Genomic DNA, 288,358 nt, shown 5'->3' with positions numbered 1-288,358 from the left:
TGCTCAAGGGACCAAGAGTGGCAGCTTGACAATACTGGGGCGTGAAACCCCAACCTTTCACTCAGTAACCACTGTATGCAACTGCCACAATACAAGTTTATTTTTCTAAGTAAAAAAATATATATTTATAAAAAAAAATAAAAAAAAAAATTCCTAAGGCCCTAAATGTCATATGAGCCATTAAACTCACTGTGGTGAGTGACATCCCATATAAATGCAATTAATTAATTTATATACAGAAATGGGCATTGTATATTAATGATAAGCTTATAAGAATGTGCCCTTGTTACTAAATGTAAATAGTTAAAAAAAAATTATATATTAAAAAAAAAATAATATATATATATATATATATATATATATATATATATATATATATATATATATATATATATATATATATATATATAATATTCTGTATTATGATGTTAAATAATGGGAGCAGCTACTTCAGTGCATTGACACAGCAAAAAACTGTCCACCAGTCAAATTAGCCATAATCCCAAAATAGAAATAAAAAAGAAATTTAAATATGATAATAATAGTAAGAATGTAGAAAAAGAGATAGATGGTATTTTAGTGTTTAATCAGCACAATGTACCAGCCAAAATCACGAGTACTGACTGCCCAACTGCAAACTATATAATTGCTCTTCACTTGATTGTTCACTAGCATCCCTGGATCTTCGGTTCCAAGTGATTAGCGTAGGGTCAGACAATTAACTTCACACACACACAAACACATAAAGTCTAATTACTGTCCATCCATCATATAGTGCTTCATGAATTCAGATATTGTAGGAGAGACCAAGATAGTAGCATCTGCATAGCATCACACCACACACACATCTTTCATGGTAAATGACACCAGAAATCTATGTGCAAAATGAATAAAAATGCTGATTCAGATAGCTGGATATACAAACTCATATTTATATTTATCCAGAGAATTCTATCAACTATGCATGCAATGCGATTTCTATGTCTGTAAAGCAAAAGATTTCAATTCTCATAGAGTTCAAATACAGACATGCTGGTCATGAGTTCACAATGTTTCACAGAGAATCTTCCGAAATCCTAAACTTGTAATATGCCAGATTGCACCAACAAACTTGGATTATGCATTGTACAGGTACACAACCATGGTATAAAGGTTACTTCATTAGCAATGCTCACCTAAATCCTTTTGAACTGCTCTGGGATGAACTGGATCGCAAGGTCAGAAAGAAATCTCCAATTAGTGAAGAGCACCTCTGGGAGGTTTTACAATAGCATGCCGAGTATTACAGCGGAATATTTAGAGAAATGAACTGTCTGGAGTGTGTAAACCTCTTGTTCATGCTGAGGGAGAATTTTCAAATATATTCTTGCATTAATGCATTTATTGCAGCCCAGCTCTTTTTTAATTTACGCAGCTTTTTGCATACAAATACAAAAAAAAAAACTTCAAGACTAAAGACTGAAGATCAATAATGGCTTGTGGTGACCATAAAAGTAAAATGTGTGGGAAAACTTATTCAGAAATATAGCATCATCTTAAATGCATTAAGGGCCTATTATTTACTTACTTGAGTTCCTGTGAAAAGACAAGTGCTACTCCATAGGACATTATAAGATTTTAGATTAGATGCTCAAATGAACAATTCAAAGTGATACAGCAAAAAAAATAAATGCATATTATATCAAAAGAAAAAGCTCCATCTTATATATTAAACACTTGATATATCAATTCTTTGGAAATGTGTGAGGATTTTTATAAGTAAACTCATATAAAAACTTGCCATCAGTTCTAGTTAGGGCTTAGGGCATTCTTATGACTTCCTCCATATGAAATCCTACATTATTATCCTGAGCCGTAAGAGTTCCTATAAATTATGTATGAGATCTGACCTTATTCAGCGCTGTCTGTGCAGCTGAACCTCAGACTCTACGGCAATACCGAGGCAATACAGTTCATATAGGCTAAGAGTGAATGAAACATTGCTTTTGGATTTGTTTTCTTCACTGTCTCAAAGATTAGAGTTCCTCCTCTAAGCAGATATTTTATTGACGCTTATTTTATTGGTATGTGAGAAAGAAAAAAAAATCCTATAAATGTCTTACAACAATACATTAGCCATTTGATTTAAACCTTCAAAAGCAAGCCATTATGTGACCCATGGGAAGATCATAATTCTTCCAATATTTTAACAGCTGTACAAAGAACCCGTTTTATTACATTCACACTGTCCACTAATGTCCGTTTTAACAATGCAGTGATGAGAAAAATGCTACATCTTCAGACACTTCCCTGAGCTGAGCATTTCCCTTCATCTTCATTCTTGTCAGAAGTGAGGAAGCACGGGCTTAACGCCAAACCCCGGCTCGGAAGAGGCTCGACATGACTGAGCAGGGTGTTTTTCTCCTTCTAGAAGATGAAAGTGGAAAGAGGTCATGAAGAAAAAGAAGGCTCTGTGAGCTACGTAGAGAAGCAAAAGCAGAGATAGGAAGGAAACATGCCACTCGAGAGCTGTACGCCAATATGGCGATCAGTAGAAGGCGTGAAAATAGTTTCATTTTCAAGTATGCTACAGTTTCTTAGTTGTAGTAATATACAAAATACACCACAAAATGGTATCAGAAATTTTCAAAACTAGCTCTGTTTACAAGAAAAATTTATTTATCTACATTTACACAAATATCACGGACACACCTTCTTATTCAAAGAGTTTTCTTTATTTTCATGACTATGAAAATTGTAGATTCACTTTGAAGGCATCAAAACTATGAATTAACACATATGGAATTTTATACATAACAAATAAGTGTGAAACAACTGAAAAATGTCATATTCTAGGTTCTTCAAAGTAGCCACCTTTTGCTTTGATTACTGCTTTGCACACTCTTGGCATTCTCTTGATGAGCTTCAAGAGGTAGTCACCTGAAATGGTCTTCCAACAGTCTTGAAGGAGTTCCCCGAGAGATGCTTGGCACTTGTTGGCCCTTTTGCCTTTACTCTGCGGTCCAGCTCACCCCTAATCCATCTCGATTGGTTTCAGGTCCGGTGACTGTGGAGGCCAGGTCATCTGGCGCAGCACCCCATCACTCTCCTTCTTGGTCAAATAGCCCTTGATGCCTTCAGTGTGACTCTACAATTTTCATAGTCATGAAAATAAGAAAAACTCTTTGAATGAGAAGGTGTGTCCAAACTTTTGGTCTGTACTGTAGGTGTTGAGCTCGTTGAAGGTCTTTCTGATCTCTCGTCATCTCCCAACGATGTTCTTCCACTCTTGAAGCGCACTTTCCAATCAAAACACCTCGAATGACTCGTTGCAGCATTTCATATGTCAGAATTTCATATGAAATTAAAATGATAAAATCGCAGACGTGGTAACGCAGATGGTAATCCAGTTAGCATCATTATTATCTAAACCTTTTGACACCATCTCGAATATGGACAAATGTTTGTGGACACCTGATTATAAGATTTCTACGTCCTTTCTGAACATCCTATTCCACATTTAGTCACCAGATTTGCTTTTATAATAACCTCCACTCTTCTAGGAAGATGTTTCACTAGATTTTGGAGTGTGTTTATGGAGGTTTGTGCTCATTCAGCCACAAGGGTGTATGTAAAGTCAGGTACTGATGTTGCCTGGGGTGCAGTCAGTGTTCCAATTCATCCAGAAAGTGTCCAATAGGGTTGAGGTGAGGGAGCTGTAGCAGGAGATCTTCCACTTCAACCCATATATATACATGGAGCTGGTTTTGCACACAGGGGTATTGTTATGCTTTATGTTGCTGTTTTGGAGAAGGAAGGTGTCCCTGTACTTTTGTCCATATAGTGTACGTTTTAATGTAGTCCTTGTAAAAGTGAGATCTCTTCATTAAGGTTAAAAGTCTCTGCCTGTCCCTGATTTCTTAAGTTAGTTTTAGCTTCCCATTCAGTCTGAGTATCTGAAACATGAAGTCATTATTAAGGCTGCACTGTGTGTTTGGAACAAGCCCACAAATCAGGATCTGTAGAGAGGCGAAGATTGCACAAGCCTAAGGCTTTACAGCGGTCCTTAAAATGTCCAGAACTGAGACAGAGTTATCAATCTCGGTGATGGAGTCGCTGATTTTGGGAGATGTTGGGAGGGGGGTTTATTCATGATGGAGGAGGGTTTAATGACTTTTAATACTGCAGCTCACACATAAACGGGACGTGAACAAACAGAATCACTCTATTCCACTGCAATGCCCTTCTGCATTGGTTCTTAAGTTCTGGGGTCATTTGATATAAGGAAAGTTTATTTATAGTTCTTGAGGATTTGTGCTCAATCAGCTACAAGGGCGTTAGTAAAGTCAGGTACTGATGTAGGTGAGGTGCGGAGGCTTGAAGTGCATTCAGTGTTCCAATTCATCCCAAAGGTGGTCAGCAGGCCACTTAAGATCTTCCACTCCAACCGATGTACACCATATTTTAATGGAGCTTGCTTTGTGTTAATTGGGCAATGTCATGCTGGAACGGTTTTGGATCTTGTAGTTTAAATTAAGGGATATATTCATGCTATTGCATCCAGAGACATCCTACACAGTTGTGTGTTTCCAACTTTGTGGTACGAATTTAATGAAGAACCACATATGGCTGGAAAAGTCAGGTGTCAATACCATTCTATTCTATATAGTTTAGTTCAATACTTGTGAATTTATAGAATGTTTAGTAGTAATTAATACTCTCAGACGATCAGTTCTGGTGAGCCTATGCCCACTGGAGGCTCAGGTTCCTGATCTTGGCCGACAGAAGGGAAATTGGTGTGGATGATGTGGTGATGTGGTTGTAAGACCTCAAGTTTCAACATGCTGTGTGTTTTGTGATGCTTTTCTGCTGACCTTGCTTAGTGACGATCCCTCTGGATTTAGTTTGTTTACACCATTCTGTGTATCAAATCTCAGGATATCAAAAGTTTCTGCAATTGCTCAAACCAACCTGTGCAGAACAAGCAACCGTGTCAGTCAAATTCACTCAGTTCACACCTTTTCCTCATACTGATGTGTACAGGTTGTGAAACGGACTCAGAAACTCAAGCCACTGAAAAAAGAAAAAAAACAGTAGGGGAAGTGGTTGTGAGGATTTTGGCCTTAAAATAGTGTCACATACAGAAGCTCTAAGAGTCCATGCATTATAATATTTGTTTTTTTCTTTCTAGCGATCATGATGTGATCTCAACATTACAAAAGTCGTTTTCTCGTTTCCTTCTGATCTCAATGCAATAACCCTTTTTCTCACGACATAATTGTATTGCGTGAATGTTCTGGTGTATATCATGAAGTACGCCTTGGCATCTGAAACCTGGCAGTAGAGACCTGCACAGGGCTCAATTCTTTTTGTTCCCCTTCCCGCTCGTTCCCACAAGGGTCTGTCCCGTTTCCCCATGGCCCGCTCCCGCCCACGATATTTAAGTTTTGTCCGGAAAAGCCTGCAGGAATTTTTTTATATTTTCAATGCTCTGATTTTTTTTTGCTTCCCTTTTGAATATGAATAAAAAAACAAATGGAAAAGCAACAAACGTTTCGTTTTATTTGAGTTTGACTTTTTGTGTCAACGATGAACATGGAACTTTTCAGAACATCAACTGAAATGATATAAAAAACAGGCAATGGTTTTGTTGTGTTGCATGTTCTTTTCTTTAACAATTTTTTTGTAAAAATCATTTTGCGAGAGTCCCGTGAATGATTTTATTCTCCCGCAACCCACACACATGAGTATTTTACTTCCCGCTCCGCATTCACTCATCAAATCACTCATTCACTCGTTTGTGCCGGGTCCCACGGTACTCGTGTGGTACCGCAGGTCTCTACCTGGCAACCTTCTTCTCATTTGTCAAACACTTGTGTAAGTTGTCAATCAGTGACAGACACAGAGCTGTTTCAGTTTGAGTGAGTCCCTGAACAAAGTCAAAGCAAATGCGATCATCCATGATGCTGCAATGATGATGACTCTAGAACAGGGGTCACCAATATGGTGCCCGCAAGGACCACATGAGTAGCCCACGGGCCTTTTCTAAAAAAAATTGCTGTTTCCTACTTTGTTAAATCAATGTTGATAATTATTGTGAGAAATCATTAACATGATCAGTGTCTTCACATAGATGAATATCATTAATTATTAATAATAACATAATAAAAGGTAAATTGAGCAAATTTGTTATTTCAGATCAAACTGAAAACTGTGTGTATCAAACTGGTAGCCCTTCACATTATTCGGTACCCAAGAAGTAGCTCTCAGTTTCAAAAAGGTTAGTGACCCCTGCTCTAGAACATGCTCTTAGAAACAGAAACAAATTAGTTTAAACAAATTAATTGAACGTCATCACGAGAAAACAAGAAAGAAAAAAATATATATTGCAAGAACCTTCGAAGTCACTGGTCAAACAATAGGTTGATAATCCACATTATTATTTAAAGGACATCTCCATCTCCATCTCCATCTCTCTCTCTCTCTCTCTCTCTCTCTCTCTCTCTCTCTCTCTCTCTCTCTCTTTCTAACCCCGCACTATATTCTTACTGCCGCATTAATCTACTGCACCTCAGATGCTCGTCGAAGAAAAGCAACTAATTACACACACAATGAAAGTCAAACTTAATTTCCTCAGTTTCATATATGCAAAGATAATACTGGCAGGCATTTTTCATTTTAATGACTGTTATGACAGATTGCTACGTCTCTTTTTCTCTACAAGGAAGTAGATTGAAGCCGTTAAGCAGCACATGGTAGCATCTTTTCATTAAAGACAAGCCCTGCGGAACACATTTTAGTGTGCAACGTCGTTTTATGAGCAGTATTCTAAGAGGACACATTCGAAGTGCGTGTCCGTGTGCGTGCACTAAGGTGAATGATGGAATGTATCCAGAGGAAGTATAGACAAACAGAAAAAAAGAGGGAAATAAGCTGGGAAGAAAAAAACAGGAATGGGAAAAAGACATAAAGATTAAGGAAAAGTCAACATTGTTTATCATGCAGTGATGGCTGATATGAGATATCTATTATATTATCCTACATCTCCTCTAAAGTTAGTTTTTAAAGTTTGCAGTGACAAAAGCTACAAAGCGCTACTTTTCATTCATTTCTCTCCAAGTCATCTCTTCCTTTCTTATCCCTTGTTTATGCTTTCTCACAGTAGGAGACAAGGAGATGGATGACTAAGGAGGACAGAGTTTCGGTATATCTTTAATGACATGAGACCAACAGAAATAATTGAACGAAAGGGAAAAAAGATAAAGGAAAATCAAGCAAAAAAGTAAACAAGCTAAAGAGAAAGATGATGGAGACAGGGTAAAATGTTTTCCCCCCATCACTATGGATAGACAAACGAGAGAGAAAGAGACTGGAATGTTTTTCTGGTAATGCTGTGGATAGTTTACTAGTAAAATCAACAGAACCTGAGCATGCTCTGGTTATTGTTATCCATGCAGCTTTATTATTACTATTTTATAGTAATAATAATTATAAATTATAATCATTTATCTACACTTCTCCTTTAGCAAAATAATAATCGTGTACAGCAGACCCTCAGTGGCTAAGCTTCTATGCTAGCAGTAATTCGTTCAAATGCAAGAACTGGAAAAAGCCACTGTCAGACCTTTGAGCCAGGGCTCTCTGGCTCAAACAGCATGAACTTTGGATTCTTCTCCACAGCCTGTTTGGATAAAAACATCTGCCAAATAAATGCATATTAAAGATGCATATTAATGGAGCGTGAAGCATGAAATGAGTTTCTAAAGATGCCGGGTCACGAAGTAAAAATGGAGATATAACTGGACTGATATAGATTGAGAACTGTCAGTTTGTTGAAAGTGTGTCTAATATTATTTCCTAGTCAGTCTACTTCTTTCTCAAAATGTCTTATTCTATTCTGGCAGCTGAAAATTATATATTTGGAAATCTAATATCCAAATAATTAGTCTCAGCTTTCCAATCCATCTTGTTGCAATTTTTAAAAAATGTGCTGCTTCGTGCACTAGATAGATAGATAGATAGATAGATAGATAGATAGATAGATAGATAGATAGATAGATAGATAGATAGATAGATAGATAGATAGATAGATAGATAGATAGATAGATAGATAGATAGATAGATAGATAGATAGATAGATAGATAGATAGATAGATAGATAGATAGATAGATAGATAGATAGATAGATAGATAGACCTGTCTGTACTACTGGTAGCACATTCCAGTATTTCGATAAGTAATATAGAATAGTAAATATATATTATTCAGAACAGACAGACAGACAGACAGACAGACAGACAGACAGACAGACAGACAGACAGACAGACAGACAGACAGACAGACAGACAGACAGACAGACATTTATTTCTGAATGGCTGAAATTGAACTTGTATTACAATTGCACTATATCACGCACCATCAGATCTCATTTAGTGTCTGTGTTACCTATAAATCATCAGGGTTACAAATACAAATAATAAACACTTTAGTTAAAACCCAGCCATGGATAATAAACATTTAACATTACATACAATTTCCTCGTTTCCACTTCATTAAGGTCATTATAGCATGGGCAATTTACATAGACTCAACAAAGAATTAACATTATATATAGCTTACATAAGCGCTATATCACATGTGAGTGGATTAAACGGTTCATAAACCTTTGATTCTGTGTTTGAGAACAGTGACATGGACACTCAGTGGCACTCAATAAAATACAATAGAGGACGTCTTGTGATTTTCCTCCCCGTTGACATCAGATGGCTGTTTCTAAATAGATAAGTCTGTGTCGCTGATATCAGTAGCTATAGCAACGAAAGGAGGATGATGAGGGGATAAAGTGGATAGCGGCTGAGGCTAGGAAAAAAGGTCAGCTCCAGTTTATATAAAGAGTTCTTATTCGCACACACAGAGACAAATACACAGGCATTCCTATACGCTCCAAGGCAATTACTGACCCTGTTACCACTGGCACTGACAGGTGTAGTCAAGCACCTGCTAAGAAGTTAATTAGAAGCACCGACTACAGTCGCTATGACTTTAAACAACCACATGCCCACACACAACATTTATGTATTATAGCCTTGAGCTACAAAATGCTCTAAAAAGTATGCAGAGTGCATATTTGTACCGGTACATACAAGAAGCTTCACATGCCATTTCATATGTCTTTTTTAGTCTTTTCATGCTCTGTTCAATTTTGGGCCAATCTCAGCCCACGTAATGCCACTCTTCTGCCTGGACTCAAGTGCAAAGGTGAGTGTGTGTGAGAAAGAGAGAGATAGAACTCAAGAGCAACTAAGCCAAGATCTCTTACATGCGAGAGTATCACTGCAACACGACTACATTACATGTACAGTATACTGTAGACAGATAGATACATAGACAGACAGACAGACAGACAGACAGACAGACAGACAGACAGACAGACAGACAGACAGACAGACAGACAGACAGACAGACAGACAGACAGACAAACGATAAGATGAGAAGTAGTGAGGATGGACAGGATTAGAAATGAGATTATTAGAGGGACAGCGCATGTAGGACGTTTTGGAGACAAGGTGAGGGAGGCTCGATTGAGATGGTTTGGACATGTGCAGGGGAGGGGCATGAGGTATATTGGTAGAAGAATGCTGAGTATAGAGTCACCAGGAGGAAGGAAAAGAGGAAGACCAAGGAGGAGGTTTATAGATGTGGTGAGGGAAGACATGCAGGTAGTTGGTTTGAAAAGAGGCAGATGTAGAGGACAAAGTAGTATTGAAACGGATGATCCGCTGTGGTGAAAGCCAAAAGAAGATAGATAGGTAGACGGACAAACAGACAGACAAGACAGACAAGACAGACAGACAGACAGACAGACAGACAGACAGACAGACAGACAGACAGACAGACAGACAGACAGACAGACAGACTCACTAAAACAAGAGATTATCACCCAATACTTTTATCTATACTATTTCACCCAAAATTACTACAACACAACTGCACTGGACATATATTGTAAAAGGCATAAAATCATGTTATTATTTTATGCTTTTTCCTTCAGAAATGGCATTCGGTTTTGTATTGTATTGATGTTTTGTAAAATAGCGATATTCTACACATCAACCCTACAGAACAAGCCAGTACATCAGTGGTATTAAAGTCCAATGGGCAGTTATATATGCCACCATAAAAACCATAGCTATATCATTACTCTTTTTGCTTCTGCCTCTCTTTTCTGTAATTGCGAGTTTGCCAGTTGCGAGCCTAGCTGATATAGAGCACGTGCCAAAGTGCCGGGAAAGGAGCCACGGTTTAGAAAGTTTATGTGTGAACTCTGTCTCTTGTTCCTTTTATAATACCAAACATTACACACAATTTGTGTGTGTGGGAATTGAGTGGAATTTGTTGCTTACTATTCCACCAGTTCTACAGTAACAACAGAGACTTAATGAGCCTCTATGTGTCACTGATATTAGACTATAAACTAGCTCAAAAAGAATAGAATAAAAATATATACATTTCTACAACAATGACTCTCATAGGTGCAAGGACTAAGAATGCCAGATTGGACAGAGGACTTCAATTTGTCTTTCCCTGCTGAAATCCTGGAAAGTAACACCTTACTGTACTTCTACTTTAAAAGTAGTTATTAAATTCTGTAATTTTACTTAAGTATGTTTTTTCGTTACTGAGAAACTGGAAACTACTGCACTGATTGATTAATGGGCAGAGAACAAACACGCTAAACTCACAAGACAAACACCAGTCATGCAGACCCAGCTGAAAGTGAAATGCCATCAAAGTCTTATAAAAACAAACCCCTGGCCATTCAGTGACCACTTTGACTTAAATGCAAGAAAGGCAACAGTTTATTATGCAGTGTAAGCTGTGTTCGCTTGAGGCGACTTAACTGGCAGCTCATAAAAGCTCGACATCTAACTTGGAGATTAGTTTATAATACATATATGTTTAGTTTATTTAATTTGTGTACTGTTGCATCAGTGTGTGACATTACTAATGTTGGTTAGCACTAGGGTTGGAAATGAATAGGGACGTGGTGCAAAATTGTCAATGCATGATGAAGCTAGCTCTATTACCAGCAACAATCTCTCAAGACAAATAACTTCTAAAGGGAGGGTCTAATACTATTTCATGCATTCTGAGTTATTTAGACTGTTAAGCAGTTGGATGGCCAAAGTTTGAAGAAATAAAAATGGATGTATGACGGAGTATTTCTGTGCCAAATTCACTCCTTCCGGCTCTGTATAAGTTTCAAAAAGTTTTTTTTTCCAAATTATGGCCCGTCGTGAAGTCATGAAGGGTGAGATTCTATGTATGTTCACTTCACCTTGTTCAGTACTTACCAGATCCAGGGGCAGATCTAGCAGGGTGGCACAAGGTGGGAACTGCCACTCTACAAAAAAGAACTGATTTACAGCAGCGGCACATGACAACAACGGTCATGTTGCACCAAATACTGTAAAAAAAACATTTTAAATGACTTAAAAGTGCATTCTGTGTATTTGTTATGTGGGTTTGACTCAAATAAACCAGTACTTGATACATTGAGGATTTGTATCTATATATAATTTTTATTGTTCTTCCCACTTACTAAGGGTTAGGGTACACTAACCTAATTGCTTAGTAAATTAAACTTGACATAGGCTTAAACTTCCTACAGGTTTGAGAAGAACTCAAGCAATAGAACTTAAATAAACCTTACCATCTCTTTAAATTTGTCTTTCCAATCACGATATCAGGTTCACGTACAGTCAATCACACATCAGTCTTTATTCCATTTTTATAGACCAATATAAACATGAGTCCCACTGTATAAACCGAATAAACCGACACTGCATGTCTCCAGGAACTCAGCTGCTTTCAGAGAGAAGCATAAAGCTGTATATTATTTTATAAATCTGATTAAACTAAAGGCTCTTGGGAGATATGAAGGATGTAATACTATGCTATAAGAACTCAAGTACTTTAACAACTTTAGCTTTTTTGCATAGGGTTAGTTGTGTTTTCCACAGCTCATCTTAAAACTTGCTCATTTCAATTGCATTTTTACATCAGTCACGCTTATTCTATTTGTATTAGAACTGTGAAAATTCATGAGCAAAAACATGACTTTACTGTATCCTAAATACTGCAAAACATCGTTCTACATTTATCAAACTTGTAATTACATCATGGTGTTCAGTGCTCTGTGAGACAAAAGACATTTGACTAAGTGGCCATGACAACTGGCCACTGGATTGGCTTTTTAATAGCCTTCGCTGATGTTGGCAGAGCAGTACAGCAGTGGAAGTGACAGCCAAAATCTCTTGGCACAATAATATTTTCAAACACAGCACTGATCCAAAATTGCAATTGTGTCAATGTCTGAGACATAAATAATAGAAAAAAAAAAGTAACGAGACGCATTTAAACTCGGATTGGCCGTCCTCTGTCGCTTCCATAGCCATGGTCAACATAATATGTAATTCACATGATCGTTATGTTCATTTCAGATTAAGATTTCAAAATCAACGTGAAAATTACACTATTGTACCAGGGGAGACATGTAATATACATTGTTATCCTCACTCACCTTCCAGCACATTTTAAAACTGACAGATTCTGTGTGGGATCTAATGATCGATCGATCATGAAAAAGATCCACTTTGACGACGGCAGTGAGTTACACTGAAAACGTCTATATATGCATACAATCCTTATCCACACATCAGAAAGGCATTAGCCAGCTGTGCCGCATGTTAACATCTGCCTGTTCTTTCCTCTCTCCTTTTCTGATCTTTCAACACCCATTTCATTTTCACTAATTCCTAATTTTCCTCCCATCATTTTGAAATGCTCTCTAAACTGCACCCTGTTCTTTGCCCAGCCCCCTTTTTTTTCAATTTCTCCTTGTGTTTAGGAGCGTTTAGTTCTGTCGATGGTGAGCACCCACCCCGTTCTTCTACATTCACTTTTTCCTCCAATTTCCACAATGTGTCTCAGACAACTCAAAATCCTTCCCCTTTTTTTTCACTGTTGTTATCCTAATTCAGTGTATTAATCAAGTAATCTCTCTGCTAACTGAACAGTATAAATTAAACGAACAGCTAATAACATGCACTGGAGAGAAACAAGAAAAAAAGACATGTGGAGCATGTTTAACACTTAACTACTTCGCCTCAGTGACTTCAGTCACATTCCATTTTCTTTACCATCGCTTTACATTTTACAGCAATTGTACCGAACATTTCTTTTGCCTTTTGAAGATTTTTTAATGCACATTTTCCGAAATGGGAATATAAGTAAAAAATATAACTAATAATTACAGTATACATAATAATTTCTCTCAAAACAAGTCACAATTAATGCCTAAAAAAAATTCATCTGTTTATAATAGGATGTAGGGATTGTTAGATTCGCATCGCTCTAAAAGCTAACGAAGTGATGCATCGATTTAAAAAAGTGTGAATTGGATAAAAGTTGGTATGTGTATCGTAATGCATCGTTTTTAACATATTTGCTTTGATGCAAACTGATTAATTTAGATATAATTATTTGTGTAATAATTTGTGACGAATATTTTAAAATGTAGATTGAGGTTCCCTGTTGGTCTAGTGGTTAGATTGGGTTCCCTGGTGGTCTAGTGGTTAGGATGCGGCGCTCTCACTACTGCGAGCCGGGTTCGATCCTACATCAGGGAACCGACCCCAGCCATTAGGGTTGCACAAGCCTTAGTGCCGGTCCCAAGCCCGGATAAATGGGGAGGGTTGCATTAGTAAGGGCATCCAGCGTAAAAACGTGCCAAATAAAACATGCGGATGGTCCGCTGTGGCGACCCCTACTGGGAGAAGCCGAAAGAAAGTTTTTATTTAAAATGTAGATTGATTTCTTCTCGCTAAACTGTTTCTCAAGCTCGTTCTCTCAGCACCACTGCTTCTACGTGAATATGACATATCACAACACTACAGAGACAGAGGCGTGTCCTGAGAGTCACATAGTATACAGATTAACATGGCAGAGGTAGAGCTGCATCTTAATGGAGACAGTACAAAAAAAAGGACGTCTGGTTTCATTGAATTGTTACAATTACACTACAAAATCTTTCTAGAAGGGTGGAGGTTATTATAACAGCAAACAGAGACTAAATGTGGAATAGGATGTTCAAAACACCATATGGACATTTGTCCATATAGTGTATTTACCCTTTTAATTTTTTTTTGCCATTTTGCATTTCATCAAATCAACACCAAAATGAATGTAATTACTGAAACAAGCTTGATCTGTATATTGTTATCATACAGTTAGCACAGACTAGGCTAAGAACTGAAAATGCATGCATAAAGGAAAATGTCTGATTGCTGGCATACTCAGAGTAATCAAGGAATGTTAAACAGGAAAAGCTGGAAATGGCATACTTTCAAGCAGCTACTGCTGTTCTTTCTCAGTTTCTCAAATTCATTTTATTTCTTTTATACTCTCTATTACACTCTAGTCATGTTCTGAAATGTATCTTCAAAGCATGTGTATCTTTAAGAACATAGACAGCCCATTTTTTTTTCTCCAGGTCTATTTGCTGGGGGAAATTAGCTTTTTTTTTAGCTGGATGTGAGCAGGATGTACCGTGTCAGGCTGAACTGAACAGAAGACACATTACACTACACATCTCATGCTAGTGTCTTCAGCCATTTCCCTCTGATTCACAAGGAGGGCTCTAAACACACCAGGCATTTTTTTTACCATCAATCTCACATTCACAGGCAATTAAAGCAAATAAAATTGCCACACAATGGGTCATAAATTGTATGTAAATGTTTTTGGAGGGCTAGTTAAGCCAACAATGGGCTGTTAATATAAAGACTATAAACCTGACAGTAAATAAAAATCCTTTCATTTTCGAGGGCTCTCATGCTTCTGAAACCGATAGGGATGATTTGATAACAGTTGTGGATTACTGCTGATGTCAAATATTAGCCGTTATGTAATATAGTTTTTTGACACAATGTACACCATTTGGGTAAAAGTTTGTGGACACCTGGCAATAAAATTTGTAGGTGTTTTTTGAGCATTCCATTCCACAATGAGTCTCCATTTGCTGTTATAATAACCTCAACTTTTCTGGGAAGATGCTCCACTAAATTTTGAACTGTGCTTGTGGAGATTTGCACTCATTCACCCAGAAGGGTATTAGTAAAGTCAGGTACTGATGTAGGGTGGGGAGGTCTGGGGGTGCAGCCAGCATTTCAATTCATCACAAATGTGTTCAATAAGGTTGGAGAACAATCGCAGGCCATTCAAGATCGTTTAGTCCAAACTATGTGAACAATATCTTCATGGCTTTGTGTACATTGTGATGCTGGACAGCTTTTGGTCTCCTATTTCAAGTGAAGAGAAAATTTAGTGCTAGTGCAAACTTTGTGGTAACAGATTGGGGAAGAAGCATATATTGCTGAAAAAGTCCCAATACATCTGTCCATATAGTGTATTTTCACAGTGTAGTAAATAATTAACAATGTAAATATATGTAAATAATTTAAAATGAATTACACACACAAAAGAAAATAGTTCAGTAAGTGCCCTTTGAACGATATATAGTATCCCTGACATTCAGATGGGACTCTGAATTATATTTGAACATTTGATCTGTGGAAAAAGATCTCTTTGCCAACTTCATGCCATGAGCACTTGAACTGTCCAACAGTAATTACAGTCCCCACCAGTCAGAGGCTTTATAGAATTGATGAGGGGGGGGGGGAACTGGCATGTTGTAGAGAAATGGGGGGACCGCTCTGAAAGACCACACAGATATGCCACCCTGCAGCAATCATTAACCACTCTGTAATTAGTTCAGGATTGATGTGTTATTCATGAGCAAGCAATAGATAAATGCGACGATGAGGGGGCGGGACAGAATTTTCGCATTAAGTATCTTAGGCAAAGAACAGGACTGGCTGAAAAGAAAGGGAAAAAGCATTGAATCTAATCAATGTCCTGCTGATATTTACAACTTTATTAATCAGCAGTAAGCTCACACGCGGCCCATCAAATATTCATTCCTAACACCTTAAAGCATGAAACAGTGCTGACCTGGACTTTTTAACATGACTAGTGAATTCAGGTTGCCGTTTTTGTTCATTATGTTTGATGTTTTATGCATTATATACATTTAGCTATAACAAATTATAGTTAAAGTAGCTGAGCATGCACTATTTGGCCAAGTATTAGAAAACTGTTACCACAATAGAATGTATAGGATTGATGAGGTAACATTGAATTTTCCTTTCACTTGAACTAGGAGACCCAAACCAGCACCAGCACAACAATGCTCCTGTGCACAAAGTCAGCTACATTAAAGGTTTGGTTTGCATGGGTTGGAGTGGAAGATCTTTAGTTTCCTGCTATAGAGCTTGTGTAAATCTTAACAGAACCCTATTAAACACCTTTAGGATAAATTGAAACACTGACTGAACCCTCCTAGCTAAAACCCTGTTAAAACAGTGTACAGTGTGTTAATACAACTAACACAACTGCAACAGGTTGTTTGAAGATAACTAGTGATCGAGATGTTCAGAAAGTTAGGCCTTGTTCATGTCCACCATTAGGATTTCAGGACAGAATGTGTCTGTCTTGAAGTCCTGATGAATGGCAGGTGGATCTGTGCAAGAGGTTTGATAAGACTAAAGTGCTGCACTGGGTCTGATAAGTGCCTAGAGGTAGAACTTAAATCTGATGTACTAGCTACAGGAAGCCAGTCAAGAGAACAGAGCAAACTGGTGATTTGAAGAGAGATTCTGAATGAATTGCTATGGTCAGATGGTATATTGGTGAAAACCTGCCAGGAGCAAGTTGCAGTACTCAAGTCTTTAGATGACAAGGCACTAAAAAGAAATATCCTTATGTTGTAAAATGAAAAAAAAGTGGAAGAACTGAGAATAATAACATTTTGTCGAGAAAGGTGTGATCAGAGAGATGTTTCCAAAAATCACAAGATATTGACATTTCTGTATATATATATATATATATATATATATATATATATATATATATATATATATATATATAAAAGCTTTGTCTTGCTATGATTTAGTTTCAGGTGATCAGCTGACTAAACATGACATGCAGAAACATGTTTAAGAAGGAGAAAATGAAGCTGTTGTCTTTAGCATAGTGTTATGAAAGCCCTGAGAGATTGGGTTCAGAAGGACAATAGAAGAGGATCAAGCATTAAGTCTTGTGGGACACCAGAAAAAAAGTAGATGTCATCTGACAGACTAAACATGTCGAAAGCAGCTAGGACAAGGAGAATGAGGATAGAATATAGTAAGTTTTAGCAGCATGAACAGCCAAAACAAATTTCTGTAGAATGTCTCACATTTGAAGTCAGACTGGTTTGGATCTTGAAGGTTGTTGCAGGTAAGAATGAGAGACATTGTCATGAACATAGCATCAAGAATTTTAGACAGAGAAGAAAGTGAGTAAAATACAAGTGGTTGTTTTATGGTCTGTTATCAGGGTGGATATAACCAGCGATGCAAAAATGGGGTATACGCAGTGCATTGGGGTGACACAAAAAAAAAATGGGGGGGGGGGGATATAGGGATGGCTTTTGCACCATTGCATGTAATGTTTTTATTGCTGTTTTTCTCCATTCAGCAAAAGTGAAGTTGCACCCTTTGATATATAGACAACACCATTGAAATATATTAATTTTTTTAAATATAAACCTTAAATATATTTACACAATAGTGTGAATGAAAGCAAAAATAATGCCATCCTATCAAGCAATACCATTCTAGATTGTTCCACTATAAATAAGGTTGCTTACTTTGTTCCTCACAATGGTTGCAACACACTGGAATATTTTAAGTCTGCAGTTAGACCTGCACCTAGACTTGTACTTGAACCTCACAAACAGACAAAGACAGATATAAATAAATAAATAAACTGTTGCAGTGATTTCATTTAAGCATTATAATAATGCTGTCTACCATTAACATACACACCCCCGTGTATCAGACAACAACTCCCGGAGAGCTCGTTACTGCCCACAGCTGAGAAGCAAGCAGTACAGGTGTGGAAAGTGTGATGTGAGTGTGTTTGTGTCTGGCAGACATCAAGGCTGAAGACCCTGAACATCCACTCAAAAAGCGTGATGCAATGCCGATTTGAACTTCTTTACAGGACTACTTCAGGACTTCTTTACAGGACTACTTGAAGACTTCTTAACAGGATTACTTGCTCATGAAGTTTGATGTTTTATGGCTTTCTCAATCACTGAGACATATAGCATAGATTCATAATTCTCTATGCATTATATACATTTACACTACAACAAATGATTGTTAAAGAAGTTTAACTTACACTACAGTACAAGGGCCCTGTGCACATATATAACTATGACCTCAACCCTATTAAACACCTAACCTTCGTCCATCCCCCTCCATCAGAAGTTCCATTGTGTTTTGTTTTTTTTCTTTCTGAACTCCCTCTGATTTTGTTTTTCTTCATTTTGATATTCCAATGTTTCCTGTTTTCAATTTTCCTGCCACTTTTCCTGATATTATAATTTTTGTTCCCACATGGCTATTCCTATTTTTTTTGCCAATTTTTTCCCACAGTGTGCCCGAGATAATTGTGAACAATGTAATCTGGCCACAAGGTACTAAACCAAGGTCACAATATCATAATATGTTTGTGGGATCATACTATGCTTTACATTTATACTATGCTTTACATAAAATAATCACAATGTTGATGTTTTAGGATTTTCTCCAGTAAAGACTAATACCTATAGACCAGGGGTCACCAGCCTTTTTGAAACTGAGAGCTACTTCTTGGGTACTATTAATGTGAAGGGCTGCAAGTTTAATACACACAGTTTTCAGTTTGATCTGAAATAACAAATTTGCTCAATTGACCTTTTATTATATGTTAATATTAATAATTAATGGTGTTCATCAATGTGAAGACACTGATGAGACATAATAAGTATCAACAATGATTTAACAAAATAGGAAACAGCTATTTTTAGAAAAGGTCCGCAGGCACCACGTAGGTGACCCCTGAGATAAGTTTACTGACCGTATTATTCATCTTTATAAATAGTATAATGTGATTACACCAATCATTCAGACAGTGGGCCTGGATTTAATATTGCTCCCTGTTTGTTGCGATATTGCTCAAGAGAAACTGACTTTATTTTAGAAATGAGTCTAAATGAGACACACGTCTGTTTTCAGCAAACAAGAGCCATGCATGCTGCACCGACTCAGCCATGTCCACAGTGATGCTTGAAGTCTGAAGATCTATGTAAATATGGCCCATTTCTGTAACATAAAATTCAAATGTACCAGTGTTTCATGCCAGTAACCAAAGTACTTTGAATTAGTTTGAGAGAGAGAGAGAGAGAGAGAGAGAGAGAGAGAGAGAGAGAGAGAGAGAGAGAGAGAGAGAGAGAGAAAGAAACAGAGAGAGAGAGAGAGAGAGAGAGAGAGAGAGAGAGAGAAAGAGAAAGAGAGATAAAAGGCAATTGACAAAAGGCAGTGAAATCTGAATTTAGATCAGCTCAGACAAAGCCCTAAAGTGAGAGATGAAGGGGGAGAAAAAGAGTGCTCCAGTCTCTGAGAGAAAATGAGAAAATAACCGTGTGTGTGTGTGTGTGTGTGTGTGTGTGTGTGTGTGTGTGTGTGTGTGTAAAAGAGAGAGAGAGAGAGAGAGAGAGAGAGAGAGAGAGAGAGAGAGAGAGAGAGAGAGAGAGAGAGAGCAATAACTTTTCTTTGGCCTGCTTTACTTCTCTGCAACTCACTCCATCAAACACAATCTTTTCCTTGATAGATCCCTGTTCTCCTGTGTTTTACTGAAGAGTATAGGAACAATAGTACACTCACACCCAGCATGCAGAGACACACCTGGAGATTTTTTTTTCTTTTTTCGAACTGCACTAACAAAGAAAACCAAAAATTGCACAAATCCAGAAATAATATGACTGAAAATCAAGCAAAATCTGATTTTACTGACTGACTGACTGACAGGAGTTTTTTTCTTTCAAGAGCCCATCATAATCACATTCTTAGCCACAATCTTAGCTAGCCTGCAACATAAACACAATTCTCTCCAGCAAGTTCTCACTAGCTAGTTTTACTAGCTAGCCAAGCTAGCCAACATATTTTATTGTGGAAAAAAAAGATTCTATAGCTAGCGATAATTTCTATAGCTAGCGAATGTTTTGTAGATGTAGTGCTTTTACTGATAATAATAAGCACAATTAATTATATCCTTATAAAGATAAAGAATACCAAGAAATTAAATACATAGATATAGAGTACAGTATATAAAGAAGCGTCCAAGTTCTATATCACATCACACTATGGCTGGTGACTCTATATTACGAGGTGCAGCACAAAGTGAAACTTGGTATAAAAATCAATTACATTGTATACAGCTCTAGCTCATCATGCACACTGCGTCCAGCACAAAATATGGTTTACACACTATGAAAGAGGTTGGGGACTAGAACGCAATATCAGCAATAAGTATAATTTGTTAATAATGCAGTTTTACCCTGTACCAGAATAGATAAATAGCTTGTATGGCCTCAATAATGTCATGACCAATTTGTCTTAGTACTCTAAAAAGTGTGCAGTTTTTGTTTTCTTGTTGTTGACTGAGAGTTCCATTGCACTTCTATTGAACTGGCAGTCTTGCAAATGTCTTGATTTTGTTTAATTAGAAGCCAGATTTGGTGAGATTGGGCCACTACTTGCAACCCCCCCAGTTTACATTTACATTTATGACATTAGGCAGATGCCTTTGAGGTTAGGGGTCTTGCTCAGCGGCCCAGGAACAGCAGCTTGGTGTGGCTTGGATTAGAACTTACAACCTTTGGATTCAAAGTCCAATGCTTTAACCACAAAGGGACCACCTCCTCTAGAGTCCACAGTATATGAACCCCTTATATAAGGCATACAGTATACGTACAGGTAAATAATTAATCGCACACCACTCACCTGACCTTCACATCCAAGTACACGTCATAACCAGTGCACCATGGAAACAAATGCTTTCATGTCAGGGAGGTGGGAGAAAGAGAAAGGTAGAGAGAGAGAGAGAGAGAGAGAGAGAGAGAGAGAGAGAGAGAGAGAGAGAGAGAGAGAGAGAGAGAGAGAGAGAGAGAAAATAAAAAAGAAAGAGATCTACTAGGGATGTGTATGTACTGTATGTACTGTATCCCTGCTTAGGAATTCAACAAACTCCATCTCCTCTTGCTGTCTTTATGCCTTTCACTTCACGTTGGCAGGATTTTTACAACATCACAACAGACGAATGTTTATTACAATTCGTATTCATGAAATTCATCCTGTGTGGAAGTATTAACAGTGGGTGTGCGTTCCTTCACTCTGCCTCCAGCTGCTTAACTCCACTGTGACCCTGAGACAACAAGAACTGCTTGCACACTTGCCTCTTAAAAATTACGCCCAAACTGTTTGGATGCGTGTGTTTTGTGTTTTGAAATAATGCAATGCAATAAATTGCAACTGGATACAAAGTTCAACACACCACACCACTTCGCAGTCAGGTGGTTAAAAAAAAGTTTCACAGTGTGCCATGAAATGGTTTCGCTACAGTATGCATACTAAATACACCGACCAGGCATAATTTTATTGTCACCGATTAGGCATAGCATTATGACCACCTGCCTCAGATTGTGTTGGTCGACCTTTAGATGCCAAAACAGTCGTGACCATACGATCATTAACAGCATTAACTTCTTCAGCAATTTGAGCTCATTTGTTGAATCGGTCTGCATGGCCCGGCCTTCGCTTTGGGGGCCCATGACCCTTTCACCGGTTCACCAATGTTCCTTCCTTGGACCACTTTTGATAGATACTGACCACTGCAGACTGGGAACATCCTACAAGAACTTCAGTTTTGGAGACGACCAAGTCGTTTAGCCAATTTGGACCTTGTCAAACTCAATTAAATCCTTACTCTTGCCCATTTTTTCCTGCTTCTAACACAGCAACTTTGATGGCAAAATGTTCACTTCCTGCCTAATATATCCCACCCACTAACAGGTGCCATGATCAAGAGATAATCAGTGTTATTCACTTCGCCACTCATAATGCCTGATTGGTGTACTTATCTAGGAAACTAATGGTACTTACTTTCCCTTATTTACAGTACATGTTTTTGGTGATGTTTTTAATTAATAAGATTTTATAAGACCATACTCTTTTCAGACCCTTTCTTAACGACAGTAGGCTGTATGCTCTTTTGCCCTGATATTCACAGTAGGAATATTTTTATATAATATTATATTATCAAAAGGCTGATCAAACTTGGCTGTGTTTGTGCCTTTACTCTGACCTACCCAAGACAAAAGACCAAGTGTAAATCCTCACTGTTCATCACCAACAATGACAAAAGCTGATTTGTCCCAAGTGATCAATGCACCCAGGGGCAGACCAAAACAAATTTGCATGCCAGTCTAATATTATGCCAGCAATGGCCCACACTGATTACAACTAGATAGATAGTATAATTCAAATAAACAACCACTCTATCACACAAACAATTCAACAGGGACATAATAGTGATTTTATCTTCTTAGCAGGTTGGCTGTGTTGTGGAGTTACACCACATAAAGTTTAAATTCTCTCTCATGCTCTCTCTGTTTTAGGCCTATCTACACAGGGCTATAAATTCCCATCTAACCTTCACCGCCCTGATCCAAGGTTGGACTGTGCGATTAAGAAACCAACAAAGGATCCAGCTTAAAATCCCTTAATTATAGCGCTGTCATTATGGGAGCTCAGGTTTATAAGCCAACTTTTCTTCTGGGTCCTGTACGTCTGCTGACAGTTGAATGTAAATGTAAATGATGATACCTCTGAGGAACAAGTATTAGACACAAGCTACTGTTTAATTATATGGTATAAAACTGTATTTTTTAAAAGTCTAAACATGTGTGCCATGCTGTTGCCTGAGACCACTCATAACTCCTCAGAGCAAAATAACTGGCAGCACAAGTGTACAAAAATATTAAAGAGCAAAGGAGGAAGAGTTCGAGATGATTTTTTTTTTTGCCAGCACCACCAAACTGAACGACACATTTTCCTCATTGTATACTTAAGGTAAATGCAATTTTATCATTGTCATTTTTACCCTGTGCTATTATTGAAAAAAATATATATTTGTATCATTTACGGTCTGCAGACTGTAGTATAAAATGATTAGTTGCAACATATGTAATAAAACCTGCAGCAATACTTTTACATACATGTCAGGCACATGCAAAATAGTTTTTTTGCCTAATGTAACTTTTAAGTGTTGTTTAGTTAAAATTTAACAATGCAATGTCAGCTGTATTTGTTTTACTTTTACTGGAGTAATATTTTACCGAGTGCTTTGTATACATATGAAACGTTTACAGACGCGATACGATAAGATTCACCTCTATTACGATGCAGTGCAATCCGATTTCAATTTGATTCAACATGATGCGATTCAATGCAATCCAATACAATGGAAAAAATATGATGCTCTGCAATTCAATGGTACAGATAGTAAGCTTTTATTTCTTTGGTTCAGACAGAGAGCAAATAATCAATTTACTTAAGTGCCTTCTGCCTTCTAACACATGAGTCTTTCACACACAGGCCTTTATAGTGCCAAAAAAAAAAAAAAAAAGGAAAAAGAAGATTAAATAAAACCAGAAATTCTTTTCCTGTTCTGTTTCCAAAAAAGATGCAGCTCTACCTCTGCCATGTTAATCTATATTTAATGTGACTCTCAGGGCACGCCTCGGTCTCAGTGATGTTTGAAAATTAGTTTACAAATTATTGGTCACTTTGTAAATGAAAGAAGTATATCTCATTTGCTAATAATTATATTGATCTAATACGAGTGGTGTTATGCGCTAGCTTTACTGTTCTTACACGTCACGCATTCGTGGGTTCTTGGCTTTGTCCTTCTGATCAATTTATCACCACTGCAATTGGGACACTAAGAAGGAGCTTGGGAGATCACAGTGGATTAAACAGTGCATCTCATTTCTCTTTTTACACTTTCACAACTCCTGTTTAGACTGTTCTTTCCTGCGATTCCATATCACTGCACTGTTCTCTTGGTATTATGTTTAGATCTTATTTGAAGTTGTAGTACATCATTTATAACCTAAAATTTCTCACTGCAAATATGTAAAAAATTATGCATCATGATACAAATTTCAAAACCGATTCATCACATCCTTAATTTTAATGCCGATGCACCGATTATCCCTAGTTCCTAGGCAGAAGTCTATTCGTCAAAAATTGGCATCGTATGCTGTAGCATTAGGATTTGCCTTCATTTGAACTAAGGTGCCAAAACGTGTTCCAGGAACGACAATACATCCATGAACAATGTGAGATGCCCGAAGATCTCAGGCTTGCCGAGCATTATAAGAACTCCGGTGGCCTGCATGGAGCATTGACCTAATCCCCACTGAACATCTTTGGAGTAAACTGGAATGATGGATGCACACCAGGATTTCTCAACCAGCATCAGTGCCCAGCTTGTTACACTCTTGTGGTTAAATGGGCAAATTCCTACAGCCATGATCCAAAATACACAATCCTACAAAATCCTAGTACAAAGCATTCCCAGACAAATGGAGGTTGTTAAAGCAGCAATATCAATGTTAACAAGCATAGAAATGCAATTGTATGTTTAATTCTCAGGTGTTTATATATGTATAGCCATACAGTATGTATGTCAAAAATATGTGCACCACCTTTAGAAAAAAACTAATTTAATTGTACAGAATTTAGAAATGAAGGTTTACCTGGCCAGTGTAGAAGATATTTTTAACTAAATCTGTTTGTTATAAACTATTCTGCACTAGATTGTATGGCATTATGATAGATGCTGACACAACTACCATATTAATAGCCTGTCAAGGAATGACTTATTTACTAGAGCGCTATAAAATGTTTTTTTATGTTTATAAAATTGTTGAACAGGATAAAAGGGAATCAGTTATGTAGCCACCATTCACAAAACACTGAACTGGAACACTCTTCCACTGATCCACTGCCTAAAGCATTCAATACAATCAATGCCATTGTGGAAGACGAGTAGATAGGAAAATTTGAGAGAAGTCTGCAAACTGGTTCAGGCAATAATAGGGAGTAGTATACTTGTCACTATTTATTTGCTTTAATGCCACAATAAATGTTAAATAAGATGTCCATGCTATGAGAGACCTGAAAGGCCACAAGACTATATATTTTTTTCAGTGGGAATATTAACCAGTGAAATAAAAGACTGCAGTGGAAAGAAACCCAGATTGAGTTTCTTGCAGCATATTTGAAAGTGGATATTGATTTAGGTAGCGAAAAAAAAAGAACAGAACCCACGCTGATGAAAACAGTATACTGGCAACCTCACAAAGCTTATTTGGCAGAAATCTTCACTGGAGAGCTAAAAAGAACTATCATACCTGACATATACTTTACAATTACAATAATTATCTGCTGCCCAGGTTCGATCCCCGGTCAGGGAACCAACGCCAGCCATTAGGGTTGCACAAGCCTTAGTGCCGGTCCCAAGCGCGGATAAATGGGTAGGGTTGCGTCAGGAAGGGCATCCAGCATAAAAACATGTGCTAAATCAAACATGCGGATGGTCCGCTGTGGCGACCCCTATTGGGAGAAGCCGAAAGAAAGTTTTTTATCTAGAGGACATCACTGTGATAACAACTAAATCATGCGTGTTAACCAAAAGCTGTGGATGACTAATGAGGCCCATGTCTTACTCATGTCCTGCCTTCAAGTTGAGAGTAGAAGGACCTCTCAGGTCAGCAAGGGCTCAGCTTTCCTAAGCCGTCAAAAAAGCAAAACACCAGTATGCACAACCTTAGAACGCAAGACCCTAGAGAGCATAGTGAGGAGCGCTGAGAGGATCACAGGGGTATCCCTCCCCTCTATCCAATACATCTTCATTTCAAGCTGTGTACGCAGAGCATCTACCATTGTGAAGGATCCTTTTTACTCAACCGCACTGAAAATGCACACTGGGCATTATAGTACATCTGCAGGCATCTACATACGATCACCTCTGACTGTGCACTCACACTTTACCTACATTTTAACCTCATTTATCACATTAACTCCACTATGTGTAATGTTTACTCTTTATTGATGTCTAATGTTTACTCTTACTGTTTGCTGTCTATGCATTTTGGTCCATAATAACGACATTTTGTATAAAGTACGTGGAAGAATTACCAAAAGTTTGAGTTGAGTTAAATGGCAAAGACTCAAATTAAAATTAGGTCCCTACTTGGGATGCATGACCTGTTAACAACCTTCCTAAGTTCTCCCACACCACTTCATTGCTACACTTCCTCTATTTGCTTCCGGTAGCTGCCTTCATCCAATATTAAAACACTGATATTCACCTCCAAAGCTAAAATCATTACAGCAGCCCTGTACCTTACAGCACTTATCACACCCTGCAAAGCATCATGCACTCTGTGAACCTCAACCACTGCTTGACTGATTCCACCATCACTTAGGGTACAAGCAAGACAATCAACACTTTTCTGTTCTGGCATCTAAGTGTTGAAACGATCTTTCACTTGATGTCCAAACAGCTGAATCTCTGATGCGGTCTTCAAATGACATGTAAAGACCTTCCAGTAGCACCTAAATGTGCTGTTCTCTTTAAAAGAAATTGCTTTTTAACCATTTTCTCTCCTAGCAGAGTTTTGGACTGATGGCATTCTCTGTCTTTGTCCTAATGAACCATCATCAGAATGTATTTATTGATAGAGAGGGATTCAAAGTCTCTTTGGAAAAGAGTGTCTACTAAATGGCATGAATGTAAATGCTTTTATTTGGAATCACAATATTTTTGAATGAACTACTGTACATTAGGTACGTCAAAGAAGTCAAGGTAAAAGCTCATGAGCCATATCAAGTTTCCTCAGAAGGAGTGAGCTCTGCTTGGGGGGAACGGCGTATCAATGTTTTTATTAATGCAGCAAACCTTGCAGTCAACAAAGGCTTGTAAAAAAATCTTACTTGGTGATCACATAAAATCCTCTGGGCTTTTACTGCATCACAGTTATATATAACTGACAAGGGCCAATAAATGGAAAATAGTGCTTTTCATTGTGCTGTTCATAAACAGGTGCCGGCAATGGACGATGGGTAAATGAGAAAGGTATTAAAAAAGGAATGTGAAGATTAAATAAAGAAGTGTGTGGATGAGAAATCTACAGAGCGATTGTGAACAGGTGTGTGTGTAATTCTGGAATGTCTTAGATCTAATCTGCGAAAGCAAAGGAAAGTGTGTTCACCATTAGTTAGAATAAATAAGCAGAATTCACAACAAATACTGTATATACGCTTTATGAACAAAATATTGTAGACACATGACCATTAGATTTTTTTTAACATTCTAGTTCAGATTGAGTCCCCATTTGCTGTTACAATAACCTCCAGTCTTCTGGAAAGATGTTCCCTGAGATGTTGGATTGGTTTATGGGGATTTTGTGCTCATTCAGCCACAAGGGATTAAGTAAAGTCAGGTACTGATATAGATGATGTGAGGAAGTCTGAAGTGCAGTCAGCATTCCATATCAACCCAAATGTGTTCAATAGTGTTGAAGTCAGAGCTCTATAACAGGCCAGTTAGGATCTTGAACTCCAACCTATGTAAACCATATGTCCATGGAGCTGAATTTGTGCAAAACATTGTTTTCTCATGGTGAACAGGTTTAGATCTTCTAGTTCACATAACAGAAATATTCAATGCCGCATCATCCAAGATATTTGTACAATTGTGTGCCCCCAAATTTGTGGTAACAGTGAAGAACAACTTATGGCTGGATAAAGTCCAAAAAGACACATTACATAGTCTCAGTCTATTCCAACGAATTTCTCTTGAGCCTGCTATTTAGCAGAAAATGAAATAAGACCTCTTCTCTGCTGCCTGATCACCACGTTAGCACATAATTAGAGAAAAAGCCAATTTCTAGGCCTGAAGCAAAATGAAGAAAACATGCCAAAGACAATAAAGATGAAGCTGGAACATGTGAGAATAAAATAAAGAGATGGAAAGAGAAAGATGTTGGAAAGTAAGAAATGATAAAGTAGTAAACCTGCATTAGATGCATAAAAGAGAAGAAATAGTTGGTGAAAAATAAAAGGCAATATTATCATCCAGCAAAATTTAAGATCATTTCTTTTGTTATATTTTTAGGAAAATGTGGAAAAATGCAAGCTCACTCAATCATCAAAGAAACTGTATTCAGTTTTGTTTTTTCACTCTTTAACCATTTGGATCCCACTGCATGTGTGGAGTTTGACATTGGACCTCCTAGAGTGTTTAAAGGCTTTGGCATGGAAAAGCTGGTGCTGGATCTATGATGATTACAAATGTTGAGCTCAGTAGCTCCTACTTTTATACCAAAGACTGTTGAAAGAACATTTACTTATAATCTTATACTCCAGTACTCATGTTAGTTCTCTCTCTCCAGTGTTCTGTATTGTTGAAAGATTTATGATCACACTCTTGATGTCACCCAAATGAGGATGGGTTCCCCTTTTGAGTCTGGTTCCTCTCAAGGTTTCTTCCTCATAACATCTAAGGGAGTTTTTCCTTGCCACAGTCGCCACGGCTGCTCATCAGGGATAAATACACACCATTCACCTTAACTGTTCAATTCTGTAAAGCTGCTTTGAGACAATGTCTGTTGTGAAAAGCGCTATAGAAATAAACTTGACTTGACTTGACTTTAACCTGCCAATGAAATTAATAGTATCGTTCTGGGGATTCCACAGAAGAGGCCAGATAAGGTATAACGAGTTAAAGAAAAACGAGCAAAGTTGGGAATAGCAGAACCTGGAATCTTTCACTCTTAATACAAGGACACACTAACAATCCAACACCCTTTCCAATACTGTCCCATAACAGATTCTTTCTTCCACACATACATACATCGAAAATGAGTACAGCAGACACCACAACTGTTCCTTTGAGCATAAAACAAATCAATCTGGATCCTGATACCTAAACGCTGATACCAGTCCTACTGACTATCAAGGCTGTCTATCTTTTAGTGATTTGAGAATAGAACATTTCACTCATGCTGTGAGGCATTTACTGCTTTAAGTTTTGATGATTACTAGCCAACTGTGAGATGAGAATCACTGTGGCTGTACGCTGTAGCACATTCTCATAGTTAAACAGTTTAGTTATATCATGTACTGAGACCAAGAGAAAATGCTAACAAAAAAAAAACAGGCTAATTAGCATGTTTTACTTTCAGTCAAGCAAATGAAATATGCAAAGTAACTCAGAATAAAAGTATAACATCTATGTTTACATGCTGTTTATGAATTATAATAACTGTGTTTTAAATGAAGTACCTGATTTTTTTGTTATAAACATTATTGCTTGATTATACACTATATGGACAAACATTTGTGGACACCTAACCATTGTGCTTTTTGAACATCCCATTCCAATTTGCTATTACAATATCCCCCACTCTTCAGGGAAGATGTTCCACTAGACTTTGCAAGCCCAGTCTCATGGCAATTTCACTCTTTTTCTGTGTCATTGAGGACGACTTTCTATGTAATGTATTTCAAAAGGAAGTATTTTTTTGTGCCAACGTTTTTTTTTCTGCCACTGGATACCACAGACGCTGTATTGTTTTATACTTGTTTGTTATTGATTTATTTTTTATATATATATATATATATATATATATATATATATATATATATATATATATATATACAGTGGGTACGGAAAGTATTCAGACCCCCTTAAATTTTTCACTCTTTGTTATATTGCAGCCATTTGCTAAAATCATTTAAGTTCATTTCTTTTCCTCATTAATGCACACATAGCACCCCATATTGACAGAAAAACACAGAATTGTTGACATTGTTGCAGATTTATTAAAAAAGAAAAACTGAAATATCACATGGTCCTAAGTATTCAGACCCTTTGCTCAGTATTTAGTAGAAGCACCCTTTTGCTCTAATACAGCCATGAGTCTTTTTGGGAAAGATGCAACAAGTCTTTCACAACTGGATTTGGGGATCCTCGGCCATTCCTCCTTGTAAATCCTCTCCAGTTCTGTCAGGTTGGATAGTAAACGTTGGTGGACAGCCATTTTTAGGTCTCTCCAGAGATGCTCAATTAGGTTTAAGTCAGGGCTCTGGCTGGGCCATTCAAGAACAGTCACGGAGTTGTTGTGAAGCCACTCCTTCATTATTTTAGCTGTGTGCTTAGGGTCATTGTCTTGTTGGAAGGTGAACCTTCGGCCCAGTCTGAGGTCCAGAGCACTCTGGAGAAGGTTTTCGTGCAGGATATCCCTGTACTTGGCCGCATTTATCTTTCCCTCGATTGCAACCAGTCGTTGTGTGCCTGCAGCTGAAATACACCCCCACAGCATGATGCTGCCACCACCATGCTTCACTGTTGGGACTGTATTGGACAGGTGATGAGCAGTGCCTGGTTTTCTCCACACATACCGCTTAGAATTAAGGCCAAAAAGTTCTATTTTGGTCTCATCAGACCAGAAAATCTTATTTCTCTGTTTTTTAGCAAACTCCATGCGGACTTTCATGTGTCTTGCACTGAGGAGAGGCTTCCGTCAGGCCACTCTGCCATAAAGCCCCGACTGGTGGAGGGCTGCAGTGATGGTTGACTTTCTACAACTTTCTCCCATCTCCCGACTGCATCTCTGGAGCTCAGCCACAGTGATCTTTGGGTTCTTCTTTACCTCTCTCACCAAGGCTCTTCTCCCCCGATAGCTCAGTTTGGCCGGACGGCCAGCTCTAGGAAGGGTTCTGGTCGTCCCAAACGTCTTCCATTTAAGGATTATGGAGGCCACTGTGCTCTTAGGAACCTTAGGTGCAGCAGAAACTTTTTTGTAACCTTGGCCAGATCTGTGCCTTGCCACAATTCTGTCTCTAAACTCTTCAGGCAGTTCCTTTGACCTCATGATTCTAATTTGCTCTGACATGCATTGTGATCTGTAGGGTCTTATATAGACCGGTGTGGCTTTCCTAATCAAGTTCAATCAGTTTAATCAAACACAACTGGACTCAAATGAAGGTGTAGAACCATCTTAAGGATGATAAGAAGAAATGTATAGCAGCTGTGTTAAATACACGAGTGTCACAGTAAAGGGTCTGAATACTTAGGACCATGTGATATTTCAGTTTTTCTTTTTTAATAAATCTGCAACAATGTCAACAATTCTGTGTTTTTCTGTCAATATGGGGTGCTATGTGTACATTATTGAGGAAAAGAAATGAACTTAAATTATTTTAGCAAATGGCTGCAATATAACAAAGAGTGAAAAATTTAAGGGGGTCTGAATACTTTCCGTACCCACTGTATATATATATATATATATATATATATATATATATATATATATATATATTTTAGCACTATTACTTATTTGTATAGCCGATGGCTAAAAAAATGAAGGTGTTCCAATACTTTTGTTCATATAGTCTATCTCTCCAAATTCATGATCCTGACTCTTTGCTTTTGATATTTGTGTCAATATTCGCTTTGCTGATATATTGATACTGCTAATGCATGCTCTGCCTGTGGTACCAAAACATTAGGGCCTTATTATTATTCAACTTCATTTTAATACTAAATCTTAATAATAATTAAAAATTAAAATGTAATTAAAACTTTGACAGTCCTAATCTTCACTGGGAGTTAACTCAGACTTGGATTAGCATAAATGCAGACACACACACACACACACAGACGCATGCATGATAAAAATTGGCACACAAAGACGGAACAAATGGCATTCATTATTTCAGAAATGGGGTTTTCCAGTATGTCTGCATGTGTTTGCTAATGTACCAGTATCTATAATTGTTGGAATCGGCATGTGTTTTATTAATGTTTGAGTGACAGACAAGTATATTCATTGTCATTGTGTTAAGGAATAACCAGAAAGACAAAGGGGAGTAAGTCGATCATTATGAGGGAAGATGATTTTAGTGGTGAATATATATATATATATATATATATATATATGTATATATATATATATATATATATATATATATATATATATATATATATATATATATATATATATATATATATATATATATTTTATTTTATTTTATTTTATTTTTATTTTTTTTTCACCACTAAAATATATTTTAGGGGGCGAACCAGACATAGTCTCAGATAAATGTTTGTAGGAATCAAATTTTTCATGATATCTTCATTTTATTTAAAATATAAACTCATAAGACATGTGGCTTTTAACCCATTACTTTTCTGGATTGCTCGATTACTGATTTCATGTATTTATATATGAAGAAGAAGAAAAAATGTCACAGTACTTCATCATCTATAACTTTCTAGAACTTATTATCTTTTTGAGCAATATCAACTTTGAATGGATAGTAAAGCTCAAAGTGTCTTCTTTTTAAAGATATACAAATTTTGTATGTAGCCCACTTTTATCAGGAAACAACATTTAAATTTAGGTAGGGCATTTTTCAGCTGTAAGTTCCAAAATCTGTGGCGAAGGCTAACAGGTTAAAGTTTAAGGACCCAGGAGTGACGTATTGGTGGTGCTGAGATTTGATCTCATGCCCCTTCTGATCAGAGATTCAACATCTTAACCACTGAGCTATGAATTACATATATGTTTTCTCTCTAAACTGTTACCACAAAGTTGGAGGCACACAATTATATAGGGTGTCTTTATGTGGTATCATAACATTTTCCTTTCACTCAAAAACAATTCCCTTGTGCATTTAGCCGGATCCATAAAGATATGGTTTAGATGGTTTGGAGTGGAACATCTTGAGTGTTTTTTTCGAACTGTTTCCTGACTCAAGTGATCTTCTTGATAATCACATCCTGGAGAAAATTATTTCCATCAACAGTAATCTAAAAAAAAAAAAAATCCTTCTGAATACTCTTTGTCTTGTATTATCGTGTGGTTGCCAAATGCATTTAGAATCATGACAGGACATTGCCTTGAGGTAAACCATGATGCACTTCAAATTCTTTCATTCCTCTGTAAGGGATTAATAAAAGTGTACTTATTACCAGTTGTCATGTAGTCACATTGTATTTAAGAAATAAACCAGATCTACCCTGCTGTGTGAACATTTAATAACCAGTACGACATCACTGCCAGTGATCCTCTATCAGCAGACATCAAGACAACTGAGATAATGGAAAAGGGGGACGACGACAAGGGAGTGTTATCAAATAGAGGTTAGGAAAGAAAAGTTCGATCTTGACAGCTCTGCTGCTCCTTGGGTACAGAAAGGGTGGATTAAGAAAGGAACGATGAATTGAAAAATAAAAGGATTGACTCTACAGGAGTCCACTCACTGACAGACTTCCTAAAAAACAAATGAAAGAGAAACAGAGAGGAAAGGACAGAAAGACAGAGAGTGTTATCGCCCTTCAAACTGTCTACCTCTAGCACTGCGCCATTCCTGTCTCCGAGTCTTCATTCTACTGTAATCTCCTGCTAATTCTCATTCCTCTGTGGGAACACAGCTAGCGCAAACACACGTTTAGCAGAGTGAGATGGAGAGAAAAAAAGATAAATAGAAAGAGATGTATTAATCGTAATCACTATTACATCTTGCATATCAACCGTTATTGTGTACATGGGTTTAGATGGGAGCTTTATTTCTTCTTCTATTGCTGACAGTAAAAGTGGGAGAGATTTTAAGTTCTGCTTTCTTTTTTCAAACACAATGCCCTTCATGCCATGAGAGCCTGATCAGACCCAGCTGGAATGTCAGGAAAAGGAGAAAAAAGTATTTGCACCTCAAAATGAGCAAAGTTTTTGTTTATTTGATGCCCTTATCTGAAAGGAGGTTTACAATTGCAGGCACTGAGCAGGTGCTGCGCTTTGTTGAAACGGATGCTAATTTGTGACCAATTAGCCGTGCCATACTCCTGTCTGTTTATAAAAAAATACCCCCCACTGGAGAAATTGTCTCATAAGCACAGATTTCCTAGGCAGGCTGAGCTTCATTTTGTGAAGTGATGGGACGAAAAAATTTGATGACTCTCATTCATTCCGTTTCTCACCTTTTGCTTTCAGTGGGGGTTAAAGACAATCATCCCATCCCTCTAGGGAACTTATTAGATGTGAATTACTTTACTGGCCAGTAAAGGGGGGAAGGAAGAGTGAGAGACTAACCTTTACGTTTAACAATGAATCTCTCATCTAGCTCTTTAAGTTCCAAAGAGAAAACTGGGATAATGGGGAAAAATGAAGGCTGGACAGATAAGTAGAGATGAGAAAGTTAAAATTTACTCTATCGACAAAAGTTTGTGGACACCTAACTATAAGGTTTTTGAACATCCCATTCCACATTTAGTCCCCATTTGCTCTTATAAGCTTCACTCTTCTGGGAAGATGTTCCACTAGATTTTGGAATATGCTTCTGGAGATTTGTGGTCATTCAGCCACAAGGGATTTAGTAAACTCAGGTGCTCATGTCGGTCAGGTGAGGAGGTCTGGGGCACATTTAGCATTTCTAAAGGTCTTAATAAACTTAATTTTAATGATATCACAGGCAAAGGCATCAAGACTTTGTGGTGACAGTTTTGAAAAGAACCACATATGGATGGAAAAGTCTGGTGTCCCAATACTTTTGTCCATATAGTAGTGTATGGGATTTGTAAATGTGTATATGCGTGTATGTGAGAATAAATCTGGTGTACAGTATAGTGGTGTACGTGTGTGTGTGTGTGTGTGTGTGTGTGTGTGTGTGTGTGTGTGTGTGTGTGTGTGTGTGTGTGTGTGTGTGTGTGTGTTTTTACAAGAATGCAAATAATTTAAGGGAGAGTCTTAGTGATATCAAGGCAGCCACTGTTACAGAATCTATATCCATTAACATTTGGCTTCCAGTACCCTCATGCACACACACACACACACACACACACACACACACACACACACACACACACACACACACACACACAAACATTCAACTACTTTGCGTGATCTTTACCTGTAACGTATGTGCATCAATATTACTATGATAAAGGTCATTTACAAATATATCCCTTATTGAACTCCAGAAAACCTGCTGCCTTATACTGCATGATTAGTGCTCAGTAAACATTGTTTTCCTTACTCCCCATTTGATCTGGTTGATAAATCAGGATAAACATGAAGTTCGTAAAGTGTTCAGTACAGTGTGAATATGGCAGCAGAAAAAGACTTGCTTTCTAGCAGCAGAAGCAGCTTTCTGATTTTACAGTGGTGTATGTGTGTGTGTTGTGGGTGAGTAAACAAGACCAGGAAAAAGAGAGAGGGGGGGGGGGGGGATTATTTATAATGCTAATGATCCACATCAAACTAAACTGAAGCTGAAGAAGAAACGGAACCAGACCACATCCAGCAGAGAGATTAACCTCATTAAATATGATTTAGCTAATGAGCACTAAATGATTGGCTGCTTTCTATAAGTCTCTCTGCTGTTTCCTTTCACTTGATTTCTCTCTCTCTCTTTCTTTCTCTCTTTCTCTCTATCTCTAGCTCTAGCTCTAGCTCTCTCTGAAATATGACTCCACACTTCAGTCTCAGACACCAGCAATAAATCTCGACCTCTCCCATCTCATCAAAAATCAATGGCTAATTTGGGCACATTCCTTTATGGCCTAAATGTGTGTAAGTATACTCCCACACACTCACACACACATACACATGCACACAGAATAAGACAGTTGAGCCATAGAATGTATAGTTGGCCCTAATAAAAATAAATAAATAAATACACAGTATATATAACACATATTTCTAATGCTCAATCACCAGAAAATCATACATCCACCTTTTAAATGCAACCCTGAGAAAAAAGCAGGGTATAATTTATGAGGCAGGCCAGTGGTAAAGAAGCAGTCTCAGAATAGACACAGTCCTGCTTTTCAGCTTGTAGGTTGTATGGCAATGAGGACACTGTTTCCAACACTGCTCACTGACCTGTATCAAGTATCCCTCATTATGCATTAATTAATATCCAGTTTTGTTTAATATATACTAATGTTCTAAAAGAGAAATTTTTATGTCATGTACATGCAGTGATAAAAAAGGATAATCCATGTTATAAGAGAAGTGGTGGAAATTTCCATTTTGCGTTACTTCACTACATTTCAAAGTCAAATATCGTACTTTTTACTCAACTACATTCTGCGAAATCAGTCGTTCCTTTTTATTTATGAGTGGATTAAAACTCAAGCACATAGCAAGCTTTTGTCATAGCACTTTTACTTAAGTGAAAGTTAAAAGGGAGCACTTTTACTAGAGTATTATTTCACCATATATTTTGACAAAATATAGAGAAAGCATCTTCATTTGGCCTGTATATCTTTTATGAATATTGGTAGAAAGATTTTCCCCCAATTCTCCCTAAAAAGGATGGGACTAAAATAATCTATCCAGTCTGATACATCAGATGGGCTCTCCAGAAAAGCTTCGTAGACCTTCTCTGGGCATCCCTCAATGCTTGCAGTACTGAATGCTGCTATTGGTCTGCTCTAGCTGCCAACCATAAAGGCTGGCAACAAACCGTCCAACTGGGATGGATTTAGCATCAAGAATAAGGCTGCCACACCTATTCAACATAGGGTCTGTCAGCTAACACCAAGAGCTTGCAGACTACTTTACATTCTCTTGATCTTCGTTCACAAAGCCAAGCCAAGAAGGTTGATCAGTCATCAATGCTATTTTCTCCGGTCAAAATATATTTCCATGTTAATTGAACCATCATCATCATTTCAATTGCTACATTTCAGAAAAACACCCACCCTATAGAGGATCCAATGAGCCATTTAGAAGAAAATGCATGTCCAATATACAAGTCCTAATGGAGAAAGCGCTTCAGCAAAAATGAACCCACTATTAGCCTATTGACTTATTGTGATATTTTTTAGTGTGGCCTGTGTTGAACCGTAACTAACAGCAGCTTCAAAGCATCAGTCATAAGTTCCATCTTGCTGTTCAGGCTTTCAAGTAAGCATGGCTGGATTCCATTGCAATGCTGAGCTACATAGCAGAACTGATGAATATTCAATACTTTATAAACACTCGCTGTGGTCTCCTATTTCATAAATATGCATGAGGACCTTTGGGCATCATCGTATTGTTCCACTTTTTCTACAGCTGGTTAGTCCAGCTGATTTTATAAATTCTCCCTCATACACCAGTGTTCTTATAACCTCATTGTACTAAACTTCATAAGATTGGTGCTACAGTTCAGGGTGTGTGCATGATAACAAATGACAAAAATTGAAGTGTGACAAGATTTCACAAGTGAATGCCATGTCTCATGTACATATTAGACAACCAGACCTAGAAGATCAAATGTATTCCTTTGACATCAGGCCACTTTTAACCCACACTGGTGCTTTCACTTTGCATGGTTAAAAGAATAATTATCTATAAGCATAAAATAAATATATATATATTTTTAAATGAAAAATGAAAGCACCAGAAAGAAGATTTTTAATAGTCCTTTGCGATTGTTGCTTGTCAGACTGTACGAACATGATCCCCATTTCACACTGTAGGATCTCAGTGGTCATAATGTCAGTCTGTATGACAGTCAAAAACTGATGTACCCAAGGATAAGGTTTGTTCGAAGTTTTATGTCATCGATTCGTGACACGTTCAGACCTAGTTTGCTAGAGGCAAACAAAAACAATCTGTATCGTTAATTTTGTTCGTGACATGCCTTAATCACAAAAATGTCCTCCAAACACTTTTTTTCGCTCCATAACTCAATAAGTTTGTCTTTTTGCTGTATTGTCCACCTGACTCATTTCGACATTTTCCCTGAGGTGGTTTGAAGTTGTCACACTAATTGCGTCATCACCTTCGGCGCTCCTATTGATTCTTTGTTTGACGGTCGTAGGAGAAGTCACACTGCAGGAAAATCTTCTGTCTGCCACTGCCAGAATTTTATCTGAGGAGAAAGATTATCGCGACGGCCATGAATCGGCTGTCGGTAAACATGTCAAACAAGTGATCAAAGACTACAGATTTTAGCCTAAGGTTATATAAGTATAATTTATGATTTTCAAAATTTGTCTCGAGTAACCAAATCGTGGCCAAAATCGCACACCTGGTTAAAGGCAACTCGGTCAATCATATACTAGCCAATCAAGCTCATATTTCTTTCTTTCAGCTTCTCCCATTAGGGGTCGCCACAGCGGATCCTCCGCATGTTTGATTTGGCACATGTTTTTACGCTGAATGCCCTTCCTAACGCAACCCTCCCCATTTATCCGGGCTTGGGACCGGCACTAAGAGTGCTTGGGGTTGGTTCCCTGACCGGGGATCGAACCCGGGCTGCAGCGGTGAGAGCGCCGCATCCTAACCACTAGACCACCAGGGACCCCATTCCAATCGAGCTCATATAAATATGTAAAAACAGGGCAGATAGCTCTTTTCTCACTTACTTTTGCAATGCAAACACCTATATTACATGAATTGGTGCTCTTTAAACAATAATACCATTAAGCCAATAAGCTAATTCTCAGCTAACAATATATGAGTGGTTGTAAGTCATTTTCGCTAGAAATGATATAGGGTCTGGTATAACTACCATCATACCAGTCTCGGAATGAGCTAAGAAATCAACAGGAAGTTAAAAGACAAAACTTCTGCTGCTGTCTCTCTTAAAGTGCAACCTGATGATTTCATTCATTCCATAAAAAGCATTAGAATGTGGAGAATATTGAAATCATATATTTAGCACTCAATGAACCCCTCTCCATCTTTCCCTTATTGATCTGTAGCTTTCAGATAGTAACCATGCCCCTGAGAGGAGTAAGATGGGGGGAATATAATATAAAAAAAAATTTTACTTCCTCCTCAACAGGAATGAGAATAATACTGCTCACCATCCTGCACAACATTTTTTTTTTTTGAAAAGATGAAAAGGAAAAACTCTCATACCACGCTCACCTCAGTTACTATAAATTATACTGTAAGTCTGTTTGTTAGTGTGTGTGTGTGTGTGTGTGTGTGTGTGTTGGTGTGTGTGTGTGTGTGTGTGTGTGTGTGTGTGTGTGTGTGTGTGTGTGTGTGTGTGTGTGTGTGTCGGGGAGCAGTGTTTAATTCTCAGTGAGTCCTAAGGGCAGACGGAACAAGGGTGCTGCACTCCTAAGACTACTTCATTAATCAAACAACCTACTTAGCAAATTAATCTAATTAGCTGCTAATTACAGATCTGGGCATCATGCCAACAAACACTCAACTCAACATCTTCATCCCTGGGTCCAAGTTTGCAAGATGAATCTCTCGTAGACACATGCATAATCTCTATCATTCTCTCTCACTCTCTCTCTTTCTCTCTCGGTTTCCTACCAGTGTGAGGTTTTGACCCAGCTCTCCAGCAGGAAGGTCAGCGGGAAGGGCATCTTCCTGTGACACCAACTCAGAATGATTCATGAGGATCTTCGGCTCCTCCTGCCAGCCTTGTTTGCGCTCCCACCAGGTACGCCATGCCCTCTGAATTCTGGGAAATTGAAACATCTCAAGTCATTTGCATGATTCCATAAAATCAGCTGCCCAGAAACAGATACTGTTTATAGATGAATGTGCTATAAGATACATCTTCTCATTTTTAATCAGTAATTACAGTATAAATGGGCTTTATGAACACCTGAGAAAAACAACAAATTAAACCAGATGCCTTTTACCCTCACACTACTGACCTAATGAAATCTCAGATAACTAATTCTTATCGACTGCAGCAAATTGTCAGCACTAGACCCAATTCAATTATGGTGCTGGAACCTGAATGGGGTCGTTTAAGGGAAAATAAGCCGTTCTGTGTAAGAATATTACTGGGAAAATGTACTTTGATTCTTCATAACTCTATTATCGGAAAGAAAATGGAACCAAAACACAGTATTCGAGTGTTTAAAAAAAGTAATGTTCAAGCAAAAGTTTTAATGATGCAATTCATTTCAATTCAAATTGGATTGTTTAAAATATATTCACAATATTTTTCTTTCTACTTGTGCCTGCAAGTATGAATATGAAACAAAACAATGCTAGTCAATGTAATGTACTATATATTAGCTAGTTTATAAAAATGATTAGTTTCATGTTTAATGCATCAGCTAGCAATGAACCCAAATATGACTACTGAATCACAGTCACATCTCAATTACAGTAATTGCAACCAATAGGATTAAAAACAGGATGAACATTATTTAAAAAGACTGCATTTACAAACGTTCAGCATGAATGGGAACAATTTCTTTTTTTTTAAATGAAGACGAAAAATGTGACGAAAAACAATGTTCTATTGAGGGTAATGCTGTATTTTAACGGTTGCTACATAATTATGAAGCACTGTTGGACTATTTATAAATGGCTTCAATTCAGGGGTGACATGTTTTATGTTGTATAACTTTAATGAAGTCTTCCCCTTTGCAGCTGCTGTTTAATGATTATTATTTCAAGTACATCAGTTGCTCAGGTGACATGCAGTATACAGATAAATAGAGGCTTTTAAAGTAGGAACTGCTGTACTTGAGGTTAGTTCCAAGAATACAGATGGACCACCAATGCTAGATTTAATAACAAATACAAGAAGTATTGGGACACCTGAATCTTCAAGCCATATGTGGTTCTTTCCCAAACTGTTACCACAAATCTGGAGGCACACAACTGTACAAAATGGATGCCTTTTGGTAGCATTCGATTTTCCTTTCATTTGAACAAAGATATGATTTACATGGGTTGGAATACAAGTTCTTCACTGGTCTTCTATCAAACTCTGATATCAACCCTAGTGAACATTTTCAGGAAGGCTGACTCCACCCCAGGCCTCCTCACCTTGCATCATTATTTGAATTTCCTAATGCCTTTGTAGATAAACCACAAATCTCCACAAGCACACTCTCCAATATCTAGTGGAACATCTTTCCAGAAGAATGGAGGTTTTTATAATAGCAAATGGGGACCAAATGTGGAATGAGATGTTTCAAAATCACATAAGACTCATATGGTCAGGTGTCCACAAACCTTTGTCCATAATGTATGTCACACTGGCTCAGAGCCAACCTGCCCATACTGTAAGAAAAATGTAAAAACACTCACATTATGGCCTTGTTCTCTTTTAGCAGCTGCTGCTCCTGTTGTAGCACAGCATTTTCTTCTATCTCATTCTGCTGTTGGCGATTTCTGGAGGCAAGACAAGGAAAGGGAAATTCACAGAAATGTGGAAAAGGAGTAATGTTTGGGTTGAACATGCGCATACAGACAGCTCTCTAACCTCTCCATCTTCAGTCCTCCCAGTCCTCCACCACTATGGTTGCAAAAGCGATGACACTTGCGTCCTTCTTCCTAAAAATCAAATCACCAAAAATACATCTTTACCCAAAGGATGATAAACGTCTCACATAAAGTATTTTCAAGTTTCCCTTTTGCTCCACCCCCACATCATTTTAACCCAGGTAAGAGTCAATCTATTCCAGTTAGTGCCAGGTATGGTACCAAAAGGAAATAAAGTACACTAGACTATAAATCTTTTGCCTGATGCTGTTGATGGACCAGTTCTCGGTCTCAGACTCAGCAGAGAGTTTATCCATCATGTATTTACTTGTGTCTCAAGTCCATCCTGAACTGGAAATAAACAAGGCTAAGGAAAGTGGACCTACAGCCCTGAATCAAAGACATGGCCAAGTGTGCACTTGACCTACTCAGCATGAGTTTCACGAGAAACCTGTTTAGATAGATGTGTTTAATAGCTATTTTTATCTGCATATCATCATATGGGCCTAACAAGAAATTATTATTATTATTTCAACATATTCAGGATGCATCAACTCTAGTTAAGTAGGCTTTTATTGTCATTCCAACCTCATACAGTACAGTACACCGCGAAACGAAACAACGTTCTCCCAGGGCCATCATCATCAGCTCTCAATCCTGAGTGTATTTATAGATATGTTCATAGCCTCGACCTTTCCCATCACCATAAGAAAAGATGAAACTATATGCACTCAAGCTCTGCTCCGAACCTTCAGTCTTTATGAAGCATTCTCAATGCCTGGACACGCTGACACTGATTGAACGCCAACACCCACAGTCCCCAAGCAGAGTGTATAGCATATAAAACATGTTGGAACAGAGAGAGCGATAGGCTTTGAGTGTGCATGGTTTTGCTGTTGTAAAGCTAATTATAATAGTGTGCTATGTTCTGGTGAGCAACTTTTTAGTGTTTAAAAAAGGGATAGAATCTTGTGCTTTAGTTTCAGCTTCTATGTACAGTATATTTTAGCCAGTCACATTGACCAGATTAATTAGATAGCTATTATTTAGCTAGGCAGCATAAGTGGCAATTATCTACCATTATGTACCGTCTACGCATATAATGTAGGTCTTTGTAGGTTGTGCATTTGAGAGCATTGCTGTATCTTGAAGTATCAACCACCTTTTTATGATCAGCTATTAAATGCTGGTATATAAATATCTTTAAGTAAGATTTTTAAACTGTACTAATGCTCATGTGGGGTTTTTTGGGGGGTGTTTTTTTTTTCCCCATATAATAATAACTGTGCTCTGGTGAATATCACCCAGCATTATCACTAGCACAGTGTTGCTCTGATGTTATCGATTGCTTGGTCTGGGGAAATGTTGAATCAGGAGAAAGAGTTGTATCTGTAAGGGCAGGCATTAATTGAAATATTGGAAATCAATGTACATAGGAGGCAGTGGCAGTGTGACAGTATTCAGCACAATAGTTGCAGGTCCTAGAGCAGTCTAAAGAGTGGAGGCTAAAACACAACATGATGGCTGAATTGTAATTACACTAAGTAAAGCAGTAGGGAAAAAAATGACGTAAATGACACAATTATTTAACGAATGTGAATTGAGTCAATAGAACATTATTACAAATGTGAAACATGCAAAAGCATGTCATTCTTTTTTTTCTTTATATTGACCAGACTTCATCTGCACAAAATCTTTCATATTTGTATAACTTAATATTCAATTAGACAATTTTATGATCCGACGTGGCAGCAGTTCCCATCTTAAATGAAAGCAAAGCATGATTCCAAACCGATTCAGGAAAGAGTCATTCTTAGCAATAGTAATACAGAAGATATAGGAAAACTGACATGTTTTCAGCATATCTACAATCTGTAGGTCAGAAAAATACCCATACCTAAGACAAAGTGGAACCAGGATTCTGTCCCTGGAACCCATTACCCACTGCACCTCCATTTTCCAAGTTACATGCTACACATTTTACTTTCTACCCAACCCTATTTCCTGTTTTTGCAAATTATATTCTGGATTCTGTTTTTCTGATGTTTTTATTTTTTCAATTTTCAAAATGTCAATCAGTGTTTTATTTCTTCGTTTTGTATATTTGCAGCAAAAACTGTTAATCAGCACTCGCATCTGCTTTTATCTTGTTTTGTGACAGACACCAGTGTCAAGTGATGAAAAAAAAGGACACGAAACCGTCATTGTAAACTTTTAATTGTAATTCTGGCTCTTAGGTTTCAAATTATTTTTATTTAAAGCCATGAAACAGTCGGATGATACATGCAGGTTGAAGATCTCGTGTGATGAAGATTCATTGAAACCATCTGTTTATGAAGCTTCTATAGGTTACCAGTCATAACTCAGATCCCCAAGAATTAATGCTGTTAAGAATGTTTTAATACATAAAAGAGGAAATAGTAGTTTGGAATTTGAATGTGTATGTAATATAAAGTTAATGCATTAATGGAGCTGTGAAGTATTTATATGAGTTTTGTAATTAATAAAACATTTTTAGACTGATAGTACTCTTAGTCCCCTGCATAGTAATCTTGCATCGGGAATTATTTATTATAGAGATTTCAATGCATTTCTGGAGGTTGTACTGAGCAAGTGTTCAGCCAAATGCAATAAGTCAAGTTTAAATGTAAATCTTATGTAAAAAAATAAATAAATAAATAAATAAATCAGACTTGGACTACACACATCAGTCAACAGGATCTGCAGTATGTACAAGACGTAGGATAATTTTTAACACGAAGCACTGGGATCAGCCAAAGTGGAACATTTATTAGCTGGCGAATACAAACAAATGTAGGGTTCAGGGTCACAAAAGATGGATACAGAACTCAACGTCACCTTACCATGTGCTAAGAGGCAGTTCACAGGTATGGGGATTTAACTCAACACAACTTCACTTTATGGACTAAATTTTGTAGACACCTTACTATAGGATGCGCTTTTTTCAAACAACCTATTCCACACTTAGTCCCAATTTGATGATATATCAACTTCTACTCTTTTGGGAAGTTGTTTCACTAGATTTAGGAGTATGGTTGTGGAGATTCGTGCTCATTCATCAAACAAGGGCTTTAGTAAAGCCAGGTATTGATGTAGGATGTAGAGACCTGGAGTGCATTCAGCTTTCCAATTCATCCTAAATGTGTTCAGTAGGTTTGAAGTCAGAGCTTCATAGATTTTTCAGTCTAAGGATCTTCCAGTATAAACTATATCAGGTGTCTTAGTACTTTTGTCCATATAGTTTAAGTACTGTATTTTACGTATATCTAGTGAATACAAAATCTTTTTTTTTTTTTTTTTTTGAAGGGGGGGGGGGTGCATATAAGGACATTAGTGTTCAAAAACTAAACCACAATCATATCCTTACTTGACTCATGCAGGATTATAATTAGTATTCATTAAAAAGGCAAAAGCTATACACCTATTTTATATATTTTAGGTTATGTTTTAAACTGTTATTACATTGTTATTTTGAGTTGCAGAGGGTCATATGTATTTCAGCATTCGAAGGGTCGGTGATGTCATCATCCGTAGCTCAACACCCATTAATCTAACCATAGAATACCAAATGAGCCACACATGATTTAAGTAAAAAATAAAAAAAGAATTTGCTACACACTGTTACACAGTGGACTGCTTGCCATTTACCACCTGCCTTTAAAATAATTATCATTGCAGGAGCTGCAGACACCTGGGTATTTAAGTGATGAATTTGCGTCCAACGTATGAGTGGGGAAACGAACGAAAAGCAGGCTGCCATGCTCGACAGAATAAACTATTTTGCTGTCAAAGTGCAGAAGCAAGCAAGTGCAATGGATCTGATCTTGTTACACCGTTGGCTTATTAAGACACAGTCAGTTGTTTCAGCGCAGGGCCCGGCTGCACTCTATACACTCATATGCCTCCCCTGGGGAAGCAACTGAGGAAGCGGAACACATTTCTGACATCTAATATCTGTCTGTCTTTCTTCCTCTGTCTATAGTTGCTCATCTGCTTGTCTCCCTGTCTTCCTCACAAATGAGGTTTTTGGCTTTTCCACGGTACAAAACCGCTACTCTTTCCTTTATGATGCATTTCAGAGGCTATTAACTGATGCTGATATGACAATCTGCTTATACTTGTAGTTATTATGCTTTATAAACACAGTTTGGCCCATAGCACGACTCTGGCATTCAAACGCAAGACAGAATACACAACGAGGCATTCAGACAAAACAAATTTTCCATAAAAGTGCTTTCAAATTGTATTCCTTTTAATTTGAAAGGCATGTTCTTCCAAATTTTGGAAAGTGCTTGTCTAATCCGCTCCTTCATCACTGCAGGTAACCATGCATGCTTGTATGAGTAATGTCTAATGCACAATATGATGAATTGTGTTTGTTTGTTTATTGAGCTTTAACGCCATGTTAGCATCAGGGCTACATACATGGCAGACACAGGGAAATCAACAAATCCATTCCCTTTAAATTACTATATAAAACATTTCAGCTTTACATAAGACAAAACACTTAATACACATTCAAGTGATGCATTATAAAAGATCCTTTGTAAACATGTTTTTAAATAAAATAGTTTCCTAGCAATATCGTAAAAGTCCAACAAGATGTGTTTAATAGTCAAGGAATCCTGAAATGAGAGATATATGGGGGAATTCAACCATCAGTAGAAACCTATGGGTAAGCTTTGAGTGGCCAAGTCGGCACATAGTGTAGACCACTTGGTCATGCCTTGATTTAAACTTATAAAAAAAAAAAAAAACACTTATTTTAGTACTTGGGCTTATTTCAATATCGTGAGGCAAAAGAGCAACATTTTTAAATGACGAGAATGCAAAAAAAAAATTTACGAACGATTTACTGTGTTATAAAGGTGATGATTGTTTACCCAGGGAATATTAGCTAGCTGGAAGGAGGCTTGACATGAAATAAAGCAGTTCGCACATCAATACAGGCAGACAACTTAATTAAATCACTATTGGCTAAGGTGTTGCTGTTCCAGTCCAGCAGAAAGATTCTTGACTATTTGCAGAACCACTGGTGCACATTACACATACATGTAAATGTTGTGAAGTGGATTAAAGACTGCTAGCCTTTTTTTTTTTCTACCAATTCAAATAAAAAAGAAACATAATTTCCAGCAGGATGAGTAAATATAAATATAGAAGACCAACTGCCAGTTGCAATATAACCAAATTAAGCTATCAATTTTAAAACATAATATATTCCCACCTATGCAACATTATTTTTTATTATTTTATAAATAACTGCATACACTCCAATTCCAGAAAAAAAAGAGTTTTCACTTGGCAGGAATGCCACATTAATGGAAGCTTTATTCACTCATCATTTTTTAATCAGTGTTGTGTTTACTAGCCAATGCAAGCTTACAAATACTGTGTATATTCCTTTACTCATATGCATATAATTATGTCTTATGTGTAGCAAATAAAGCCTGTCTTTCCTCATTTATAGACCACATAAGCACAAAGTATGGATTGGATATTTCTAGATTATTACTCAAAAGCCCCTAAATCATTGGGGGTAAAAGAAAGCCAATTTTAGCAATAAGATCCCTTCAATTCTACAAATCGGTTGTTACATGGTGTTGGGTAATATTACACCATGCTTTCTTGTTTTATGAGTTGCATACGTTCAGCTTCAGTGGTTACTCAGCTGTATTCTGTGCATTGCATTTAGAAAATCTAATCCCAAGAGAATAATAAACCAGCGAAAGCTTTGCACCAGGATATATCCAGATGATAGCAACATTATTATAGCCAATCACAGTGATCGATCTAAGAGATGAGGCTGAGCTCAATACCTCAATTTGAAAAGCACTGAATACGGCACAGTGCTATAAATTATTAAGGAGATGAGCTGGGAGAGATGTTCGGATACATACAAAACTCTCTCTTTTGCTCACACACAAACCCATACTACATTCAGATACTTAGTACTACTAAAGGTAGTAGCTGTTTATTAAATTTGGCAATGCAGAAAAACTGTTTAATAAACAGTGCATGAATGTATAGGCTTACTCAAATTCTTTGCACAGTAAAATTAAATCCATACTAAAAAGTTTGACTAAAAAGATAAATGATATAATCCGAAATGCTGTCCTAGATTTACTTTAAGAGCAATCATTTTTTAAACATTATCCATAATGTCTTGCTAAAGTTTACATTAATGGCTACAATCCATTTAGTCTCGCAGCTATAGCAGCCTCTCCCTTTGTCTCCTCTCTACTCTCCATCTCTGTCTTTCAAGTTAAACATGCTCCTGAGCTATTAGTGCTCCTTTCCCTTTTTCTCTTTTTGGTTCTGCGTGATTCACCCTGATGCCCTACATCTGAATGGAGTTCTCTTCAATTGAAAATGAGGATAACGAACGTGACTATGAACTACAGTATGAGGATGGATTTGGACTGTAATTAATATCTGCTACAATGGTTTAGGACCACAGTTTGCATGAACAGTTTTGCATTTAAGACCACAACACTAAACAGCACACCTCATCAATAATGAAACTACAATAAATGGACATTCGGTGACAGTCAGATAAAGATGGGTTCTTTTCAAGGTTAAAAAAAATTCAATAGCAGATGTCAAGTTTACGCGCTCATCGCGGGTGCGCGCGTCGTCCCTGTCCGGGGTGCTGAAACGACTTGAGGGTGCCAAATTCCCATGCGCACCAGGTAATCGTTTGAGACAGCAATCAGCTGTCATGATGCATCATTTCATCTGATTACCCGTAATGATATTTGCAGAATGATCCACAAGATGACCCTTCTATGGGGTGTCAAGGCATATACACAGACTGTCCCTATATGTATGAATGCACAGACACAAACGCACACGACGACGGACGCCAGTGACGCATCTGCACCATTCCCATGAGTTACCTGGACACCTAACTGGTGATGTAATTCCAGTCCAAAGACACCTTCGAGATGCACGTCCTGAGTTCTTAACCCCTGAAACGCGTTGGAAATGTCTGAGGAATGGGAGCGTTTTGAGCCAAAGCTGTGCGACTTTACCTGTGTGATTCGCAGAGATAAACGCTTCCTCTCGGTCTCGCCGCGTAGTCTGGCGCCGTCGCCGCGAGAAGCTTCCCTGGAAAGACCACCAAAGTTACGGGTGTTAAAACAAATAAATTAATAAAGCTCAGGGCAGACGGAGGGAATTCGGTCATCCTAAGGATCTTTGCGATGACATAAGCGATTAGGGACACTAAACACGGCGTAATAAAAATATATAAAATAAAACACACACAGTACACACACACACACACACACACACACACACACACACACACACACACACACACACAGTAATCCGTTCCTTTTCCCTACTACAGCACGATACGAAAAGATAATGACAAAGACATCCGTACATCAGAGACACATCAGGTTTAAAACCACTAACCGAGAATTGCCGGTGCCGAGCATGCCTGTCTGTCGTGGTCTTAGTAGTAAGGAGGAAAACAGTGAAGCGGCTGGAGATGCGACTCTGAGATCTTCCACTCAGCCAATGAGACGCCTCAGCTTGTGTGTGGCTTATAAGCGCGCTGGAATAAAGGACTGGAATTAACGGTAAAGGCTACAACTGAACACAACCAACACAATAGCCGATATATAAAGTCTCATACGACATTTACAGGACAGCATCCAAAATAACCCCTATGGATCATGCTGCATGGTTATGCCTAACCAAATTATTATTTCTTGTAGTCCTGATAGAGGGGATGGAATTAATATTATGGAACGGTATTACCATTATTGATATATAGTAAAAGCCGACATTCTATATATATGATCAGTGAAATTACATAAGAACGTATTAATTACTACAGATGGCTATTTGAGGCACTTTGTATTAATTCAATTCTCACCAACTACAGTGTCTGTCAAAAGCTTGAAAACTGTTATTGTTTTTGAGATGCAGGCTCCTTTTGAACAATATGAAGGTTTACTTTAATCAAACAAAAAAATAAATTGTGAATTTTTAAAACTCCTTTTGTAGCATGAATAGCTTGACCCACTTGGCATCTGGACAGTTTGTTTCTCCAAACATTTAGATAAAATACTTTGCCATGCCTCTTGTTCATCATAAGTTGAAGATTTTTTTCTGAACTTGCAATCCAGTTGATCCAAGATTCAGGTGCAGTGACTGGGCAGGCCATTCCAATACACTTAAGATGAGTTTGCTCTCTAAATAAGTCTAACAGATCTTGAACGTATGTTTCGGGTCATTCTTTTATTGAACGGTGAAGTTGGTTAGAATTAGCAGCAGTCCAGATGGAATTGCATGGTGTTGAAGTATGGAATGGTAGCCATGGCTCAGTATTTCTTTCACCCCGAATAAGTCTTCAACCTTCCCTGCTCCAAAACAACCCCAAACCATTAAGCTTCAATTTTACATTTGCGGAATTTAGCAGACGCCCTTCTCCAGAGCGACGTACTAAAGTGCTTTGAGTATCTAGCAATGAATAAATCTACACTGGTACGCTAGATTACAAACCTAATATAAAATCAGACTATAACTCTTGATTTTTACAAAACAAACTTGGAAAGTGGTAATTTAAGTGTACTTCCGCCTCCACGGCTGACTGTAGGTGTAATGCAGTCTGCTAACATCATCTCTCCTGTTCTCCTGTGTTCTTCTGTTAGAGCCAGAAATGTCAAATTCAGATTCATTTGTCTACAGAACTTTCGGTCAGCCATCCATGTCCAATTCTTGTGTTTTTGCCTTTTACTTAGTTTGTTGCACAAAAACAAAAGAAACATATCTGCATCAAAAATGATAAAAATGTGTTTCCAGGCACTGTATTAGTAGTACCAGGATCAATGATATTATTAGAAGCTTGAGTAGCAATTGAAAGTGCCACTGTTTGTTTTGTAAAAACAAATATGACAATAAAAAAATTATTTAACCCATAAATTAAGATTCTGGCAAAAAGAATAAAGAAACATTTTATATTGCGTATTATATTACAGTTCTATAGCTTATCATTTTGTAGACATAGTTTGGTTTCAAAAATTATTTTATTTTACTTAATCAGTAGCCGCCCACACAGCTGATGAAAATTATTATTCATACTGCCATTGAAAGTTTCGTCTTTCTTGGGTGGGATTTATCTGGGAATTATGTCAGTCATGGTTCCTCCTCATAAGAGCATGTCATTTTCTTTTCAGTGTTGAACTAAATGTTAATCTATCTTATTCTTTTGATCAAGACAGTTCAATTGTGTACTGTAAAATTGGGATAGTTGGCAAACTGGGATAGACTGGAATGGGATTCTGCAGTTATACACAGATAATCTAACATTCCATCGCTGGAGGCAATGTCTTGACAATTTCTCAAATTAACTTGTTAAACATTTTCTCCCTCTTATTTCAAAGACTTATGGAAAAAGTTTGACTTTTCCAGCTATACATAGTCCATCCCAAACAAAGTTCTAGTCACACAGTCATATAACTTGTCTTTTAATGCAATAAAATTACATTTACCCATTACTTGAACTAGGAGACCCAAACCTGTTCCAGCATGACAATGCCACTGTGCACAAAGCCAGCTTCATGAATATATCAACTGGAGTAAAAGATCTTGAACGGCCTGCTATAGAGCTCTGACCTCAACTATATTGAACACCTTTGGTGTGAATTGGAATGCTGCCTGTACCCCAGGCCTCCTCAACTCACCTACATCACTTCCTGACTTTGCTAAACTCTTTAGTCTTTTGGCTGATTAAGCACAAATTTCCACAAGCACACTCCCAAAAAAAAAAAAAAAAAACTAGTTGAACATCTTCCCAGAAGAGTGAGGGTTATTCTAAAAGCAACTGGGGACTAAATGTAGAATGGGACATTTAAAAAAGTACATACAAATCTGATGGTCAGGTGTCTTTTGTCCAGAGTGTGTAGTTATCGTCAGTAAAAAATTGGTACACCCTTGTCACATATGTTGTCTACTATGTGGTCATGTTTTCTTTAAAAAAACAAAAATTCTCACATTTGTAACCACTGTTCAAGCATGTTATATTAAGTGAAATTTAGACCCCATAAATCCCAAGAGGATACTCTTTTTTTTTTTTTTTTTTTTTTTTTTTTTTTAAAAGACAGCGTCTAGAGCAGATAAAATTCTGTTTATGGGATGGAAATTGGCAGTGTTGCATGAAATGGCATTTAATCTATACAAGGAGTCTAGCTCACTGTATAGATGGCTGGGGTCCAGCACAAACTGACAGCCTCCCAGCACAAATCACACCTAACATGGCAAACAAGGGAAAATGGCTGTATATAATTAGAAATCAGGATTGTCGACTGCGACCTCCAGATACTCGCTCTTATAACGACCTCCGAAATGACTGTTTGGTTTGTCATTATATGGGGCTTATGCACGCTGGAACCATGTTTAATTGGAAACGCATCATCTCCACTCAAGGGGAGAGAGGAGTTAAGAGGTTTGTGTAATTTAGTGTCAAAGTGAACTCAAGTACCCGACAGAGGAAGGACACAAAACCATAGATTCAATCTCAGTTTTTAGGATGTCTCCGACTTGCAATTGTAACAAGAATGCTGGATGGTGTATAGGATATTGGATAGACACTGACCGAGGCATAACATTATGACTGGTGAAGTGGATAACATCATGGCACCTGTTAGCTTGTGAGATTGTGAGATCCAATCCAACAGACGAGATACTGCAGCTCTAATTGTTTAAGATGTAAATGCTGTTAATGTTCGACAGGTCAGGACTGTTTGGCAGCAAAAATGGGACCACCACAATATTAGGGAGGTGGTCATAATGGTATGCCCGGTCAGGGTATAGGATATGTGCAACAAAAAAGCATTCAATTTTAGTACTGTAAAAATATCTTTATTAAATAGTGTTGCCTGATATACGGTCATAAAAAAATACGTTTGATGCAATTTCCTTCCGCTAGATTAACAGGCGGTAGTGAAAAACATAACAGTTCATAAATAGTGTTGAGTGCAAAATCCAAGCAATAGAACAGAGTGACATTAACTGACATGAATTACCCCTGAACAGGGAGGGTGCCCATAAAGGCTTAAAACTGATTAAACCAAACAGGGTTCTAATGTGCACCATTTATATCCTCACAAAAATACCCAAAGCAGCATGCATCATTTAACCCACAAACTATGGGCAAGTAACATAGCAAGACGATGGACAAGTAACTTTAAAAACAGATCACCGGAGCAAACTTCTGTAGGCGAGGGAGGACAGATGGATGTTGTAGTGGTCTGGGAGCTGGTCATTAAGAAAACAAATACAAGAAAGAATAAATAGTCAAAAATATAACAATAAACCTGTTTTTTTTCTGTCAACCGGCAAATCAATAGCTGTCAGAACAAGAACTTAAAAATGAAAAAGGGGAAAAAAAAACTATTCAAGGCCTTAAAAAAGGCTGACACATAGGCATTATGACATCAGTTCTACCAAGATATGATATCAAATAGCAACTGAATACACTTTCTAAAAAAGATTATTTCTTTTTTGCACACCTGGGTGCCAGGTTTAAAGCAGTAGGACAGGATAGAGTAATTTCAGGCACAGAAGAAGAAAGCGAGGTTGTGTGTGTGGGATACCTGCGCCCCCAGTCTGGAGAGATAACGATTACGGAGGACAAATGAGGACAAGGGTTTGAAATTACTGTGCTCCCCCTCCTGCTGCTGCTTCTTTAAGATTTGTAGCCTCCCTGGCACCCTGAGAGAGAGAGAGAGAGAGAGAGAGAGAGAGAGAGAGAGAGAGAGAGAGAGAGAGAGAGAGAGAGAGAGAGAGAGAGAGAGAGAGAGAGAGAGAGAGAGAGAGAGACAGAGACAGAGAGAGACAGAGAGAGAGACAGAGAGAGAGACAGACAGAGAGAGCACGAGGGAAGAAGCAAATAGACACACACAAATAGAGAATTCAAAGTAAGCTTTAAATACTGTAGGATTGTCATAAAGCCTACCAAGCAATCAAAAGACCCAAATGCAATGTGAAATCACTTCATCTTTTATTTCTTCTTCCAAACCTCAGAGTTTACACAGTGTAAAAGAAAGTGTAATTCATATTTTTCCCCCTCAGACTCTGGGGTATTTTTTGAATACAAAAAAACCTGCTAGTTCTAATCCAGACCCTCTTCCCGAGGCAATGGGTTTCAGTGTGATTCATGAACATGATTTAACATCAAACATCATATCAGAGGGTTTAAAAACTCTCACTAAGGTCTTTTAATCAAACTCATTAGACAGTCTACTGCAGCAACTCATTTCCATATTAAACGATTAACAGCAGGATGAAATCGCAATCCCAATGGGACTACTGACAAATTTTAAAACAACCCATTATTATTATTTTTCTCCCAGAGAATGCAAAGGTATATTCTGTCAGGGTTTTGGCAATTATTATGCTACAAGGCAAACAGTACTTCACAAGCAACGATTAATGTGAAGCCAAAAAGCATTTTGATTCAAGATTACCGTCTCAGTAACGAAGTGATCCTATTGATTAGGATAGAAGACAAGCTATTTGGTTATTTGGAAGGTTCACAAAGTTTCTTTGTCAGATTTCAACATGAACATGACCAACATCCTGAATACATGGGATTGTTTTATTAAAAAAAAAAAAAAAGAAAAGAAAAAAATACCATTACTGTTCTTGACATACTCGCTAACTTTCCTTGCAATTTATTTACAAATATAAGGTACATTTGTGACATCTGGCAGATGTTCTTATACAGAATGGCTTACAATTATCTTATTTCTACAACTGAGCAGTTGAGAGTTAAGGCTCTTGCTCAAGGGCTTTAGCAGTAGCAGCTTGGACTTAAAAATCTTAACCACTGTGCTACAAATTTCTTTTAGTCAGACTTTGAACCTCCCTGCCTCATTGTAATGTAATGCTCAGGTTTTTTTTACTTCCCAAGCCATGATATTTCAATTGTGATCCTAAATGTTTCCCATTTACGATTTGTTGAGTTTATGCTGTTTGCAGGCCATTTGCCAGTTCTTCATTTTCAACTTTACCCCTTTACGATTGGGCTTTGGATAACTAAATTTACTGGTAAGCTAGTAAGTAAGAGTCCCAAATTACTGACCAATCTACAACGTACAAGTTAGATGAATTAAGTTTTTTAAGATTAATTTTACTTTAACTAACATCAGGGCTGATTTATCTTCATTACTTTCTTCAGTTAGTGAGTTAGTATAGGAATCAGTGTGAAGAAAATGGGCTATACAAGAAAACTAGTACAATGTGTTTGACAAAGCAAAAATGAATAACTGAAGGAAAAAAAATAATTCCTCTTTCACCCTAATCCCTCCTTTGCCTTGAATTTAGAGCATGAGCATTTTAGAAACAGGAAATGCAACACATTCTGGGCTCTTAAGAAAGTCCTATAAGGGTGAGAAAATGAAATGAAATGCATTTTCAAATGTGCAGAGGTTTGCAGATAGAGAAAGCTTTTTTGCATCATATTTGCTGTCTGCATTGGCCTACAAGTGATTTAACAGCAGACCAATAAAGTGTGTGTAATTCTGGATTATTCTAACCAATGATGATTTGTTAAAAATCAATAAAATCCTTATTTTTGCCACTTTGGACTTTGTATACATTTTTATGCAATAAGAACAATGCATATATAGAACGCTACAATGATACTTTTCCATTTTAATATCAATAATGCACAATTGTAACAAAAATGAACTTTCCCAAAAGTCTGAAATGTATAAAATTATACTTGTATGCGTAAAAGCATATGGGGTCCACTAAAATAAACTATCAGTATATGCAGTTATGATACCATGTTCAAATAACTTCATTAATACCATAAAAAGGATGATGCAGAGAAAATACACCGATCAGCCATCCCATTACGACCGCCTACATAATATTGTAGGTCCCATAGAGACCCACAGCTCTGATCTATCAAATATACCTTAAATAGGTATGTGGTGGTATTTGGCAACAAGACATTAGCAGCAAGTCCAGTTCCTTACTTCCTGTAAGTATCATATAAAGTATTACATTTTTACAACAAGCTTTTCTGCAGGATTGTACCCATGGGCATCAATGACCTTGTAACCAATGACATTCCTTGGACCACTTTACATTTCTTGCAGATTTTTGGTAACACTAACCACGGCATACCTGAAACAGTTTTGGAGATGCACCATTGTCACTAGTACATCAACTTCGAAAACTGTTCATTTGCTGCTAAATATTTTCCACTCCCTGACAGGTGCCATTATAACAAGGTAGCCATGTTATTGATTTTACCTGTGAGTGGTTTTCATGTAAAGGCTGACTGGTGTAAATACTGTGCAATAGATACTACACACGTTTAACTACATGCAATTGGAATAGTCACTATTCGCATAAAAAAATTATTTGTAATAATAAAAACTGTGACAGAAATTCATCAAAAATTTGAATAACAAACAAAATTTAAAATCTTTTATAAAAATAAAACCAGAAATGAAAGACCTGCGGTCCTTAAAACTAAGAAAGAGCAAAGTATGGCTTCTCCCAGAGGGTGAAATACCAAAATGTAGCATGTGAACCTGTGCCCCTGTGAACAGATGAAGCAAAAGCTACATTTCAGTAAGTTTTCCAGTAGGAGAAGATTCACCAGTGCAAAGGTCTGTGAACAGAACAGGCACTAAATGATACCAAGAGTAAAAAAGGAAGTGGTATTTTCAGTGTCCTGCTGCTCTTAGGTGCAGGTATAGAGGCTTGGCAGGACATCCTCTCTGGCATGACCTAACCAGCCATATCGATTCTCTCAGCCTCCTCTCAGCTTGTACAATATTACAAACCAGGTTGAACACAACAGTGATTATTAAAAAGTTCTATCTGTGGGGAGAAGACTATTTAAGAGGACCCTCTACCCCAGTGGTGGTATTAGAGTGGTCAGTGTGATGAGGAGTAGGTGTGCAGAAATGCCCTTTGGTGGGTGAATGACAGGCTGAGATGTCCAGTGAGACAGATCACAGCAGGAAGGGTGGAGCCAGTGAAATTAACACCTATCACCTGGAACACAGCACACAGGATTTGTTACAGTACCACACACATGCATTATACAGTAACACACATGCATTATTATCCACTAATCTTTTCAGAAATTTCATTTACAGGTCTTGTAGAACTTATTCCGTTCCAGGTCAAGTACATGAAACAGATTTAGTTTTTCCCCTTAAGTGTATTTATAAAAATAAATAAATCAATAAAAGAGAAGAAAAACACTCTTGAATAAACAAAGACAGACTCCATTAATGTAGAAAGTCAGCATTGCAGTCCATGGCCCTGACTGGAAATTAACATAACTTTGCATTATCTGAGTGTGTCCCTAACGGTGAAATCATGGCAGCTGTAATGAGGAAAGTAGTAAAGTTTAAGAGGTCAAACCATTACAAACTTACTCTGACTCAGCAGACAAGCTCTTCTGGAGTTTGGCACGTTCCGAGGCCGAAAGATTCAGTTCTCCACCTAGATATAAACATAAAATGGAAATGTTAAAAAGAGACGAATCATTTTGATGAAGTGCTAGAAATCGACTGATGTAGCTCCCTGTCAAACCTACCTCGGACAAAATCCACAAGGTAAAGCATCACCACCGCTATCAGAGCCACTGTTGAAAAAGAAATACATCACCACCACACCTATATAAACTGTGCTTAATAAAAGGACACCATTGATGAAAATGATTTGAAAAGGTATACAATATATATATATATATATAAAAAGGATGTGTTTATGTAATGAATTTTCATTTACAAAGCACTGGTTTCAGAATGAACAATTTCTTTAAAATTTAATATTAATCGCATTATTAGAACAGTATTTTGTGACATGTCCTGGGGAGATTCTTAGACCATTTCCTCATTCAAACAATTCAAACAGCATTATATTCTTCTCGGGTTAGAAAGGTTCCCTAAGAAATTCAGTAGGAATAAGACAGAGTACATGTGTGTGAATGAGAGGGAGGCCAGTGGAGTGGTGCGGTTACAGGGAGAAGAGATGGAGAAGGTGGACGAGTTCAGGTACCTGGGGGTCAACAGTGCAAAGTAATGCAGAGAGTGTTAGAGAACTGAAGAAAAAAAGTGCAGGCAGGGTGGAGAAAAGTGATCGCAGGAGTGATTTGTGATAGAAGAGTATCTGCAAGAGTGAAAGGAAGGTTTATAGGACTGTGGTGAGACCTGTGATGTTGTATGGTTTAGAGACAGTGACATTGAGTAAAAGACAGGAGGTGGAGCTGGAGGTAGCAGAGCTGAAGATGTTGAGGTTTTCGTTGGGAGTGACGACGATGGACAGGATTAGGAATGAGTTTATTAGAGGGACAGCGCATGTATGAGATTTTGGGACAAAGTGAGAAAGGCCCGATTGAGAAGGTTTGGACATGTCCAGAGGAGGGACATGGGGTATATTAGTAGGAAATGCTGAAGATGGAGCCACCAGAAAAGCGGAAAAGAGGAATCCAAGGATGGGGTTTATGGATGTGGTGAAGGAAGACATGCAGGTAGTTGGTTTGAAAGAGGTAGATGTAGAGGACAGGGGGGTATGGTGACGGATGATCCGCTGTGGTGACCCCTAATGGGAGAAGCTGAAAGAAGAAGTTCAGAAAGGTTCCCTTTTGCATTTTGCATGACAAAACTTCTCATCTAAACACACAATCCCAACTGAAATTCAAATGACACTTGCTGAAGTGCTGCATATTGTATGATATACTGCTTTAAACTTGGCTGATGTTCCTAATTGTGCTCAAGTGTCCAATTATTTCAAACATGAAGATTGTATTCAATAGCCTGTTTTGTTCGTAAATATTATATTAAACTATGTACATATTTTATACTCATCACCTGATTTGTGCAGATCAAACATCTCTTTAATGCAAAGATCTTTTAGGATGGGATTCAAGGAAACAACAGAGATCCAGGGGACTGAGATAAAACGAATGATTATACTTGGTGATGAGAGGCTTGCATGCAGCTGCTCACCCATTTAAAACCATTCCACGAAGTTTTACACAGTTTTCGTACTGATATTAATGCCAGTGAAAGTTTGGAACTGTTCAACTATGGAATCAGCGGAACATCCGTGACTTTTACACACTCATTCGGCGAGCCTTATGGGTGGTCCTACGCTTCATAGCTGAGCTGCTGTTGTTCCTAAACGTTTCCGCATTCCAAAAATAGCCCTTATAGGTGACCGTGGAATATCTAGTAAGAATGAAATTTTGCAGACTACATGGCTAAGTGCTTGAATTTACACAGCTATGGCAATGGGTCCTATTAAAACACCTAATTTCAGTACTTAGGATGTGTGTCCCATTTTCTAGAAGGGTGCCAATAAATCTGGGGAGCACTGCATGTTCTTATTTTCCAGATATACCGAGTTGCCAGGTGCATGAAAATTCTGACTTTGTGAGACGCCAGTGGTACAGTGGTAAAATGACAGCAGAGTTGCAAAATCAGCCACATATATTACAAGGACAAAGGTTAAATAAAGTTCAACTTTGAAAACCAGTGTCTTCACCACCGTGCGGGAGCTTTAGCAGGGGTCGGAATATTGTCTATGATCAAATCCCTGGAAATGCCTTGCAGCAAAAAAATGAGATATAGCTGTACAACTATATATTTGAAGGTTTAAATGTTTAGAACTGTTTGTAATCAGACCAATTTATTTATTAACTTACTTAGTAACTAAGATGCCGATCATTCCGAAACAATTTCTAGAAATTATCCTTTTTTTCTAAAAGAACTTCGTCTACTGGACCAATGAATTTCCATACGTATTTATAAATACACCCTGAGGACAGACTTCACACATTCAGTATATATAGACGCTCAATTTTCACACAGCATTGTCACTCACAGCAGATGCATGCACAGAAGAAGACCTCCAGGAAGAGGTAACCCTTGCTGTCAAGAATGGCTCCTGCTGCCATGGAGATAAGTGCCAAACCCAGGTTCTGTATGGACTGCATACTGTAAAAGAGAAAGGAAGAGACTTGAAGAATAGGTGATAACTGTCCTTTAAATGACACCATATGCAACAAGAGTAATTTCATGGCATTGTATACAAGCCAAAAAGTACAATCAGGTTCTTACAATCCATATGCCGTGCCCAGTTGGTGTTCTGGCACTACAAAGGCCACCATTGGCCACAGAGCACAGGCCAACAGTGAATATGACACACCCAAGAGGACCTACGGAGAAAGATTTTTAAATGTACACCTAAACATACAGGTCAACAATCAGGCACAAGTTCACTTTTTATGGTAATTTTATGCCCATTATTAAAGCTACTGTCATGAATGATTAAGATTAGCACTGGAATAAACTACTATCCCATAATTCCACCTCATGCCCAGTGTTCCTCAGATATTGACTGTATACATATTATTGAGACTGAACAAAGGCTTTACCATAGCAAACCATGGGTTCCAGAAGGTGAAAGCCAGCATCATGTGAGCAAGCAGAGTTGTGACCACAGCACACATAACCCATATGACGTTTTTGCCTGTTTTATCCACCATGAAACCCAACAAAGGGGAGGCTGGAGCTGAGATGATGTACACAATGCTGGAATAGACAGAGAAGACAAATACACATTGGAACAACGCTGTTTCCCCCCCCCCCCCTTATTAATGATAACTGGTGAAACAGTAGCAATCCACCATTAGATATCCTCTTCCTCCTAGGTCACAACATGATGTTTCTATGTATTACCTGTTGATTGCTCTTGCCTGAGGTGGAGCGAAGTTAAACTTTTCAATGAAGAAAACCCTGCAAAGCAGTGACAAATCAAGTCAGTGTATAAAATCCAATCTCTAGATTCTTATTCTATATTATTACATATAAAATACACTATTTAAACAAATGTCCTGGGATCTTGAATTTTCCAGCCATATAATGTTCTTCCTGATACTGTTGCCAAAATGTTGGAGGCACACAATATACTGTAGTCAATATATGCGGTGCCGTTATATTGTCTAGTCCCTTAAACAAGGAGACCGAAACCTGTGCCAGCATAACCATTAAGAATGTAATACAAGACACACAAATACGTCGTTAGCAACTGGCCATAAACAAGCCCTAAATCCATTTTCTTTTCCGAGGCTAGTATTGCTAAACTTGCACTTCCCCATAGCTACATCTGTGATACAATCCAAGAGAGATTCCAAAAACAGAAAGATGATTGGCTGTTGCATGTTGGTCTCATTTTTGGTTGCAATACAGCAACTTTAGTTTGGACTAGCGAAAGAAAGAACTACAACACCACGGAAACTAACAAAAACTAAAAAACTAAAGTTCTGCATGAGCATTTCAGTAAGCATTACAAGTAGCTTTACATGGACATCGGAAAATTAAGACCTGTTAAAATTTATTTATAACTAGAACTAAAATTTAGTTCTCAAATAAGTACCCAAGTTCATGTACCCAATGCAATAAATTGTCAGTGTGGAAAAATAAAATAAACTAAAATAAACTAACGAACAGAAAATCACCCTGAGACAAGATATGTTTTATGTAAGTTATAAAATATAAAAAAAACATAAAATATATATATATATAACTTTTTTTTACATATCCACTTTGTGCCACGTGTTTAAAAAGGCTTCAGAAATGGGTCCACAATTAACTGACTTCAAATGCAAAACTTCAGTCAATGCAGCAACCAAGAGAAATTGAGGAAGAAATAATGTTAAAACAATTTAGATATCTTTGTGAAACAAATATAAATATGATCAACTAAATTGATTTATTCTGTACAAAATAATACTTAGCTTTTAGACCGTACGATATAAAAAAAAAAAATACTTAAAAATGCTTAATTCCCAAGAAGGAATTAAATTTGACACCTCTGTGGAACATTAGTTTTTTTTTTCCTGTTGCTTTTGATAACCATTCAACTTTTATCTCTACACATGAAACCAAAAAAAAAAAAAAAAAAAAAAAAAAAAAAAAAAAAAAAGGCTAGATGGGATCAAATAACGATCCGAAGAAAAAGTCAACAGACTGTACTTTGGATTTGGCCATCAGCAAAACAGCTTTCCAGACTGTCATATTGATAAATCAAGTTGTTTATCCTCTAGCTGCTGTACATACAGTATAAATCTGAACCAGCAGCTGTAAGCTCTCTTTTTAGGCATCTTCTGCATCCTAAATGGATATTGACATTTTACCAAAAGATGCCTCCGCAGTGGATCGGTCTGTTTGTCCACACTGTGACTATTAGATGGATTTTTACCCACTTGTACTATTGAGTTTTTGCAGCCTAAAAACAGAATTCTGACTATTTGTTTTTCTGTATGGACAGGACATGCCTGTTAGTTGATCAGTACTGTTTAGATCAGTGGACCCCAACCTTTTATGCATCACAGACCAGTTTCACACAAGACAATTTTGTCCAGGGACTAAGACAGGTCTGCGATACGGTGCATATTATAATATTATTATAATTCATACTATAGGATTTGATTATTCATTTTTATTATTAATAATTATATAATCAAAATGTAACTCACCATAATGCAGAATTAGTTGGAACTTAATTTTTGCATGAAAAAAAAAAAAAGAGTGAAACGTGTGCGAAAATGGCGCGAGCAGAAATGGTCAGTTTTTTCTTTTTCTTTTTTCTACTTTTTTTTTTAAATAAAACATCTTTCAAACCACAAAAGGAAATAAGTAATAGAATGTATTTTATTTGTACCGAATGATACACGGTCAGGTGGTTGAGGACCCCAGTTTAGAAAACAATATGAGACTTTACGCATGCCATTGATCAATACTTTGTTGTAACAAACGTTTCTGTATTTGTCCAAGTGCCTTAATGAATGACCGTTTAAGCAACAAATGTCAACCATGTTACTAGTTCTCGTCTAGACCAAATACACTAAACCTGATAGTTTACCCACTAAATATACTACTATTTTTCCAGTCAATATTAATTCTAATAACATTTTTAAAATCTGTTAACAAATGCATTCACGTCTCTATCTAAAACAAGAAGAGAAAGTACCGTGTGTGTGTTCATGTGTGTGCATGTGCACTTACTGTCCCAAGCCAATAAAGGGGAAGATGGCTACGTAATATCCCACACAAATGATGAAGATCATCCACAGTTGGACGGGGAAGTGCTTTACATCCTTTAACTTGATCACTTCACCTACACCCACACACAAAAAAAAAAAAATCCAAATAACTTCCCTTTTCCAACCATCGTATTTAATGAGCTGTTAAGCCATTATATTGACAGAATCATATAGAAGGAGGTATGAAAAGCTTTCAAGGTTGAAGAAAAGTCTGTAATTATGTCCCATATGGGTCCTAATCCTTACTGCCAAGCTGCACAAAAAAAAGCCACTAGGATCAGCAGAATATATATACGCTGTATATCAATAACATTTCATCTCGATTTTTATAGTGTAGCGGCCATAAAAAATTATTTATTTAAAAAAATACAATAAAAATAAAAAAAACAGTTACTGACCAGTCTTTCCCTGCTCCTTGTTGAGGATCCTCTCTGCTCGTTTGTCCAAGTAGGCCAACAACAGAGCACAGACCAGAGATAAGACACATGTTGCGCCCGCTGAAAAACAATGCACAAGAGCACAAACAGACACTTCAGTTCCTCGATCAGTCACAAACTATACCTTATTTTTACCACACAATTTTCATGATGCATTAATGTGCCTGCAACAGGGAGGTGAATCGAATTACACTATATGATATTTACTATACCATGTTTATTTAGAATGCTGTGCGCATGCAGTAGCACATGAAAAGTAAAGGAAGTGCAATATGAAAAGCTATTTAAAATAGACCTGCTTAATAAGATAAGGAGAATGGAAACGTCGCTAAATCAGAAAAAAAGGGAAAATGCCCGAGCTGTGCATGATCTGGATTAGAGAGGCATGAAACGGAAGGGTAACAGAGCAGAAGTGAAACTGCAAACTCAATGTCACGACTGCTCTCAGGCTCCGATTTCATTTTTCCGTAATGAAAAATGGCTTTGCATTTCAAACAAGTCCTGTCTGGCTGTGTAACTAGAGACTCGAGTTTCAAAGATTGAGCATCTGATGATATGAACAGACAAATTTTAACACACTATCTGGTGTCAAGGGTTTGTCCTGATTTAATGCACTGTATATGTGCTCGAGGTTGTAGAATAAAAGATAATTCACCTTAATACTTTCAAATTGTATGGAAATAATAAAGCAAGGCTTCCTTACTACGTCCTTGAAGTCTACAAAAACAGCAGGTTCATTTATGTGGGGGAAAAAAAAAAAAAAAACACTTTATATCAGTGGTGAATGCTGTTGTTATGCAAAGGGGTTTGTTGATTGGTTTATTCCATTTCAATATACATTACCGATCATGAGTGCAGTTCCGAGAGTGTAGTGACCCGTTCGGCCCAATAAGCCCTTCATCTGATCATACACCCAGCTCATGATGTTCATATTCACTGTACTTCCCTAGAAAATATCAAACACATCTGAACAATTAAAGTTAATAGGCTATTGGTGAACAATTGACTTTCAAGGTCGATAATGCATGCATGATAATCGAGTGTCTTAGATTTTGTGCATCTCTAAGCGAAGATTTTATTAGAGAGCAAAAGGAGTCTTTTTGTACATAAAAGTCTTAATTGCTCTCGAAACAGAGATTTATTCTCGGTTATTCCCATGATGATTTAGAGCAGGATATTTGATGCAATTTAGAATTAAAACATACAAGCTACACCCGAAAAATCATAGCATTTACATAATTGGATGTAGGCTATCCTTACCAGGGAAAGAAATCTAAAATTGGACTAAACTCTAAAATGAAACTAATTACACAATATTTTGCGTATTTAACTGCCTTCATTTTTTTTTTTTTTACCCAAAAGTCACTAATGCATTTTTCTCACCACTCTCGCCATGCTGAGCTGCAGGCCAAATACCAGGTTAAGCTCCTTTCCTTTGAACCAATTCACTGCATACGTGTTCTGAGCGACAGCCAACGACTCTCCTCCAATGCTGTGTGTAGAGAAAAAGTACGCTTGTAGTATTTCTATAAACACTATTTAAAAAACTGTAGATTTATAAGGTTGCTTACCCAAAAACAAAGCGCCCACATTCCATTAGCCAGAAATGGTTGACCAAAGCACCCATGGCAAATATGACCTAAAAAAATGATGTGATAAAGTAACTATAGATGGATAAAGCCATACACATACAATAATATACTGCCAACCGTTTTACTAACAGGGCTAAATGGCCAATCCCATATAAGCATTAATCCATTAAATTGTGGGGATTTATTTTGACAGCTTACGTCCAGAGAAAATGGTCTCTACATATCAACACTGCAGTCCTTCTGACACTATTACCATAAGTCTGCAAAGCATGTGGACTCTTCAGGTCTTAAATCAATTGAATAACTTTTTGAAAGCAATGTTGCCAGACAGCATTCTCCACTACCATCATCAAAACACCAATTGCAGGAGATATCTTTCAGACATATCATAAGACGATCATAAGACAGAGACATAAAGAATCTATGCCAAAGTCCACTGAAGCTGCTCTGACACCTCCTACACCGGTTCAACACAAAACCAAGGCACTTTATGTAGAATATTCAAAGATAAATTTGTTATATGTTTCGAGCTTAGAATTAAAAAAGTGTCCAACTTAATACATTATAATAGTAGCCTCAAGTATTAAATATTATAACATTTCTGTGTGCTTGATTAGTTTCATATGGATATTAATACTCTTTATACTGTAGCATGCCTTAAAATAGTTGTGTTAGGATGTGTATCTACCTGTCCAACACACACAAACAGTGCAAAGATGACAGTCCCCAACCTAGAAAGAGCGACAAGGTCAATTAATGGCTGACAATACCAATGATCATAAATAACGGTGTGGTTTAAAAGTACTGAATGCAAGAGTACAACTTAAAAAAATAAAATACTATACAAACATGAAGCTAAAATTTTAGTGGATTGTTTAAACTGATTAATCTACGCATGCACATTGTCTAAAACATCAGGAACCAATAAAAACAAAACAGCACATACTCTATATTGTGGACACCTGAGCATAAAATTTGTGTGTGTTTTAAAAATCCCAAGCCACACTTAGTCCACATTTGCTGTTATTGTAACCTCCAATTTTCTGGGAAAATGCTTAACTAGATTTACGAGTGTAGTTGTGGAGATTTGTGCTCATTCGGATACAAGGGTGTTAGTCAAATTAGGTACTGATGCAGGTAAGGTGAGGAGGGCTGGGGTGCAGTGTTCAATAGGGTTGAGTTGAATCATCTATAGAAGGCGACTCAAGATCTCCCAATCCAACCCATATATTTATGAAGCTGACTTTGTGCACAGGGACATGCTGAACCAGGTTTGGGTCTCCCAGTTCAAGTGAACTGAAAATTTAATGCTACTGCATTCAAAAGACTTCCAATATAATTGTCTGCTTCTAACTTCATGGTAACTTGAGGCTAAAAAAGTCAGGTGTTCCAATCCTTTTGCCTAAATAGTGCACAGACACGTGTTTATCACTGGTTCCTGATTTTTCAGACATACTATATATACTCATGTATATAAATATAAAAAAGAGACTTACCTGATGCCAAATACTCTGTCCAACAAAAATCCTCCCAAGAAACAGAGAAATACGTTGGGCCATGAGTACCAAGCATAAAGTTGCATGAACTTAGAGGTGTTCAACTCCATATCCTTTTAAGAAAAAGATAAATAAAGGGAGAGCGAGCGAAGGAAAGGGAGAGACAAAAAGAAAATGTTAGCACCCATTACAAATTTTCCCAACTCAGTTACAGATAGATGGCGTTTTAGACAGAAATCCTGAATACATTTTGCAATAATATTTTTATCTCCCAGGTAAATTTCTGATCTACTCTATACCATATAAGGCAAAAAAAGGAGATGTATATGATGCAAAATGGTAATGTTTTACCATTTGTTTTACCCCTGTAAGATTGATCACATGCAATATGATATAGAGGATGACTGTTTATTTCATTGTTACCAAACATTCTTTGGTAAAAACTTACATTTATTTAAGTTTTAAGAGGAAAAAAACTTAAATTCTAAAACTAGAATGTGTTTTTTTATTGCTTCCCCTGTGGAGAAAAACCAGAGTTTTCTGAAAGTCTACAAGACAGAAATTCAAAACCCATGAACATCAAAAGACCCTTTGAGGTACTAAAAGTCTTTCAGTATCTTCTTTGTACATTCGCTCAACAATCATACAATCTGTAAAATATCCTTACTTCCTTAACAAAGGTTTGTCTGCAAAACAGACTGATTTAAATCCATAATATTTCCAATATAATGAAGCTATCATTTTAAAGCATTTTTCAGACATTGCCTGAGCCATGGAGGTCAACAACTCTTAATCTCATTTCAGGTTTTTGACCTTCTGCATGTTCATACCTTCAAGTGAAAGAGAAAGCCAAAGACTAAACCCGAGAGCCAATAAATGAAAGACTGGCTTTGAAAAAGGGAAATACTGAGACACCGTATTTGCAGCAGTGGCTGAAACGTGACCACGTTGTTTCCCTTGTTCATGATAGGTTCAGATATAGTATGTATAGTGTTAATGGATTATATAGTATTACACCCCAGGAATAAATGCTATACACCTTCAGGTGTAAGGTGTTACCAGACAATTCACATGAAAAGGTTTTAAAATGACATTTTTGAAACACAACACGTTGTGCGTTTGTCGATATTGTGGCGTTTTCTGTTTTAGGAGACGCTTATGTAGCATTTTTTGGAAAGATTCTTCAATGTCAGCACTTTGTAAAAGTCAGAGGCAAAGCTATTCTGGTTTTTTTGCAACATGACAAGCATAATTTTTTGCCTCATTAACTTCATGAGAAAACGTGTGTGTGTGGGGGGGAGGGGGATTTTGGTGAGAGGATGACCACCGGATATGCAGATACAGTATAACCCATGTAATGCAAGAAACCTGTGTTGCATACATTAAACAATATGGATTGTAATAATATGAGGAAAAAAGTATAAGGTCATTGTACAATCGCTAAACAGACATGAGGTGACAAGGAAAACACTTCCTGAAAATAATCAATATACTCAAACCCACACATTTTTTTTGGTGTGAACTAGAACAATGACTTGTCAGCACCTTTTTGTGCACTTTTTCTGCTCTCCTTCCAAAATCTAGAGCAAAGCCTTCACAAAGATTGGAGACTGTTACAGCATTAAAAGGTGAACCAACACTATATTATTGGCCATGGCTTTGTAAAGGAGGTTAAATTGGTCAGGATTCCACATGTTCCTCTATATAGTGCACAACCTGGAATATAAAAAGATCCTTCATTGATTTAACAGGGAAATTCTTATTTTCTTCGCATATCCCAGTGATGTACGAAGCTGAGTTCAGAGCACTGGGGCAGCCATGTTTCATGGGGCTGATACCAGGGCTTGAATATTAATAATAATATTGATTATTATTATACATTACCAAGGTTTCTAGCTTGTTAGATTAAATCTAGCCTGATTTAGTGGTCAGATTGTTTACGATATGCAGTTCACTGGGTGTATTCACCAAACAGGTCAACCTTGGCCAAAATTGAACAAAATGTAGGATCTAGTAATGCAGACTCAGCCGAAAGGGAAAGGCTGTCAAATTCTTATGAAACAAACAAGTAGATCTGCTGATGTAGCATTAGATTTGAGCATTATGTTATAACCATCACACACTTTTGTTCAGAATGCAGTGTCCAATCACAGCATTATTATTGGTCACTATGAAGTCGTTTAAAGAGTGCGCTCGCTGTCTGAATTCTGAATCTGCATTTGCGATTTCTCTCATTATTAATGCATTTCAGTGTAATAACTTGGTAAAGTCTGAAGGTAATTTTACTTGAGAAGAATATTTTATTACTCTTTCCACCTTCAAAATAGTGATTGGTAGAAATTGGTTCTGGAGTGTGTGTGTGTGTGTGTGTGTGTGTGTGTGTGTGTGTGTACATTCGACCGATTTGTTTTCAGCATGGGTCAAAACGTTCCATGACCGACATATCAACAGGTCTATGGCTCGTGTAGACGATTTGTGAATCGAATTATGAATTTGGGTATTTTTCAATAATGTTTCAAGAAGCTTCATATCTTGAGGTTAAAAATGAAGAGCTTCATGTCAGCCATGTGACACCTTGGATGTTCTTATCACCCAGAAAGGAGCAAATCAATAAAAATCCATAGGCACCAGAGCCAAGTTCTACCTTCAATCAATCAATTTTAAAAGAAGTTCCCATAAAAACAGAGCATCAGATAAAACAGAGAGAAACAAATCAATGGGCAATTTGATAAGCCATAAAACAAGAAGGAAAACAAATCTAACCTGGATGACTTGTTTCTGAAGAGCAGCTGGGTTGTCATAACAGAAGTAGCTTCCTGAAATCGAGTAAATAGGAAATTAATGATATAATAGATAGCTTTTAGAACAAAATACAGTACATTTCATCAAACTGGACCATCATCAAAACTTGACTATTCAGTAACCAGGATGACTGTCTGCTCCTTAAGTGGAAGAGCTCACCAAATCCCAGAAAGCACATCAGAAAAAGGACGACGAGGCGGTGGAGTAAATGATTCGGGTCACAGATCGGGGGCATGCGTCTCCTGGTTCCATCCTCAGAAACATTTTCATTTAAAAGCCGCTGGTTTTCTTCCCCGTCAGCCATTTCCGTGAGTCTCTCTGCTTTCTTGTAGCCTTCAAACAAGAAGAAAGCGTTTTCAAGGTCATGTGACCACAAAAAGTCATGTGACTGCAATAACACGTGGTTAAATTTTCCACACCGGAAAAAGTTTGGAATAAACACCAGGATATATATACGACAGAGTTTTATATAATGAACAGAAAAAATTAAAATAATTCCAAAATCCGCAATTTTAACACGTCAAATGCATGACGTGTCTTGTAAGGTTTCCCCGGGTTGTAAAATAGTTCTGCGCATGCGCAGATATTTTAGGCTATAGGATGAAGGGATGGTGGATGAGTGGAGAGCTGTACTGTGTCTGTGTATAATGCATAGCAGTATGTTTGAATAAATATAATTTACAACCACAGTTGAAGCTCATCAAGTCATAATTTGAGCGAATGCAAAAGTTGCAGTTGTTCATTGGTTGGTAAAAGACCAGGATTAATAATAGCTTGTGCCTTAGATCCTATAATATTTACTATTCTATTATTCCTGTCTCTAATTAAACTCTTTTAGTCGCACACTGTACGTAGGGTCATAATGCTAATCTCAGGACCACTGGGCACCAGAGGTGATTACATCCTGAATAAAACACCAATCTCTTAAAGAATATCAAGTACAAACTATTGTGACAATTTTCAGAGAGAGGAATTCAACACTAGAGGCAATTTCTTGTGTTGTGTTTCCCAACTAGGAACATGGAGCTGTGAGGCAACAACGCTACCCACCAAATAACCATAAAGACATAAAGACTTAAGTCTTAAATTTGGTAGTTGGGCCACGTCAACTGGACTTCTATCCGGTTGGATTAAACCATCTTACTACTCATCCAAGCAGCTTCTTCAGTCTGAAGGAAGTTGACAGGATTTCATAAATTTGTAGAACATAGAAGACAGAAGTCCAATTAACATGATAGAACTTCCAGAAAACCGCATCTGGATGACTGAGAATCTTTACAGACAGAGTAAATATTTGTAAAGTATAAAGATTTGCATTGCATTTCCATGATGTTTGAATTATAAAAAGTGTATATTACCATTCAATTACAGTTTATTTGTGAAATAAAAATAAAAAAATCAATGTGAACAGAGTTACAGTTAAAAAAGAGACTTATGAAAGACATGAAAGACTTTTGCTAGTATCCACCTGGTCTGATGATCTTCAGTTACAATATACGGTAGAACACATATTCCAGAAATAAAGTACCCCAGAGAGGGTGAGTCTGTGGGTGGGATTTACATTAAATTTACATATAACATTTCTATTTATCTTCAGAAAGAGAAATATAAACTTTTCAGCATGGACTTCTCCAGAATATTTTACTAATATACATCCATTTTTTTTATAAGACAATGAACAAAACAACATCTGGAATTCATAGAGGTTATCTTTAAAAGGAATGTGTTTACAAGAGCTAAATATTACTAGCTGACATTATCTTGGCAGTGAAGATTTGTCTTGATATTTACTTGTTAGCTAGTTGTCTTGAAAGTAGCAGCTCTGGTCCTACAACTGTTTCACTGAAAACATAGTAGCATTAAAGTTTACTTAATTTATGTTCTGAAAACAAATATACAAATTTAGGATAAAAAAAAAACAAAAAAACATCAGTAATGATTAATCTCCACATCATGATCTTACCATTGGTCACTGCAAGAAATCTTGAGGTAACCATGGACAATCAACTGTCCTTTTCTTTCTCTTATTGCCAATCTAACACTCATGTTGATCCCAAGACTGGATTATTGCAATTCACGCTTGTCATTCCTGCCTATGAAATACATTGAGCCTTTGCAGCCACACAACTTGTTGTCCACATTCCTAGGTTCTTCCACACCACCCCTCTGCCATGCTCCCTAAAATGGCTTACTGTAGCTGCTTGCATCAGATTTTAAACCCTCATGCTCACCTACAAAGCAAAAAGTGGATCAGCACCCCTTTACCTCACAGCACTTAGTTTAGCACTGCTCACTTGGTTCCACAAGCTCTCAGAATACAGAGAAGACATGCTTCAAGGCACTAGGTCGTGAAATGAACTTCTACTTTATGGCTGAACATTTAAGTCGCTAGCAGTCTTCAAACAACATCTAAAGACCTACTTTTCCCAGCGGTTTTTAAATTAGCACTTTTTTTAATTTTCTATTATCTCATTTTAGCCTGATAGTGTTCTTACTCTGTGTTCTAAAGAACCATCATTAGAATGTAAAAAAATATTGTTTACATGCTAACCTATAAAAATGTAAAAAGTTATTACTGGTTTTTGATAAAAAAAAATAAAAAATACATATATGCCAGGTTCAACCAAATTATGATATATTGAATTATCTACAAAAACATGCTATATCTCAGTTGAACATTTAGAAAACTATTACCCTGGTTATTTTACCATGTAAACCATATAACTGTGTAGATACACTATATATTTCAGGTATGTGTATCTGACTCGTATCTGACCATCACACCTATATTTAAGCTTTTGCCACAAAGTTAGAATCACAGTTTTGTGTTTCCTCTTTGGAAGAATTGTTCACCAAAGCCGTCCAAGTGTAACAGGGCTACTGTGCACAAAAATCGAGGTTCATAAATACATGTCATGGCTGACCTCAACCCCACAGACTGCACCACAGGCCTCTGTGCCCTTTCACACTAATGCTTTTATGGCTGAATAAGCACAAATCCAACTCCAAAACATTGTGGAAGGTTTCCAATAATAGTGAAGGGTATTATAAGATAAAAAAAAAATGGCATTCGAAATTTATAATGGGATCGTTACCAAGCACAAACCGCATCAGTGTGATTGGTTAGGTGTCAAAACACACACAAAACACACACACACACACACACACACACACACACACACACACACACACACACACACAAAACACACACACACACACACACACATATAGTTTCATACAATTATATAATTATTGCCCAAAACCTGGCCATCTGTTGCTATGCAGACCTCATTAGCACAAAAGGACTATTGGGAACTCTTTCTAGTAATACCTTTACGTGGAAATGGGTTTTGCTGGTATGACTGATTCATTTCCAGCAGTTGGTTAACTGTACACCTACCTTATTAGTCAGCGTTGTAGGTGTACATTTAGTGTATTTGTACAGCATATCTTTTTTTTTATTGTACAATGAATGGTAGTCATCATCTGGTGCAAGAACTACTGTACTCTGCAACTTACATTCTGAGATGTGAAAATGGTTTTACATCCAAATGCCTGCCAGCCAAAATAAAAAAACCATTAGAAAAAAGGGTATAGTGTTATGGTAAAAAAAAAAAAAAAATTTCCTACAATCCTCCTAACCTGTGTTCACACTTAACCACATTAGTGAGTCTGAGTGAAATAGTTATTCAAGGCCTGGGAGAACTGCAGCCACCAGGACGTTGTAATTACCACAGATGTCATTTAGAAATCGCAAATAATTCACTCAGGCCTGGTAATCTGTCAGAAAAATTAATCTGCACTCAACAAACAGGTTTTCTTCTCCTGTGGCCCAGGCAGGCATTGTAAATGAGGGTGAAGCTCATTAATTTCCGGCCTGGTGTACAGCCTTTTCCTGGAGATCATATTTCATGATTACATTAATCAGCAGGTTGGCAGTAAATCAGGTTCAAGATGCTGCAGGTTTGCGACTTCTCCAAAACCCCATCGCTGAGGTGTCAGTCAAAAGAGCCCATTTATTTTGCTCATGAATTTTTTTCCCCCAGGATCTCATTTTAATGTGATTTATGCACTAATCTTGGAGAAAATTCAGGATATAACTATGAATAAACTAGCATTACTTTAGACTCACATTGATTAAAATGTTATTAGTCAATTGAATATTCTTACCTTAAACCCTCAAACTAGCACACACTAGCCCAGGTAAAGAACTTCATAAAGTAAGAGTGATAACTAAGGAGGATCAATTTAGAAGTGAATTATGGCAACTGGTTCTGTCAGAGTCCATAATGTCAGCCATATTTCAAAAATAAAATAAAAAAATTAAAAATTAAAAAAGATATATATTCAAGCATTTTAGCATAAGGCTGACACAAACTGTGAAAAAATGGGAATATCTATCAGACAACACCCCATACAACCTATCAACAAAGCAAAAAACACATTAAACACAATCCTGTTTCAGAACTCTGCAAGCAGTTCCATTAACCTCATGGCTTGCATTTTCAGACAATTGTTTTCCTTTTCAAATCATGCCCACTGAATTTGCCACAGGTCAGGTGCAGAAACATCTCGAAATCTATCCAAAAAAAAAGGACGCACCGGAACTAAATTTTCAGTGTCGTTACAAAGGGTTCTAAATAATTACGTATATCAATGTGACATTTCAGGACTTGTGTTTTTTTTTAAAGGACAGAGTTAGAAGAGTTCATGAATTTCTAATAACATTCAGCTGTTGTTTTGTGAACCAGTTTTCTCCCTGCATGCAATCACTGCAGAACATTCCAGATTAGAACATGTAAACAAAACCCAGGTTGACCACAGCTGCATTTGCCTTCCTCTCCCTACTTCACACACATATGTAGAGATGATTATCAGTATGGTAAATAAAACCAACCGATTGAACATGTGCAGGCATTATTTTCACAATTAACATAACCAATTCATTAATACAATGCTAGTGAGCTTAAGCAGCCAGTTATCTGAAAAAATAGTGTCTTGCATATACATTTATAATACTGTATAAAAGTTTTATAGACCAGGAAAAACATTCTTGACCCAAATTATTATATAAATCAGATCTCTGCAATTGACTTACATTCAGCCAATCAGCTACATTTCCCCCTCCTCTCAACTTTAAAGTTTGTTCAGCTGTTTGCAGAACGTGGGAGGAATTTTTTTTTTCTTTTTAAGGGCAAGGACAGATTCCAAGTGAAGGAATGAGAGCATACAAGAGAGCACTCTTGAGAACTTAATCTTGCCTGGCTTTGTGAACATTCTGGTGTAGCTCCCCATTTCACTTCAAAAACAGATCTTACGAGATTTTCCTTATAAATATATATATTTTGTTGTTGCGCACTTTATCCTTCAGAGCTTTCCTAAACCTGCCTTCTTTTTTATTGAACATGAATTGGTTCTGCTTGGTACGTCTGGTTCTCTTCTCACTGACTTGGGACTGTCCAGCGATTTACAGCAATCCAATGACCAGGATTCCAGGCTCAGGCTCACAAGTTGAGATGGACTGTCCTTCAAGCTGCATGCCATCGTTTCCTAACAGTATATCAGTGACTAAGGTAAGTGTTGCTTTATGAGTGTTTGTGTCTATGAGCTGAATAGTTAAATGCACATGTATGCCATTCTATAACCGGGAGAAAAAAAAAAAAAAAAAAACAGGGCCACAAAATCTAGTTTAATCATAAATGTTATCAAAGTGCACAGACACACAGTTAATTTTTATTATTATTATACTCCATGTTGTACACAGTACAAAACAATCCAGCATACACCCTCAAAGCCATCCTCCGAGTCCACACCATGTGCATAAAATCACGGCTCTGTGGAGTATGTACAAATTAAAATTGTATATTTATAAATTACATAATTGACCAACTAATGAGAGGGAAACTGTGTGTGAATATTTGCTTAATTCTTCCATTTGCCCTTCTTTGCAGGCAACTGTCCTGTTGCCTCCAGGTACTTATTAACAAGGTCCTCTTGAACAGGAGGCAGACAAGGTTGATATCTGCTGTACTCCATAGTGTACTCTCCTTTCCCCTGTGGAAGAAATAGAAGTGATGAATAGATGCCCAGAAATTATACTTCAACACTAACCAGCTGTGTAAAATCGTGTAACTTAAAATGTGCACATGACAAAAAAAAAATCTCTGATTATAAGAATCAGTATCTCACAGGCTTATCATAAAGCTATGCTGTGCAGTGACCATGAAATGCATTGTTTAGCTTAAAAGTAGGGTTTGAATAAATGTAAAATTACACATATATATATATATATATATATATATATATATATATATATATAAAAAAGTACCTCGGTGCAAGAACGCAACTCGGTAGAATAACCAAACATGTCGTTGAGCGGAATCTGGAAAAGACATGCCGACAGGAAGGTTAGGGATCAAGGCAGTATAGTCCAATCTAAATACGTAGGCTATTCAGTTCTAACAAAAATATTTTAACAGAAATACTTGCATTATAAAAACACATTTACCTCAAGTCAATATTTGTAAACACATTTCAACAATATTGCATTTAACCAAAGTGTGGGGAGATTTCATTGAAGATGTACTTACGTCAGCATACAGGGTGAAGTAGCCCTCAGAACCGTCTTGGCCGGTGATGACGCCATGGCGTCGGTTGACCCCGGCGATGATGGTTCCCTGGAATTCGTTGGGTGCCACGATTTCCACAGACATGATTGGCTCGAGAATCACCACATTAGCTTTTTCCATTGCTGTTTGAAGAACATGTGCATCAATGTGCAGAAACATCAAAAATGCATGAAAATATTGAATATTATTATTAAATATTATTGTTCTCCTCTCACTGGGATCTTGTTGAACAGCTTCATGGTTTCAATCTCTACCTACTCTATTAAATTGCAATCCTACCCATGTAGCTCTTGCACAATATTTATGTCTTTGCAAAAGGACCCCCACCTCCCATTCCTTATGAACCATATGTTCTGACTGTTGCAAATTCTGATTTTAAATATGGTTTACAGCATACAAAAAAAAAAAGACAAACACTGCCTGTTCACTTGTCTCTTGTGAAGTCCTTCATTAGTCAGTTGATTGCTTCTAGAAGCTTGCTGGCATAAAAGGGTGCAGGCTGGAACTAAATGCTTACCCTGTTTCATAGCGCCCTCTCCTGCTCGGATAAATGAGATCTCGTTGGAGTCGACCATGTGATTCGCTCCGTCGTCCAATACGAATCGCACACCAGATACCTTATGCCCTGTCAAAGGCCCCTTCTCGCATGCCTCCTTGAAACCCTACAGGGAAAAGAAAAGAAAGGAAAAAGTTAGAGGGGATGAGTAAGAGCAAGGGGAAGAGTAGAAAGGTTGTACACAAAGGCTGTGGGAACAAAGAGTTGAGATTAGGGACAAGGATTTGGTCAGAATTCTTGGGTTCTTTCTATCCTTTGGAAACTTCAAGAGGGATTAGAGAGGCGTGCTTGTAATTCTAATTGGAGCTGGTGATCAATAACGCCTAATCCTTTCCCTTTTGTACAGTATATTGAAGCGCACTTGAGGTACTATAAAGTGTACTACAAGATGTCTCCAGAGAGCCACAATGCTCCTACCTACTCCAAATGTCACATACAGGGTGTATTTGAAGTCCTGGGTGTTTCACACAATATGTCATTTTGATCAGTGACAGACTTTAAGTTTATCCTATTTCAGCTTCAGTAGGATTTTGTACACTGTTCATTAACACAGATACAAGCTGAGTGTTTCCTGGTTCAAACTCAAACATCTGGATTACTATATACAGAAAAAATCACACACTATATAGACAAAAGTTTGTGGACAACCAACCTTTTCAGTTGTATGTCCTTTTTAAAAAATCCCATACAACATTTAGTCCCTATTTGCAGTTATAATAACCTCCTTTCTTCTGGGAAGAGGTTCCACTAGATTTTAGAGTGTGCTAGTGGAAATTTGTGCTCATCCATGTGCTGTTTGTGGAATTCAAGTACTAATATAAGGTGAGGTGGCCTTGGTTGAGGTCAGTGCTCTGTAGTAGGCCTCCTGATCTTTACCCCATGTAAACCATACAGTATCTTTATGGATATCACTTTCATCATGCGGTTCAAGTAAAGGGAAAAAAAACATCCTATAGCGCCAATGTGCCTCCAACTTTGTGGTGACCGTTTGGGGAAGAAGCCGATATGGCTAGAAAAAGTCAGGTGTCCCAATACTTTTGTCCATATAGTGTAAATAACAAATGAAGAGACTTGCCTTCTCAACAGCAGGTACAAACTGTTTGGGTACGTTGGTGCCGACGGTCTGGTCTTCGAATTCAACTTTGGTGTAATTCTCTGCATCCAAAGGTTCCAGTACTCCCACCACTTTACCGTACTGCCCAGACCCCCCCGACTGCTTCTTGTGAGTGAAATCAAACCTAGAAAATCAAAACAGCACAGATGTTTCCCTCCATTCTGATAAAAGTAAACTCCATGTAGTCATAGTAGTCAAGTCAATCTGATCAAATGCGATATAAAACAGCATTTATTTAAATTTCATACGCAATACTATTATGAATATAATAGACACTGCAATCAGTACAAAACAAAGGATTTGTGCATCTCTGAAACAAAGCACACTGTCCCTTTAAGAGAAGGTGGGACAAAGACAACTTCGCAAAGACAGGAAGTAGGAAGGACATTCCAAACCGGTGCATCAGTAACTCTAGCACGACTAAACAGATTTAAGACTCTCAGGGTGTATAAGCACAACTGAAATCTCTTTTTGTTTACTTAGTCTTTATTCAATAGCAACATGATCTGACAGACCAGTGCCAAAGTCCAAAAGCATAGCAACCACACCCATTCTCTTGTGGTTTTCTTACTTCTCAGGACATTGTGGCTCAGGATCAGGATCAGGACGGGCTAAACATGAAGTCAAGGGAACTGAATCCTAAATTTTATGAAGCGACGCGGGCAGGCCAGGCCGTCCAACACTACATCAACACCATCCATGGCTCACCATTCAGGCTGTATGTGGTGACCCAAGTTCACAAGGCAACAGCAGAGGTAAAGATTTAGAAATCAATTTCTTCATGCTTTCACATGAAGTGTACATCAAGTAACCATTATTTTGTGTATGGGTAACGTGTACTTATCTCTCACTGACAGGACATGGGGGAATTGGGGATGAAGTACATCCTTGAGTTTTCTGTAAAGGACATAGTCGGTGAGGTGAGTTCAGTTTTGTTCGCTTTTATAGCTTTAGTGGTTGTGTTTGAATCTGCTGGGGTGTGAGATAGTGTGTGTGTGTGTGTGTGTGTGTATAGGCTGATAGGATTCACCTTTGACCAACTTCCTTTTGGAATCTTTGCTACCTGATGATGAGACCGTGTATATAGAATGAACACGGTGCCACAAGTCATTGAATGTACAAAGAGCTTCGTTAAAAAACACCTGGCAAGACAATTATTCCAACTTGCATTGTAGAAAAGCGCTGTATTAGCACTACCTTCAAATCCGAACAAGACCTAACCATCTCCTCTTGGAGTATTATTTTATTATTAGACTGGTACCTGAAAACTATGGTATATTTGATCAATGATTACTAGCTGATGCTATTTTTGACTATGTGCAACTGAAAAATAACTGAAGCACGATATGCTCCAGAGTTCAGAGGGTCGTTGCTCGGGAGAGGTGCTCTACCCCAGAGGGGAGACTCAGCAGCAACCTCAGGTTCAGTGCTCCTGTGATGGTCTACCTCGTCTCAACACGTCGGATAAGGAGCAGGCGTTCTACCAGCAATATAGTGACAATAGCAATACTGTAACTGCAGACTACATACCAGGTACGCATACATCTCTGCAATGTTCAAGACCAGGAGTCATAGTTCTAAAACCACAGAGGGGCAAATCCAAAACAAGAACTGTCAGAACTGCAGATGATGATGTGCTTGGGATTCTTATCAGGGATATTTTAAAGGTTTTGGGAAAGATTTCTACTCAATTCCGAGGTGATAATTTACCAAATGGCATTTACGTTTATAATTATATCAAATCAGGACAATTGTGATGATTTTATTCATTGCAACAGTCTGCATTGTTTCTAGCATCACCCATAAGTGTCTCTGTAGTACCTTCAGCACTATAGGAAAAGGTTTACCAAGCTACGTTTATCATCCTTGACAGACAGCTACGGGAACATGGAGCCTGATATGATCCCTTTCTGGCACTTGGGATGGTTGGCTGCCAGCTTTATCATGCTTAATGAGTCCAATGAGAACACACGGTACAACATGGCTCAAGTGTCCAAACTCAATCAACTGGTGAGAAGATTGTTGGCTTACATGGTCCTGAATATATTAAAATATTAAAGTAATCAATAACATCCTTTTTTTTTTTTTTTTTTGCATGATAAACATTTCAGAAAAGTGCAGAAGACCAGCTAAACTTTGAGTACGAGATTCTCCTTCACGATTTGGTTTCCCAGGTAACAACAAATACCCAAATAATTAATGATAAATGATCTTTCATATTGATACAATTCAACTGTAATTGCCATTTGCACTATAGTCACTTATTAAACGACTCAGAAAGGCAAATGCTGTTCTTCAGCTGAGCAGGACTTAACCGTGTGCATGATATCGTTGTTCTAGGAGATTATTCGTTGGAAGCTGCTAATCACCTGGTCTCCAGAAAAGAGTGTAAAAGTGCTCAAGAGTGAACTGCTGCCACGATGCCGTTGCAACTCAAACCCCGAAACTTTGAATGTAACATCTTCCCCCCCGAATTAGCATCTCAATGTAAAATTTCCAAACAGTATACTTAAATCCAGTCATTTACACACTCATTATGAAAAACATTACTGTAAAGTTGCTTCATGAAATGACTGCCAAAATCTATCAACAACTATATTAACTGTATTAATGCCTTAATTCAATAAATATATAGGCTACTTCAACTACTACTCTTGATATTTAATATAGTAAACATTACACTAAATCATAATAAAGAAACAAGTAGGAAATGTGTGTGTTGATACCCATGTAAAACATATGCTCAAGAAGCTTGCTCTGTGCACATGGACATTGTCCTCTGAAGATATCCTACGCAATTGTGTGCTTTCGACTTTGTGGTAACCTTTCGGGGAACAACCACTTATAGCAGGCAGACGCGCAATTAAAGAAATTTACTGTGTCACTTATCTAGGCTTGTGTAGAAAATGCGGTCACGTTAACGAAAATATCTTCCAAGTGAGCTTGAGGTCACGAGGTTGTTCATTTCGATCCCTAACTTTGTAGCTATTGTGTTTAGAGCTTGCATTTTTGATCAAGTAATGTGAAATATAGTGACCAATAGACAACTAGTCTTAAAATCATTAGCTATTTTCACTAAAGTATTCATTTTTAAATAAAAAAACTTTTACAAGTTAGAGCAATGGTTCTTAAAGTGTGGGGAGCGGCCCTCTAGTGGGGAATAAAGATATGGCAGGTGGGGCACAATTAACAGCAGTTTTTTGTGTTCATTAATTTTCATTTCCATCAATATTTTAAAATAAAGTTCATACACTCAAAAAAAAACACAAATAAACAACTAGGTAATTACTGCAAGTAAATTAAAAGGGTAGCAGGAGGAAAAAGTGGAACTATTGTGTAAAAATAAAGTTTTTCTTTCGGCAAATTAACTGCAGTAGACCAATAAACACACTTTAACATATGAATTGGTGACATTGACCACAAAAAAAAAAAACCCAGGCAATTCAGTGCAAGCAGACAAAAACAAGGTAGATAATAGGACCAAATCAACCAAAAAGCCACTTATTCAGTGATAAGACTCACATATTGATGTGCTCTTTTTTGTTTTTGACTTACTCATCATTCTTGTAAAATGCATTTGCTCTTCTTTTTTTTCGCACAGATTGCAAACTGACAGGAAGGCAAAGTGATAACAAAATTTTTACTTTCTCTATTTTGGATCTTGATGCGATTTGATTCATAACTTGATATTTCAATACATTAGACACTTTTCTTTATTACTATTTTTTGGGGTAATAAAAGACAGAGGGGGCTTGAATCTTTCTCCCTCTAAAGTGGGGAATGGCAGAAAAAGTTTAAGAACCATGGAGTTAGAGACACAAGATTTCTGGAATGGATGTATTTGGAAGTCTATGTTTGATCTACACCTGTGCCTGGTGCTGGAACGTGTGTGCAATCACGTGCAGGTTCGTAATTTGTTGTAGAACATCTGCCTCATTGGGTAGTAATCTTAGCTTGCATATATTTATAGAAAATGTTAAAATGTGTTTACACTTTGCCAATAATAACCACCCCGTTGCTAAAGCATATGTATTAAGGTAGCGTGTATAGAAGTCATTCTTATGGAAAAGAAATGTAATCAAAACGTGGTAAGAGTTCAACCTACAAACTTAAACTCACCCCAGCTGCTAATTCTACTCACCTTTAGGCTTCATTTAACAAGAAATAGTGCATTAAACGGTGTGGTACTTACGGCACAGGGCTGGTCACTGTCTCCCTAAAGGCCACTTTAGGTTTCCCCATCACGCATGGACAGTTATACTCCCTTTCCATTCTCTACAACACAAATCAAAACCTATTCATTGCCTTGTCCATACAACAGAGCAAATTTATTTAGCTTTGAAATCCAGTGGTCCATTAGTGACCAAAAAAAAATAATTTTGAACTGCTTTTTAGCATGCTGCTGTATATTTTGTGTTTTTAAACTAATCAACCGTGTCCCCGGGAAATCCAATTCTATCTAATGTGAAAACACAAACGAATGTAACATGAATCTGATCATTAAAACCCAATTCTTTTTTTGTGGATTGAAGCTACTTGTCCTAAAAACACCAAGCCCCTGGCATAAAGAGGAGCAAGTATTCCTTACAGGTTTCAAGTAAGTCATTATGAAACAGAAATGGCTAGAAAATTCTAAATGCATTTAGTCCTTTATATAATAAAATCGTATTTCTTATAAAGAAATAATAATGGCTTCTTTAGTGGATATAATGCAATACCTGGGAATAGATCTCCAGATGCAACTCTCCCATTCCTGAGATGATTGTTTCCTTGCTCTCGGTGTCAAAATGAACCCTGAAAGTGGGGTCCTCTCTAGTGAAGCGGTTAATGCCTTTGGAGAACTTGTCTGTGTCATTCTAAATAGACCAGAGGACATATTGGATGAGTGGATACGTGCAGAATGTTTTATTTTTATGTATGTGTCAGTGGCAAATATATATATATATATATATATATATATATATATATATATATATATATATATATATATATATATATATATATATATATATAAAAATGGAGCACTTACCTTATTGACTGGTTTTATAGCCATCGAAATGACTGGCTCAGGGATATGGATGGACTCCTGTGGTAGGTAGCATATGAAAACATTTAGCATGCAATAAAGAAAGGCTCGAGTTCACTATAAGCTGATTAATTGTCGGATAATGTTGTTGCTGATAATAGTAAATCTTTTAGCCACACAAGCAAACCTGAATATTTATACAACTGCGGTATATTCGTTTCCATTCCAAATTATATTTATCTTAATATATTTTAGGACGTTTGCACAATAATACAATATCACCTGGTAAAAGAGCAATATTTGATTTATTGTACCATCGAGAGGTTGGCGCTTGTTCGAGATGTAAAGCTGTCTCCACTGGCGCAGTCAATCCCAAACAGGGCGCAGATATCCCCCGAATACACTTCATCTATATCCTTAGAAGAAAAAAAAAACACCATCAAATTTCTGTATTAAAACCCAGTTTAAAAAAAAGCATGATTATGGGACACACAACACTGTATATACAAGTAGATCTTCCAGCAATATGTGGTTCTTTCCCAAACTGTTACCACAATGTTGGAGGCACACAGTTGTAACGGAAGTCGTTAAATGCGGTAGCATTCAATTTTCCCTTCACCTGAACTACAGATTGAAACCTGTTCGAGCATGGCAATGCCCCTGTGCACCATGAAGATATGGTTCATATGGGGTGGAGTAAAAAATCTTGAGCGACCTGATATAGAGCTCTGACCTCAACCCAAATGAACACCTTTGAGATAAATTATAACGTTGACTGCACCCCAGGCCTCCTCACGTCACCTACATCAGTATTTGAATTGAATAAAAACCCTTGTGACTGAATGACTACAAATATCCATAACCACCTTCTAAAATCTTGTGGAACATCTTTCCCTGAAGAGCGGACCGTCCTAGAAGAGCAAATGGAGAACTAAATGTGGATGTTGCAAAAGTGTCAATTGTCTGTATAGTGTATGCAGTGATTAGAAATAATCTATAAACTAAAACACATCAGTTTATATGCACACAGCTTTAGTTGATTGCCTGCAGGGAAGTTCATGATATTAAATTCGACACATTTTTTTATATAGGGTGTCAGCTTTTATGTAATATATATTAACATGAGCCCAGGATCAGTACAGAATATCATCTATAAACACACATTCTCACCTCCATCTGGTCTGCATGGAGGTGCACCAGCCTCTGCACACGCACCCTCTTGGCTGTGCGCGTGTTGTAAATGTACTCGCCCTTCTTCAGACAGCCCTGATATACACGCACATAGGTCAGCTGGCCAAAACGCCCAGCCTATTACCACACACACACACACATCAAGACATGGGAAAAGTAAGCAGAAAACTACAAGTGTAACATCTATTAAGAAAGTCTTTATCCATTCAATGTGTGATTCTGCTTACAAGTTCGAATAATCAACAGCACAAAATTCTCAGTCGATGTGCACACTCAGCATTCACAAGCTCTTACCTCTAGTTTAAAGGCCAAACCCACAAAAGATTTCGTAGCATCTCTGGTTGAATCCATGAGGATTTTCGAGTTTTTACTCGATTCCCTGTATGGATATACATGAATTAAGCATTAGTTTGATTTAGAATGGTACTACATAGAGCAAAATACCCCCTCACCCCTTCCCCTCACAGGTTCTTTAAAAGATCATTCCTAATTCAGACTATTTTGAGAAACACTGAGGTGGACTCACTCGTCATTGAGGATGGCGTAGTTGTTGACCTCGCTGGGGTTTGGCAGGTAATCAAGCACAGCGTCCAGCAGGGGCTGAACACCTTTGTTTTTTAAAGCGCTACCTACCAGAACCGGAGAGAAGACGCGCTGGATAGTGGCTCTGCGCACAGCCGCCTGAAAAAAAACACACACACCATAATGACTACAGTGTGACGAAGTTATGGATAGTAGTAGTAGAAGTATTATTACTGTCACTGCAGGACCTGATTCTAAACCAAAGACAGAAATACAACAAATACATGCCAACATCACAGTATCATTACAACTGAAGATAAATCAATTACAATATTAATACAATCGTCGAATTTTCATTACATCATTGATCATAACTTTTCATTAAACTTGTTTTCCCTCTGACAATGTAGTTTGTGTTTTAACGTGTTAAAGCCTCTAATAAAATTTAGATTAATCGGGCCAATTGTTTTTTTTTGTAATTAATCGGAATCAGCTGTTTTGGGCCGATTGTAAGGAAGGCGCATCGAACACCAAATTGTGCGTGTACGTTTTTTTTGCTTTTGCATGAGAGAACATAATTTTCCAATACCAGTAGGTGGCAGTAGTCTGGATTCGGCAACCAAACAGAAAACCGGAAGAGCAAGAATAGCAACGAGCGTGTCGATTAATCGATCCATGTGTTTTATTGGCTAATAATACAAATAATAAAAATATCAGCATCAGCTCGAGAAAAAACCCATATTTGTCGACCTCTTATTATCAGTTGAAGTAATCAGACTTTGGACCATGGGGTAGCCGGTGTGTGAACTATCCATAGTAATAGCTGTGACTTTTGGCTTTAAAACGGAAAGGAAATCAATAAGAAGCAACGCACAAACCTTAAGGTCACCAACAGTAGGAAGTCTCTCTTCCAGAAAGAGCTCTCCCAGTGTTTCGTCAGCATTCGCTACACACTCCACCAGCTCTTGCCTGCGCTCGGCCGCCTCCGCCCTCATCTCGGCTGGGATCTCATCAAAGCGAATGTTCTGGCTAAGAGCAGGAAATAGACATTCAGGAAAGAGATGTAGAGTTGATTTGTTCCAGGATACAGGAGCCACCACAACTTCAGCCAATTCATAAAAAAGTTCAGCTTGTAGCTTACAATTCATGGGTCACCGATACAAATATTTAATTTAACATGGCACCCTTACCCACAAGGACCTTCGAAATAGATGCTGCGTTCCTCAATGAGATCAATGATTCCTTTTAGGTCTCCTTCTAGCCCGATGGGGATGTTGACAAATGCTGCGTTACAATTCAGCTTGGTTCTGAAAGGGAATGAAAACATATTCAGCACTTTCAGCATTAAAAGCGTGTGTTTATTCCAAATTAACAGCCTACTAGTAGTAAATTCCTACAAAGATAATTACCAGTGGTGGACCAAATGTAATTAGTTCGTACTGTATTTAAGTAGCTTTTTTGCATGTCGGCACTTTGCTGAAGTATTTCCATTTGCGGAGATTTTTATTTTAACTTCACTACATTTCAAAGTCAAATATTTTTCATAATTAATATATTATATTAATATCTTTTTAACTCAACTACATTTTTGCAAAATCAGTCGTTCCTTTGTATTTAAGTGGTTAAAAATCTTAACTGGTCAAACACGCAGCAATCCACCAATCAGGGTGAAGCACACGCGCTGTTTTTAAACTTGTTTTGATTGACGCTTGGTGGTATCTATTTAGCACGAACATACAGTTCAGCATCAGTTCAACAGCAAGCAGAACATTTTGAGAGGAAAAAAGGATGGAAGAGACTCCTGACTCCTGACTCTAACTCGCCACAACACCCACGACCTTATTTGTGCGATTTCTTTGAAAAGTAGTTTTGGGCTCATGATTATTTTAATAAATTTCAATCACTAGTCATAGATCAGTGTTCTGAGAGTAACAGAGTCTTTTCACATCAACTGAGTTGATTAAGCAAAGAGTTTAGTGACTAAAATGATAATAGGAACATTATAGTTATAATAAATCATTAAATAAATCATAAATACATTTGAAGGCAAAACCTTTTTTTTAGTGAAAGTTTAAAAGGGAGCACTTTTACTTTTTACACACTGTTTAATGTACTGTTATGTACTGGTTTATCTACATGCCTCAGAGTTTGATCAAATATGAAACTGTATACTCTTATCCATCTCGTCATTCCATCAATCATCGGTTAACAGCCTCCGAGGCATATAGTGTCTCATTTTCATCTCCTGGATGATCAAACTTGTGTTGGATTTTAAAACATATACCTTCTTCGGACCTTCGAATCGCTAAAGTCAATTGATTCTCACCTGAGCTGCTTCAGTGCTCGATAAGGGTTTGCACCCATGCGGTCCAGCTTGTTGATGAAGGTGAGGAAGGGCACATTGTAGCGCTTCATCTGCCTGTTGACAGTCATGGTCTGACACTGCACTCCCCCGACAGCACACAGGACCAGCACAGCCCCATCCAGAACCCGCAGCGCCCTCTCCACCTCGATGGTAAAGTCGACATGGCCTGCAGGAAGAAACAAATGAGAACCATTTGAAACCATGTAATACAATGAATAGATCTGCCACTTAGCCATAATTGCATCATTTCACATTCTGGATGGTCTCTACCTGGTGTGTCGATGATGTTGATGTTGTGCTCCTTCCACATTGTGTACGTGGCTGCAGATTGGATGGTGATCCCTCGCTGCCTCTCCAGCTCCATAGAGTCCATAACAGCACCGACTCCATCTTTGCCCCTTACCTGAGGCATGACAAATGATCAAGATTGCTGTATTTGAAGCCTTTTTTCCTTTTCTTTTTAAAATAACTGTTATTATTAATAAATATCTCATGAAAACAGGTCAAAGACAGTACAAGTTGATACGGTTCTTACCTCGTGCATCTCCGTTATTCTACCAGTGTAATAGAGCACGCGCTCCGTTAGGGTCGTCTTGCCGGAGTCAATGTGTGCAGAGATGCCAATGTTGCGGATGCGTTCGTTTGGAGTAATTCCAGATGAACATGGCCTGCAAATGTTCATCACCACCTACAACACAATGCCAAACAGAGATGCTTTTCGGTGAATATTGCATTTATTTGTGTGTGTATATATGTATACATACAAACATATGACATGCTTATTGGTTAATGTCCTTTAATTCTGCATCTAAGCTTTAACAAGAGCTTGGTGGATTGAAGCAGATATATTTCAAGGAAATCTGACATTTGGACAAAGACATCTATTGCTCTTTATCCATAATAGTCTTGTACTGTACATAGCAGCTCATGGCCATCATACACCAGAAGTCTGAGGGTGCCTGCTGTACCTGGGATTTACTGTAGGAATGTGATGTTTCTCCATAATATTCATTTAAATGAATTAAAAAATGTAATAAAATATATAATAGATAAAAAAAAATAGGGAGTAAAACAGCATCATACTAAATATACAGGCTTACTAAGAACACTAAATGCAAATCTTGACTGATTTAGGAACATGTTAGTGAGGAAAACAGAGCTCTGGGCTTTAAAATTCCCCTGTAGATTAAACACATACCTGCTTCACCTTCCCATTAGCTGGATTCTGTAGATTGAGACGTTTTAAAGTGAGACCTGCTTTTAGTAACCGCATTTTAACACTCAGTTCGGGTGTATTTTGGGAGTCAGAACCTATGAAATCCCCGGTGCGGTGCAGTAAGAGGTGTCAGGCTGAAAGTCACGCCGGCTGAGCCGCACACAAGTCTTCCGGTAGCGAAGCAGGCGATTTGTTGCAAACTTTCACACACGTGTTCACAGCGCCACATAGTGGCTCGGATGATGTGTTCAACAACAATTCATTTTCTCAGTAGCTTTTAGTGACTTGGTTCTTTGAATCTTTTTTGTCATTTATTTCATTTCATTCCTTTGATTTTCAATAAGCAGATCCTATAACATGTCATCAACATACATTAACTCTGTCTATAGTTACAATAATGAAAATATGACAATGCGGCTAAAGACAAATTATGATAAACAGAATGAGTAGCTTCACCTCTCATCCTCTGGTTCGTATTGCTAGTTATTTTGTCACGTGACAATAATGTCAAGATTCGGACCAAAAAAACCCTGATCTATTGCATTGGGTAGCATCCTTTGGAGTCACGTGATAAAAGAACGAACGACTCTGACTCATGAGATGAACTACTTGTGTTTCCTGTGTAATGCACTTCATAGCAAATATGGCAGTCATGTGAAAAAAAAAAGGACCTGCAGATATTTTGCGATGCTAAACTCATGCGAATCACTCTATGAGATCACTTGCTCTTTTGCGTCATGTTAAAGACTCGTTCAAAATGTACGATTCATTCATGAATGACTCATCACTAGTTGCATTGGAGCAGGGGTCCCAAAATTTGTTTTCGAGGGCCACATAATATTTCCTGTCTTTAATGGTGTCCGGGTCGTGACCACTGATATTATTGTCGAGATTATATTAATTTCTTCTTCTTCTTGCTCCCATTAGGGGTCGCCAGAGCAGATCATCCATCTTCATACAAGCCTGTCCTCCACATCAAGTCAAGTCGAGTAGCTTTAATTGTCATTTCAACCATATATAGCTGATGCAGTACACAGGGAAATGAAACGTTTCTCCAGAACCCTGGAGCTACATAAAACAAAAACAAAACTACATCACACAACATTGAGCTACATACAGGACACAGCGCTAAGGACTAAAGTATGTGTCCTCGCCACATAAAGTGCATCATGTGCAACCAGACAACACAAGACAGTGTATGACAGATAGACAAAACACAAAATAACGCCGACCAGTAAACCTGCTGTACAATGTGCAAAAAGAGAACTGAAAACAAGAGTGTACTTGTATATAAAAAAAACACAATGTGCAAAACAGCAACAGCAGCAATTGAGTAGATGCACAAAACAGCATGTAAACAGTTATAATAAGACAATATATGAATGTGTGAACTGAAATGAGTATTGAGTGTGTTTGAGTTCAGATTTGTAGCATCTCAGTAACACACAGTGAGTGAGTGTGTGTGAGTTTGGTACAGTTTAGTTCTGTGTGTTGAGGAGCCTGATGGCCTGAGGGGCCACAGTCTGAATGTGAGGCCCGAAATGCTTCCGAACCTCTTTCCTGATGGTAGGAGGTTGAAGAGTGTGTGTGGTCATCCACAATGCTGTTGGCTTTGCGGATGCAGCATGTGGTGTGGATGTCTGTGATAGAGGGGAGAGTTACTCTGATGAGCTTCTCGGCATCCTCGCGATCCTCTGAAGGGTCTTGCAATCGGTGATGGTGCAGTTCCCAACAAACCAACTTAACACCGCAGAGTTTCCACACAAGCGAACTAAATCACTTTAATACAGTATTATTAATAAATAATTTAAAAGTGGTAATTTGCCGCCGCCTGGCGGCCGTGTGGCACATGTGCCTGGCACCCTCTCCACCCCCGATATTTCAGAAACCACAGGTGTTCCTTATAAAGTGGGGAATCTGAGTGGATTATTGATTTTTGATTATTGAATTATTGATTATTGTTAAAGATTTGTCAGAATACAGTTAAATAATTTAAAATGACTTTTGATAGACAAAAAAACCCTCACTTTTGATATTTGCACAAAAAAAGAATAGTAAGAGAGACTAAGTAATAGACAAGTAATAGATTACTAAAAAAGGTAAACATTTTCAAATTTGTTACTTAAAATACTAAATTACAATTAAATAGCATAAAAAAACCCACCCTTTTCCCCTCTTGGATCAAAATTGTAATGTAGTAACTCTAGGGTTTAAATGTGGTCATTTAAATACCAACAGTTTAAGTGAGAAAATCATGAAATCACATTTTACAAATTTATAAACATAATTTGGAAGAAGAACCCACCAGAAGTCAGTGTAGATATAAAATATTTTATAATAAAATAACATTTTCTCCATCATTTACGGCTATTTTAGGCGACAAATTAACAACGGTATCATGTAGAGGCTGTGATTTCCGCATTTTACCACTAGATGGCGCTCGGAGACTTAAAAGCTACCTCACTGAAAGATTTAACTCTCTCAATGGCGCCATCTAAAGGACGGAACTTATTTTACAATTTTAAAGCATGATGTAAAAAAAATAAAAATAATAACACGTTGTTGAATATTGTTAAAGTTTTTTCCTTTATGGAGAATTCGTTTTTTTTGCGCAATCAACTGGGAGAACCACACACACACCGAGCTCTCTGACTTACACTCAGTCCATCTTAATCTACAATGCCTTAAGGCAAAGTCAGGGACATAATTAGGAACCTCAGCCATCCCATCAATGGACTTCTCTCTGTTGCAGTCGGGGAAACATTTGAGGCTTTAAACCAGTGAAACAACAATATTCTGTATTATTCTATTTGATTTTTCATTGTATTTGTTCCTGTTTTATTTTATTTTATTTTTCTATTATATTGTCAATAATTTTGAATCTGGTGGTCTAGTGGTTAAGATGCAGCGCTCCCACCGCTGCGACCCGGGTTCGTTTCCCGGTCAGGGAACCATCCCCAGCCACTCTTAGTGCCGGTCCCAAGCCCGGATAAATTGGGGAGGGTTGCGTTAGGAAGGGCATCCAGCGTAAAACATGTGCCAAATCAAACGTGCGGAGGATCCGCTGTGGCGACCCCTAACGGGAGAAGCCGAAAAGAAAGTTTTTATTTACTTTCATGCTGCAACTTTTCCTATGTCTACTCTTTATTGTTTTATTCCAATTATGTAACAGAGTGGTCATAAAAAGCCTTTCACTGCATACTGTGACTCACAATGTGACCACCCCCCCCCCCTCCCATTTCCTTTTTGTTGAACCTGAACTCTGAGGCTGAACATTAACTCTAACACATAAAACTCCCGTGCAGCATATTCAAAGGTGCATTAGGTCAAATGAATCTTTTGATTATAAGATGAAGTTCTATGAACAGTTCTATGGATCCCGAGTAAGAGATGTGCTGGAATGAATTTGGCACAGTTGAAACAAAAACGAGTTAAATAAACACTAGAACTGTTGGATGTGCATGTTGTAATATATTTTTTGATTTGTTGTATAGTACACTGTTTTGATTTGTGTGGAAAGGTTTGAAAAGATCCATATAAATAATCATGTCAAGATAATAAGCACATACAAACCTTTCCAACGTTCGTCTTGCAATTTATTGTATAATATTCGTGGAATTACCTGTTACTTTGTTGTAATAACAACTCGGACCTAAATAAAGAAGGTTTTATTGTCTTACATTTTTTGGAAAAAAGAAACGAAGAAAAAAAAAAAAGCAGACACAATTCAACACAAATTGGACTACCTGGAACAGGATTATGATAAAGAATTTTATATATCTAAAAAAAAAAAAAAAAAAAAAAAAAAGGGGGGGGGGGTTCATTTGGATTTTTTTTTTTTTTACAAAGGAGCAAAATACAAAACTTTTTTAAAGGGCATAACCATAGTAGTTAATGGGACACAAGAATATGTTGAAAAGTGCATTTTTAGAACATCTGAGTGTGAATTAATGAGTCGTTGTAATTAAATCACTATAACATTCAAGAAAACATGTAGAATCCAAGTCTTTCCTTGTCAAAGAATAAAATGTGTGTGTGGTGCATGAAAACTAGTAAACATCTACACACCATGTAACACATATCTTTAACATTTCATATTTGGTTACAGCACACATTAAGATTCGACTGTACAGGTGTCAGGTTTCCTTCTTCAAACTTTTCAGTCAAAACAGAAACGAAATGACTCTGATGATTTGGATGACTTGCTTTAGTGTAGATTACATGACAGAAAAACAGATGCACAGTACGAGAAGAATAAAAGCGCTGGCATGAAAATCAGAGAGATGATTTTTACCAGACTTTTCTTTCAGTTTGTAGTTTTTTTCTAATCCTTCTTGCTGGAGCCTTTAATGTTGAGCTCAGAAATGTGCAGTTTCCTTTGGGATTCCGCTGGTCTCACTTGGGTTTCTCTGGAGAAAGAAACAAAAAAATATCATGAAAAATGGGACAAAACTCCTTAACAACTCCAGATCTTAATAATTTATGCATAATTTATGCATAATTTTTAAACTAAAGACACGTAAATAAATCGACACCAAAATGAGAAATGTCTTTTTTTAATATTAATAAAATATTAGTGTTGCATGTGGGAGTCGTACAAAAAGAATAAAACAGAAATAAAAATTTAGGATGTTAAATAAAATAATAATAATAATAATTTACAGTGGATATCAAAAGTTTACACACCTCTGGTAAAATGGCAGGATGTTGTGATGTAAAAGAATAAAAAAAGTCTCATTTGGAAGGTAAATTTTTTTTTTTTTACCTTTTTGTCTTCTATTTTTTCCTAAAATATATATATTTTTTAATATCCTGTTTTTTATTTTATTTTATTGGAATAAATATCATATTTTGACAGAAAACATTGTGACATTTATTTTATTTTACATAGCTTGAACAGGGGAATTATTATTATTATTATTATTATTATTATTATTATCAATATTAATATTAATATTAATATTATTATTATTTTTCTATTGTACTTCATTACTCTCAGATCACATGCACTTGTGAAAATGTAAAAGATCATGTCTCATATGTAAACCTGTGTGTGTGTTCAGGGCCCGCGATGGCTGCTCGGTGAACGGCTCTGGCTCTAGGGGCCTCCAGATGGGACATTTGTGCAGAAGGCTGAAATTCAGACACCTTCTGTTGCCACTCCACATCGAAAGCTTCAGCTTCAGCTATGGGGTCAAAAAGATGAGGGCCAGAGGTCAGGGGTGATTTTGTGATACAGTTGCCTGGAGTTGCACATAATATTGAGGTGGAAAAGAAAATCTAATGCAAATGAAGGACAAACTTACTCTCATCCAAGTTCTGAAAGTCTTGGTTGAACTCTCGTTCTCCTGTCCTGGTGTTGTGTTTCTTCTCAATGACGTGGCCCCGGTCATTAATGTGGTGACCAATGGCCATCTTTTCTAACCCACTCTCAGAGTCTTTCAGAGTCCTCCTCGTTTCCTTAATCTAAACACACACACACACACACACGCACACACACAATACAGACTTACTTGCCAATTGTCATTACCTCTATACATCTATTAAGAAAATAAAAAGTTTTAATACTCCCCCCCCTTTAATTAAGTACTTACCCCTCCAGGAATGCAGCGTGTCTGGCTGGAGGCCTTGAACACTTTGGCTGGCTCATCTCCTACTTTAGAGTAAGTCATGACCGAGGAGGAGCTGAATGCGTGCGAGTTGGAGTTTGATGCCATGTCCTCCTGAAACCGAAGTTAGACAAAAAGCTCATGGCAAAAGTAATTATACAGACAGATGATGTAGTGTGAGTGACGGCACTTACAATGTTTCTGTGCATAAACTCCCTTCTGTCCCTCATGTGTGACCTCATGCTGTCCATCATGGCAAAAGGGTTCCTGAAGGAATCCAGGTCCTACACACACACACACACACACACACACACACACACACACACACACACACACACACACACACACACACACACAAATTGGGTCTCGTGTCTTTCAGTTCACCTTTAGCAACCTCACATGGTCCTACTGGAACTAAAGCAATTTTATGCGACAAGTAATTTTAGGTAATGAAAACAAGCATATAGGTACAACAACTATAGAATACCACACAATATTATAAACATGTCTTAACTTCCATCAACGTCGCCTCTTCCCAGTGAAGTCATTCGCTTCCACACTGCAAAATGTAACTTCTAGAACTCTTGAGCCTTAGCCTTCTAAATCCTGGTCAAGAGCAGCTTTTCCACCCCACTTCAATACATCAGCACTACAGTATAAGAGCACTAGTGAGATCTATCCTTAGGGCATGCTTTGCCCTTAACTGCATTCTCTTTAAAGCATTCTCACCAACAGCCTATTAGACTGTTCAAAGCACACAGGCTTACAGAGTATGCACTCCTGAGGGCAAAGAGCCCTTGTGCTGTTAATGTGTGCTTTATAGAACAAATGTAATATAAGGAAGAGAATGTGTTGTACCTTATCGCGCAGTTACGGATGCAGCATCAAAAACTGACTCGGTGCCGCTGTACGTTTCGAAACCACAGCTACTCTACAAGGGTGTTTGAAATGTTCTCAGGATCTGTTTGTTATTTTTGTGCTTCAGTCCTAATGCACAGGTTTAAACAGTAACATCGAATGACTTCAGATGGAGAGATTTAATGCACAATATAGGTGCTATTTGTGGTGGCCATTAGTGGTCAACTAATAACATAAAAAAAATAAACCTGCATGTGTCAATACTTATATATGATCCTGAACAGAGACAATGGCAAGAAAAAACCTTGGAAGTAGATTTAGATCCTAAAGAGGTCATGGCCATTTGTGTCTGGAGACTCCAAAACAGAACAACTGGTCTGCCTATTTACAGTAATGTGGCCAACTGTGAATATTTTACCAACTCTGTGTATTTCTATCCTCAAGGACTGTCTGTATGCATCAACCCTTAATATTAGCATGTGCAAAATAACAGCATTGAAATCAAATCATATAATGATGAAGTGTAGGTACAAATATTACAAAATAGTAATTAGGGTACAAAATATTAAAAAGGAGTGTGAAACTGCTTTGTGTTGTCCATGTGTTAGATTTTTAAAGTTAAATCTTGGAGAGGTTTTCCATCTATGATCTACGATGCCTTTTCTGGTCAGGGAGGAATCACACCGCACACAGCATGGCGCATATGTTCTTCTGCAGTTTAATGCAGATAACAGACAAGTACATATACACACTGGAGAAAAAAACCTAACATGAAGCTGTTCCTGATTGGGTAAGAAAACATAATAACCGGAAATGTGTGAGCCAAGACAAAGACATTCCATGTACCTAACATACTCTCATCGTAAAGACCCTGTAGACACTGAACAAACAACATAGGAATGTGTTTAGAGAACCAGTGTGAGACCCATCTTAACACTAACAACCTGATTACTTAAAACTCACGTGTATTTTAAAGCAAGAACTGTTTCAAAGAGATGCTACTGAAGTGCAGAAATAAACACAGCCCTAGTGCGCATGGATAAGAAGCGAGCAGTGTGTATGTGAACAGGTGCCGGTATGTGTATATAAGAGAAGCATGCTGAGCGCTGAGAGGGCCACAGTCTTTGCAAAATTGGTGGCTGTCAATAAGGATTATTCTGGCATTTCGCAACGAAGAGATCTGTTTTCCTTGAACTAGTCGCTGCAATGCTGTATCAGCTATTCGGAAAGGTCACAGTGCCGTAAAACTATCAACACGTAAAAGAGAGCTAGGGGCTAATCACGCCCCATGAGAGAAATGCACTGCCATCCTCTTGCCCGCAGGAGTATATTTATAAAGCTTCATATGTGTGCCAATCTGCAAAGTTGAGTTCATGGCCAATTTCTGCCATGCCATGTCACTGCATCGAGTTTCATCTCATACCCAGATGCTTTTTGCTGGACAGCGCTCGATGAGTCAGAAGTCCCAAAAATATAGGGTGCTTTCATTTTAGGAAATGAGAGATAGAGTGGAGTTCTGAGAAGATGCCACCTTAAGTCTTATGATGTGTGATTCACAATGTAGTGTACCGGGTCAGATCATACACTATTTTCACGCTTGTGTAGTAAGCATGGTAAGTAAGAAAGGAGCATGGAAAGTCCATGAGGAGTGAAATACAATACTCCTAATTCTGTCTGAAACGAGCTGAGTGCCATAATGTCACATACACGTGTGCTGCAGGAACTTTCCCCAAAGCATGTCTGATGTTATCTGAGAGCACACTGTGAGAGCAGATGACCTGGGATGATGCCAAGTGAATGTGTGTGTGAGAATAGTAAAGCTTAACCAATCACATGTCAATGGTCTAACGCAAAATGCTCATCATAGAGATGATCAGACATCAGAATGGGAAATGTACAGTATATATTTCAGAAGGGTCAAATTATTGGCTGATAAAGAAAACAACTAAGGAGACTGCTGAAACTAGTAAGAGTGAAAGAAATGTGTTCACAATTACTTTTAAAGGACTGTTTTTCAACATCACAAACATTTGGATATTTTCGAAAGTGAAATTAAGATCATTTCCACACAATGCAAAGGAAAGTTTTGTTCTCTCACGCAAAGGCAGAACGAAGATGCACTGTTTGGTGTATCAGATGCGCCTACTCAATAATCGGCCTTATTTGCAACACAATCGCCCGATGCTGATTAAAATTACAAAAATCTGCCCAATTAATCAACCGGTCGATCAATCGGTCAACCTTAATTAAAGTCCATTGCAAACTCTGCAACAGCTTCAGATTCCCGAAGGGAAGAAGGTAGAGGGGTATAAGAAGCATTACAGTATGTTTAGCACTCTGAAGCTGCTTATAGCCTGCCATCTGGCCATCATGAGACCTCAGGGTTACACACAAACACTACATGCACAAAAAACACTACATCCACTGACCATCAATGCATTAAAAAGTGTAGAGCTGTGTAGAGCTTTTAAAGTCTCAGAATGCAAAAAGAACCAGTGCAGAATACTTCAATAATACTAGTAGTACTTTAAAAAAAAAAATTGTAATAAAACATTCAAATAACATTCAAATGAAATTACAATCATTATAATAAAGGATAGTTTTTATGCAATCACAGTCAGACCCCGAACGTACGAAGACTCGACTTACGACATTTCATAGATACGACGGTAAAAAAAAAAAAAAGGGAAAAAAAAAGAAAATCCATGAAAACGTTCTAAATCCACGCACGGTAAGTAGATTTGACAACGCCGCAAACAGCGTAGAGAAGAAGTATGCCTGGCAGGCATGCATTATGGGTATCAGAGACGCTCTAGTTGGCGTGACCTCGCATGGTTCAGATGCGTTCACAGTGATCTTGTGCGTTCTCCTTTCTTGCGAAGTGATTTTACCGCTTACTGCTTTATTAATATTTTTTATTTACTTTATTTGTAAAAAATAAATAAATTTGTTTGTGTTTACAGTGCCTCTTTATGTCTGTGGTCCCTATCTACGATGTAGATTGGGGTCTACCTGTATATATATTTATATTATAACAACAAATTGTTCCTCTCTAATAAAATTACTAAAACAAAAATTGCGCATAGAACATTATAAGAAACGCAAAACACAAACTCCATAAAAACTTAAAGCGTTAAAAAGCACTGACACTGGAGACTCCTTCCATAAAGGTTAATTAACACCCTTGTTACAGTAAACCTTGCTGTATCAATAAATACACATACATACAAAAAAAAATGATTACAATCACTACTATCTGCTTAATATTAATTCAATATCTGCCAAAAACCTAGCCTACACCATGAACCTGTCTACTGTGTTGAGTTTCCAGAAGAATCTCCAGTTAAGTTGAGTGGGAAATCAGCGTGTCAGTTGAACAATGTTGTCCAGCCAGCTTAAAATACCCTTAGGGCTAAAAATAGCTCTGTACCAAGACCCCCGCCACACTTTTCTCTCTACAGTGTTCAATAAGCCTTATAACTGCTTTGCCAGTAAAGAGGCTCAGGTTACACCGTGGCAGTTTTCCATCATGACCTTGTTCAACTCCCCACGCTGGCACTGTCATTTTAACTGCTGCTATGTCCAGATGGCACAGTGCTACTCGGACACGTGTACGGGTCCTTTCACTCATCAGCCAGAGTGTTTGAGCAAGATCTGACGAACCGGACAGTGGTGCCGGATGTGGAATATTCACTATGGGATTGGTGAACATCTGGAGTGAAGTTCAAGAGCGAAGTAAACAAATGCTATAGAGTCCAATGTGTTTTCAAATGATCCACAAAAATACGCACACCAAATGTCATGCAGTGTAATGGCTCAGATAACAAGATGACAACCATTTTATTATGCAGCTGAATTAGGGCTGTGATGGCATACCAGGGTGACTATAGTGCATGCTGTAAAAACTGTAAAAGTATAATGTCAATATTTATGTAAACATCCAGATCAGGATGTCTGATATTATTTCTACAACGCCATTTTCGAGTGTGAAGGGTCCTTGAAAGCATTCTTTTAAAAAGATTGTAATTCAGTATATTAATGTCTGTGGAATTGTGTTCCGCTCCGCTAGCAAAGATTAACTTGGTTATAGCCTGATATAGTGATATTAGGTTTTATGTTACTCCACCTGTACTCTGGATGTACACTGAATGGGTGCCACATTTTGATTTTTATGACCGTTTGTAATGTGGAAGGACAAACAGGGCTTAATGCTGGCCCTCAGTACTCACTCTGTTCCTGTTGTGAGGAGCTACACTGGGGTCCTGACCTTCTTCCCTGCGTCCCCTGTCCAGGCCATTTGTGATACTGGGCATTAAGTCGTGCCTGAAGGGACTCCGAAAACCGCTCATCATTTGACCCATGCGTTCATGGTGAAGGTGGAAAGGTTCACTAACACACAGAGTAGAAAATAGCAAACAGACCTAAGTGTGTTATGTTCTAAAGCACAAATAACACAACATAATGCATGTCACTCATATGCTGGCTTCAAGCATTAGAGACAGATATTAAATAAACAGGACAGAGGAGGACCTACCTTGCTGGGCTAAATGTAATAATATATAAAAAAAAAAATGGAATAGAATAGAAAGAGGGAGGGGAAAAAACAGGTTTTGAGAATATGGTCTAAAAGTGTACACATATTAGATCATTGCTATTATTGTTTAAGAAGGAACAGTGTATTTATTTTTGAAATTACTTCTAAACACAACTGTATATAAGATATAGTTCATATGAGTTGGATTGGAAGGGGATAGACGTTAAAAGGCCTGCTATAGAGCTATGACCTCAACCCTACTGAACACATTGAAACGCTGACTGCATCTTAGGTCTCCTCACCCTACTATACTGTACATCCATACCTGACATTGAATAAAAATCTCCACAAGTACAGTCTGAAATCTAGTGGAACACCTTCCTAGAAGAGTGGAAGTTATTCTTAACAGGAAATGGGTAATGAATGTGGAATAGGATGTTCAAAAGCACTTTTACGGTTTTACAGGTGTCCACAAACTTTTGTTCATATAATTTTGTAGAAACCGTACCACTACCACTGAAGGGCCGGTGCTGCCTGGTTGTATTCAGTAACATATAAATAACGTATGACAGCAGACAATTTATATTATGAACGAATTATATTTAATTACAACGTGATTCAATATTATGCTGAACTGATTTACTGTATTAACAGGCTGTCGTAATGAAATGTTTACACTATAAAAACAAAAAACTAAATCCTAAATGGCACTGGGAGATAATATAGTTGCGTAAAACCATTTCTGGCAATTTTGTGTTAATTTTAATGACAGGTTTAAAAGATTTTCCACCTTGTACTCTAACAGAAAATAGTAAATAAGTACTGAAGTGAACGTTCTTTTCTATGATCTTAGAGTGTGGAAATACTAAATCAAATCAAATGAGAGCGAAATGAGAAATAAACGAGAAGATCAGAGATAAGAAGATGGCAAAACAGATAACAGAGGATGGGGAAATGAATGATCAGAAGATTGAGAGACGGAATCTAGAACCGTGAAGCTGACAATATCGGGTCCCCAACTAACCCCATAAAATGTTTTTGAGTACCAATATAAGGTCTGGATACACTATAGTACTACCTCACCTTGAAAGGGGTTTAACTAAGGGATGTTGTGTGTGAAAGGTTTGGGCGCATATTTATTATAATAATATTTTGACCTTGTCTGAGTTGCTGCTAAATTCGTGTCAGGGCATCATGCTGATGTATGATATCACAATTTAAATAATTTGGACCATCCTGAATTTCTCTCTTCTATCATTTATAAGGTTAGGTGATGAGTAGTACATGAACAAGACAAAACTGAGAGAAGGAACGAGTGACACAGAGAAAGTCAGACAGGCGTTTGTGTGTGTGTTTAGTTGCACTATGGACATGCCAGGGACGTGCTTTGAGGTCGAGGCAGGGTAAAAGACACATATATGAACCAAAAAGAGATGAAATTCCCAATAAACTGCTTTGAGAAGACAATTTTATTGAATTGTATACAATCGGCTCGTGGTGTGATTTTTTTTTTTGTGCAATTTATTCGATAACAACAAATATCTTTCTATGACATGCAGATATAAGCAGTATATTAGTGATATTCCTATAGATAAGGGCACACGTACACCATGCTCAGGTAAGTGTGAACGGGATTGAGCAATCCAATGTCTCTAATTGCGCCTTATATTATATATGATAAAAAAAAAAAAAATTATATATATATATATATATATATATATATATATATATATATATATATATATATATATATATATATATATATAAACACACACACAGTGAGGAAAATAAGTATTTGAACACCCTGCTATTTTGCAAGTTCTCCCACTTAGAAATCATGGAGGGGCTAGAAATTGTCATCGTAGGTGCATGCCCACTGTGAGAGACATAATCTAAAAAAAAAAAAAAAGAAATCCAGAAATCACAATATATGATTTTTAAACTATTTATTTTTATGATACAGCTGCAAATAAGTATTTGAACACCTGTCTATCAGCTAAAATTCTGACCCTCAAAGACCTGTTAGTCTGCCTTTAAAATGTCCACCTCCACTACATTTATTATCCTAAATTAGATGCACCTGTTTGAGGTCATTAGCTGCATAAAGACACCTGTCCACCCCATACAATCAGTAAGAATTCAACTACTAACATGGCCAAGACCAAAGAGCTGTCCAAAGACACTAGAGACAAAATTGTACACCTCCACATGGCTGGAAAGGGCTACGGGGAAATTGCCAAGCAGCTTGGTGAAAAAAGGTCCACTGTTGGAGCAATCATTAGAAAATAGAAGAAGACCATTGACTGTCAATCTCCCTCGGACTGGGGCTTCATGCAAGATCTCACCTCGTGGGGTCTCAATGATCCTAAGGAAGGTGAGAAATCAGCCCAGAACTACACGGGAGGAGCTGGTCAATGACTTGAAAAGAGCTGGGACCACCATTTCCAAGGTTACTGTTGGTAATACACTAAGACGTCATGGCACGGAAGGTTCCCCTGCTTAAACCAGCACATGTGCAGGCATGTCTTAAGTTTGTCAATGACCATTTGGATGATCCAGATGAGTCATGGGAGAAAGTCATGTGGTCAGATGAGACCAAAATAGATCTTTTGGGTCATAATTCCACTAAACGTGTTGGGAGGAAGAAGAATGATGAGTACCATCCCAAGAACACCATCCCTACTGTGAAGCATGGGGGTGGTAGCATCATGCTTTGGGTGTGTTTTTCTGCACATGGGACAGGGCGACTGCACTGTATTAAGGAGAGGATGACCGGGGCCATGTATTGCGAGATTTTGGGGAACAACCTCCTTCCCTCAGTTAGAGCATTGAAGATGGGTTGAGGCTGGGTCTTCCAACATGACAATGACCCAGAAGCACACAGCCAGGATAACCAAGGAGTGGCTCTGTAGGAAGCATATCAAGGTTCGGGCGTGGCCTAGCCAGTCTCCAGACCTAAACCCAATAGAGAATCTTTGGAGGGAGCTCAAACTCCGTGTTTCTCAGCGACAGGCCAGAAACCTGACTGATCTAGAGAAGATCTGTGTGGAGGAGTGGGCCAAAATCCATCCTGCAGTGTGTGCAAACCTGGTGAAAAACTACAGGAAATGTTTGACCTCTGTAATTGCAAACAAAGGCTACTGTTGTACATTGACTTTCTCAGGTGTTCAAACACTTATTTGCAGCTGTATCATACAAATAAATAGTTAAAAAATCATACATTGTGATTTCTGGATTTGTTTTTTTTTTTTTTAGATTATGTCTCTCACAGTGGACATGCACCTACGATGACAATTTCAGACCCCTCCATGATTTCTAAGTGGGAGAACTTGCAAAATAGCAGGGTGTTCAAATACTTATTTTCCTCACTGTATATATATATATATATATATATATATATATATATATATATATATATATATATATATATATATATATATATATATATAAAATAAAGTATATAATAATAATATTAATAATAATAATAATAATAATAATAATAATAATTATAGGGATAAGACATTTATAAGACAGAAATTAGTGTAAATAAATGAAAGGAAAAATCACATTTAATTACATTGGATTATAAGAGGTAAGGCACTTTAACACCTGACTGCACGTTTCTGGTATATGCCCATAGGGACACATATATAGAGTTGAATTTATTTGTGCGTTTTTTAACGTTATAACACGTTTATATCAGGTTTATTTCCATTATTTCCTAAATAAAGCCGACTTTTCTTTTCGAGCGTCTCAGCGCCTCATCACACGCTCCCATGAGCAACATTGAGCGACAGGTGCTGGGGCTACAAAACCTTCCAAACACGGGACACATTTCCCAGCTAATAGCTTATAACAACAACAACAACAACAACAACAACGTTATGCGTTTTATGTGTTGTTTTAAATGAATCTAAACAATTCAAACAAGCGGCAAAGAAATGAAACTTACGAAAAAAAGGGGTCTTCTTCAAAATCCCTGATAATGCTGTTAAACATGTCCACTGACTCAAACGAACAGCTTAATGTTAAATTTTGTCAAACAAATTGAACAAAATCTTACGAGCTGTCGCTCCTCTGGGCTGATCAGCACACTGACCACTGCGGCTCGCTTTACGCTAGAACAAAAAACTTTCGGTTGGCATGTCAACGCCCACGTGATTCAAACGCAGGCATCTGATTGGCTGGTTATTCTCAGTTCTAGCCCTTTGCTGCTTTTAGCACCGGTCGGTGTTGTGTGTGCGTTGCCATGATAACGGAGGCGAGCTAGCTTCTCGAAATGTCTTTAAACTGTTACTACTACTACCACTACTACTATTACTACTAATAATAATCCTAATAACAATAATAATTAAAATAGTATTTTATTACAGTTAAGCGTGAGTCCCATATCAATTTACACAACCATAAAGCCATGCTTATGTATTTCCTTCCAGAACTTTCCACCTCAGAACCCAGAACTTTCTATTAGACTCATGTTATATCATATGACAATCTTACCATGAACATTCATAGAAATGATGGCAGTGGCCTTCTAATGGTGAATGCAGACAGAACACATTTGTCATCAACTAAACTCCATGGCGTGGACAGTGGGTTCAGTCTTCTTGTCATCAAGTCTACTTAAGGAAGTGTAAAGCATGCACATAAAGTAATCCAGCAGACAGGAGTGAGCAAACTGCAGTTTTTCTAAATAGAAAAAACACATCCATTACCTATAAAACACAATAAATGACTAATAGAATAGTAATTTTGAAGTAACACTCAGCCTTAGGAACACAGTATATAAGATATGGGTTGGAATGGAAGATCTTGGGTGGTCAGAGTTTGAGCATCATCACAGTCACCTATAAATCATCACTAGGTGTGAGGTGGGAACACATACATTTGCACATTCTCACACCTAGAGGAAATGTAGCATTGGCAACCATATAGTAGCATGTTTTTAAAAAATTGGGAGTAAGCCAGAGAATGTAAAAGAAATGTAGAACGTCGACAAGAGAAAAGGTAAAAAAAATCAAGTAAAAAAAAAGTATGACGAAACTCTTACCGCAACTTTTCAGGCACATAGTTGTATATAAGATGTTTTACATGGGTTGGAGTGGATGATTGTGGTGGCCTGCTATAAAGCTCTGACCTCAACACCAAAAAAATCCAATACATGCCAAAGGTGGAATGCTGACTGCACCCAAAGTGAAGAGGATTGAGCAAACTACAATGCTTTTAATAGCGGAAAAGATATCTTTTACTTATAAAACTGCATTAAATTACTAATAAAATGCAGTCCTGAAATAAAACACCATTCTAAAACAAAGAAAACAAAATGCCTGGCTGGTTTAAATTTCATATTCATCAATGATTTATGATCATTACTTATTCAAGACTATGTAAACACAACTAAAAACATGAACAATTTCATATGAATGCTCTCGTGAGCCTCATGCTTTCTTACTCAAGTAGTTCTTCGTGCCGCAGTCACCTACAGTTCAATCATCAGTGATCTAAATGACACCTGAAACACATTTCACAAGCATTCTTTTACGTAGTACTGGGACTAAAATCAGTTTGTTATGGAATAAAACAGTACAGTGATGTGTTTTGAAAAACATGAAAAAAAAAACTGTTACAAATTCTCACTACATCACAACAGATGGGGGACACATTTTTTTTTAATCATTGCCAATCCATATAGTGGCATGCTTTAAAGGGTGGGAGAAAACCAGATATTGTAGAAGAAAAACATATCGATAAAAAGTGAAAAGAACTGGCAAACACCATGAATTTCATGATTTTTATCATAATGATTGTATTAAGTGGTGGATTGGAGCAGGTAGGACCATGAACGTGTCCTCCTCTTAATTCCATCATTATGAGGTCACGTCATAGAAACTATTAATATTATTTAGAAACGCAGTATAACAGAGCGCTGCATCACAGACAGGTATCTTGTGCAAGGGGAATGAAGCAAGAAACCCAAAGAACACAATTCAACAAGTCTCCTTTCACTGCAGCCACAACTGCACCGTCCGTATAAGTCATCTTTAACAGAAGCTTCGATATTATCATTATAAAATCCCTTTAATTTTTCGTGCATTACGTTTTTCCTGGGATTCAAAATCAGGGCAAATTGTGTGTTTTTGCGCAATTTCTACAGGACAGAAAATACAAAAGTACAAACGGTTCATAAAAGTAAAAGGAAGAGTACAGTAAGAGTGTAGTGGAGGTGAAGAGAGTTTCTGATAGGGTTATGAACATGAAGCTGGAAGTTAAAGGGGTGATGATAAATATCATCAGGGTCTATGGTCCACAAGTGGGCTGTAAAATGGAGAAGAAAGAAAATATCTGGGGTGAGTTAGATGAAGTGGTAGAAGGTGTACCTACGAATTAACAATTAGTGATTGGGGAAGACTTTAATAAGCATGTAGGTGAAGGGAACAGAGATGAGGAGGTGATGAGTAGGTATGGCCTTAAGGAGAGGAATGTGGAAGGGCAGATGGTGGTAGATTTTGCTAAAAGGATGGAAATGGCAGTGGTGAACACTTATTTTAAGAAAGATGAGCATAGGGTGACGTATAAGAGTGGAGGAAGGTGCACACAGGTGGACTATGTTCTATGTAGAAGAGGCAACCTGAAAGAGATTGAAGACTAAGGTTTTGGCAGGGGACAGGGTAGCTAGACAGCATCGGATGGTGGTCTGTAGGATGACATTGGAGGTGAAGAAGCAAAGGAGGAGAGTGAGGACTGAAAGAAGAATAAGATAGTGGAAACTGAAGGAGGAAGACTATAGTGTGAGGTTCAGGAAAGAGGTTAGACAGGGGCTTAGTGGTGGTGAAGAGGTGCTGGATGATTGGGTAACTACTGCAGAAGTGATAAAAGAGACAGCTAGAAAGGTACTTGGTGTGACATCTGGAAATAGAAAGGAAGACAAAGAGATGTAGTAGTGGAATGAGGAATTGCAGGAAAGCATAAGGAGAAAGAGGCTGGCAAAACATGATTGTGATCGACAGGGTGATAAGAAAAATAGGCAGGAAAATGAGAAGGTTGGATGATGTGGAGATGTTGTAGAATAAAGTGAATAGGATTATTAAGGAGGAAGCGATTAAGAAGATGAAAAGTGGAAAGTCGGTTGGACCAGATGATATACCGGTAGAAGCGTGGAGATGTTAAGGAGAAATGGCTGTACAGTTTTAAACAGGATTGTTCAACTAAATTTGCCTGAGGAATGGAGAAGGAGTGTGCTGGTACCGGTTTTTAAGAATAAGGGAGATGTGCAGACCTGCAGTAACTACAGGGGAATAAAGTTGATCAGTCACACCATGAAGTTATGGGGAAAAGTAGTGGAAGCCAGGCTGAGAGAAGAGGTGACCATTTGTGAGCAACAGTATGGTTTCATGCTGAGGAAGAGCACTTGGGACGCAATATTTGCTTTAAGGATGTTGATAGAGAAGTATAGATAAGGTCAGAAGGAGTTGTATTGCGTGTTTGTGGATTTAGATAAAGCATACGAGAGGGTGGCAAGAGAGGAGTTGTGGTATTGTATGAGGAAGTCTGGTGTGTCAGAAGTATGTGAGGGTGGTGCAGAACATGTATGAGGACAGTGTGACAGCAGTGAAGTGTGCAGTAGGAACAACAGACTGGTTCAAGGTGGAGGTTGGACTGCATCAAGGATCGGCTCTGAGCCCTTTCCTGTTTGCAGTGGTGATGGACAGGTTTATGGACAAGTTCAGACAGGAGCCTCCGTGGACCATGATGTTTGCAGATGATATTGTGATTTGTGGTGAGAGTAGAGAGCAGGTTGAAAAGAGCTTGGAGAGAGGTGGAGGTACGCGCTGGAGAGAAGAGGAATGAAAGTCAGTAGGAGTAAGACAGAGTACATGTGTGTGAATGAGAGGGAGGGCAGTGGAGTGGTGCAGTTGCAGGGAGAAGAAGTGGAGAAGGTGGACGAGTTCAGGTACCTGGGGTCAACAGTGCAAAGTAATGGAGAATGTGTTAGAGAAGTGAAGAAAAGAGTGCAGGCAGGGTGAAGTGGGTGGAGAAGAGTGACAGAAGTGATTTGTGATAGAAGAGTATCTGCAAGAGTGAAAGGAAAAGTTTACAGGACTGTGGTGAGACCTGCGGTGTTGTATGGTTTAGAGACGGTGACATTGAGTAAAAGACAGGAGGTGGAGCAGAAAGTAGCAGAGGTAGCGAGGATGGACAGGATTAGAAATTAGTTTATTAGAGGGACAGCGCATGTAGAACGTTTCGGAGACAAGGTGAGGGAGGCCCGATTGAGATGGTTTGGACCCATGCAGCGGAGGGACATGGGGTATATCGGTGGAGATAAAGAGGAAGGCCAAGGAGGAGGTTTATGGATGTAGTGAGGAAGGACATGTAGGTGGTTGGTTTGAAAGAGGCAGATGTAGAGGACAGGGGGGGTATGGAGAAGGATGATCCGCTGTGGCGACCCCTGATGGGAGAAGCCGAAAGAAGACGACAAACGGTTAATTAAAGATCTTAAAAACTGTTTTGAAATGCTTGGTCTGACCTTTCCTTACATCAGCCATTGTGAAATGAAAAAACAGCTATTAAATGGATACATATATATTTCAGTCTGTGCAGTTTGCTAGTCTGACTGGTACGCTCCCTAGTGCGAATTTCTTCTAGCTGTACAGCAATACAGTAAGTTAAGGCTAAAATCTGATTTGATAGAAACTCTAACCGAAACTTGCACTCGATGTTGCAGCGGAAGACCCGAGAGAGACTCTATAAAATTAAGAGTGGTCTAGTGGTTAGAATTGGGCGCTCTCACCGCCGCGGCCCGGGTTCGATTCCTGGTCAGGAAACCTAACCCAGCCATTAGGGTTGCACAAGCCAGTGCACTCTTAGTACCGGTCCCAAGGCCGGATAAATGTGGAGAGCCGTGTAAGGAAGGGCATCCAGCGTACAAACGTGCCAAATCGAACATGCAGATCACGAATACGGATGATCCGCTGGGGCGACCCCTAATAAGAGAAACCGAAAGAAAGTATTTATGGAAAAAAATATATTGAAAACATAAATCAGCGATTCTGATAGAGTTTAGACCAGCAGAGAAAGCCTTGCTGGCCCTGACAGTCCACCACAATTACACACAAAGGCTTACTGAGGTCAGTGGCTTTCACCATGATGAGGTCTGATTAACATTTTACCATGAGTGAAGAGGAAACAAGAAATCAGACCATAAAAGTTATTATTTTTTTATTTTGAAAACAAATATAAAGCAAAAAAACCAGACATATCTAGGTAGATGTATTGTTTTGCTTGTAAAAACCATGTTTTGCAAAATGTAAAAAGTTTTTTCTTCTGACTAGAAATTTGCTCACTTTGTGCGGCCAATTAAAAGTCATGCTGACAGGTTTAAACATTTTCTTTCATTTTGGTCAAAACTACCATTTAATCAGCTTTTTTTGGTGGGTTGAAAATGTCTATTAGATAACATCGTACTGCGTGTCGCTAAATTAACAGCATTATATCAGATCTCTATGCTGCCATTACACTTCCGGCATCGCATAACGAAAGCAAATGGAGTTTGATGTCTCATATGATCGTGAGATTCCCCCTCCCCTCGTTTTGCCCCCCCCCAACTCCAGAGTTAATGCTGAACTCAGATTGAACCTAACAAAAGGAAACATTTAATTTATTAACAAAAACTAATTGTATTAACATAATCCTTAATGGTATAAAAAATAAATCACTAAGTTTACTATTTTCCTGAATAAAAACCAGTCAACAGCCTTTATTAATAAACTGTACCCTGATTAAAAGAAATTCATATTTAAGGAGCTGATCTTCAGATTATGCAGAGTCAAGTTCAGGCCACAGGACTTCCCATGAGCCTCTCCTGGCGCAGTGACAGGAGTCGATTCAGCCACAACTTCTCCGCCTCCTCTTTATCTATGAATAACTGAGAGTGAGAGAGAGAGAGAGAGAGAGAGAGAGAGAGAGAGAGAGAGAGAGAGAGAGAGAGAGAGAGAGAGAGAGAGAGAGAGAGAGAGAAAGTGAGATTATGATCTCAGCAGTTTGGTGGAAATTTTGGCATGCTGAATATTACGGGCTGACCAGCAGGTGTCACTGTAACTTTAGACACATCATAGTTCTTTGATATGACTTTATACAGGTCTCGAGATGCCACACCTGGCCCAAACATTCAGAATTTCCGCGCTTTACCTCATCTGTGTGCTTCATGAGTGATCTGTTGGGCAGGATTTGTCAGCTGATGGACAAAATGGACTAAACTGGGTATATAAAACACTAAGCAAGACTAATTAACGTCTATAATTATTAATGCAGTCTAAGAGCTCCAATTTTTTAAAACATAAACCACCACAACTGTAACAAAAACTCCCATATGTTTGATTCAAAGCTCATCAATCTATAAATTCACTTAAAAAAATGTTTCACTCACATGCACACATAGAGGCTTACATTAACTCAGTGTCAATGTTTAAAGATGATTGAGCAGATATATTGTTGTTGTACTCCTGCCTGATGTCAATAGAAATAGAATAGTTTTATCTCATTTGAGACCCAGGGAATCCAGGATAAAACTGTTCAGTATGAGGAGTACACCCTGGATGCAATAACAGTCCAGCAGAGGGCAGCATTCACACATACGCGCAAACACAAATTCATACCTTGGGGCAATTTATAGTCCAACTACTGACGTTTTTTTGGAAGGTGAGAGGAAACACATGCAGATACGGAAATAGCATGTGCAGAAACACAGAGTTCAGGATCAAGCTGTTAGGCAGCAAAGTTTCCTGCTGCACCACCATGCTGTTCTACTGTTATTATTACATGATCCTTTTTTTTTCTTCAGAATTATCAGTATATGTAGCACATGATGTAATCCTTTGCAATGACACATCTGCAGAAGAAAAGTCAGAAAGCCGACGAAAGGGGAAACATTATGTACATTCACACGTGGCGATTAAATCGGAGAGATACGAGTTTGTACCCAAGGACTTTTGTGCTCTCTACTGGGTTTATAAGCCTTAACTGCTTAGACAGTATCTGTAAGAAGGATAGAAGAAAAGAAAAGTGAAGCGGGGGGAAACGGGTAATGCAAAGAGAAAATAACAGATGACTACTGAACATGGAATTAGAACAAATAAGATAGATATACGGATTTAACTAATAATCTTGGCTTGCTTATTAGGTTCTACTAGCCTACTATATGTAGCATTGGCGTTTAAACTGATTTATATATATATATATATATATATATGTGCACACTCTGTTCATTAATCCTGTTCACTGGGCTTGGCTTGTGTTCGGATGTCTTTTCATATTCAAAGAACGGCAGCGGAATGTAATTTTAAAATTCGCTACAAGTACTCTCCCTAACACTGGCATCACTTGGTAATCTACTTACAGCCTTAATCCACTTTACGTATTTGGCCGAGATCTACTAATGGCAGACATCGCAGATCAGAAGTCTATGTAACCCATTATAACAACTCTTTTATATTGTTTACGCACGCCAGTCTCTGTCTCTAATTACCCGAGTTTGCTTCATATAAGGCGCTCGCTGGCTTGATTCGATTTCCGAAGAGGGGAGGGAGAGCGACAGTAAATGCTACCGTATCCTAAGCGCATATGACAGCGTAATGCATAACAGTGATTTGGGTGTCAGCGTGAAAGCAGGATTTGAGTGATTCCCGCATTAGTTGGGCTTATGAGTTCCTTAAGTTTGGAAGTTGGAGACTCTTCCCTGGCGCTCATCAGTCTTTACTTTCATCCAAACAACACAAAAGGCGTGAAATCAAATCTGCGGATAGGAAAGAATGATCGCTTCCATCCCACACTCTGTGTGTGTGTGTGTGTGTGTGTGGCGGCTCCGGGAGTGGAGATAAGTGTATCATTTATGTCGAGTTAAGGTTTTGCCTGTAGCATTCGCTGTAGGGCCTCTACTTTGTCACACGAGCCATACAAACACACACACACACACACGCGCGCGCACACAAACACACAAACGCTTCTGCTAATGCTCTATGGATGCATGTTGCGCGGTTCCCTCGTGTGTTATCTGCGTGTAGGACACACACACCAACACGGCCTCTGTGCTCTGCTAAAATTACTTGAAATTACAGTAGATACAGTAAACAGCGGCGGGCTAAATGATTGAATCATTACTGGCGATGGGGGGGCTCGCGCGCCTCGGGCATATTGCTCGCATAGATCAGGCTGCGTGAGGCTCATCTGCATCCGTCACGAATAACCAAGTTTGCGGCACTGCTGCTGAGATGGAGAGAGCTTTCACAGGAAATTCTGTCTGCCAATATTACAGGCTGAATAAAACCTGTCAGAAAGTGGAGCCTTAAATAGGACAGACTATTCTATTGCATGAATAATAACAATAATGAAAAAAATATCAATGAGTGAATTTTGAATACATAAAACATAAAAAAAAAAAAAAAAAAAGTAATAAAAAATAAAATCACAGAAAAACCAAAAGCACGCAGAGAACCTAAAGCTAAACACTTACACTGGGGTGAGCAAGTGTGTCGCTGTTACTGTACTTGATGGCAGTGGGTAGAGAGATGACATCCTCTCTCATGGTGGGAATGACACCAGACTCCGCCTCCTGGATTTCTGCAGATTCAATTACCTGCAAACAGATTTAAATATAATTGTATCCTAATTTTGCGCTTCAGAGTGAAATATATACATACACATTGTGAAAAAACACCTAAGACGGCATTAATAGCCTACTTCAAGTACTATGTAACTGGATAAATTCATCCATCCTGTCCATTCATCCTGCTTTTTTGTTTTCTTGGATAATTCATTATTATTATTATTATTATCATTTTGTAGAATGTGGTATTTTTTCCCAGTAAAAATACATAGCCTTTTTTTTTTTTATCTACAATAATCCAATTGAATATTAAACTGCAGTATGCAGTATGTGTTGATGTTTGGCCACATGATGGCACTGTCTGCACAGAGAGAACTCGACAGGAGGAAAAGTTCATTCAACTGTTCAAGCTTGTGCACGTGAGGCACGAGACCACTGAATGGCTTCTCCTCCACACACACACACACACACACACACACACACACACACACACACACACACACACACACACACACACACACACACACACACACACACGCTCATGTACTGCAAAGCTTTATGAAGGGTGAGGGTGAGGGGAGGGGGAGTTGGTGTGCTGAAAAGGTCTTTGAACCACGACTACTATTGCACTCACTACCCACTACTACTGAACTCGTGTATTTCCCTGATGCAACAGTCGTTCCACGTATCCTTTTGGAGAAATATACAGATCAGCTCTCTGTCCTGCTGTAATCTATCACTCTGTCCCTTTCCACCTGTCCCCTTTTTTTTTTTGTCTTGGGCAGTGGAGATCGGCGAGCGTTTGGTCTCTAATCTAATTGGGAATGTGACCGTGAGGCTGAGGTTGTATGCAAGTTCAGTGGAGATTTCTGTGGGAACGCCTTGGACACTTCGGGGAGCGAGAGAGAGAGAGAAAGAGAGAGAGAGGCGCTTTTTTTCAGACCCCGTATTGTGTATTGTGTGCAAAGCGAGCTCAAATGGCACTGAATGGGAATGATTCCGTTTGTCCGCAGACTGAATATGGGCCAGGCGAGCGGCAAATCTAATCACGCCGATGAAGGAAGGAGATGTGAGGCTAATGAAATGCGAGAGAAAGAGTCAGGGAAGGGGGGGGGAGATACAGTGTGGAGAAGGAGGGGGAGAAGAGCGCACCTTGGCGGCGTCCCGGGATGATTTGAAAGCCTGAGGAACAAAAGAGTCGCTCTCGATGGCCTCGATCTCCTTTATCCTCCTCACCTGCTCGGCGAGAGAGACCTCTTCTGGAAAAGTGGGGGGAAAAAAAAAAACAGAGAAAGACATGAGGGTAAAGGGGAGGTCAAACTAACAAGGCCATGGGGGCGGGGTAGGGCACTGGGGACAATTTGATAAAGGTCAACTCGTTGCATGTTTTCCTACACTGGAAACATATTACCAATAAAACACACACAAAAAAAAAAAAAAGAAAAGAAAAACTCAGAATAACTCCAACTTCAAATCTGCTTTTAAAAATATGTATAAAAAAACTCGAAAGTTATGCAAAAGAACAATCGTTTAATTTCCTATAATCTGCCAGCAGACCTTTCCAATCAATTCAGTATATACATCTCTCCATTCATCCATAGAACAGCGGTTTGTATCCGTGCTTTGCTTTGCTCCAGGCTACAGTTTTTACATATCTACTGTACCTACTTTAATCCCGTCGTCAGATGAAATGATGTAAAGAAGCGCAAATATTCTCAGCGTGATCTCTTTAGCTGCACACACGCCGACTGCTCATTTCACGCATGTACATCCTCGCTGGCATGTTAATGAGACGTATTTATTCCACACATTAACTACGACTTTCACAACACATCTTCCTGCTCTGCTTGTTTAATGAATAAATGAATATTTGCGCCTTTTTTTTTTTTTTTTTTACATGCTAAACACCAGCAGCAGCAGCGATGGCGGTCGTGTTAGTGCTGAAGAAACTAACTGTCATAAACACTGCCTGCACAACACTCCTATAATCTGACTAGCAACACGCATTTCCATTTGGTACTGATGATTGATGATTGTCAGAATGAACAACACTAAACTCAAGTGTGGAATGCACTTATTTGCGCTGTCACGTTTCTTTTCAAGGTGCATTGCGTGAAATATTGGGATGTCGATACGGTGAAATATTAATTCCGGTTAAAAATTTGTACTGCTCCTGACAGCAGATTTGAGAAAATGGCACTACACAATGAGTTCTAATAAACAACCGAAGATGAAACGTGCTTTGTTTTGAATACAGTCGGGCAACTGCATTTCATCATTTCATCTTTAGTTATTTATTTTTTTTGTCCCTAATATTTTCTAGAAATTTTTTTTTTAAACACCAGACAGTCAAATCAGGTTCAATCTCAACTGTAACTTAATGTCCTGTATATATGACTAAGTTCTGGGACCAAAACTATAGTGACAAGTGCAATTAGATGAACATAAGTTGGACACCTGACTTTAAGATTAGTACATGTTTTCTCATCTCATTCCCCATTTGCTGTAATAACAACCTCCACTCTACTGTAAAGATGTGACACGACATTTTGGAGTGTGTTTGTGGAGATTTGTGCATTCGGACCTGACGGCGTAATGGTAATGATGGTAATGATGGTAATGATGGTGAGGAGGCCTGGGGTGCAGTCGGCGTTTCAATTCGTCCCAAAGGTGTTCAATAGGGTTGAGTTCAGAGCTCTGTAGTAGGCCACTCAAGAGCTTCCCTTCCATCTCTTTGACATATCGTCAAACTGATTTTGTCCGAGTAGAAGGAAAATGTAATGCTACCGCATCCAAAGACATTCCATACAATAATGTGCCTTCGACTTTGAGGCAACAGTTTAGAGAAGAAGCACATAGGCTGGAAAAGTCGGGTGTCCCAATACTTTTATCTATATAATGTATAGTAATTTAGAAGCTTATACTGATTTTTTCAAGTGAAATCTTGAAGGTAAACTTGCAGAACAGATTTAACTGATTCAAAACTACCAGAAAAAAAACAAGCGAAAATTTTAGATCTGAAAAAAAAAATCATTTACAGATTAAAGAGTGACAAACTGACCTCAAATTAAAAAATGGGAAACCTGACATAGATTATATATATATAAACAAACTAATGCATACTTTTACATACGCATATAACTATACAAATGGTTTGCTTGTTTAAACTGGTTCCCATTCCCATTATATGTGTTTAAATTCACTGTACATCAGTCGTAACTGTACATCCAGCCTGCTTTCGATTTGTGTCTTATCTTATTGTGCTTGTTGCTTCACAGATCCCAAAGAAGACCTAAGAAAGTTAGGGGTATTTACATGACGTGGGTAATAACTTCAAATGATCTGCAATTCTTCCATGACAAAAAAAAATAAATAATAGCATGGCCCATAATGTTCAAAATTAATACTTGGTATGTGTTTCTTCCGAGATTTCTCTTAAGTAACGTAATTGTTAATAGGCATACATTAGAATACTAAAGGAAGAATTTATATATATATATATATATATATATATATATATATATATATATATATATATATATATATATATATATACTCAAAAATATACACTATAACAAACCGAGCAAATATACGCAAGCAAAGAAATGTGAATAATAATCGTTAAAAAAAAAAGATTTTTCCTAAAATTTTCTTCTTGATTCTTGAGGTTGAAATTGAGAGGCTGTTGAATTCAGCACTTACATATTAAAAAGCTTCGAGAACGCTTCGGTATTTATTTGCTTTTGCTTGAAATTATAAGCAGTGTTCAGAAACCAAAAATAAAAAAAGCCCAGAAATGTATGCAAACCTACAAAGATGTACTGTAAACGCCAAACACTCACATACCAATGTTCAGTGCTAAACCTACAGTATGCAAACGAGAAAAAATGAAAAGAGAAATGTCCCAATAACATTGCTCATTACTCCAAGAGTCTAGAAGGACAGAGTTAAAAAAAAAAAAAATAATAAATAGAAAAAGAAAAAAAGAAAATGAAAAGGCCACAATATCCTCCAGCAGCCTGTCCTTCACATGACAGCAGTCCGGTGCCCAATGCCCCTCAATCACCCCTGATATTAATCCCAACTGTGTGTGTGTGTGTGTGTGTGTGTGTGTGTGTGTGTGTGTATATAGAGTGTCTTAATAACTGATACACCAACACAAAGAAACACACACCGAGCCTGTGCGCCTCGGTGACAACCAATCCTCGGCCCGGGATTCTATAAAAGCCTCATGCTTTTTGACAAACACATTATTGGTAGATAAAATGACTTCCATATGCTGTTTGTCAGATGTCAGTAGGGAAAGATATGTATTTCATAGGAAAATCAAAAATAATGGACTCGGTGAGAGGGGGTGAGGGGCCCGGGACGAGACGCAGACAGCGGGGAATCGATAGCGCCGCCGGAGAAAGTCCACTGCCAAGCCGCCGTCAGCGCAAAAGCCAGGTCAAAGTTGATATTTAATATTGACACATTATCCAAGACATTCATTTCGAGTGTTGAGTCTATCGTCACCACGTTACCTCGGTGCGAAATATAAGAGAACGGGACAATTGACATCGAGGTACTGAAGAAAACAGAATAAACGGGGAAATTTTTTTTTTATCAAAAATGATGAGACTGACACACTGTATTTCCCTATCCTTATGCAAGCCCCCTTGTTTGAACCATATCCCCCAGTTCTGTGAATTCCATTTCCAGTGTGGAACACCACTTTGGGTTTTGGACATGCTTCTAGGTACGTATAAAATGTTAAAAAACCAGCGTGAATAATTAAAGCAGCTGAGGGCAAAACAGGCCCAAATAGTCCAGCGAGACATCGCAATCAATAAATTATTGTAGGCTTTAAGACTCTCTCTCATAGACAGAAAGAGAAAAAGAAAGCTGCAGGCAAACTCGGCCGACCTTCCCAATAAAGAATCCACAATCAGGAAATGATGGCGCTGTTCTGGTCTTCGCCATAAGCTTGGAGACAAGTGTCCACCAGAGGGCAGTGTTGAACAGAGCAACGCTTCGTGCTTGTCCTCTGCGTCCTCAAGTTCCTACAAGTGTTTCCAATCTGCACTTTTCAGCAAGTAAGTGATAATCAGGGTGATTATGGTGTCATTTAAGATCTTGTTGATTTCAGGATTATTTGAAATGTATGTAAATACAACACCACAAAATATATGCGTATAGTTTTTAAAAAAACAAACCCTAAATTAAACGATAATAAAACCCCTACAGCATTTTTCCCATCCCGATTCGCTCTAACACTTAAAAACATCACCAGAATCCCTTTTTTGCTTTAAATACCTTTTCATGACTCATTCAATAAATTAGAGTCATACAACATCTCGCCGAACCTCGTTACCTGAACGCGTTCGTTCCTATAAAAGGAAGTTCAACAAGAGGTTGCAGCCTCCAAATCTTTCTGAAGATGATGACAAGAAGATAATCAATCTCACTAGTTATTACTATTTCTTTCAGCCATGTTGTAGGGTACAATCCTGTAATATTTATAATAAAAAAAGTTCATTATGTAGGGATTTGTGTGTTTATTTGCTAATTCGATGCTCAGATAAAGTCCATTAAAGAGCAGCATGCATTTGATTAGTGAATAAAAAAAGTTTCTTGAAATGGTTTAAAAAAATATATAAAAAAAGATTTGTTTTTAATAAGAATCTTTAATCTAATCAAATCGTAATCTAATGTTAATCTTAAAGACAAAATCCCAATGCAAACTTTCCGGGAAAATTCCGAGACACGGACTCTCATTCACACCCACTAATAATAAAAGACACCAAACGAAACGAAACAGTCGCCTTCGCTAGCTCCTACTCATACCCGATCCCAAAGCGTCAACCCGACCAGAGCGCTGTACGCTACAACGAGCCGCGTCGAGTGTGTCGGAATTTCAGAAAACGGAAGCCTGACACGACTGGAGATTAAAAAAAAAACCCGGTTTCCAGTTAAACCGTATCGATTACACTCCGGCTATCTGTTTGTTAACTTCTCCGGCTTTCATTTGGAAGACGCTGCTCTGAAAACCCACACGTTTAAGTCGCTGCTGTAAATCCTTTGAGCTACTTCCATCTATGAGGGGTTTCATCATTCAGAGGATGATAAAATATTGATATTTCACAGTGTTTACTTGGAATTTGGATGGAGAGAGAGAGAGAGAGAGAGAGAGAGAGAAAGAGAGGGGGGAAGAAAATATGTTCATCCCAGGACACGTTCACAATCTACAAAAAAAATATTCTCAGCGGTGGCTGAGAAATAAATACGTCAAATAAATAAATAAAGTGGCCGTCATCAGGCGGTCGGTTACAAATGGCTGTAAATTCAAAAGGGCTTTAGAATGTCGTGAACTTCAATTAGGCGGCGAGAAAGGCAGTAAAACGAGGCTTAATGATGGCATCGCTCCTGAGGATGAAAGCGAGCGGTGGGGAAAAAAAAAAAGCACTCTAAGTAAACACACAAACACAGTAATAAGACAGTGGATGTTGAAGAAGCTGTACTCAACCTCTTGGACCTGCATGTTGCTTCTCAAACCTGGATTTCTAAACAGAATCGCACACCAACACACAAACACCGACACCAACACACACACACACACACAGAAAAGTGGCAGAGTTTCCTGCCCTCTCTCTCTCTCTCTCTCTCTCTCTCTCTCTCAGGCCGAGACATGTAATCCAATGCTCAATTGAGCCCCTCCTGTCTCTGTGGAGAATCTTTTTGCCTGCTAATTGATAGAAATTAAGCCATTAATCAAGCCACCGGCCCATCATTCAACCCGGAGAAGATGAATACAAACTTTCATAACAACCACCTTCCCCATTTTGGGCCTCATTAGCATTAATTTTTAATGCAATTATGCTATTCTTTTACGCTGAGCTCATAAATTACGGCTCTTTTGTTGCCGGCTGGCCTTGTAAAAGCCCGAGTGAGGCTTTGTAGTCTGAGCTTTAAGGCAATTACTGGCTTCTTCGCTCTTTTATCCCGCTGCATTTCCAATAACCTTCCATCTAATGATTTATCCCGGTGAGCCCCCGACACCCACCCAGAGCTCGACTTCTCCCATTAGCACCCGTCTTATTTATCTGTTCCAATCTAGAGTCTAAATAAAGACTGTGTCCACTCCTGATGGAGAGAGAGAGTGTGTGTGTATGTGTAGACTTTGGGGAATTGGAGTCGGGAGGAAGAAAGCAGCAGGCCTTGATTCCAGCATCAGGCCTGCAGGCAGAACTCAGAAGTGAAATGAAGTTTGGATGTGATCTTCGCATTATGTGCACGGTGCTAGAGATAGAATAATGCAGAACTTCTTTTTATCTGCTTTTTTTTTCCATCGGATTAGATCTTTACGCTTCAACTGATTATGCTAAAAATCTATTTTATTGAATATTTCTAGTGTACAGAAAAAAAATCTGTAAACTTTATACAACATAAATGATAGAATTAAGACCCTAGGATAAGATGTTGGCCCTCTGATTGGAAACATAAATGATAGAATTAAGACCCTAGGATAAGATGTTGGCCCTCTGATTGGAAGGTCATTGGTTCAAATCCCAACACCACTAAGCTGCCACTGATGGACCCTTGAGCACAGCCCTTAACCCTTAATTGCTTAGCTGTATAACTGAGATAACTGTAAGCAGCTCTGGATAAGGGCGTCCGCCAAATGCCATAAATGTACACTATATAGACAAACGTATTAGGACGCCTGACCTTTTCGGCCAAATGTGGTTCTTCCCTGAACTGTTCCCACAAACTTGGAAGCACACAATACTTTTGGATGTCTCTGGAGGCAATAGAATTCAATTTACCCTTTACTTTAGCTAGGAGCCCCAAATCTGCTCCAGCATTAAAAAGGCCCGTGTGGACACAGCCAGCTTTATGAAGATACGGTCAACATGGGTTGGACAGGAAGATCTGAAGTGGCCTGCTACAGCAGAACTATATTGAACACCTATGGGATGAATTTGAACGCTGACTGGACCCTAGGCCTCATCACCCTACATTAATAACTGACCTTGTTCCTGAAAAATCTAGTGGAACATCTGCCCATGAGGGAAGATGTTATCATCAACAAATGGGGACTGAATGTGAAATGGGATGTTTGAACCTTTGTCCATATAGTGTAATTTAGGCTAACGGTCTTGTTCGAAGGTAAACCTATTTAAACAATGCAGAGCGAATAAAAAAGGTGTCTGACTGGGAGGAAGGTAATAGTTTTTGACTGCATTGATTAGGCGAGCTGGCAGCTTCCGATGTTATCCCTGAAAATGCATCAAGTGCGTAATGAGCAGCTATTAAGGCCATCGATTTGCTGATTTCAATTGATAGCTACCAGGCCAAGGCGGCACGTCAATATTTGCATAACTAATACCCTACTGCTGGCGGCCTTGACTAATGAGATCTCAATAGAGAGAGTGCGAAAAAAACGCGAAAGAGAGAAAACGCGAGGAATGCATGTGATGGCGTGAGCCTGAGCGACAAAACCATGACTGGATAAAAAGCACACACAGTCTCGCACACAGCTGAAGTAACTCATTAGCGGTCCTGATTTGGTGTGTGCAATGATATAGAAACCCCCCTCTTTAGCGTAGGGTCACATACGAGGACACAGTGGCAGCTCATGCCAGATGTCACCCGCGTCCCCAGAGAGTAAAAGCTGAGCACGGTGATACAACTGATGCACATTTTGTGTACGCGTGCTGGTGTCCACGGAGGTAAACGTCAATGTGCGAGCGCGTGCAAGCGATCCGGCGCAGGATTGCTTTCATCTACAGTTCCTTATTGTTCGAAGCAAAATGACGCTTGCGGGTTCATGACCCAAAGCAGACGTTGCAGATGAACACGCTGACTTGACACTCTGATTAGGATGGTGGAACTAAAGTAAAAATAAATCAATAACAATATTTGCACTATACGCTGCATCTGTGGTGCAGTTGCATGCAACTGGATGCACTTCATCCAACGTAAATCATCCAGTCAAGAATCGGCACTTAATTTACAAATACCTTTGACTGAAGAATCCATAAAATAATTTTTGTTAATTATTATTATTATACGTAAGTTTCATGGGTTTCTCGCATATCTACAAAAGTCTGTGGACACCTGACCAAAAACATCCCATTGCATTTTTTTTGGAAAAATATTCCACTAGATTTTGGAGCTCTATAGCAGCCCAATAAAGATCTTCCACTAAAAACCATGTAAGCCATATCTTCATGGAGCTGGCTTTGTGCACAGTCCCTCCAACTTGTCCATATAGTGTATATGCTATAGATCCAGTCAAAAGAATAGGAAAAAATAAATCAATAATGCTCATGAACACTACTTGAAAGTGTAAAATTCAATTGTATTTATTTATTAGATCAATATAGCTTTCTATTTATGACCCTGCCATATTTGGGCCAAGTTAACATTATATAAATATTAAAATTACTGAGTTTTGGATTAAACCTGTTTAATTCAGGTCAATAGGCAAATATGCGAATAGCAGGAAGCGTTCGATAATAATAATAAAAAAAACCCTCTCTAATAGTTTCACAGACCTGATGGAGATGAATGTAGTCTTTAAAGATTTGAAGACTTTGTGACCTCTGCTACTTTTTTAATGGAAAAAGAAAAAAACACCACCCCACATACGAGTTTGCCCAATTTAAATAATAATAATTAAATATTATATATAATATTTATAATATATAATAGATTGTCAATAAAATTACAACTTTTTGACAATTTTTTTATTTGTATTTTTTTTTATAAACAATTGCCTTCTATTTGATTCTGGAGTCTGTAACATAACGCATCAGCTCAACATCACTTTAATAGACCGAGCTTTATTGTCTGACACTTTTTATCACATGGAAGAAGGGAATGAGTAGAAATGTTTATTGGACATGAAACTGAAATTTAAAAATAAAATTAAAAATGATTACGGCACTGGGGCCAAACTGGTGCGTGCTGCATATTGCTGAGTTATAATACATGTTGGATATAAAATACTTTACACAAAAAACTTTACAACATAAACCCTAGAAGATTTCAGTGGATGGGCCAACTACTAAAATAAAAATGCATAAGTGTTGGCATTTGAGTGGAACAGGTATATGTGCACTCCTCAATAATGTAAAAAAAAAAAAAAAAAAAAATATATTCCTTTTTTTTTTTTTTTACATTATTGAGGAGTGCACATATACCTGTTCCACTCAAATGCCAACACTTATGCAACACTTATGCATTTTTATATAAAATAATGTCAGAAATTATGCAAGTGAAACATTGTTGGATTTTTTTAATACACTTTTTTCAATAAGTAAGAGTCCATATGTCTGGTGTGCCAGAGGTGGCACTGAAAATGAAGGTTTTGTCTACGAGAGAGACACGGCTAATAAGGTCCAGCTGTGTAAGTACAGGCTGAGTGTCCATAGATGGCCTCGCGTACCTGCAGTGTTTCACAGCACAGCGGTCCTGATTCGTACTGTCGTTTGCATGTGTGTGTGTATGTGTGTGTGTGTAAATCCTCCTAAGATCCCTTAATAGCCTTGCGACTTGCTTCTCGCTCTTTAAGTGGGCGTACGTCCAGAAAAGACCTTTTTACCTTCCTCTTGCTCTTGTAATGCAATACATTAACAATATTAACTGATATTCGGTAACAAAGCAACTGCAATAACAGCAGATCGACCGAACCTCCAGACTCGCGCACGTACATTCGGACCAATAGATTTGCTAGTTAAACTAATATAGTGCTTCTGCGCAAGTGGACTGGATGTTACTGACCTGCTCGGTCACATGTCATATAAAAGATGCATTAAAGCTCCTTAACAAAATAAATGAAAAAGAAAAAAAAAAAAAAAAAGAGGGGATGACTGAAAGGAAAAGGAAAGCCAGCGATTACAGGAATGAGGAGGGAAAAAGTGCACAGCTCTCAGGTTTTCTGCTCGGTAGCTGTTTCATAAATAACTGTGCAATTAGAGAAACACCACAGCAACTAATTACTTAATTGGAGTAAGCTTTTAAAATAAAAATGAGGTCATCGGGGTGCAGGGAAACAGACGCACACGGTCGGTGCTCCTGATTTATTTGTACATAAACAGAATAAAACCTAAACAAACGTAACAAGAATAATTTCTTTTTTTTTTTTTTTTTTGGCTTTTTTTATGATCTGAGGGCCAAAACTATATGCCTGAAAAGTTTATTAAGACCATAATCAAAACAAAGACACATCATGAACCCATACAATGTTTGTATGTATACAGTTCAGAGCTGTGTAAGTCTACATAGCAAAAAAAATTAAAATATGTAGAAGACACTTGTAATTAACACTGATTTTATCAAAACACTGTGGAATATGTGAATAGACTCCAAAAAGACAAGTTTGGGTTCATTGTTAACTCAAAGGTTCAAACGGATGCCTTCGGCTTGGTCTAAACCCGACACTGCGGTTACTCCAAAAAAAGGTGAAAAGTGCAATAGCTATGGCCACTCGCTGAGTGACATTCAACATGTGCACAACTTGGTTCCCCGCTGACTGACCCTTCACCCCCATGTGCCCCAAATGTGATACCCAATCACAGAGGCTGCCCACCTTCCCAAGTGTGTGTGTGCACTTTTAGGACCACCGGCCACTTCTTGATGAGGTGAGAATGAGCCCACCACCCACACACGCCTCATAACCGTGAGCCCTATGGAACTCCTTTCGTTCCCAGGCCATAAATACAAAAAGTCTCTCCGGTGGCCTTGCGCACATTCTCACATAGGCGTTTATGCTAGCGCTGCAGCCCCCCGAGCACAATTTCTGTCGGATGGTGAAACTTCAGTTAGTAACCCGAGGCGTGTGCGATATAACGTGTTTTGTGTGTGTAGAAAACAGAGACTTTGTGCCTACAGTACACTAATAATAGCATAAATGACAAATAAGAGCAAAGAACGCTGTGGAAAAATGTCTTTTTTGCTTAGCCTTTTAATCGTTCGTTCAAAACATTTACAAAAAATACGCTGCTCTCGTGGATATCAGACGATTATAAACACAACACACACATTTGTTCAGCACAAAGCTAAATGAGTTAATATGTGCGCGGCACAAATATTTTTTTTTTCTCAATTGTTCAATGCTTTTGCATTTTTCTTACAGGCATTTTGCTGCATATCACAGCTATATTCCTGTCATATCCATTGGTTAAGAGAAAATATTTGATATCTACGTGTGTTAAAAAAAAAAAATTAAAGTCCTGTTCCTCGTCACCCAGGTAAAAAAAAAAAAAAAAAAAAAAAAATGTTGTATCAGTGAGAATATTATTCAAACATGAATTAGAGGTGTGGCAATAATTTTGCCACACATATATTTAAGTGTTTTGTTGTGTTTGATATCTATGAGAGTATTTTTGTGAATTTAAACCTGTCTTCTTTGCTCATATTTACCAAGGGTGCCAATATTAGTAAATGACAGTGCTGTTATTTTGGGGGATTCACCTGTAACTGCATGGTGAATACACTGCGCTGTGAGGATCAAAACACCGTTACACTTTTTCCTCAGTGCCCAACCTGCCCAGTACTGTGACTCTAATTACAGTTCCAACTCTTATCACAGTAGGTTGCCAGGTGTAACCGAAAAATGCTGGGTTATCCTAAAAAAAAAAGTTAGCCTTAGTTGGATGAACACTTCTTATGTGAGTCAGAAAAACTTGAATGTTACTGTATTATTGTAATAATAAAAAACTAGAAGCGCAGATGTCCGAGACAAAGTTTTTTCTCAGTGATTCAACACGTGTCAATGTAATTCTAGTAATACCCTTGACTTAGGCATGTGAATCTCCGAAATGGCCCCCGCTGAATTTGCATCTCGAAGCATAGCCAACAATACGCTACATTAAAGAGGCATACGAAACGGCTACCAATGCGATTCCCTCTTATGAAGCAGTGTGATACGATTTAGATTCGTTCAACACAATGCGATTCAGCGCAAAAAATCTGATGCTCTGCAATTCAATATGGTACAAATAGTTCTACCTCAATAAAATAATCCCAATCTGGATTACGGCTCGGCTGTCAATCATGCGATCAGTTTGTCTACTAGTAACCCATCATCTGACCTTCATAGATCCCAAGACAAACTACTAAACGCAAAGTAGCACACTTTGGCCCCTCCCGCTTAAGGTCACACATGCCACGTGTCGCTCTCCTTTTCACTTAAATCAAACACTAGAAGAATGTGTGTGTTGTGGACGGTACCCAGCACGTCCTTTTAAAAGAAGGTAGGACGGAGGTTTAACTTTAAATTTGTGGTGATGAAAAATAAATAAAAAGGTAATTGCTTGGCTTATCACTGTGATGGGGAACAAATTGGGGGGAGAAGACGAGCGCCGTGTGGATTTGGTCGCAGCACAATGTGCTTGTTTTTTACCCCAACACCCCCCCTTTACTGGGTTCAGCAAGCCAGGAGCAGGAAAAGGTCCCCGCGTGATAATTAAATCTTCCCGCACTGATTTTCCGCCAAATTTATTTCCCCTGGGTCCCCAACTCTGATTCAGTGCTTACAGCCCAGGCATAACTAATCGCTTGAGTGTGTGTGTGGGGGGGTGGGGAGGGTTGGTGGACAGGCACAGGGGACGCAGTAATTCCGAGTTACAAAGGGACGAAATGTGGCGGCCTTGCAAGGACAAAACTAGCCATGTAAATCATAAAATATGGATTTTAACACTAATTAGTGTAAACGATTTCGAGAGTGAAAATTAGCCGATTTTATCACCATGAATCAGGACGTGTCCCGATGTTGCCTGAGGCTTATGATCATCTACAAAACAAATCATTACCCTGATGACGCTCATGATTTTCAAACCGATTTCACCTCTTTTGCTTGCGAGGTTCACACGATGATGCCGATTGCATATATATTTCTTCGGCACAGACGGCATCACTTAAGTAGTTTCTGGAAATGTTCAAACTAAAACGCCGCAGAAGCCTATGAGGACTGTCTAGTCGTTTGGTTCATAAGTCAGAGCGACGTATGACCTGTCGAGGCCTTTGAATGAGAACGGCCTACATGATGACACAATAAAAGCCTGGAAATAAACCTACGGATGAGTGTCGTCAGTGAACTGCAGACTAATGGCTAATGACGCAGCTGCCGGAACGAAATGGGAAATCAATACGAGCACATTTCTTTTAAATAAAACATCATTGGGTATGGTTTCCTTTCCTATTTCAACGTGACAATGACCAAATACGTCGACACGGATGACTGGTAGAGCGTGGGGCCATTCACTGTAGGCAGTTATAGACTTGTGTGTGTGTGTGTCATTTAATCGCACTGTAGTGCAGTCAGAGCCGGACAGGGATCGGTGCTGAATAATCTGTAAACAAATCCAGCCTTCGGTTTAATCGGATCATTTGTGACGACGCAACTTTTTGCCCCTCAGTGACGAGGCGGACGAAGAAAAGTGACGTTTACCAGGTGCTGCATTTCGCCGCTTGTCCTTCACATGGCGCTGGGAGTCGCGGTAATTAAATCGCTGAAAGCTAAGCGAGGCCCTTTGCACCCCGGGCTTTAGTCGCGGGGTCACCCGCCTGTAGATTCCAATTTGTGCCCCATTTGTATTCATGACGGGAGCGTGCTAAATATTTAACAGCAGTCCACTTGGCGTTGGCTTTTGCGTCGTCGGGCTTGGAGGTCAAATGATTAGATTTTCCGTGCAGATTAACGTGGGCATCAATGTCCACTGCCGTCTGCCCACCCACATACCATGCCTTGCTTTCATCTGTGCTTCTTCTTTAAATGATACTGACCCAAAACATGCATGATTCATATTAATAATAATCGTTTTTCTTTGCTATTATGTTGGTTGTTCTATATAAAAAAGGTTTGATTTACCAGCTTCCAGTTAAAATCAATACGAACATATTCATTTAACAAATAAACTGTTCATTGTTATACCCCACAAATGAATGAGAATGCAAGCAAAGCTAGCACCAGCGTTTCTAATTAAAGCTACGGGGGGGAATTCGATTCCATTCGTGACTATATATCTTCCCCCATCTGAATATATCTTTTTCTCTTTTTCTCTCCGATTCAGTTTAGACCTTTTCCTCGACAGGAAGAGCCTCGTGATCGACAACAGAGCTTGTTAGAGAGAGATGGGGTGTTAATAGGTACAGGGGGTGGGAGAAGAGACTGTGCGCCTCTGCTTGCTAGCGTGTGTGTGTGTGTGTTGAAGGTTGAGGGGCAAATCCCTCGTGAATATTTTAATGACCAGATAATTCTGGAACACAGGCACACAGAGACAGTTACACACCGGCGCCTGTGACCCGGCCGACACACAGCGTAATTAAGAAACAGTTTTCCCCTTTTGCAAGGCAAAAGAGCAGGCCACAGTGTATCTGGCTCTAATGATATGGGTTAAAAGCTATTATACGCCTCATTAAAATATATGATCTCGCGATTAAGACCGTGATGGGGACAGGCTCATGTCTTATTCCAACTCTTGACAACATTCAGCACTGGGCCGCAAACAAGGCCACATGTAGTAGATACAAGGAAGGATGATTACTACACTAAGGCAAGCAGGCAGGCAGGCAGGCACGCACGCGCACACACACACACACACACACTGTATATATTAAGGGTGGTAAAATTCACCGATTTAAAAAAGTGTGCATCACTTTTTTCACCACAAGTTGGCATTTGTATCACAATGCATAGTTTTTTTAACATATTTGCATGAGTAAAATTTTTTTTTTTTTTTTTTATATACATACATTTTTATTATTTACAAAGTGACCAATAATTTCTGGCGAATATTTAAAATGTAGATTGATTTCTCTTCGCTAAACTGTTTCTAGAGCGCGTTCTCTCGGCACCGCTGCTGCTACGTGAATATGATGTATCGCAACACTACGGAGACCGAGGCGTGTCCTGAGAGTCACACAGAATACAGATTAACATGGCAGAGGTAGAGCTGTAACTTCCTGGAGACAGAACAGGAAAAGTCCGGTCTGCACTATAAAGGCCTGTTTGTGAAAGGGCAATAAGTAAGTTGATGATTTGCTGTCTGTCTGAACCAAAGACATGAAAGCGAACTATTTGTCCCATATTGAATCGCAAAGCATATATATATATAGGTTGTCCCATAATTTGTGTGTGTGAGAGGCATGGGTGTTTAAGGTTTGACACTAATTTCCATTCTGACTACATGATCAAGAGATATTTAACTCTATCTGATCTGCAAATATGATAAAGTGAATCATTTTAAACAGAATATATTGTAGATGGGTGATTTGGCAAAGTGCAAAACTAGAGCTTGTAAACACGAATAGTGCTATAATCGTAAAAACCGCCCTGTGCTCGCAGATGGCTTTTATTTACAGCAGATAGCAGTGAGAGAATCATAATTCTGGTAGAAGAGGACACGCTCTTTTGAGTTGTATCACTGTTGAGGAGTCAGAGTCCGCCCCCAACCCCCCACCCCCCTTGATACGGTCAACTCTGGCTTGCTCATTAGCAGTAAAAAAAAATCTCCATCTTTAACTACATCTGTTCCTCAAATTGCTGTACTGTGTAAAAAAAGAAATAATTGTAAAAATGAAAGCTACAACAGCTTCGAATTTACCCGCATTCCTGCACAGGCTGGCTCGCTGCGCCCCAAACCGTCAGCTTCGAAATAAAATTTGCCAACAATTTATTGATAAAAACCTAGAGAGAAGAACAAACAAGCACTCAGCACTGCTTCTATGTTTTGTGGGTTTGATTTTCGAGCACAGCGTGCCCTTCGACATCGAGGCTAAAATCCCTTTCAAGCTCCAATAGAAAGTAGTTATGTTTAAACGACGAGCAGGAGGTGAAGTATTGATCTTCGCTAGGAGAAGTGGCCTCCTTGTTGAGGAAAGGTCAAAGCACGAAGCTTTATCTAATAGCGCAAAACATTTTCACACTCGCAAGAATCAAACGCGTCTTCTTTCCCTTTTTTATTTATTTATTTTTTTGTTTTTTCGATCCGCGTCCGTCCGACAGAAGTGTTCTCAGAGGAGTGGGAGGCGCGCTTTCCTCTCATTTTGTTCATTTCCACAGCTTGGCTGCAACTTTCTTGTTGTGTTGAACTCTCCCAGCCCCTGAGGGATGAGTGGGTAGACCCTGTTGGACCGGAAGAACATAATGGCCGCGTTGGTCGAACAGTTTTGAAACTTCCAGGTCGTTGGAAGTGGAGGCTGCGTGTCGCTTTGATGAGTCTCTATTTCAGTCCTTGATAAAGGTGAGAGAATGGGTGAGCCTTCCAGCGCTAACAAGGATGAATGTGTTGTTCTTAAAAAAAAAAAAAATAATAAAAAAAAAAGAAGAAATAATACATTTAAAAAAAAAAAAAAAAAAAAGAAATGAAAGAGCACTGAGCAGAGGAGTAGGGAGGAAGTCGAATCAGTCGAAAAGACGATTACAGCCTGAACTTTGCTTAAGAAACCTGCATGACTGGGAACCTTGTGCTGTAGCCTGCGGCGAAACACTTATTTAACAGTTCGGTAACGTTTCGACTAATAACGAGGAGGAGAGAAACGGAGGGCTCGCGCTGGCATGGTGTTCGTTTCATCTAATGGAAACATCATTCCAATTTGATAAACACTCATTACAAATAATACGGACAAGCCATAATATCACAAACCTGCTCTGATTATGGTAATACATTCTGATGTTATTCAGGAAGTAAGAACAATGTGCAGGGCCTTGATTAGCGTATTCAGCAGGGATCCAGATGAATAGATTTATCACTTTGGACTTAGCAGTCGATACTACCGTGTGACAGGTGCGGTGGACATAAGTTTTCGAAAAGCAGTCAAACTGTAAAAAAAAAAAAAAAAAAAAAAAAAGACTTTGTGGCAAAAATTCCTGAAAACAGGACTGCGATACGATATTTAGATGGAGCAAATAGTGTAACGATTCGATTCGGATTCACCGTTTGTATTTTATAGCACAAGCAGACCTAACTCTAACAAGCTAATAAAAGTCTATCTGAAAATGCTAATATTCGTATATAAATAATATGAGCTAATTCCTTCCAGTTGAGGTTACAAATGATGCTAGTCTGAATGAAGATTTATTCTACTGTACATGTCAATCGAGGCACCCGTCCCTCTATTTTTTTCATTGAGCAGAAAGAATATGGTATTGCTGTTGTTGATGGAGCACCACTACTCACCTAAGGGAATATGTAAGGTCATGTGAGCAGTATTGCACACTTCATCATCCCAGCAGAACCATTCCTTTAATAATAATGATTGGAACATCACATGAAACCAGTTGTTATAAAACTGCAGAAGTAGAAGTGACCTTCTACATCTATTTCGCTGCTTTTACCTACGATGATTTGATCATTTATTTATTCGGCTACGTATCTCCATAGAGACAAGGAAGGCCGTCGCCGTTCGCATTTGATTCAAGATTTCACTTAACGTCCATGCAATAATGAAGGAAAGTCACACACACACACAAAATTTTTTTTAAACTAAACCGGTTTTTACCCATGGCTTTGGTGTACAAGGACCAAAAAGGTTTTTTTTTTAAATAGTGTTTAATATATTGAAATCAATGGTGGACAACAATGAAGTCAATGTAATCCGTTACTGTTGCTTTAGCAGCTTTTTTCACGTATCTTTACATTACCGTTTGGGGAGACTTATACTTTAACTTCACTACATTACAAAGTCAAATATCGTACTTTTTACTACATGTTGCAAAATCAGTCTTTCCTTTTTATTTATTACTGTATAAAAACTAGTCAAACACGCAGCAACTGGCGCTCTGTTTTAAACTTGTTTTGATTGGCGATTGATGGTATCTACTTTTTACCAACATACAGTTCAGCATCAGTTCAACAGCAAACAGAACAATTTGAGAGCAACATGATGGAAGTTACCTAACTAAATGGGTGATTTATTATTATTTTTCTTTACTAAGTTGGGCTTGGGCTCATGTTAATTTTAATAGATATCAATCAGTGTTTGACTCATTAATATCATTCTATTAATAGATCGGTGTGCTGAGTCTTTTCACATAAACTGAGGTGATTAAGCAAAGAGTCTTGTAACAAAAATTATAATAGGAACATTATAGCCATAATAAATCACAAAGTACTTTGGATACTTGGGAACATATGAAGGCAAAACACTTTTGTACTTTTACTCAAGTTTAAAGGGACACTTTTACTGGAGTGATATTCTACAGAGTGTATCTCTACCTTAACTCAAGTGAAAGGTTTGTGTACTTCGTCCACCACTGATTGGAACACAAAATCCAGCCCCTGCATCTCTAAAGCATGGTGGTGGTTGTATAATGGTGTGTGGCAGCCTTTCTTTCTAGGAGCAATACCATGGGATCATAACACACTTTTCTGAGCTCACAGATGACCATGAAGGGCTGCTGTTGCTGTGACATGTAAAGGAGAGTGTATGCCATACTTCATGCCAAGAGAACAAGAACATATTTGCTCTCTTGACCCTGGGACTACGATAGCTGTGGTACCTTCACAATTCCAAGTATGCAGCATTTGGCCAAATACAACTAATCTCCAAGAAGTTGGCAAAAGGAAATTTGAGCCTGTGTTCAACAAATACATGTGTGTGAAAAGAAAATCCTGAAGAGAGAAGAGATTTTTGACAATACCTGAAGTGTATACAAATATAGAAGTTACTGGTTAAAATGCACGAGTGTTACGATCTCTCTAAGCGTAGAAAAGTGTTCAGTGTTGTGATATTTGGGAAAATGTGACGCCAGTCTGCTTCCTGGTTGCCTCGGGGAGTTTGCCACACTTGCTCATTAGGGAACACGTTTAGGTTTTCTGTAAAGCTGTTTTTGTGATGTCTATTTTAAAAAAGTGCGACACATATCATATAAAAACTGCAAATAAAAAACTCCTGGAATTTTTGCAACCAAACCATTCTGCCGGCTGGCATGGATTACCAAAAGTATCTAAAGGGCATTCACCGATGGTGCAGTTATATGCATGCATAAAATGACACGCAGCTAGATGCATTGTCTTGCCTGCAGCAGCTATTCGAAAGCCTTCTCTAGACCGGGTCACATGGAAATTTGGCAGAAGGCCTTCAGCGCTTTTGGTGCGATGTTGCTTGGTCAGGGATTTTCACAAAAGACACCACATGATTACTGGGCTTTGGGCTGGATATAAAAGGGATGGGTTACATCTAATACAGTATCAGATCACCGTTTGGAACCACCAGCATTAACCACCATGGCCAGGGTAAGCACTGTATCATGAACCCGGATTGTCAAATGTATGCTTTTGATGGTTTTGAAACATGTTTCATTTCTTTAATATGGTTGCAACAAACAGGTCATCTTCTACGAGGACAAGAATTTCATGGGCCGCTCCTATGAGTGCAGCAGTGATAGTCCTGACATGTCCTCCTACCTGAACCGCTGCCACTCTTGCAAGGTGGAGAGCGGATGTTGGATGGTGTACGATCGCCCCAACTACATGGGAAACCAGTATTTTATCAGAAGGGGCGAGTACCCCGACTACATGAGCATGTGGGGCTGGGGCAACAACTGCATCAGGTCCTGCCGCATGATCCCCATGGTATGCGAATAACAATGCTACAAAAATGTTAGCGACGCATGTATATCGCTTTTTGTTTTTAAATTATCTTTCTCAAAAACAGTACAGGGGCGCCTACAGAATGAGAATGTATGAGAGGGAGAACTTCATGGGTCAGATGGTGGAGATAAGCGACGACTGCGACTCCATCACGGATCGCTACCACTGGTCCGGCGGATGCCACTCGTGCCACGTGATGGACGGCCACTGGCTCATGTACGAGCATCCTCACTACAGAGGCAAGATGTGGTACTTCAGGCCCGGAGAGTACCGCAGCTTCAGGGACTATGGCAACATGAATTCCATGAGCATCAGGCGCATCATGGATTCCTGGTATTAGACCAAAAAAAGAATCCTGGCGTGATGGTTTACATCATGTGAAAGTCACAGGATAAAAAAAATTATATAAATATGAAATTAAAACAAAGGTCACAGAAACAAATCAATAAACAAATAAATAAGCAAGCAGTTTATCTTCTGTTGTGTGTCAAAGTCCGGTACAACAGTCTGAAGAACATTAATCTAAAAACCTCTCTCTATACTCATGCAAAAGCTTTACACAAATAGAAGTGATGAACAAATAGAACAGTGATGAACTTTTTAAAGACAGTTTTAGTCTTTAAAAAGGCTTGGTTTGTGGGTTTTTAATATATATATATATATATATATATATATATATATATATATATATATATATATATATATATATATTTTATTTATTTTTTTTTTAATCAAAGAGTCACTGAAAAATGTATGCGAATTTCAAAAAAGTCAAATGCCTGGTACATTAAAATCCCTGCTTTAAGTACTGAGGTAAAATTTCTGACCAATGTACACTATTGACCAAAGTTTGTGGACACCATAATATTTGTAACTGCTTTTTGGCGCATCGCGATACCAACTTGTATCCGATGCACACTTTTTTAGATTGACGCATCACATTGCTAATTGGTGTATCTTACCATCCCTAATGGCAGCATAACACACTCGGAAGAAAGTGCTATTCACCCTCTTTTTAGACGTCTTAAAAACCAGTTGATTTTGTTCATTTTAAATAGCTCGCTGAGATGACCAAGTTTGGTAAAAGTAAAATAATCCAGCATAGTCGCTCACTAGGAGCAAACCAACTACCCCGGTGTACTCGTTTCCTCTCTCATCTTAATCATTAAATATCCATTCCAGAATGCAAATAAGTGAATGTTTTCATCAAAATACTGTTTTCTTTTGTCTGCAGTTATTTAAGTAGCTCAGATCCTATAGACATTCAGTTCTACCTAACAAAGGATTCTGTGAAGTCGTACATGAATAGTGAACATTTGTTTTGAGGAAGTGTACACCATTTAAGGTTGGGTAAGGTTTAGAAATTCAGTGAATACCTTTTATACATACCTGAGTGATATTTATGCATTCAAAGCGGTGATTTTTTAATTTTTTTTTTTAAACAGAATACTTTAATTTAAAACTTCAGATTTACACACTCAGGAAGAACGTGCTATTCACCCTCTTCCACATACATGACATGATTGACAGGAGAAAAAAGTTCATCCCTTCTTCCCGGAAATCACCTCCGGTTTTGGCGTTTTTCTGAATTCGAACTTGTGAAATGCTCGTTTTGGTCCTCCTTATTACTTAAAAAGAAATAAACCCAATTTTCAGTACACTAAAGCAGTTATTCGAGCCATAGCCTTGTAACACTAGCGTTACTGGAAGCAAGAAAGCAAGTATTACATTGTTATAGAGAATTGAACGTTCCACTGCCGCGAATTAGGCTCCCGAGTTATTAGTTTCTGAGTCTCTATAAAACTCATGTTTGTGTAGGCTGTGCTGTGCTATTTTCCTCGATGTCCTACAGCAAATAAGTAATATAATGGATGAAGAGAAAAGCCGGCGCTCGATACGTCCCATGGTAATTCACAATAGCAAAAAGAAAAAAAACAAAACAAGGCACGGTAAAGAGGGATGATTAATTCATTTCTTGGCAAAAGGTCAAACTACAGGTCTTTTTCCCCCCGTATACAGATACAGATAAACAGGATATAGGGAGCTTAGCAGACATGAATTCATTTAAGCTCAGAATAAACAACACGCTGAACATCGATATCTGACTACTAAGCGCAACACTTAGACCCCTACTAGATCCGATCAGAGATCTGATTAAAACCTCATAGAGATGAGTTCGAGTTTTCAATCCTAGACACACATAAGCCTTGCACTTCGACCTCGGGATTATCACCAAGGCCCTACCACCCATACCCACGCATCCTCACGCACACCATACATATTCAGGAACATGCACGTTAGCAAATACGGATGTGGATGAAAATCAGGCCATCACAGATTTCATTTTCTCATTCAGCGATGCCCTACATCACATCCAGGACATAATTTCATTATGGAATCTGAAGGCTTTTATTGCACCCATCACATTTTGGTGGCTTCCCTGCAAATTGCACCTGACTTCATTTCAATGTGTGTGTAGAGACGACGAGGAAAAAGAGACGGGGGAATATTTACTGTCTGCACGACCCAGCACTTTTTGCCTAATGAAATCCATTTTTTTTTTTCTATTTTACACGTGTATTTCTGATGCGTTTGGGGACGGAGCAGATCCGGGCTGATCGCTAAATATTTATCTTTCCACCATAAACTACCACAACTATCTTTATGTCTATTGGACTAACCCATGTCCTTTTTACAAGATCCATTAACCCCTGAGACTGCAGGTCTTATTTCATATTCCAATACTAATACTTGCGGTGTGAGAAACATTCGGTCGCCTGGTTTGCTGTCTACAGTAAATCCTTCATTTAGTAAAAACCTATGTGAATTGAACAATATAACACTGTGTGGTCTGTTTTAACAGGGAACTCCACAATGACACTTGTGTGGATCAAAGTGACTGGTTTAAAAGTAGGGATGTAAAGGGGTGGAAAATTTCCAGAAACTTTCAATGGAAACTCTTCGAGGGAATTTGGGAAACATTCCAAGTTGTAAACTTACCAGAAATTGATGGGAATTTACAAGAATTAATTAGACATTTTGGGAAATTTATATAAACTGCATCATTCATATGTATCATTTTGTTTGGTCATAAGCTGACATGCTTGCAAATTAATACAGATTTACAAAAAAAATGTCATTTTTGACTTTGATTTTATTGTTAGTATAATTTTGTTGCACAACAGCTAACGCACAGCACAAGGAGGTTTTAAACATTACATTTCTGTAATAGTTGTGTGGACCAAAGAGACTAGTTTAAGAGTGAGGTTGAGAAGGGGCAGAGAATTTCCTGTATATTTCCATAAACTTTGCATTAAAACCTCATATGGGAAATGTTTTGGAAATATTCCAAGCTGTAATTCTTTTTTTCGGAAACCGGGAATATATATTCTTTTTTTTTATGTCATAACTTGACAGATGCAAACTAACACTGATTTACAAAAATGACATTTTGACCTCATTGACTAATTGTTAGTATAGTTTTGTTGCACAATAAACACAGGGAACTTTTAAACATAGATGTATGTAATATTTATGCGATTTACGTGAACACTCACCAAGATGGAAAGTTTTTTGACATTATTTTATGTGCAGGATTCAAGAAATGATGTGTGTTATGTCATGAAGGAATGCACAGTGCATGTAGGGGGTGTGGCCCTGAGTAGCCCTGCAGTAAGTGTGCATGTAAGTGATGAATGTGCAGGGTAGAAATTCAACTTAAACTGCATTAAATCTGGTTGTTTTAATATAGATTATCCTGCAAGATTAATTTTTTTTTAACTACATTCAAGTTCCCTTGTATTGGCTAACCTGCAATTTTGTACATTTCCAGTTTATCCCCATTAATTCCTGTTAATTCCCATATATTCCTGTCAATTTTCATGGAAAGATTCCAGTCTCGAAAAATTCCTGGAATTTCGCAACCCTATTCAAGAGCATCTTTAATGTGAACTTTCGTGCAAAAAAAAAAAAAAATTTGACTTGAAAGAAAGTTTATCAAATGTCATAATCGGGCTGAAGTTCTATGCACATATTCTAGATATTTGTTTCTATATATATAAAAAAAGAGAAAATAAAAGCTGTGCATTAATGAGATACCTTTGCATTTATTCAGCTTTTTTTTTGTGTTTTTTTTTTATTTATTTTTTTTAACCAACGATTTCCAATTGTTTTGTGTAATTTGAAACCCAACAGCAAATGCATCACCGTGGCTCTGATTCAGATCGGTGTGAATGCGCACGTTGACTCACCTTCCGCTTTGATCTTCCTTTCCTCCTCATCTTTCTTTTCCTTTGCTTTCAATGCCTCGTCTGTGCTGGCTGTAAAAGGGAGCGAGCAAAGGGAAGAAAAAAAAAACACGAGTCATGTATGAACAGGCATAACAGCGACACTTTACACTTCCGTACAATATTCAATCGACAATGTGGGATAATTACCCAGGACTAACTGGAGACACATTTAAGTTATCAAATATTTGCCTACTAAAGTGCTCTTCAATGTCATTTTAAGTGGTGTATGCATATCCTTCCAAGCACCTCTTCATTTCTTTTCCAGCACGCACATCAAAAGCTTTTTTCTTTTTTACTTTGTCAGTGCCCTAATTAAAAGCTTAAGAGCAATCCCAACGCTGAGGATCTGCTTTTGTGTACGAATCTTTTAGCAATTCATTTAGGCTGTTGACTCTGCTTTCCTCCGAATAATAAAGATGTTAGAGGAGATTAAGAAATATAGCGGGGAGTGTGGCGGGACTATCAATACAGCCTGTAAATTAATTACGCCTCTGTTCCTGCAACATCATTTATTCCTCGAACGCCCGTGTCTCCCAAGTGCAATTCGGTTTTTATTGCTATTTTACTCACTGATGAGTGCAGCCACGCAAAAATCCAGTCCCTTATATCATTACCTTCAATGAGTTTCAACTTTTTAAATAAAGAGCGAGCGAAAGGAGGAAAACAATCGCGCGGCGCGGTTATTAACGGGATCCTGATAAGAGTTAACCACGCTTGTGTACGCTTAGTAGAAATTTAAGTGGATAACATGATTGAGGGTGATTGGATTAGGAGAAAAGGAAAAAAAAAAAAAAAGTGTATTCGGGGGTGTGCACGAGTGTCGAAGGAAGATTAAGCATGTTGTAAGCGGGAAGAAACGGGTTTGGAAGAGAGGCTACGCTGTCAAAGAAACAACGGTGTGATGCCTTTAACCCTCTAACACGTGTACAAGTGCACACACAAGTCAAAACTCATAAATACACATCATGAATATATATATATATATATAGACTGAGCTCGACTTTTGTTTTTATTCTGTTTGTTTTTTAAACTGTGTTCTCTATTTTTTTTTTTTTCCACTCTGCGCTGTGCTTGGGGCGGTAGTGCAATATCAAACTGTTTGTCCGTCTCTCGTCTCTGCTGGGCCTCTTGGGACATCTGCCCCCACAAACAAAGATGGGGTGGGGAGGGGGTGTTTGGGGCTGGAAGCACTAGTGCCTATCTTCATTGTGCTGAATACACTAGTACAAATCTGTGTTTTACCCCCATAGGTCGTTACACAGACACACACATACTTATACAATGCAGACGATCAGACATTAACACCCCAAACAACACTGCGGGATGTGGATCCGCTAGCATGTGGATTTACTTACAGTACACACTTACAAAGCTAGTCAGTTTACTAACACTAAACATCGAATGTGATATTAACCAATTAAAATTGCCTCATCAATCAAACCATGGATCATCTCGCATCTTATTTATTTCCCACATATTTATATCTTGTTATATATACAGTTTATGGACAGAAGTATTGGGACACATGACTATGGTTCTTCCTCAAACTGTTTCCACAAAGTTGAAGGTGAAAAGTTTGAATGTCTTTGGATGCAATTGAATTAGAATTTCCCCTTCACTTCAACTAGGAGACCCAAACTTGTTCCAGCATGGCAAAGCCCACCCCTTTGCACAAAGACAGCTCCAGACAGATAAGGTTTACATGAGTTGGAGAGGAAGATCTTGAGTGGCCTGCTTTAGAGCTATGACCTTAACCCTAGTGAACACCTTTGGAATAAATAAGAACGCTGAATGCAGCCCAGGCCTCCACACCCTACTTCGGTACCTGACTCACCCTTGTGGCTGAAGGCGCACAAATCTCCACAAGAAAACTGCGAAATCTAGTGAAACATCGTCCTGCAGGAGTGGCGCTTTTTATACCAGCAAATGTGGACTTAATGTGGGATGGAATGTTCAACAAGCGAATCTTATGGTCAGGTGTCCACAAACGTTTGTCCATAGAGTGTACGTAATATCTACAAACTTTAATATATATATCGACACAGGGATGTGACAAATCAGCTTCTAACTATATATTGCTATATCCTGCTATAATCTGTGCTCCGGCGTTAATCGTGCTTCTTGTACATCAGATTTGCTGTTCGACATTCCCGAACCGGTTTTACGTTACGGGAAAATTTGGTATTATTCCAGTATCGGTATCTGCCCTAACGTAATGCTATTAAACCTGAAGCTAATGTGCGCGTATGAGCGTGTGTACAGGAATGCCGGTGTAAAAGCGCTGAGAGGGATCTTTCTTTGCGTATAAGGAAGTGTATCGAAACCGATCAGATGGGAACCTTTTATCGGATTATTGCATCAGGCGACGAAAAAACAAGGATAAAGACTTTGACTACATCCGCAGTTCCTTCCGTTTTGGTCAGTGAAAGACAGATGAATGCGCCCTACACCGAAATCCGACTGACAGAGCGTGAGGGTTTAAATGCAGCCTCGGATTCCCTGGAGCCATGTAGGCATGCTTCATTTAAACTGTCCTTGTTACCGCTATGGAGGCACATGCCAGAGACTGGTACCAGTGTATATATACATGCACACATACACATACATACACACCCTTCTTTCTGGTGGGCCAATTAACCATGGCGGCTCGTTACAATCCAACATAATAACGCAAAAACATCAGGTGGAATCGGGCCGAGCTCCATTATCAGCCGAGTGATTGATGGTTACGTTTTTGAGGAACCCGCAATTTAGATTCAATAAAATCTGAAAATGCAATCTGATTTATCCGATGCAGAAGGGCTAGCGGCCCGCTCTTCACCGCCACCCCACCCAATACACCTTTTTTTTTTTTTGCCGCTTCTTATTACTCCTTTGAAAAGAAACAATTCATTGGGATAATCGGGGCGGACTGAAGGAGGTCGCCGGCCCCCCCCAGAGATGATATTAAGCAGACACGTGAGATAGGTTATTAAATTCGAGTGTGTGGCCGCCACAAAAAAAAAAAAAAGAAAAGAAAAAAAAAGCCCGCCCCGAAGCGCGTAAGGCATGCTATGCAAATCCACGCTCGTACTGTAGGGGTGGGGATGCAGACAGATCGGATTGCACCTAAGTACCTGTGAGGCGTCCTTCGCTGTTTATTGAAAGTTTATATTTACAGAGAATGCGAAATTAAAAAGTTACAGGCAGGGTAGAAAAACAACGTGATACACCAGGTGGAAAAGGGAGAAGGAGAAAAAGGAAAAAAATAAAAGATTCCAGGTGCAATAGCGAGATGGTGATTTTCTTGGCGTCGCCATGTCCTGCTGACTGCTGCTGATTTTCAGAGCGTGTAAAATCACCTGGTTAGAAGTAACTGTTCGGATTTCATTTCCGGAATTGACTTCTTTTAACCTTCAGTAGTTGATGAAAACGCCAGAATGGGATTTTATCACCTACGAACCCGTCGGCGGGATGAAATGAAACGTGTTTTGAGCGATACTGCGTCTAGATTCTAAAATTCTCTTGTGAAACTGGAGATAACAGGCGGAAAATGTCCTTGGGGCTTTTATTTGCCAAAACAGTGGCATTTTATGCATTCAAAGAATGAATAATAGGGTTGGGGGGGTGAATGGGGGGGCATTGGTTGACAAAGGTTGTGAGTTCAAATCTCAGCACCACCAAGTTGCCACTGTTGGGCCCTTCAGCAAGGCCCTTAACCCTCAAGTGCTTGTTGGTTTGATATTACAATACAATAGCGTTTTACAATAATATAATTGTAAGCCGCACTCAATATGGGCTGCCAAATGCCGTAAATGTAAATGTGTGTGTTTCATGAACCTGCCTTTTCAACAGATTAAATATTGGACAAGAATCATCATCATCTTCAATCGGCTTCTCCCATTAGGGGTCGCCACAGCGGCTCATCCGTGTCCATACCCCCCTGTCCTCTACATCTGCGTCTTTCAAACCAACTTCCTTGGCCTTCGTCTTTTCGTCCTTTCTGGCGGCTTCATCTTCAGCATTCTCCTACCCATATACCCCATGTCCCTCCTCTGCACATGTCCAAACCATCTCAATCTCGCCTCCTTCACCTTGTCTCCAAAACGTCCTACATGCGCTGTTCCTCTAATAAACTCGTTTTTAATCCTGTCCATCCTCATCAAGAACGATATAACAAAAAAAAACCCTGAATTCATATTTATGAAGGAGTGTCAAGAAAATTGACAACAGTCTAATTATTAATACAGCAACTTTCCTGTATAGAGAATATTAATTATCTTCCTGTATAAAGGTTATGAAAAACCATTAATCAGCTGAAAAAAAAAATAGTTTAGAACAACTATAATGTAAGTCTCACAGACATTCAAAAAAAAAAAAAAAACAACTATAAAGTGATAAAAAATAAAATAAAGTTACCTAATTTCGGCGAAATCGATAGTTTGGGCAAATCTTCTTTTCCTTACATATAATTCGCAAGTATTCATATAAAAAAGCATATCTTATATTAGCTTATATGAAGAGATATCGCTTGTTGTAAAAGGCCCCTGAATCCAAACGGGTCAAATCGTATGCTGAAATAGGATGAAAAGCGCATTGCGTTTTCTGCAATCATTCCTGCCATCTTATTTATACTGTCACATAAAATGAATCTCCTCAATACCCGCGAACATGTAAGTTTGAGCAAATCGAGCGGAAAACGGTCAAAGTAGACGACCTCACTCTGTACACTGTATATAATGACAGGACGAAGAGAAGAGTGTTTTATAAATGACTGGAGCAAACATTTACACATTTCCCCAGGATGCAATATTGATCAGAATAAGCTTTCTTCTAGCTGTAGGGCATTTCCACAGACTCCCACATGGAGAGAACCAAACACTAGCAGGTTGTTTTCTCTGACGTCCAGCAGGAAAAAAAAAAGCAGATAATGATTAAACAAACAAAACAAACCAAAGAAAATATAGACAAGGTGGAATCATGAAACTATAAGAAATAGGTGAGAGAGAGAGAGAGAGAGAGAGAGAGAGAGAGAGAGAGAGAGAGAGAGAAAGAGAGATCATGTGTAGTCAGCTTCAGATTTCACAAGCCGGAGAAAATGGTTTATAGTCGAGCAATTACGGCGTGTCTGAGAGAGAGACGAGAATCCTCTCCGGACGCCGAGATCTTAACTGCCTGTATCTTCATTTCATAGTGTTCTCCCTCCCAAAAAACAGAGCCCTAAACCATTACACCTCAACACACACACACACACACACACACACACACACACACACATACACTTTCGTCTTCTGCCTCAGAGTCGTACAGTCCTGCCTGAGGCCTCTCAATCAAACCAGACATCAGCCATCCTGGTCCTCTGTGATTAATTACTTAGGTCTGACTAGCAAAAAAGTATGCTTGTGTGTGTGCATGTTTGTGTTCAGGGCTAGCTGTGTGTAGCAGGGAAACCCCTGCAGCAGGTGCACACCCCTGGTGGGGCGTGAAAATATATCTCGCTTGCTTACCTCCTGCTTTTACGCCTCTAGTTCTTTCAGTCTTTGACATCTCACTACACTATTCGCTATGGAACGAGCAAGAGAAAGAGGAGGAGAAAAAGGCCTTCTAGCTGGATAAGCATGGACTGGCTAACAAATCTGCTTAGATTAGAAGCAATTAAAAGATCGCTTGCAAGTTGAGAAAATTGACTTAGCCTGAATTTGTACAAGTATGCAGAATGGTTACCAACCAATAAGGCAAATCTAAAGGTTCCTTTGATTCAGTTTCATGGTTTATCTTCCGATAGTCACTTACACAATGACTCAATTTTGACCTCAGACCCGTTAATTAAATTCATTTATATATATAAATGAATTATGAAGTTGTTTAAACATTGTTGTTCGTCAAAATGCATGAACATGATCGATATGTCACACTGTAGAATCTCAGACCCACGTTCTCTCGCTAATAAACGCTAGCAGCAAACAAAATGTAGCGTACATTTTGTTCATAACAAGCCTTGATAATAAAAACGTCATACAAACACTCCATCCATAACTCAATAAGTTTCTCTTCTTGCTGTACTAAAGTGTCCACCTGGGTCATCAGGTTCGGCGCTCCTATTGGTTCATAGGAGAAGTCACACTGCAAAAAAAGTCTTTTGACACTCCCAGAGGAAGAACGAGCGATCAAAGACTACAGATATCAACTGCAGATTATATTTAATAAAATAAAATACAAAATCGCACAGTTTAGGTTTTAGCACCTATATTTTTGGTCCTTATAATTGTTTATCTTTAATGAGCGAGACAGTGGAGACTATCGCATGTAAAATTGAGCTGGCATGAGAAAGAAACAAGAAACCTTGAGAGGAACCAGACTCAAAAGGGAAACCGTCCTCATATGGGTGCCACTGAAATGTCCATTTATTACAGGTCCATCATTGTTGAGCTTTGAAGTGATCTAGGGTTAGGGGGGTTTGGGTACTCGAACGCAAAACTGTTCGGGGTGCCAAACGTGTGATTTGATGACAGGGTGAAGTTTTCAGCTAAAAAAAACCCCCAAAATTAAAAGCGTATCATCCGTTTTCGCTCGGCTGTTTCTCAATAACGTTACTACTGTCGGATGAATGTCTTTAGTGATGACGATAGCTGACTTGTTTTGTGGACTTTTCACAATGAAACAAAATGTCATCTTTGGCTGTAATGTTAAGGGGAATAAAATTAATTCCATAAATTGTATATCAGCTTTGTTGTGGGTACAAGTAACTTAGGTTCATGTCATACTTGCGCATATTGCACACTATTGATCACTTATATGATCTGATGCGCACTAAGTACTAATAGTATGGAAGTTATGGAGCAATGTGTTTTAAAACGTCGTGTAACATCCTATAGACGCATTCCCACCAGAAAATATAAGAATTATAATGAGTAAAAACAAGATGAAAAGGTGAAGTACAAATGGGAAGAGCTTGTGTGGTTGTGTGTGTGTGTGTGTGTGTGTGTGTGTGTGTGTGTGTGTGTGTGTGTGTGTGTGTGTGTGTGTGTGTGGGAGGATTGCAGGAATATCTTGAGGGACAGACAGACTGGTGGTGAAAACGAAACAGAGAACAGTGGTTTACAGGCCATCTCTTATTCCCTCTGAAGTCCAAACAGCCTGATTAAAACTACATAACCGCAAGAAAGCGAGGGAGATGGAGGGCAGGATGGAGTGAAGGAGCGAAGGAGAACGAGTGCCTGGAGGCCAGCAGATGTTTAGTGGCTATAGATTTTGTGTGTTGATCCAGAAAGAGTGAGAGAATGAAAGGCAAACAAACAGAACGCATTTCGCACAACAGACACGTTTGCATACACTTTTAGGAAATCTAATATGCGGATTCGGAACCGCCCAAATCGCAGACGGGCCACGTCCCCTTTTTAATGTTACATTAAAACTGATTTCAAGCAATTTTTTTTTTTTGGGTGATTATTTTTTTTTATAATGCCTCCCTAACCAATGCCATTAATGTTTATATTTGGACAAAAGTTTCCACTTATTTATTTATTTTTTATCTGTTTATAGTACCATTTAATAGTGACCTAATGGCGAGAAAGTCCTGAAAAATACAAAGAAAGTCGAGAAAACTTGACACTGGAGACTCCGTCTTTTCCAAATGATCCACATAAAAAAAGAAATAATAATAATAAAAAAATCTGTTTATGTGGATAAACAATCATAGAGTCGACATCACTGCATCATGCCTGTATGAACGTGCGTAGTGTTAATAATACGGCACAAAACAAACCCTTGAATCAAAACACGTACAGTGCTACGGTTTAAACCTGGTTGTGTGTGTGTGAGTGAATTATCCATGAGTGTGTGCGTAGGTCTTTGCATTCAAATGCCACTCAAATGGAATTTGAATGTCAGGCTTGGAGGAATCGTGATAAATCAGAGCCACACCGGATGACAAACATAATATTCGCTTCTGCGCTACACGATTGGAAAAATGTCCCTTTGAATAAGGAACTCGCGTGCGCACACACACACACACACACACGTTTACTTTTACATGCACAGTAGCACAAGCCAAATTTACAGACTCAAACACACACACACACACAAAGGTAAACACGTCTATAAACACAAAGCACGGATGAGAGTGAGGTGACGGAGAGAATGAAGGCAACAATGCGATTAGGCATTAAAGGAAATTTAACCCTGGTGCTGATTGCACTAATGAGGGCAATAGGTTAAAGACATGCCAAGTGAAAACTCTTGCAATAAATACTGCCACTAGGTGGCACGGTGCGCTTCGGAGGACTAACGCAAAAACACACGTACCCACACACACACACACACACACACACACACACACTCACAACCAGAGGAGTGTTTGCTATTTCGGAGCGGCCTCGGTGCACGCAGCTCCATTAAACCCACTTCATGTACATCTTGTATGGCATAATTTGCTTCAGGGAAATTAGAGTTGAGCATGAATTTCATTTGCACGACGACAGAAATGAGCGCGAGTCAGACGCTGAGCCGAGAGCAATTAGCACGCCTTCAAATGCGGATCGCGCAAATGAAAATAGGCCTTAAAAAAAATACAAAAATTACCCCCAATTTGATTGTCTATTTACTTAGAGACTGGTTTGTGCCCAAGAACTGAACAAGTAGAAGTGCTCAATAAATTACCACAAAAAAAAAGATACACTAACAACTATGTGATCTAGACTGCTTAAAAGATTAAGAAGGAAAACACACACACACACAAATGCTAATTTACCAAACACTGTCACATTGGAGCCCAAAGTAAATGAAATTCGTCAAATATTAATGGACCGAACAATCGCAAAGAGATATCATATCAATACGATGAATAATTCATAAAAAAAAAAAAAAAAAAAAAAAAAAAAAAAAAAAAACAGCCCGTCTTGCTAGATTGCTCGCTTATACATGCGCCTCGCTCTCATAAGAGGCTTTGCAGACGAGATCAGTGCTTTCGGCGTGCGCACTTTTTCATCATGCTGCCTAATACAGTCAATTACATGGTAATTAAGTCATTCTTGGCTGAACTGTTTAGGGAGAGAAAAAAAAAAACACACACTTAAAAACTAATTATGCATATAGGTAAAAAAGCTGTTTGGAATTTTTTTTTTTTTTGTTTTTGTTTTTTTAGGCCACTTTACTCGTTTACATAATTCATAATACAATCGAGCGAGTTGGACACCAGGAGTGTTTCTTAACCGAATTATATTTTTTTCTTTTTTTCCTGAAACTTCTGACCGAATTGGGATCTATTCTTCGAAACTATTTTCTGTAATAGCTGATCAGAGCGATGTTTTCCTTCGTAAAGGAAATAATTCATGACATGGCATGGCGTTGTAGGAAAAGAGTAGGATGGGGTGATAAGCGTACTTGAATTATAATCATATAAAGGTGCAATCTAGCAATACGCAAGTCTTTCCCTTTATCAGTGTACCTAAATACCTGAAAAGAATCTGAAAAATTCAACCTTTGACATTGTCCACAATGACACCTTTAAACATTCGAGTCCTTACTATTTAAAAGCGAACACGCTCGTACGACTTGCGCCTGAATAAACCCGTGATTTGCCCTGCAGCTGGAACTACCTGGATATCGGCTCCGCATCGGGTTCTGCACTGTACATCCCTAACAGCCTGCACGCGCTCTTTATAACGATGAAATATTCGCATGATGAAACTTTCGTCTCGCTCCCGTTTTTCCGCCCGCATCACTGTAACTTCCATATTTGATTTCGAAAACCGCAGCCTCGTGACGCTAATCTGAGGCGATTTCTTTAATTATCTAAGTGAATATTGGATATCCGGTTATCAAAAATAGACACAACTGGGAATTTTCGTTTTCATCCCGTCCGACATGGGCTTTGTCAGATCTATACTGTTTTATTTATGAGAGTTTGATATAAAGCTGGAAAAAACACACTCGCAGAAAAAAAAACCCTAAAATGCATGTATTTGCATTCATTCGCTCCCTCTGTCGAAGGTATATGAAGCGCCGACGACTCTAAAACTCGACTCTATGCTTCTCTGACCTGAACTTACTTGGTTGTGAAGCCTTCAAAAGGCTCCCGATGAAGAACCCAACCTATGGAACTGCTTGTATGCTTGGGTTTAAGTCCAGAGATCTGTCTGTATAGAAACACTACAAAGGAGCATGTGGGTGATCAAGTTGAAAGGGGTGTGTCAAAAAGGCCAGTGCTGTTCGACTATGCTTTCTGGAAACTTCTTCGGCTCCTAGAACTTCACTCGGTGTTAAGGGCAGCCGGTTTCGCACACACGGTCGCCGGACCTTTACCTCAGACCAGCACGTGTTTGAAGAACCGCGCTTTTCAGATGCTCGCCGAGGTCGCAAAGGGGGCCAGAAAGGAGTAGGCTACTGACTTAGGATGAACGCGAGAGCAAAGATCTTCGTGGCCACGAGTTACACGGATCAAGTCGAGCTTTGAAATGTAGAGCTTGGTGACCTTCTTATGCAGAAATACGTCCAGGAAGGAACGGACCGGTGAAATATTCACAGGCTCACCAAAAAAATAAAAACCTCAAACTGACCCTTCGCTCTTGATCTTTTCCACTGGGTCCGTTCTTTCTTGCACCCTATTCTTCCCTTTCAGAGCGGCCGCTGCCCCCCACGTCACCGCATTCTCATCTTCTTAACTCTCGTCTTTTGCTATGTTGGTCTTCTGCTCCCCTACTGCTCTCACACTGGACTAAAGGTCTGGGTGCCTTTTGAGCGATCACAACTTTGGAGGAAGCATGCGTGTGCTCTTTGGACATCTGTCAGATGTGTGTGTGTGTGTGTGGGCTCGTGGGTCAAAGTAGAACATAAATCTATAATAATTCAAACTACACATATAGCTGAAACATGTCACTATCTACATGTACATGAAAAGCTTTTTTGGCATTCGGTACCTCTGAACGAGAATTAAACACTCGAATTCACAATCTGATCATTCCTGTAATTATACATTTTGCCAATCTGCGGGACAATGAGACAAGTTCAAGTCAAGAGCTTCAGTTCACGTTCACATCAAACACCAAAATGAGAGAAAAAATACGTTTAACGACGATTACAGACAGGCTAATTTAACTATTTCATAAGCAGCAAGACATTTTCACACACAGACTTCATTCAGAATAGAGAACAGACAAACACGTTGTTGAGGAGAGAGGACAGAAGTAGACTGGTTGGAAAAGTTATATTACCACTGATGCTCACTCTGTAAAACCATGCTGAGCAGAAAAGCATCTCAGAATTAGCTCATGGCCGCTAAGAATAGGAATCGGAAGAACTGGACAAGTGAAGTTTTCAAAAACATCGACTGGTCTTTATTTTTATAAAAAAAATGTTTATCTCAAACTGCCCAATCTAGTGATGCAGACCTTTGAATTGTAGCTGGACCTTAACAATGTTAACAAAATAAAATCTCATTCTATAATGTCAGGACTGACTAAACCTAATAACTTAAGCAGAAAAGAAAAGAAATAAAGAAGGAAAGAGAGGGAGGGCAGGGAAAGAAGGAAAGGGAAGGGAAGGAAGGAATAAAGCAGACAGACAGACAGAGACAGACAGACAGACAGACAGACAGACAGACAGACAGACAGACAGACAGACAAATAGATAGATACATAGACAATGAAATGGGGTCAAAAAAATACAAGGAAATAATATTTTGTAACAGTTAAAACAGTGTTACTGTTTGTCCACATAAATAGATAGAGACAGAAGGGGGGAGAGAGAGAGAGAGAGAGAGAGAGAGAGAGAGAGAGAGAGAGAGAGAGGTGGGAGAGTGAGAGAGAGAGATTGTTCGGGTTATTGATAGATGTGTGTGGCGCTTGAGTGTGCGTTAAACGAACAAAGGGGAATAGGATCAGTTTCAGCGACGTAGGGTGGCCAAGTTAGATCCCGTTGAGAGTGTGTGTGAAGAGCACAGACTCCCGTGGCCTCAATCCCCCCCCCCAGCTCCCACCGGAGGACCCCCACGCATAAAACGCAAACGTCGGCCGATACACACAAGAATCCCCACAAAGGTGGCCACTTAGAAGTGAATACAGGGCTGCCGGGAGAGGCTGCGTCTCAAGCTGAGCTCAGCGGGACCAAGACTAACCCTTAAACATCTCGGACAAAAGGCCAGAGACACGGTGGTCTGGGATTGTGCTCAGTCAGGCGCTCCTGCTTAACTCCAGAAAAGCGTTTTGTATTATGGGAGGGGGATTTATATTTCTCTTCTTTCTTTTCTTTCTCCCTAAAATCACTTCACAGCAAACATATAAGACAGAGGCAGCAAAAGCAGCATAAAGAAGAGAGAATGAAACACTGAGGCACGGCCTTGCTTGTGTCTTCCCCCCTTTTTCTTAATGCTTATTTTCATCACTTTGCTTAAAATATTGATAATCAATTAGCACCACGTCTGTTTCGCTACAGAAACGGTGTCGCTGTCTATGACGCTGTCAGAGCCAATTCGAATCTCGGAGTTCATTCCTTTCGCCTCGGCCGGGGCTCCGCCTTTGGAGACGCGGCTGAACATAGCCCAGGGCGCAATCACCTATTCTCTTTCATTACGGGCAAAATAGGCAAGGTGAGGGAGTTTATTAGAACTTTGGAATGATCACAAAGCTTGGTGCGCCCTGTCAGATTCCCCCTACGTGTTATTCATCTGGCCTCCACCCTCCTCCTTCCTCCTCCTCCTCCTCCAACACCACCTCCAGCGGTGAATGATGGACATTATTCATGAACATCTGCGGCGCACTGAATATTGCACAACCGAAGAAGCGGCGTCATAACGGGGAAGGACCGCTTTGACTTTAAAATGAAAGCTCCGGCGGTGGAAATGGGGCCAGAAAAAGGACAAGGCCTCTCATTAGTTTGCATTAGAAGATGGCCTGATGCAAGACAAGTGGATATGAATACATACAGGTCTAATGCACGATCTGTGCTTTAAGCCGTTAAAAAAGAAATGAGAAGCTTCATACTTTCAGAATTTTATTTTTTTTTTTCAAGAACAGTGTTAATATTTGGCCAGAAAAGCACACTGCCTTCACAACAAGCACAAAAGATACAGGAATCCAAGTCTAGGTCAGTGTTTTCTTCATCTCTAGCAGGTAAAGCTCCCAGAGTGGCCCTCTACATAAAAGTGAACCCCTCCTTCGGCAAACACACACACACACACACACACACACACTTCCTGTTTGCGAGCACCACTGCAGGGGTTGTTCTTGTTTCTGAGATCGGACAGAAAAAGGCCACAAAAAAACACAGCTGAAAACAAGATAAACAAACCAACGCATTACATCTGACACATTAAAAAAAAGAGAAAAAAAGAAAAAAATCAAATGACCTTCATTAGCATCGTCATCAACTAGAACAAGAGAACAAATACTCTTAATACATAAATATTAATTATTCATATTAAGGTCTAAATGATTTTTTGTAATAATGGATCTTTGAGTCTTCGATGCCAGAAGGATTTAAGGTGCATTTAGAGCAACAGCCTCCTACGACAACGTTTAAAAAGATTGTAAATATTTGAGTCTGAATTAGGAGAATAAAGTCGAAATTCTGAGAATAAAGTCGGAATTACGAGAATAAAGTCGTAGCACTACGAGAATAAACTTGGAATTACTAAAATAAAGTCGTAGCACTATAAGAATAAAGTTGGAATTAAGAGAATAAAGGAATAAAGCCCACTCCAAAATCTAGTGGAACATCATCCCAGATGAGTGGAGTTTATTATAACAACAAACAGGATGCTCCACAAACTTCTGTCCACATACTGTATGGTAAGATTGATGTTGCATTTGGGACTCATATATTTATATTTGCACATGAACATGGGGAATAAACGTGTCAATGTTTTAGCTTTAAAGTCTGCAAAGTTTTATTAAAATGCTTAATAGCAATCTCAGGGGTTATAAACAATCATGTGACACACTGGTAATAAACTGTACAAACGGCACTAGTCATTAACGCCATTGCTAGGTTTCTAATCCCTATTTTAAAACAGCCACATGTACATAGCGTTCCACTAATCCAATTTGTTGCTTGTGAAGCCTTTTAACCAATCCATCTGGATTTTCGTCCACTTTCCTTGTTTGGCAACAAACAGGCAGGAATTGTGTGCGTGTGTATGTGTGTGTGTGTATGTGTACATAGCTTTAAAAAAAAAAAAAAAGACAGAAAGAGACGGCTTTGAACAGCGCTTCAACTGCTATATCAGCCAGCCCTTTGACAAGGCCTGAAATGGGCGTCTGGCTACAACCGCCGCTTATTGCGAATGGCAGATGAAGTTTGCCGTGGCGGTTGGAGGCAAAATGAGCTTTGACAGCTTTGTCAGAGCGTTCAAGGCATTCAGTGGCAGGCCAGAGATTCGGCGCAATCGCTTGGCTTTCATCTTCCAAATGTGGGGCTCAGGAAGTCTTCCCAGAAAAAGAAAAGAGAAGAAATAATACTTTTTTTTTTAAACCAGAAAGAAAAAAAAAAGAACTCGGACAAGAATGACAAACGATCCTCTGCCTTGTCAGGTTGGGAAGAGTTAATTTGAAAAGAAAAGGGAAGAAGGAGCGGAGTTGGCGATGGCCCGGACGCACAACTAACATGTCAGCAGACGTTAAGAGTGGTTTGGAGGAAAACTAAGCGAGAGCAACAACAGTTCTGGTTCTTCCTGCCATCCCGCTCACCATCACACTAGCTGGAGCACTCTTATAGGCACACCATGGCTGTGGATGAGAGTTATTCAATCTTTTACATAGGCTATACCTGGCAGATCTCTATAAAAAAAAATAAAAAAATTTTGCAAACAAACAAAAAATCTGATGCTTTTACAAAGAAAGAAAAAGAAGAATAAAACGATTAAAACAAAAGAATAAAACAAGCTGTTATACCACTCTGAAATTCAGTTCCAAATTTGTAACTGATTAACGAACGAGCTATTTAACTGCGTCTGCTTTTCTTGGTGGGATACAGCTGGAACGTCTGCTAAAACAAATCCACACTTTATTCAACAGCATTATCATCTTTTCTTGACCTGCCGGATTCATCGTGACGCCCCCTCCTGTATGGAGACCACTCGCTGCAGGTGAGGATGGCTCTACATGAACAGCCTAAATATCCATGAGATTTCTGTGGGGGATCAGACGTAGAAACCATGAAGATGGATTTGGACTGTAATAAATATAAGCAGTTCAGAACAATGTCTTAAGATTACAACAACAAATTTAATAATTTTAATTGTTGCATACACATTCAATAAAAAAATAAAAAATCAATAAAATTGAATTATCGATTATCTTAGAAGAACATATCAGAAGAGTAACCTCAAATAGGGACTAAATGAGGAATGGGGTGCAAAAAAACATACGAATCTCATGGTCAGCTGTCCACAAGCTTTTGTCCATATAGATTAAACCTGTATACAATTCATCTACAGATTTACTGTTGGTAGTTGGAATTACACTGGTGTGATTTTGATCCTGCTATAAACAAACAAACAGAAAAATGTTGAAAAGAGTAATACAATTAAGGGAGGTGGGGGAAGGTGGTATCTTAGAGATTAAAGCATTAAACTTTGGATCCAAAGGTTGTGAGTTCTAATCCCAGCCACCTTTGGGCACATGAACAAGGCCCCTTAAAACCCAGAGCTGCTCAGTTGTATGAACGAGATGAATGTAAGTCGCTAAAGATAAGGGGGTCTTCCGAATGCAATCAATTTTAAGGGAAATTACAAGCACTTGACCAAAAAGCGCATTGAGAAATGACCGAACTTTTCTACTGGAAGCCTGTTGTATTTATAATACGGAGGGCTTAATGAGATACCTCCAAATCCCGAGCGTTCCAAAGTCACCTTAGGAACATAGAGACTCGTTAAACCAAGGCTATTTCACCGTGCTCCTTAGAATCTTATTTAGAATGGTGAGATAGATAGATAGATAGATAGATAGATAGATAGATAGATAGATAGATAGATAGATAGATAGATAGATAGATAGATAGACAGATATTTAGACAGATATTTAGATAGATAGATAGATAGATAGATAGATAGATAGATAGATAGATAGATAGATAGATAGATAGATAGATAGATAGATAGATAGATAGATAGATAGATAGATGTTCTTACTTTACTTTTAGTTGTGTGAAATAGAAAAATGTGAAATTGTTTTGAAAAGAAGAAAAAAAAACGTACATGCATTTTTTTTTTACTTGGGGAAGCAGCAAAGCCAGAAAGGCAGAAGGGGATAAACAGTACTGTTATGGAAACCTCTCAGAGACCTGAATGAACTGGTGGTAAAGAAAAGAAAAATTCAGACTCATACAGCCATATTTCTGGAAAAGCATCTTCTTAGTTTAGATTGTACAAGCATTGTTTTCTTTTGTTTAATCCAAGCCGTTAAACAATCCAGGTTTTTTCAATTTGTAAGATCTTTAGCCGTGCCTCTCTGTTGGCCGAGGTATGAAATTAATCTTTATCCCTGTTTTGTCGCTTTGGCTCCTCATTCACAGTGCATGTTGGTAATTAGCTCTGTGGTTTGATTCCAGGTTCTTTTGCTGCCTTCGTGTGCCAACTCTCTCTCTCTCTCTCTCTCTCTCTCTCTCTCTCTCTCTCTCTCAGCGTTCCTCCTCACACCCACACAGGGCGTTCCGCGGTGCCAGCCTAAAACGACAGCACTTTAAAACACCATTACTTGGCTCTCATTGTTTTGTTCTGCACAATTAAAAAAAGAAGCCCTCTCTTCTTTTTATTAGGTGAAGCAAAGAGAGGCTCATCTCCCCTCCCTCATCTTTTGCAGCCTTTGGAAAAGCCAGGCGCAGGGCTGGCTAATTTGGGGGGACTTTTTGTTTGCGTATTAGCTTACTTTGGGCTGGGTTTCAAAGCGACGAGGAACAGCGGCTAATCCGAACGAGCTGCTAACTTGAAATACAGATCAGTCATGAGAGAAGCCAGGAGAGGATGCCCTGACACGGCCCAATTGAAGTGCTAAACTGCTTTGAAAAACAAATCATCAAAACTTAAAGGAGATTGGAAGAGGAGTAAAGATGGACGACTCGATCCTTCTGAACTTGTTGTACAATGGAGGAGTGAACTAAGGGGAAATGTAACAAGTGTCGAGAAAACTGCAATACAAACTATAGTTAATAAGAGGCAAATATGGGGTCCAGTCACGCGACCGTACAGCTGCAAAGCGAACCACAGGTTTACATCGATACCGTTCTTCTAAAACGTTTAATTTAATTACTAATAAAAATGAAGTATATAAAAATAACAGAGTAGTGATATGCTGAAGCTTAATAGAAAAACATTGAACAATTAATAGAAGGAGTCTCCAGTGTCAGTGTTTTGTTTTCTGACATGGCAAAAAAGCCAGCTTGAAGATATGCTTTACATTGGTTGGAGTGGAAGATCTAGTGGCCTGCTTCAGAGCTCTTACCTCTCATGGATTAATTAGAATGCTGACTGCACTTTAGGCCTCCCAACCTCACCTACATCAGTACATGACTTTACAAACACCCTTGTGGCTGAATGAGCACAAATCTCCACAAGGACACTCCAAAATCTAATGAAACATCTTCCTAGAAGAGTGGAGACTATTATAACAGCAAATGGGGACTAATAGTCGACTAAAAAAGGAATTTGTAGCTCAGTGATTAGGGCTCTGAGTTACTGATCGGAAGGTTGGGGGTTCAAGCCCAAGTATCGCCAGGCTGCAACTTTTGGGCCTTTAACCCTCTGTGCTCCAGGGGTGCTGTATCATGGCTCACCCACACTGTGACCACAGCTTCCCAGGATTTGCAAAGAAAGAATTTCACTGTGCTGTAAAATACAATAAAAAAAGCAATTAAATGTGGTTTAGTATGTTCAAAAACGCACATAGGAATCGTATGGTGAGGTGTCCACAAAATGTTTGTCCATATAGTGTGGCTATACAATGAAAGCACTGACAGGAACTGTTGCAGATGTTCCACAACACAAATGCAACTATAAAACCATTGAAAAGTTGCTTGGGTATTAAATAAATAAACCATTCGTTCTAGAAAACCTCAAAGAGCTTCATTAAACCCATCTTGTTGTATTCCTCAATAAACACACCTAAACTCGCATATACACAAACTGATGTTTGCCGTTTTTTTTTTTCTTTTTTTAAGCTTCAGCAAAAGCTGGTGTGAACAGAAAATTGCAAAGAGAAAGGCACCCATTCAAAGACCTTTCAGTGATAATTGACCTATGAATCATTTTTCTTGGATGGAAAACTCCCAAAGAAAAGCAATTCAGGTTCTGATTTTCACTCATGTGTATTTACATAATGTGCGCTCTCGTTCATACGTTCTTTATGTATGTGTATATGCATAAATGATTAAGTCAGCATTAATATTTTGGAGACATGTGGAACGACAGAAATGTGTTTCTGCTCAAATCTTAAACAAATCCAGTTCTTACTAACTATCGCTTCATCCTAAAGGCATAACAACAAACACTACTGCTCATTATTTACCATTCATTTCAAGTCGCCCCCCCCCAAACCAGTAAGAAGCGTTACCGGAGCGATCCCCGATGGCTTCCAGACATCTTTGTGTTCCCCATGAACCCCTAGGCCTCTCCACCCCGACAGAACCCGATGTGGGGAAGTCTCTGTAGAGCAACTAGCCCCTATCGATCCCCTTTAAAGCTGCTGAATAATAAATCCCCGCAGCCCCCAAAGAGTTCGCCAGAGCCTGGGGATGGGCTTAAACCCCACTAATTACATCAGCGCTGAAAGGAAATCATTGATCAACAGCATTATGGGAAACTAAACTGCCCCACGAAACTGGATCAAAGTCAGTGAAGTGGCTTAGTGGGCTCTCTGAGGAGATGACCCATAGGGGGATTAAAAAACCCTTGACAGATGCTGTTATAAACACATACGCATGCATGCATGCATCACAAATATGCACACACACACACACACACACACACACACACACACACACACACACACACACACACACACACACACACACACACACACACACACACACACACACACACACAATGTTCGCTGGAGTGGCCTTTTGGTCTGGAACAAACAGCAGGTCAGATGGTTTTTCTATTTGTTACTTCATCACACTGAGGCACACAGAAACACACACATTCAATACACATGTTCTATCTCATGTATATATATAGTCCGAAAAGAAAAAGCCTGAAATGATACGATACAAAGTCTTTTACAATACGCTGCATTTTCTAACAATCGTGCAGGTTAAAAGTTCAATAAAACCTTCCAAATATACAAAACACCATTCAGGGACACACAAAAGCCCCCTTCCACTGTCTGTTTTGTTTCAGATTTTGAAGCAATGCTGTAATAAATAACATCACGTCATGCATTTCTGAAAGCGCTGTGCATATCAGCAGTCCTCGTCTCTCTGCTGAGTAATTTCATGGATATTAACTTAAAAAATGGATCGCCCCGCATAAACCTTAACACGACCATCAGAACGCTTGCCAACCCTGATTTACTGTACAGCTGTACAAAACCAACACACGCAACGCCGCAGGACAGGACTGATTAAGTTCCGAGGTGACCAATGACTTCCAGTTCAAATGCGCCAGCCGTCTATTATCACAGTAACACTAGACAATAGTGGGCGTTTGTGAATCATTTATCTAGAAGAGGGCAAACAGCGTTTTACTCAGCGGCAGAGGTGGGAGGTGATGCAGAACAAATACTTCGTTACTGTATTTAAGTCGATTTTTCTGGTATCAGTACTTTACTATTTAAGATGTTGAGGTTTTCGTTGGGAATGACGAGGATGGACAGGATTAGAAAGGAGTTTATTAGAGGGACAGTGCATGTAGGACGTTTTGGAGACAAGGTGAGGGAGGCGCGATTGAGATGGTTTGGACATGTGCAGAGGAGGGACATGGGGTATCGATAAGAGAATGCTGAGGATGGAGCCACCAGGAAGTAGGAAAAGAGGAGGTTTATGGATGTGATGAAGGAAGACATGCAGGTAGTTGGTTTGAAAGAGGCAGATATAGAGGACAGGGGGGTATGGAGACTGATGATCTGCTGTGGCGACCCCTAATGGGAGAAGCCGAAAGAAGAAGAAGAAGAAGAGTACTTTACTATTTATTTTTCGATCAACTTTTCACTTTCAGAACTTTCTTACACAAATATCTGCACTTTCTAATCTTTCATTTTCAGAACTGGCTCGTTACTTTGTTTGAATCTATTTGGTGACGTGATCGATATTTTTCCTTCTAATTGCACTCCATTTTCGGCCCATCAACATTCATCAACATACCTAATGAATCGATACATTCATTAGGTAACAACATTAGAATTTTTGTATGTAATATATTAATATGATGTGAGGTTCAGTAACCAGCATGACACTAAAACAGGTAGTAGTAATGACTACTTTTTACTTAAGTACATGTCAGAGCCCAAACATCTTTACTTTAACTTGAGTAAAAAAGTGTAGTCAGAACTTCAACTTGTACCAGAGTCTTTTAAAACATGAGTATCTGTGCTTCTACTAGAGTGAAGGATGTGTGTAGTTTTGCCACCTCTGCGCTCAGCGGGCGTTGCTGGGAGGCTTCACGTGTCTCGTGTTAGACTTCTTGATTCCTGGTTAAAGTGTATTGTGTAACAGAGGTAAGCTGAGCAAACAAGGGAGAAAATGAATGAAAAAAAACCTCAGTAGCGTAAAGCAGATAAACGGCAGGTGGAAATACAGTAAACGTTTTCAGACGTTTTTAGACAAAAAATAAATTCAGAATTTTATATATATTAGAAAACCGAATAGGGCACTCGTATGAAAAAACGAAAATTTTCCAATAAGTGTTCTTTTTTTTTCCCTTAAAAATCACAACTCAAATCCCATACTTTTTCATACTGTTCCAAAATGCGTAGGAACCCTGTGCTTTACAAAGGACGAAGTGCAAGATCTTGATTGGCCTGCTATAGAGCTCTGACCTCAACCATACTGAACACCTTCGGGATGAATGCGAACGCAGGATTCTTCACACCACACTCCAAAAATCTACTGAAACAGGTTGCCAGATGAGTGGAGTCTATTTTACCCACAAATGGGAACCAAATGTGGAACGGGATGTTCAAAAAGCATAAATCTTACAGCCTGGTGTCCACATACTGTGCATAGTGTGTCATTGATGATTTGTGTAATTGTTCTCAATAGTCAACAATCCGATCACAATGAGGCTGAAACTGAAAAATGTAACACCAATTAAAGGTGATGAGAGGCATCAGGAAACTGCCCTGCATCGTTCATCTTTTTAATGTAAACCATATTCAATTCGACCTAAACAGTACATACGCATAAATCTGTGTGTACGGGGAAAGACAGAGCACCTGCTGACTGAAAAGGTGTCTAGAGAGTGGAGAACAGCCGGCCCCTGACACCTTCCATGCACATGTAATGATCTATACCTAAAGCTTGCTGGAGGGCTCGGCTCCTGAAATTCACCTGAGATTCCTTTGCCAGCAAACTGCAGTGTGAGTGTGTGCGAGAGGAAATATTTGCAAGTGGTCTGGTTTTTTTTTTTTTTTTATTTCTCCAAGAAATCTATCCTCATGGCTGAACAGGAATTCATATACAGTGCGTACAGCTTTGCTAATATCATTATGGCTCAAGCATTTGCTTGAAGCTCTGATGAATCATATTGACTTACGCAGCTTCCAAACTGTGCAATCCTGTGCCTGAAATCTACTTATCTTGGGCTTACGCTTAAAGTGACTTAAGATGGCAAATTTGTTTAACGAGAGATTACAAAAGGTCTTCGTCGGGACTGGGTGTTTCAGGGCGAGCTGCCTGTACTGCTCATGATCACAAAAAAAAGATGCTAATCTGCTATCGGTGCATCTTAAACATGAGTGATTACACCTATAATCATTTGGCTTTTAAGCCGTCTGTGGCTGGGAGATAAAGTGGGTTTTGTTTGGGGTGGGGGGAATTAAAAAAAAAAAAAAAAAAGAGCGAAAAGATTGGATGGGTTACGGATTACTCACACAATAAAAAATAAATAAATAAATACTTTTTGTCCAAGATGGTGTGTCTCTCTTTTTCTTCTCTCTCTATCCTGGGATCCGGCTAATTCTGCCTTATCGAAACTTGGTGCTGGCGGCCAAGGCCAAGTGGATATGTTTACAAGGCAAGGACAAGGCAGTAGAGAATGAGAGAGAGAGAGAGAGAAAGATGGAAGGGGGAGATATTGTGGTAATTCCTGGGTGGGTGTAATCCAGGGGGATTAGAAGTGTGCGTATAGGGGGATTAAATGTTTATCGCTAGATGCTCATCTACTGTTTGCAGAGCGAAAGGAAGAGCAAGCGGCGAGGCATTACAGCAGATTGAGCGAGACAACAACAGGAATTAAATGCTTTCTTTCTCATTAATCTGCTCCTCCATCTCCTGATTTGTGTCGGGGTTCAGTGATTGTGCTTTATTACTCGCCAATACAGATGCCAGGAACTAGGAATGAAAAGCTTGTGCTACAGAGTCAGCAGTGTCTTGATCTCCTCCATCTCTCCCTAATGACTTGAAGCAGGGAAGATTTCTGATCCAAAGGAAATTGTTTCAGATTTGTGTTTAAAAAAAATAAAAAATTTTAAGAATACAACTAAATATTTATTTAAATATTAAATGGTGTATACCATAATAATAATAATACCAATTTGCAGTTGCAGCTGTAATACACTATTTGGACAAAAGTATCGAGACACCTGACTTTTCCAGCCATATTTGGTTCCTTTTACTTCATTTACAAAACCCAAACCTGCTCACAAAGCCACCTCTATGAAGATATGGTTTACATGGCTTGGAGTAGAAGATCTTGCAGTAACGAGCTCTAAACTCAACCCTATTGAACATAACTAACACCCTTGTGGCTGAATGAACACAAATCACCATAAGCACACTATAAAATCTAGTGGAACATCTTTCCAGAAGAGAAGAGAGTAATTATAACAGCAAATGGAGACTAAATGTGGAATAGGATGTTCAAAAAGCACAGACAGATCTTAGGTGTCCACAACCTTTTGTTCATACACTTTTCATCAAAAAAAAAAAAAAAAAAAAAAAAAAAAAATTTTCATTTAAAGTAGTTTGGAGGAAAGAAAAAAAAAAAAAGAAAGAAAGAAAAAAAAAAAAAAAAAAAAAAAAAAAAAAAAAGAGATGACACACTTCCAACTTCTCTTTTTGCATACCCACACAGGTAAATAAAAAAAATCAGTCCGAAAAAAAAAATTCTCTTTTCCATTTGTGATTCCAATCTTCCAGTCTCTCACACGCTAGGTAAACTGTACCCAAAATTTCAGGTAAAGAAACGTTGAAAAACACATTAGATTCTGTATGTATCATTAATCAACTGTTAATCTGAGAGTATATTACGGAGGTACACACTATTATTGTAACTAACTATTTCCTATTTCATTATGAAAGCAACAGTAATAGAGGCCACTGTAACTGGATTGATGCCTTCAATAGGCGCAATAGTTATAATTGATAAAAAAAAAAAAAATACAAAAATGTTTTTGGGACACATCCATGAGAACAACATTTGCTACTTGCTACATGAGAACAATTGCTAATGATATTAGGATGAGTATTTATAGTATAGTATTTAAATCTGTGATTTTTAGATCACCCTTGCCAGAGCAGCCGTTAAACAAAAATAAATAAACAAACAAACAATTGACACCATCCGACCAATTAGAATGAAGAATTTCCCAGCAATGATACATGGTAGAAAGCTGGTTATTAAGGGGAAGCGATAACTTATTATCAGGAAAACATATTAAAATTTTTTTTATAGATTTTGTCAAAAGTGAAGTGTCAAAAGTATATATATTTTGTTTGTTTGTTGTTGGAATAAAAAAATAAAAAAACGGCGCATGCGTCATTACATTATCTACATGCACATATTCGTTCTCGTCCACACACACGTGCCATACAGATGGAGTATAAATAGAGTCTGTGTTTGAAGACAGATGAGGAAGGGAAGGGGAAAAAAAGAAAAAAGAATGCAATTATATGTGCTGGGGAAGAAAAAAAAAAAAAAAAAAAAAAAAACTAAACTAACATTAATTCATGCACAGCACTTTCTGCAGGAGATGAAAGAACGGTGATGTACTTTCTACTATTTATTTATCCTTAAATGAGAGAATGGGGCACATACTTCTCCTGGGCCTTGATTGCTGCTTGACTAATTAGACAGAAATATGCAGGAAAAAGGGATTAATTGTTTATTTCTCTTCACCAGTGTGTTGGACGAGTTTTTTTTTTTTTTTTGGTAAAGATGAGAAAGTGTGGGAGAGAGAGAGAGAGAGAGAGAGAGAGAGAGAGAGAGAGAGAGAGAGAGAGAGAGAGAGAGAGAGAGAGAGAGGGAGAAAGTATAAAAAAGAAAGAGAGAGATAAAATGTCAAATGTGTTTTCGGAGTGCCATCAATCTCACGGACAGGACGTTGACGTCTCTGTCATCAGCGGACCGAACCACGGCAGTGGCGGGGGTGGAGTTGTTATGTCTGAATTTGCCGGACAGATCCACTGCCAGATGACGCAGGGGCAGGCCGACTGAAGCACGTGTGAGCTTTTCAGGCGAGGTACAAGCGGTTCGCTGGAAAAATGGATAGCGTCGGCGCGCCAACCCAGAACAAGCGAGGCGTGTAAAACGCCGCCAAACGACTTGATCGCTTTCGAAAAGTGGTGACACACAGTTGCTTGAAATTGTAATTTAAACAAATCTGAAGTGCTAAATTAGCAGGTAACACGAACTGCTCCGCTGTGAAGGGGAGCCATAATGGCGCACGGTTGAGGGAACGACGCGGGTTAATGCGAAACACGTGTACAGAAAGAGGGAGAAGTATGTGAAATCCATAATAGAGGAGAAAAACTAATCGCATCCACGCCATCTGTTGTGGACCTGCAACCACATATTAGAGAGGGCAGGTGTCTAAATATTTATAAACCGTGCAGTTCATTCCTGTTGTTTCTACAGAGGAGGGGAGAAGGATTCTTCATTAATTGAATGCAAACTAACACTTGTGTTGAAAGTGATGAGTCACGAGTCGATTTAACGTGCACTTTCACACGTCGCTCTCACACACCTGCATGCAGGACTGAAGTCAGCTTGCAAGTCTACTACACTCTCCCTTGGTAAAACAGGTGCTCCATCAGCATCAATAAGACACGAAATTGTACCACAAGTGGGTTTTTCTTTTTGTTTTTTTCCTTTCCTTCTCTCTCCCCCCTTTTGAACCCTTTTCCCCACTTCAACCACTCGCTAACATGTTCCCTTGGCCGGCCTTGAATGATTATGAAAATTCACTTCACCCCATTAATCAGCGTGTCTAATAAATCCTCGAGCCTCCTCCCTGACAGAGCATCAGTCAGCGGCTGCCGGAGCACCCACGGGACGGGGTCAATCACAAACTCATCAAATGCGTCATTTCGCCTCCCCATTTAGAAAAACGGCGCCTTGTTTATGGGAAAGATATCAGGTGTTCTGGAGCGAGGGAGCGGCGCTGAAACACCAGCGCCATTAATCAGGCCCTGATTGCAGGCGACGAGCATGGCTGTTTATCCTAATTTCATTCATTTCGATCAACAAAGCGAACGCGAGCGAACGCGGCCATTAGCGGCGGCGGGATGGCACAATTATTTCCTTGTATTAAATAAAGTGATGATGAATGAGCCGGGGCAAACTAAAACAAAGAGAATTTTATTACTTCAAATTAGACCTCGAACTACCCCCCGAACCATCATCCGGATCCGTTCCCTTTCTGACTGTGGAACAGTGGCGTATGAAAGGAGGCCCGTTTGAAAAACTTCGCACAAATGACAGCTGACACAAAAAGCAAAGAGTTTGGGATCTTTATTTTTTTTTTTCTTCAAGACCAATTATCGGCTGAACTCGTAGCCGTATTTAGTATTGAAATCAGCGGGAGTGCTAGTTAGGGTTGTCGATGTCGATATGAAGGCAGATGTGCAAGGCAGGACTAGTTGGGTTTGATCATGTGAGACTTGCCATCAAAAAGCCCTAGTGGCATTTCTACGTGCCGCAACAGCATGGAACTGTACATGCCACGTCTTTGGTCATTTAATGAATAACATATTCTGTTAACACGACGAGGAGGAAGGGAGGGGTTAGAGGGGTGGAGAGATAGCATGGCTAATAAGGCTCTAAACTAATGGGGTATGAAATCGGCTGTGGCGTGTCAATAGGTCAGCGTCAATAACCTGACACCTCGCCAGTATACCTGCTCTCTATCTTGTGGATAACCGACTAAGTTTTGTATGCGCTCAAACGCTTTTAAACGTTCAATTCTACATATAGTTCCCATTTGCTTGTATAATAACCTCCACTCATCTGTTCATTCAGACACAAGGTCGATAGGTTTGAGTTCTATGTTCGAGCATATCTTCATGACTTCGTGCACAGAGGCACAAAGTCATGCTGAAACAGGTTCTCGTAGTTTAAGTGAAGAGAAAACTTCATGCTGCCGCATCCAAAGTACGATTGTGTGCCTCCAAGTTCATAGTAAGGATTTGAAGAAAAGCCACATATGGCTGAAAAAGTCAGCTGTCCCATATCCATATAAGATTTTGTTATTCTATCATTAGCTCCATGTATACAATCCAAAACTCTTTTTCCTAAATGAGTTTTTTTCCCCACTTACATAAAGGCATCCGTTATTGAAATCAGTCGGGAAGCTGGTTAAATCTGTCAAAAACAATCTGAAGTGCTGGGAGGTTGCATTATAATTGTAACAAAATGCACAAAAACGCATTAAAACTGTCATTCAAACCTTTGTTTTATAATTTCATAATCTGGATAAACTATCCCTCAATAACCAAAGATGATATATTACTGTCTTGCTCCTAATTTGATAAAATGGGGTTTAAATGGACCTCATAGAAATGTGCCAGTGGAAGAAAGGAGAAACTCTCCGACATTCCCACTCTCCGACAGTGCCAGACAGACAGCCAAAGTAACTCAATTAAGGAAAGTTTACTTACCAGTAAATGCTTAGCAAAATTTAAGGTGATTGCAAATTTGCTTTCATTCCACTTCAATGGCTCGCCTGTTTGAGGCTCATCTGCAAATAATTAGTGCATACATTTGCATCGGAATTATTTATGCCATATGCTGCGACAAAATTTCGAGCCGGCAGAGCGAATGAAAAACATTCTATCGCTGTTTCTTTTTTTCTTTCTTATGGTAATTTGTACATTTTGAGAAATCACCATGTGGTTCTAAATACCACCAGCAACAAGTAAGGAAGGAAGTAAGGAAGGAAGTAAGGAAGCAAAGAAAGAAAGAAAGAAAGAAAGAAAGAAAGAAAGAAAGAAAGAAAGAAAGAAAGAAAGAAAGAAAGAAAGAAAGAAAGAAAGAAAGAAAGAAAGAAAGAAAGAAAGAAAGAAAGAAAGAAAGAAAGAAAGAAAGAAAGAAATGATTCGGGTTGGATCAGAAGGCACTTGAAGGACCACCAGATGCTTTTTGGAATCTGCCAAAACAGAAAAAGCCAAATTTACACACTTATTTGAACTTCTCTGCCATAACAGCCAATTCCCCTGCTGCACTCAATTTTACACAACTATTTTTTTTCCCCTTGCTCAAGTTATATCGTACATCCAAACCTGTCTTCAACTTACAGATTTAAAACAGATGGATGTAATAAACTAAGAGGTTTTGGTTGGAAAAGAAAATTCGGTGTAACAGTATCCACGTACACGCATAACTGTAATTTGCTGAATTCCTAAACGTGTTTTCACCTTGCTGAGGACTTTCATTACACTGCGCACTGTGAGCAGTCTCAATGCACTACATGAAAAGAAAAGAATATACCCGACAAGATTGTTCTCCGATGCATGAACAAACAATGTTCTCAGAACACAAAACATATGAGCTCATTTAAAGGACCCCTATCTCCCATCTTGAGGGTGACTTTAAGAGCCACTATGTAGCTGTGAATGCAGCAGGATTTTAAACAATACTTCTTCATACTTGGCAATCAAGGACAACCTTTGTAACTAACTTACACCGATCCGGCATAACATTATAACCACCTGCCTAATATCGTATTGGTCCCTGTTTTACTGCCAAAACAGTCCTGACCCATTGAGCATCAACAGCATTAACTTCTTCAGCAATTTGAGCTACAGGAACTTGTCTGTTAGATCACACCACACGGGTCAGCCTTCGCATCAATGAGCCTTGGGCGCCCATGACCTGGTCGGCAGTTCACCACTGTTCCTTCCTTGGACCACTTTTGAAAATAGATACTGACCACTGCAGATCGGGGACATCCTACAAGAGCTGCAGTTTTGGAGACGCTCTGACCCAGTCGTCTAGCCGTCACAATTTGGCCCTCACTGAAATACTTACGTTTGCCCAATTTTCCTGATTCTAACACGTCAATTTTGAGGACAAAATGTTCACCTGCTACCTAACATATCCCACCCACTAACAGCTGCCATGATGCCAAAATAATCAGTGTTATTCACTTCACCAGTCATGATGTTATAATGGCAATAATTGAATGCCTGGTCGGTGTATATGATCCGTCACATCATGTTCAACAGCTTGTTTAGCATCTTTGCTTATTTGGTTCTATTGTCAAGTGCAGTTCCCACAGTTTCCAGATAAAGCTGAACAGTAGAAAGTTGGGACTGACCCTGCACAAGCACCCAAATTATTAGAACATACTTTGTGGATTATCATATCATTTTTCGGGTTAACCTTCGTGCCTAGCTAACTCACTTAATAGAGCATGAGCTTCTTAACCTCAAGGTCATGGGTTTGCCCCGACTGGGCAGCAACAGTATAAATTGGTGTTGACAACACAGGAATCTCCAACATTAATGGCCTGGAAATGTACTTCTGTATCCTGCCACAAAAGCGCAAGTCCAACTTTCCACAGAGTCGCTATGAGTTAGCATTGATTTGAAGACACCCAACATGGACATGTTCAAATCTTTAGTCTTAGTTAGCCAGGATCTGCAACAAATTTTATAATCGGAAGACCTCAAACTTACTTGTTTTGAGTAAAGTCCACTATGGATCACTGATAAAGCAGTACTGGCGAAATTAGTGTTTAGAAGAGCACTTGGATATAATAGATATATTTGTTTCCTTTAGATAAATCACTTGTGGTTTGATTAATACTGCTGTGGTTTGATTAATCAGTTTTAGTTTCCAAACCTTGCTGGTTATATTTGGACATCATCAAGATTAAGGATCTACAGCCTTTAAATGACATTACACTGGTCTTAGAGTAGGGATAAAAAAAAAATAAATAAATAAATAAATAAATGTGCTCCAGTAACTCCAGGACAGAGACTGAGAACCTGTACTGTAAATAGCAGCTCAAACAACATGGCCTTGGGGCCACCACCTGAACGACACATACAGTTTCACTGATGTCAATTTCACATAAAAAACAGTCCTACACCTCTTCATACACAGATAATACAACCCTTTAGAATATGTATAAGACATCTGCGAAGCCACTGAAAAGGCCCAGACTGACAGAGTGAGCTGTAGACGTTTAGCCTCATAAAACATCTGCCTTAGTCAATTGGACATGAACCGTCTGCGAATCGCTCCGTACCGGAATGGGCCTCCGGGACATCAGTCATGTTGCCAGTGTGTTCGTCTAATACAGCTAAGTGACTGAGGCGAGTGATAAGAGCTTATTCAGGTATTTTAAGTCCGGGGAGTTCTCTTTTGAAGGGTATAATTACCCTTGATGGAACAGTTGACTGGAACAGTGAGGTAATAGCACATAAATCTCCTGTGATCAATGAGTGCTGACTGCAGATTACAGGGCACCACTCCGTGATTAACCTATCTTTAAACCAGCTACCAGAATCTCCACCTTTTGTGGACTGTGGATTGTGTTGTGCTTCTTGTGTTTGTGTCTGGTGTATAACTAAAAAAAAAAAAAAAGACACCTTGCAAAGAATAGCTTGATCACCTGATCCAAAAAGCAGCATTGAAATACAAAACAAGACTAAACTTGTTGCCTGTATTGTGTGTCCTAACAAAAAAAAGAGGTTTTGGCGAGTTGATATTGCTGAAGAGGCCAAAAGTTGTTTTGTGAACAAATCGAAATATGAAAAACAATATAAAAAAAATTAATCATTCACCACATTTAATCTGGTAACTACAAATATCTGTTAATAACCCGCTAGTAATAGTTACCAAGAAACAATGTGCTATACTTAATGTATTAATTGACGCCTTTAGATGCCGTAGCATTACAGTATATTTTGCCTTTACTTGAACTAGGGCTACGTCTACACTAATCCGGATCGATTCGGATACATGGAGATATGATTTACATCGTTTAGACTGTGAGATCTTGAGTGACCTGCTATAGAGCTCTGACATTACATAATATATAATAGAGACAATTCAAAAATACAAACTTGTATCCAGTTGTAAGTAATTCTATATGCCATTAACCCTCAAAAATGCAAATAGAGAAAAAAATATTAATGTTCTTTGACATCTTTTTAATTTTTGTTATTTTTATTTTAGTTGCTGCAGGTTTATTGTAGTACAGCTAAACCTGATGATGCAATATTACAACAGTGGGCTTTACAGAAGTTAATTATTTTTAAAATGAAAACATTTGCTACCAAAGTTTTCTTATTTCGCAGGAATGCTTGAGTTCATCCATTCATAATGTTAAATGACACCGAAAATAAAAATAAAAAACTGTAGAGTGAATGAGCAGGAGGATAAAGGTGCCAGTGCAAGCAAGTGGGTGTGTATTATAATCATGGTACATGTGTATGTATGTGTGTGTGTATATGTATGTATGTATGTATGTATGTATATATGTAATGAATGTATGTGTGTATCAGCATTGCGCCGTAAAAAACGCTACAGGATTGTGATTTATGCTGCATTTAATACATATATTCATTCTGAGGAAGTGAGTGGGGTGATTTGAAACTGAAGGCAACTAAAAAAGATTATACAGGCAAAAAGAAAAAAGAAGGGAATAATAAAAAAAAAAAATACAGTGAATACAAAAAATAATAAAAGACAAAAAAAGAAATTTAACAGTGTAAATGCAATGTGTATCTACTACAGTGCAAACTGTACTTGCTTATTAGTTGTATTTAACGTGTGTGTGTGTGTGTGTGTGTGTGTGTGTGTGTGTGTGTGTGTGTGTGTGTGTGTGTGTGTGTGTTTAAACAGGGATGTGGTTGGAATTCACATATGTTGCAGGCTGTTGCTTGAGTATGGCGACCTGCTGTGTTTGGGAGCCTTAATGCCCCTGTTTAGTGTGTGAAAATTCACCAACACACACACACACACACACACACACACACACACACACACACACACACACACACACACACACACACACACACACAAACACGGTCATGTGATCTCAAGCTTGGTTGTATCTGTGTGAGTAAAGTATACACACGAAGAAGTGTCATTTACTAAAGGGCTGTTCTTTTGTTACAGAGTTTTGATGCACTTTGACCTGTAGGAGCTCTGGGGGTGTTAAACACACACACACACACACACACACACAAGAATAGAAGGTGTCTAAGAGCCACAGAGGAAATGAAAAAAAAGGCCCTCTAATAAAAACAAATTGTAAAAAATCAAAAAGCTATAACTGAAAAACGAACTTGCGGATAAATCCGTTATTAATGGATGCAGAAAGAGGATTTAAATACTTTTAACTGGCTAATTTTATATTTTATTATTTAATAATAATTAAATATTTAATAAGGGTAATTCAAATTTCAAACATGGGAACAATCTTTTTTGTTGTCAAATTAGACCAGATTAGAAATTAAATCAAATAATAATAGTAAGAATAAAAACAATAATAATAATAATAAAAAGATTAGATTTGACAAGATTAAAAGTAATTCTTCTTGTTTCGGCTGCTCCTGTTCGCCACAGCGAGCATCCGTCTCCATAGAAATTAAATCTAATAATAATAAAAGGAAGAAAAAAATATAATGAGAAATATAAGAAGAAATAATCCACTGACATGTACTAATATATTTTACATTATATTTTACATTACATTTTACTATGGTTTTCCTATTTTCAATATTTGATGGCTGCAGAATTTATTTTTATAAAAAAAAAAAGTATAATTTGTACTAAGATGCAAAGTATTTAAATTTTATTATAAAAATCTCCCCTTTAAATATATAAAGCTATCAAATTATATTTTTTTTTCATATATATATATATATATATATATATATATATATATATATATATATATATATATATATATATATATATATATACTTGTATATACACACACACACACACACACACACACACACACACACACACACACACACACGGCCAAATAGGATCTGACCCATAAACATATCCACACAAAGCTTTCACCTCTCACAGAGGGTCACCACGGAGCGGAAAAAAAAAAAGGGCTTGTGTGTGTGTGTGTGTGTGTGTGTGTGTGTGTGTGTGTGTGTGTGTGTGTGTGTGTGTGTGTGAGATCGAGCAGGAGAGCTCATTACAGATCTGCTGGGGCCCCTCCACAATAGGCCCTGAGCCACTTACGAGGGGATGATCTGCTGTGCACACACTCCCAGAGTCCATCAACACACACACACATACACTCGCACCCTCGCGGCTGGGAGAGGATTTAGGGATCTCAGGAGACTTGGGCAAAAAGGAGAGAGCGAGCGAGGGAATAGAGAAGAAAAGACGAGAGGAGCGAGGCGGCTGGCGGGCGCACAGACGAGCAGCAGGGCTTAAAGCATGGCACGGCTCTCCGTCAGGAGAACATTACCATTCCAAAACCATACAACATCTGCTCTATCACACACACAGACACACACAGACAGACAGAGAGAGAGAGAGAGAGAGAGAGAGAGAGAGAGAGAGAGAGAGAGAGAGAGAGAGAGAGAGAGAGAGAGAGAGGGAGAGAGGGAGAGAGGGAGAGAGGGAGAGAGGGAGGGAGTGGTGTCTATACTACTTAGTAAGGCACTCCCCCTAGCTCAACAGATTGTTTATCTATGGATTGGGATGTTAATACAGAGTGGTGTCTGTAATTTCAAGACAAATAGTGTAGTAAAACACACACACACACACACACACACACACACACACACACACACACACACACACAATAAATACAGCTAACCAGTAAAGACAGGAAGTGCTTATTACCATGGCATTACAATTACCAGCCTTTGCTTCTTGAAATCAATCAGGTTTTAATCCTTTATTCAAAGACAAACATGTGTACACATGTGCACGCGTGCGCACACACACACACACACGCACACGCACACTCTTATGGATATCCAAAGCTCTGAGTGCTGATATTTTCTGAGTTTAAAACACAAAAAAAAATTAATTACAAACAAATTTCAGCAATTTCTGTTTCTACAGTTTTTGTATGAATGCCAGAGTGCACTCGAGTCAGGACCGATGCCAAAGGTTTGAAACCCAAACCCATCGGGGTCACATAATCAATGTCGAAAATCCTACAACGATAATAAAACAACTATTTAATAGTGACTGAGGAATTTCCTTCCATTTTTCTACCCTTTCCATTAAAAATGTTCAAAAACCTTAAACTTGTACTAAATAAAAAAAGTTTTAAAACTATACTATATGGACAAAAGTTTGTGGACACCCAGCCAATAGATTTGTGCTTTTTAAACATCCCATTCCACATTCAATCCTCTTTCTGGCTGTTAAAAATTTACCTTCAATGTTTTTTTGTATTAAATAAAAAAAATCAAATAAAATTGTTTGAAAAACAGAAAAAAATTCCAAAAAAAACACATTTTTAGAGAACAAATTGAAAACAAAAGACACAATTGATCATTTTTAAAAGGATGCACAATAGTTTCCTGTGATGTAATGTACACTACAGTAATCCCTAATTTATCACGGTGGTTACGTTCCAAAAGCGCCTTCGATAAGCAAAAAAAGCGATAAACGGACGCCACCTCAAAAATGCTATTTTCTGTATACAGTACTGTACTGTATTATCAATTTACTTCATTTTATAATTAATAATTATATTTTTATGAATGAATTTCAATATTTCATCATAAAACTCCATAAAAACAATTCCCTACATGTTTTTTGGCCTATGGTGCAACGGGCAAACAAATGAGTTATGTGGCAAATGTGATTCTGAGATAAACTGTGGGCGCCAGATTCGAACCGTGGTAAAGCGACGGATTACTGTATATGGACAAACGTTTGTGGACGCCCTAACAAGATTCGTATGTGCTTTTTGAACATCCTATTTCATATTTAGTCCTCATTTTGCTGTTTTAATAACCTTTGTGAAAGTTTCTAAAGTACAAGGGTGTTAGTAGAGGCAGGTACTGATGTAGGTGAGGTGAAGAGGGCTGGGGTTCAGTAAGTATTCCAATTCATCCTAGTGGTATTAGATAAAGATTGGAGGTCAGAGCTCTATAGCAGGCCACTCAAGATCTTCCACTCATGGAAAGCATGTCTTCATGAAGCTCTGTTAGTGCACAGGGGCACTAATGTCCACTGCTGGATCAAGTTTGGGTCTCCTGGTTCAAATGGACATCCTATACAATTGTGTGCCTCCGACTTTGTGGTAACAGTTTTGTGGAAGAACCGCATACGGCTGGAAAAGTCAGGTGTCCCAATACTTTTGTTCATATATTGTATGGAATAAAAGGTTAAATGACTTCAGTGCAGAGGAACATGAGACTGACAGCATGAGAAAAGCAACCCGAGTGAGATGAAGTCTTTAAATCATCGAAAAAGTCACAACACTTAAAGCGGAGTGTGTGTGTGTGTGTGTGTGTGTGTGTGTGTGTGTGTGTGTGTGTGTGTGTGTGTGTGTATTGTGAAAAATTGTGCATTGCTCAAATCTGTCTGGCCGTCTGCAGACTGACCTCCCTCTTTGGCCCATAAAAGCTCTGAGAGAGAGGATATCCAGAGACAGCACTGCTTTTAATACTTGTACATCTGGCCATCTGAGGGCGGCTTTTTTTTTTTTTTTTTTTTTTGCCACTCAAACCCCGGACTTTTTATGATGGGCCATTCTCGTTACGAGGACGTTAGTAGCATCGGGGGAGCTGGGGAGCCGGAATAATGACACTGCGAGTGGCGAACAAAGCGCCGAGCCCTTTTAATAAAAGCGACACAGGCTACAGAGAGCAGGATAACACACTCACTGTGGTGACTACTAATCACAGGTTAGGCAGACGATCACATTTCACTTAAACGAAGCGTGGGGGGGGGGATGGGGGGGTTTGTACTCCGATAGAAACGAGTCGGCTTAATCTGAGTGGAAATGAAAAACTTGCAAGGTCTGATTTTAGTTTACTCGAAAAGATTTGTTTTATTTCTTATGTAAAAATGTCAGAGACAGAAATCTAAGAGTGGTCTGTCCTGTTCTGTGACAAAAAAATAAACAAAAAAGAGAACTCAAACTAAAGTCAATAGATAAGCATTCAATTCAGATTTGAGTTTGGTGGTCACTTTAATGTACTTTTAGCTTTAGGTACTGTATAAGGACAGTTTGCATTTGGCCAAAACTGTATACAATACAAAAAAAAAAAACAAAAAAAAAAAACAAAGGAAATTAACCTCTGCGTTTTGAGATTTTTGTGTTCAGTTTTTTTTTTTTATGTTTTGAAAGAAAAAGAAATTTCACAATATTGAGTAAAGTAATAAAACTGAATCTGAAAACTTTATGGAGGATATAAAATCTGCCTTTATTGAAATGTAACAACATAACATAAAATAAAAATTAAATTAAATTAAAACTCGTTTTCTTATGGAAAACAAATTCACTCATTATTTTATTATATTAGAAAGAAAATTATTGATAAGGATTTTGACTATAACCAACTTCGATCATGTCATTTGCAAGCATAAACAAATATAAAATAAAAATATTAAAAAAAACGCTTTATACCCAGACTGAAATCCTGAAAAGATCAACAAACAGCTTAATAAAATCACAATATTGCGACCTGAGTGACTGTCGCACTTTCTGATCGAGTCGTTGGATGACTGCAAGACCACCGATTCAATTTACTTTGCAATCATCAGATAGCAGCCATAAAACTGTCCCTAATTTACCCTATTTGTAGTCAATATAAGATAAAGGACTAAATGATAGAAAGATGCGCTATTTGGACAAAAGTATTGGGACACCCGACTATTTACAGCCATGTGTGGTTCATCCACAAAATGTTACCACACATTTGTAAACACACATTTGTATTGGATGACTGAATTGTCCCTTCACTTAAACTACAAGACAAAAAAAAGCTGTTCCAGTTCCAGCATGACAATGCACAAAGCCAGCTCCAGGAAGATGTGCTTTACATTGGTTGGAATGGAAGATCTTGAGTGGCCTCCAAACTTCAAAATCTATTGGAACTAAATTTTAAATGTGATGTTCAGAAAGCATATATAGATCTTATCTTTGGTGTGTCCAAAAAACGTTTGTAGTGAATTTCAGCTCTGTGTACTGTTTTCGCAAGTTACCACACAGATGCTCACTACATAACATGCAACTCAAAACACTGCCATACACACACACTCTCACTGCAAAAAATTTACCTGAGTGTAAAAATTGCTGAGTCAAAACTGCTTTGAATCTTTTCGACATTTCATTATTTTGAAGGGAAAAAAAATGTTGGAAAAAAAAAAGATCATTTATCCTAAATATTTTGCCAAAGTCACTAACCCTGCAGAAAAGAGAAACATGCATGTGTGTGTGAGTGTGTGTGCGTGTGCATGTGTGTCTCTGTTTAGGATATGCTCATGGGTGGGAGTCTCACAGATGATGTATGACTCGGGGTACCTTTAATATGTTTCCTGTACAAAACGTCAGCTGGGCTTCGGTGCACGCGCACAAACACACGAACGCGCACACACACACACACACACACACACACACTGCACTTTAAAATGCAATAACAAGCCGTCACATCTGGTTCGTAATCAAAGTGCTCAAATAGTACAAGGCAGAATATATACAACTCAAATAATGAAAGATGACTTTTCCTCTCTGTTGCAGGATGAAATATGACTCGCTGTCTCTGATCATGGCTGAAAGAAAGATATACACACTGCAGACATGTGCGGGGGGGAAATAGAATGGACCCCCCCAATCCCAAACTTGAGTGTTCATCATATGGTTATGTATGAATTACTCTGTGGGTGTGTGAGAGACAAATGGACTTGCCTTTAAATATATATATATATATATATATATATATATATATATATATATATATATATATATATATATATATATATATATAGAGACAGGGTTCACATGAGTTGGTGTGAAAAATCTATGATAATAGAGCTCTAAATCTATGACTGGAACGCTAACCGCACCCCAGGTCTCTTTACCCTGCATCGGTACGCGACCTGTCCAGCACAAGTCCCCACAAACACAATCCAAAATCTAGTGGAACATCTTCACAGAAAAGTGGAGGTTATAATAATAAAATAATTATAATTCCATAGAGCATACTTAAATAACTGTAGAAATGTAAATCTAAATTCAAAATCTGCTCTTATCACACCCACACTTTAGCCACTAATCCCATATGTTCCAGTCTGCACCACTGAGAGCATCTCACACACTGGCATTTACTCATATAGACTGAATTCACAGTATATAGAATTTGAATGAACTCATTGCACCAAGATCCTGAAGAACAAGTTAAAGAGCAGTCAGACAGGCAGAGAGACAGACAGAGCTGTGGGTCTGCGATATATTTCATAGAGTGCAGGACTTTTAGTGCAACAACAAAGTGTGTTAAAGAGACGTGTTGTAAAAATGCTGATTGCTGAGCAAGAGAAGAAAAAAAGGTATATTGTATATATAAAATACATACACTATAAAATATAATATAGTAAGAAGACAGACAGAGACAGACAATTTTTTTTGGGTTGCAAAATTTGTCATGTATCTAATAGATTTTTTTTAAATTAGATTTTAATTAGATCTCTTTTAAAAACAATAAATAAAATAAACACAAACTAGACGGACATTAATTCAATACTTTCTCCCTAAAAATAAACCTTCCAGTTGTTCATATTTTTCACGTTCGTTGGTATTTTCGTCCTTTAAATGATTTTTGGTAGATTTACTCATCTATATTATATTAAAGCGCAAAAAACATTGTCGAGCAGTTTCACTTGAATAACCACATGACCGACAAACCAGATTACACCTTTTTTTTTAATAATGATACGCACCATACTTTGCTCTTTTTTTTGCCTTGTGTCATCTATATTCAATGGTTTGGAAATTAGGAAACTGGAAATCTCTCTATTATCTGATGTTGCTGTGGACTTCAGCCTTGTCTGTAGTTGTATTCTATGCACCATGGACGTTTATCTCCTAAAACCCAGACGTCTTAGATAATATAACAGTAAAAATAACTCACAGCCATTTGACCATTGGTGCAAAAAAAATAAAAATTGTGGCTGAAACACAAAAAAAAACAAAAACTGAGGACCGGCATTACTGAAGCCCCAGAACATGAATGTGGAAATGCTGGCGAATTGGTGAAACACTCTTGAAAACACCCTTTATGAATGCGTGATCGGCGACTGACCTGCGGCCTGGAGCACTAGCTGGAGTCGAGCCTTGGCCTGTTCAGCTGCTGTCTGAAAGCGCAAAAACACACCGGTCATTCGAATTACAAACATCTACACACACACACACACACACACACACACACACACACACACACACACACACACACACACACACACACACACACACACACACACACACGCACGCATCTTGGATGTATAATGGAATATAGTGTTTCTTTAAGAAAGTGTGTAACGAAAGCCACCAAACTTTGGAAGAAATTCAGAGAATAATGATACAGGCATTACATTTATGAGAAAGATTAGAATCGCTGCAAAAGCTGGTGCGGGTGTGTGCGGGGAAGATTTTGACAGCCGCCTTGGAAGTCGGAACTCGTGTTTGTGACACCAGTCAAAGAAGCAGGGTGTAATTCCAATATCCTGCGATTAGATTTGCTGCTCTTAATTGTCAAGAAAGACGGATTGTATGATAAAGAAGTTATAAAGGGGGTATAGATTGCATTTAGTAGTGCGTGTGCGAGTGTAAGTGTGTGTGTGTGTGTGTGTGGTGCAGGGTGTGTGGGATTACAGAGAAATTAAATGCTAATAGGATGAAATTTGAATGTGGAGCCTGCGCGTGGTGTTGCCGCTCGCCGGGCCTCGGTGACAGCTGTGACGCACATTATTCAGCAGAAATCGGATTTATCAAACTGTAAAAGTTGTCACTTTGTAAAAATGTCAGCTCGGGTGGCGGCGGGGAAATATAATGACCCGCTTTAATGTAAAACTGTCACTCTGCACTGTCTTAGATGACAAACACATCTAGATCTTCTTTCAAATCTCGGTCGCTTTTAGATAAAGATAAAAAAAGAAAAAGAAAAAAATCCTCCCCCGAAATAAGAACCTCACGCTTCTCCAAGATCTTGCGAGAGGCTGAATCTTTTTCTTTTCTATTTTTTCTTTTTTTTTTTTTTTTTAAGTGTTGTATCCTTGAGAAGGGTATCAAATACATACCATACAATGGGAGCATTTGAGATGAATTTATCAATCATAACAGCAGGGGTTGTATGTGTGTGCGAGGGTGGATTGGTGGTGGTGGTGGGGGGAAACAGGGTACAAGGGGGAGAAGGAGCTCAAGTTAAAGACAACCCACACTATATCAATCTTTTCTCTTATTTTGCTTTCAGCTTTTTTTTTTTTTCCCCTATTCATGCAACTGTGATTACAGAAACACTCCGTCTTGGTGCAATAGCAAGTTAAGCGGGGGGAAAAAAAAGAAATAAATAAAAAATAAAATCAGGGTCTTAAGTGGATGGATAACAGCAGGCATGGCAATCATCTTAGTTACAGTTTATTATGAAATTTCCTCCATAATTATGTTTGCATTTGTTTACCGTGCCCCCCAGGCCTCTGTCGAGCCATATAAGACAGTTCGTATTTACAAAAGAGATCTCCCTCCCTCACTCTCTCCCTCCCTCCCTCCGACCCACTGAAAAGAAAAAAAAAAAAAAAGCATGGAATGAATGAAAGAAAAGGAAGAAAAGAACATTAATACGGAACAACCGCTCGCCTTTTTGCTTTATAATATGACGGATGGCTTGAGGAATAATAGTTCCATAAATACGGCGTGTTATGAAAGAGGGCCTCGCTGGCATGTTCGAGGCGGGTTCCGATCACGCATTAATCAGAGAGCGAACGAGAGACTTGTCCTGGAAAAAGAGAAGGGGGAAAAAAAAATAAAAATAAAGCCTGGAAGACATGCGCTATTTTTAGAACATGTTTATTAAAATGCTGCGCTCTATTAAATATGATGCAAAAAATAGAAACGATTAAACATGGACGTTGGTCAAAAATAAGATACAGACACTCCCCACTTTATAAACATTTACTTTACGAACCTTCACGGATACGAACAAACCTGTCCTCAAAGTGAAATTTGCCGTAACGAGTCTACATAATGCGCATGTTTTTTATTATGAATTTGTATTATTTTATTCATTACCTAATACGAAATATTGTCTACAGTATTTTCCATTTGTTTTAGTATATTTTATTGTTTATTTGATTGTATTTATAGCGATTACGTAATTAGGAGATATGCGTAGTCAATAACGAACACGGGAACAGCTTACGAACGCTCGTTCAGAACGTAACTCCTTCGTAAGTCTCCGTCTGTATTATGAACGGTCTGATCGCAATTGCAATTTTGAGTTCAAAGTGACACTTTTTCTTCCCGCCTATCACACTTCAAGCTGGTAAATATCACGTTTCCTGCATCGTGATGTGTGAAAACAGGAGGGAAAGAAAATCTGTTCAAAATGCTGCTCATGGTTCATCATGGGGCAACGTAACACACTTGAGGACATTGTGGAGGATTCCCTTCCTCATCCATGAGCTTACAGACACCCATAACTGGTTATGATCCTGCCACAAAAGACTGCTGCATCTTTGGGATTTGCGAGCTCTGAAAACACGAATGCTGAAGAGCATCCACGAATAAAGGTTTCTTACTTCAGAAAAAGAATCAACCGCTGTACCTTCAATGACAAATTAGTTCTCTAACGTAGGGACTCCTTCCATAAATCTTATATAAACCTAATTGACCCCATTTCTACATGCTTTTTGATGTACATACAGTAGGTAATGCATCCAACATGTAGCCATGTTGTTATAATATCTACTTTAGGGAAGATGTTCCGCTAGATGTAACATTCCAAATGATCCTCAAGGTGTTTAATAGAGTTGAGGGCAAAGTTTTATTGCAAGCTACTCTAGACTTTGATCTAGAGTTTTTAACCACTGAGCTACAATATATATATATATATATATATATATATATATATATATATATATATATATATATATATATATATATATATATATATATATATATATATATATATAGTTAAAGCCTTAAATAGTTTGTGCTCCCACACAAGTGTTGATGTGTATTGTTCTGTACAGACTATGCAAGTGAAAGCAGTGGTCATTCTAAAAAAGCTTTATTCAATTTGCTCATTTACAAGTCTAACGGCTGCCTGTAATTCATTAGCAAACACTAACACCCTTTTAATTGTGGTCTCTCGGGCTTTCTCTCTTCGTCTTTTTTTCTCTCTCGCTAATCTAAACACATCTATATAAGAGACAGCTTTCACACTGCAGTCACAATAAAAAAAAAAAAAACAATCTGTTCTCCAATTGCACAAGTGCCAATCAAGTGCAAAAACACTGAAGATCATAATGAAGTAAATGAGAGTAAAATGGAGAGATTGAGAAAAAGAAACCATTAATTAAAAAAACAACTTTTAAGTTACTATAAACATCATAAGTATTAATGATTTAAAAAAAACAAACAAAAAAAAAAACAGATTGTCTCTTTTTTTCACATTGATATTGTTCAAAAGCATTTAAATAGCAAATTGTTTCAACTCTGCAAGATCTAAAACTCCCAATATTCCTATTCCAATATTTTTCCAGTTAAATTACACAATTTGCAATGATGTGATCATATTATTGATCATTTTCTTATTTCAATATTTCTTCATGTTACATAATACAGCAAATTAAAATTGAACACGACATGGCCGTCATTTACACTGTTATAAATCTTATAAAACTTACCAGGTGGAACATGGGAATGATGATCCTGCATCAACACCAAAACAAAGTTTCTACAAAAGTTTGTGGACCCCTAACAAAAGATCCAGGTATGCTTTTTAAACATCCCATTCTACATATAGACTTCTGAGAAGATGTTCCTCTACATTATGGAATGTGCTTGTGGAGATTTGTGATCAATAAGCCACAAGGGTGTAAAGTCAGGTACTGATGTAGGTGAGGCCTTTGGTGTGTTCCAATTCTTCCTAAAGGTGTTTAATACGGTTGAAGTGAGAGCTCTATAGCAGGCCACTCAAGATCTTCCATTCCAAACAATGTACAGCATATAGGGAAGGTTGTAGCTCAGTGGTTAAAATTCCAGCAACACCAAGTTGCTACTGCTGGGCACTTGAGCAAGGCCCTTAATCCTCAACCAAGCTGGCTTTGTGTACAGGAGCACTGTCATGCTTGAACAGGTTTGATTCTTGAAGTTCGAATGGAGGTATACATTTAATGCTACCACATACAAAAACATTCTATACCAGCGGTCCCAAACCTTTTTTTGCGCCACAAACCGGTTTAGTGTCGGACAATATTTTCACGGACCGACCTTTAGGGTGCGGCGGATAAATACAATCAAATGAAATGATGATACGACCTGAATACTGCTATTTTCTAAATATAATAATAAACGTGAATCCACCGTGTTGTTTTTTTTCATTTTGCTCGCTTGGGGGTTTAAATTTAAGAAGGTAGGGGATGTAGGCATCAAGAGTGAGTCATAGACAGATGTGGCGGAGAGAATCCGTTCATTTTCCAAAATAAAACCTTGTTTAGAATCAGATAATTAATAAAACGAAAGTAATGTAAGTTATGCATTCTTTATGTGCAGCCCGGTACCAATTGACCCACGGACCGGGTTGGGGACCACTGTTCTATACAACTGTATTTTTACAACTTTGTGGTAGCAGTTTGGTGGAAGAACCACATGTGGCTGGAAAGTTCAATACTTTTCCCCATATACTGTATATCGTACAACATTTTAGTTCATACTCATATTAGCTAATAAATACAATGTGCTAGCTGTGCTTTTGTCAAAAACAACCACATTTTTGTTTTTTGTTTTTTTACAGAGTGGTATAACACAAGGCCATTTACCCACTTCACAATGATGCCATTGAAAAAAAATGATGCCATTGAGAAATTAATAAATAAATAAACATTGTATAAAAAAACCAAATCAAACCAAGTTAGTTATGTATCTGTATATGGACAATATACTAGACTACTTTTCTTTCCCTTTTTAAAGTGTCTCTTGCTTTTATGTTACATCATGTTACAAATGACAATGCAATTTGTCATCTTCAGCTTACATTTTCTGTCCAATTTTTCTAAGAGGTGAAAAAAAACAGCAGTGTAGATGCTATCAAATCCGACAACATTGAAGGTGTAAACTAAATTTCTGTTATTTGCATAATCTGAATATTGTACATGGAAAATAGACTTCGGTGCTTAACCCAATTCTAAATATGTGTAAACTTCACTGTATGTACAGTTTGTATTTCATTATTTTTTTGTACATTCTGGTGTGAAATGGAGGGTCTAAAGTTTAAACAATTTTTATTTATTTTTTTACCAAAAGTTCTATGAAATAATGAAGAAAAAAAAAAAAATATATATATATATATATATATGATTAACCTATGCATTATAAGTGTAGTATAAGTGTGTTTATTATATTAGATTTCTTTTTTAAATGACATTTTTGGGACTGAATAAATTGTATTAACAACATACAAAACTCCATACAAAATTATATATATATATATATATATATATATATATACAGTGAGGAAAATAAGTATTTGAACACCCTGCTATTTTGCAAGTTCTCCCACTTAGAAATCATGGAAGGGTCTGAAATTGTCATCGTAGGTGCATGTCCACTGTGAGAGACATAATCTAAAAGAAAAAATCCAGAAATCACAATATATGATTTTTAAACTATTTATTTGTATGATACAGCTGCAAATAAGTATTTGAACACCTGTCTATCAGCTAGAATTCTGACCCTCAAAGACCTGTTAGTCTGCCTTTAAAATGTCCACCTCCACTACATTTATTATCCTAAATTAGATGCACCTGTTTGAGGTCATTAGCTGCATAAAGACACCTGTCCACCCCATACAATCAGTAAGAATCCAACTACTAACATGGCCAAGACCAAAGAGCTGTCCAAAGACACTAGAGACAAAATTGTACACCTCCACAAGGCTGGAAAGGGCTACGGGGAAATTACCAAGCAGCTTGGTGAAAAAAGGTCCACTGTTGGAGCAATCATTAGAAAATGAAAGAAGCTAAACATGACTGTCAATCTCCCTCGGACTGGGGCTCCATGCAAGATCTCACCTCGTGGGGTCTCAATGATCCTAAGGAAAGTGAGAAATCAGCCCAGAACTACACGGGAGGAGCTGGTCAATGATCTGAAAAGAGCTGGGACCACCGTTTCCAAGGTTACTGTTGGTAATACACTAAGACGTCATGGTTTGAAATCATGCATGGCACGGAAGGTTCCCCTGTTAAAACCAGCACATGTCCAGGCACGTCTTAAGTTTGCCAATGACCATTTGGATGATCCAGAGAAGTCATGGGAGAAAGTCATGTGGTCAGATGAGACCAAAATAGAACTTTTGGGTCATAATTCCACTGAACGTGTTTGAAGGAAGAAGACTGATGAGTACCATCCCAAGAACACCATCCCTACTGTGAAGCATGGGGGTGGTAGCATCATGCTTTGGGGGTGTTTTTCTGCACATGGGACAGGGCGACTGCACTGTATTAAGGAAAGGATGACCGGGGCCATGTATTGCGAGATTTTGGGGAACAACCTCCTTCCCTCAGTTAGAGCATTGAAGATGGGTCGAGGCTGGGTCTTCCAACATGACAATGACCCGAAGCACACAGCCAGGATAACCAAGGAGTGGCTCTGTAAGAAGCATATCAAGGTTCTGGCGTGGCCTAGCCAGTCTCCAGACCTAAACCCAATAGAGAATCTTTGGAGGAGCTCAAACTCCGTGTTTCTCAGCAACAGGCCAGAAACCTGACTGATCTAGAGAAGATCGGTGTGGAGGAGTGGGCCAAAATCCCTCCTGCAGTGTGTGCAAACCTGGTGAAAAACTACAGGAAACGTTTGACCTCTGTAATTGCAAACAAACAAATATTAACATTGACTTTCTCAGGTGTTCAAATACTTATTTGCAGCTGTATCATACAAATAAATAGCAAAAAAAATCATACATTGTAATTTCTGGATTTTTTTTTTAGATTATGTCTCTCACAGTGGACATGCACCTACGATGACAATTTCAGACCCCTGCATGATTTCTAAGTGGGAGAACTTGCAAAATAGCAGGGTGTTCAAATACTTATTTTCCTCACTGTATATATATATATATATATATATATATATATATATATATATATATATATATATATATATATATATATATATATATATTTATATATATATATTTATATATATAAATATAATCACACACAATTTATAAATATTTATAATTATTATAAATAATAAGAATAAAAATGACCATCATAGCTAATGTTTTATTATTTGAAAAATAATTTTTTCTTTTAAATTCTAACTACTGTAAATAACATTTTTACTGGTTCCGCTTATGTGCAGTGTTAAAGCTAAAAGCAGATCAGGTCCCAACACGCAACGTCTAATATGTCTTGTGTTATTACAATGGATTATCAAGGCACGTGGGTGGGTAAATATAGGTTTGGGGGAGTTGCCTATTTGCATAATTATAAAAGCTGGGTTTCTTGTTGAGTGCTCATTTTTCCAGTTGGAGAATGTACTGCCACATCGTGCAATCTGCAACATACATCTCACTTTAATACAGAATTGTACAGCCCACATTAGGGAACCTGATCACATGAAACTAGTTTAAATTATATTGAATTATCATCTATAATGAGTCTAATTTAAATGTAATGCAAATTTCAAATATTCTTCACAAATAGCTAGCTTAGTAGCATCAAGAAAACCATATAAGATCATTTTATGCATTTAGTTTATTCTAGAAACAGATCAGATCAGTGTTACTGATTAAAAGTTTTAGGTGAAGAGGAAATGAGCTTTCCATGTTCTGATTAAACAATAAAGCAGGTCCTTCTGATCATAAGCTGGAAACCCTGGGGAAGAAATCCCAGATTTGGAATAGGTGTTGAGTGTGTCCGCTATCTCACTCCCACACACAAACACACACATTTGTTCACTGGCATTGGTGCTTCTGCAAAAGGGCCAAACCAATTAGCCCAATTACAGCAAACCAAGCCTCTTCCTGTCTCCCTGTGTTCTCTAAAATGTCCACATTTTTCATTGGTTATGAATTTCCCCCGAGCTCTAACAACAGAAAACAAAATACAAGTGAAAATAAAACAAAATTGTCCATTTGTTTTAAATTCATTACCAATCAGGAACATTATAATCATCCCTCCCTCTCTTTCTTGCTCTCTCTCTCTCTCTCTCTCTGATCGCAGATGTGATCGTCATGGTGATGAGAAGGATTGTCAGTGGATTTCTGGCTGACCTCCTAAAGAAAAAAAAAAGCTGAGGCTTTGGTTCATGAGGCATCACCTTGATGCCAAAGATCACAGTCGTTCACACAAAGACTGACGGATAATATTGCGCCAATCACAGATCCACATTTGAATATGACCTACATGGCTTCCTTCCATCTCCTGGTTTATGGCCAGAAAATACAGCAAAAAATAAATAAATATAAAAAATAAAATATAAAACAAAGTCAGGCTTTGCGATGGACACGCGATGTGTTGTGTAAGGCTCATTTCTTGTTTTTCGGCTGTTTTGCATAATTTAATAACCTGCGGTCTGACTTTGAACCAAAGCAGGTGAATTTTTTTCCTAAAAGTGAGACAACTGAACTCTGTCAACTGTTGACAAAAGTAAGGCATTTCGCTAGGCATGAGATGCGCACATCGTTGCAGCATCCCAACGTATCTTACGTACGGACGCTGCTGCGCTTGCCTGCCGTGCGAAACTCAAAATCTTTTTATAATTTTGTCGTATAGCATTTGTTTTTAAAAGTCTGAAGTAACTCTGGGACCTTTACTACATATAATCTCTCAACTAACAGCACATTATGTTTAATACAGTCGTGAATTTGGTTTTGCAGCATTTCCAACAAGAAAAAGAAAGAAAGAAAGAAAGAAAGAAAGAAAGAAAGAAAGAAAGAAAGAAAGAAAGAAAGAAAGAAAGAAAGAAAGAAAGAAAGAAAGAACGAAAGAAAGAACGAAAGAAAGAACGAAAGAAAGAACGAAAAAAAGAACGAACGAACGAACAAACGAACAAACGAACGAACGAACGAATCTAGTTAACCACAGACGAGACAATTACAAATGTAAAATAAACTGAGAAAGCCCCCGATAGATAGATAGATAGATAGATAGATGATAGATAGATAGATAGATAGATAGATAGATAGATAGATAGATAGATAGATAGATAGATAGATAGATAGATAGATAGATAGATAGATAGATAGATAGATAGATAGATAGATAGATAGATAGATAGATAGATAGATAGATCGATCTTTGTCATTGCATAGTGCTCTAGCTCTTTTCCTGTAGTGACTCCAGTGTCATATTCGTGTAGCATTCATGCCTCGTAGTGTGCAAGTTCTTACTAATCAGGAAACTATTGCTGAAAGTGGTTGGAGACGTCTCATCATTTACATTTGAAGAAAGTAGTAGGAGGAATGAGATCAATCATCCAACCGACCGACAGACAGACAAATACAGAAGTACATGATGGAGGTGATGCACAAATCTCTTTCCCACCACTCCCCCTCTACTCTCATTTGACTTTTTATTCGTCATTTATCCCTTTTCCCTGTTATTTTTTCTTTCTCTCTTAAAGAAAAATACAAGGGGATGGATCAGGATATCCAGACTCACAGGAAAATGCAATAGTCTGTTTTTAATATCCAGGTCTATAAGATCAGGGCAGAAAAGTGCTCCAGTGCAATATGTTTATTTATATATTTATGGAAAAAAAAAAAAAAATCTGAACTATTGGGGGGTCGGGCATCTATAACATATAATGCTGTGTATGGATATACTTTTATATATAATCTCAATATGGAATCAGAGGCCTTTTTTTTCTTTTTTTAACAATGTGCCATACTTCAGGAAGGCACTAACAGCATTTTGCCAAGCCGAGGCTGTTCATCTTGGTGTCTCCAACAGGCACAGCCGCTGCATAATAATGCGCTTCCCCGCTCCGAAATGTTATTTCACAGGCCCCGGCTCATCTCTCAAACTTCACCGCTGTTACAATTTCCCAAACTTTTATTTCCTTCATTATTGCCAACAAGATTTCATTACGTATTTAGAATGTAAACAAGCCTAAGTGATGGCAGCCTCCAACTCACTGGCATTTCTTTCTTTCTTACTTTTTTTTTTTAACTCTCCTGGCAACATCTCACATTTTCCCCCCTCAAATCTTCTAGTGTGTGTGTGCACATTAACCATTCAGAGAGTATGTGCCAATACACATACACCAATCAGATATGAGGAAACAGACATCCACATACAACTGAGGCTGAACAGTGATTCATTTTTGTTGTGCTGTTCGTCCTTTAGTAGAAATGCAGAGTATATATGTTTGTGTTGATTAAAAAAAGGCTGTTAAAAAAGAGCACATTTTACCAATTTACAAAAAATAAATAAAGTTTATGCTCAACTCGCATAAATCATGACGAAGAAAAATGAGCAAACGGGGCAGCGAGCTCATCTCCCCGGCATGCGCCGAAAATGAAATCCACTGCAATACCTATCAAAACTGCAATCATCAAGAGATAATATCTTCTTTGGTCTATCCACACTTTCCGATTTAATTTCCTCCATGCCCTTGACATCCGGCGATACCATTAAGATTAAGCGCATACAGTAAGGGACTAGTTCTCGCAGTGTGATGTATGAGGGTCTAACACAATGTAATATCATCATTCGAAAATTAATGCAATATTTCTTGTTTTTACATTTTTTATCATCTTTTTTTTTATGTTGTACTCTCTGGCTGTGCAAAAGTGGGATGAATGTAAAGCCAGGGAGAAGTCGAAGACTAGTATATGAAAACGAAGAAAAACGGATGGAAGAGAGGGGGAGAGGGAAAGAAAGAGGGGGAGATACAAAAAGAAAAAGAAATATTGGGGACGGAATAAGAGAAAAAAAAAGAGAGTGTAATGTACAGACAACAAACAAGCAGTGAGACAAATTAAAGAAAATTACACCGAGTAAGAGAGAGAGAGAGAGAGAGAGAGAGAGAGAGAGAGAGAGAGAAGATACAGTATATATAGAAGAGAAGAGAAGAGAAGAGAAGAGAAGAGAAGAGAAGAGAAGAGAAGAGAAGAGAAGAGAAGAGAAGAGAAGAGAAGAGAAGAGAAGAAAAGAGAAGAGAAGAGAAGAAGCAAATGGGAAAACAGAAGAGAGAGGGATTGAGAGAGAGAGAGAGAGAGAGAGAGAGAGAGAGAGAGATTTACAGTATGAGAGACAAAAAGAGAAGAGAAGAGAAGAGAAGAGAAGAGAAGAGAAGAGAAGAGAAGAGAAGAGAAGAGAAGAGAAGAAGCAAATGGGAAAACAGAAGAGAGAGGGATTGAGAGAGAGAGTGAGAGAGAGAGAGAGAGAGAGAGAGAGAGAGAGAGAGAGAGAGAGAGAGAGAGAGAGAGAAAGAGATAGAGATTTACAGTATGAGAGACAAAAAGAGAAGAGAAGAGAAGAGAAGAGAAGAGAAGAGAAGAGAAGAGAACTATTTGCTCTAATAAATACTAAAGTTTATTTGAGAGGAAGAGGAGCAAGCGAGCGAGCGAGCAGAGAGAGAGAGAGAGAGAGAGAGAGAGAGAGAGAGAGAGAGAGAGAGAGAGAGAGAGAGAGAGAGAGAGAGAGATAGAAGTGCATTAGAGGAAAAGAGACAGATATATACACAGAATTCAGTATATAGTGAGACAGACAGAAAGATAGACAGCTAAACAGAGAGAAACAGAGAGAGATAGACAGAGAGACAGAGTCATTTCATGTGTCAGTGAGGCATGTAATTACAGTAGGTCATGCACTAGGACAGAGGTCAGTGTCATCACTCTATCATTTAACCGAGTGGGGGCTTGAAACATTGAGTTCTGAAGATGAGATTGGAAGAGGAATGGACTGTGCCCCACACACACACACACACACACACACACACACACACACACACACACACACAGCTGTAACCTGATGAAATTATTAGTGTAATACGCATGGAAATGTGTTTGCAGATTACGTCTCCTCTCCTTTCATGCGTCCCGACGCTCACGGAGGTGTCGTCGGCTCTTTATGTGCCACAATGAAATTACTGCCAACCCACACGGCCTGAGAAAGAGGAAGCGACCGTACCAGAACTAGATAACGACTGAACCGCTCGCTTCCATTCTCCGAGTTAAAACCGAGGTTTCAGATGTGGTGATTGTGAAAGCTGTAGCGTATCACTTACACCATTTTCATCCCCATCCAGACCATTCAATGGGCCACGTGATGGAGGCGGAGTAGGAGGAGGAGGAGGATGAAGATGGGGGTGGGGTTACTGCCAGAGTGGCCACTCCTATCTTGAGCAGAAAAACACCTCTATTGTATATGAAGGCTTTGGATGTGGTAGAATTACTTTTTCCCATCATTTGAACTAGGAGACCCAAAAATGTCCCAGCATGACCTTGCCCCAGTGCACAAAGCCAGCTTCATGAAGATATGCTTAACATGGGTTGGAGTGGAAGATCTCCTGCTATAAAGCCCTGACTTAACCCTATTGGAATGAATTTGAATGGCCAAGGCCTCCTCATCTCACCTACATCAGTACCAGACCTTACTAAAACCATTGTATTTGAATCAACACAAATCAACATAAACACACTCAAAAATCTAGTGGAACATCTTGCCAGAAGAATGGAGGTTAATATAACAGCAAATGAGGATTAAATGTCGAATGAGAAGTTCAAAAAGCACATATGAATCTTATGGTCAGGTGTCCACAAACGCAAATTTTCCATCCGTCGGACCACAGAGATAAAGGTGTAATAAGCGTTGTGTACATAATGTAGTGCACTTCTACAGGAAACCTTAATGACCAACAACAAATAACGTCTATACGCAGTGAAAACGTGAGGTGAGGTAACCGAGGAGTAGGAAAGGGGGTGGGGGGGTGTTCTCCCAGAAACTGGCGTCGAGCGCTCAAGCTATATCGCATTAATTGCACCAAATCGGCGAATGAATCTAAAAAGATCAATTAGCTCGGAGGCGCTAATCTGCATGAATCTGATGCTTTATGTCTCTGCTGATGAGCTGCTTTTGTAGTGCTACCTTTTTAAGCAGCTGCGCATCTGGCCTGATTAGCGTTAGCAAAGCACACGCTACACTAGCCACTAGGGGATTGTGGGCTTCTCTCCCTGACAGAAAGACAGAAGAAAAAAGTATGCAGATAGAAAGCGAGAGAGAGAGAGAGAGAGAGAGAGAGAGAGAGAGAGAGAGAGAGAGAGAGAGAGAGAGAGAGAGAGAGAGAGAGAAAGGGGAGTAATTAACATTGCTATCCTTTCAAAAGAACCAAAATAATCAAAAATAAAAAAAAAAATAGGCAAAAGAAGAAAATAAAAACGAAATAAAACAAAACGCCTCAGCCTGCTGCACAAAGCTAATTACTAGCCATGGTGCTCTCGCTAAGGCTAAATAGATTAGGCTGCACTGAATGCTATCAAGGCTAACGTTAATGTGGCCAAAGCTACAGATTTCCTCAGATGAATTGGAAACACAAATCATTCATTTTTATCGTCTTTTACAATATGAATCATTTTATTTGCTACATAAAAATAGTTAGCTAATGTGAGAATGACTTTTTTCAAGCAAGAAATAAAGAAAGTTGTCTTCTGACTTTGTCAAGTTTGGTGTCCTCTTCAATCACCGCTAGTCCTGAAGGACTTGTAAATTCGCACTGTTTATGACTTATATTTAAAGGGTGTGTGTGTGTGTGTGTGTGTGTGTGTGTGTGTGTGTGTGTTGGGGAAAAGGAGTTTAAGGAGGATTGGGCGATCGAGGGCTACAAACACCTCAGCTGGAGACAGGTTTTTATTTACTAGTCTTCATCTGGAATCGTAATAAGATACTTTGGCACCCCGGGCTCCCGTGAACTAGAAGGTAATCGAGCAGCGGTGGCGATAAATTCACGCGGTCAGCATCCGCATATTCAAATTTCTCTCGAAATTTACAGTAATGCCTGAGCAAACATATAAACACACATCTCAGTGTGTGTGTGTGTGTGTGTGTGTGTGTGTGTGTGTGTGAGGGGGTGTGTGCGTGCATGTGTATACCACCCTATCTCGTCTGATAATCACACTGCACTCTAATCTGCTCTGCATGTAATATCTCACACACACACACACACACACACACACACACACACACACACACACACACACACACACACACACACACACACACACCGCCTACTCAAAGACCTGAGCTATATTCTTTTCAACAACCTCTACAATAACAATAAACACACATCAGCCACTCTAGACAAAACACTGGGGCTGTGTATTAGAGAGACAGAATGTCCTCATAAATTCTATGACTGAAGGGTCAATAAGTTTGCTCTCTCTGAACTGTGTGTGTCTGTGTGTCTGTGTGTGTGTGTGTGTGTCTGTGTGTGTGTCTGTGTGTGTGTCTGTGTGTGTGTCTGTGTGTGTGTCTGTGTGTGTGTCTGTGTGTGTGTCTGTGTGTGTGTCTGTGTGTGTGTCTGTGTGTGTGCGCGATGTGTACAGGGTATTAGAGCAAATACAAGTTCAAGCTTTTAAAAAGGCAACATAGCCAATGATACGATACATAAAATAGACATGTGAAGCAGCTACAGATGCGATACGATGCCCATTACGATGCATTGCGTTTCGATTTCAATTCCATTCAACGCGATGGAAAAATATGATGCTTTGCAATTTAATATGGTACAGACAGTCCGCTTTTATTTCTTTGGTTTAGACAGACAGCAAATCAGTGCCTTCTGGCTTCTAATGCAAGGCCCTTTTACAAACAGGCCTTTGTAGTGCTTAAAAAATAAAATTAATTAATTAATTAATAAAAAAAAATAAAAAATAAAAAGATTAAATAAAACCAGGTGTTCTTTTGCTTTTCTGTCTCCAGGAAGATGCAGCTCTACCTCTGCCATGTTAATCTACATTCTATATATGCTATAGAAGTGGAGAACGCGCTTGAGAAACGGATCTGCATAGAAAATATTGATCACTTTCTAAATAATTTAAGTATAGCACATCTAATGATAATTATATATAAATAAATCAGGGTTTGTTTTTTTCCGATGCAAATATGTTAAAAACGAACTGTCAAATGCCAACTTGTATCCGATGCACACTTTTTAAAATCCGATGCATCCCATTGTTAACTTTGATGCCGATGCACCCGATGCGAATGGGAGAATCTTCCATACCTAATATCTACTTGTCTCTCTTCGCTCTTAACCTCCTATTCTTCCACAAAGATGCCACATTAGATGCTAAAGAGTCTGTGGGGATTTGCTGATTATTGAGGTCAGATTCTGATGTTCACATGGTGAGGTCTGGTGTTGAGTCAGGCCTTCGGTTCATTTTAAAGATGTTCAGTAGGTTTGAGGTCAGGGCTCTGTGCTGGACACTAGAGATCTTTTATTCCAACAACCCTGACAAAATGACATGTTTACTGTGGCTTGCTGTGTGCAGGGTGATAATGTCATGCTGGAATATATTGGGAAACTAACCAGTGGGTTTAGTGGTTAAGATGCTGGACTTTTGAGCAGAAGGCCGCAGGATGACATCATAGCAGTACCAAGCTGCCACTGATGGGTCCTCGAACAACGGCCCTTAACCCTCAACTGCTCGGTTGTACAATTGAAATAAATGTAAATAGGCCAGGATAAGAGCGTCTGCCAAATGCTATGAATGTTAATGCTGAAACATTGAAGGAAAATTCTGTCTTAATGAGTGCTTACTGCACCACTTTTTGATAAGAACCATGTCGAGTTGTGATGGTCACGTGTTGGTCACTCTTTACCTTTCAGGTTGTTCGGTTAAGATTCTGGGTTACTAATCGGAAGTCGGGGGTTCCAGCCCTGCCAAGCTGCCACAGTTGGGCCCTTGATCAAGGCCCTTAACCCTCTCTGCCATAGTTGGCGCTGTATCATGGCTGACCCTGTGCTCTGACCACTTCCTAACATCACTGGTACAGTAAAATCCTGTTGTACGAGCAACCTATAGTAGGAGCAAACGGATATACGAGCGACCTTGCTCGCAAAATTTTACCCTATGTCACGAGCAAATTTTGAAGGCACGAGTAAACCCACGCTGCCGGTCCCTCGTTTTCGGCCGAGGGTAGCATCAGTCGCTTAGTGGATGACGTATCGCTCGATCACACTCGTTGTTCAGTGCAGCAAAAACTTTTTTTTTGTGTTATATTTTTATTTCACTAGAAATCTTGAAAAATGTCTCTCAAGGAAATCAGTGATGGTGCTGTGAAAAGTAAATAGAATTACTATTGAAACCAGGAAAGTTACGAGCGCGGTGCACGGCTCACACTCGCTATCAACCACTACCACATGAGTAAGTGTTTAATTATGTTTACCTTACGGTAATTTGCGGTGTATTTGTTTAAGAACGAATTATGCTCGTCCAACGGTGTTCTACCCTATATGCAAAAAAATAATAATAGTAATAAATTGTAAACAGTGTATGTGACACGTAAAAATCCAGAGTAGGTATCAAAGGTGACGTAAATAGTTCCATTTTACTAGAAAAAGTTTCTATATGCATATCCATGTGCATGTAACCTTTCCGACATTGTCCTTAGCTCGCGTTAGTTCTCGGGGTGTGTGTGTGTGTGTGCGCGCGTGTGTGTGCATTAGCGTGCGGACAAACTTCCAAAAGTGCAGTTACACATATTGATTCGCTGCTGTTTATGCATGTAATCTTCTTTTCAATAATTCACTCTGCCTTTTATAGAGTTGTAAATCAATGCGTCCTCTCATAACTATGCACTCCCTCTCGCTCTATCGCTCGCGCTACTTTCATCTTCCTCCCTCCCGCCGTTTCCGCTCGCACTCGCGGCTCCGTTTCACCTCTCTGACACTTCGCTTCTTCTTTTACCACATGTATATTTCTACCCTGTTACAAATTACAACTTCATAATGTGAAATGGACAGATTCGCACTTGTGTGTGTGTTTGTGTGGGAAAGTATGAGTTTTGAAGAAGGAATAGATGTGTCACCAAATATAAGAAAAGGTGTAAACCGGGTGGCATTCGGGGTCATTTGCGTAGAGCGGCCCTTCAAGGCCCCGGCCTCTGGTTAATATGCAACTAAAAGCTTGGTGAGGTTACTGTACATCCAGAGAGCCAGGACCCTATGTGACCTCTCTTCATTATTCATCCCTGGAAAAAAAAATTATAGCTGGAAACTCGCTTCTGCCACGGGAGAAGAGGAAGAACAGAAAAAAAAAAAAAAAGAGGAAAAAAAGTGCCCCTTTAACTTCGGTGCATGCTCCTTTGACCCTGTATTAGAAGGAGAGCAGGAAAGTCAGGAAACAACGAATGATACATTTTTAAATCTTCCCGTGGGTCGTTTTTTTTTTTTTCTTGGAGAGAGCCGATGGCGTGCCCCGCCTCGGAAGAGAACGTTCTTCTACGGAACTAGAAGACAGAAGACGAGAGTCTGATAAAATCAAGACGACCCCCTTTCAGAAACGCCATTTTATTCACTATTGGGGAAGTCTATGATGCACATGTATTATCTGTGTGTGTGGATATTAGTGCAGATGTTTCATCCCAACATCAAAAAGAGACGCATCACAAAAAAAAGATGAGGGGTGGGGAGGGGGATTAGGGGAGAAAAATCCCACAGAAATACAGCAAAGGGCCGGAATATAAAAATGAAAGAGTGAATACCCGAGTGATATGAAAGTTCAGCATGATTTTATGGGAGGAAGGGAAAGGAGGCAGGGAAGAAAGAAAGAGAGAGAGAGAGAGAGAGAGAGAGAGAGAGAGAGAGAGAGAGAGAGAGAGAGAGAGAGAGAGAGAGAGAGAGAGAGAGAGAGAGAGAGAGAGAGAGAGAGAGAGAGAGAGAGAGGCAGACATAAAGCACAGGTATGAGTGTTAGTGAGAGTAAAAGAAGAAAAGAGCGTGTGTGTGTGTGTGTGCGCGTGTGTGTGTGTGTGCGCGTGTGTTTGCTATGTGTCAGGGCAGGATATTCCGAGCCCATTGCTGCGTGTTCATTTCGGATGCAGATATCAAAGATGCCACAGACATGAATGGGGGGAATTGAGAACTTACCAGATGTTCTAATCCGGCTTTGATGTTCACCGCATCCCTGCAACACAAGAACAAATTTCCTTCACTGTAAATAAAGCCGTGTCACTAATCGCTTTCCCCGGCGCTCCCCGCCCCGACGGGATCACCCATAATTGCTATTTATTAAGGGCTATTTATTCATTTTCACTCGCTTGCCTTTTCATGACAGCAGTGGTTAAAAAAAAAAAAAAAAAAAAGGGGGGGGGGGGGGAGGAGCTCCTTTCTTCCTCTGCCAAAGTAACGAGTGGAAGAGAGAAACAAACAATCGCTCTGGTCTCGCGTGCGCTCGAATAATGACTGCTCTCTCTGGCTCGGTGTGTGCATAGTGTTTTAACGGATTCCTGTGTGCGTGGACGCATTAGTGCCTTACCTGGCCCGGCTCCGTGGGCTCTATGATCGTTTGCGGCGGAGGAAATCTAGTACATATTTACCGCAAGACGGAAACAAGTTCATTGGAGATGGGCGTGACGAGGAGGCCTCGCTATTCATCGAGGGCTTTGCCATGGCTTTGCCATGGAAGGAGTCTCCAGTGTCAGTATTGTAAAGGTAGCTACGAAACACTGCAAACTTTCTAAGGGTCTGACAGTTTGCACCTACTATAGCAAAAGTAATAACTGATCTAAAGGATGTCCCATAATGACATTACAAATAACTACGAGGTAGTATCAAAAAGTTTCGAAGACGAGCTTTTCTTTTTTATAAGAAAGTACTTAATTACTTTAGGTTTACACACTATAACACTGTAAAATAGTCCCCTTTTACAGCAATACAGCACTTCCAACGTTCCTGGAACTCCACTTCTGGAATGTGTCCTGTAAGTCTTCTTTTCAAAGCGTGTCAAGAACCTTCTGAGTTTCAAAACGGCGACCCCTCAGCTGGATCTTCGTCTTCCGGCAGAGGGCGCATTCCGCAGGAGCCAAATTGGGTTCGAAGGGTGGGTTCAAAAGTGAGGTCGTGCTGTTTCCGGTTTCACGTGGTCAGAATAGCGGCAGTTGCACACTGGACAATGTTTTCTTTTTTTTTTGTTCTGAAGGTCGGTGCTCCCTGTGACTGTGCGTGCAGCCTTCTTCTGCCATCTGTTGGCGTGTTACAAAACTGGTCTCGAAACTTTTTAAAGCCACCTAATATGTCATTTTAAATGTCTTTGTGGCAGATGTTTAGTTTTAAGCAGAATTACACCTGTGCTCTTTGTTCTTACTCGCTATGATGAAATCGCAGTCGTGGCAGACGCACGTGGTCAGAATGGCAAGATTTGTCTCAAAACGTTTTGATACCACCTCGTATAAAAGGATAAACAGTACGAGCTTCGTTTTTATTTCCCGAGAAAATAAACTTGAGAGTTGTGTGGATTCCTGGCGAGTTTGGAAGTTAGTTAGTCCTGAGATTTGAACTCGCAACCTTCTGGAGGCTAAGGTTTTCGGTTATATTAATATAATAAAGAAATCAATCAACTACAACAATTTTTATAATTACAATGTATTGCAGCACCAAAAATAAACTGACCTTGACAGGCTAGTGTTAATTAATTAGGCAAACCCAAAATGGGTTCTTATGATGACATTATGGGCTTAGACAAAATTATTAAAAATCATGCATGAATTAATATAATCAGTGCAGGAGAAAGAGGAGGATGATGAGAAGGAGGAGGAGGAAAGGATTTGGATTTAAAGAGCAAATTGGCAGTAAATAATAGATGCGGTTTTGGCACATTTCAAAATTGCAGCAGAGGAAGTACAAAGATCAAGAGAAAGCACCAACACAAAGATACACACACACACACACTATACATATATATACACACACACACACACACACACACACACACACACACATTCTCAGTACTGGCAACAGTGTGTGCATGTGCATGGTGAAGAAAACAGGGATGAGAGAAAGAGAAAGAGGGGTTTTATTGACAGAATAAAGCTTCTGATGTAGCCTGCAGCATCACAATGAAAATCTACACCATCTCTAAAATTACATTCAGTAATCAAGGCCACAAAAACCAGAGTGAAACCCTGCTCCTCTATCTCTCTCTCTTTCTCTCAGTCTATCCGTCTCTTTCCTTGCGCAGGAGAAATAACAGTGAAGCTCCAAATCAATCTCTACTTCTGTCCCGCTCTCCTACAGCAGACCTCTGGCTATTAAATAGCTCCTAATCACTGTGCTCCATTTGAAGAAAAAGCCCTCGGAAATAAAAATCTATAAATGAAATAAAATAAAAAAGTGGTCATGAAAAAGTGAGAGAAGGAAAAAAAGCCATTCAGAAATGTATACAATTGTAGCAGTTGGCACTTCTTTTTGACTTTGAGAGTGAGAGAACGAGAGATAAGGAAAGAAAGATGAGGGAACTTCTGATCGATGTTGTAGTATATTGCTTACATAGAAGATACAAGCTTTGTTATTAGAAGGTGGAGAAGCACCATGTGTCTAACATCCAGCAGATCTGTGACATCATTATGGAGGAGTGGAAGAGAATCCCAGCAACAACCTGTGCAGCTCTGGTGAATTTCATGCCCAGGAGAATTAAGGCAGGGCAAGATAACGATGGTGCTCACACAGAACATTAAAACTTTAGACACAGTTTGGACACTTAGAATGTACTCACTTTTGCTGCCAGTTACTTAGACAATAATGGCTGTATGTTGACTTATTTTTAGACGGCAGTAAATCTGTACTGCTAGAGATACTGTATATATCTTTCCTGATCTCAATCCTTTCTTCGAGTGTCCAGAGTCTTAAGATCCCTGATATTGGTTGTGTGGAACCTTCTCTACTGTTGTAGGCCATCCTCCACCGGGATCGACATTTAGAGATGCTTTTCTGCTCAGCACGGTTGTAAAGAGTGGTTAGTTTAGTAGCATTTTTGTCCATCAGTTATCTTAAGGAATTTCTGCCAGTAGAAATACTGATTGCTGGAGGTTTTCTCCAATTTCCATAATACTTAAACCAGAGTATTAACATGATTAGGACCAAGAAACAAGGCTCTGTGCGCTGGTCTAACACTGTACCTGGTCACCTGACCTTCAGGTGGACATGTTAAAGGATAAAAAAAAAAAGCCTCCTTGAGTACAGTGTAGAGAAAAATCACTCTCATTAACTCCCTGTACTTGGCCTGAGTGCCAGGTTACATCATATTCCTTTATCTACTGCAGGCATTTCATCTCCATTTGTTCTTTTGTGCCACTTCATGTCCACACCTCTCTTCCTCTATCTGTTCTGTTCCACGCACTGCTTGTTCACTCCTCCCGCCCCGTTTCACCCTGAAGGCCCACCTCTGTGCTGAAAGCAGCCCTAATTCAATTAGGCCCTTCAAACCAGATCAGGCGGTGGCTAAGCAGAAAAAGAGAAAGAGATTATTGGCAAATGAATACAGATTTGTATCGAACCGCCACGCTGAGAGAGAGTACATCTCCAGTTTTTCTTTTTTTTCCCCTGCTCTCATTTTTTCCTCCCCTTTTCGACCGTCAACGCGTTTCCCGCAGATCCGCGGGGAGCGCCGATCTCCTAGATCTCCTCTCTTCTGTCCCTTGCTCTCCCTCCTCTCTCTTTCGTGCCGTCGACATGGCCGCATTGATTTCTGAATTAGACTGCGATATTAAATAATTAATATACTTGCTGTGATTGATGTCTTGCATTAGGCCAATATTAGGTTATCAATCAAGCTCCACTTGGTTTAATGTAACGATATTGAAAAAGTGTCAAGGGCCGTTCGGGCAATTTGTAGTTGAGGCAGAGCAGATAGTAATGTTGGTGTAACGCAAGGCCAGTGAGCAGCAGGAGACCATAGATACAGCAAGAACTGTGTGGGTGGGGAGAAGGAAGGGGGGGGGGGGTGAGTTGTCATGAGCAAATGCATATTGCTTTAATGGGCAGCGCCAGATGAACAGAGAGTCGTAACCTTGGACTGAGGCCGCAATAAATCCGGATCACTATGACCTCATGTCGTGCTTAAGATCCTTCTTTAGCTGCGAGTGTGTAAGTGCTCTTCTTGGTTTTGATGAGCCGATGGTCCAGGACAGGAAGATGTTCTACATTTTAAACAGTGCTTGTAAAAACTCAGGTAAAATCAGGTATTGAGGTGGGCTGTGGAGGCCAGGCGCAGTTAGCGTTCCAATTCATCCCAGAAGTCTTCAATAGGGAATAGTTTAGAGTTCTTTAGCATGACACTCGAGATTTTCCACTCTAACCCATGTGAACCATATTCTCATAAAGCTGGCTGTAGGCACAGAGGCATTATTGTACCAGAACAGGTTTTGGACTTGTTCAAGTGAAGGGAAAATGTGTTCATATTTAATGCATCACAAGACCACATTTACCTTTGTGTGCCTCAAACTTTGTGGTTATATAGGTATAATGTATTTACTTTACATTACTGTCAATTTGGTCTGTTTTGCAATATTCAGCCATAACAATCAGGATTTCAATATCTAAGAACAGATAATAGTGCAAATAAAATGTTCCCCTTAAAACTACAATGTGAAAATTCATGCTGGATTCAACAGATGCCCCAATGCAGAGAAAACATGTTTTATAGCCAAAATGTACAAAATATTCAACAGACGAAAAAGAAGAAAACATCCTCAATCAGAGGCCATCTAGAAAACATAGGCTAGAAGTCAGGAGAAGGGTGAAGGGGGTAAAAAAAAAAAAAAAATGTCTCTCTGTTCCCGTAAGGAGGTCATTATTTATCCCTACTTAATTAAGTAAAAGAGGACAAACAAGTCAAAGTGTTAACAGAGCTCAATGCAATGCCAGGCTTTTGCTCACTAGTCAATACGGGCAAATTGGAAATGTCTGGCTAATCTGTCAAGTGGAGGAGGCGCACTGGAGACGGACTGGAGCCTCGCTTTGGGTTTGGTGTGTGTGTGTGTATTGCTGGTCACTATGTCTGGACGATCTACTGATCTTTCCGGAATGCTTCCTTTCGCTCTCTCGCGATTTTTCAACGTAGGTAGCATGCAATTAATCAAAGCGTGTGCAGCGCGCGTGGTGAAGTTTCAAATAATGGTGTAGGTTTTACTTCTTTCTCTCTCTAAATCATGCTGCTCTTCTCCCATGGAGGAGTTCAAATGCAAAGGCAGTCATTTAATTTCCACCAAAACAAAGAGAGAGAGAGAGAGAGAGAGAGAGAGAGAGAGAGAGAGAGGGAGAGAGAGAGAGAGAGAGAGAAAGAAAGAGAGAGAGAGGCCCATTAGCACAGAGCTCATCAGCAATGCATTAGAGCTTTGGTGTGCTTGAGTGTTAACCCTTACAGTGTTCAGAGAAATGAGCAAGCTGGCCTTACAAAACCGTAATTCAGCCTTGGACGTTATTGTGTGTAAGTGTGTGCGTTCATACACTTATTTAGCACTTAGTGAGGACCAAATAAATCAACATTCCAGAGTCCTCACAAAATATACAGTGTTTTGGGCATTTGGGTAAAATGTACATGCTCAGCCTACACAACCGGAGAGCAAATTGAGCACGACTAAGATGATCTCTGGGTGTAAGGGATGTACTCTTTCTCCCTTCTTAATCACAGTGACACTCGTTCATGCAGACGAGGGGCAGATAACACTTTCCTTACAGTGTGTTACTCTTACTCTGTGACCTACTGTAGCATGAGCAGCAGTAAAAAATGCAGGTGGCTAGTTTCAGACTCAGAGGAAGCATGTGTCAGCCTTCAGCCTCCCCGGTTGGTAAAGAAATTGGCAGATGACTGAATTTGAGATGAAAAAAGTGCCTTTATACAGGGTTTTATTTATTTATTTTTTTTACAAAGCTGAAACATTTCTTTGTGGTTACAGGAATTAGATTTAGGGTTAGGTGCAGACATGGGATTAATTAGCGACAGTAATCGGTATGTCAAACAAAAGTGCGAAAGGAGCCATGAGACAACGCACGAAGCGCACAGGCCTGTAATTGAGTCGAAGTATGTGTTAGGGGGAAATTCTACGCACAGTCGACTGCACAGGCGGAAAAAAATCGAGTTGTCAGCACAGGAAAGAGCCGATCGCTTTTACGCTGCACGCACGAGTATATATCGAACCGCTCTAATTGATTTGGAAGGAAATTGTTTCATTTATTCCTCAGAACAGCGTGTTTCACTCGGCTACGCCGCACTGACGGATCCATAATCGCTTCGCTTAATTCATATTTCGGTTGCCTCACACAAGTTCAGCATAAAGTCGTGTGATTTCTACAGGATGTTTTTTCTCATGTCTCCTTTATAATGCTTGCATTCCTCAGAAATATAGTGCATATCAAAATAGCGCACTTCCAATATTATTTCGCACCACGTTTTGTTTCGATTATTTCAATAAACTTGTGCAACTTATTTATGTTCAGAGATGCATTAATTTCTTGCCAACATCCCGTACCAATGATGGGAGAAACTTCTCCGGCACATCTCAAAGATTATGGTATTACGGTCTGGATTGGTCATTCGGTATATTTTTGTAGTCAGCTGATCAGGTAGGTTTGCTGAACCTACACCTGATCAACTGAAACATCCCCAGATCATAACACTGCCCCCACAGGCTTTTGCACTGTATGGAATGTGTATATATAAAAAAAAAAAGGTTCTAGTTTATATTTAACTCAAATTTTTCTTTAACTAGCAAATAAAACATAAAAACTGAAGACAACTAATTAAGTAACAAACATGTACATAAACCAATTTCAGATAATAAACGAAACAAACAAACACGGAAGTGCTCATTCAGTGAAATGGGAATTAGTAAAGTCGGGTACTGATGAAGGGTGAGGAAGCCTGGGGTGAAATCTGCATTTAAATTCATATTCAATTAATGCTCTATAGCACAAACGCTGGAAAAGGTTTGGGACTCGTGGTTCAAGTGAAGGTAAAATGTACAGCATCATAAAGCATCTTCTACAATTGTGTGGAAAAAAAAAAAAGAAGAGAAAAGCAGATATGGCTGGGGGAGTCAGGTGTCCCTCTACTTTGGTCTGTATAGTGTATAAATGTATGAGTTAAGATGATCAACAATTGTTTTAGAACTTAGAAAGTAATCGACAAAGAAAGCCATGTGACTTGTGGTGTTGAGGAAAATATCCATAAAAAAAAGAGAATTATTTAAATTCTTTTCGTCTTTCCACTAAAGAAAGGCAATAAGGATCGACGGAGAGCGGCATGGGTGGTGTGGAGGATGACAAAAACAGGCAGTGTGAATGACGTTGCTCACTGACATCTCTGTATGGTGTGCTTCACTGTGCTGCTGAATTGAAAGTGAAAGTGTAATCCTGGGTGGATGGCAAGACTGTCTCTTTTGACTACTCTGTCAAGCTGCATGCACACAAAAATAAAAATAAAAAGAGCAACGGTAAGGCTGCTGCTGTCCTGTTAGAGTACAATAGCAAGTGGATAATGGCCCTGTCTGGGTCAGTATGTTCTTAGTCAGATCCAAACCTCCCCCTTTTTATGTGCAATGAACAGACTGGAATTTTTTTTGCATAATCCCACTGCAGGCAAAAAAAAAGAAAAGTTTATAAAAAAAACCTAAGAAAAGGCTTTGCGGGCAATAAGGCAGTTGAGTATAGTCAATAAAAAGGGGGCAAAAGGAAGGCAGAAAAGGAGATGATGTGGAATTGATGGCTGGGACACCTCCCCTCTGAGTCTAAATCTGGACAGTTAGCAGGAGAGAACCTGCTCAAGATTAAACAACTGCCGTGATTTCGGTCAAAAAAGCTTACTGCTGAAAACACAGGTTTAAAGGATTTATTTAGTAAACGAATAAGGCATATTTTAGCTATTGGAATAAAGAGAAGGCGATCTGAGAGAATCTAGCTTTCCGAAAAAGTCATTCATTGTTTTGTTTTTTTCTGCTCTCTTTACAATTCCCTAGAAATACGGAGTAACTTAAAGTTGAACTCAAAAACAGCAGTATCGTAAAGTTTGCAAGGAAGTACTTTATTTATTTACACCTTCAAAATAGCTTGAACAGCAATACAGAGCTCCCAGCGTTCCTGCTACTTTTGGAATGAGGCGTGGAAAAACCACCTTCTGCGATTCGTGCTGGATCAAAATTAAAAATATCTTTAGAAAGAGGGCAAAGTAGGCAAGTAGGGATGGTGCGCAAGTAAAATCGTGTTTTTAACGGTGCGCACATGATCAGAAAAACACGTTGCACAGCTCTCGATGTACACAGGATGATGTCTTTTAGCACACTGATTTATGAAGGTCGGTGCTCCCTGTGACTGTGCGTGTATCTGGTGGCATGTTACAGCACCTAAATCCTATTGAAATGCTCGGGGATATACTGGATCGCAAGGTCAGAAGTGAAGAACACTGTTGGCAAGTTTTACAAGAGGCAAAAAAGTATTTCAGCTGAATGTTTGGAGAAACTAACCATCCAGATGTTGAGACCGTAACATCTGTACATTCATATATATATAAATCCGTTTGGTCCGTTTATATAAACTCCTTCGCTTTATTACAGGGTCACAGCAGCGTAAATGACTAAATGGTTTATATTTTGGGAAACGGAATCTACTAAATACATTAGAAAACAATAAATAATACAATCAGAATTTTTAGAAGGGGAAAAAAAAAACCCACACGCCAAACTAAATGGTGTTTGTGTATTCACAAACACGTTTGGCGCTAACCGGTGAAGCGCTATATATAAACCGAAAGTTGAATACGCGGCTCGCCGAACCGAACTTGTTCTAACGGAAATTCGTATCATTCGTTTAATCGCGCCGAGTTTATGAAACATCTTGTCGTTTAAAGGGATTAATTGGGATTCGCTCATCTCTCCGGAAGGCCCGGAGCGGCAAATTGCGCTTTTACTGGAGCCTCTGAGGACAGAGCGAGAGAGAGAGGAACACTATTAGTCTCCATGGCAGGGAGAAATTTAATTTAGGGGACACAATTTAAAGAAAATTGACTCCTATTTAAAAAGGTGTGTGGTGGGGAGGCATGGGGGGGGTAGACAAATGGCTGCACGGGGGGACAGGAGAATAAAAAAAAAAAAAAAAAAAAAGAAAATCTATTTCCCTCCGGTTCCTTCTATGACCTGGTGTCTTTTCATCTTCGCCCGATTAGAACTTTGAGGAATAAAAAAAGAAAAAAAAAACCCTTTCCATTATTGAGTAAGAGACAATGTGGATCTCCTATATTGTGGGGGATTTTTTTTTTTCAGAAGGAACCTCCACAAATTGAAACACTTGTACACAAAGAATAAGGCTTGCTATGGGAGGAGGTAATCGCACACGGAGAACTTTTGGCTGCCGACACAGTTGTGGGGCCGGAGTGTGGTGGGACAATGGTACTGAGCGTGGCAGCTGTCATGGCAGAGTTTAAAAAGATGATCTTGGCAAAGAATAAAAAAAAGACAGAGAGAGAAAGCGCGAGAGAGGGAGGCGAGGGAGGAGGGCAAGAGAGAGGGCCAAAGAAAGCACTGATTCATTTGCAAATCGGGGCCCTGGTGCACGGCCTCCATTCTGATCCAGGCGTTAACAAGGTAATCAGTTTCAGTCTCTAACCCTGCATTGTGCTGTGCAGCTCTCTGCAGGGTCGAGGCGTGAATAAAGTGCGTGCGCGCACACACACACACACACACACACACACACACACACACACACACACACACACACAGACACACGCGCGCACACACCTGAACGCTGAAACGTGAGCATTTGTTTACAAGTGTAGTCTCTCCACCTCCTGACATGCTCAAACCGTTACATAATAGAATTAAGGAGAACTAGAAAGACAGAAAGAGAGAGAGAGAACAGCTGTGTCCATTCTTCTTTCAGTGTCCCTGCCTGGCCCTCGGGCCCTTCTGGGAGGCCCCCCAAAATAAAATAATTCGCACTACACATCCTCCTCTCCTCTTTCTCTTGATCCTGGTTTCTGCTCTTGAGAAATCTGATCCGGTCCTAATCACAAAGCAAACACAAAAAACGACCACATGGCGCGCACACGATTCAAACACGCACCTGAATCCCGCCACACAAAGGATCGTAATGAAAATACGGGCTCGCATGCAAGAACTGTCTTAACGGCTGGTATTTATCTACCTCGGTTTTGGTCGCATTATGATGTAATGATTAAATATAAAACTGAAGATAAGTATTTCAGTGTCTTCAGAGGTGTGGAAACGCCTAGTCGTTTATGCTTTTTAAAACTCGCATGCTCCTTTTGTTTATATGCAACAAAGTGGGTCATTTGAGAGTATTAGTTTTCATCGAACTGTCGCATTACGCCGTAACAGAAGGTTTTTGGATGAAACCCTGGGGGGTGGGGGGGGTCGGGGGGTCCTGTTATTAATGTTAAGGAAGGATTTTGCATTCAAAATAAAGTGTAACATCTGTACATTTATAATAAAAGACTAGGTGTTTCCAAACTTTTGCTATGCACACTATACATAAAAGTGATCACTTTGGAAATACAGAGATCGACAACGCTGTTATGTCCTATGTAGTAAGCATATATAGAAAATAGGAGACGTTTTGGGATTGGACAGAAAGCGCCTAAATACCAAGTGTTAAGACTTGAAGGACAAGTTTTATGTCAATCAGAAAGAAACGTGAAACCCAATTAATATCAATGAAAAAGTGTACAAAGAACAAAAACCCATTCTATTTGATAGTGACTAAATCTTCTGTGGTTTATAGAATATAACCAAAAACAAGGTTATAGCAAAGTCTGGTCCTCCATCCAAATAGTAATTGTTCAAAAAAACTACCTTAAAACCAGTGGTTAAAGAGAATGGCTGACATTCTTTTTATAAATACACACAGAATTGCTTATGTCTGTTTCACTCTATTCAACCACTTGATCATTGAATAATGTGAGGACACCTCACTTATTTTTCATTCTACAGATGGACTGTCTGAAAAAACTGGTTTCTGACACTATGATAGAAAAAACAAAGTCAAAAAGTAAGAAATAAATAAACAAAAACATCTATACTGCATTATAGTGAAAAGTGTTGTCAAAATGGCTTAACTACTCCAAATTTTGATCTACAGGATTAAATACTATACCGACAAAAGTTTGTGGACACCTGACGATAAGATTCGTATGTGCTCTCAGAACATCCCATTCCACATTTAGTCCCCATTTACTGTTGGAATAAACTCTTCTGAGATGTTCCACTAGCTCTATAAAAGGTCACACATGCAATAGCAAACTCCAATCCAAGTAAACGACATGTTCAGAGAGCTGGATTTGTGCACAGGGGCAGTGTCATGCTGGAACAGGTTTGGATCTTCTAGTTCAAATGCAGGGGAAAATTGTATGCTACCGAATCCGAAATCGCCCTACCCAGTTGTGTGCCTCTAACCATTGTGGTAACAGTTTGGAGAAGCACCACATATGGCTGAAAAAGTCAGATGTCCCAGTACTTTTGTCCACATAGTGTTTAATTTACATATATAGAATATATAGAATTTTAAGTGAAATAATGCAGACATTCTTTAATTTAAGGTTATTTGCATCCAAAGTGATTGGCATAACGATTAGTCGTTTTCACTTCAAACAGTAATTGGACAGTTGGTTGCTTAGCTGTTCCATGATCCAGTGAGTGTTATTAATATTATTTCGCTTATAATTATGCAGTTTAAAGGTCTACAGCTGATTTTGTGGCAGTGTGTTGCCACAAAGACCCGTCACTGCCACTTAAACAAGCCATGATTTGCCGGAAAAATCTAAATTGGATGTGCATCAACGGTTTGGTATGTGGAGAGATAAAGAACATCCAATGGCCTGGAAGAACATGGCAGAATATTTTTTTTTTCCCTGATGAAGAAAAATCTCTTTTGCTACAGCTGGCCAGATGCAAAACACCATCCAGAAGGTAGACGCATCTGTGACCAAGTTAAAAAAAAACAAGAGAAGCTTTCACCAGAGTAAGGAGTGTTTACCACCAGATGTAAACCACTGTTAAGCCTTAAAAAAACAGAAAGACCACAATAAAGCTTGCCACAAAACATTACAAAGCCTGCAGAATTCTGGAACAACATCCCATCAACAAATGAGACAATCTATAACTTGTACCGGAATGAAGTCAGAAGGCCGAGATTATCTGCTCAAATTCAGCTTCAGAGTCATACCCAAAAGCGTAGTTTAAAAGCAGTCCAGGACTTTTATTTTTTCCTAAAAGTTCTGCAATGGACAAGCCTGACCAGAATCCAACTGAGCTTGCATTTCACTCGCTGAAGGCAAGACTGAAGGCAAAACTCCCCGAGAACAAGCTGAAAGTGAAGCCGGCTGCAGTAAAGGGCTGGCAGAGCATCACCGGGGAAGACGTATTCAGAAGAAATGAGAAGAGAGATGAGGTAGAGGAAAAAGTCTACACATACATGAGAAGAAAATAGAAAGAGGAGTCAGAAAAGAGTTAGCAAAATGAGATGAAAGAGATGAGAAGCTAAACAATTTCACATTTATCTTCATTTCTTTGTCAAGATCTAAATCGTTTGCGTGTTGATCCTCCCGTGTGTGTCGAGTTCTTTGGATGTTGGCCGCATCGTTGGCCAATGAATGAGCTGGACAGTTTGCTATTTGAATAATCAATATGACAGCCTTCTTGTTGACAGTTTGATTCCGGTTTGCTTCTGTACATACGCGTGTGTGTGTGTGTGTGTGTGTGTGTGTGTGTGTGTGTGTGTGTGTGTGTGTGTGTGTGTGTGTGTGTAGTCATGGCCCTGTTTAACCTTAACTAGATTAGGGCGATTATCCGGGCTCTCAGACGCCACTGTACAGACGGGATAAGTGTTCACAAAGCCCCCTCTGTGCAGCGATCGGCCAATCTGTGATCCTTATTCATATCTAAGCCAGCCGGTGCTCTGCTTTTCTCCCTCTAACCGCCATGCTAAGTGACAGAATGTCCCTCTTTCTCTCAAGCCGTGGAGGAAGAAAAGAGAAAATTAATCCAATATGGCCTCGAGCGGTGTGTGGTACTGTGTGGTTTCATGTCCTGGGGCTTGCTCTGAAAGTGTGCACTTGTATGTGTGTGTGTGTGTGTGTGTGTGTGTTTCGAGAAAACAAATTCAGTCTAACAAATACAGCAAAAGGTACTCATTTGTGAAAAAAGCACTTCGCTAAACTTTCCACTAGACCACAAATCACGGTCTGCATCCAGGACTGTTATATTCTACGGCGGGAAGAAAAACCGTGTAATTAAAACGAAAGTCTAAAAAGAAAAGAAAAAAAAACATTGAACTATAAGCGAGACGTTGAAACGCCGTCGCTCGTGTTGTATTCACTCGGAACGGTTGCTGTTAGCGAAGTGTTCAGCGGCCACATTAAGGCTTTCCAAGCTGTCAGCAGGACAATGCGAAATCGTGCAGATACATGTCAAGAACGTCAGTAAAGGTTCGCACCAAACATCAGAATAAAAGGAAGTAAAAATGTGCCAGCCTTGGCTGATGTGATGTACTGTGATTTTTTTCATATATTTTGGACAAAATGGTGTAGGTGGAGAAAAAACCTCCAGCAGGCAGAAGTGCTTCATTGATGAGAAAAGGGCAGAAGAGAATGGCCAGACTGGTTTGAGCTGACAGGAAGTGCTCAAATAAGCACTCTTTATTCTCGACTGCGGTGAGCAGAACACCCCGAACCTTAAGCTGCAAAAGCAGAAGACCATCATGTATCAATCCTGTCAGCCCAGACACTTCAAGATGTTACGTGTCCTACGGCATCACGTCCTAGCAAGAGAAAGATCTAATGGAGGAACACAAACTGAACTGAATAGAAAATAAACGAAAAAAAACAGCCTGGTTAACAAAAACACACTGAAAATATAGTCAGTAATGGCAGCAAATATGTGCAGGTGACGTCATACTATGTAGTGCACAAGAGTTGTATATAGTAATAGTGGCATTTAGTGTAAGTTTGCTTTGAGAAGCTTTTTATTAGTAAAAAAAAAAAAAAAAAAAAAAGGTTCCCTCACAAATATATTAAGTGACAGTTTGTTTCGTCTCCGCCTCGCACTCTGAGCCACATGTTCATTTCAATTAATTCCTATCATTAAAAAAAAAAAAGTTTTTATGACAGTCAAGAGATACGAATTCAATAATTTCTCTTTAAAGAAAAATGTCAAATTAAATTTAATTAATCAATTGAATCAACATGTGTATATATATATTAATTACATGTTTTTTTCTATTTTATTTTTATTAAATGTTTTATTTAAACCAAGCAGGAATTTTATTTAAACTTGTATGTAATTTTGTGAGCATGAACAGTTCATTTTTTATTTTATTTAAAATATGCTGTTAAAAAAAAATAAATAAAAGCAATTTTATGTTTTGCATTAAATACAATAATAAATAGAATTCCTGCTTGGTTTAAATATAAAAACAAATATGTAAAAATAAAAAAACAGTTTTATTATATATATTCATATACACACAAAATTATGTATATTTATATTTTATGAACAAAACTTTTAAACCACTTGACTTTTACAGGATTGTGTAGTTCTTTAAACTGTTACCAAAAAGTATGTAGGACGTATTTGGATGCAAAAGCAATTCATTTTCCATTCGCTTAAACTAGGAGACCCAAAACTGTTCCAGCATGACAGTGCGACTGTGAACTAAACCAGCTTCATTAAGGTCTGGTTTACATGGGTTAGAGTGGAAAATCTTGAGTGGCCTGATAAAGAGCTCTGACCTCAGATGTTGAGATTTTTATTGCGAGTGATGACGATGGACAGGATTAGAAATGAGTTTATTAGAGGGACAGCGCATGTAGGACGTTTTGGAGACAAGGTGAGGGAGGCGGGATTGAGATGGTTCGGACATGTGCATAGGAGGGACATGGGCTATATTGGTAGGAGAATGCTGAGGATGGAGCCACCAGGAAGGAGGAAAAGAGGACAGTTAAGGAGGAGGTTTATAGATGTGATGAAGGAAGACATGCAGGTAGTTGGTTTGAAAGAGGCAGATGTAGAGGACAGGAGGGGTATGGAGACGGATGCTGGCGACCCCTAATGGGAGAAGCCGAAAGAAGATGATGATGTTTCTAAACTGTACAAAGATTTACATATATGTATCATGCCAAACATACACTTTATTTATGTTGAAAATTCATTTTGCTCACTCCCTTTCTGCAATCAATCTCTAACAATACGCCATCTCCTCATCACTATGTAAAACTGACATTCGATTTCTGCTTAAAGCAAATCCATGCACACAGAAAGACGGGGAAAGTGCTCTGTGCTTGTGTATGCATCCAGGCCATCAGTCAACTCTATTCAACTACGATCCCGTTCGGGTCCCGTAATACACCTCTGTGTAATATTTAATGGCTTTTCAGCGCTGTAACGAGCTGTGGCAGGTCTGCCTGTGTTGATTTGACACGAACGCCGGCGCATCCTCTGGCAGGTCGCCTCGACGGGGTTATAACTCGTGTGTTGATACCACAAAATCGTTGTTCCTAATTTTATCGGCTCAGCGCTAATTACATCCCTATTACAAGGTAATTATCCTGGATGCCGTGTTAGGAACGACCACATGCTTTTTATCTTTTTTAAACTTTCCTGAACATAGTTTAAAAAAAAAAGGAAAAAAAAAAAAAAGAAAAAGAGCAACAGCCGTGAGATTTATTTCGGAACACTTCCTCGAGTCATGCTCAAGCGTTACTCTTACAAAGCTTCTACTGTTGTAGCCGATGTCAACAATCTGTCTAAGTATAGCAACTATAAACTTTCCAACCAACCACAAGGGATTTTTTTTTTTTTGTTTTGTTTTTTTGTTGTTTTTTAGAACCAGAGCTAATCAGAAAAAAAACACCCAAAATAATAGAATCCACGAGCATCGCCTCAGCCCTTTCATCTTAAACTGCTCGGAGTGACGATGACACACAAATAAAGACTGGTGACAAAAAGTCCGGCATTAGAACAAGCAGCCTGTAGGTTTGAGTTCTATTCAACCGTATGCTCGTTCTAAGTAGATAGCACCAGGCGCCAATCAAAACAAGTTCAAAACAGAGCGCGCGCTCTTCCCTGATTGGTAGATTGCTGCGTGTGACCATTTAAGATTTTATCCGCTCATAAATTTACAAAAAAAAACGACCTATTTCGCAAAAAAATATAGTTGAGTATAAAGTACAATATCCGACTTGGATACAGATACGTGCAAAAGCTACTTTAGTACAGTAACGAGTTACATTACCAAGTCCACAACTGACAGCAAAGAAATGTAAAAACAAGCTCACGTTTTTTTCAGAAATAACCGGGGAAAATCTTACTTATCCCATAACAAGGCTGGTCATGTTAGCATATCATAAAGTACCCCTCATTTCCCACCCCCAAACCATGTTCCTCTCTCTTTTTCCAAAATAAAGCAGCCAGGCCTGAGAAATCACCATCTGCCACAACTCTAGGACTGTTTCGTCCTCCCACAACGCAGGGAGGTAAAATGGGCTGTGGGTACGTTGGATGTTGAAGGGCGTGTTTCCTGGAGGAAGAGGAGGGGTGTACCTGCAACGCTAAGCAGTACAGACCCAGCACATACGTGTCTAATTGGATTGGGGGAGATTTTATTCGGCTTTGCCACAGCTCTGTCATCCTGTTCCAGGCCTGGCTATATCTATGATTGGATATGTATGCAGATGTGTATCTGTGTATATGTCTATGTATGTTTGTGAGTGCGTGTGTGTGGTCAGGTTTGGGAAAACGAATGATCCTCGTATGATCACGGAAATTAATGAGGGGTCGTGTGCATTTGTGCGCACGCACTGATTTAACTAGTCCTAATGGCTAAACAGATTACAGAGCACGCTAAATGGATTGTTACAGCTCTCAATCCCCCACTCGGAGTGTCTCTTCTGCGATTAGCCCTGGCCAGAACTATAAAGACACACACACACACACACACACACACACACACACAAAGAAGGGGCAAGCTTATAGAGATAATCCATATTAGACACCCGAACACTGTCATCTAAAGTCTTTCACACCTCTGTCACAGATATGAAGGTAGAGCAGAAGAGTTTGTAAACTCTTCTCTTCTCCGTGCTAAAAAAAAAACAAAAACAAAAAAAAACTGTTGTATGGACAAAAGTATCGGGACACTTGACTTTTCCAGCAATATGTGGTTCTGCCTTAAACTGTGACTACAAAGTTAGAAGCACCCAATTGTAGAGGATTGTCTTCGGATGCGGTAACATTAAAAAGACCCAAATGTGTTCCAGCGTGTTCCTCTTGTGCATAAAAGCAGATGTAGATATTTTTTTTTTTCAACATGAGATGAGGTGGAAGACCTCCTGCTGTAGACCTCAACCCTACTGAACACCTTTAGGATAAATTGGAATGCTGAATGCACCTTCTCAAACTACGCCAGTAACTGACTTCACTAACACCCTTTTGGCTGAAGATTAAAAATCTAGTGGAACATCTTCCCAGAAGGGTGGAGGTGATTATAACTGCAAATGTGAATTAAATAAGATGAGACTTTCAAAAGGTGCAGAGCACTTGAATTTTGAGACCCAAACCTGTTCCATTATGAAAATGCTCCTGTGCACAAAACCAGCTTCATGAAGATTTGGTTTACATGGGTTGAATTGGAAGATCTTGAGTGCCTTCTATAGAGCCCTGGTTTCACCTATGGGATGAATTGGAACGCTATGGGATGAATTGGAACGCTGACTGCACCCCAGGCCTCCACATCTCACCTACATCAATACCTGACTTGTGGCTGAAGTACAAATCTCCACAAGCACACTCCAAAAATCTAGAGGAACATTGGAGCATCTTCCCAGAACAGTAGAGGTTATTAACAGCAAATGGGCACTGGAATGGTATAGGATGTTCAAAAAGCATCTTAAAGTCAAGTCAATAGCCACGTTTACATTTACACTTGTTTTGTCATTCCAATTATAATCATTTCAATTGAAGGAATCGGTGGACTGTTTACGCTGTAATCCGATACGGTGTTTACGTGTGATCAGAATGAATTCTTGACACGCGCACTTAAGCCTATGTCCTGTTTGCCACCATTTATTACTGTCAACATAAAGTTCCATTATTTCTTATGCGCAATTTTTTTATGTAAAGTCGCGCTCAAGCAACAGCGTGAATTTGTAGGCATACTAATGCTGGAGGGTATGAAGCTGAGCTTTTTGGTGGCTGAGCATCTCTAATGAGCATCTCAATCATACCCCTGAATCCAATTCCCCTAATTATGCGTGTCGCGGTCGTTTTATACAAACTCGGAAGTTGTGCGGGAAACTGTGTTCGGTGTTCACAAGAACACAGTAAAAAAGGTTTTATACATATTTTGCAAGTAATCGATTTAAAAGCGTTTACATGGCAGAACCCCTCTCCAACCCAATTACAATTTAAGGGCATTTTATTCCAATTGAGGTGTTGATTTGGAGCATTTTCATTCGGATTGGACTTTTAAACCGTTCCCACCGTACCACTGTTCAACGCTATGCCTGATCGGTGTATAAAGATGGTTGTGTCATGTGAACTATTACTGCGTACAAACACATTGATCTAATCTCGGTCTTCTGCAAATGTGCCTGAAGTGCGTTCACCAAAATCTTTGAAGCTGGGTGAAGGAAAACCTGTGTGGCTGAAATTTTATTTGATTAAAACCTTCCAATAAACATTTCTGTAGAAAGTCAGTTAAATGTATTTGAAATGTAGGCTGTAAATTTGGGTGTTTTGTCCTTTTTTTGTCACACACCTCTATATCTCTATGCTTCAAATATGTTTAAATTGTTACTCACTACAAAATGCATAAAATTCCATACAAAAGTCACAAATTTCAATCCATCCAACTTTACACACACACACACACACACACACACACACACACACACACACACACACACACACACACACACACACACACACACACACAGGAACCTTCTTTCCTGCTGCACTTTGCTGTTTAGGAGCGCTGCTAATGAGCAGACAGGAGCTGAAGTGATGAGACCGACATTCGCACGCACCGCTTCAGGACAAATCCGTGTCTGCTTCCAATGAGGCTCACTGCAGCCCAGACCTTTCACCTTTTCTGAATCTGCCTACCCACAATCCGTTGCTAACACCTGCTGATGGCTAGGGAACAGCAACAACAACAACAAAAAAAAAAAAAATCACATATTAAAAGAGAGAGAGAGAGAGAGAGAGAGAGAGAGAGAGAGAGAGAGAGAGAGAGAGAGAGAGCGAGAGCGAGAGAGAGAGAGAGAGAGAGGTGCACCCACAGACCACAAGGTATGATAAAGATGAAGAGAAACAATATGTCAGAGAGAATCTCTCCTTCACTCAGTCACTGACTGGACCTTTCTTCTGGATATGTCCATCCTGTTCCTGACAGGACTGGGAAATCAGTGTGTGTAAAGACTTTCCAAAAAAACAAAAAAGTACAGGACACAACCTTCTTTATCTGGAAGAAAAATTTTAATGCTTTCAAATCTTCAAATAATTTCTTATGCAATCAGTCTAAGAAAACCAATTGGTTTATAACCATAAATTCATACATATATATATATATATATATATATATATATATATATATATATATATATATAGACATTTTTAAATGGTTTTACATCAAAGTGATGGAATTTGGGTTCGGATTTAGCATCAGCACTGTCACTAAAGTCATGTATTGATCAATTTCCAATTAGGGTTACAAAGTGACCGCAAATTTCCAGAAACTTTCCATGGGAACTTCATTTGGGGAATTTTGGAAATATTCCAAGCAACACATCATATCGAAATTCCTTGTTCCAGTCAAGGAAAGACGTGTTGTACTGCGTGTTTTTTAAATGAACACGCCATAGAGAGAAAAAATCTCGCCCAGATACACACCGATTACAGATACAGAGTGACACTTAACCTGTTTAACTCTGTTCATTACCTACATAAGCCACCCCCACACAGCCCCCACCCACCCACACACATACACACAGCTATCCGTTTACCCTTTGTCAGTGGTGAAAGGCAACAAGATCGCTTTACAAATTGTAAATTTTGTATGGAAACACATCGTGCGAGGCTCAGAGATGCCTGCTGTCATCCTAGAGGCGCGATAAATGTTTAATGAAAACAACACAACACAAGGCTGGGTCAGGCCCCCTGCTAAGCCTGCCACCACCTTTGATCTCCCTTCTCACACACACACACACACACACACACACACACACACACACACACACAGACGGGCCCTCATATATTCATCTGTTATCCAGCAACCTGGCTGAAAGGAGGGGGAAAAAGGAACGATTGCTGCTGCAGGTTGACAAAAATGGCAAGCCAAAGTGCTTTGAAAGAGAATAAAAGGCAAAAAGCACAGAGGCGCAGTTTTAAAGTGTGTGTTCCTAAGCGTACCTAAACTACTTTAAGTGCCATGTTGCAGGAGAGTGACAGCTGTGAGGGCACACCTGGAGCAGGTTAGAGCACAGCACTGATTCCCTGACCCCCCACCCCACACACACACACACACACACACACACACACACACACACACACACACACACACAAAAACACACACTGAGCTAGCAATGTCAAGATTTCAGTCGTCAGCCAGCCAGCTTTCTCACGTAACCAATTAATGCAAATAAATACTTGCAATTGTTAATCGAGTATCCTGTTAAATACTCTGCTGAAAAGACACTGCCGAAAACACACTGAAATCCCGTGGCAGAGGGAGATCACACCTCAGCTGATGCCAGAGGGGACGAGGATTTGAGAAACCGAACTCGCAGGTGTTCAAGCATGAACGTGCAGATGCACTTTTGTGGTTGAGTGGTGGATGAGGGGGGGGAAGAAAAAGAAAAAAGAAAAGAAAGGAAAAGCATAAAATATGAGTTATCGCCTGTATACGTGGTGCAGCCTGTAATTAACCGGACAAATGATTTCGACTTTCACAATTGAACTGTTCGATTAAAAAGAGTCTGCACGAGGTAAGATCGAAAAACATGACGGCGCCTGCTTTTGTAGGGAATAAAATGAAAGGGATAATGACTGCCTCTTACCAGAGCACAATGAAGGAAAAAAAATAATAAAATGGAAAAAAAGCTGTGCGTTACAACGTAAAAATAAATAAATAATAATAATTAGGTTTTTAGGGATCAGGGTTGCCAGGTCTCTGCTGAAACATGGTCCAAAAAGTTATTTCGTTTGCAGGTCCTTGCATTCAGGTTCACCGCGTGTTCCGTTTGTCAAACTAAACTAACTTTCACATTTTGGCCCAATGGGGAGTATTTCCTCTTATTCTGCAGCAATTTGTTATGAAATACTATTGTTTGATTTGATAACTTGGTCTTTGGAAACAAGATCATTTCTAAGTCCTTCACCAGCCTTCTCTCTTTAAAAATAAGTAAAAAAAAACAAAACAATTGCACTTTTCTAAAAAATAAATAAATAAATAAATAAATAAATAAATAAATAAATAAATAAATAAATAAATAAATAAATAAATAAATAAATAAATTAATTAATTAATTAATTAATAAAAAAAACCACTGAGTGATGCAAAGCACCGACACTTGAGTGTCATACTGAGAACTCCACCATATCAACACTTGTACTTCATTTCTTGTTAGATAATTGCACGTTTCAGGGGGAAAAAAAAGTGATAACCAATCTGAGCGTATTAATATAAACCTGTGACTGGCCTCGAAGCTAAAACTTTCCAAAAGAGCTGCTGATACGGGAAAGGAATCTCCTCCCAACACATTGGGTAAAAATTTAACAGAGCTCTGGTATAATAAAACCGAACAAGACAGCGAGGATCATGACATGCCGTGAAGACGTGCCCGAGCTGACGTGCGTCTCAATGAAATTACATTTCAGTTCCAGGAGAACAATGAGAAGGACCACACACACGATCGAGGACACGTTTGATTCACACTGATACACAGGTAGCAGCTCAAACAGGAGCACGCTAATGTTTTGTACTTGTGTGTGTGTGTGTGTGTGTGTGTGTGTGTGTTAGAATGAGGAAGGCTGGGGTGAGTGTGTGTTATGCACACTGTTATTACAACATGAAGCGGGAGCACCTGAGGCTCTCTATCTCTCCATCCACTCGGCCTCCACTACAGAGGAGAAGAGCAAAATGCAGCACTGGAACTAATTATCTGCTAAAGAACACAAAGGGCTGAACTCTTTGTAAAAGGTGTGCGTGCATATATATGTGTGTGTGTCTGTATGTGTGAGTGTGTGTGTGTGTGTGTGTGTGTGTGTGTGTGTGTGTGTGTGTGTGTGTGTGTATGTATCCCTGCTTGTTTCTGTGGCTGCTTCCTCCTCTGGAACACTGCACAGGGCATTCTTTTTAACACACACACACACACACACACACACACACACACACACACACACACACACACACACACAGACACACAGACACACAGACACACAGACACACAGACACACAGACACACAGACACACACACACAGACACACACACACAGACACAGACACACAGACACACAGACACAGACACAGACACACAGACACAGACACAGACACACAGACACAGACACACAGACACAGACACACACACACAGACACACAGCTTTGGGATACAGTTTAAAAAAGAAAGCATTGTGCAGGTTTTCTTCCTAACGTTTCCCTTAAGATGTTCAAAATACAGGAGGGGAAAAAAAACAACATATTAACACAAGCGCTCATAACCGTAGGCTGAAAAACACACACAAACAGATGCACCACAGCAACAACAACAACAAAATCTAAATCATTCTTCACGCTTAAGTGACTGCACTCTCTTGAATTATAACAGCACGCATTTTTTTACTAGCTTTCGATTTTAGAACATGCATGTGTAAGAAACCCGAACCCTTCTACAGGTGATCGACGAGAAAAAAAAAAAAGAAACGAAAGAAAATTCAACAGTGTGTCTGGAAATGTTTCAGTCGAAGGCAGCAGTTACACTGGACCACAGAGCAGAGTAGCTCCAAGATGTTAGACGTATTGACATTTTCTGATTAACGACGATGAATCTGGATACACAGACTATATGAACTAAAGTTGATTAGTAAGCAGATTTTCTCAGTCCTGGTACTGTAACTATAAAAAGCTGAACAAGCCTGGGGTCTAACGATCGCTCGTATCATCACACTCGACCAGCTAGTTTTAGAGAGTTTCTAGCTACACACTACACCAATTCTAAAACATTACATTACATATGAATGATTTTTAAGGCTCCAAATACATAAGCACCAATATAAAGTATATTGCCAAAAGTACTGGGACACCTGACTCTCAAAGTGAGAGGCACACCAATGTATAGGTTGACTTTGGATGCAGTAGCATGACATTTTCCCTTCACTTGACCTAGAAGACACAAACCTGTTCCCATTACAATGCCAATGCACACAAAACCAGCTCCATGGAGATATGGTTTACATGGGTTGGAGTGGAAGATTGTGCTATAGAACTCAACCCTGTTGGGATGAACTGGAACGCTGACTGCACCGCAGGTCACCACACACTACACCTGACTTTACAAACACCTTTATAACTGAAGAAGCACAAATCTCTAGCAAATGGGGACTAAATGTGGAATGGGAAGTTCAAAAATCAAATCTTATGGTCAAGTGTCCACAAACTTTTGTCCAAATAGAGTACATTACAGAACATAAACATAATAAAATACATAAAAGTTTTTTGAGTTGTTTTATTTTTTTTTTCCCCCCATTTAAATCCCACTATACAATTCCTTTTCTCTAATTTTTCTTTTTTATTATTAATTATTTTATTCTTTTTAATTTAGTCTCAAAAATTATTTTTCATTTTTTTACTCATTATTTATTCTTGTATCACATTTGACACATTTTTCTATTTAATTTGTATCATTTGAATATACTGACAGTATTTTTGTTACCTTTTTTAATATAGATTTTTTTAATAAAACATAAAATATATTACATATATACATAAATCATATATTATACTCAAATATTCAGATATACTTCATCTTCTAATTGCATTTTAAGTTTAAATTATGAAAGTTGTGGGTTTTTTATTTATTTTATTTATTTACGTGAACATCTTACTGCAAACACTCGCTGTACCACATACAAACATTTGCTTTTATGCTGGAATCTTGAACATGAAAGCACCCACATATAGAAATGTAGAATTTCAAATCATCATGTTACCTTGCGTCTATTAAACTTATTGCAGACTAAAGACTGGACCATGACGTATGACAACCCGGACTGGTCCTGGTGCAGCGTCGCTCTGAAAACTTACAACGCTGTCTGTTTTGTTAGCAGACATTACCATGGTGAGATCACCACATGGGCATTACCTCAGAGAACCAAACCACAGGTTCATCCTCAAGATCTCCTGATTATGAAGCCCATGTTGGAGATTGCTACATCTTTTTTGTAGCACAGTAACTGTAATCTTATGGACCCATTATTCAGCATTATTCAGAATGATGAATTGAGGGAACAAATAGGCTTTCATAATCCACAAACTAGCACTTCATCTGTTAAACACTTAATCTCATGGTGGCCTGGATGGCATGTGGAACTGCCAGAGGATGCGGCTCATGCGGCTCATACCAATAACTCCACTTTATTAATGATGTGACTCCCTGCAGCAGCAATAGACTCGATTAAAATACCACAAAGTGAACAAATGAATCAGAAACAGAAACAAATCCCTCAAAACCAAAGTAAAAAAAAGCATTATATATATATATAATTTTTTATTTTTTTTTTAACCTAGGTAAGACAGTCTTACACACACACACACACACACACACACACACACACACACACACACACACACACACACACACACAAACACACACACACACACACACACACACACACACACACATATACACACACACACACACACACACACACGAGTCAGGCTACCAAAACAGTCCTGACCGGTCGAGTATAAACAGCATTAACTTCTTCAGCAATTTGAACTACAGGAGCTCGTCTGTTGGATCGGACCTTCGCTCCCCACGTGCATAGATGCACCACAGCGCTCATGACCCTGTCGCTGGTTCACCACTGTTCCTTCCTTGGACCACTTTTGATAGATACTGACCACTGCAGACTGGGAACATCAACAATGCAAACATACAGCATGTGCGCTGCGAACAGCGTGTGAACCTGCCAGAACAATCGTTTCATTTATTAAAGAAAAACACACGGTTTTCATCCATTTCTAGTTACAGTTCATTTTCTGGAATATCCCTTTACCGGTCACCAGTCACTGTCTTTTCTCCATCGTGTTGTTAATAAGAAAGAGATTGAGCTTACGTTACAGAGAAGCCACAAAAGCCTCTGTGCTGACACTGGAGACTCCTTCTGAGAAATGTTAAATGAAAACCTCATCACAGAAAACCTCACCATTTCCACCTCACCAACAGATACACTGCATGATGTGTCCGACTGTTTCTTGAAAATTGGCTCCTGCTATAGAAATGATGATGCGTTACAACTTAACAGAATAAGAAAAAAAATTAATCTGGATATAGAAAATAAGTAAACAAAAACAAAGTTTGACTAGGAAGGAAACGCCTGTGGAAAAGTGGTGTGTGTTTCAGAAAACTTTAACATTTGAAACATTCTGACAGCTCTAATGTACATACAAGCGTGTATTTAAGAAAAAAATTGTACACGCACACAGATACACACACACCTCATCAGGGAGTTTAAAGGCACTGCTTTATTCGGCTAACTTCTTTCGTGCGATTCGGTCGGCTCGACAAGCCGCTCAAAATGACTGACAGCCCCTGTCCGTATCTGTACGCAACGCCATCCTCCAATCGCATTAGACCGTGCCGCTTTGGGGCGGTACATAGTTCTGAAATGAGGAAGCGGCTTTAAAACGAGTTTAGCCTGTGCTCATGCGGATTACACCAGGGACAGGAACTAGTTTAACATGATCTAGCTGCGGTAGGGAGACGGGAGAGAAGGGGAAATGTAGAAGAGAAATAGAATAGGGGGCCTGTGGGATGGCGAAGACAGCGAGCTCAGAGAGAAGACGGAGAGATAGATGGATGAGTATGACTATGCCGGCTCTGTCACCAACTCCCTGCTGGATTTTAACAACAGCAGAGATTGAGTTGCTCACACAAGAGACTCGGTGAACGACCCGAAGCATGGAGCTGAATCTTGTGTTTGTGTGTGTGTGTGGATGGAAAAGTAGAAAAAGTATTCTTACCCTAGTTTCTTCTTTTCTTTGGCTTTGGTGTCTTTTTTATCTCTGTCGCGGCCTCGGTCGCCTCCTCTGTGTTTTTCTCTGTCCCTGTCTTTGTCTCGAGTTTTGCGCTGACAGCGGTCACGTTCTCTGCTCCGACTGCGTCTCCTACTGGATCGGCCGCTGCTCCGGCTGCGGGATCTGCGGTGACGGGAACGAGACCTGCACGCACGCACACACACTTTAAGCATCAATAAGTAAAAAATTGTGGTGCAAAAATTGTGAATCCATCATAATCTTTGATGAAGTTTTTTTTTTACAAGCAAGACAAGAGCTTTGTCAGGAGGTTAAAGGTCAATGTTATGATGAACAGGTACAGCACAACGCCCACTGTGCACAAAGCCAGCTGCATGAAAATGGTGTCTACCTACATATGTACCTGATTTCACTAACAGCTTTGTGGTTGAATGACACAAGTCTCCACAAATACACTCTAAAATCTAGTGCAACATCTTCCCAGAAGAGTGGAGGGTAATATAACAGCAAATGGGGACTAAATGTGTAATGGGACAAATCTAATGGTCAGGTGTTACCAAACATACAAATATTTATACTGTGTATATGAATATAGTGTGTGTGTGTGTACTGCAGTATATACTATGATGATCATTAGGGAGGGGCTGGGATGACTCTACATGCTCAGTATTGATCCTTACAGGACAAGGCAGAGATTGCTGAGAGATTTACTGGGCCACTAAGTAGCTCTTCTGATCTCTCTCACTCTGTCAAACTCACTCTATCTATCTATCTATCTATCTATCTATCTATCTATCTATCTATCTATCTATCTATCTATCTATCTCTCTATCTATCTCTCTATCTATCTCTCTATCTATCTCTCTATCTATCTCTCTATCTATCTCTCTATCTATCTCTCTATCTAACAGTGGAACTTCAGTGTGCGAGATTAATTCGTTCTTGAACACCGCTCGTGTTCCCATATGCTCGTACTCGCTTGTTAATTTTCCCATAACAATTCATGTAAAAGCAATTAATCCGTTCCCAGACCTCAGGCGATCACTTCTTTCAGCCCTTAAACATGTTTTATGCCCAATGTAACACACAAACATACAAAGTAAACAAAGTATAAACATAAAAAAAGCGATTAACTGCTAACAAAGAAATAAAGAACTTTAATTAACTATAGAGTACTGTACTGTAGCTACATGGTGGCCTAGTGGTTAATGGTGAGGGTGAGATGAGGTTGGGGAAGAGGTGGAGGAGAAGGAGTCCCCTTCCATGAAGACAGAGGGCAACTCAGAACAATGCCTATTAAGCAATTGAGAATGAAGCGTGGGGACGGAGGTGAAGAGCGGCGAGAAGAGAGCGTGACTGGAACCAAATGCGTCAAAAGAAATGTTCGCCTTCCTGAAATATGTTCGTACTCCTGCAAAGATTTTTACTAGTAAAAACGCTTGTACACCGATATCCTCGTACTACAAGGCACTCGTACACTGGAGTTCCACTGTGTGTGTGTGTGTTGTGTGTGTGTGTGTGTGTGTGTGTGTGTGTGTGTGTGTGTGTGTGTGTGTGTGTGTGTGTGTGTATGCATGCATGCATATTATATTATATATATATATATATATATATATATATATATATATATATATATATATATATATATATATATATATATATATATACACACATATATATATATATATATATATATATATATATATATATTATATTATATTTTATATATATATATATATATATATATATATATATATATATATATATATATATATATATATATATATATATATATATGCTTTTAAAAGTAAAAGTTTTGGCCCCCTTCCTGGTATCTTTTTTTTTTTTTTGGCATGTTTGTCACACTTTAATGTTTCAGATCATCAAACTAATTTAAATATTAGTAAAAGATAACACAATGAACACAGCATGCAGTTTTTAAATGAAGGTTTTTATTATAGAGGGAAAACACAATCCAAAACTACATGGCCCTGTCTGAAAAAGTGTTTTTTTATTTTATTTTAGTCACTCATCTATGCAGAATTGTTGTAATTCGGCCACATTGGATGGTCTCAATAGGATTCAGGTCAGAACTTTTTTCATTTTGAGTGAATTGAATGAAACAATACCGATTCAGTATCCATCAGTCTATTTTTGACTGGGTAGTACTGCATTCTCCCAGTGTTTTGTTTGTGTCTCAGTCACCCTTTCTTTTACTGAAGAACAACAATGTGATTAATACTGACAGAGACATTACAGTGACGTCCCTGTTTGGTTTTTTTTCAAGCGTGCTAGGGTGTGTTTTTAATAGGTCGCTAAATACGATATTTCGTAGGTTATCATAACTACCGCTTATCGAGAACGCCTGCGGTGTGATGATGCACCGCTCCAAAACTCACCACGTTTCCCCTACACGAGATCGGCCTTATTTTGGCTACTGTACTTGTGGCCAGCAAATGTAATAAAACACCTAATCTGTTGGGAGTCTTTTCTCCGTCTACGCCTCTGCTACACTTGTGCGGCCTGTTGCAAATTAAATTTATTGTAGTTAATAGACTGGAGCCAAGCTGCTAAATGTCAATTTCATTACCAAGGCCTTCCCCTTGGAGAATTATTAGCTCATTTACGGCTAAAGGTAAATGTGTTATAGGAGGAGTTACAGATAAACACCCCCCCTCCCGCCTCTCTCTCACACACACACACACACAACCAATGGTGGGCTATTTTACATTTATTTTTGTGATTATCTCTGGAGGGAAAGGTCTTCCCCATGGCCTAAACATATTTTAAAAGGAGGCCTCGGCAGCCCAACACCCCGCTCGCCTTCTATTCCCCTTCCTCCTCTAACTGCTCCATTAAACGGAGCAGCGGTGATTGGCCGGGGCAATTTTTCCCATGAATTATCAATAAAGTAATTACCAGTGTGAGGCGCTTATCGTGGAACCCCTGCATGGACGCGGATATGATCCTGCCCCGCTGCCTATTTCAGTAATTACGTGGACCGGGTATGAGAGCTGGATGGTGGCTATCTGCCCGTATTACTTTCCTGCTATACAAGCCTCTTTTTGCTCGATGGGAAATTGGACAATGATAGCGCCAACGTAGCGCGCACTATACGCCTGAATCGGATTGAATAAACTTTACTCGCGATCCCAGGTGTACCAAATTCAAATATAATATCTGGACAAGATAAGGACTAATTAATGAGATTTCCAGGCAACCGAGACCCTCGTCAGCATGAGTTGCTTTTCTGTCGTTGTTTTTTTTTTTGTCTGAACGGTCAAGATAACAAACTTGTAAATGTATACCGGCAGGAAATAACCTCGAATACCTACATAATACATTTCAATTAGCAATTTCCCACTCTTTCATCACTCCAATCCATCATGGCCTTGTTCAATAAATATGTCATTCATAAATTCAATAAAGTTTCTAAACCAATCCAGAAATATAGGAGATAAAATTACACACAATGATCCATTCTGACTGGGGTGGTTTTTTTTTCTTCCTTCCCTTCTACGCTGTCACGTTGTATATATCAGTCCCGATCGCAATATCGCCGAATTAAAAATGTGCCAAAGAGAATGGAAAAACTGATGAATCAGTTATTCGATAAAAAAATACTAAATCAACCTAAATGATACACAACAGCTACAGTGCTGGAGTCAAATTATCTAGAGGAAAGTAGAAAAAGTGGGTCAGCTAGGCTAATTAGCATTTAAGTGGCAACACCGGCATAATACTCATAACTTCCCAAAAAAAAAAAAAAACCTCACCGCCCACTTTATTCGACCCTATTCACTGCACATCATGGGTCAGCAGTAAAGCTGCGTATCGGCAAGAGTCGTGCGATACGATGCGCATCACGATACATGGAGTTGCGATATGATATTTTGCGATACTGTAAGCAAAGCTACATATTGGGATATTTCTTATTTTAGGAATAGAATAGAATTTTAGCAAAATCGTTTAGAGGCCACACCACAATATGCAAACCTTAGCAAACAAAAATGTATTTAATGCATTAAGTACATCTAAAATTACACTGTTAACCTGAATCCCCTTAAACCTACCCATACCATAAAACCTGTGGCAGCCTTACCCGACTCTTACCTCAGTGGCATCAAGTGTTCTGCAATACGTGAACAAAATAACTAAGTATAATTGTACTTAACATGGTAACTTTCTTATGTATTTATTTTGCACGTAGTCAATAAAGACACCTAATTTTAAGTCGGAATGTTGATGATTATTAGTATTACAATTAGCATTAGGCTAGTACTAGAAGCATGATGAGTACTAGTAACTAGTGTTTTAAATCTAAAAGCTACAATCTGTTGGAGGCAAGAAAATAAAGTTTTATTGACTATTTAGATTTGTGTATATCGCACTTGTTCAATTGAGCTTCGTCTGGTTATAAGTGCAACCACGGACAGCACATGTCGAGCTTTTAAACGCCATTTGCACATATTCCCGCCTGAAAAACAAAAAACGCACATAAACAAAACATATTGCAGTCGGCACAAGTCGGTCAACGATGCTACTACTTCCGGCGGAAGGTGAACCCATGATGTTTTTGTTTTTTTACAGCAGCCCCCTCAGGAAACAGGTAGACATTAACGCTAATATCTGTGGCGTTGCCTTATTCAATTCAATATTCAATTTATTTGTATACCGCTTTTAACATTGAACATTGTCTCAAAGGAGCTTTACACAGATAATGTGGTGATAAAACATCAATATGTTCTTTATAAGTGTAAGTTTGTCCCTGATGAGCAAACCGGTGGCGACTGTGGTGAAGGAAAAACTCCCTGAGATGGCAATGCTGGTATGCTGGTACTTCCTGCCACTGTTTAAGTTCAGAGATAAAAAGTTTAAAAATTATCGATTTTTCCAGATCGATATCGCGTTTTTGAGATTCGATACAGTATCGGTGAACAAAATATCACGATACTCACAAGTAGCGATCTTTCCTCTCACCCCTCAGCAGCTTGATGTATACCAAACATCACACACAGAATAAAAGGGTAGTCTGAAAATTTCTGAAACACAGCAGCATCTAGAATTTATACGGAATGGTACTAATAAAGCAGTTCTCTCAGTGGAGGTGAAAGAAGACCGATCTGGTTTGACAGGACTACAACAGCAACTCAAATCACTACTCTTTACAAACGTGATGAGCAGAAAAGCATGTCGTTATGCACCAAAAAGGCAAAAACTAAACAAACACATTGGGTTGTATTTTGGACATGAATCTGAGGCAAACGTACAGGAAATCGGTAAAACTGTCGACAATAAGAAACAAAAATCTTCCTGAACAACCGGCAAACGCGCAAGATGAAGCACGGAGTGGGAGGGGAAACCACAAAAATCGACAGCTTCGCGACGGAGTTCAAAGCGTCGCTGTCTATTTTCCCGCCTGCTCCCGAGCACCTTGAGCGCGCCGTGTGGATTCCCCGCTGCCAACCGAGCCCGGGTGCCCTGGCGCTAAACAGCTGTTCCCTCCGCGATGCAAATGTGCTCGGTGTCTCGCTTCTCGAGCGCTCTTCAAACGCCGGCGCCGCACATTAGTTTCATTTAGTAGCGCCGTCTAATTACGGCGGCTGCTGCAAACGTTTCCCAAGCTGTTTTCCTTCCTCCGTGTTTCGCCCGTTCTGTGGGAGTGGCGTCACAAAAGCCGCGGAAAGGGAAACGCTGCGACAAATTGAGTGTTGTTAAGCAAACGACAGCAAAAACAATTACTACGACGATCCCTGCTGAGCCTAGTCTGCTACCAGTTCTTGTTTATTTAGGCTTCTTCGGGCCAACGTTTCGGGATGAGTGGGAAGGGGGAAGGGGGTCATTTCATTCTTGCCTCCATCTTTCTTTTAAATTAACACTAATCAGGCCAGGGCGGAACAAACCCAACACTCAGCCCACACACACTACCGCAAAGGTCATTTCATGGAGTTCAAAGCTAAATCTTACATCTCAAAGAACCCATATGCTCGGGAATTTTTTTTTTTTAACCCCTGAGAAAGAAGTCGACGGCGTTTAACTCGTCATTACTCTTCGCCGGCACATGTGAGCGCCGTCACTCGACAGACACGCCGCAATCCTAAACTCGCCAGTCTGGCTCTGTGTGGCGGTTTGGGCCGCATTACACTCCTATTAGTGCACACGGGGCATGAGTGAACCCAAACAAGAGGGCAAGCAGAGGTGAGAGGTCAGAGTGGCAATAAGGTGCTAACTCACCACTGTCGTCGCAGGTGATCGGTTTACCGACGGCCTTTAGTCTGTCAATGTGCTGTCGGGTTTGTTTTATTCTATCTTTTACAACAGGGAAAACTGGACTAATGCTACATCATGACCGGTTCACCAATCTGTAATGAATTTTTCCTCCACAGGGCTTCAAGAGAGAAAGGAGGAAAGAGAGGGACCCCGTTTCAAACTCGCTGGGAAATGTGTTTCCAATTAGCAGGTGTGCTCTTAGGGTAAAGATGATGGGTTTTTGGGTCCGTTATATACTCGACTATTTATGAAGTGAAGGTAGATCTGAGGGTCTGTTTCCTCACAGCCTTTTTATTGTTTAAATGTGGATGGTTGGGTCGTCTGAGCCTATGTGATTTAAGAACCTCACAGCTCGAGAATAAAAAAAGGAAAAAAAAAAAAATCATTAACGGTGAGGCGAAACATGTGGACCAAGTGTAAAAAAAAAAAAATAAGTGCACCGTAGGACGTATGACACTCAGCAGACGTGTATTCCGCTGCCAAGAGGGAAAAGCCCACTTAATTAAACATGCGAGAGAATCTGAAATACCGTTCTTATAAAAAAAAATGTAAAAAGTACATATAATGATGCTCGAAAGATGCTAAGTACTTGCCGCAGAAATAAAGTCATGCGATCTGGGGAAAAAAAAAAAAAAAAAAAAAGATCGCAACCCTGATCCAGTGGCTCAACATCTGCTATGTTCAATCACCAGTGTGCACATCTTGAATGATGACCTGGCACACAGATGCTCACACAGATATCACATTTTAGCCACGCAGGATCAATCAGAGCTGGAGAGCTGATGGCTTTTAATGGTGGAATTTCATTTCTGTAATTAGCGTCTCTCTCTTTTTCTCTGTGACTCGGCTCGTGCTGACAGCTAAATAAGTCGCGATTCGAGCTTTGAACAGGCGTCCATTTTTCCTACATTTCACCATATATGAACACATGGTCGAAAACGGACACTGCTTCGGCTCGGATGACTGGAATTCATTCTTCTTTAAAACAGCAAGGGGTGTATTACTATCTACACACACATTACTGCATTGCTTAACACTGAAAGCAATCCACAGTGTCGAAATGATCCAGAAACTTTGCTTCGTCTTCTTTACATTTCGTAATAAAGTAGAAGGACCCAAACGGAAACATACTACAATGTGAGCAATCTATTCTTCATTACGCCCCTCCTGGGCTTAAGTGCTCAAGTTCGAGAAAAGCGCATGGCACTCATATAGCCAATTTCCATGGACAAAAAAAAAAAAAATAGGGCTTGAGTTGTTCACTGCACTGCTTAAATACAATTGTGTTGAGATTTATTAACTAAATAACTTTGATCTATTGAATTGCTGAGTCTAAAAATACCCATCTAACATATAACCCTGCTTCATTTTCTTTAACAGTAACAATTACACTAGATGGGCCAAAGTACTGGGGGCCCGACTTTTCCAGCCATATTTTAGAACTTACCACAAAGTTGGAGGCACGCAATTGAATGTGCAAGCATTGAATATGTCCTTCACTTGAACTAGGAGACCCAAACCAGGTTGAGCATGACAATACCCCCGTGCACAAAGCCAGCTCCATTAAGATTGAAGGTTAAGGAGTTGAATTGGAAGAAAATAATAAAAATAAGTCAAATAAACATTACGGATACATCGCAAAAAACAAACAAAACAAAATCACATGAAAGCTATCCTGAAAAAGTAAAAGTAAAGCAGATTTTAAAAAAGGGTTTAGCTTGGCTAATCAGAATGGGGAGAGAGTTCCAACGTTTTGGTGCATGGGAGGGAAAAAAAGATCTCTGAGCTCTGACTTCAGTCCTACTGGGATTTGGGATGAATCGCTGACTGCATCCCAGGCCTCCTCATCTTACTTTACTGACACCTTTGTGGCTGAATGAGCACAAATCTCTACGAGCACAATCCAAAATCTAGTGGAAAATCTTACCAGAATAGTGGAGGTTATAATAAGAGCAAATAGGGAGAAAATGTGGAATGGGATTTCAGACGAATCTAATGGTCAGGTGTCCACTAAAATTTGCCCAAACAGTGTACACTTGGTCAAAGTGTTGCTGCTATAACCAAAAAATCTGATTACTTTCCGATAAGAGCAGGCCCTGTGTTTTATTCATTTTCATCATTTTTGGACAATACTTGTCAAGGGCATCTGCGATACAGCTAAATACAGCATAATTAACTGCTGTCTCATGTCACCACAGGTGCGCACGCATGGACAGATTTCTTTAAATCAATGTAATCTAACATTCTTCATACACCTTGAAAGAAGAGTGCAGCCTCATCTATTTAAAATCAAGACTCATGTCAGATTGAAGAAATGGGCGGAGCTTGGAGGTCATTTGTATAATTGAGTTCGCATCTCCTTTGCAACTGTCGATCTTTCGACATGCGAATGCTGGTGCATTTACATTTACATGTGGCAGGTCTGCATATCTGTGATTTTGGACGTGACATCACGTATAAAAAAAAAAACGATCGATATCATGAACTTCAAGCACAGGTTTTGCGACCCTTCCCATCCGCCATGCCTCACTCGGAGTTACAGTTCAATCGCCTCGGTGATGATGAAGAAAGGTGTTTCTCGGGTTAACGTGACAAAAATTGTAGCGCGCCCTCAGATGGAAGAATTAAATAACGCAAGCGTTCGTCGCCGGGTCAAAGCGGTGAAGCTGGTGGAAACCTGCTAATTTGGCACCCGTGCTTCATCTTTTCCTCCACCTGGCAGCTCGTATATTTACAGGTTTTCCTTTCGAACCAGCCGAGAGTTTCACATACAACCCCGCCCAGCGAGCCTGACAAGACAGGAAATAAAAAAAAAAAACTGCCCAATATAAAGGGGGGGAAAGTGTTTCATTATTTCCAGCGAGTGTCATGATTTCAGTCAAGAAGCACATAATCCAGATTTCTCTTTTATTAGTGTTTCTTCGCACTCTTCTTCCTTTTCTTTTTTGAGTTACATCTTAATATTGCACTAGTAACTGGAACCATATTGGTGCTGTCAGAACACCGCAGGGAGAGACAAGTGCACCGTTGGATTTAATTACGATACAATTTGCTCCAGTGCTGTTGGAGGGAATGCTGGTGTCTCTCGTACATGGTCTGACACATGGCTCTGCTTAAGAGCAGAGCAACAGCAACTTTTATATGGGGGAAAAAAAGGGGGTTTTTGAGATGCTCAAAATGTTTTACAAAGAGGTCCGGCTTATTTTTAAATTAAGTATGTGGTGCAATTTGATGAAAGTAATTTAGAATCGGTATTAAAAAATTATTTGCTTTCATCTGTGCAAAAAAAAAAAAAAAAAAAACGTTTAGAATACGTGTCCAAGCTGTAGAGGGTGTAGTGGGGGGGGGGGGGTTCGGCCTGTTTTACAGACTGAAAGACAGTGATAGTGAGCATGCGATCGATCTCGTCAAATCACACTAACCTGGAAGGAGAATCTCCTCACACTGTGAGGCAATTAGCATTAATTAGAGCAAGAAATAACCAAAGGATCAAAAAAAAAAAAGCATCTGAATACTTCAGGCAAGTAACCTTTCCAAGGGTCAGCGTTTTTTTTTTTTTTTTCTTTTCTATGCAACACATACACAGGTCCAAGCCAGACCTCGGGTCGTTTCTGTCTCCGAGCGCTGGATCTTTTTGCCTCCTTTCAGGGCGACCACGCTTGGGTCCGCCAATTAGAAATAATTAGGCAGTCATTGCGCTGGCAAGTCCTTTTAAGTGCATATATAACGATGCAACGATGCTGATTAGTCAGCGTCGGGTGAGCGCACGGGTTGGGGGGTGGGGGGGCTTGGGTCGGGGAGGCTCGAATGGCCGGCGGAATAATTACGCCAGTGATCACAAAGCCGCAACGCTCCTCTGTACTTCACCTTAATGCGTTTCAAACCTCCACTTCATTACCGGCCATAATTAATCCGCCATTAATTGCAGGAAGGGCCCAGTTTACCTCGCTTCGTTTCTAATTATCATCTTATAAATAGTTATGGTTCTAATTAATGTGTTCATTAGGCAGGATATTTTTTCTCAAAGCGGCGCTCCGAGCCAAAAGGTTCGGTGCGCTCTTCTCTCAGAAGCCCGAGCAGCCAGAAGGTGAGGCCGTTTGGCTAGCGCTCGTGCTTTCATTTCGCTACGTTCAACCTCCTAATTGGCGTTGAAAACCCAATTTTCGCTAAACTTCAAGAAGAGACGAAATTAGGAGCGGAGTGAGACGGGGAGAAAATTCATTTCCGATTCCAAAAGCAAACGGTTTTTGTGGTGTTTTTTTTTTTTTTCCTTCTAAAAAGGGACTCGTGACCGAAGCGCTTTGAACGGGATGAAAAACAGACGGCGCACGTTTTATTCCCGGACCTAAACCGGACGCTCGCACGACCCATAAAAGAGGAGAAAATCAATTCAAACGCATTTCTGGCGACCGGCGAGAAAGACGGTCACAACTATAGGAGAAATGGAGCATAATGAGGAATCCTAATACATTCCTCCAGAGAGAGAAAACGGCCAGGGTAAAATTAACCGGCCCTAATATTTACTTGGAATCACCCGTCCGGTGGCTAATGAGCGACTATACGGCCAGCGAGCATGTTTCCTGGATAAAGATCACTGCGCTGACCTTTGACCAGACGGCTGCCTGATTTGCTCTGATGTTTCTCCCGTCTCCTTTCAGTTCGGTGCTCTTTTAATGTAAAAGACGCACAGTGTCGGACCGCACTCACCTGGCCTCGGGGTATCCGTGTTTACAAATTATAATATTTATTCATTTCGTATTTATGCGCTCGCTGAACAAAAGATCCTTCATCCCTGCGTGACTGACACGAGGTCCGAGATACGAAGAAGGGTAATCGAAGCGCAAAAAAATGAAAAGTCTCTTTGAGTCTGGCGCGAGGAGAAGAGAGAAAAAATAAATAAATAAATAAAAAACACAGGAATCCGAGTAATGAATTAATCTGTGCTCAGCTCACACCAAGGAGGATGGATGTGCATCTGGTGAAGTGCGTGCACGTGTGTGTGTTTGCAATCTGAATAATATATCTTGTGTGTCTGTAATACAGCCAATTTGTGTAATACAGTTCTGTTTACTAGCTAGGCAATCTGTTCCATTGTAAAATGTATTTTAAATTACCTAATGCATCTTATTTTCATCCCAATTATTATATCCCGCGGCCACTGTAAACAATATAGGGAATATGAAAATAGAGAGACTCCGAAACATCTTCCACTTGCTCGCTCGAGGCAGATGGGAGCGCAAATTACATTCACGTTTATTCATTACATTATTGGCTCGTGATTTTATCCTAAAGCAGAGTAGCGAGCGGTGACGGTTAAAGACTTCGCTCGAATCGAGGAAGGAGCCGATCCACTGATCTATCGTTTCCTGTAGAAAATATATGACAAGGTAAAAAAGGGAACGCGGTGGATGCTAGAATCCGCTTTTGCTGCTTCTTGTTGGCGAAGACAATCATAATGAAAATTCTATACTTTCAAACCGGAAACGGAGCTCGAGAGCCAAGTTTCGCATTTCCGAACGTTTCCAAATGGAAAATGGGTCATTATGGGATGAATGCAACAAATATATTTAGATATGCATAGAGCTGTGTGGAGGGCTGGAGTCACTGTTTGAGTGAACTCGATGTGAGGCAGAGCAGCTCTCTTTCTCCTTCGCCCAGGGGAGCGGACTTGTAGCTCGGTGTGTCGGGAGGAGAGAAAGCGTGGAGGAGAGTGGAGGAGGGTGCACGTGGGCCAGAGGGGCTTCTTTTGGCAGGCGGAGGGAGCTGCGCTGGCGGCTAGCCGGGGATAAAAGGCCTCTACCGTGTCACTCACTTACTCTCCTCTTTGGTAAATAAAGGTTTCTGACAACAAAGGCCAGCAGCGTTTGTCTAGCCTCTAGTGAGGGGGGGATATAAATAAAAAAAAGACACCAGTGTGCACTCTGGATGTAAAGACGGAATAAAGAAAGACTAAGAGAAAGCGATGGAGGAACAAAAAAAAAAAAAAAAAAAAAGAGAAAAAGCCATGAGTGGCCTCAGATCTGGGCTAGTGTAAGCATGTTGATTTTGATTAAATAAAGAACACACGCCCTGCCAAAAGCAAGTACAGCTTCAGCTTGGATCAACAATTTACAAGTCACTCATGGAGGTGTGTGTATGTGTGTGTATGTGTGTATGTGTATGTGTGTGTGTGTGTGTGTGTGTGTGTGTGTGTGTGTGTGTGTGTGTGTGTGGAGAAGCATAGGGTCCTATCTGGAGACGAGATTAAGGGTTAGAAGAGGTCCTGACCTCCATTCCAATCCCCAAAAGTGCATCTGTGTGGTACTAAAGAGAAAAAATAAGCCACAGCACATGCTTATAGGAAAATAATCAATATGAGGGTTGTATCATGTGGCCTGGCATGAAGCTGAGTTACTACTACCGTTCGGAGTTTTATTATTTTTCAATAACACCATGCCCTGAAGTGTTTCAGTCATATTACACCACAGGAATTTGCCAAGAATAACCGTTTTTTTATTTATTATTTATTAAAGAAAGGCGTGTATTTCGCACCCATTTGTAGTAACATCTAATGTTGTAGAACTGTTTAACCAGTAATGGTGTGCGGTATTGACAAAAAGAAAAAATATCTTTTTTTTTTTTATCGCTAACGATAATTTGACAAGATTTTGCTGAGCGTGTTATTGTGCTGGTACCTAAAAGACTACCGTAGACGGCTGACGCCCAAAATTTTTCAAGAGTTTAGATGTTTAGCTTAATGCAGTTTAGAGGGACATGTAATGCTTTAACCTGCAGTTAGAAATGAATAATGTTACGCTGTTTTAAACATAGAATGTTGAATACTGATATTCGAGATAATTTTAAAAAATTAGAAGATACTTTTAATTGTCAAATTAAGTCACTGTTAATAAGCGAGTCATAGCGATTGTACCGAATCATTTGAACGGGTGATTCGTGCAGGAACGAAACGCCAGCATGTTGCTCAGAGGCAGGTGTCTAAAACATAAGTCTCTTAATATCGACTGTTGTATAAAATCAATTCTGCATTTGTAACCATGCTGATTTTTGCAGGGGGGAAAAAACGATATTGCAAAAACGTTTGGGTTTTGCAATATACTCGATAATGTCAAATTGCACATCGTTAAAACGTCAATTACGATATTTTCAAAGCATATCGACGATACATATCATACACCCCTATAAACCAGCTATAAGCCTCCCCCTCTCTCTCGTATTAAATGAATAAGAGGAAAAAAAAAACGGACAATGGAGACTCCTTACATAAAACCTACTCTTGCACCACATCAATCATGACTCACATGTTACTCAAATCCCTGTGCGAGTAGAAACAATACACTATAGAATCAGTACTATATGAGAATGAGTGTATTAATATTAAAGTTAATAAACTTGAAATATTCTGACCAATCAATATGAAGATTTAAACAATGACGTGGTATAAATCTGTCATTATATATTATTAATATCTAATAATTATAGTGACATGAATTAAAAACCTATTTACAGGCAGTGGTTTTAGGGGACGTTTATTTTCCAGATTGAGCTCCTTCTGAGAAAGTGATATTTACACCAGCAGCTTTGACTTGATGTCACCTCGGAGACCTATGAACAATGTTCTATGTCGGCCGACACGTTAGCCTAAGGCATACAGCGTTGCAAAAAGTCAGAGAGAAACGATATTTGTCCTGAAGGAAACCTGTTTAACATTTGCATTTCCACCTTTTTTTTTTTTTTTTTTAAGAAAGAAGACGAAAGGTGTCTTTCTTTTTACTTGTCACATGTAATTTACAGCACAGTGAAACGCTTTCCTCGCACATCCCAGCAAAGTAAGGAACCTGGGGTCAGAGAGCAGGTCAGCGGTGGTACAGCACCCTGGAGCACTGAGAGCTAAGGGCCTTGCTCAGGGGCCCAAGAGAGGCAGCTTGGCGATACATGGGCTTGAACTCCGACCTTCAGATCAGTAACCCCCGAGCCTTAAGCTCTGAGCTACCACTTTCCTAGTTCATGAATATATTACATACAAATAATGCGATTTTAAAATGGTCTTTTTATGTAAAAAAAATACATAAATAAATGTTTTCACTTTAAATAAATAATTACACTTAAGAGGGCATATCTAGGGCTGGGCATCCGACTAGTTTATTAATTTATTTTATTTATATATATATATATATATATATATATATATATATATATATATATATATATATATATATTATTTTTTTTTTTTTTTTAAATTAAATAAATAAATAAAATTCTTTTTCTATTTGTAATTACCATGTCATGAACCAAACCCATAAGTGAGGTCTCAGATCACAAAAAGATGGCAACTGCATGAACTACTATGTCAATCAGTGTTTCAGTTACCTCCTCCACCCTAAAGAACGAGCAACAGGGAACGTCACATGGTACGTGGTACTTTTTGTTGCACTGTAAAGGCGGTAAAGCTTTCACTGACACCTTCAGGGTCCTTAATCCTGTCCTACTAAAACACAAGCAACCTGCTCGCACTCGGGCCTCGCAACCTCAAGCAGGAAGCATGTCGCCTCCCGTTGCTCTAATCCACCAAGCAGAGCAAGTAATGAAATATTGATCACTTGCACCGTGCTGTCTTTTAAGCAGAATGTTGTTTGGTATTTGAGGTCAAGCAACACTAGGGCCTCTTAACCCCTTAACCTCGGCGCACCTAATTGTTAAAGAGTGACGGCTGGAACGGATAACTGCTCTTAAAAAAAAAGAAAGAAAAAAAAAAAAAGAAGAGAAATCTAATCGCTTCTCAAGCTAGAAAGTTTCAATCTGAAAGCAACCTGAGCGCGGTGACAGGCAAGAAATCTTTTCTTAATATCCGCTCTTTTTTCCCTTAAAACCGTAAGCGTATGAAGCGTGATTGGATAAAATGTATCTGTATTTGCTATGATAAAGAGGTTGCAGACCCTCTGCACACAGACATATTGAGCAATTGCTTTTTTGCAGCCGCATCCACGCCGCATGATCTGCCTGGTTTGATCAAAGGGAATAAACATTAATGTCTAATGGGTTATCAGCTACTCGAGCTACTCTCGTCTGTCATGCGTGTCAGCGAGGAAAAGACTGCAAGTCTCTACGGGCGTCCCTTCTGTTCATCTCATTTTCCAATATGAACAGAAACAGAAAAAAAAAAAAAAAAAGAGCCCATAATAGACCATTATTTAAATTTTTTTATTTTTTTATTATTATTATTATTATTTTTTTTTTTTTTTTTTGGGGGGGGGGGGGGGTGGCGGTGGGGGGTATTTATTTATTTATTATTTAGACATAAAGGGAAAGCAATATTTGCTCCCAAAACTGCCATAATCTTCTCACCAGCAATAGCTTCACGCTGCAGTTATGATTCTTATTCGACTGAATAATATGCACTCCACGGGTAGGTTTTTTTTTTTTCCCCTCCCCAACTCTTCTGTTCATATTTTAGATCTCACATGGTGCTTGCTGATATCCTGTCAGTATATCAATCATAGTGAGCCGTCCACTCAATCCGCCCCAGATTTATCAGGGTGCTAAGTCCCCGACTCCATAAGTCGACCCAAACTGTTTTAACGTGACAGTGACTGATAGCTGCCTGGACCAGGGCAACCTGTTCCACTTAGCTTAGCTCACGAACATCCAATCAGGCCTTCCGAACTTCTACTATAGTCCACACTAACACTAAAATCTAAAAATAGTTCTGAAATGTCGGATTCTGAATCCTATATAAATATGTAAAGTATGAGAGTTTTCTTTGTCTTTTATATCAAGTTTTATTTTATAATACAATATTCCAGATAAAAAAATAAATATATATATATATATATATATATATATATATAGCGCCATGAAGATATGACCTACATGAGTTGGACTGGAAGATCTTGAGTGGCTTGCAATAGAGGTCTGACCTCAAGCCTATTAAACACCTTTAAAATAAATTAGAACACTGACTGCACCTCAGGTACCTGATTTCACCAACACCCTTGTGGCTGAATGAGCATAAATCTCCACAAGCACACTCCAAAAATCTAGTCAATCTATATAAAGTTACTGTGGAAGGGTAAACTTAAGAACCTTAAAGACGTATTTGGGCTGTAATTAACATATAAAAGATGTTACAATAACCTAGGACTAAAATGGCCATGAAGAGTTTGCACTCAAGTGTCTATCAGTGTACTGATAACCTTAACAATGAATGATGTAAACAAATGTGAATTCTGGTGTGTGCAGATGCGGGTACTACTGAGTCTGGTTCCTCTCAAGGTTGTTGTCCTAATGTCTCATATCTCAGTATCTTCCTAATGTCTCATATCTCATACCCCCCCCCCCCCCGCTGGTCCTATAATATAGTTATACTTTATTATGCTAAATAAAATGTTAAGCTCTTAGCTGCCATGTACATTTCTCCAAATGGTGGAAGGTTCTTTGTCTTGCGTTAGTTGATCGCTACATTAGCCTTGTAAAACTAAGCAAGCAAAACTTGAAACATCACGTCTTGGCTGAAAAGCCGTGGCTACGTGATTGTGCAGGAGCGTATTTTGATCCTCCGCTTAGTTTTGATCAACTACTTCAAATGTAAGTGCTACACTGTGCACCTGCTCGTGATTATATCCTTGTTTTTCGGCGTGACACAAATGTCTCCTCTGAACGTGCAAAAGCTACACTATTATCTCCAAAAACTTTTGAATGAAATCGTTTTTCTTTCTAACACCACAATACGGCCTCTCTTTCTGCACAAGTGTGTGCGCACGTGTGTGTGTGTGTGTGTGTGTGTGTGTGTGTGTGTGTGTGTACATGAAGTGGAATGTGACCGTTTCAATAAACAGTGAATAGATAATTGTTTTAATTGCATTAATTAATCAGTCTAAGTGCCTCCTTTGTCTTCTTCACTCTAAAGGGCCCAGGGACAGGCAAAAGCGCTTTGACCCGAGGGTGCTCGGGCCTGTGCTTAATTAATGAAATTATCAGAATGTACACTAATAGCTGCCGCATTTATCGGGAGAGAGAGCGTGCGCCGAGGACCGGCAGCTGGCAAGAAAAAGCAAGTGGCTCACAAAACAGAAGGTCTTTAATGGCAGGCTGTCACGAGCTAATTAGTTGAGCCGTCACTCTGCGCAAGTATAAACGGGGGAGACTTGAGGGGGAAGTCGGCGTTTACATGGGGTGCAGCCTGGCTTCCTTTTTTTTTTTTTTTTTTTTTGCTTGTTATTCTTTTTAAATTATAAACACACAGCTCTTCTATGTTGTTTGTTTTGTGTTTGTTTGTTTTTTTCGTTTCACTGAAATAAAACTCATTTTGGCCTAATACAAACATTTCTTGCCATCTCCTACCATCACGGAAAATGAGAGACGGGTAAACACTGCAGAGAATCTTTTGGCTGAGGGTTTGTGCTTGTATGCTGAAAGGTTAGAACGTGTTCTTTTGTTTGTTAATAATGTTATCGTTACAGATTTTTTGATATTTGTAATAATTTATTTATAATTTGTAATCATTTATTTTAAAAAACAATCATATATAAATGCTAATATGGTGAAGTTTTTAAAGAATAGATTTATTCAGCATTTCAAGAAGAATGAAAAATTTATGGAAGGAGTCTCCAGTGTCAAATCTTTTTTTAACAGTCAGAAGTGGTGTTTTTCCCCACTCAGTGTTTCCTACTGAAAAGCAGTCTTCACTAATAAACTTTGTGCATGTCTTGCCAAATGATTGCATGAAAAATACTTTTTAAAAAAGCATCTAGCTCAATCGGAAAATTCGTTCCTATTAAAGTGGGCGGATATGCTGGGTGCATATTTTAAACATTTCCACTTACCTTCTGCGAATCCGGGAGTGAGAACGGCGTGATCTGTGGCCCCGCCCCCTGTCTGCGCTTCGGCTCCGCCTCCTTTCGGTACTGTGGCTTTTCTTTCTGTGGCTGGAGCCTCTCGAGGAGCTGCTGCTGGAGCGATGCCTGCGCCTGGAGTGGCATCAAAACACACACACACAGCTTCTTTTTTTTTTTTACTACTAAATATAACTGTCCATTGATTTCTAAGCTTTGACCTGCATACAGTCCCTAATGTACTGCTGTAAGGAATATTTAGAATAGTTGTGTAAAGTCAATAACGTGTTTTATGGAGTCGTAGTTTCGAGTTAACGCGCAAAACTCTTAATGATAATAGCCAAAGCAGATAATCGGAGCCCATCAAGTGGAATGACTCACCGTGCTGTGTTTAGAAAAGCTGACATCACTCCTATAGACGAGCTACTCACCCTCCCACAAGTGCACACGTGACTCCATTATTCTCCATTATTTCAACTAATGAACTCGCCCACTTTACTCTTTCAGTTTCTTTCAACTTCCCCCATCACTGTCTGCTGCGGACTCTTTCAGTCTACCTGCAGCCTGAACAGAAAAGCTCTTAAATGTTGATTTCATTCTATATTTGCCTAATTAAACTTACAACCTCGTCCAGCAAGGTTCTGTACTCTTATAGCATCTCTTAGCAAGTGACAGAAACAGCCAGGCTTCCAGACTGGGGTGCTGCATTTCAGTTCGACTAGAAATACGAACTGTGAAACTGTGCTCAGATACTGCACTGAAGTCTAGTGTGTGTGTGTGTGTGTGTGTGTGTGTGTGTGTGTGTGTGTGTGTGTGTGTGTGTGAGAGAGAAAGTCACTCATGATTAAGATTCAGTAATATTTACTATTAAAACTATTTCATTTCCCAGTGGCTTGCACCTGTTTAAAGCTACACTATATGAACAAAAGTATTGGGACACATGATCTTTCCTGCCATATGTGGTTCTTTTCCAAACAGTTACCACCAAACTAGAGGCACACAATTGCCTAGGACTTCTTTGGATGCGGTACAATACAATTCCGCATTCACTTGAACTTGGAAACCCAAACCTGTTCGAGCATGGCGATGCCCCTGTGCCAAAGCCAGCTCTATGATGACATGCTTTGCATGGTTTGGAGAGGAAGATCTTGAGTGGCCTGTTACTGAGCTTTGACCTCAGCCCTACTGAACACCTTTGGAATGAATGTGTTGACTGACTGCACCTTAGGCCTCCTCACCTCATCATCATCAGTACCTGCCTTTATATATTTTATATATAATATTATTGAGTAAATGTGTGTTTTGATATAAACGTGAACAGGGACGTGTTAATTTGTGTGTAAAAACCGAGCATGACATCTACACCAGACAACCCAAACTCTATCCAGTCCACTTCCCTCCCTCATGTTATCAAGCCAAATCCCTTCTGTCCTCTCCAAACCGACTATTTGTTTCTCAGACAGCAACTGTTTCCCATCACGTATAATGCACACTGACCAAATGGCATGAATAATTGAAGTGCGACAGACGGCACTAAGAGACTCCCTCAAACGGTGAAAGCGTATGAATGCGTCTGTGGGGAGCGAAGGGGGTCACATGACACGCGGCTGGTCTTTTCATTTTCCTATTACAGTTGTTTCATTTGATATGGGGTTCTCCTGAAGACGAAGACTGGTGCGATGGGGACGCTCGGATACCTGGCAGTTATTGTTGCTATGCTTCTAAGCTTTGAATGATCAGATCAGATCAAGTTCAGATCCTGAAATCGTAGTATTTTCTCTGAAGATGATTAATGAACGTATATGATTTTGCATGCCGTGTTTCCCGTTTTGATTGGACGCTACTTAGCACTAAAAGTGTGAGCCCTTGAATACTGAAAGCATTGATTATATTTCCATCCAATTTGCGGATAATTATCGTTAATATGCAAATAATGTACAGGTTTGCTTTAACCATTAAAACTTGTCCCGGAAAACCGTAGCGCTCCCAAGCAGCAAACCTTAACGATTCGCTGAAATCGTTCTGGTCCAACCTGCAGCTGAGTGAAGCCAGTGGGCATTTCCCCCCCTGCTAATATCCTACAGCTAATGTACACACAGCCTGTTTGCATTTAAAGCCCTATAGCTCCTCCTACTTCCTCACAGGATAAAGTGTCGGTTTGTTTACCCTGAAATGTTTATTACAACCACACATAAGATGTGCTGAATTTTAAACCTACTTTATAACTGAGTACTGGTGAACGTATAACACTCCTGCTGTTCTGGTATTTATTATTCCACGCATCTATTTTAGACTTAGGATGGGGGATATGTGGCGGGATGGAATGAGACTGCCAATGGAAGATAATGTATAGAGATCAAAGTAGTACTGAGTGCAAAAAAACAACCATAGAGAACAAACGTGTGAAAATCAGATTTGATTCTTGTGGTGTCCTGTTGTGAACCTACGGTATTAAAAACCTGTACACGTATTGTACTATTTTATTATTTTTTTTAAACCTACTTCTTGTCTCGGCCTCTGTCTTTGGAGCGCGAGCGGCTTCGTCTGCTCGAGTGTTTACTGCGGCTGGTCACACGGCTTCCCGATGAGCTGGATGAGGAAGACGAGGAAGAGGAGCGGCGTCTGTGCTTCTTTTTGCGCCGACTGCGGCTGTCGTCCTCGCTGTCGGACAAGTGGCGGCCCATGTCCGCTCAGTGCCTTGGTCAAAACGGGGAAAAAAAAAGATGTAATGCTCATTAGGGGCGTATTTTTCGCACTAGGGCTTTCGGTTCGATACGCACGTGTAACGAATGCAATCCTTTTAACATGCGTACCGTAGTTAAATTCTGAGTTTCCGCAGGAAATTTTTTGGTTTTTTTTATTATTATTATTATTATTATTATTATTATTATTAAACTTGAAAACACTATAATGCCACAGGTATAAAAAAAGAAACTAGTGTTGGCTACTTACTCCGTACCAGAAATAAGATTAATTTTGCGCATGCATGATAAAGAATCCATAGCTCTAGGCTTTAATAAAACATTTTTAAAAAACACCATTTTGTTTTGCATTTCTTTCCCCAAACCGTGAATTTTTTGTACCGTTACACCGCTAATGCTCATCTAAGATCCGTATGAAGCATTTTAGATGAGCAGTACATGTTTTCCTATAAGAAGTGGAGCTATGAATCTGTGCATGTTCGTTCATTCTTTACTAAGAGCTATGTTGTTGTCAGGTTCATATACGGTTGAAAGGGGGCGGTAAATTTCCAGAAACTTTCCATGGGAACTTCATCTGGAGAATGCACTGAAATTTACTGGAATTAATCAGAGAATTGGGGAGATTTATACAATCTGCATCGTATACAAACAAATACAAACATTTTGTTTGGTCATAAGTTGACATGGATGCAAACTAATACAAAAGATGCAATGACATTGATGCAAACAAGGACCCTTAACCCTCGACAGTTAACTGCCCTCGACAGTCAGTCGCTCTGGATAAGGGAATGTACGACACATCGCTATTTAGTCAGAACAATCAAAAAGTACACTAAAATTTAATTTGATAACAGCAGTTCCAATGGCAGTTTTTATACCAACAAGTCAACCGTAACCAAAACTATAAAGCTTGTAAAGAATGTGGACAGTCTGCAGGGCTTAGGAACAATCCTGTTTGAAGCTCCACCTTCAAACTTTATGATAAAAGAATGATTTCGCACCAAAATGCTTTGTAGATTATTTGTGCAGTTTATCTTATTAAATGCAAATAAATAAAAAAAAAAAACAGCCTGGTGATGGAATAACTTTAAACACAGCAAGTGACAGGCACCAAAGACTTTCACAGACATTCCACAACATTCAGCGATAAACGGCTGATAAGTCATTCTTGAATAAATAAGATGCTGTAATAGGTGACAAATGTGTTACGGTAGAGTCTAAAAGGGTTTAATCACAACAGAATGTCAGGAAAAGATCCCATTATACAACCCTGTTGATGATTCTTTCTCTCGAACAGCATTCATTTAGAAGTGTTATACTGACTATACCTAAGTTTAGACGTATTTTTTGTGTGGTTAAAAGTTCATTTTTTTTCCGGCACGGGGCTGGAATTCCATGTAACACTAAATAGTCTTTGTAAAAGACAGTTTAAAACAAGGAAAGCGTCTTCCCACAATGAAAAGAATGTATTTCGGGATGATAGGTGCCCAATAAAAGAGAAAATACAGCATAACTCTTCCTCCTTATCCTCAGCCGATTCCCAAACAACTTTTTGCGGTGCAGCTGAACACATCGTCCTGCTGAAAACACCACTGCCAGTGCAATATACTGTTAGCATGGGGGGGTGTACTTGGTCTGCAACAATGTTAAGAAAGATTGTGCGTGTCAAAGTAGCATCCTTTTGATTACCAGGACGCAGGGTTTCCCAGAAGAACATTGTTTAGGGAACACAGTCCTAATGCCATCACATTTCTTTGTAGGTCATGCAAACGCACATGAAGAAAGCAAGTAAGTAGCAGATCTGGAGGGATCATGGATATTGAGTGTTTTGGTGAACTGGGATGTTCGGAAACCCCCCTCCCCCTGTTCACTTGTGCTACGATTATGTATTAAAGGGTTGTAGGGTTCTGAAGGAACATTCTCTCATTTCACTGTGGACTAAGTCAGCTACATATGGTTCAAATGACAATAAAAGCGTCTTGACTTGATTTAAAATGACTCCCGATAGTATACTCTTTTTATTTCAAAGCTTCTATCCAAACATATTCCAGCCATCACGTGTCTCCAGGGTCAAAATGAACAATGCACCGAAAATTGCACCGGAATTTATTTAACCCGTCAGATTTCGTTGTCGGCGACATCAAGGCCATCTAGCAGCCGTACAATAATAATTTTCACGTCCTTTGATTATATGGTCAGAGAGCGCACTCGAAGCTCGCATCCGTAGCAAACTGCACAAGCTCAAATATATCCGTGTAGACAGCTGTTTTCTCACTCCACAATTGCTGACAGAGAAAAATTTATTGATTTGGTTAAAAAATAAATTAATTAAAAAAAAGTTTTTAAGGCAGACTTTTCAAGAAAAAGTCAGGAAATACTTTTTATTTATTTTTTTTTTTCTTAATTACGCTTTTTCAAGAACCATTTTTGCTTTTTAATTTTCTTTTCTGTAGAATTTGGACCAAAAACCCCAGCAATTTTCCTACATATCAAATCACCAGGAAAACCATACTGCACAGGGTGTCTGTGGTTAGAGAACTCGAAAGGAACTGTATTTTTGTCATTTTATGAGGTCAATACTGATGCTTCTGCTAGAGACGACGTATGCGGTCAACGTGAAAAGAGAAAAGTCTTCAGTGGGTTTCTTGCTTTAAGACGTTCGTTCTCGCTGTATGAGCAACCTGTCTGTGATGCAGCATTCTTTTATACTGCGTTTCTGTATAATATTGAGGGTGTTTATAGCCATGGTGGTGTTATAACAGTATTAAGAGGTGGATTGATTCAGGTAGGACACCACAGAAGGACTAAGGTGTGAAATCACAACCTTACGCTTGCCCATTTTTCCTACTTTCAACACTTCAACTTCAAAAACCGACCATTGCTGCCTTGTGTATCCCTCTGCCTGACACATGCCAATTTAACAAGGTAATGAATGTTTACATCAGTCAGGGGTTCATTTTAAGGTTGAACCATTTGTTTGTTTATTTGTTTCTTCAAAGCCAATATGAGACGCATGTAAATATTTATACAAACTCCCAAATATTCTTACAAACCTACAAAAAAACAAAAAACAAATAAAATGTTCTTACAAGTTGTTGTTTTTACCTACTATGTTAAATAATACAAAATTTCTCAAGAAAATTGCATTCTTACCCTTTATCCTGTCTGAAATATCACTGAGCTGAACATGCTAACCAAACCGAGCATTAGCTAGCTCGCTCGCGCAAACACGGCGCCATTATTAAACAACAAATAAAGTATTAGGCAATAAAACATAACAGAATGAAGCACTAAAAATAAACGTTTATTTAACACATTTTGCTTACCGGCTGCCAAGTCTTATAAATGAGCCTCTTTTAGGTCACAAGCTTCAAAACACTCAAACCCAGGCGCCATGCAGTGACACAACAGACATTACTACTCGATAGAGTGACGCGCGAGTTCGGGAACCAACCAGTACAAAAAATCGAACGCAGAGCAATCGCTCTTCTCTTCTCTTCACATCACGTCACCTCTCCTGCGCTCTCATACGTGTGTTTACTCTTATTCACATATTCAGGCAAAAGTGCAATATTTTCGCTTTAAACAATCCTGGAAATATATCTTGTTTATCTCGAACTTAATACACTCTAATTTATTCAGATCACAATTATGCAGAAGCAGCACGTGATAATAATTTAAAATCTTTTCATATATTTATATTGATTTAAATCTGACAGCATTAAATCACACCACTCTACCACTACAATAACCATGCACAATAATCAGATTCACTGTATTTTTTTTTTTATAATATTGTGATTTGAGAATGTTTAATGATGACCAGATCTTTAATTCGGTTTACTAATGTCTACACGCATTTAACTCATCTTTATTCATTACCTGTGTGATGAAAGAAAAACACTATAGATAATGTCTATGCACAAATGTCAATTTAAATAAAAACATTAGCAAACATGGAAAGCCCAAAACAATACAACAACCCCTCGCATTTTATATTTTATCTATTATCATACAAGCAGAATCATTTATGTTCATGCATCGGGTGTGTGAAATCTCGATTTTAAAAACATAAAAAAAATATTTGAATATTTGAATGTTTGCATCATAATAAATAATATAAAAAGGCTGTATTTCTGTGCACGAATCCTACTGAGTCTGCAATGTAGTGTAATTTTTATACATATAGCAAATGAGACAAAATAATTTAGATTCAAAATTCGTTTAGATAGATAGATAGATAGATAGATAGATAGATAGATAGATAGATAGATAGATAGATAGATAGATAGATAGATAGATAGATAGATAGATAGATAGATAGATAGATAGATAGATAGATAGATTGGTTGATGAATTAATTAATAAGTAACAATAACTGTAATACATGAAAAAATTACACACACACACACACACACACACACACACACACACACACACACACACAAACATATATATATATATACGTGTGTGTGTATGTGTGTGTATATAGATAGATAGATAGATAGATAGATAGATAGATAGATAGATAGATAGATAGATAGATAGATAGATAGATAGATAGATAGATAGATAGATAGATAGATAGATAGATAGATAGATAGATAGATAGATAGATAGATAGATAATTAAGGCTATTGTTGCTTGTTTATTTATAAACTATATACAGAGTGTGTGTGAGAGAGAGAGAGAGAGAGAGAGAGAGAGAGAGAGAGAGAGAGAGAGAGAGAGAGAGAGAGAGAGAGAGAGAGAGAGAGAGAGAGAGTGTCCAATTTGTATATGACCAGTAAAACATGAAACTTTCTTCTTCATGGATGTAAGAAAACATTCCGGACGCTTGAAAGGAAATCTGATGAATGCTCATGGTTCTGAAGGCATCATAAATATTTAATAAGGCGAATTGTTGGAAAGAAGAATTTCATATAGATTATCAATAAACGCCTCCAGTTTGGCTCGCCTCGATATGATATACTTGGTAGATCCTGTATCTTGTTGTATTTTGTCTTTTTTAATTTCCTCTAAATTGCTGCGTTCCCACAGGCATTTGGTTTCCTTCGCCGCAAACGATGCATTATTTATCCTTTTTTTTTTACTCAAAATATATAATCATTTCAGCTGTGTGGATAGTTTTTGCAGTAATTAACCACCTCCAGCGCGGATTCATAACAAAGTACTTTGCAATTAAGCCTCTAATAAGGCATAAAGTTGCAGCTCAGGGAATTGAGATATTTATGGTTAATAGGCTGAAGATATGCAGTGGCGTTAATCTGCTTGCATTTAGACCTTATAGATATTCATTCTTTATTATAGACAATAAAACAGACCATGTAAAATACAGAATAATAAAATAGAATATTGTATAATAATAATAATAATATAGAATGCAGAATAATTATAGAAATATGCAACTCTAATGCCAAGAAGCAATACATTCCTCGCGCGTGCACTCCTATGCACTGGTATTTCATTCAAGTGTTAAACAAACTAACATCCCAAAAAAAAGTCTGTTTATCTCCAATTGAGTCAACTGTTGACATGCATCTCAGTCTCTTGCATATAGATTGCTATTTTTTTTTTTTTTTGCACAAGATCGATTTTGGCGATTTTTGGTTGCACCGTTCAGTAAGGAGTCGTCAGTCCTCGTCTGCACGCGCTGCTCGGTTTTGTCGTTTGCACGTGTAAAACCGCACCCCTGCGCGTTGAAAAAAAAAAAAAAAAAAACGCTCCGGCGCGAGGAACCCTAAACTCGCGACCACGGAACCTGCGCTTAATTGCATTCATTTGTCCGTCCTTGTCAATCTTGGATCGATGACCAATAGCATCCTCGTGAGGGTAAGCTGAGGATGAGGGGTTGATAACCCCCCCCCACCCACCCACCCACACACACACACACACACACACACACACACACACATACACACATACAAACACGCATACATACACTACCTCCTCCGTTAGTGCACAGCTACAAGAAGAAGAAGAACAAGAAGAAGAAGAAGAAGAGGAGGAAGAAGAAAAGAAGAAGAAGAAGGGAGGGGGGCTCATCCCGGCTTCCTGAGGGGAGGTAATTTGCACGGATCAAGGGGCCAGGCGTTGCAAAGTATAAATAGTGTGACTTCAATCGCGGCTCAGCGAGCAGCAGGTCTGTAACTCCTCGCGCCGAGTCCAGGAACCGGCCCACATCTCCGAGCTGTCGAGCAGAGCGCGAGCTCCGAGAGTTGGCAGTCCGCACTCAGCTCGTGAGGAAAAAGAGAATAAGATCTCACACAGAGAATAAACACCACTGATGTCTTTCCTTAGACTGTTAAAACTGAGCTTGAGTAAGTGAGTAAAAGGAAAAAAAGAGAGAACAGACAAGACTGGCGGGGTTTCTTTTCCTTTCCCCTTCTTCTTGGGACCAGTGATGGAAGAACTCACCGCTTTCGTGTCCAAGTCCTTTGATCAGAAAGTGAAGGAGAAGAAGGAGGCGATCACGTACCGGGAAGTGCTGGAGACGGGCTCGGCGCGCGCCAGGGAAGCGCTCCAGGTTGAAGTCGGACGCGAGGACGTGAGTAGCGTTCTAGCGCGAGGAGCGGTCGCGCGCTCACCCATCAGAGAAGCAGACATGACGGGACCGGAGAGGACGAGGGACACGGGGAGTCCCAAACTTACAGACGGTGAGGGCTTCACTTTTTTATTTGTTTTGTTTCCTGTTGTTGTTTTTTTTTACCGTCGAAAAGAAGGAGGTCAGTCGATGCATAATGACAAGCTTTTGTTATTATTAATAATAATAATAATAATAATAATAATAATAATAATAATAATAATATTTAAGCACGGCCATAATTGCTAATAATTTGGGCTCGACAGAATTCTGCCTCTCTCCCATTATTCTAGTAATTTGTTTATTATTATTATTATTATTATTATTATTATTATTATTATTATTATTATTATTACATGTACAATTTTATTTTCAGTACATAATAACCAATTAAATATTCCCATCAGGAAACTTTACAAATTTTTCAATCGTACACGTTGCACGAATGCGTTAAAACATTAACAAATACACACACACTCACACACTCACACACACGTTGGTGAAGTGGAAAACGTGTGTACACAGATCCGTCTTTACTCTAAAACGTTTCAAAAAACACATTTCCAAGGCTAGGGCATTTATTATGACTATTACCCGAACTAAAATGATCGGATTATGTTTGGATTATGGAAGTAATAAATAGATTTTTTTGAAAACGAAATAAAAATAGAAACAACCTACTGGACAGGTCAGCATTTGAAATACACACTACAGCATGAGATGCGCTTTAGTTTACAATCCTTCACACTTATTATGGGGCAGTTAATAAAGTTACTGAACTGCAATATAATAATAATAATAATAATAATAATAATAATAATAATAATAATAATAATAATAATAATAATAATAATAATGGTGATGATGTGATAATGATGATCATAATAACGTGTCGCAGAAAGCAGTGATCTGGAGAACTGTAACATTCAGACAAAAATGTGCAAAAAATATTATCTTCGAATGTAAAAATATTATACTATAAAAATATTCTCCATCTGCTTCTTTTTCTTTCTCTTTTGCTTCTTTGTTATTATTATTATTATTATTATTATTATTATTATTATTATTATTATTATTATTATTATTATTATTATTATTATTATTATATAATATCTATATAATTATTATATTATTATCATTATCTTTATTATGATTATTATTATTGTATGTTTTTATATTTTTTATTTATCATCAACGACCATGATAATACTAGTTATAATAATAATAATAATAATAATAATAATAATAATAATAATAATAATAATAATAATAATAGATGCATATATTTGTTCCATATGGTCTATTTAGCTCGTATGAATTAATAATGCATGAAATTATTGAATATTTTTTCCCCCTTGAATATGCACTGTGTTAGTGTAGTGCAGTGTTATATCATTTATAATTTATTTATTTTTTACATTAAAAACCCCACTTGGCGAGCTGTTTATCCGCTGCTGATGAGAGTGTAGTGAGCTGATGTACACCGTGTATATGTAGGTTAGTAGGTGTAAATAATTAAAGAGCTCTGCTTAGGAGAACAAAACACTCGTGACTGATATCAGGCAAAGCAGACTGATGCCTCCAGAGCGCAGCCATTTATTTCAAACCTCCTCAGATCTCAGGCTCGCGTCCTCGCGTGTTGAAGGAAACACGGGTTCTCGTGCACTACTCAGTTCATAGCATTTCTTTATTGCTCGGTTTGGGACCGAGTCCATTCGTGACCCTTCTTGTTTCTTCTTCACCGTGAAGGCATCCTGGAGGTGAAGGAACGGAAAGAGGACGCCAAGCCGACCGAGGATGAGACGCAGACCAAAATCAAGCAGAGGAGAAGTCGGACTAACTTTACTCTGGAGCAGCTGAACGAGTTGGAGCGGCTGTTCGACGAGACGCATTATCCGGACGCGTTCATGCGCGAGGAGCTGAGTCAGCGGCTCGGGCTCTCCGAGGCGCGCGTGCAGGTACGAACCGGTCTCTCTCCGTCTGCTGTGGGTTTCAATGGAAAGCTGGAAAGCACGACTTGCATTTTATTATGCACCTTTTTGGGCTAAGCTTATGTTTTTTTTGTTTGTTCGTTTCGGTTTGTTTGTTTTGTTTTGTTGGCGTTTTTTGGACGAAAAACGGGGTTGCGTTTGTGCACGAGGTTGTGGCTTTACTTCAGATCGAACATGAACCTGAATTGCGTGGTTAATTGCAAACATTTATCTGATGCAAGAAGCCTGCAATGCTTTTCTGTTTAATCCATAAAGACCGTTTTCGTAGAAACAAGAAGGAAGTTTCTGATTCTTGTTTAAAACGCAAATAATAAATAAATAAATAAATAAATAAATAAATAAATAAATAAATAAATAAATATTACTTAATAAATAATACTTAAATACATTCAAAGAGTTGTTACAGAAAATTAGTATGTGGTTGCCATATATTTATATATTAATTGTGGGGGTCACGAAAATTTGTAGACATGGTATATTTTTAGATTGACTGTCTGAAAGAAAGAAGGAAAGAAAGGAAGAAAGAAAGAACGAAAGAAAGAACGAAAGAAAGAAAGAAAGAAAGAAAGAAAGAAAGAAAGAAAGAAAGAAAGAAAGAAAGAAAGAAAGAAAGAAAGAAAGAAATGTTAATAAATAAGAGAAATCACATAGGGAAAAATGAATTAATTTAAATAAATATTTCAAAATCATAATAGAAATATTATGACCCTAAAATAAATCTAGACAAAATGATTGTTTTGTTTATAAATTTTTTGCTTTAATAATTTCTTTAAATCTGAACCCATTTGAAGTCTTTTTGGTTTAACTTTAGGCTGTAAAATCGCTCTCCTTCTTTTTTTCTTGTTTTTTTTATTTTTATGTATTTTTTGTTTTTATTTTTTGTTTTGTTTTTTGCTATAAGTTGACCCCACAGGCGACATCTGTAGCATGTTTTTTTTTTCTCCTCGAAAGGGAAAGGCCATCTGCACAGAAACATAATCAGAGCTACTTGCGCTTATAGTGTGTGTGTGTGTGTGTGTGTGTGTGTGTGTGTGTGTGTGTGTGTGTGTGTGTGTGTGTCTGTGTGTGTCTGTGTGTGTCTGTGTGTAAGGAGAGACGAGCATTTGAGCCGGAGAGCAGTGATAATGAATACACACATCACATCTCGGTGTGATTGATTTCCAAAAAAAAAAAAAAAAAAAAAAAAAAGCAGACAATTATCCTCTTTGGATTTCTTCTAATCTATTCATTTGCGTGCAAAGGAGTTAATATTATTCGCTTTCTGAATATAGCCTTTATCAATATTGTGCAAAAAAAAGAGAAAAAGTGAACTGAGCGCCTTTTTTTTCTGCCGTGAGTCCCAGTGCGCATTGGGTAAAGCGCATTGTGTCCCCCAGTGAGGGAGAGCGCGGATTACCATACATTATATATCATTTTCACGCAAAAAAAAAAAATCTAGCTGTTTGCATGCACACATTCACAAAAAAAATAAATGTTATTTGATTTGTAAAAATGTCTTTTTTACAATGCAAATAAAATCATTTTTTTTTATGTGTAATAAATGATTAAAAACAAATGAAATCCCACACCAGCATCCATTCAATCAGTATTAGTTAGTTAGCAAACAAAAATAATATAAATTTTTTTCGTTTTGCATCCAGAATTTCCTTTTCAACATTAAAGTAAAGAGTCGTGTTGATGAAGTGAACCTCGGGTTCATCTGTGCAGCTTCTGTGCTACAGGAGGCGATTCACAGCAGATTAACATAGTAATGAGACTCCTAATCTCCAAATCCCAGCTGCTGATGACAAAAAAAAATAACAGTTATTTTTTTTATATAATAAAGAGATCGGGTCTAAAAATCTTCAAAAGGGGGCTTTGTGAACAAGTTGTTATGACAGTATTATGACAGTAATTAAGCTGAACTGGGCGCCATTAAGCGACTCAGGAACATGAATTCTCCTACAGATAAAGGTAATTAATTTGGCCCGTCTTTACTAATGGGAGAGTCAGAAAGCCTTGCTCGGATGTCCAAGGCTATAATCTCATGCTGGTGTTTGGTATCAGAAAGTCGATTAGGTTCTTCTGGCACACCGAAGGGAAAGATGAAACCGGGGATGAGAAGGCCAGGGTACTGTGGTCCGATTAAAGAGGATCAAAGCTTTCGTCCTTCTCTTAGTTTATTTATACATTTGGAATCGTCTTCTCTTGTGGTTAAGATGTTTGCCTTTCTTTCTTTCTTTCTTTCTTTCTTTCTTTCTTTCTTTCTTTCTTTCTTTCTTTCTTTCTTTCTTTCTTTCTTTCTTTCTTTCTTTCTTTCTTTCTTATTTGTTATCTATCTATCTATCTATCTATCTATCTATCTATCTATCTATCTATCTATCTATCTATCTATCTATCTATCTATCTATCTATCTATCTATCTATCTATCTATCTATCTATCTATCTATCTATCTATCTATCTATATAGTTTTCTGTCTGTCTGTCTGTCTGTCTGTCTGTCTGTCTGTCTGTCTGTCTGTCTGTCTAGACTGCCTGAATGACTATATTTTATATATTTGATCTGTCTGCCCATTTATCTGTATTTTTTTCTATCTATCTATCTATCTATCTATCTATCTATCTATCTATCTATCTATCTATCTATCTATCTATCTATCTATCTATCTATCTATCTAGTTTTCTGTCTGTCTGTCTGTCTGTCTGTCTGTCTGTCTGTCTGTCTGTCTGTCTGTCTGTCTGTCTGTCTGTCCAGACTGCCTGTTTTACATTGTCTATTTATATAGTTTTCTGTCTGTCTGTCTGTCTGTCTGTCTGTCTGTCTGTCTGTCTGTCTGGACTGCCTGTTTGACTATATTTTATATATTCTGTCTATCTGTCAGCCCATTTATCTGTAATTTTTCTATCTATCTATCTATCTATCTATCTATCTATCTATCTATCTATCTATCTATCTATCTATCTATCTATCTGTCTGTCTGTCTGTCTGTCTGTCTGTCTGTCTGTCTGTCTGTCTGTCTGTCTGTCTGTCTGTCCGTCCACAGCATTTTGTTTGAAAGAGTCTATTAATTAAAGTCCATGGTTAAGCATCATTAATATTTTAGTCTTCACAGGTGATAGACTACTTTTCCTACAGTTGTTGTCTTCCCTTTCTTCTTAAGAATTACGCAAACCCATGAATGTATATGCGACGCTAATGAACTTCTTTCCCTCCAACAGGTTTGGTTTCAAAACAGGAGAGCAAAATGCAGAAAACAAGAAAACCAGTTGCACAAAGGTAAGCGTTCGCTCATATATAAAACACATCAAATATGCGCTAAACTGTTTTCAACGTCAAATCTCTATTTCACAAGTCGCAAATTGCAGAATCCAACATAGAAGTTTATTATATTCATGAATTGCACGTGCTGTTCCAAATCTGCACTACAGTAAAGCAGTATTTAAACCACAGCATGCGTTTAATAATAATAATAATAATAATAATAATGATAATAATAATAATAATAATAATAATAATAATAATTATTATTATTATTATTATTATTATTATTATTATATATGAACAGTGGCCAGTGTCAGTTTGGTGCGTGCTGAGGCTACATTGGGTCCACGACAGCTCATAACACAAGTGACACACTTCCTCTCTTCGCAGGGGTGCTCATCGGAGCTGCGAGTCAGTTTGAAGCGTGCCGCGTTGCGCCATATGTCAACGTGGGAGCTTTGCGCATGCCATTCCAACAGGCAAGTGTCCTCTGTAGCGCGAGCTCTTAGACAAACCGAGTGCATGGAGCGAATGTTGCTTTGGCACGAGCTTGGGCCAGGCGGGGTGCACTGAACCTTGGGTAACGGACATGCAAGCATTTGTTTTACAGCCATAAAAAAGCTCTAATATGGAAATAGGATGATATACTGTATACACACATATACAGTTAATCAATGCACAATAGATTATTTCCTGAGCTTTGGTGATATTTATCATCTAAATTGCTCAGTTGATCTTGTTTTAAAGTACAACTGCTATGCAACCTATACTAAATTCATCTCCATTACCCAGTGATCTCTCTCGAAAACCATTCTACACTCTAAAAAAAAAGCACAGAAAAATTGACTTCAATTGCAGGAAACTTTGGTGTTTATTTTTGGACCCATCAATATTTGTTGCACAGGTGCAACCTCATTTATTATTTGTTTTTAGAGTGTAGTTGCATTCCAGCAGTGAAGTTAATATATATTTCCCCCCCCTTCCTTCCTTCCTTCCTTCCTCCCCCCTTTCCCCCTCCCCACGTGTGCGTCCGTAGGATAGTCATTGCAACGTGCCACCCTTCTCCTTTCAGGTGCAGGCGCAGCTGCAGCTGGACAGCGCCGTGGCGCACGCGCACCATCACCTGCACTCTCACCTGGCGGCGCACGCGCCCTACATGATGTTCCCCGCGCCGCCGTTCGGTCTGCCCCTGGCCACGCTGGCGGCCGAGTCAGCGTCGGCGGCGTCGGTGGTGGCCGCGGCGGCCGCCGCCAAGAACAGCAACAAGAACTCGAGCATCGCGGACCTGAGACTGAAGGCCAAAAAGCACGCGGCGGCGCTCGGACTGTGACACGCCGGCGCGCGCGCAAAGCCGCCAACGCACCCACCACCATTACCACCACCACCGCCACACTTCACCTCCTAACCCGAGGACTTTCTTTCCCTTTTTCCTCCCTTATTTTATTTTTTATTTATACACTAATGAAGGACGCCCCAGAATCTAAAAAGGCTTATTTATAACACGGACTGTGAAACCGAACTGAACCCTGTCCCGGACGCAGGCTTGCAATCTGGACGAACCGGACGTTTGTCCAAGACAAAAACCTGGTTCCGAACACGTGACAACGCAGCTGGGACTTTTGACGCTTGTGTGACACAAATTCTGCATAGACTGCGTTTCGGTTTAATATCTACTTTATTAGTTATATTTGAGGAGGAAAAAAAAATAGATAACAAAAAAAGAGGCTGGCCTCGTTTTATCTGAAACAGAGTTTCACGTGAAAAAGGACACTTATGGATGTCTGTTCGTATGGACTATAAAATGAACAACAAAAACACAAAATCACATGAAAGCTTTTTTTTTTTTTTTTTTAAACGTGCCATCACGTAAGCTCTTGGTGAACTCACATCAGAGAAGCCACGTGAAAACAGTTGGACACTTGGACACCTTTAACGATCACGTGAACGATTTCTTTTGGGGGGGTGGGGTCTAAAGCCAGTGGACTTTTATTTGGGAAAAAACAATTTAAAACAAAGAGAAAAAAACTATCACACATTTAATACACATTTTACATATTATTATTATTATTATTATTATTATTATTATTATTATTATTATTATTATTATTATTATTATTGAGTGTATGGTGAATTTATCACATATCAGGTTTCACATATCACCTTCTTTTTTTATTTTTTTTTATTTTGCAGCTTACACTGAGGTCCAAGTATTAATGTACAGATTCAGATCTTATACTGGGAACATGTGTACAATATGTCCAAATGAAAAGATATTTTTGGTTATTTTGTGCTTCATGAAGACATCGTGGGAAAACGTCTGAGTTTTTTTTCCCATTCACATCGTGTTTTAAAGTCATGTTGATCTCTATGTAATGTTGGTGTTTTTTTTTTGTTTTTTTTTATTTTTTTTTATAAAGTGTACCTGGACTGCAGGCTCGGATCTCCTGGAATATCCCTGAAATACCTTTGAACATTTTTTTTAAAACAAACAAACAACGAACAAAAAAAAGATAATTTCATCATTACTGTGAAACGTGAACTCACCTGACCACAGTGTTTTCATTTCATAATAAATCCACAAAACCTTTTGTACAAGATCTGTGTTTCTGTTCTGTGAAAGGCTGATTATTATTATTATTATTATTATTATTATTATTATTATTATTATTATTATTATTATTATCATCAATTATCCATGGTTTCTTGATTCATAAGAATTATATATATTTTTTGTTACTGATTACTAGTCACCAGTGATTGGTTTGTTGACTTATCACTAATTATTAATGAAATTATTATCAATTTGTGTGTTTATTTATTTATTTTCTTCAGTTCAGATCTTTTGGAATTGGTCCAATTAGTACTCAGAACACTAGTTGAATAATTGTTTTTTTTTTAAACTTGTACAACATGTAAAAATGAATCTTCCCTACACAGAAAATGGCAACCCAGGTGGCACTTAAACCCACAATCCCTGGTTTTACATTTGTAAATTAATAAACCTAAAAATACTTTGCGTTTATTAAACAGGGACCGCACAATTAAAAGAACTTATGAAATGTTATTTTAAAAGGCTTATAAAAAAACATCTTAATTATAATATATTTTAATTATAATCATAATCTAATAATCTTTTAATAGTTTTTTTCACCATGTATTCAATTGTGGATGTCTCTCTCAGTTTATTATAATAATAATAACAATAACAATAACAATAATAATAATAATAATAATAATAATAATAATAATAATAATAATTATTATTATTATTATTATTATAATAAATAATAATTATTATTATTATTATAATTATTAATGTGAGATTATTTTCCAGCAATGTTTTTCTTTTCACATCAACATCCAATACTATTAAATATCAACAATTATATGTATATATTATATTATGTTATTTGAAAATATTTTTTTTATTATTTACTTTTATATTAATATTGTTTGTTTTATTTTTCATTTAGCATTTGACTCGTCTAGCAGGCCTGTGCTTTAATACACACCGATGTTTTAAGCTATTAATTAATAGTGCTCAGAGGGATAAAGGGCGCTTGAGTATCGGGTTCAGACGCCAGTGATATTGAGTTATTGATCCACGCCGGTTTTGAGGAGACGGATCTGAGAACAAGCCTGAAATTTTTCTCAAACCTGACCATTTCACAGTGCAACTTCATCTGACACTCCATCCTCACACTGCACCTTCATCTTACACTCCTTCCTCACACTGCACCTTCATCCTACACTCCTTCCTCACACTGCACCTACAGATCACACACCATCCTTACACTGAACCTTCATCTTACACTCCATCCTCACACTGCACCTTCATCTTACACTCCATCCTTACACTGCACCTTCATCTTACACTCCATCCTCACACTGCACCTTCATCCTACACTCCATCCTCACACTGCACCTACAGATCACACACTATCCTTACACTGAACCTTCATCTTACACTCCATCCTTACACTGCACCTTCATCTTACACTCCATCCTTACACTTAACCTTCATCTTACACTCCATCCTCACACTGCACCTTCATCTTACACTCCATCCTTACACTTAACCTTCATCTTACACTCCATCCTCACACTGCACCTTCATCTTACACTCCATCCTCACACTTAACCTTCATCTTACACTCCATCCTCACACTTAACCTTCATCTTACACTCCATCCTCACACTACACCTTCATCTTACACTCCATCCTCACACTGCACCTTCAGATCCCACACCATCCTCACACTGCACCTTCATCTTACACTCCATCCTCACACTACACCTTCAGATCACACACCATCCTCACACTGCACCTTCATCTTACACTCCATCCTAATTCAACAGAAAAAAGTCACATGCACAGTTTCTTTAATTTAGAGTTACATAAACAACTTCTTATACAAATTAGAAACACGAAAGTGATAATTTAGACAAGCAGGTTGATTTTGATGTTTTTGTTTGTGTTTTATTAATTTTATTATTTTTGAACATGCATTTTTTATTGGTCTTGGTGAAAGAAAGAAAGAAAGAAAGAAAGAAAGAAAGAAAGAAAGAAAGAAAGAAAGAAAGAAAGAAAGAAAGAAAAATAAAAAGAAAGAAAGAAAGAAAGAATAGAAAGAAAGAAAGAAAGAATAGAAAGAAAGAAAGAAAGAAAGAAAGAAAGAAAGAAAGAAAGAAAGAAAAAATAAAAAGAAAGAAAGAAAGAAAGAATAGAAAGAAAGAAAGAAAGAAAGAAAGAAAGAAAGAAAGAAAGAATAGAAAGAAAGAAAGAAAGAAAGAATAGAAAGAAAGAAAGAAAGAAAGAAAGAAAGCCACACAGCATTTAAACTAAAGCATTTCATTCACCTACTGAACTAAACAGCTCATGAGACCACCAAGACCATAAAAACACCATGCTCTCCTTTTCATTTCCTGCCCACTAAAGGGTAATTGGTGTCTCAAAGTACTGGTTTGTAGACACTCTAATGGTCTTTAAGCCTGACTTCTGGATAGCTGTTAACATGAGGCCTCTGACAGTGGACGGTGAAGTGCTAATCTCTCTCTCTCTCTCTCTCTCTCTCTCTCTCTCTCTCTCTCTCTCTCTCTCTCTCTCTCTCTCTCTCTCTCTCGCTTTCTCTCTGCACTTTACTGTCTATGTAGACTGTAGTTCACATGAAATTCCACAGTGCATTACCTAGGACTGTAGCTTAGCGTGAGACTTAAAACTTGTAACACAAGAGGAAGAGCCATGAATCATGTACAGGCCGAATTATGACCTAGTTATAGTTGCTGTTTTAATTGGCATGTCAGTCCCACATGGCACAAAATGTTAACGTTCTGTCTGAGACAAAAACCAAGCGGGTTTATACACACAATGTATTGCACAGAGATTTTAAGTGGTTTCATGCTAGCGAAGCTCAGACGTGGCTACATATGGCAAAGATACCGTATGATGACACTTGAAATGGCATTACTGTATGTGAAAATATAGAAAAGATGAGCAAAAATAAACTTTTAAATAAAAAACAGTAGGTAAAATAAAATAAATGACATAATGAACATAATGCTAACCAGCTTTGTTCGATATGCAGGCTCTGTTCGATTGACATGTTAATGACTTGGAAAGCATTATTTTTTTTTTTTTAGGAAAAAAATTTAGGACCAGACATAATGCCAGGGATATGCTAAACCACACTGCGATATAACCTCTCACAATAACGATAAGCTGTCATATCGGCCTCCTGTTTTTACCAGCCGCCAGGAGCCACACACTCCCCCTTCCTTTCCTCCATCTGCCCTCTGTCTGTTGTTTCTCCACTTTCACACCCCTCCCTTCTCTTCCAAGCTGACTTTTCTGCAACTCAGCAATGTGAATTGCCAGAGTGACGAGTTTTCCTTAGCCAGAAACGATACTGCAGGACTATTTGAACCGCTTAAGACTCCGAAGATTTGCCCTTAGGACGGCGCTAACAAAATGACCATAGTGCCGTAATTCACTTCCGAGCCATTCGTCTCATCTCTTGAACTGTCTGTGGTCCATATTGGGTCTTCATGGTCTGTTGCTAAATTTACCACCGTAATATTCAGCCAGGAGTTAGCGCTGATTTATTTGCCATAAAAAAAGAAAAGCACTTGGACACTCAAGTGGGCACTCGGCTTGCAATCTTGCCCAACGAGACCACTTCCACCCACAACTTGAAGCCACTTTAGGAATACGAAATCAGTATAATTTTTTATTTTTTTTATTTTTTTATAGTTATAATTATTTTTCACAATGTACAAGGAATCTTGACTGAATTCTTTGACAGACTGTTCTCCATGTCAGAGTAAACGTGAAGACAATCTGCAAAAATGCCTACGTTCTACTGTCAGTTGGCGCAATCTGATCTCATGCAAGAAACACGGTCGCATAAACCGAAAGCTAAAAGTGAGACATTATTCTTTCTAAGGCCACTAATCAAAACTCCTGACCACACAATTCTTAAATGTTGGGCAAAATCGATCCTAAAGCCATACGATAAAAGTGACGTTTCCTCTTAAGATATTACGATCGTAATTTTTCCTTCAAGCTCGTCATAGACAGATAAAGGGAGTATGTCAGATGACTCCAGAATGAAACCTGGGATCTATCCTGACAGCTGAGGAGACCTATTGGGACTGAGCACGGGAAAAAGAGAGAGTGAAAGATAGAAGGAGAAGAAGAACAAGAAGCAGAAGACGAAAAAAAAAAAGTAGAAGTGGAATGAAGAACAAACTCTCTGAAGGTTTGCCTTTGTTTTATATTAAGTGCTCTGAAAAAGAAAAGTGCACACACTATTGGACAGGAGACAACAGACATCATGGGGATGGAGAGATGAAAGGGCAGCTTCAAAGCCATGAAATGCAGTCGGAGTGAGAATGAGACAGACCGAAAAAACTTGCTCAAATAGCGCTCCCTCAGCCAATTAGGCAGCCATTACTCTTGAGCTTATTGTCCATGTAGTTAGAGAGTCTTTTAGAAACCACTGGGACCACTTTGGCTTGCACTAGTAATAAACCTCTGGTCATTGTTTCTTTGCTGAGGTACAGGTGCTATCAGAATTCAATGAAAACACCAATGCTAACTTAATTCAGTTTTTAGCACTACTGGGGGTCATATCATTCAGTTCAGGAGCAAAGTATGAGGAAAACATGGCCAAGCGAAATGAAAAAAAAAAGGCTTGCTCAACTTCCTGTGTAAATGCTCAGGGATGACCAGCAAACGCTTTATGGACTTGCAGGGTTATTGTTGTAATTCGGTTTCAGCTGGCAATGCGATGTGGAGATAATAAATAACCTGGCTTTAGAGGAAGATAGTGTATGTTTGGGATCTCTTTTCTCTCTTAAACTTTTTGGTGTTGGGAAAATAAAACCCAAATAAAGAAAAAACCCAAATGAAGAATAGCAAATTCAAGCCACATTCTACAAAGCTGTACTGATTATTTAGCTAATTATATTTGCAAAGCTTTTTTTGAAAAGCAATTTTTTTTTCCTTTGTTAAATCCTATTTTGGTTATTCCAGGTTTGCTCAGGTAAAATTCCAATTGTAAACAGTAAAAACGAACAAAAACTTTCATTTATTCAAGCTAACCAATTCATTTAATTGACAAGAGAGCAAGTAGCACTATCCTAGGCTACGTCTATACTAATCCGGCTAAATTTAAAAACGACGTTTTCTTCTAAAAACGCTCCGCATTCACACTTTCAATTTTAATCCAAAGTTGCTCATCCACATTGAAACGTCTGAAAACCTGCATACCCGTCCTGCACATGAGAAAAACCTAAGACCCTTCGACCTGCGTCATTTCCGCCTGCAATTTATTTATTTTCAGTCTCTTTTAAAATGTTGCGGCGATGACTAATAATGCGGCATCATTTTCAAAAGCCTCCGTTTTCATAGAATGAATAAAAATGCTATCCCAGTGTAAACAGAAGGCCAAAACAGAGAGAAAAAATATGCGTTTTTAATAAAAACGTATTAGTGTGGACATGGCCTTAGCCCTAGATTTGGCTATGGTGACTTGAAATTTTAACCTAAATTTGCTTATGCAAATGTAAATGTCGTTGAGGTAAAGCAGAGGTATGATGTATGTGGGTGTTTTACAAGTATGTTAGCGGGCCGTGTCTGGTAACTTATCTAACACTCTGCTAGCAAATTTGTCCACAATAAAACTTCAGTTACTCTGTGCATCTTTGGTAACTTGTCTTTTGAAAATCATATCAACCATATCACAAAAACAGCTTTCTTCCAACTTAGAAATATTGCTAAGCTAAGAAACATGTCTATATCTGATGCAGAGAAGCTCATCATGCATTCATGACCACCAGACTGGACTATTGTAAAGCATTACAAGGTGGTTGTCCTGCATCATTAATAAACAAGCTACAATTAGTCCAGAATGCAGCAGCCAGAGTTCTCACAAGGTCCAGAAAATATGACCATATATCTTATACACTGGCTACCAGTTACGTTTCGCATCGACTACAAACAATTGCTACTTACATACAAACACTAAATGGTTTGGCTCCCGTGTATCTTTCCAGTCTTCTAACATGCTACAATCCCTCATGCTCCTTAAGATCTCAAACCTTTGGACTTCTAGTAGTTCCTAGAATAGTAAAGTCCACTAATGGTGGTAGAACATTCTCACATTTAGCTCCCAAACCTTGAAATAGTCTTTCTGACAGTGTTCGGGGCTCAGACATACTCTCCCAGTTTAAGTGCAGATTGAAATGCACATTATTAACTTGTGCTTGTTAATATCATGAACAGCAGCTACACTAATTCCTCTCCACTGATTTTCTTTCTTTACAGAGAGGCATCCTGAGGTTGCGCCAGCTCCAGTCGTGTCCCACCTAATGAAGATTGTGGACCTTTAAAGAAGTAGATGCCCAGCCCACAAACGTCCCGAACCATCTAGAGACGTACCCGCCAGTTGGATTCCATCTTGATAACTCTTTTAAATGTTTAAAGGCTCTGGCATGGAGAAGCTGGTGTTGGATCTATAATGGTCTTAAATATTGAGCTATTTTATAAGTTGCTCAGTAGCTCCTGGTTCCATAACCTTAAATGACTGTATAAGACTGTAGAAAGGACATTAATCATAATCTTACATTCAGGTGCTCATGTTAGTTCAAAATTATTTTCAAAGCAAACAAGAAAATTGGATGAAAAAAGTATGAACGGTAAAGACCTATTTCTCTAAAACATTCTTTTTGAATAACACAATAGGTAAACATGTAACAACATTATAGTTTAAAATGAATAGATATGGTATTTATTTAATAGCTGATCTAAATTACTTATCTATGACACATACCCAACTTCTGTGGATAGCTGTGTAGCTATATCTCTAGCTACTGAATATAAAACATTGATATTGATTACAAAGTAAACCCTTTAAGGGTTAAACTTTAGCATTTTATCCCTCGGTGTGGGTGAACAGCATATTTAGCATGCAAAAGCTTTACATACAGACTGTTAGATATGGTGGTGGATCACTGAGGCTTTGTGGCTTTAAGGCTGCTGTACAGGCAGTTCCTGGGAAGATTGTAGGAATCATGGATGTTCATACCAAAATAGTTTAGCATAAATTGGTTGCCTCTACCAGGAGCAAATAACTTAAGGAAATAAGACATATTAATCCATAGCCTTAGCCATAGATTGATCTTAATCAAAATCAGAGTTTATGTTCTGATGGGCAAAGCTTTGCTATGAGAACAGCACTACAGAATGAATGTGACACAGAGAGTAGATTAAATTGTACAAAATGTATAGTATTTTAAGACATAGCATTATATTCCAGTGATTGTATTTAGATGTATTTATTGATTTCACTCTTCCTACTCCTAGCAGTATTGACAGGTGCATTACTATGGAAATCCTGGTCACAGTGAAGCCCTGAATGGCTTGATTAATGCCTAAACGACACACTCTCTCGCAGGTTATGAGATTATAGGATCCACACACCCCAAAAAGTATAACAGCAGGAGACAATGTCAAAACTGATAGGCGGTGTAGGTTTAGTTGGGTCTCTGTGTGGGCCGGTGTATGAATCTAATGCAATGCATGTAAATTGATGTCACAAAACCTAAAGAGGATTGACAATGGAGATTGGGAAATACATCTCAGGCTAGTGTAAGGAGCGAGCAGGCGTTTAAAGAGAGAGGATTTAACAAAGGTCTTACCATGCTATTGGATTACTGACTTGGCTCGAGGATCTGGCAGCATTTAATTAAATAGCTGTGCATTAGCGTCAAATGTGAGCATAAAGCTTTAGCAAGGAGTTGGTGTGTGTTTGTGTGGAAGCAGAGGCAGGCAAAGAGAATTACTTGTTTTATTCTTGAATAGGTGAGGAAAAAGTGTCTAGTGCATTAGACGACTGTATGTTCAGTGATCTTTTTCTCATCGACAGCACATTATAGAGGTCATGATCATTTAGTGCCTGGTTTGACGCAGTTCCTCTATCAGAAACAAGATATTTTTTACTACTGTTCAAAAGCTTTAGATAGTCTCAAAATTTTAGAAAGCTATAGAAAACTATAGCAAAGGAAAGATCAAATGGAAAGCTAATAATGAGACTGTGGTCGACCAAAATCCGTAGAGAAAACAGATGACTGCTGGAGCTTTCCACGAGCAGCCAGAGGATGGTTGTTGGCTATAACCTGCAAAAGTCAAGGCCTGAGTGAAGCGTGACCATAGCAGTAACCCCAATAAACCACTCCAGCCACACGCCAACTCTGACCCAAAACACAAGAGACCTACACACTCTGGCTGCTACTGATGAAAATGACAGAAGGGTCCAGAATGCCATCAGCCAACACCAACAGACAGCACCACTCTACAGGCCTGTACCATTTAGAGCCCACGATATAGGAAACAAGTTAGGTAGAACATCTCGGATAGGGCCAGTTAATCAGGGGGAAGACAGAAGAACGAGGTTAATAAACCTGAGTGGTCAATGTCAGTTGCAGTTTGCCAAAGCATGGATAAAGACATAAACATATGTCACTTAAGATTGAAGTGTAGTTGATGCTGAAGATAAGGGGTCAGGGCAGCATAAGAAGGGAATGTAACCTAACAGCATGAGCAAAGTCATTATTTTATTAATAGAAGAATGGGAAAATTAGGAAATAATAATGTATTCAGTAGACAGTGAAGTCTGTAGTGGATCATTGAGTCCTGCCTAAACTCATTTCCACCAAGGAAAACCACAGTCACAGTCAATTAAAAAAAAAGGTCCACCTGTGTCTTGCATAACATTTTCCAAATCTGAGATGCTACTTCTATGTGTGGATGTCACACACCTGATCCTATGCCCTGCCTCTGCTGTGCTATCCAAGAAAATGAATTGGTCTCAGTAAGGTTGTGGTTAATTCAAGGTACAGAACACCATCTAAACTTGTGCTTCCTTGGTAATTGATGCTTCTGATGATTCTACAAGTCTGGAACGGTACTAGAGTGATAGAATGTCAATCCCCCAAAAGATACTGTATTCCCTATATTTAATTGGTGGTTAAGAGCACTGTCTAACTGCTGTAAGTATAAAATCTCCAGTAGATGTAGATCTGGGTTGGGTGACTGCAAAGGTCATAGTGTATTGCTTATATGATATTTATACTCAGCAAAACAATCATTGGCAGCCCTAAGTACTGAGTTCACTTAATACAATATGAGATGCAGATGACTTCTGTAACAGAAGCACAGATAACTAAGTCCCTTGACAAGTCATGGTCTTTACAAATGATGCCAATTAGAGTTACTGGTCAGACAACACTTGAAAAACAGGTCATAGGTGGCTTCATGCATATTAATGCAAAAAAATATAGATGCAAACAGATACACAGCCCCCATGCAAAGATTGTAAATAAACTGTACATTTGTTTATACTGCACCAATGAACAAGCTATCAGTAATATAATAAGAGCTCATTTTACTGTATTCTAGTCAAAAATCGTGGTAAAACATCAAGTATAACACAGATTAAACACATATTATGTAGCACATGATGCAAATTATAGCCACAGAAGAATCAAAACAGAAAAAACAGTAAGTTCTCAACATTTGATTTAGATTGTAATGTTTATAACAACCTGTCATTCAGACATGGCACACGGACAGAACAAAAACTACAAAACCAAGTAGGTTTCTGTTAATCCCATGGCATGCTTTCATTTTATATAAAGCCCTTTTATCTTTCTTTATTTATCAGCACTGTTAGCATTTTTGCGTCAAGCATATCTGGCTAGCAGTATGTCGTCCACCCCCCCTTACACTGTAGCGCTTTACTGTCAATGATAACTCGAGTGTGAAAGATCTGGAATCAGATTTCCCAACATTTGCCCTCAAGCAAAACAAAGTCTCTACTGATCTTGGAACAGTACTTGAGAGCAGCCTCTCCGACACCATCCAAGGCTACGAGCGCCTCACGTCAACGACAGTGGAATGTAAGTGTCGAGAAAGCCGAAGGAAGACAAGCTTGATAAGGTGAGTGGAGATAGAGAGAAACGTAGGAGTCGTGCTGTCGTGGGATGTGTGTAGGGACGAGGTATCGAGGACACAGCGAGCACCAGGGAGAGACCACTTTGTCGTTTTGGAGAAGTTCTGAGTGGCACTGGCTCTTATCTTAACGAGTACATGAGGTCTTTTTAAAAAAAGGTCACCCTGAGGACACGTCATCCCACATGTTTGACTGACAGGTGAACACTGTTATATGTTAGGTGATGGAAAAGAAACTCAGTCTGAAGTCTGTAAGGTGTTGATTTTCTAAAAAGATATTAGAGGAATCAGTGAGATTTGGGCTTCTGGTTTATTTTCCTTGACTTGATTGTTGACTGTAATGTAATATCACATGATTAGATACAACTTTTAGATAGAAATTTGTCATTCAACAGTACAGGTAGACAGCAACAAAATGCAGTTTAGCATCAACCACAAGTGCAAATACTGTAGTAGCAATTGTGCAAATTGACAAGTGCATATAAATCTGCAAATGATATGTACAGAAGGTAATATACAGTATAAGTGGATAAACTTACAGCAAATAAATATAAAGGCTATGGCAGTGAAAAATGTGGATGAGCTGTTGACTAAGTACAACAAATAAAGAGAAGGGGCTCTGGGCAGTGTCAAAAATGTCCAGGAGCTGGTGGGCAAATATACTAAGAATATACAGTACATAAATAGATATAAGAACATATTTAAGAAGTTAGAACAGGATGTGTGTAAGACACAATATGTGAAGAGAATGGAGGATATAAAAATGTTCAATATGGGATATGTACAACTGTACAAAAGTTATACAAAGAGTATATACAGATGATATAGAAATATGATGATAATATACAGAATATCTAAATAGAATGATTAAATAGAATAAATACACATGAAAATGTAATATGCACAACACAATGGAATAATTGAACTTATCAAAAAGGCTTCAAAGGCACAAACATGGCATCAACCTATATGAATTTCCTGTAGTTGATTTTTCCTCTACATCCTCTGGCACTTTTGTATTAAACAACCAAAGCCATCATGAAACATTTTTTTTTTATATTGGGTGCTTCTTGTACTTGGAATCATGTTTACGATGCTATGCCAATGAAACAGACTCTTTAATAGAGAGCTTTAGAATGGCCAACCTGAGTGCAACAAGCAATATATGTTTGAGTGTGAGTGCTCAGTACTTGCAGAACTGAAGTGCTATCTTCACTTGCACACTTTGCTCCACACTCACAAATACCTTTATTATATAGAAATATATAATTATTAGTAAATATGCTATACTTTTATTATTTATTATTATAATACTCAATACTACAATTTCTCGCAAACATCCCGAACCATCTAGAGACGTACCAGTGCCAATTGGATCCCACTACATGTGTGGAGTTTTGACATTGGACCTCCTGGAGTGCTTAAAGGCTCTGGCATGGAGAAGATGATGCTGGATCTGTGATGATCACAAATGTTGAGCTCAGTAGCTCCTAGTTTTATAACCATAAAGACTGTATAAGACTGTAGAAAGAACATTACTTATAATCTTATACTCCAGTACTCATGTTAGTTCTCACTCTCCAGTGTTCTGTATTGTTTAAAGATTTGTGATCAAACTCTTGATGTCACCCAAATGAGGATGGGTTCCCCTTTTGCGTCTGGTTCCTCTCAAGGTTTCTTCCTCATTACACCTAAGGGAGTTTTTCCTTGCCACAGTCGCCAGGGCTGCTCATCAGGGATAAATGCACACCATTCACCTTAACTGTTTAATTCTGTAAAGCTGCTTTGAGACAATGTCTGTTGTGAAAAGCGCTATAGAAATAAACTTGACTTGACTTGACCAATAATCACAACACTACAGAGACCGAGGCATGTCCTGAGAGTCATATAGTATATAGATTAACATGGCAGAGGTAGAGCTGCATCTCTGAATAGAACATCTGGTTTTATTTAATCTTTTTATTTTTCACTACAAAGGCCTGTTAGTGAAAGGGCCATGTGTTAGAAGTCAGAAAGCGATAAAGTAAATGTAGAATTTGCTGTCTGTCTGAACCAAATAAAAATGAACTATTTGTACCATATTGAATTGCATGCCATCACATTTTTTTTCCATGAAATTGTATTGCATTATATCGCTTTGCATTTAATCAAATAGAAATCGGGGTAATAGGGGTGAATCCTATCGTATCGCATTGATAGCTGCTTCATATGTATCTTTAATGTATTTAATCGTCGGCTATGCTTCCAGATGCGAGTCGCATTTCTAAAGTGTTCTAATACAATTTTTTGTAAATATTAAAGAATATCTAATTGGTTAAGGGGAAAATGCACACAATTTTTTTTCAGCTTTGTGGTGCCAAAAATTCAGGTATTTTAAATCACTAATACAGAAATCATTCATTCTGACCAATTCATTTGACCAATTATCATTTAACAAACATCTCTTAATTAGTCCAGACTGCAATACTAATCTATTTTCCCCCCTTTTTTCATTGAAATTGGATAACTGTAACTAACAGTTACCCTGTAATCCCTGTTTCATTTTAATATGATGCTGTATTCAACAGCTGTTTCGACACCGCCATTTAATTTGCGATAATTTGCTAAATATTAATGTGTACTACCGTTTTAATATGAAGAATCTATTTGCCTGAGTTATTTAAATTTTTGCTGAGAAATTGATTTTGCGCTCGCAGACCTGAAATCTCTGTAATTTTTTGGCGGAGCGAAGAGACAGAGAAATGAGACAGAGAGATGGAGGTGGAGATGGAGACTGTAGGAGAGAGAGAGAGAGAGAGAGAGAGAGAGAGAGAGAGAGAGAGAGAGAGAGGGAACAAAAGAGGTAGCATGCAGGAAGGGGGGCGGAAGTGTGATTCCCCCTGTAAAAGTTTATCCCTCTGGCACCATTATATAAGCATACATATGGGACAGTCAGAATGGAAGACGACACTTTAAATGACATTATTATAAAATGCAATACTCCTGGAATGATCCCTTATTGAATTAGGCCCCATGATCCAAGATGAATTTCCCACTTACCTAATCCATCAAGGGGGGAATATTAAAAGATAGGCCTCAAGTAGCATTAGAATCTCTCTCAGTCTTTACTTTCATTATTTTGAATTAGGGTGCTGCTAGGGGAGAGCCTCTTAATGAGAATTACTATGATTCAGTGGCCCCGGCCTGGCTTCTGACAAGTAAAATATTAACTCCTCCGTCACAGCTGTCTGAATTAAAATACTTGGGAGCAGCGGACGCGTTAAATTAAATTGCCCTTTTATGTTCCTTACACGGCTGACCCCCTGTGGGGCTGGAGTGCCAAGGACTGTCACCATCAACGTACATGGAACAGCGAGGAAGGAAGTCGGGTGGAAAGAGTGGGCACTGCCACTGGGAGACACAGAGCGATCCGGTTTTTACCTGCTCACTGGGAATTCTATTGCTCTCCGTAGGAGTAGACAGCATCCCTCATTCTATGGTTGTAGTATTACTGTATATTCAGCAGAAATTACAGCCTTGCTCACATCTACTACTGATCATGATTGATGAATTTAATAACAATCAGTTCACGCAAATAAGCGCATGCTAACCGGTCGGCTGTTAGCTTTGAGTTGTCTGTGGTAGCAAGTCCGGCTGAGACCTTCTTTTTTAATAGGAAGTACAAGAAGAACAAAAGAAGCGGTCCCAAGTTATTAAAAATTCCTTGCTCAACAAGCACTCACTCTTAACTTCCTATTAAACTCCCTTTCTTTGCTGTCTTTTTTTGCATTATGTATTGATGCACCCCTGCACCATAGAATATTCAGTTATGGTTATTGAGAGACAGGCCTTTAGCCTTTTCCATGCCCTCATGTTTTAAACAAGCGCTGCATGGTCAACATTTAAAAGCGCTAGTTAGAGCACAGATGATCCTGTAATCAGGCCTTAATAAATGGAGAGTGAATCAAATTTACATCCACCCCTGACAAAACGTGGAAAAAAGACCCTTTTTGTACAGGATCTTGGCGAAGGCAGAAGGAGAGGCCAAGGCGCATCGTGCAAGCCTGGGCGGCTGACTTCCGGGCCCAACTCTCTTGTACTCGCGCCAATCCGCCCGCTCACCCTGAACTCTTAGGTCAGGCTGCCAGGCTTATGGAAAAATGGGAGAGCACTCTCTCCCTATGCCTGTGTCCCTAGCAGCGATTTCCCTCCGACCGCATTGCCGGAGGACCCTAGAGTCCTTGCGCTTCGTTTGAGCTCTTTAGAAACAATCGATTTGCTGAGAGGGCGAGAAAGAGAAAAGGGAGGGAAAGAAGAGGGAAAAAAAAACCCATGCACACAGCTGTGACCTTGGAGTCTGGAAATGTTACACTTTAAATCGTTGAATTTTTTAAAAATAATAACATGCCCCAGGACATGTCATCTCTCCTCCACAAAAAAATAAAATAAAAAATGACAGGAATACATGAATGAAAAGAACAGCTAAAGATATAACAAGTGCAATGAAGCTGTATGTAAAAGCGGTTATGTAGGCTTGGAGGTCTTGTTTTCAATTTGAGATATTCTGATCGGCAATAATATACTTCACAGAGGTCGGTGCACTCGGCCGCTCTGTGCACTCAACCAAGCCAAACTCGGAGACATTTTCAACCTTGCACTGGAAGAGAACGCCCTGAGCATCTGTTCTCTTCCTCGCTCTCCATTTTCACACTGGCCCTACTAAAACAAATCACTTAAACAAAATCCCACACGGCCATGTTGGAAAGAACATTTACACAAGCAGTTTCCTACAAGAAAGATGTGGGATGATTACATGATTAGCGTAGCATCAGTGTAGCCCTGGGCATTCATCTATACACCACCAACACTCTCCAAGAGAGGGGGAAGAAATCAATGTTTGACCTGAGGCAGATTATTCAAACGTTTAATTGGATATTTATGCAATTTTCATCTGCCTTCTGACCTGATGATGTTTTATAAATTATATCTTAGGAGCCATTACGCTAATTGGTAGCACACCTCTAATTGTGACAACTGAGGTGATGACTCTTAGCTTAATCTTACTCGCTTGCTTGCTCTCATACAATAAATGCCAGTGTCTATGCAAGTTCACTTGATACAGCTGTAATCAACTGGTCATGGTCTTTAAACAGTTCATGGATCGATTAGAAACATGATTTGTTGGAGAAAAGATTGAATGGTTGTATGATATTCATTCATTCATCAACAGTAACTGCTTTATACTGCTAAATGATTAAGTGGATTCAAAAAATATCCCAGGCACGCCTTGCTAGATTGTATACCAGTCCATTGCAATGCTTTTATACTTTAGGATAATTGAGTTACAATGGCACAGTCAGTTTAGTAGCATAAAACTGGAAAACCTGAAAGAAGTCTATGCAGACACAAACACTAGATACACAGCAACCTGGGCTAAATCAAACCAGTCTCTCTGGAGCTATGAGGCATCCTGCTTTATCACCATGCCACCCATTCAAACACTTTATTTACCTTTATTATTGTTTATTTTATAATATTAGTGCTATACATATAGTTCTAACCAGGTACTTCACAACACTTCATCTACCAGCGAATCAGTCCTGACCTAATGATTCTCTCATGGCATGATCATTGGGTCCTTGTCTAAGCAAATGGCAAACAAATTCCAATTACCACTCGATATCCGAAAGGCAACAAGGCCACTTGTCGATTATGGGTGAATATCAGAATCAATAACTCTTACTCTTGCATTCAATCTGCTGATTTCAGACAGTCACTGCCTCGAATAAGCCCTGTATATTATCCACACTCGCTTAAACCAACATTAATCAGCCCACTTCGTCTGCCAATAAACCCAGTAGCTGTGATCACAGAGCGATTAGTCTGAGAAAAGCCTCAATACTCCAGATCTATCCACTACATCTTTTGCGAGAGACTTGTGGCTGTTGTTGCTTGTCTGTGACTGAATTTTTGCGAATGCAAAATCAATACGTTTTGTCTACTTGTTGAATGTTCAATTTGTATCAATAAAAAAGTTGAACTGTTATTTTTGTGACCTCCCTTTTGTGATCATCAACTTCTTGGGGAACATCCTGGATGTTCGGCTCTAATTTCGGACCAACTGTCTTAGTCTCTCGAGAGACCTCCGAGATCAGCTCGAGTACCCTGTAGTGGCACTTTTTCCTCTGACAGCAGGTTTTTCGAAATGACAAAATCCATCCTTGTGTATTGATCAGTTATTCCTCCATCTCTTGGCTGGTCGCCCCCTGGTCTCCTCCCCTCTGCCTTGACTCTCTATTGATCCTGCACGGTGATTGGTCGAGTGGTAATTTGAGACGGACATTGACGGATGGCCACCAACTGTTTTTCTTTCGTCTTGTCCTCCTCTCCCGGGGTGATGAAGTCATACTGCAAGTGACACTGCCAGACTGGGACCAATTGGAGGAGCAGTAACCTTTAAAGCCAATAGAAGATGTCTGTTCAGAGAGGGCTTGCCTTGTCCTTTATTGATGCCCCATAGGCATTGGCTGAATGGTTCTCATAAATACACTTCCACAGTAGGTCTAGTTGAAGCAGTGCTGCTCATACCATGACTCTACAGATCCTTCTAACAAAGCTGTATTGAGGTTACTGACTGAAGTACACAGGGTCACATCTAATAATGTTTCATTAGTTTCTTTAGATTGCGATTTGTGCATATTGATCCCGCATATAATTAATTATCGGTGAGATAGAACAAAAAGTTTGAAAGGGATTAAAAGCCTCATTTTAGAGCTTTCTTTTTTCCTTTGGTGCCGTAGTGACATGCAACAGAGGATTTCCCCTTTAAGAGCATCACAGCCTCCATCTGTAATCATATGCATGATTTAATAACGGTGTAGAATATAATCAGACAGTTAACAGCCTGATAATGCGCACTGAGCTTCGAACTGCTTGACAACTCAATCGTTCAAAACTGTTTTTGTCACATTACTGAGAAAGAGGAACAAAAGAAAATGAGGAAATTAGACGTTCTTTGAATCGTCAAAGATCTAAAGACTAGGTCTGTTCGCCTGACATTGAAGTAGCCTAGAGGTGGCATAAAATAACTCTCAGAGGAATCGTTCTCAACACAAAGTGATACTTCACCTTTGGAACAGATCACATATGCCTGGTGCATATTTAGAATTATATTTAATAGCTGGATTTGAAAGGTTTACAGATGTAGGAGGTAGGAAATAGAGGCTGTGCGGTGGCAGTAATGGATGAGGTTAGTGTAAACTGAAATGTAGCTGGGGTTTGGACTGGGCAGCATGGCTTCAAGAAGCAGAACTTAAAATATCTGTTCTTGAATTAAGTGCACATGGGTAGAGGCCACAGGCCAAGCCACAGGGCACTTCCACATCTCATTTACAGGACATTAACGACACTCGATAAAGGATAAAGTAATTTAATACACACTACTACACAGCTCAGTCTTCAGCCTTTGCCGGGCTGCTAAACACTAGCAACTACATGGCTCATTTTTCACACTCTTTGCTTATCTACCTCATTTTTCTTCTATGTTGGCTTCTTTACTAATCAATTTTTGTTCTGTATTTAAGTGACCGTGACCTTTCTTCGAAAGGCAGGGGTTTCATAGATGCTAAGCTCTCAACATGTCAATTTGGTTAACAGAGCTAAAGCAAAATGTGGACTTTTTTATTTTATCAAGAAAAAATGTAAGGCTTTCTTGCCATTCACCTTTCTTTCTTTCTTTCGCTCTTTTTTCAAGGGGAGGGCTCGCGTGGGGAGTAATTTCAGCGGATTGTGAGCGGACAGTACCTCCGCTGGGATCGCTGGCAATCATGGGGGGAAACAATGTTTACATCGATCACCTGTCAGGAAGATTTATGGCTTCATTTTGCTGTAATGGAGAATTAGTGGGAAGATTATCAGGGACTCAACACTCGCCGCTTGTTACCCCGCTGTCCAGGCCGGCAATTTGTCTCCCCCGAAGCAGGCGAACACTTGTGACGGCACGGCCGCTTGCCCACTAATTCAATCGTGTGAAAATGCTGGAATTAATTTGTTACAGGAAAATTTAAATAAGGTGCCGTGCACACTAACCGGGTACGGCTGATCCGAACATGCTGGAGAGAAATAGAGAGATCTGCTGGATTTATTGTTCCAGGCGAGATATCGATATTTTCGATCCGGGAGCCCTTGTCGAGGGCTTAATGTGTAATAATTTCTAATTTAGAGCTGCTCTCCAAGATCATGGCTTTGAAACCAGAGCAACTCGTGGGCTCATTACAGAGGCCTGGTGCTAAGGCTTTGTCTAAATGCCCCGTTTGAATGTAAATGTAAAGGGGGTTATCTGTGCTTATCGGCCCTAGCATCTTTAATGTGCCTGACACGGTTCTTATTGCTCTCACTGCCTGCTGGGAGCCGAGTAAGCCTAATAAGACACATTTACGCAAATCAATCCATAACCCGTGCCCACGCTGTAATTACTCCATGGCTCAGAAAAGCAAAATAGAAAAGAAAGAGAGAACAAAAGAGACTCTTAGGCAAATAAAAGTAATTTGACCTTCTGTAATCAACTTGTTGTTGGCTTATGCATTTATTTAGTGGGGGTTTTTTTGTTTATTTGTTTTTGCACAAAGGCAAATTTATCCATAAGTCGATTTAAAAAGAAAATCACTCTAACGCTATGCATCTACATGCAACTTCACGAGGCAATGTGGCAATTTGCCATAACCAAACATAGCAAGGGCAAACAAGATCTTTGACGACTTCTGTCAGTGCTCCAGGGGCTACAATAGTATATTTTCATCAGGACAACTAATTCTGGCCGATCACAACCTTGTTCAGACCTAGACCTCGTTCTGCTTTTTTACCATAAATGTTGCAATTATTGTAATAAAAGTAAAACATTTACAGCAAAGGGAGGTGTTAATATTTTCATTTGTAAATGACTGCCAGCTTCGTATCCATAGTTGGAAAGATAATCGTGGCTTCAGGCATTTAATTAACGAGCACAGTAAATCATTGTCTCTTGTAATGCAAAAAATGTGCATCATATCCCTACAAAGTATGAAGTCGTGCCATTTTATAGTAGTTATTGCACCGAGGTGTTGGTTATTGCTACGCTGATGGACATGGTGACATTACCAAGTATTCAGTAGTATTGCAGGAAACAACAGGGATTTCTCTACAAGCATTTGAATCACAAAAAAAGTCACCTCACCTTGTTTAACAACAGACAGTAATAAATTCCATACTGTACCTGCTTTATTTCCTGGCTGAGCATAAAGCCACTTAAATTCACTTCATACAGCATGTTAGGCTCCTACAGTATATGACATATAGATCACAGGATCTCTGATAAGTGTCTATTACTCGAACTAAGGCATTATATGCTTTTCAATAACTTTGACAAATTTTCCCCAGTCCCTTGGCAGTTCATGTCGTCCTCCATAAACCGACAGTTCGTCCGTCGGTCCCTTGGCTTTAGGAAAAAGTAATTATGGTTTAAGTACAAATGGCTAATGCGATTTCGAAGATATTGTGGCTGCCTTGAGTTGTACATACAGTACATTTGTTATCAAATATAGCAGTTTATTGTAAAATCAATAAGCAAAATGTTCTTTCGCAGAGGTTGCACTGGTCAAAAGCTTGAATAATGTACACTGAGATTGACGGCGATAGCGCGAACGCTGACCCGAGTGCTGCAAAGTCAAACGAGTGCAATGGGAATTAATAAAATGGGCAATTACTGCTTTACTTCAGGCATGCAGTAGTATTTTATTAATAGTTATAAAACATTAACGTTGATATAAATTTTTTAAAAGCATAAGGTGCAAAATATTAGAAATACTAAATATTAGTTATATCAATGCAGATTCTGTTACTGTGGTTGTTTAATAAAGCAAAAAAATATAGAGGGCTTCAAATGTGTATGTGTATTTGAATTTAAACTGAAATTTCTATGGTCCATAAGGTTTTTTTTTTTTCATCAAGTATTTGTCTATCAAGATTTATATAGTTAATATTATAGAATTCACCTGCCTGCATCATTGTAATGTAAGTCACCTTGATCAGGCAGGTATTAAGGATGAATGAATACTGTAAATGCATCACTTTAAACAATTGGTTCATGACCACATTAATGAAGTGTTTTTTCTTTGTCAAGCGAGATTCCAATCTCACTGCTTCGTGTAAGACTGCTTGCTCACATAGAAAAAAAACCCAAAAAAACTCTTTTGAGTTTGACTTTTTGGTGCACATCATAAAAAAAAAAAAACAACAACAATATGCGGTTATTTTTCTATTTGAATATGCATCTATTAAATTTTTTCAATTCAAACAATATATTCATATGTTCCTCAGTTGCATCTCTAATATGGGGTGGCTTTCTATAACATGTTAATTTTTTTTTTTGTTTTATTATTTTTTTTTTTACAATAAATGTGCAGTTTTACATCTCGGGAACAGGACAAAACCCGAACAGCCGCATGAATCTGTGATATGTGGTCACATCTTGTGAGCCAAGTCCTAGTTTGATCACCTTGTTATTTTGGCAGTGCAATTGTTAGTCATTTCACATGTGCAGTATTTAGATCCTAATGGAATGGCAGAAAATGAAATTGTTGAAATGTCGCAGTAATATGATTTTGTAATACAGAACTGATTTCCTCCACAATAAGAAGAATAATCACAGAAATGGCCCAAGAGCCCAGATCCGAGTGGGGGCTTAAGTGGCTACAAATGCACTGCGTTCCATCTTGCTTGTATTCTTTTTATCCAGCTGACCAGCAAATCATGAAAGAAATCTTCTGGTTTTAATAACGCTTCTACATTGTGTGTAGTACTTTATGACAATCTCTTTTACTGCACATTTATCTAATTTGGTCTCTCATAATGCTTTTTTTTACCTCAGTGTAGTGTATTGACATTGCCCGAAGAAGACTCAAATAGGCCTTCGTCATCTTTCAGGTAGACACTAATGACATTACCACTTGAAAGCAGCAGCAAATATCTGACGATATTAAACGATGTCATAACGGCGTTTTTATGGCCGTACGTATTCGAACTCAAAGACATGCCCTCGGTGTTTTAGTCAGCTCTCGAAAGAAGTTTTAATTGAGCACTCTCTCAGGGTTTTCTTCAGATGTCCTGTCGAGTCGGCTCGTGGTCGTCAGCTACGTTGCTATCAGAATTCCTGTCAGCTCATTTTGGATATTAATATTGCTGTGAAGTGAAAAACCTTCTTTTAGCAAAACCAATCATAGGATAGTTCTGTGCCTTGTACAGAGAAATGTCAACGATACAGGAAAATCAACAGGACAGGAAAATCTTAAGTTCTGTTATTATCGTCTCTTCAAGCCTGTACTAATTTTAGAACTTGCCTACATATACAGATAAAGCTTAATTATTGCCATCCACATTTTTTTTTTTGCAGATTAATAGTTTAAAGTGAATTTAATTTTTGCGTGACATTATTATGCCTGTTTCTGACAAAAAAACATTGAAATTACAAACACTTAGCAAACAAATAGCAAATCTGAATGTTGTTTAGCTGCATTTGAGTGCATTGAGTCATTTAGGCTGTATTGCGTGTGCTCCTTTGTGTACTATTTGTGTCAATGTTGTATACATATTATGAGGCCTCATGCTATAAGGTATAAAGATAATATTGTTATGTAAAAAAACCCCAAATCAAAATAAGTAGTAGGGTTCTTAAAGTAGAATGTTGCTTAATATGCTGACAAGAAATGTGGTCCTACATTGTGGGATGTCAAAAGATATCAACATTTGATGTTCATTTGTTGATTGGACAATGTGAAACTGTCTAGTCAGTGGATTTCACCATACCATATGGAGCTAACGTATGTTCATTTCCACATTCGAATACCATAAATAGTCAATCCTTTCAGAAATTGCTCTCATATTCCTGTCAGAAATCAAGCCAGGTAAGTTCATTTTTGCTAATGATCCCATAGCATACAACAAGATTCCTCATGCAAAGCCAGACAGATTTTTGAATTGCTTCTCACATGGTACTGCACTCTTTCATAAGCTCACAAAGACCCTTTATTAGAAAGTTATTGACAAGAGACAAAGTATCTCATCAAACCTACCTAAAGCACAACGTCTATTTTGTTTCCTTGTCATTCGGATGGCTGTGGCAACCTGGGATTTCCTGATTTCCTGTTTTGCCATATGGAATTCCCAAATGCAGATTTTCATCCAAGCCCTTTTCTATACCTCTAATGCTTTGCATACTATCTTAGTCACAAACAAACTCTTATACACAGAGGACACTCTTTGGAATTGACCATTGTTTTTTTTTCTTGCTGAGGCACCTATCAGCTCCCATGCAACAGAAAACTCATCATCACTCTCTCATTCCCCAATCTATCTCTCTCTCTCTCAATCTCCCAGACTTATGTAGACCCCTGAGCTTCATGTGAACTCTGCCTGCCCTAAACGAACATTCTCTCAACATTCTGGCCCACAACCGCGATTCCCCAATGGTATGCTTGCTCAGACATCACGAGGACCCTTTCCGTCCTGTTTTGTCCATTTTTTATTGTTTTCCCTCGTCTTTTTTGATGGAGACAGCAGAACACCAGAGCTTCCCGTCTCTTTTTTTTTTTATGCCATGAATGACTTTACAAATTACTTAACACCAATAAACCAATGCCTGCTGATTAGCATGTGTTAATTGATGCCTAATTAATTTCTGCTGCCATGCATAAAAAAGGGGCTGCACAGGAGATCGGGGCGAGGGCACCACTTTGCAAGCCGAGCACAAACATATGAATAAACATGGAGGTGGGCTAGTAAAGCACACCACGCTTTAGATGAAACAATTGCCAGGTGTGGAAGGTTTAATAATCAACCAGCCAGGCACAAGGGAGCCAGACACACAAACACATGCATGCCGTTCTACAGCCAAATTCCAAAATTCCAAGAACATGTCAATCTATGTGGTATCTATCTTGCCTCTTCATCCTCAAGCAGTTTACCCAAGAAGGATTGTGACGAGAATCGCCTTTCTTCCCTAATTAGTTTTAATTAGTGGCCGATAAAGTGAACCAGTTCAGAGTCATGGAGATCAGGCATTCAGGACAAAGGTTAATGATGAGTAAAGGATGATGGAAGTTTACAAAAAAAGCACCACTCATGACTACAAAAAGGCATCGCTGTGGAAGAGATCCCTGCGCGAGTCAGAAATTAAAAACTCAGACCATCCCGACTCCCCACAGATCCACCAGTACTGCTCAATATCACCCAGCTTCTGCATTTCTCTTGGTTTCTTTTGAAACAGTGTCCGTTTATCAAATGTTCGAGAGCCAGCGAGCGGGGCTTGGGTGTGTGTGGCACCACCCCTAAGTGCATTAGAAGCCGGTAACAACCACAAAGTGCATTAAGAGTGAGATATATCTGTTATAGAAGCTCACTCTGGAGTCAGACCCCCCAGACTGATGGATGTCCGGCTGCATCTATTTATGATATGGTGGCTTTTAATTCCTATAAAGAGCTTCTTATCGGTCCACAAGATTCGAGCTCGCATTTAACCAAGAACACTAGATCACAATTGGTGACGGGAAAAAAAGAGCAAAATGTAACATTAGATTGGCTATTAAAGGCATAAAGCATAATGCATCATTGCTTTTATGGTTTATTAATCTAAATAAGAATCTAAGAAAGATGTATACTATTATACTTTGTTAGGGTTTTTTAACACGTACCTCATGGAAGAAGAAGAGGAGGCATTTGGTAATTGTTTTATTCCAATTATTTCTCTCCCATCTGGGTTATGCTTGACAGATGAGTTATTAGATTGCTCCTTTCTCAGATAAACATATTAATTTATGCCATGAATGACTGCGCCATTTGAATACGAGCACAAAGATTGCAGTTGTTTTATTAATTGCTTCAAAATTGCTTCTTCAAAACAAAAGCCCTTTTTAAGGAAAGGAAAGTGACGGCGTATTATTGTAGATTTGTCAGTACATCAGGGACAATTAGTGACATATACAGTATATAATCCCAGATCTGTGATGTTCCTGGGCATGCTGGGTTTAGGTTTTAAGGAACCAGAGATGATTTATATGAGTTGACATGCATATCAACTAGATTCGTAATCAAGTTAGCATTTTATTGCACATTCATTCCGAAAAAGTTCTTACTTTAAAAAAATAAAACATTTGATGTGGAAATGCCAGAAGCAACAAAATCCCTAAAAGCGTTCTCATCTTGTGTGGAGTTTTTTGAGTCATGCCATGCAGTGATGGTTCTTATTAAATGTCTGGTGCGTAGAAGAACGATGATTGGTTCAGATGATGGAAGATGTGGGAGAGTGTAAGGATGCACCAAGCCTCCTAGAATCCCAAGGGAAATTCCAATAGGACCCAGCGGTAATACAGTCCCCTTTCGGCTTGATGTAGAGGTTCGACTATGAGGGTTCAGATAAATGTGTGGATGTACACACCCATGCCAGCACATAAAATCTAATGTAAAAAAAATTGGGCACACATGCACAAGCATCCTAGATATTGATGGGTGATTTTATGATTTGTGTATTACTAATATAACATACAAATATAAATGTAAATGTACCCTGCATTTCAAGACATGCATATTTCAGATGAAAAAATTAAATAAATCCTTTACCTTGAAATCTATTAATATTATTTTTGGCAAAAATGTCGAAAACCTTAAAAATCTAAAGTCATTGGTTGTGCATTTATGCAACACAGCTTATGCAATGCATAAAAAGTGTGCACTACTTTTGTGAAGTACACCTTTTTAAGTGTGTAGCAAAAGAGTATGCATGTACTGGGACATACTAACATGACATGCAAAGAAAGAGACTGTTGTGGCCCAGTTATGCACACTGTTTCATGCCTTTCATTCAATTCCAAATTTGTTCATCCCTTACTCAACATTCTACATTTTGAGAATTCTAATCTCAGATACTACTTAGTACAGATAGTGGGGAATTAAGACACAGCAATGCAGTATTTGGAATATTTACACAAGTCCCATGTTCAACAGGAAGTTGCATCATCTTAATTTCCTTGCTTCCATCTTTCCGGAAGAAGAAAACTGTGATTTCTTTCTCCCTAATTTCCTTCTCAGTGATATTCTGATATTGTCAGTATACTGTTTATTACTATTATACAGACAATTTATTTACACTTTTTACACACATTTAATGTACTGATCAGTGCTGCACTGTCAATGTGTTCATTGTCTCATTGTGTTCTGTTTGCAACTCTGCACATTATGTGGTCCTGTGTATAGGTCTGTTTGTTCTAGTTAGTTTTGTGTCATTAAGTTTTCATTTTTGTTGTTTTACAGTGTCTGCATAACATTTAGAAAAACACCTAGTCTTTAATCACGTTCCTTTGTTTATATGCAATAAACTAGGTATAAGGCATAAAGAATTAGACAGTGAATGACTGAAAGAATTGCATAGACAGCATGCTTTCACATTCAAAAGGTTCACCCCCATTCCCTGTACATTTAATTAAACATCTAATTTAACCTCATTTTACTTCATACATGCAGAGTCCATCAAAAGTTTTAAAACACCAAGTCTTTTATGGTATTTGAGACACGTGCATGTTCCTTTTGTTTATACGCAAACTAAGAAAAGGCAAGAACAGAAGAATTGGACAGTAAATTTTGACATTTTTGGACTAGAAGAACTGATGTAAGATCAAGAAGAGACTGCCCCACCCCCACAGTCAAACATGGAGGTGGAAGCTTGGTTTGGAGCAGGGAAGGTTGGAGACTTTCCGGGTGAAAGGAATACCAACATGGCTACCATTCCATACTACAACACCATGCAATTCTGTCTAGACCCCAAGGATAATAGGAATCAGGCTTATCATACAGCAAGGCAATGAAAATAAATGAAAATCAAGTGTAACATCTGTACATTTATATATTTGTTTGGTCAAAGTAAATCTTCGTACCATTACATGAACTAGTTTATTGCGTATAAACAATAAGAACATGCAGGTGCCTCTTAAAAACCATAAAAGACTTGGTGTTTCCAAACTTTTGGCAGTCACACTATATAGCACCTTAGTCCTGGAGGAAAGTTGTTTCAGTTCACTGTGTACTGTACTGTACATATTTGAAGAGACAATAAAACCATTTGACCTGATTTGACTTCAATTGTAATGAATTTGTTAACAGAAAAATACATTTGAACTAAATAATTTAGTGTCTTGATAACTTATACCTTATTACCTTCTGTCCTTTATTGCTAAATTGATGTAATGCTAACAATGCTATTATTTAAGAGAAAATGCTGATATTTTCAACAAAGAAAAATGAGATATATGTGTTGTCTCGCACCTTTTTGTAGGGTTACAAATGCGTGTTATAAAAATAAAATATTTGAGTTGCATGTGCTAACTGTCTATATTACGTGTATCAATTTGACCAACTTTCCTCAGTCTTTATATCATTGTCTTGGGCTTCCTGAGATAATGACTTTATAAATTAAGCTGGAACCGTGTCAAAAGCTGTCAGCTGTGTTTAGATCAGCTGTGTGCTAACTATCTTATCATGCTGACACACACATTCCTTCTCACACTGTGCTCCAGTGAAACGTATTGTATCTTCTAACAGATAGCAACAACCACAACACAATTCAACCACAAAGTAGACATCTTGCTGTAAACCAATCCCATTCAATAATAGCATTTCCCAATAACACTTTGGTTCTAAATGTTCACTTGGTGTGGCAGGTTATCATTCGTGTCAACTTTTGCATTCGGATAGCTGATGTTTTTGATGTATAACCTTCGCTTTGACCACCTTCTGCACCATGCATACAAACAGAGAACTTGTCCAACATACACTGTCAATCAAAGAGTAATTCTTTTTGTGTCGCTGGACTGATTGACAGGTCTGCATTGTTTCAATTGCAGCAGCTCCAAACTGAGGTGACATTAAGAGTTGGGACTTCCCATGGGACCTTTCACCTCTGACAGTCCACAAAATGGTGGCCTGGTTGAGGGGGGATTTAGAGATCAGATAAGTACAGAAAGACAGACCGCAAACCAAATCGAGGTAACAGTTTAAACTGAGAAACTTACTGGTAGGCATTTTTTAGTATCAACTTATAAAATAAATATCTAATTAACTTAAATATATTTTAGATAATAATAATAATTATTATTATTATAATAATAATAATTCAAATTTAACTGACAATGTGTTCTAAATGGTCAATAATATATATATATATATATATATATATATATATATATATATATATATATATATATATATATATATATATATATATATATATATATATTTATTTATTTTTATTTATTATAGATTTTTTTTTTTATTAAAGTTAAAGTGATCAGTTTAATAACAATAGACTATATAACGTCTTATACCTAAATAAAACAATGTTGATCATGATTTTTTTTTTTTATCATGATTTGATTCCCACGACAGTAAAAAAGTGAAAAAAACTCCTGAGCGTCACTGAATCCACTTTGACAACCATTGTACGACTCAACGATGTTCCTGAAACTGTTACAATATTATCATGAAAATATTATGATTAACCAAATACTACCTCCCCATTTCAGATAACGGCAGCACCATGCTGATCTCTACAAGAAGCAGATAAATAGAAATGATAAAAACGTAAGATTGTTTTGATCATCTTATCATTTGCCTGTGCTCTTAGGAGAGTTAATATGCAGGTAATGAAACATTCTGAACTCATTTCCTTTGAAGCAAAGGGCTCGACATAAGCTTTGTGGTGATCATTATGTATTTATTAATTATTCTATTATCTGGACGGTCAGTGGCTGGATTGAATGGGTGCTGTTTGAAATGCTCTGATGTACATCTGAGGACGAAACATCAGTTAAAAACACACTGGGAAATTAATGAAGGGAGATGAATTCAGCATGAAAAAAAAAAGCACAAATAATTAACAAATGTGTCTTCGGGGAGTGCTTCAAAAAAGGCCTTAAAGTAGTTACGCACTTGAAAGCTTCCGAAACATTTCCAAAAGCTTCCCAAATGCAGCGTAAACACCAGCGTTTATGTGAGATCAGAGCTCGGAAAATCTGTCCTAGCGTCTCCAATTAAAAACGCAAAAAAACGCACGATGGTCGCTTTGAAAGTTCTTTACGTCCGCGTCTCACGAGCATCTTTTGATTGCCGTCAAAACCGTCCACCTGGAATGAGTTCTTTGCTTTACTTTTTGCTGAAAAAAAAAAAAAGTTGGCTGATCTTTAATGATGCATTAGTGAGGAAGTCCTGCAGAGTAGCCGTTTTGAGCAATCCGGGCTATTGTGAACACTTCCAATGAGATTAGAGTGACACAAACAAAGTGAGCACAATTAGCAGCAGCTCATCAACGCTCCAGCTTTGCTAAATGATTTTGCTCAGTGGAAACAAATGAGGCCACTTGTGCAGGGGCTGCAGTTGTGAAGTGGCCAGGAAGGCAGATGTAGCATTATGTAGACTCTAATTGCTAGTTTTTAGTGTTGGCATGCACATAGACACACACATACACTAAAACACACACATACACACACATAGACACTAGGCCACCAGGGTTCTGTGAACATCCAGACCCCACAGATCCCATGCGGCTGGCTGAGGTAAGCGAATCCACTGGCTGATGGGGAATCTGGGAGTCAGGGGACACATTTACAGCACATTAAGAGGTTAAAAGTGGGGAAGCCCTTCATTGTTCTTCCGCCGCTTCCTCCACAGACCCTGCTGTGCAAAGTTACAGATAAACATTACCACTCTCAGGTTGGAAAATACATAATCTGACAGTTGGATGACTCTCTGCGGGACAGAGATGTTGGGAATGATCCAGGTCAGAAGTCTGGGGCTCAGAAGGTCAGCTGGGGTGTGAAAACCTCCTCATGTACAGGACAATTAGTTCCCACAGTGACACTCAGGCCACACATGATGATATGGGTATGGAGTAATACAGTAATGATAAATGTGACTATAAGTGCTTTTGCGCTACTGTTTTTTCTCTGCATGGGCAATTTTTCCATGCATAAACTTTATTTAATCTTTGTCCTTTGACTGAGGTGCTGGAGAAGGTGAGCAGCTGTGGGGACAAGCTTGGATCCTTGAGACAAATTAATTGTCTTGTTTGGGTGATAGTAATTTGACAGCCATTAGAGGATAGACATGGGGCCAGTGGCGGGTGAGCAGGGCTGTGTGAGTGTGTGTGTGTATGTGTGTATGTGTGTGTGAGAGAGAGAAACAAATATGTCTCCCTTTGACTGTCATAGAAGGGGGCATGATTGTGGAACACTTAGTAAAGGTGTGAGAGAGGAGATGAAAGGAGATGAAATGAGGCACCTGTTAGTGTGGGTTAGTGTGTTTGTATGCATGGATGTGTGTGTTTGTGTGCAGGCATGTCTCAGACGCCATCACCCCCCCCCCCCACCCATGCAAATCATTACTATCTCTCTATCTCTCTCCCTTCCTTGCCTTTCTCCACTGGTAATGTCGCTGTACATCTTCGCGTCTGGCTGGGTTACATGGTCCGACCTTAATTTGACAGTGTCACAGGGATCTATCTTCATTCTCTTACTTCTTTTCATAATCCAATCCTTCTCTCTAGGATGCAATTAGTGCCCCTAACCCTTCTCCCCCTACCCACCCCCCCTCTTTCACACACACACACACACACACACACACACACACACACACACACACACACACACACACACACACACACACACACACACCCACCCCCTCGTTGTCCCCTAGCTCCCCCTGAGCGGGGCCGCGGCAGCCGCCGGTCCTGCCACCAGATTGCTACAGCTTTCCCTGTGCAATCCATTTAGAGCGCTGGCCCTGTAATGAATATGTACATTTTAAGGACCTCGGCTGGGGGAGGGTCACGAGCAATCAACCTTGAATTCAATTATGGCAGTCAAGGTTAATGACTGTGCACGGTGGTCAGAGGCACGCGGCGAACTGCCGATTATATTTGCCCCCTCCCCACCCTCAACCAAGCAGCATCCACAATGCACCACCAGATAGAGAGAGAGAGAGCGAGAGAGCGAGGAAGAGAGAGAGAAAAGGCCTCAGAGGGATTGGTGACTTGTGCTTTAAGAGGGAGGGCCAGAGAGAGACATAGACATAGACATAGACATAGAGAGAGAGAGAGAGAGAGAGAGAGAGAGAGAGAGAGAGAGAGAGAGAGAGAGAGAGAGAGAGAGAGAGATGCCACATGTAGATAGATGGGTAGATGGATAAAGCAATGTTGGTCGTAGGTGCTCGATTACACTGAGTTCTCCCGGGCAAATCAGATTGCAAGGCAGGTTAAGCAGGACCCCCCCCCCCCCCCCCCCCTTCTCCAGCCAATCCCTCCCCTTCCTTAATACCATCTCTCTCTCTCTCTCTCTCTCTCTTACTCTCTCTCCCTCTCTTTCTCTCTCTCTTTCAGTTTCTCTCCCCTGGTTGCTGTAATATGATTAGTCTACATAAAGACGTGTCTGGAGTGTAATTCAGTGCTTGCTAATGAGCCGCCTGTGTGAACCCATCTCTTCCATATCCCCCAGGCTGCACCCACTCACCTGCTGCTGGATTGAGAGAGCAAGAGACAGAGAGATAAAGAGAGAGAGAGAGAGTGTGAGAGTGAGAGAGAGAGCGCGAGAGAGAGAGAGAGAGAGAGAGAGAGAGAGAGAGAGAGAGAGAGAGAGAGAGAGAGAGAGGAAGAGAGAGAGAGAGAGAGAGAGAGAAAGGAAAAGAGAGAGAGAGAAATATATAGAGAGAGAGATAGAGAGGGGGAAGGAGATGAACACACATTTAAACACACACACACACACACACACACACACACACACACACACACACACACACACACACACACACACGCTCACTGCCATGTCATGGCTGAGGACCCCATTCTGGCTATGTGTTGGGAACAGGTTGGGGGGCCATCTGGCCACTGGCTGTTTTGAGAGGGAGAAATGACATTCTGCAGGACCGGGCCGGGTTTTTGATTTAAAAACACTGGCTTCATTGTTCTCTTTCTCTCTTTCTCTCTCTCTCTTTTTCTCTCTCTCTCTCTCTCTCTCTCTCTCTCTCTCTCTCTCTCTCTCTCTCTCTCTGTCTCTCTCTCTCTCTCTCTCTCTCTCTCTCTCTCTCTCTCTCTCTCTCTCTTCCCCCCTCTCTTCCCCCCTCTCTCTATCTGTTTATTCAAATTGCTACGTCGGAAAAATACATCATTATATCAACATATCATAACCTTCTCCATTCTCACTCAAACACACTCTTCATGCCTGGACAACACACTACTGACTCACATTAATCAGTAAACGAAATCACTTACACACTACACAGTACTTGCTTTTGCCCTCAACACACCCACCTTAATCTAGCCAGACCTGTCCTGTGCTACAGATGACATTCGATGCCACGGCGGCTCTGATAGCTGTAGCTCAATCACACAAGGGTGTAAATGTCACCATAAGGTGGTTCATAGACAGTGGAGGATGCAACAATGCACTTGAACTTTCTCTGCCCTCTCCAGAGGTCACTATCTTAGTATGACCAACAAAAGCAAGCCTCAGCATGTTGACATACTCCTTGCCAGCATGATGACGTGCATAAACAACAAAATACACGTCTTGAGAAGTTTTGGTGGTGCTTTTTCCTATTTGTAAACCTCACATAAACTAAAGTTAGTGCTACTACATTAAAAGTACATCTCCAGAAAACTTGCAATCATTTATGTCATAGCAGCTATAAAAATTCATTTCCCACCAGCCTCTTTTTTTTGTCTCTCTTTAAGGTTTAATAAGCCACAAGAAAATGCCCTGTTGTACTGATGTCTTTGCCTTGTTAGAAAGTTTTTACTTCTCACTCACACTAAAGGTAATTAGAATCTCTGGATAAACTCTGGAAACGATGACATATAAGCACAAATGCATTAATATAAATGTTACAGCTGGAACCTTTATCAGAGCTGCTGAATTGAAAAACTTTAAACCAATCCGAATTGAGAATTCAAGAGCATTGTGCTAGAAATAGTGTTAAATGTGGGTTATATACCTTTCTATTCACCATCATGTGCTGTTGGTTTTATTATTTATAGTATTTTTTGTGATATTTTGTATAGGACTGAGTTTAATATCTATCACGTTAGAAATGTAAAGTAGACCTTTTGCTAAAAAAAATGTATTGGGTTGGTTGCTTAGTGGTTAGGGCAGTGGACTTGCACTGGATAATGGCGTCTGCCAAATGCTGTAAATGCTCATTTTGAGTATATTGTGCATAGACAGTATTGACACTAAGTATAAGACTATAGATCATCAATCATCAATCATGAATGACACTTAATCAACAACTTTAATAGTAATTTGTGAACATTGCAATTACAGAAATTACACTTTTTGTACACCTACAGATACAGTACAAACCAAAAGTTTGGACACACCTTCTTATTCATAGAGTTTTCTTTATTCTCATGACTATGAAAATTGTAGAGTCACACTGAAGGCATCAAGGGCTATTTGACCAAGAAGGAGAGTGATGGGGTGCTGCGCCAGATGACCTGGCCTCCACAGTCACCGGACCTGAACCCAATCTAGATGGTTTAGGGGTGAGCTGGACCGCAGAGTGAAGGCAAAAGGGCCAACAAGTGCCAAGCATCTCTCGGGGAACTCCTTCAAGACTGTTGGAAGACCATTTCAGGTGACTACCTCTTGAAGCTCATCAAGAGAATGCCAAGAGTGTGCAAGAAGTAATCAAAGCAAAAGGTGGCTACTTTGAAGAACCTAGAATATGACATTTTTCAGTTGTTTCACACTTTTTTGTTATGTATATAATTCCATATATAATTCCACATGTGTTAATTCATAGTTTTGATGCCTTCAGTGTGAATCTACAATTTTCATAGTCATGAAAATAAAGAAAACTCTTTGAATGAGAAGGTGTGTCCAAACTTTTGGTCTGTACTGTACATTTAAGGCTGTAGAACAGCCAAGAGACAAGTTTGTTCCTGTTTTCAGAGGCATTAAAGTAGCTACCCTATAGGTCTTCTATCCTGTAAACTCTGCCATGTCAGTGGCACTGGAGAGACCTTTAATAAATGCTAAATCCTACAACTAATGATCAATAGTTCCAATTTCCTGTTATAACAACCGCCACACTTCTGGGAGGATATTCCACCAGTTTTTGGAGTGTCCTTCTGGAGATTTGTATTCATTCATTTGTTGTTTATTTTCTAGGAAAGTCAAGTACTGGGTGAGGTAAGGAAGCCTGTATGGTTGAGGTCATAGCTTTATAGCAGGCACCTCAAGATCCTCCACTCCAACCCATGTAAACCATGTCTTAATGGATCTGGCTTTGTGCACAGTGACTTTGTCATGCCTCCAGGTCAAGTGAAGGGAAAATGTCTTTGTATATTGTATACAGTTGTGCGCCTCCTTTGTTTTATTAAATAAAGACAAATCGGACTAAAATAGTAGCCGTGATCGTTGAGATTAGTAATATGTAGATGCATTAGACAAGTTGATATGAGTTTTTCTTTGTTAAATAACAACACAGATACTATATAGGTCAATATATAGGTCAATACTATATTAGAACAATTGTATTAATATAATAAAAGCTGAAATGATCATGCAAGTTGCTTAAAAAGAACAAGTCAATCAGAATCAGATTTGTGTTTAGCATGCATGGGTTTTCATAAAGGTGTTTAATTGATGTGGTACACTAAGGCGGAAAAACTTGAAGCAATACAATTCGAAGACAGTTGTGTTAAAACTAGATGTGTGAAAGAAATGGTGTAACAGTTGGCTGGGTCAATAGGGGAGCATCCCTGGTGTGTGTGTGTGTGTATGTGTGTGTGTGTGGGAGTGTGTGTATGCGGATGATAAATCTCCCAGGGCTCTCTGCTACGCTCTGTAAATCACACACTCCACCATGAAGACAGGCCGCCTGGCTAATGGTGGCTTAAGCACTTAGTGATGAAACGATTACTCCTAAAACACAGCTCAGCCAGGCCACCATCGAAACTCAAGTTGTGTGTGGTGTGTGTGTGTGTGTGTGTGTGTGTGTGTGTGTGTGTGTGTGTGTGTGCCTTTAAAAAAAATCATCAATAATTTGTAAAGTGTTCTTCCTGACATGATTTCCTTTCTGAAGAGAAGGTAAGCAAGGTTAAGTCCACGTGTTTCTATAATATTGACCTTGTTAAATGCCTTGAGAAAAGGGAAATGCGGCGTATTGGCCGATGCAATATTGATAAACTCTGGAGAATATTGCTCATCCGAGACTAACTGATACTGCTTCACAGACCACTTCTAAACCCTTTTATGCTATTAGCATCTGTGTATATGTGTGTTTTTGAGTGTGTTTTTGGCGGTGTGTGTGTGTGTGTGTGTGTCTGTGTGTGTGAGCGTGTGTGTGAGCGCCTGTGTGCGTCTGTGCGAGCATCATCCATCATTGCTCAAAATGGGCTCCTTCATTTCAGGTTTGAGGCAAAAGTTTGCCTCTCCGATCCCACCCTCATATATAGTTTCCATTGTTCTCCAATGAGACAAATATCAAATTTCAGATGAAAATTTATGGAAATCATATCAACGCTATTAAGCTTGCGACTTTTTGGGGCAATATATTCTTAGTGGCGAGACAGTCCTCTTCGGGA

At 38.8% G+C, this 288,358-nt stretch overlaps 8 protein-coding genes and 1 long non-coding RNA gene across 11 annotated transcripts in view; 4 read left to right on the top strand and 5 right to left on the bottom strand.

Annotated features, from left to right (window-relative positions):
* The window catches only part of schip1 (schwannomin interacting protein 1), a 365,243-nt gene extending 316,378 nt beyond the window's left edge, over nucleotides 1–48,865 (bottom strand). Inside the window, exons 1-5 of the mRNA XM_083525662.1 lie at nucleotides 48,737–48,865; nucleotides 48,349–48,424; nucleotides 41,295–41,365; nucleotides 41,120–41,203; nucleotides 39,374–39,524 (exon numbers count right to left, since the gene is read on the bottom strand). Of these exons, the coding sequence (XP_083381788.1) occupies nucleotides 39,374–39,524; nucleotides 41,120–41,203; nucleotides 41,295–41,365; nucleotides 48,349–48,424; nucleotides 48,737–48,759 (405 nt within the window). The 5' untranslated portion in view covers nucleotides 48,760–48,865. The remainder of the gene's footprint in view (nucleotides 1–39,373; nucleotides 39,525–41,119; nucleotides 41,204–41,294; nucleotides 41,366–48,348; nucleotides 48,425–48,736) is intronic.
* Nucleotides 48,866–52,167: 3,302 nt separating this feature from the next.
* On the bottom strand, nucleotides 52,168–69,285 carry mfsd1 (major facilitator superfamily domain containing 1). 3 transcript variants are annotated; one of them, XM_083525821.1, is made up of 17 exons: nucleotides 68,898–69,164; nucleotides 68,700–68,752; nucleotides 65,937–66,049; nucleotides 65,129–65,171; nucleotides 64,420–64,487; nucleotides 64,232–64,340; nucleotides 63,692–63,794; nucleotides 62,810–62,908; nucleotides 62,374–62,485; nucleotides 60,046–60,102; nucleotides 59,742–59,898; nucleotides 59,425–59,522; nucleotides 59,189–59,301; nucleotides 56,898–56,945; nucleotides 56,737–56,803; nucleotides 52,924–53,041; nucleotides 52,168–52,585 (listed from the first exon to the last, which is right to left on the bottom strand). In XM_083525821.1, the coding sequence occupies exons 1-17, from the start codon at nucleotides 69,040–69,042 to the stop codon at nucleotides 52,526–52,528; spliced, it is 1,563 nt and encodes a 520-aa protein (XP_083381947.1). In that variant the 5' UTR covers nucleotides 69,043–69,164; the 3' UTR covers nucleotides 52,168–52,525. The 3 variants fall into 3 exon arrangements, with proteins under 3 accessions (XP_083381947.1, XP_083381948.1, XP_083381949.1); XM_083525822.1 differs by lacking the exons at nucleotides 52,168–52,585; nucleotides 52,924–53,041 and adding an exon at nucleotides 53,314–56,347 and having other exon boundaries at nucleotides 68,898–69,285; XM_083525823.1 differs by lacking the exons at nucleotides 52,168–52,585; nucleotides 52,924–53,041 and adding an exon at nucleotides 53,314–56,347 and having other exon boundaries at nucleotides 65,129–65,200; nucleotides 65,755–66,049; nucleotides 68,898–69,107.
* A 4,636-nt stretch (nucleotides 69,286–73,921) lies between these two features.
* lxn (latexin) lies at nucleotides 73,922–79,682 on the top strand. Its single transcript, XM_083526086.1, has 7 exons — nucleotides 73,922–74,311; nucleotides 77,616–77,792; nucleotides 77,895–77,957; nucleotides 78,393–78,570; nucleotides 78,911–79,047; nucleotides 79,149–79,211; nucleotides 79,378–79,682. Exons 1-7 carry the CDS (start codon nucleotides 74,144–74,146, stop codon nucleotides 79,513–79,515), a joined length of 924 nt encoding a protein of 307 aa, XP_083382212.1. The 5' UTR covers nucleotides 73,922–74,143; the 3' UTR covers nucleotides 79,516–79,682.
* On the bottom strand, nucleotides 74,469–88,048 carry gfm1 (G elongation factor, mitochondrial 1). Its single transcript, XM_083525705.1, has 18 exons — nucleotides 87,340–88,048; nucleotides 86,677–86,829; nucleotides 86,412–86,544; nucleotides 86,103–86,307; nucleotides 84,967–85,083; nucleotides 84,655–84,805; nucleotides 83,781–83,935; nucleotides 83,549–83,633; nucleotides 83,234–83,371; nucleotides 82,378–82,479; nucleotides 82,067–82,123; nucleotides 81,756–81,893; nucleotides 81,230–81,312; nucleotides 76,999–77,161; nucleotides 75,885–76,029; nucleotides 75,329–75,489; nucleotides 75,067–75,120; nucleotides 74,469–74,792 (listed from the first exon to the last, which is right to left on the bottom strand). Exons 1-18 carry the CDS (start codon nucleotides 87,412–87,414, stop codon nucleotides 74,661–74,663), a joined length of 2,247 nt encoding a protein of 748 aa, XP_083381831.1. The 5' UTR covers nucleotides 87,415–88,048; the 3' UTR covers nucleotides 74,469–74,660.
* Nucleotides 88,049–91,546: 3,498 nt separating this feature from the next.
* mlf1 (myeloid leukemia factor 1) lies at nucleotides 91,547–102,480 on the bottom strand. Its single transcript, XM_083526098.1, has 7 exons — nucleotides 102,311–102,480; nucleotides 98,054–98,213; nucleotides 93,161–93,250; nucleotides 92,952–93,080; nucleotides 92,664–92,823; nucleotides 92,405–92,543; nucleotides 91,547–91,766 (listed from the first exon to the last, which is right to left on the bottom strand). The coding sequence occupies exons 1-7, from the start codon at nucleotides 102,355–102,357 to the stop codon at nucleotides 91,682–91,684; spliced, it is 810 nt and encodes a 269-aa protein (XP_083382224.1). The 5' UTR covers nucleotides 102,358–102,480; the 3' UTR covers nucleotides 91,547–91,681.
* Nucleotides 102,481–107,562: 5,082 nt separating this feature from the next.
* rsrc1 (arginine/serine-rich coiled-coil 1) lies at nucleotides 107,563–242,870 on the bottom strand. Its single transcript, XM_083526043.1, has 10 exons — nucleotides 242,724–242,870; nucleotides 239,198–239,392; nucleotides 236,687–236,830; nucleotides 218,586–218,783; nucleotides 192,439–192,475; nucleotides 174,426–174,477; nucleotides 135,792–135,860; nucleotides 112,112–112,218; nucleotides 110,867–110,989; nucleotides 107,563–108,283 (listed from the first exon to the last, which is right to left on the bottom strand). The coding sequence occupies exons 2-10, from the start codon at nucleotides 239,377–239,379 to the stop codon at nucleotides 108,191–108,193; spliced, it is 1,005 nt and encodes a 334-aa protein (XP_083382169.1). The 5' UTR covers nucleotides 239,380–239,392; nucleotides 242,724–242,870; the 3' UTR covers nucleotides 107,563–108,190.
* On the top strand, nucleotides 131,121–132,006 carry LOC310717741 (gamma-crystallin M2-like). Its single transcript, XM_083526182.1, has 3 exons — nucleotides 131,121–131,184; nucleotides 131,278–131,523; nucleotides 131,606–132,006. Exons 1-3 carry the CDS (start codon nucleotides 131,176–131,178, stop codon nucleotides 131,879–131,881), a joined length of 531 nt encoding a protein of 176 aa, XP_083382308.1. The 5' UTR covers nucleotides 131,121–131,175; the 3' UTR covers nucleotides 131,882–132,006.
* LOC310717821 lies at nucleotides 160,088–165,762 on the top strand. Its single transcript, XR_014530949.1, has 3 exons — nucleotides 160,088–160,120; nucleotides 160,182–162,199; nucleotides 162,435–165,762. It is a non-coding gene; the product is annotated as an uncharacterized lncRNA (long non-coding RNA).
* A 2,657-nt stretch (nucleotides 242,871–245,527) lies between the features above and the next one.
* shox2 (shox homeobox 2) lies at nucleotides 245,528–252,934 on the top strand. The gene is made up of 6 exons (XM_083524715.1): nucleotides 245,528–245,614; nucleotides 245,668–246,053; nucleotides 247,730–247,938; nucleotides 251,171–251,228; nucleotides 251,604–251,692; nucleotides 252,286–252,934. Exons 2-6 carry the CDS (start codon nucleotides 245,801–245,803, stop codon nucleotides 252,541–252,543), a joined length of 867 nt encoding a protein of 288 aa, XP_083380841.1. The 5' UTR covers nucleotides 245,528–245,614; nucleotides 245,668–245,800; the 3' UTR covers nucleotides 252,544–252,934.
* The last annotated feature ends 35,424 nt before the right edge of the window (nucleotides 252,935–288,358 follow it).

Source organism: Silurus aristotelis, assembly GCF_946808225.1.
Source record: "Silurus aristotelis genome assembly, chromosome: 22".
Classification (NCBI taxonomy): domain Eukaryota; kingdom Metazoa; phylum Chordata; class Actinopteri; order Siluriformes; family Siluridae; genus Silurus; species Silurus aristotelis.
The sequence above is the reverse complement of the archived record's forward strand: the minus strand, read 5'-3'. Positions and strand labels throughout refer to the sequence as shown.

Bases quoted from the DNA above. Each gene is read 5' to 3' on its own strand.
- mfsd1 (XM_083525821.1), bottom strand. From the start codon at position 69,042: ATGGCTGACGGGGAAGAAAACCAGCGGCTTTTAAATGAAAATGTTTCT. The intron at 62,909-63,691 runs GTAATGTATATT...ATTGTTTTTCAG, and splicing joins CGGAACTGCACTCATGATCG to CGGGCGCAACATGTGTCTTA. The intron at 52,586-52,923 runs GTATCCCACACA...CTTAATGACCAG, and splicing joins TCTCCAGACTGGGGGCGCAG to CTCCCAGACCACTACAACAT.
- lxn (XM_083526086.1), top strand. From the start codon at position 74,144: ATGAATTGGTTCTGCTTGGTACGTCTGGTTCTCTTCTCACTGACTTGG. The intron at 77,958-78,392 runs GTGAGTTCAGTT...GATATGCTCCAG, and splicing joins TAAAGGACATAGTCGGTGAG to AGTTCAGAGGGTCGTTGCTC. The intron at 79,048-79,148 runs GTGAGAAGATTG...TAAACATTTCAG, and splicing joins TGTCCAAACTCAATCAACTG to AAAAGTGCAGAAGACCAGCT.
- gfm1 (XM_083525705.1), bottom strand. From the start codon at position 87,414: ATGCGGTTACTAAAAGCAGGTCTCACTTTAAAACGTCTCAATCTACAG. The intron at 86,545-86,676 runs GTAAGAACCGTA...GTCATGCCTCAG, and splicing joins GAATAACGGAGATGCACGAG to GTAAGGGGCAAAGATGGAGT. The intron at 75,490-75,884 runs GTAAGCATTTAG...TTCTTCAAACAG, and splicing joins AGAGGGCGCTATGAAACAGG to CAATGGAAAAAGCTAATGTG.
- mlf1 (XM_083526098.1), bottom strand. From the start codon at position 102,357: ATGTTTAACAGCATTATCAGGGATTTTGAAGAAGACCCCTTTTTTTC. The intron at 93,081-93,160 runs GTAAGTGCCGTC...CTTCGGTTTCAG, and splicing joins AGTTTATGCACAGAAACATT to GAGGACATGGCATCAAACTC. The intron at 91,767-92,404 runs GTTTACATATGA...TTCTTTCTCCAG, and splicing joins GGCCCTGAACACACACACAG to AGAAACCCAAGTGAGACCAG.
- LOC310717741 (XM_083526182.1), top strand. The intron at 131,524-131,605 runs GTATGCGAATAA...TCTCAAAAACAG, and splicing joins CCTGCCGCATGATCCCCATG to TACAGGGGCGCCTACAGAAT.
- rsrc1 (XM_083526043.1), bottom strand. From the start codon at position 239,379: ATGGGCCGCCACTTGTCCGACAGCGAGGACGACAGCCGCAGTCGGCGC. The intron at 236,831-239,197 runs GTAGGTTTAAAA...ATGCCACTCCAG, and splicing joins GACAGAGGCCGAGACAAGAA to GCGCAGGCATCGCTCCAGCA. The intron at 218,784-236,686 runs GTAAGTGGAAAT...GCGTGCGTGCAG, and splicing joins CACTCCCGGATTCGCAGAAG to GTCTCGTTCCCGTCACCGCA.
- shox2 (XM_083524715.1), top strand. From the start codon at position 245,801: ATGGAAGAACTCACCGCTTTCGTGTCCAAGTCCTTTGATCAGAAAGTG. The intron at 246,054-247,729 runs GTGAGGGCTTCA...TTCACCGTGAAG, and splicing joins GAGTCCCAAACTTACAGACG to GCATCCTGGAGGTGAAGGAA. The intron at 251,693-252,285 runs GCAAGTGTCCTC...TTCTCCTTTCAG, and splicing joins TGCGCATGCCATTCCAACAG to GTGCAGGCGCAGCTGCAGCT.